This window comes from Bombina bombina, chromosome 6, assembly GCF_027579735.1.
Source record: "Bombina bombina isolate aBomBom1 chromosome 6, aBomBom1.pri, whole genome shotgun sequence".
NCBI lineage: Eukaryota > Metazoa > Chordata > Amphibia > Anura > Bombinatoridae > Bombina > Bombina bombina.
Window position 1 is genome coordinate 845,116,129 of NC_069504.1, and position 288,358 is coordinate 845,404,486.

Here is a 288,358-nt window from a genome sequence, read left to right on the forward strand (position 1 = left end):
CATCTTGACTTCTTTCTTTTTACAATATACAGAGTCTGAGCCCGGGGAGGAAGCAGCACAGCACCCATAGGGCTCCTCCTTCACCCAGGTATGAGAATGGTGCAGATGACTCCCCACCTCGGGGAGACATGGAAGACATCCCTCTACCCTCATCCTCTGAAGAAGCCCCCGCTGCAGAAAAGATCCCTGCAGCAGCCCCTCCTGCACCAGCAGTCCGCTGTGCACCAGCAGCCCGCCGTGCACCAGCAGCCCCTCAGGAGGAGATAGCAGAGCTGCAGATATTAAGAGATTTTCTGGAAGAGATGCGTGCCTTCTGGAGGGAACAGACGGAAACCAGAATCCAGCTGACGGAAGCAATTAATGAGATTCAACAAGACCAAAGAGAGATCTTGCATACTCTGATAGATATATTGCAGGTCCTCCGGGAGGGCGCATAATGCACCATCTGCTGCTGGGCCATCTGCTGCTAGACCATCTGCTCCTGGCCCTCCTCCATCTCATCCTCAATCTCCTCCTCAGCCGGGTGATCCCAGTACTCCTCCTTCCCCTCTTCCCCAAACATCTCCGATGAGAAACTCGTCGGAGGGGGCAGTTGCCCCCCCCCCCCCCAGAGCCTCAGTCTTGTGGGAAGAGGGGAAGGAAGAGGAAAGTAATTTTTTTATATATATATTTTTAGCTATTTAATGTGTAATGGATAGGTATGTGATGATGTGGTCTTCTTATACTTGCGGAGCACACTCTATATAATCTGCTTCTATGCGACCGGGTCCATGGAGGCAGATTGTTTGCAGAGTGTATTTTACAAGTGTGTGGAGACCACATCATCACATACCTATCCTTGTTGATTACATTGATTGGTTTCTGTGATGTGATGTCCAAACTGTTTCCCTAATCTCAAACAAAATGACCATTTACAATTATACATGATGGCATATCACTGTTTTGATGCCAACAACACAGCTTAAAGGGACAGTCATAACATTAATTATTGTTGGTTACCAAGAAAACACTTTATTACGCATTATCAAGTTTTGAAAAACAAGACTTAGAGAAATACACGTTTTACTTCTGTGATTAACCTTGTATCTATGCCACTGAAAAATGACCACTTATTTCTGTTCTTTGACAGACCGGCATTTCAGCCAATCACTGATCAATCCAGGGTAACTATACTGCATGAGCTCAATGTTTTCTATATGAAACACACAAAAAAATGCCCTCTAGTGGTCAAAATGCCATTCAGATTAGATACACTCTTCAAGCTCGAAGAAATGAGCAGATGAACCTCCTAGGTTTAGCTATCAACTAAGAATACCAAGAGAACTAAGATAAATTGGTGATTAACGTTTGAGATATATTTTATAAAAATTGTATTTTTGGAGATAAAATCATTACTGTTTTTGCTTGACTTGACTGTCCCTTTAAACAAGAACATATGCTAACATATACTAATCCTTAGGGATTGTTGGTATATCTACACGTACTTGTTCAAACCAGAAAATATTTGAATTGGATACTAAGCCTCTATGCCATATTTCTATCGACGTGTTAAATAAAGTCTATTTTCTTAAAGATACATTATAGTGTTTGAATTATTTAAGAAAGACATTTCATTTAGAAGGAATATGTTTCTTGTCCTTTTAAGAGTTACATTAGAAATATATGCTTACAGTAATATATTTGGAGATTAACAACGTGGAAGTCATACATGACACAATTCTGAGCATTTACATTAAAGGGACAGTATACACTCATTTTCATAGAACTGCATGTAATAGACACTACTATAAAGAACAAGATGCACAGATGCTGATATAAAAATCCAGGATCAAAACGGTTTAAAGAGTTACTTAGAAACTCTCAGTTTAGCTATGTTGAAAAGTTAGCTGGAAAGCCCATTGCAAGTGTGAAATAAGACACCCCCCCCCTTCTTTTACATATGAAAAGACCCTTTACACAACAGGAGCAAGCTGGAGAAGGTAGCTGATGGTACTCACATCAAACTTTGAGGCTTGGTTAGGAGTCAGAAAATCACAGCAATGGTATTTAAAAATAAGCAAAACTATACTTTTAAAAACCAATATGGCCTATATAAATAGATCATCTACAAAACATATATACTAAGAAAAAATGAGTGTATAATGTCCCTTTAAGAAAGAAGACCAGGACATAACATCTAGAATAAGTAGATATCTCACATATTTATCATATGAATAAAGGTCAATGCATATTGATTACTTGATTCAAATACAAAAGCGCATCTTTAGGAATTAGATATGTAGAAAAATCAACACAACACAGTAATTATTTATAAAAAGGAAAATATTGTTGACAAACATATTAAACAAGATGGAGTATATTCATGGATTTGCACTTGCCTCAAAATATATTATGCAGGAAAACATATTGCTTTCATTTGTTTCTTCAACGAGACAGCCATCCAAAAGAGATTTTTGTGTTCTTTATCAGCTATGGTTCAACAATGTACATGATTGACACAATCCATACTCGTCATGGTTTTAAACTTGTCTTCTCATTCACAAACGTGGGTTACGTGCAAAATCAAATATTGCGGGACAAACGTAATCCAATCAGACGGAATTTTAACACCTTGGCATGTGACGCAACATGGCGCATCCGAGATCACGTAAAAACGTCATCCAATCAAAGGCTCATCCGAGATCACGTAAAATCGGCATCCAATCCAAGAACTCATTTTACAGCTTGGCATGTGACGTCTTAAGCAACATGGCGCATCCGAGATCGCGTAAAAACGTCATCCAATCAAAGGTGCATCCGAAATCACGTAAAAACGGCATCCAATCCAAGAACTCATTTTACAGCTTGGCATGTGGACGTCTTAAGCAACATGGCGCATCCGAGATCACGTAAAAATGTCAGCCAATATAAGGACTCATTTTACAGCGTGGCATGTGACGTCTTAAGCAACATGGTGCATCCAAGATTGCGTAAAAACCTCAGCCAATCAAAGGCGCCGTCCAAGATCGCGTAAAAACGGCATCCAATCCAAGGACTAATTTTACAGCTTTGCATGTCAATAAGAAACATATTGATAATTTAAAAATTAGTATGTGCTATAATGTTAGCTATGAATGTCATGCTAGATAACGTAATACTGTGATTTATGAAATAGAATCTATTGTTGGTAATAAGGATATATTTCATTAGAATCAGAGGATTATTAACTATTTAGCAAGCAAATTTATGTTACACGATTATGTACAACATTGCAATTTGAACTTCATTTTCAAATTTAAGTTTAATATTTTGATGAAATGTGTTTAGAGGTAATCTCAAGAGCAGAAAAATGCGATGTGGTAACTGCTGATTGGTGGCTACATATATATATATATCAGTGACGTGCAGTTGAGGTCAGAGGCTGGTGAGGCACTAGATATGATACGCCAGAGAAACACATGTACAGAGGGCCGCAAGTACCCCCCAACAAGGCAGGTTTAAATGATAGCTGAACCAGTGCACAGGTGACTTAATCAGGTGATGGATGAGAGCAAGTTAGTAACCACTGAGTTACTGATCAGCTGATTACTTCACCTGTGCACTGATTCAGCTATAATGAAAACCTGGCCTGTTGGGGGTAACTTGAGGACCATTGTTGAGAAACACTGCACTAAAGCACCAGCTCATCGGAAATGTATTGATTATCTGGAGAATAAAGCACACATACTCTGCTCACTGACACCCACACACACTCTGCTCACATACACACTCACACAATTCTGTGTCACAGTGCCAGTTACTAAGCAATTAGAATGATACACAATCTCTTCTCTACTCACTACTGTATTGTAAAAATAGAAATCATTTACAATACAAGTTTTACACAAAGGACAAGTTAGCAATACTGCCAACACAGCTGCTGCAATATGGTGTTCAAGAAACGCACGTGCACATCCCACTTAGGTATGCTCTTCAACAAAGGACACCAAAGGATACCAAAAGAATGAAGTACATAATAATAAAAGTAAAATAGAAAGTTTATTTATTTTTTTGTGCAATTTCTATCTGAATGATGGAAATGTAATTATGACTTTCATGTTTCTTTCAAAAACTAATTTGATTTGCTGACATGGGGCCAGTAACAGTTGATGCTAATTCTCAAAATATAAATAACTAGAAAAGTCTATTAAAATAGCATGCTCTACCTCAATCATGAAAGTTTAATTTTAAATGTCTCCATTTGACTATGTGTTTAACCAGTATCTTTACAGTGGCATTATTTCTAAAAACATTTAACTGCAATAATTACATATATTTTTTAAATGACTCATTATCTCCTTTGTATTAATATAAACTTGTATAAAAGCAGCACATATTAAAAAACACAATGCAACAGCTTTCAATTGATTTGTGAATTACAAGTTAACAGCAGTCTTTTAAATAAATGGAGACACAGAGATAAATAAAAATAGATACTGCATCCTCTGAACAGACATAACCATATATGGAGTTTGTACCTAATTAAATCAAATAACCATGAAAAAGGGAGGCTTAGCAATATTCAATGTCAAAAACTTTAATTTAAATAATGTGGACACTGCACACTTTAACTTCAAACTCTGGGTTTTAAATTATGGATTTAAATTTGAATTGACCCTTTGACTGTCAGTATTGGGTTATGCTTATTCTGTTCCCCCCTGTTAATGAGCTGTATCTTAACACAATTTGTGAATCAAAAGAGATGTAGAATACTACTTTACTCTTCTGCTTGGTGTCATCTGTTCTAAGGTTACTTCAGCTTCCAGTTGTGTCACATGACCCTGCTCACTGCATCCTCCTTCTGATTAATCTATATATCCTTCACTTGCTAGGAGGCATCAAGAGGAGTGCCTCCTATTGGTCCCAATCTTTGCTGCTAATATATTGACAGAACACAGGTGGCGCTGTAGCACAGCTTTTCCTTTGACCCATGTACTGCAATGGAGAGAAGCGTTCCTGTACCTGCCTCTCCATAGCATTACATGGGGGGGAAATATTTTTTTTTTGGACTTTTTTTTTTTTTTTTTTAATTAAAATTTAATTAAGCTTTGGCCACATATGGCAGGGTAGGCACTGCCTCCCCTGCCTCCTATGAGTGCACGTCCCTGATATATATATATATATATATATATACCGATTGTCATTGGTTCACCTATGTGTTTATTTAGAAAACAGTAGTTCCCTGCTGCTCCTTAAACAAATGATACAAAGAGGACTGAAGCAAATTTGAGAATTTATGGAAAGAAAATTAATTAAAAATCGTATGTTAGACCTAAATGAGAAAATAGATTGTGTTTCATATCCCTTTAAATCAGAAATAATGCTACGAGATACATTATGAAAATAGGGATTGGTTATACGTTAAATGTTACCTATAGCTATGGTGTTCCATCTTTACACTTAAAAAGGGACATATAAGAAATACATATGTCAGGGATGTTTTTCAGATATGGTTAAAGATTTATTTGGGAATAAGAATAATGACACGTATTTATCAGATGTGTCACTTAATTCAAGTTTGAAATATGGTCAGCCTACCTATAGCAATATATCGGTGGATCATTAAAGAGAAAACAATAATAAGAAAAAGATATTAATCAGCTAAAATATGCGCATTACACACAGTGATTGCTTTTGTTAGACTACTACCAATAAGATATAAGTGAAATTGGAATACATGTTGCTGTCAACATTCAAAAAAATAGTCTTTTTAAAAATATTATATATCTATGTTGATGTAAAAAGGACAAAAAATACATTAGAAATGGAATATCCATTCCTTAAGAATTGTGGTCAGCATCACTTTAAAGGGGACATGAAATACAAACAATTAAGTCCAGGATTCACAGAGAGGATACTATTTCCAGCAGAATTCATAATTTACATTGATTATCTCATTTTAATAATCCTGGGGTCATTTGTTAAGGGTGCATCAATTCACGAATAGTTTATAAATGAACAAATGGATGTGCCAAAAACAACCAATATATATATATATATATACAACCAACAATCTACATCTAGAACCTCAGTTCTCTGCTAATCATGATCTTGCAAAGATAAACCTTTCTGCAAAGTATATTCAAGAAAATGAAGCAAATTAAATAAGATATTTAAATATTAAATTTATTGACAATTGTATTATATATCTGAATCATGAAAGACCATTTTTAGGTTTCATGTCCCTTTAAGGATTAACAACCTAAAATATAGATTTTAATAAATGACATGAATAAAGAGGACAAATAATATATTAATGACATTTATTTTATTATGTCATAAAAACATAAAGAAATAAGAAAACGTACAAAAACTCATATTGATAAATCAGACCCCATTGGAGCCATCTGACAAGGTGCCATAGTGTATCACAGTCCTTGGAGGGAGTTGACAAGCGCCAACACAGCCCCCCATTGGAGCCATCTGACAAGGTGCCATAGTGTATCACAGTCCTTGGAGGGAGTTAACAAGGGTCCAACACAGCCCCATTGGAGCCATCTGACAAGGTTGAAAGAGTGCATCACAGTCATTGGAGGGAGTTGACAAGGGCAACACAGCCCCATTGGAGCCATCTGACAAGGTGCCATAGTGTATCACAGTCCTTGGAGGAAGCTGACAAGGGCCAACTCAGCCCCATTGAGACCATTCTGACAAGGTGAAAGAGTGCAACAGGCAACAACAAAAAAAACCAAAAAGGCCAAATGGCAAACAATAAAACCAAACAAAGTAACATGTGGATGGAAGATTCGTATCTGCGCCCTCGGAGCATCTCCGGATCCTCCACTTTGGGGCATCAGGCATCACCTTATTGTTCTGTGCATTACCAGCTGCGGATTCATGCATTGACTCTAACGCAAGAAGCGCTCTAGAGTCAAGCGCTGCATCCGCAGCTGGCTATGCATGGTGTCGTGCATCCTTCCCAGCAACACACTGTTCCTCACAACCTAAACAAAAATAAAGTATAAAAATTATTGTTAATTCAAGCACATAATAAAAGAGAGCAAAGAGACATTGTAATAATAAAAAGACAAATCATTATTATAATTAAAATATTTCTATATAGAAGATTTACACATTAAATATGTTCTTCATAGACAGTTTAATCAAAAATGTTATCCACCTTTAATTGTTTCACAATGATCCACTTTACCTGCTGGAGTGTATTAAATTGTTTTATAACTATTTCCATAGTCCCTTACATTGGGCATCTGAAATAGTTTTATTTAGCCTGTGGTACCCACACCTATCTTTAAAACTTTTGGCCTTGAGGCCAAGCTGTGTAAACACAGCAAGCAGAAGAAATTACACTCCCAGTGGGTTATAGAAGAGATTAAGGTAAGAATAAGTTATTGTTCAATTGTTCTACTCCTAATATGGTGATTGGTATATAGAGTGATATGAGATAAAGAAGCATGGCATATTTTCTAAATGGGAGAAAGTAATGAGATCTGATTATACCTACAACTTCAACCATTTTATTAGGTTGTGGCTTCAAACACAAAATCAAGCTAATTCATATACACAAAGAAGCCTTAACAAGCAAATCGCATACATTTGTATACTCTGCAGCTGGTACAAAAACTAATTGTAAACACATTAATGAAAAACTATTTTATAGTATACTGTCCCTTCAAGACTTAACACAATCAAAACCTTCTCAATCTATGAAAAATCTATTTATTTGGTTTATGGACACACTGTGAAAAGGGGCAATGGATAACAAATCAAAATATTGTCATATATACAGAATAGATATACAACATCTAAGCAATATCATTTCTATATTCGAAAATGTGGATGTTGATTTCACAAAACTGAAGATTGTAAACATTTAGATTAATCAAATAAAGAAGAAATGTTTTCAAAACCTTTTTGATTTAAAATATCAATTTATGTCTAATTATATCACTATAATGTCCCTTTAAGAAAGTATGTTATAATGTGGATTTGTAATGATACTTACATCTGGGGCTGGAAAGGGACACTCCGACACCCAGAACAATGGAAGGTGGGGACTGGGTAAAAGTCTGGAGCGGGAGGGGGGGAGGGATGGTATTGGGCTGCTGCTCTGGGATAGCCTGTACAGCTGGGGAGTCAGGGGCCTGGTTGAGTTGGGGGCTGGGCAGGTGGGGGAGCTGTATGGGCCGTAATACGGGGAGAGCGGGCGAGGGGGGGGGCAAAGGGGCGTTTTTTTGGGGAGGGGACAGGACGGGAGGAATGGGAAGGGGCCGGGAGTTATTTGGGGCTGGGGAGGGGCTTCTGACTGCTTCTGACTGGGGGAGGGCTTCTGACTGGGGAGGGGCTTCTGGACTGGGAGGGGCAGGAGGCTGATGCCCAGAAGTGCAAGGTTCCATCTGAAATATATAAAAAATAGACATATATGATATCAATAAATATTATTATCTTGAAAGAAATAAAGATTCTACATTAGTTAAAGTCTGGATTCTTGTTCTCATGAAATATTGATACAAAGTCACAATAAGGTACTATGTTTTTAAGTTATTGATTGATTGGAATCAAAATATAATTACTTATAAGATTTAATAGATCCTTTAAAACTCAGAATGTTCACTGTTATTTTTAATGGTAACATTTCATAAATAGATTACAAATCATATTGATCAAAGTCAACATTATGTGCTAATATTCATGAATTGATAATATATTTATATTTAGTAGAATATTTCGGTATGCATGTATGCATTGAGATTAAAATGTAATAGAGTTCTTTTGGTAGACACATGCCCGTGGATTGATTTTCATAATATTCAACAATTGAATAATATGGGAGTGTGTAATATTATGACATTGAAATGGCCACTCCACCTAGCGTTTTAAACCAGGTAAACACTGATTTACATATATATTTTGGCGATTTGCCTTTGTAATCGTTAATGGTCTAATTTTAAAGCTTGATGAATTCTTCAATTTACTCATCTGAATATATACACAGTAGATACTTACCAATGTCATATTATCGCATTAATAATTATAATCTTCTCTATCTGATTCAAATTTCAGATTAATGTTGTGGAACTCTCTTTATACATTAGGATTAAATTTATGTCATCCCAATATTAATAGACACATTCATCAATGCATGCTTTTATTTTGTGGACGATTAATGTTTGTTTGGATTGAAATGGACTGTCTACACATAAATATATATGTTAAATATATTTACATCTCATACATCATGAAATTAAAACAAGGAATTTAAACATGATTATGTTTTATGTATACTTAGAAGTGGTTTACAATTTATAAAACAATGATGACATAAGGATATGGTCTGGCATCTAGGGCACTCAGATGAATAGCAATGGACTGTCTGGACAGTCAGAAGCTGATTAATGTGGTTGTGCATGGAATATGCATGTGACCATCATGATGTCATTAATAACAAATCATACATAAATGTACGAAAAATACAAACATATGTTCATGCTGCATGATATAGAAAGAGGGGGCAGTAGTGTATTGTAAAAATAATGGTATCCTAAAGTGCCAAAGCTGTAGACTTTCTTTTTCTTCAAGAGAATGTTTTTTAAACAATAATACATGTTTGATACATGTTAGATATAGTTGACATACCATCAGACTCAAGGGAGCCACTTCCTCCTCCATCTCACATGTTACATCAATCTCTCAAACATTAGAGTTTCAAGGATCAATTTCAAAAGAATTTAAATTAGACTTGCTTTAAATCAATTAAGACCTTTAAACATAGTAATTATTGTCTAATTTATGAGCAAATTAAATAATTACATATTTCAGATGAAGATAAAATATTAATTTGAAATGTAAATAATATATTTTTATATAATATTTATTGAAATAATAATAATCAGGACCATCCACTCTGGGCATCACCCTGCCACACCCTTCCCAACCTCATCCCCCTGCCCCACCTCGCCGCTCTTCCAGTCATTCCGTCCTGCCCTTTCCAAAACTGTCCCACCTGCCCTTCACCACTCTCCCCATCGTTTCCCATCCTGCCCCTTCCAGAAGCTGTCCCTACTGCCCTTCGCCGCTCTTCCTGTCATGCCCCTGTCCCACCTGCCCAGGCTCCACCTGGGCCTGCCCCAACTGCCCAGGACCTACCTTCCCCACCTGGGCCCTCCCCAACTGCCCAGGCCCCACCTTCCCCCCACCTGGGCATGCTTCAACTGCCCAGGACCCACCTTCCCCACTTGCCCAGGCCCCACATTCACCACCTAGGCAGGCCCCACTTTGCCCTGTCCATCCTCCCTGCCAACCATTTTACCTGATCCTCCCCTTCCTCGGCCTGTGTATCCTGTTCTCCTTCCCAGCCACAGATGTAAGTCATTCAAAATAAACATTAGACCATACATTCTTACAGGGACATTATACTGATCTAATTATACCTACATTTATTTTTAATAGAAAACTTTATTTATAAAACTTTTATTTCTGATATGAATGTAAATGTTTCATATTTACAGTCTTTAAATCATCATCATGTTTTTTTTTTAAAAAATGATATTGTCTAATTTTTGCATATAAATTATGTTAATATGCATTTGTTTTTTTTAATCACAGCCCCTTTCCCTGTGTGTCATAAAACTAAAGAAATAATGATTTGTCGATAGTTATTATTTTATATCTAAATGGTTTGTCTATGAAGAACATATTCAATGTGTAATTCTTCTTCTATATAGTATATTTTCTTCTAATCATGATTTGTATTTAAATTAGTACAATGTCCCTTTGCTATATTTTAATTCTGTTCTGTCATTTATATTAATATTAAATTAATTATTTTTGTTTAGGTTGTGACTCAGCATGGTTGACGCTAGAGGCTCTAGCTAGATTGGAGGGTAACCATGAGTTGCCATCAGGGGCTGGGAATGATGCAGGATTCTGCAGCTGCGGCTTAATCACCTTATGCTAATGCGCATGGAGCCGTATGGAGGCAAGGCTGCAAGCTGCAGCTGCAGAACCTCAGGCCGAGGAAGGTGAGGAGGATGCCTCAGAAAGTGGAGAGTCCGGAGATGCCCCAAGGGAGCAAGTGTAACTCCTCCATCCATTAGTTTCTGTTGCCTGTTGGCATAATAGTTTATGTTTTTATTTGTTTGTTTGCTGTTTTGTGACTGTTGCATTTTGTTTGCACTTGTCATATGGTTCCAAAGGGGCTGTGTTGGCCTTTCTTTCCCCTTGTCAACTCCCTCCAAGGACTGTTATGCACTATGTCACCTTGTTAGATGGTTCCAAGGGGCTGTGTTTTAATTCCAACTTATTTGTCCTATTATATTATTTAACCCCTTAATGACAACTGACGTACCAGGTACGTCATGCAAAAACTGGTACGTCATTTGTCTAACAGAGTGCTGGAAGCGATTGCGATCGCTTCCAGCAGCTCTCAGGGTATTGCAGTGATACCTCGATATGGAGGCATCCTGCAATACCTTTTTACAAGCCTCCGATTCAGAGAGAGCCACTCTGTTGCCTCTCTGCACCGGGTAGCAATGGGTGCCTTTCATTGTGTGGGTGGGAGCTTAGCAGGGAGGCGGGTGGGCGACCCATCATTACCTGGCATTCGGTTCCTGTAAGTGCACACTGTGCACGCTGGGTGCTGGGAGCGTGAGGGGGGAGTCCTGTGGGGGTGTGCACGCGTGTTGCGAGGGGCGCACTTGCGCATTAGTCACTGATACCAATGAGGTCATCAGAGGGAGAGGGGAAAAAAGTTAAATAAAATTAAATATAAAAAGGATCTGGGAGGGGGATGGGGGGTGTTGAGGGGGGCTGCTACACTACAGAAAAGGCGTGGTAAAAAGGCAAAAACAAAAATACGATGTTTTTGGGGGCAAACTGGGTACTGGCAGACAGCTGCCAGTACCCAAGATGGCAGCAATTGGGTAGTGGGGGAGGGTTAGAGAAACTGTTTTGGGGGGGATCAGGGGAGGTTGGGGGGCTTAAGGGCATGGGGTCCATCACAGCTGAATAAATATTTTTTTTTAAAAAACTCCTTTTATTTAGTACTGCAGACTTTCTGCCAGTACTTAGATGGTGGGGACAATTGTGGGGTGGGGGAGGGAAGAGAGCTGTGTTGGGAGGGATCATGGGGCGGGATGTGTCAGGTGGGAGGCTGATCTCTAAACTAAAGCTAAAATTAACCCTTCAAGCTACCTAATTAACACCACTGGCTGAGCATAAAACATGTGGCATTTAGCGGCCTAAAAGGCATGAAATATACCAAAATGGGCCTAGATCAATACTTTGGAATGTCTTCTAAAAAAAAAATATGTACATTGTAAAGGGATATTCAGGGATTCCTGACAGATATCAGTGTTCCAATGTAACTAGCGCTAATTTTGAAAAAAAGTGGTTTGGAAATAGCAAAGTGCTACTTGTATGTATTGCCCTATAACTTGCAAAAAAAGCAAAGAACATGTAAACATTGGGTATTTCTAAACTCAGGACAAAATTTAGAAACTATTTAGCATGGATGTTTTTTGGTGCTTGTAGATGTGTAACAGATTTTTGGGGTCAAAGTTAGAAAAAGTGTGTTTTTTTTTCCATTTTTTCCTCATATTTTATAATTTTTTATAGTAAATTATAACATATGATGAAAATAATGATATCTTTAGAAAGTCAATTTAATGGCGAGAAAAATGGTATATAATATGTGTGGGTACAGTAAATGAGTAAGAGGAAAATTACAGCTAAACACAAACACTGCAGAAATGTAAAAATAGCCCTTGTCCTTAAGGGTAAGAAAATTGAAAAATGGTCTGGTCATTAAGGGGTTTAAAGATCCATCAATAACTTTTATGAAAACCGGTTTCTGACAGATATCAGTGTTCCAATGTAACTAGCCCTAATTTTGAAAAATAGTGGTTTTGGAAATAGCAAAGTGCTACTTGTATGTATTGCCCTATAACTTGCAAAAAAAAGCAAAGAACATGTAAACATTGGGTATTTCTAAACTCAGGGACAAAATTTTGAAACTATTTAGCATGTATGTTTTTGGTGGTTGTAGATGTGTAACAGATTTTTTTGGGGGTCAAAGTTAGAAAAAGTGTGTTTTTTTCATTTTTTCCTCATATTTTATAATTTTTTTTATAGTAAATTATAACATATGATGAAAATAATGATATCTTTAGAAAGTCAATTTAATGGCAAGAAAATGGTATATATATGTGTGGGTACAGTAAATGGAGTAAGAGGAAAATTACAGATAAACACAAACACTGCAGAAATGTAAAAATAGCCCTTGTCCTTAAGGGTAAGAAAATTGAAAAATGGTCTGGTCATTAAGGGGTTTAAAGATCCATAAATAACTTTTACTAAAACCGGCTTTGCAATATAGGAAATGTTATTGTTTTTAACAAAGGTGGCATCGATGAAGGAACCAAAAGCCCCAGAATCAATAATGGCGTTAGTCCTGATTTGGAGATGATCCCACTGTAAAGACAGAGTTAAAGTCAGTGAACTCTGCTCTATGTTTGATGTGGTAGTGTTTATGAATAATGGCTTACCCTTCTTTTGTTTGTGTAGGATGACAAGTGGCTACGGTGTGTTCTTTCTTGGCACAGTATAAGCAGAGATTGGAGATACGTCTTCTGGCTTTTTCCTCTGGCGTCAATGGACCCCTAAGTATGACTATTTCCATAGGTGTATGTTGAAAGCCGTCTTTTCAAAATTGTGAGTTAAAGGTCTTCTCATGGTTGGGGGTCAGATGCTAACCTTTCTGTACATCGTTCCCTGAACCTATGGTCCAATGTGGTGGCCAATTTAATTAACCCATTAATGGTGTCAGGCATGTCTAGCCTAGAAAGTTCATCCTTTAAGGAATCATTGAGTCCAAGTCTGAATTTATTTTTTATGCTTATTTCATTCCATAATGTGTCAGTAGCCCACATTTGGAAGTCTGTTATGTATTGCTCTACAGGCCGCTTCCCCTGTTTTAAGGTTCTTAATTTTGTCTCGGCATTAATCTGAGTGTTGCTATCCTCATACAATGATGCCATTGAACTGAAAAATTGATCTAATGAATCCAAAACAAGGCTTTGGATTAAAAAAAGTGGTTAGCCCAGGCCCTGGGTTCACCTGTGAGGTAAGATATGGTTGTGCAGACTTTATTTTTTCTGAGTGATAAGTTCTGGGTTTCATTGAATATAAGAGGAGGCATGCATTCTTAAAAGTCTCTAAATTGGGTTATTTTTACCTGAGAACAGGGTTGGGCGATTGATATGTGGTTCAGGTGGTTCTGTTGCTTTAGGTGGGACTATGTCTTTAATTACATTTTTTAATGCAGTATTTTCTGCTTGGAGTTCAGTTAGGCCTCTTGCCAAATAATCGATTTTCTGGTTAAGAGTCTCAAACTCAGTTTTTACTTCTTGGGGGATCCATCTAGTTTTTAATGGCTTGATTATTATGTAAGGTATTAATATACCTGTCTAAAGTCTAACAAAATGTGTAAATGTGGCTGCGGAAATAGAATCCAAGACCTATAGGAAACAACTTGATTTCTAAAACAATCAGCAGGTTAATAGAGATAATGGAATTCCCACAATTTATATATATTGTTGGAGTGAGATAAATCTCTACGTGAGATGTTAGGTTGGATTGGGTGAAACAACTGACAGTTGTTTATCAGCAAGTTTACTTATTGAGTGCCTGATTAACAGAAAGCTTTCCTATGCTTTTAGCGTAACAGAGCATCTAATAATATAAACAATTGAATCAGCTGGGAGTTCATAAGACACGCATTTGCAAGTAATACTCAAAATAGAGACTGTAAGAAATGTGATACTATTTAGCAGCTAGAAAAGTTACAAGTAACTTTCACTTTGCAACAGTACTTGCAGTTAGGCGTGGTTTGCACGAGGCTGAGATCGAAGGTCAGAGTGTGGCGTCTGCAGTGTCAGATCAGTATGAAGGAAACAGCTGAGAGAGCGATGTCTGTTGGAGGTTCCAGAGATGATTGCGGATAGTTGCTTAGTATTGATGCGCAGAGAAACGCCATTCCGAACAAGGTCTGAAGCTTGCGGTTACAGGCAGAAGACAGAATACTGTAGATGCAGGTTGGGATGTCTGGCAGGAATAGCATAAGGAGAGCAGGCAGGTATAAAACACAGTAGGCTTGATGATCAAGATAGACAGAGAAGGATATTCCAATCTGAATAGGAAACAAAATAATCAAGCACTGGTGTGTAGAGGAAGTGATGTTTTATAGGGAAGGTAGGTGGAGGGTGGGAATACTTAACTTAAAGGGACCTTACAGCATGTGATATCATGATGTCATCCAAGTCAATTTTATACCTAAATAAAAAACAAATTCTTTCTTTCTATGTTCCTGCTGCATGATATAGAAAGGGGGACAGTAGTGTATTTGAAACTTAATGTGATATTTTTTTTTTTTTTTTTTAATGATTTTTATTGTAGGTTCAAAATAAAGCATACATGAATATCCAACAGGTGACACATGAAAACAACACAGTATTCGCATGAAATAGGATAGTTTCAAGCTAACAGTGAATACATCAGAAATTAAATTTAAAGAAAATAATATACAAGCAGTATGCCAAGTTATGTAACAAACCTCCTAAAAAAAAAGAGGCCACTCTTGGGCCCCAGAAGTATAAACGAATCACAGGAGGTTACCCTTGATCAAAGGAGACCACTCTTGGGTCCCAGATGACTGACCTAATTTTCCTTTTATATATAAGAAAAAAGTAATGTACCAGAGCCTCTTTGAAAATATCGAAGAGTATCAGGGAGTAAAACTAGTAACCTGATGGCCTCCTAAGCTGCCAAACTACATGCAATATAAACAGGAGATATGGGCATACATATCTATGGGGGGAAGGGCAGGGTGTGTTAAAGGCAGGGGTATATGGGGCAGCTGCCACTTTCTTCAAATAACGATGAGTCAGGGAGGTATCTACTTTTTTCAACCTAGGCCGCGCCTGGGCCCTATTCTTCCGTAGTGATTGCAGGCAACTATTTAAGCCAAAAAATAGCATGTGAAGGGCATTTTTATAAGATTGGAAAAGATTGCAGGTGTCTTATGGGGTGTTCAGTTAATTCTAAATAGGCTAAGGGGAATAAAGGATTTATTACATAGATGTATAGCTTTGGAATACCTGGCTCCATCCCTCTCTGTTTAGTTGCGTCCACTAAATGAAAGATGTTGACTATGAAGAAAACATAATATGATAGTATGTCATGCTTGTACCAATATCACAGGGACAATTCAGTCTAAGAGCATAGCAAGTTCTTTTTTAGAGTGAGATATCGTATTACTCTAATTGAACACAAAGGAGGGGATAAAGACAATGAACATTATTCTAGTTGTTTACTAATCTGCATCTGCCCACTAAAAACATCTCAATACAGTATCATAGAAGCGTTTAAAATTCTAGCATTGCCAATTGTCCAGGAGGATGAAATAATGGGGACAAAACATTGAGGCTGGTGGGGAAAAAAAAAAAAAACCCAGAAGAAAATATAGATAACTTAAACTTTTAAACAATAATTGCGTGATTAATTTGATCTTCTAAGCAGACAGTTTCTTTGCGAAATAGGTCACCCCAGGTTCGCAAGAGGTATACAGTTCTGCTCCTTCCCGGGACAGAGTGACTAATCTACAAACTTGAGTAATAGTCCCGGGCTCAGATCTAGCTCAGCCCATACCTTGTCTCTCTGCAGGTGAAGTGTAGTCCAATGTAAACAGTCCTGGGCCCAAAATCATCCAGGCCCCAACATTTCCCCTTTGCTTGCGGCCTGCGCCCCCAGGACTCAGGGTATCGATAGTAGAGTCAGGTTCTATGTCTGCGAAGTAGCCGGCCCCACCAGGATAGTAGGAGAAGTGTCCCAGTAAGCAGCGAAATGTCCGGGAGCCGCAGGGCTCATGCCCCACAAGCGTCTCTTCTGAGAGCCATCCGTGATTGCTTCCCATACGTCAACCCACGTGGACGAGGACATGTCTGCCCCATCTGTTTCTCGAGGTGAGTTGTCGGCTCGTTGGTGAGTATGAGCCGTGGAGGTACCGCTGGGTATACCGCAATGTAATCTCTGCCATCAACTGACAGCTGCGTCTCCTCTATATCAAAGTCCGATGTCGGGCTTAAAGTGTTAGATAAGCGTGTTCCCTCCGTGTATGAATCCTCAGCCTCCATTACAGTAAGCTCACACCGGAGGAAGGGGTAGGTTGCACTATCTCCTCAGAAATCTCCCCGAATCTCCCTGTCACTCCGAAGCAGTCATCGAACAGCTTGTGTAGTTTCGATGATGCTCGTTAAGCAGCGCTAGCAGTGCCTCTTCTAGTGCTCTCTCCATGGCAAGAGCGAATAATGGCGGCTCTGGCTAGTAAGGGTACAAATTCTATCCTATTCCAGGATTATCGTAACCCCCGATATTCGGGGGGGTTGATATTGCGGCAGCCCCAGACCTACGTACAAGCTCCCTTACAGGGACTTCTTCTGTGACAGTGCCTAACTGCGTAGGTACAGATATTTGTTGGGATGGCTGTTAGACTTGAGAAGAAGTTTTGTCACGTAGCTGCCCCAACGAGCATAGGCAGGACGACTGTCAAAGTTTTCCACTCTTAGAGTATAGCTGCAGGTTGCAATAAGTAGTTGCTTCAGCAAGAGAAATATTAGAAATTACTATATAAAACTTATAGAAATAGCTTCTGGCTCGGAGAGCTTCATTAAAACACGTCCTGCCGCATTGAGTGCAGGCTCCGCCCCCTCGTGATAATATTTTTTAACAGGACCAAGGTGTAGACTTTATTTTTATACAAAAATCTAATTTCCAAAAAATACACGTTATATACATGTTAGAATATATATATTTGACGTTACCATCAGACCCCAAAGGAACAACATTCTCCTCCGTCATACATATAACATCCATATCTGTAAAACGTAATATGTTGTGTACACGTTAAAATCTAATATTTTCAAACATGTGTTACTGGTGCTCAAGTACACACATCAATGTTGTATTAAAGAGATACTGAACAAAATTAATGAATTTCATTATTCAGATGGAGCATGCAATTTTAAGTAAATATATAATTTACTCAGATTAATATTTAAATGTACTTATCCGTATTTTGTAAATCAGGAACAAAAGCATAATACATGGAACATGTAATGTTTTTTTTTATAATATTTTATTAATCCAACAGAGTGTACAGAATTGCAGAATAAACAAGATGGCCATACAGACAAGAAGGGAAAAAAACAAAAACAAATGCAGAACGAAAAAAATGCCGTTATAATAAACGTAGTATATCAAGCATATATCCATCTACGTTGAGCAAAATAAAACTACTTGCATATCCTAGCATAACTCTTGGGCTAAATTTATTCTGAAATAATTATTTTTTAGCCAAAAATAAAAGCTTAGTGTATTCACTGTTGGGGTTTTTTTTTCCACTATGGCAATAAAACAAAACAAAACACAACAACGAGAGAAAAAGAAGAGAAAAAAAAAAAATGGGGGAAATTGTCTTCCTGGTCCTTCCCCTTTCCCCTCTCCTTCAAAATTAAATTCCTCCCCTCTCCCTCCTCCCTCCCTCTATTGTTATTTTATCGTCCAATCCTCCTTCCCCCATAGGACATATACACCTGTACGCATGTAGGTATTACCACAAAATATTCATAACCCCCATCTCGCGTCTCACATAATTATTTCACGATAACCAGTTACCCAAGCTGGAGGGAATAGCTCAAGTATTACCAATTCTAGGAAGGGTATAGAATTTAAGAAAGGCAATAAAATGAGTCTTTGAATAGGAAGAGGGTAAGACCTAATTAACAGTAGCCAATCCCGGAGGAAAATTCCTACCCTACTATCCACTAAAAATTTAGTGTGGAAAGATTCGAATAAAATCTGAAATTGAATTTCTTTAAGGAAGGAAGAAAAACTCGGAGCTGCGTGACTCCTCCAACCTTTAGCTATTAACTGTCTTGCTGTCAAAATTATTGTATTGAATATCTTTACCGGACAATTCGATCGGAGATCCGGGTTCGATAAAAGAAATATCTCCTCAGCCGAGAACAGGCTTAAATCTTTGTACAACTTGCCATACCAAAACCTGATCTTTTGCCAAAACTGTTGTACTTTAGGACACGACCAGAACATATGAAAAAAGTCAGCCTTATCAAGGGAACAGCGTGGACAACAAAAAGCTTGAGTCGGGTAAAATCTGACCATTTTATCAGGGGAGAGATAATAGTTGTTAATTAATTTAAAATGGGCTTCTTTCCATGAAGCAGAAATCTGTAACTTATCTAGTTCCAAAAAACTTCGCTCAATTCTGTTCTCCTCTAATTGCGGGAAATACCTTTTCCAAAAATTATATAATTTATCTATACATAATTCCCCCTGTTTAGCCAAGAGAATGTCATAGATCAAAGATATTGAAGAAAGACCTAGCGAGAACTGGCGAATTATACTCTTAATGTTTATCCAGTCAAGGAATACTACTGTGTCCCACCTCTGATTAAATATATAATGTCGTAGCTGGAAATAAGCATACAAATTTGAACTAGGTAAATCGAATTTCCGAAACAGTAACTCTGATGTAAGCAATTGATTAGAGTCAAATAACTGATGGATATAGACCAATCCTGCTTCTGCCCAACGCCTAAAAGCTCGCTGATTAATACCAGGCATAAATTCAGGATTACCTACTAGCGGGAGAAACTCAGAAAATACTGGTGAGATTTTTAAGACCCGACAGATTTTATGCCATGACACAATGACATTTTTAAAGGAGATCAATTTACAAACATTTAACGGCAGACTTTTCAAAGAACAGTGAAGGATAGCTTTTAATGCAAAAGGAGAAATCAGAAATGATTCTAACTCCAGCGCAACAAACTTATTTGACTCCGTAATCCAGTCAAAAGCTAACTTGGCTAAACATGCCCAGTTATATAATCTAAAATCTGGCAAGGCTAAACCTGCATGAGACCGCTTTTGTGTCAGTCTGCTCAGGCTAATCCTTGGTTTTTTATTGCCCCAAATAAATTGGATTGCCAAGACTGTAAGTCATGGACATCTCTATTGGTCAATAATAACGGGAGATTTTGTAGGAGATATAAAATCTTTGGAAGAATAATCATTTTAATTAAATTAACTCTTGCTGATAAGGAAATTGGGAGAGAAGACCAATTTTGAAGATCATTTTTAATTTTCAACAAAATCGGGCGTAAATTTAATTCATACCATTTCGCAGGGTTTCTATGCAAGATGATACCTAGATACCGAAAAGACTCCACCACTTTAAAGGGGTGATCTACCCATTTAGAGCCATTCCTATGTAACCAAACGAGTTCACTCTTGTCATAATTAATTTTGTACCCTGAGAAAGAAGAAAAGGTTTTAAATAATTGCAACACTAAGGGGATAGTATCTTTTGCATTGTCCAAAAAAATCAAAAGGTCGACTGCATAGAGAAGAGTTTTTAACTTAGAAGAACCCAAGGAAATTCCGGGTAAGTAATCCTTAATAAAATGGCAAACGGTTCTAATGCCAAGTTGAAGAGCAGCGGAGAAAGGGGGCATCCTTGCCGAGTCCCCCTTTAAAGTGAAATATATGGAGAAGAGTGGCCATTGATGCAGAGAAATGAAATAGGATTTTTATATAAGTTCTTGATAAATTCCAAAAACTGATTCTTGAATCCAAATCGTTCTAATGCTGAAAATAAATAATTCCAGTTCACTGCATCAAAGGCCTTTTCCGCATCAACCGTGAGAATTGCTGCAGAGCTGATCTTCTTAAAGACATTACTCTTGGGGTCTAAATTCCAAGCAAAGTCCAAAAAAGAGGTTACTTTGCGAATATTCTTAAGAGAATTTCTATCCTTCATAAATCCAGTTTGGTCTGGATGGATAACTCCATCCAGTAATTTGGCCATTCTGGATGCAACAATGGCGGTCAATAATTTATAGTCTGCATTTAGAACAGAAATGGGTCTATAAGACCCAGGATCCTCTGGGTCCTTACCTTTCTTCAAAATTAGAGAAATACGGGCCGCCGAGAAATAATTTGATATTGAATTGCTAGAAGAAAAATAGAAGTTAAACAAGTTGACTAATGTTAGTTTGATTTCTTCCCTTCAGAATTTATAGAATTCCACCGGGATGAAGTCTGGACCAGGTGATTTATTGATTTTAGCTACCTGAATGGCTTCTAAGACTTCTTCCTCCGAAATAGGACTATTAAGAACTGACAACTCTTCCTCAGAAATACTAGGTACCTTAACACTGGCCCAAAAATTCAATGCATTATCTATATTAATCTCTGAATCTGAATATAGACGTTGAAACACCTTAAAAAATACTTGAGTAATATCATCTGCATTAGTATGTTTTTGATTCTCATATTTAATCGAGGAAATAAGATTCTTACTATTCCTCACCTTAACTACCTTAGCCAGAAATTTAGCCGAATTCCCGTAATGTCCCCTGAATTGATAATTGATTTTTAATTCTTCTTCTTGAGATCTTTGTTTTAAGTAAATATCTCTTTCCCGTTTAGATTTGCAGTACCTGTCCCAATTATCCTTAGTCTTATCAATATAGAACTTCCTAAGTGCATTCCTTACATGTGCGGATAATTGAGATTCTTGGGCCAGAGCTTTCTTCTTCCAAGTACTCAAGTATAATTTAATTTCCCCCCTTAATACAGCTTTCGCCGCCTCCCAGAAAACCTCCGGCTTGCTGAATTGCCTTATATTGATAGTCACGTAATCCTTCCATTTCTGCTTTAACCAATTTATAAACCTGGGGTTATCCGTCAGAAAGCGAGGAAAAAAGAACGAGGTATTTTGATTCTTGGGAGGGGCAGTGGCCAAGATTGTAAAGGAAATTACTGCATGGTCCGAGATGGCAATATCATATATATCTGCCTCTGATCTACATAATGCTAAAGGTTTAGATATTAAGAACAAGTCTATTCTAGAAAATGTCATATGTGTTTTTGACTCGCAAGAAAAACTACGCTGCTCCGGGTTTTTAAGTCTCCATATATCAATTAAATTCAATTCATGACAGAATGTTTTAAAATATTTTGCTACTTTATTATTTTCCCGTAAGTTTTTTAAAGACAATCTATCCAGAACAGGGCACAGCGTCATATTAAAATCTCCCCCTAAAATTAAATTAGCTGCTGAGGAAAGAAATACCTTACTCCTAATAGTGTCCCAGAAAACAGGAGAAAATAAATTCGGGCCATATAGATTGCATAACACAAAGTCGCAATCCTTAATCTGTATATGTAAAATCAAGAATCTTCCCTCGGGATCAGCCTCCGTTTTAACAATTTTATAATCTACATTTTTATGCAGTAAGATTGCCACTCCTGATCTCCTTTTGACCGCAGGGGCTGCGACACATTCACCCACCCATTTACACTTCAGTTTTGCTGCTTCTATATCATTAAGATGTGTTTCTTGCAGCATTACCACATCAGGTTTAAATTTAGCCAGGTATTTAATAATTAGTTTGCGTTTCTTGGGAGATGTTACTCCCCCAACATTCCAGGAAAGTATATTAATCTTGGAGGACATCTAATTACATATCATACTTAGTATTTATCCGACCCAGCGATGGAGAGAGGAGGAGAGGGAAAAAAATAAGCGAGAGAGAAAAAAAAAAAAAAAAAAAGGGAGATTTAAAAACAGAAAAATAGCAATTAAATATGCTTCTACTCCTAGGAACAAATACCCAACCTGACCACCAACGCAACCGTAAATATATGATGCTAAATTTCAGGTCTACTCTTTTTTTTTTTCCCTTTAGAGAAAACAGTAAATAATATTTCAAACAAGCAAAAATCCAAAATAAAATCAGCAATAAAAAATAACAATTCAGTCCGATACATTTCGTGTTTGTAAAGAGTAATTTCCGTTTTAACCTACAAGGCACTGATAAACTCCTGAGCCTCTTGGGGATTATTAAGGACATGTCTAATGCTATTCTCGTCCACTATAATTTTAGCGGGATATGTAATCCACGCTTTTATGCCTTTACTGGTGATCCTAGCACAATAAGGGACCATTTGTTTCCTTTTAACAGATGTCTCTAATGAGAAATCTTGAAAGAATAATAATTTATTTTTCTCAAAGATAAATTCCCCTGACTTTCTGTATAGTTTCAAAAATTCCAGCTTATCCTGGTATCTAAGTAGCTTAAAGATACACATTTTACTTCTATTAGCAGTGGTTCCATTTGCTTTCGAATATCCAACCCTATGCGCTCTTTCTACTGCAAGGGGCAATTGTTGGGAAGGGAAACCTAACGCTTTGGGGAGTAGTAAAGAAGTAAGCTTCAACAGGTCCTCATACTCGGGGGATTCGGGGAGTCCAATAATTCTGATATTATTCCGCCTGGAGCGATCCTCGAGGTCCTCCAGGCGGGATTGTAAGCTAGATATTCTAACTCCTTGGTCATGTACTACTTTATCTTGGACGTTAGCCCGATCCTCCAAGTCTGAGATCCTGTCTTCCGCTTCCCTCATTCTTGAGGCGAACTGCTTAACCTCACTTGACAATGATGAAATATCTGTGGAAATCCTGCTGAGCTCATTCTTGATGATATCGAATTGGGGAGTAAAAATGCCTGTTAATTGTGATACTAAGTTACCTACATCTAGGTGGGATGTACCCCCATCCAGTACGGGGTCTAGTGAGGTGTCTACACTCTTAACCTTCCTGTCCTTAATTTTAGGTGGCATTATGGGGGAACTTTGTTTTGTGTGAGTAATAAATCTTTCCATGTACCCAGTGATTTAAGAAATTCGTGCAAAAACAAATAGCAAAATACAAATATACATCAAATGTGATATCAATACCAAAAAAAAAAAAAAAATTACAACCCCTAAATAAATAGGAGAAAAATAGGAAGCAGGGAAGCTTCCACTGTGAGAGTGATATATATATATATATATATATATATATATATTTTATTTTTTTTTCCCTTTCTTTCTCCCCCCCCCCCTTGGAGGGGGATACACAGAGAGTGTAAAAATTAGTGAATTTTAAGACCTTTACGGTGATATTAGTTTATAGAATGTGCAGCAAAAAAAAAAAAAAAAAAAAAAAAAAAAAACAGGGGGGTATATCACCTAATTCCGATACCTAACCAATATATCTTAGCACCACAATCTTAAATAATATTTCTCAAGAAAGAAAAAAAAGAACAAGGCAACAAAAACAAAAAAAAATAGACTGTCAGCAGACCCAGAATTGCTCCTCTCAAAAATTTAAGCAGTCACATATATGCTACTTGTGCCTTCTATTCCTTACTCCTTTTCCCCACTGTACACTTCATGCCTCCGACTGATCAGATGTTATATTCAACCGTGAGGAGGGAGCGTTGTCCACCGATCACTCCGCGGGCGCCCCACTCCCTCCTACCAGCGGTCGCTCCACTCAGGGAACCCGGGAGATTCACCGGGGTTAACTTGCCTGCTCCTCTCCTCCCTGCGCGTGTCTTTGGTGGCTAGTGCGGTATCCACCGCTGGGCTGAACCGCTGATCAAAAGGACTTCCACGGCATAGGCGTAGACACCGCCTGTAGTCCTGCAAACACTCCCAGACGATCTGGGTAAAGCAGGCAGCAAATGCTGGGGGAGAATATCCAAGCTCCTGTAGTCCAGAGCACCGCAAGCTGCACAGCGTGCCTAACAGCTCCGCCCCCACCGGAAGTCCAGTCACAAACTGGAGGATTTCGGAACATGTAATGTTTATCATGTGTGTATCGTTTGATGATTGTTTTCTAAATTTATGCAAAAATCACCATGTGCTATCTATGTTCTGAAGCACAAAAGTGCAGACTAAGAAGCTTTAATATTTTACAATTAAACTACTAAAATAAATATATATAATTAGACTAGTACATTATAAGAGTTATTCAAATTGAATGCTCCATCATGATCCTCAAATCTTTTGGTAATATACCTTTAATGATGTATGGATGAGTAAATGGACTTACCATCATCCTGCTCAGGCAGGGCTGGAATGGTGCCGGATCCCTCAGGGATTGTCAAAGTAACTTCAACTATTAATAATATAAATATAAATTATGTAACACAATTTGTACATATGCTTTAAAAATACATATTTTGCATGAATAAAATATTATTTTTAACAAGTAAATAAAATATATATCGAAATGTGAAGATTAGACCACTAATATGAAAATTAAATTTATTAGTTCATTAAGGTTAGTGAAAAGAAAATTATGTCATTCACAAATGTACTATTTGTTCAAATATTAGACATCCGATTCTTATCATATTCATCTATCGAACATTTCAACTTATAGATTTGTCCCTGTTTCAAAATCAATTCAGACAGACCATTAACACTGTAAATAACAAATTGTGACAACTATAGAATAATACATGTGGTACATATAGATAACTTTGTGCACTGTACAGTAATATTGTTGCTGACACAATACATATTGATCACAATAAAAGACATAATATATATTTAAAACTATGTCATCATGGTGCTGTTAGAATATGCTTATATATAAAGGTAATCCCAGAGGGAAATATGCTATTTAAATCACAGTATTGTTTCATCAAAACAGTGTAATTGGTAATAAAGATATTGTGTATCTTTATATAAATACACAATATCAATATTTGAGACTGTCCTTCTAAAGGAATAGTCTATTCCATATTTCAATTTAATGAATCGGATAGAGCAATTTAAATCTAATATATAATTTACTCAATCATCATTAATTTTTTATTCTCTTGCTATCTTTATCATAAGAATCTAAGCATATGAGATGTGTCTTTTTATATTCAGCACCTGTGCACCAATTTCTGATTGTTGTCTAAATGTAGCCACCAACTGTCAAGCACTACCCAGATGCTGAATCCAAAATGGCACAGACCCTAAGATTACATTCAACTAAAGATAGCAAGATTATGAAGAATATCTTAGAATAAGCATAAAATATGATTTTGCTTACAATGGAATTCTATATCAGAATCATGAAATTATCATTTTAAATACTCTTTACATTTAATTAGAGGATCCATATTCATATAGATCAATGTGAATGTATTAGGCAATGTTAGCTACAAATTTGTAAGCCAAGAGTGAAGTATAATGAGAGATACCAGACTGGGACAAACCCGAGGTTGAGGGTCCAGCACCAACATCCATATCGGTAAAATATTAAACAAGATTGGATATCATTAGTAAAAAATCATAACTTTGACACAAACAATCAGACATATTTTTTAATTTTGACAAGGTAAAACATATTCTTAAATATTTTGTAAAATGTATGTATAAGTGAGCAAAGATGATTTCCTAGTTTGTATTTGCCATAAAGTGATAACTTAATCACAACTATAATATATGTTATATTTGTATATATGTTTATGAATAATTGATATTTACGATTTCATTCAATGTTTTAAATCTCTGTTTGATCCATTTATTAAGGCACTATCAAAAGGTTGAATCAATGACCCCATGTGTTAAAAGGACAGTGAATCAAATAATACAATCTTTTTATTCAAATCCTTAGTTTGATTTCTATATTTTACTTAAAATCGAATTTGATTTAAAATATTTTTGTATTTATGTTGCTATCATGAATTATATCATAATCCTAGGTAGTCTCACATGTTATTTCATTATAATTTGAAGTGTGTCTCCTTTGTTAAAGGGACAGTTTATTCAGAACCAAACCTTCATTAATTTCATAGGGAATGCAACTGTGACATAATTTAAACTTCACTTGTAACATCAAATGGTGTTTGTTCTCTTGGTATTCTTTCTTGAAAGTTAAAACGAATTCTGCTTTTATGCTATTATCAATATCCTTGAAATGGCAATATTATTTTAATGCATTTTGCACTTTTCAACAGCTAGAGGGCGTAAGTTTATGTGTGCCATTCAGATAACATTGTGACCACGCCTATGGATTTACAAGGGAGAGGGCACTGATTGGCTAAATGCAAGCCTGTCCAAAAGAAATAAACAAGGGGTCAGTCTGCAATGGCTTAAACACAAGCTAATCTCAGAGTTAAAAAGTATTTTATAATAAATGTTATTTTATCAATAAAACTGTATTTAGAAATAAAGGGATCATGTATGTTTTTGAAAAATAATTTATGTTGTTGACTGTCCCTTTAAGTCATTTAATGTATTCTTGCATTAATATCAATTGTTAGACATTTATCTGTCATTATTTAACTTTCGATTCATAGTATAGATCCTTTTAGTTTTAATCTTGAAACTCATGATACTGTATTTTTAACATTTATACAAATTAATGTATACATTTTACCAACATTTCTAAAGTAATGCCACTGTAACAGCAAACTCATGTTCACGTCTCTGCGTAATTATTTTATCCATGAGCATTGCGCAATAATTAAAAGCCTAATTGCGCATCCGTGATTATTTATTTGTATCTAGTAGTGTGATGAGTATATTTTTATCTGTTTTTAATATATTAACAATTGTGTGGATTACGATATTCGAATATAATGTTTTAAAATATTTAATGATGCAAAATAATATTTACAACTTATGTAGTTATCGATATTCAATGGATAAAATGGCGGAGGATAAGGAGTTCACGGATGCGCACTTCCGTTTTATCTCTGTGAAGCATAATCGTCATTGCGCAATAAATATAATTATTCCTATGATGTTTGACGAATATAACTTCATATGTATACCATCCTAGTTAACGTCTGTTGTGAATTTGAGATATGCTTAAAAGATGACTGTATACACATTGCTTAAATATATACTCAAATATTAAATAATTTTATGAAGTCTGATATTTACCTTGTTCAGCCTTTGTCCTGCTTGCTCCCAGGTCACCGATTTGAGGAGCAACCTCATATCTCCGAATCTCCTACACATTTGCAAGGGTGTCTTCTGGACGTCTGCCACCACATTAACTGAGATGGCGACAGACGCCCAGATGACATTTCTAACTGCCACAGTTGTCGACCTCCTCTGAGCCCCATAAAGCTGTGGATAAAACTCCTCAACAGCTTAGACCAGTGCTGAACTCTCCTCTCTGGTGAACCTGGGAAGCACCATATTGCCAAACAGGCTTTAGAGAACTGACAAAAATGGCTACTTGAAATGGAATTTTATATGGGGAAGTAAAGACGAGATAAACTATGGGACATTGTATCTATACATCTAATTCGATAAAAAAAATAATTTTGTTAGCATGTCTGTGAGGCCATACTGACTCAAGTCATGTTTGTGTGATGAACTCTTATTGGCCATTATTTAATGGTTGATGGATTAATATCTTTGTACCTTACATACACATACCTCCTAGGGGTGCTATGACTACATTTGGCATGTGGACTTTTCTTTAGAATTTATGAGAATGGAATGCGTATGTGACGCATATATAATATACAGCATCCGTTAAATATTAAGCAATTTTGTTTACATTTGACAGTTGAAATATATTTTATTTAATCTTCCGAAAGTAAATATTATCCAGCCACATTAGTAAATGTTTATTGAAACATTTCAAAGTTTAACATTGATCAAAAGATGTATAACATAGTTCAATTTATTTTTAACTCTGTTGATATTTTTTTCTAATCCTGAATGTTAATATTGTATGTATTGCTTTGTTATTATTAAATATTGTGACTCATTGTTAAGTATTGACAGTACTTCTTTTTTCATTTATTTACATGACCAACAATGCACACGACTGTGTGCTAAGTGAGAGTGTGTGAAAACATAATTTATGCTTACCTGATAAATTCCTTTCTTCTGTTGTGTGATCAGTCCACGGGTCATCATTACTTCTGGGATATAACTCCTCCCCAACAGGAAATGCAAGAGGATTCACCCAGCAGAGCTGATATAGCTCCTCCCCTCTACGTCAGTCCCAGTCATTCGACCAAGAATCAACGAGAAAGGAGTAACCAAGGGTGAAGTGGTGACTGGAGTATAATTTAAAAGATATTTACCTGCCTTAAAAACAGGGCGGGCCGTGGACTGATCACACAACAGAAGAAAGGAATTTATCAGGTAAGCATAAATTATGTTTTCTTCTGTTATGTGTGATCAGTCCACGGGTCATCATTACTTCTGGGATACCAATACCAAAGCAAAAGTACACGGATGACGGGAGGGATAGGCAGGCTCATTATACAGAAGGAACCACTGCCTGAAGAACCTTTCTCCCAAAAATAGCCTCCGAAGAAGCAAAAGTGTCAAATTTGTAAAATTTGGAAAAAGTATGAAGCGAAGACCAAGTTGCAGCCTTGCAAATCTGTTCAACAGAGGCCTCATTCTTAAAGGCCCAAGTGGAAGCCACAGCTCTAGTGGAGTGAGCTGTAATTCTTTCAGGAGGCTGCTGTCCAGCAGTCTCATAGGCTAAACGTATTATGCTACGAAGCCAAAACGAGAGAGAGGTAGTAGAAGCTTTTTGACCTCTCCTCTGTCCAGAATAAACGACAAACAGGGAAGAAGTTTGGCGAAAATCTTTAGTTGCCTGTAAGTAGAACTTGAGGGCACGAACTACATCCAGATTGTGTAGAAGACGTTCCTTCTTTGAAGAAGGATTTGGACACAAGGATGGAACGACAATCTCTTGATTGATATTCCTGTTAGTAACTACCTTAGGTAAGAACCCAGGTTTAGTACGCAGAACTACCTTATCTGAGTGAAAAATCAGATAAGGAGAATCACAATGTAATGCTGATAACTCAGAGACTCTTCGAGCCGAGGAAATAGCCATTAAAAACAGAACTTTCCAAGATAACAATTTTATATCAATGGAATGAAGGGGTTCAAATGGAACACCTTGTAAAACGTTAAGAACTAAGTTTAAACTCCATGGCGGAGCAACGGCTTTAAACACAGGCTTGATCCTAGCTAAAGCCTGACAAAAGGCCTGGACGTCTGGATTTTCTGACAGACGCCTGTGTAACAAGATGGACAGAGCTGAAATCTGTCCCTTTAAAGAACTAGCCGATAAACCCTTTTCTAAACCTTCTTGTAGAAAAGACAATATCCTAGGAATCCTAACCTTACTCCAGGAGTAACGTTTGGATTCGCACCAGTATAGGTATTTGCGCCATATTTTATGGTAAATCTTTCTGGTAACAGGCTTCCTAGCCTGGATCAGGGTATCAATAACCGACTCAGAAAAACCACGCTTTGATAAAATCAAGCGTTCAATTTCCAAGCAGTCAGTTTCAGAGAAGTTAGATTTTGATGTTTGAATGGACCCTGTATCAGAAGGTCCTGTCTTAGAGGTAGAGACCAAGGTGGACAGGATGACATGTCCACTAGATCTGCATACCAAGTCCTGCGTGGCCATGCAGGCGCTATTAGAATCACTGATGCTCTCTCCTGTTTGATTTTCGCAATCAATCGAGGAAGCAGCGGGAAGGGTGGAAACACATAAGCCATCCCGAAGTTCCAAGGTGCTGTCAAAGCATCTATCAGAACCGCTCCCGGATCCCTGGATCTGGACCCGTAGTGAGGAAGTTTGGCGTTCTGGCGAGACGCCATGAGATCTATCTCTGGTTTGCCCCAACGTCGAAGTATTTGGGCAAAGATCTCCGGATGAAGTTCCCACTCTCCCGGATGAAAAGTCTGGCGACTCAAGAAATCCGCCTCCCAGTTCTCCACTCCCGGGATGTGGATTGCTGACAGATGGCAAGAGTGAGACTCTGCCCAGCGAATTATCTTTGATACTTCCATCATTGCTAGGGAGCTTCTTGTCCCTCCCTGATGGTTGATGTAAGCTACAGTCGTGATATTGTCCGACTGAAACCTGATGAACCCCTGAGTTGTTAATTGGGGCCAAGCCAGAAGGGCATTGAGAACTGCCCTCAATTCCAGAATGTTTATTGGAAGGAGACTCTCCTCCTGATTCCATAATCCCTGAGTCTTCAGAGAATTCCAGACAGCGCCCCAACCTAGCAGGCTGGCGTCTGTTGTTACGATTGTCCAGTCTGGCCTGCTGAATGGCATCCCCCTGGACAGGTGTGGCCGATAAAGCCACCATAGAAGAGAATTTCTGGTCTCTTGATTCAGATTCAGGGTAGGGGACAAATCTGAGTAATCCCCATTCCACTGACTTAGCATGCACAATTGCAGCGGTCTGAGGTGTAGGCGTGCAAAAGGTACTATGTCCATTGCCGCTACCATTAAGCCGATCACCTCCATGCATTGAGCTACTGACGGGTGTTGAATGGAATGAAGGACACGGCATGCATCTTGAAGCTTTGTTAACCTGTCTTCTGTCAGGTAAATCTTCATTTCTACAGAATCTATAAGAGTCCCCAAGAATGGAACTCTTGTGAGAGGAAAAAGAGAACTCTTCTTTTCGTTCACTTTCCATCCATGCGACCTTAGAAATGCCAGAACTAACTCTGTATGAGACTTGGCAGTTTGAAAGCTTGAAGCTTGTATTAGAATGTCGTCTAGGTACGGAGCTACCGAAATCCCTCGCGGTCTTAGTACCGCTAGAAGGGCACCCAGAACCTTTGTGAAGATTCTTGGGGCCGTAGCCAATCCGAATGGAAGAGCTACAAACTGGTAGTGCCTGTCTAGGAAGGCAAACCGTAGATACCGTTGATGATCTTTGTGAATCGGTATGTGAAGGTAAGCATCTTTTAAATCCACTGTGGTCATGTACTGACCCCTTTGGATCATAGGTAAGATTGTCCGAATAGTTTCCATTTTGAACGATGGAACTCTTAGGAATTTGTTTAGAATCTTTAAATCTAAGATTGGCCTGAAAGTTCCCTCTTTTTTGGGAACCACAAACAGGTTTGAGTAGAACCCTTGTCCTTGTTCCGACCGTGGAACTGGATGGATCACTCCCATTAATAACAGATCTTGTACACAGCGTAGAAACGCTTCTTTCTTTATCTGGTTTGTTGACAACCTTGACAGATGAAATCTCCCTTTTGGTGGAGATAATTTGAAGTCTAGAAGGTATCCCTGAGATATGATCTCCAGCGCCCAGGGATCCTGAACATCTCTTGCCCAGGCCTGGGCGAAGAGAGAAAGTCTGCCCCCCACTAGATCCGGTCCCGGATCGGGGGCTCTCGATTCATGCTGTCTTTGGGGCAGCAGCAGGTTTCCTAGCCTGTTTGCCCTTATTCCAGGACTGGTTAGGTTTCCAGCCTTGCCTGTAACGAGTAACAGCTCCTTCCTGTTTTGGTGCAGTGGAGGTTGACGCTGCTCCTGTTTTGAAATTCCGAAAGGGACGAAAATTAGACTGTCTAGCCTTAGCTTTGGCTTTGTCTTGAGGTAGGGCGTGGCCCTTACCTCCTGTAATGTCAGCGATAATTTCTTTCAAACCGGGCCCAAATAAAGACTGCCCCTTGAAAGGTATATTAAGTAATTTGGACTTAGAAGTAACATCAGCTGACCAGGATTTTAGCCACAGTGCTCTACGTGCCTGTATGGCGAATCCAGAGTTCTTAGCCGTAAGTTTGGTTAAATGTACTACGGCCTCCGAAATGAATGAATTAGCTAGTTTAAGGACTCTAAGCCTGTCCATAATATCGTCTAGCGTAGATGAACTAAGGTTCTCTTCCAGAGACTCAATCCAAAATGCTGCCGCAGCCGTAATCGGCGCGATACATGCAAGGGGTTGCAATATAAAACCTTGTTGAACAAACATTTTCTTAAGGTAACCCTCTAATTTTTTATCCATTGGATCTGAAAAAGCACAGCTATCCTCCACCGGGATAGTGGTACGCTTAGCTAAAGTAGAAACTGCTCCCTCCACCTTAGGGACCGTTTGCCATAAGTCCCGAGTGGTGGCGTCTATTGGAAACATCTTTCTAAATATTGGAGGGGGTGAGAACGGCACACCGGGTCTATCCCACTCCTTAGTAACAATTTCAGTTAATCTCTTAGGTATAGGAAAAACGTCAGTACTCGCCGGTACCGCAAAGTATTTATCCAACCTACACAGTTTCTCTGGTATTGCAACGGTGTTACAATCATTGAGAGCCGCTAAGACCTCCCCTAGTAATACACGGAGGTTCTCCAATTTAAATTTAAAATTTGAAATATCTGAATCCAATCTGTTTGGATCAGAACCGTCACCCACAGAATGAAGCTCTCCGTCCTCATGCTCTGCAAGCTGTGACGCAGTATCAGACATGGCCCTAGTATTGTCAGCGCACTCTGTTCTCACCCCAGAGTGATCACGCTTGCCTCTTAGTTCTGGTAATTTAGACAAAACTTCAGTCATAACAGTAGCCATATCATGTAATGTTATCTGTAATGGCCGCCCAGATGTATTAGGCGCCATAATATCACGCACCTCCCGGGCGGGAGATGCAGGTACTGCCGCGTGAGGCGAGTTAGTCGGCATAACTCTCCCCTCGCAGTTTGGTGAAATTTGTTCACATTGTACAGATTGACTTTTATTTAAAGTAGCATCAATACAGTTAGTACATAAATTTCTATTGGGCTCCACCTTGGCATTGGAACAAATGACACAGATATCTTCCTCTGAGTCAGACATGTTTAACACACTAGCAATAACTTGCAACCTGGTTATAATCTTTTTTAGCAAAAACGTACTGTGCCTCAAAGAGGTACTTAAACGATTAAATGACAGTTGAGATAATGAACTGAAAAACAGTTATAGCATCGACTTTAAAATAACCCAACTTTTAGCAAAGGTTTGTTCCCATTAGTAAATAACAATAACTAAATTTGACATAAAAAATTATAGAGTAACGTATTTATTCACAGTCAATATAAAATTCTCACAGCTCTGCTGAGAGAATGTACCTCCCTTCAAAGAAGTTTGAAGACCCCTGAGATCTGTCAGTGAACCGGATCATGCAAGAAATATAATAGTAGCTGACTGGAAATTTTTGATGCGTAGCAAAAGAGCGCCAAAAACGGCCCCTCCCTCTCACACACAGCAGTGAGGAGAAACGAAACTGTCACAATTTAAAGCAGACAACTGCCAAGTGGAAAATAATGCCCAAACATATATTCACTCAGTACCTCAGCAATGTAAACGATTCTACATTCCAGCAAAAACGTTTAACATGATAATATTTATTAAAAGGATTAGTGACCTTTAACAGAGTAGTTCCGGTGAAATACCATTCCCAGAATACTGAAGTGTATACATACATGTCATTATAACGGTATAGCAGGATTTTCTCATCAATTCCATTCAGAAAATAAAAACTGCTACATACCTCAATGCAGATTCATCTGCCCGCTGTCCCCTGATCTGAAGCCTTTACCTCCCTCAGATGGCCGAGAACAGCAATATGATCTTAACTACTCCGGTTAAAATCATAGTAAAAAACTCTGGTAGATTCTTCTTCAAACTCTGCCAGAGAAGTAATAACACGCTCCGGTGCTATTGTAAAATAACAAACTTTTGATTGAAGTCATAAAAACTAAGTATAATCACCATAGTCCTCTCACACATCCTATCTAGTCGTTGGGTGCAAGAGAATGACTGGGACTGACGTAGAGGGGAGGAGCTATATCAGCTCTGCTGGGTGAATCCTCTTGCATTTCCTGTTGGGGAGGAGTTATATCCCAGAAGTAATGATGACCCGTGGACTGATCACACATAACAGAAGAAATTATATTTTACATTTCAGAAATGTGAATCTCGTGTTGAAAGATACGTTTACCATGCTATATTTCACTAATGGTGAAATGCGTTATTTGTATTTTAAAATATACCTTACCTTTATAAATTAAAGGGACATAATTGTCATTATTTCACATAAATCAAATTGTGCATGTATTTCTATTACCTATTCACATATACTTAATTGATGAAAATCATTCTCATGGTGTATTTTATTTTAAGAAGCAGCTATGCAATACTGGAAAGTTTCTGAAGACATCTGGCTAACCATTGCAACTATGCATTGTTGGCCACCCACAAATAAGCAGATACAGTAGCTCCCAGTAATGCTTTGATGCTCATGAGCCTATGTAGATCGGTTTCTCAACTAAGGATACCAAGAGAATGAAGCAAATGTGATTATCGAAGGTAAATGTTTGATTTTTTGCTCTGTCGAAATCATGGAAGATGAACTTTGGGTTGCATGTCCCTTTCAATAAAAAATAAATAGCCATCACAAGCGAATAACAAAAACAACTAAATAGTTAACATATTTACTTTTAGAATATTGTTCTTATCATTGATGAATGCATGTAATACACACCATTCAAATATGAAATATGCATAGGTAATGTTTGAAGAGAATAGGATTTAGATGCAGGCATATCTAAATCTAAGAACAAATTAAAATATATTAGTCTAGACACCATCAATGGTTATATACATTTAAAGGGACAGTCTCCACAAAATAGATATTAACTTTATTACCCATTCCACATTTTGGCATACTCAACCCTGTTATATGAATATACATTTGACCTGTGTGAGGACCTTGGCCTCAAGTTATCATGGTCTGTCGAACCTGATCCGACAGTGCGGATCAGGTCCGACAGACCTCGCTGAATACAGCGAGCAATACGCTCGCCGTATTCAGCATAGCACCATCAGCTCACAAGAGCTGCTGGTGCAACGCCGCCCCCTGCAGACTCGCGGCCAATCGGCCGCCAGCAGGGGGTGTCAATCAACCTGATCGTACTCGAACGGATTGATTTCTGGCGATGTCTGTCTGCCTGCTCAGAGAAGGTGGAGAGGTTGTGGAGCAGTGGTCCATGTGACTGCTGCTTCATAACTGCTGTTTCTGGCGAGCCTGCAGGCTCACCAGAAACACGGGGCATCAAGCTCCACACGGAGCTTGATACATATGCCCCCTTGTATGTAGTAACATAAACTGATTAATAAAATATTTTTAAAAAATTCATAGCGATAAATAACTGTTATAAATAACTATTTATCGCTATGAATTTTTAAAAAATATTTTATTAATCAGTTTATGTTACTACCCACGCTCTGACACATTTCATTAGTTGATAATATATTTTTAGTATTTCTATTTTTACATCTATTTGCCCAATCCACACATTTATTTTATGACACATACTATTTCTTTCACTTGTAAGTCAGCATTCCTGTTCTTTATTAGGCTCAATTAATAGACTGGCATTTGCTCTAATACACTTCTTTTCGCACATTAGAATTGCACATAATATTACATGACACTATTTTTTACTCACATTTACTTATTTGTTTTATATTATTTTCGTTACTTGTACACAATTAACATAATTGTTATTAGATATATTATTTGTCTCTACTCTATTCAAAGACACTCTCATATCATTAACACTATTTATTTATTTTTTACCTTAGATTATTTGTTCACATGTAGATACATTTATATTTTCCACATAATATCTGGGTTAGTAGTAGTAATCTTTTTCTTGTACTACTTCATCCTGTTTTAATTAGTAAGCTTAGCTACCCTTAGATTATAATTATAGCTGTATACTTAAGCCCTAAATTTCTACCTTAGGGTGCTCCTTTCTAACCATACTATTATATTTATATTTATCGGTACAATTCTGTTAGGCAATTGTCCAAATCTCTGAAAGTGAGCTTGTATACCATTTTATCTTTTAGTTGGCGCTGTTCCTCTATACACATTTCTTTAACTACTATCCTTTTGTGCCTAATAGTAGAGAGATCAGCTGCTTATTTAGATTATCCTTTCCTTATTGCTAATACAGCTTACTATTGTTATCTATTACCTTCATCAGTTTTAAGAGAATTTGATTATATTATTCTCTATATTGCCAAAAAATGGAAGAAGTTACTTCCAATTTGAGAAATTTGAGAAAAGATAGCAACTCTGACATCTCTTCGGCTCTAATGCAAGATAATATAGACATAGATTCACAATTATTAGACATTAATTCAGTTTCAAATTCCCTTGAAAAACTTTTAACTAAAGAAATTAAACTGAATGCTGAAGTCTCTTTTTTAAAGAAATATATTGAATTCAGTATTATTCCAAAAGGTCTTAGGTTGCATAAAGACTGTGCCTTTCCTCTAATAGCCTTAGACTTTTCTGAACAATGGGATAATGTTACTCATGAGACTTCCATTAAATTGATGAGAATAATCATCAAATATAGAGAATATTTAATTCAGGAATTAGATAAAGAGATTATCCTAGGAGAGTCTCAATTTGAATCCTTTAAGCTATCGAAATCCTATAAAGAAAAATTAGAGAACATTTACAGTAAAGTGAATTCCTTTAAAGATGGGATTATGTCTAAAAAAACTAAACAACTTAATAGAGATGTGTTAGCATTGCAGACATCTCTAAAAAATAATTAGAGCAAAAAGAAAATTTAGAAGGAAATTTTTATGATACAGAGTTACACCATAAATCAAATTATGGCAATAATCACATCTAGAAACTTAGTACAGTATATAATGCACATTCTAATGGTCCACATTATCCCTCTATTAGATCGTACACTCAGAGACATATAAGAAATCATTATGTCCCTACTTCAACATCATTTCCAGATCATCAGAATAATCACCTAAAGGAATATCATAATAATCACTACTATGATAAATTTGCTTTCCCACAACAGGGAAACAAACGATATTATAACACTTACAATGTTCGTCCAGACCAGAGACGAAGATATGATCATAATATGCATGATTGTCATTATAATACATCTGATAATTAGGGATGCACCGAAATTTCGTCCGCAGAAAGTTTCAGCCGAAAATTGCATTTTTGGCTATTTCGTTTTTCGTTTTTTTTGCCTGTTATTTTCGGTAAAATTATTGTGTAACATGTTTCAAATTTGATGCTAGCATAGAGCTGCTGTTTAAGTTTATTACTTGACTTACTGTTCTGCATATAATGAGTTTTCTAGGACTATACTTTATTTGGATAATTAGTAAAAAAAAAAACTGTTAAATATGATTCTGTTACATAGAACTAAATGAAGAATAATACAGTATATTGATATTTATAATTGTTTTAAGTCGGGATGCACCAAAATTTTGGTCGCAGAAACATTTTGGCCGAAAATGGCATTATTGTTTGCCTGTTTTTTTTTTTTCTTGGTAAAATTATTGTGTTTCATGTTTTAAGATATTTTTGTCCAATTTTAGTGTGTTACTTTCAATAAAGGTGTGGGATTGTTTTTATTGGCTCTAATAATGCAAAAAAAAAAAACTAAAAAAATTAATTTGAAAAAATACATTTTCGGTATCAGTTTCGGTTTACGGCCAAGTGCATCCCGGATTTTCGGATTTGGTTTCGGTCCAGAATTTCCATTTCGGTGCATCACTAATGATAATCACTCAAGACATCAAAATTCCTTTTATCCCAATGAGAATTGGCATGAGTATGGTCCACCTACTAGCCACATATTCTCAGATAATTACGATAACAACTGGCAGAAAGATAGTATTCCCCTTTATAACCCCAATTGGAGACAAGAAGGCACTCCTAGATATAGATATCCAAGACAAAAAGATAATTTTAATACATCACATATTACACCTAACCCCCCAAGAGTGATTTCTAATAATAATATTTAGAGAGTAGAGACTATAGATGTTACTATCCCTTCTAGAAATCCTTTTTTAGGGGAAGCCAAAAACCCAAATCGAGTGGTACAAACAGCCAAAAGGAAAGGAGGACCTTTGGAAAATACAGATACTCAAAAAAGATGCCTCATAGAGGAAGACAAGGAGGAAGAAGAGTAAATTCAATTAACAAAGGTCCTATCCAATCCTTGAATTTTCAAAAGTCTCCTGACATATATAAGCCTCTAAAACCTGATTCAAGCTTCAAACTCTAAAGAAACTAGTTCCAACACATGCATTTCAAATACCCATAAAGGTATTTTCAACCTAAGCAAAATGGATATATCTGATAGGGACAAAGAAGTCCTAAGCTTGGTTCTTTCTTTTGCACCTACATCTACGCTAAATAAGTTTCAAACTTTTTTAAGCGCTAACGACTTAATAAGGAAACTTACATTAAAGAGATTTTTTACAAAATCTCCTTTGGGAAGTGCTATCAACTATGCTCAAACCAACACCTTTATACACACTAATTTACGCCCTAAGTCCACCTTTTATCCTATTAAAGATAAGGGACCTTCAATAGAAGCATTCAAAAGACTTGGCTGCAACAACATAAAAAAGTTAAGTCGCAAAAATCATTGCAAACATAATCTCACTAGAGCACAACTCGAGTGTATAGGAAATCTAGAATCTAATGAAGAGATAATAATCAAGCCCACAGATAAAGGAGGTGGGCTAGTCATCATGGACAGGGACAACTATGTCCAAGAATCACTGAGAATCCTACAAGATAAGATCACATATGAACGTCTAAATGGCGATCCGACAGCACTATACAAGCAAGATCTTGATAGACTGTTACCTGAAGCCAAAGAGGATGGTATTCTCAACAGTAAAGAATTTCACTTTCTCAGTATTCAATTTCCAAAAATACCTGTTTTCTATCAGCTGCCGAAAATACACAAAGATCTCAATAATCTACCTGGCAGACCAATTATTTCAGGTATTGATTCCTTAACTAGTCATTTATCTGAATACATTGATAAACATTTACAAATGCATGTAAAATCTTTGCCATCTTTTCTTAGAGACTCTACTGAGGTACTTAATACTCTTAATAGAATAACATGGAAGAAACAATACATTTGGGCAACATGTGACGTTACATCACTTTACACCAGCATTCCCCATTTGGAAGGCTTAAAAGCAGTTGAGTATTATCTAGACAAAGATTCTACTATGCCTCAATTACAGAAAGATTGTATACTTGATGGCATTAATTACATCCTTAATCATAACTATTTTAATGGAAGATTTTACAATCAAAAATGTGGCACCGCGATGGGGACCAAATTCGCACCTAGCTACGCTAATCTTTATATGGGCCGATGGGAATCCATATTCTGGGATTCGTGCCCAGCTAGTGCGGATTTGGTTCTCTATCGCAGGTACATTGATGATATTTTAATTATATGGGGAGAGAGCTTAGAAGATCTAAAAAAATACCTTAGATGTTATGAACAATAATATAGTAAATCTAAAATTCACATATCAATATTCATAATGTGAAATCAACTTTTTAGATCTTAAGATAGACTCTTCCAAAGGGGTTATCAATACCTCAACTTTCTTCAAGGCAGTCGACAGCAACAATTATCTTCACCAAAGAAGCTGTCATCACCAAAACTGGTTAAACAACATACCCAAAGGGCAACTCATGAGAGTAAAAAAAAACTGCTCCCTCCCAGAAGAATGGGATGTACAATCGAAAATACTTTTGGAACGCTTCAAGGACAGAGGATATAATCATAATGTGATAAAAAGTGCATTTGAAGAAGTTAAAAGCACTGAAAGAAGCACATTACTCAATAAAAGTTTCAAAGTCAAAACCACTACAGAATCACAGATAGATGTGCCTTTTATAACAGAATATTGCCAAGACAAACATAAGATTGAAAGAATAATTAGAAAACATTGGCATATTCTCAAGGAAGATACCATAATAGGGGAAAATCTAAAAGCCAAACCACATTTTATATACAAAAAAACAAAGAATTTTAAAACCATTTTAGCACCTACTGTTGCAAAAAGAAGATCTTTTGGGGTAAAATGAATTTTAGGTGATACACTAAAAGGTTTTTTTCCTTGTTTTACATGTAAAGCTTGCAAAAACGGCTTAAAAAAGAATACCCTAGAGTCACACATTACTAAAGAAAAGTTTAAAGTGAACCAATGTATTCAATGCATTGATATAGGGGTAATATATCTATTGGAATGCACATGTGGTCTTCAATATGTTGGTCAAACTAGAAGACCTGTAAGAGACCGCATTAGAGAGCACCTCCTCAAAGTTGAAGGCAACGTAGATGACACTCCACTGTATAAACATTTTAAAGAAAAACACAAGGGAGACCCAAATACTCTCAAATATATGGGACTACAAAAAGATTGGAGAGGAAGAAATTATGAAAAAAAGCTCCTTCGTGCAGAATATAAGTGGATCTTTGACCTTGATAGTATATATCCAAAAGGCCTTAATGCCGATTTTGAAATTGCCCACCTTATATAGAAGTCCACCTCAGGTTCATAATGCAGATATATGTCACATCATAATTTTTATTTATATTCATATTATTGTTTTTTAGATTGTATGTAGAAACTTTATTGAAATGTTGACTCTTAAGCATATTGATGTTATCTATTGATCTCTTGAAAAACGCTTATCCTCTTTATCAGGCGGTATTTGTCTTCATAATACTCATATTAATTTGTCAGTTATACTATCTCATGTTATCAATGCCCCAATAAGTCTGGAACGTACATTATTAGAATTATATTAGGATCACATTGGGATTGTATTTTGTATTTCTTATTTTTCATTTATTAGTAGCTCTATATCACATTATATACACATATTTTTTATATTTTTTATCCTTTGAAATTCCTTATTTCTTCATATGTAATTCTGCATATCTGCAATCTTTGCAATTATGTATACATTTTGTGTAATCTATGTACTGCAGACTGGCAGTTCAATACAATTTCCTGTGTATTAATTTTTGGTGTACTATTTCTGGTACATCAACTTTTTGCTTTTTTGTATTTGTGATGTATTTTTATGTAATTTTTATGTATTTGTTATGTATTTTGTATGTATTTTTTATATAAAATTACTTTTTATGTATTAACTATCTAAGTCATTTTTAATATTCTTATTTCAAGTCAATTGTATTAAGACCTTTGATCCGATCTGTACATAATGTATTTGTACTGTGGTTTTATTGTAATTTTATTACATTTCAAGATCAGCTATATCACATAGCACTACATCTTAAAACGATCATCTTAGCAATTCATGTTACTTATTTTTATGTTTGATGTCTATGTATAAACTTGTTGTTGGTTATTTCATTATAATCCAATGTTCAATATGTGTAACTTTACGGTTTTTATCTATAATAGATCGCTATGTCCTAAAGCAATAAATTTATGTCACTAACGTGGCAAATCTATGACATTTAATGCTATCCTATATTGATGCCATTCATTTTAAGCATTAATAATTTTTGCGGTGTAAGTTACTTCTAACTTTTACTAATTTATGTATTTTGCATAACTATTCAGACTAATATTAGATTTTAGATGCACGCAGCTGTTTATTCTTATATAGACTTCCAGGTTGTTTTCATATGTAGTATTCATTACGGCATGCACCATTTTACTACTTAGCTAACAGTAGATGACACATTGCCCTTTTTAAATATGGCCAATACAGAGCCCCATATGTATAACATTATATAAATCCTAACAGGTGATTCAATTATCGGATACACTCCCCCTATTCTGATAGGCTTTTCAGCCTTTAAATATATTCTAATGCCTCTGCTGGTATAGTCTTGACAAAGGCCTTGGTATAGGCTGAAATGCGTAGACTTTGCTCCCTGATTGACATACCAGCCCGAGACATTAAAATGGTAAGCGCTATTCTTAAGAGCCCACTCTCTGTTCGATAGTTTGTGTCGTTTTTTTCTTTTCTCTTCTCTACAGGTTTTTCTATTTTTGTCATTTCTGAGAACACGCCGGACCCTTCAACTCATCTCCTTATCCACAGGACTGGATCGCCTTCCCTTGGAGGATTAGAGACTTTTTAACGCTTATAGATACAAACATTTGTTTTTCCTTTCTTTGGACTTTTAGATTGGCCAATCTGCTCTTCTCGTTTGCTGTTACTTTTATGCTACACTTGCAGTGATATGTATCAAGTGTGATTACTTTCATTTGTGTTACTTTTGCATATTTAATTTATGTAATTGTATCCATTTCACAACATAAGCGCTTTTTATATATTTTCTCTATATGAACTTTTAATAAATGAACTTTTTACAGTTATTTATCGCTATGAATTTTTAAAAAATATTTTATTAATCAGTTTATGTTACTACCCGCGCTCTGACACATTTCATTAGTTGATAATATATTTTTAGTATTTCTATTTTTACATCTATTTGCCCAATTCACACATTTATTTTATGACACATATTATTTCTTTCAATTGTAAGTCAGCATTCCTGTTCTTTATTAGGCTCAATTAATAGACTGGCATTTGCTCTAATACACTTCTTTTCACACATTAGAATTGCACATAATATTACATGACACTATTATTTACTCACATTTACTTATTTGTTTTATATTATTTTCGTTACTTGTAGACAATTAACATAATTGTTATTAGATATATTATTTTTCTCCACTCTATTCAAAAACACTATCATATCATTAACACTATTTATTTATTTTTCACCTTAGATTATTTGTTCACATGTAGATACCTTTATATTTTCCACATAATATCTGGGTTAGTAGTAGTAGTCTTTTTCTTGTACTACTTCATCCTGTTTTAATAAGTCAGCTTAGCTACCCTTAGATTATAATTATAGCGGTATACTTAAGCCCTAAATTTCTACCTTAGGGCGCTCTTTTCAAACCATACTATTATATTTATATTTATTGGTACAATTCTGTTAGGCAATTGTCCAAATCTCTGAAAGTGAGCCTGTATACCATTTTATCTTTTTAGTTGGCGCTGTTCCTCTATACACATTTTGAAAACAAATTGTTAGACAAATTAAATTTGTTATCAATAATTCCACCATTATTCATCCTATGTTTCTTCTCAATAGCGCACATTGTGCAAGCTAACCTGATGTATGATCTTTAAAAGTTAATTCTAGTCCGAATATCAGTTTATCTGCATTATATGTAACATTCATCACTTTCCAAATAGAGGATTGTGTATGAAATACCATCTAAAATAAATGAATAAGAGGAAACATAAGTGTTTCCCATAGGATGTATCCTGCCTCCCCCAGTCTTGTTCCACACATTGTGCACACTTAACATGTGAAGGTGTCTTTTTATATGTTGTTGAAATCAGCACAGTTGAAAGACAATGCCACAGACATGATCACATTGTTATTCTTCAATTTCAGTCTGTAGATGAAGTAAATCTCCCTAATAGAAAATAAAGTGTAAATCAAATATCTAAAAGTGGTACATAGTCCTGCATCCCTCCCCCTAACACTAACTATTTCCTAAATGTTTCTTAGCAATAGTAGCCTCTTTTGTGTTATGTTATTATAACAATCAAGTGTGAAACTGAGTCACATACATTGAGCATACTCAAACTCTGATGTATGACTTTGACAATTAGATGTGCTTTAGAGTATCCCTTTATCTGCTATCTGTCACATTCATCCCATTCAGACTATCTAAAATCTAATAATGTCTAGAATGAATAAAAAATGTAAACTAATTGTGTGCCATATGATGGATTAGTGGCCCAAATTCCCCCCCCCCCCCAAGTCTTGGTCCATACATTGGGGTCTATTTATCAAAGAGTCAATCTCAGTGCATTCGCCGGCATCAATACACTCGCCAGACATTGCTGACGCAGCTCTGAATATGATACCCTTATTTATCAAAAAAGCTGTCAAAAACACGCGCGTCAAGTACGGTGCGAAGAGTATCGAACTGGTGTTAACTAACAGTCATCGATGTTGCGGTTATTCAGGTTTTTCCCAACTTTATTTATACCATTTCATTACTGTCCATGAACAAGCACATTTCTCTAAAGCTAATCTTTTATTTTTCAACTGTTAAAGTCCAAGAAATAGCTAATTATACCTCAACAAACAATATCTCATAGAAAGTTATTTTTATATTTATTTGTTATACAAAAAAATCTGTTATATGATACTTTCATATAAATTAATGTGTATTTGTATTTCTAGAAGTCATGATATGCTTTTATCTCATATTTGTTTTTATAAATGATTATTAATGCTAGAATTTGTACATATATCTTTGCACATACTTGAATATATATATATATATATATATATATATACAGTATATATGTGTGTGTGTGTGTGTGTTATGTCAGAAATCTTTTGCAAACATATTTACATGTCTCTAAATTCCTTTGTTGTCTTTCATATCTCTGTGTTTATTTATACCACTATATGTATATATTGTAAATATATTATTATTCTGAGCAGGAATAATTGCAAATATAACATGCAATCAGAGTATCACATGTATTTATTTGCAATCAATGAATATTTTAAGAGCTGGGCCAGTTTTCTCTCTGTACCTGTGTAACCCCTCCTGATTGCAATCTAGTTTTAAAAACCACCCCTTCACAGGTGTTATAAAATGGGCTGGCATATAAGATGACATTTCTTACTGAAAAATAAATTCAAGAGAAGGAAGAAACACACTGAAAATAGCATGACATTAAAGGGGTGATTTTAATTTCTGCTGTATCTGAATCATGACAGTTTAATGTTAGGTGGGCTATCCCTTTGAGCTATCAGCTTAAGATTATATTGAATCAAACATCAATTCGAATTATAAATCCTTGTCTAAAATATTACACTGTGTGTCCTAATGTCAGCATCAATGTTTACTAATTTCACATATACATACTTTCGAAGTATACTACACAATGTAACAAATGGCACTTACAAGTTCTGATGAGTGATCAATGACACAAGTATCAAGCATTTTGATAAGTTAGTGATAGTTTAAAATGTATAATTGAATCAGATTGGCTGATGTCATAAATCATGTGTTTATTAAAATTCTAATCAAAAGTGGTTTCAAAATGCACTAGTGTGTGGGTTATTTAGGATTTTGCGTCATAATTGGTGCGAAAAGTGTTGAGTAAAAATTGGTGTGAAGTGGAAAGTGGGACTTGTATTACATGGCTTAAACATGGTGCACATAGATGTTTCGCAAAAAAAAAGGAAGTTGGCTATATTATGTTGTGTATTTCATTTTTATCTCTATATCTATTAGTGCGACAAGTTTGGGGCAAATTTGTAGAAATAATATTGTCCCCTTGCTTTGTAGTGAGAGACAAATTTGTAGCATAATCCATAAGTAGTAATGTATTTTTCATTTTTATCCCTATATCTACTAGTGCACCAAATGTGGAACAATAATATTGTTTGATTTAGAAAGGGTATACAATTTTAATAAAGTTTCTAATTTACTTTTATTATGTAATATATTTCATTCTCTTGCAGCATCGAACATATGCTTTCTTTGTTTTCAGACTCCCATTGAGTTCTATGGCATCCGCGACCTCAAAGGTGGCGAAATTAAAACTAGGTACGCTGCGTCGGAATAGACCCGGGCGTACCTGTTAAATGTTTGATAAATTGGGAAAAGTGTCAAATAGAGTCGAATGTGAATTCAAAACATCTGTAATGATGCAAGCATCGATCTGCGTCGGATTAAGATCGCGGGATCGTATTTTACGTCACAAATTTCAACATTTGCCGATCTTGATGCTTTGATAACTACGGCGGATCAATCTCGCGACAAATGCGATGCGGAATTCAAGCGTATTTTCAGTTGACGCTTTGATAAATAGACCCCATTGTGTATACTTACCATCTGGTGGTGAAGTCATCACAGAAGCCAATGCCAGCCATATGATATATAATTTACCTATGATTATAAAAATTTGTTTAGATTTTCCCATTGTAAACATAGTAATTTACCTATGATTATAAAAATTTGTTTAGATTTTGACATAGTAATTTCTTGAAAAATCCTAACATGTTTGCACGATTATACTTTCATTTTACTAAAAGTGTCATTTTCGCAATGCTCATATATAACATAGTATTTACCTTCTGAAGTGGTTGTTAATGATGTTGTCTCTGACATTGACCCCCTCATCCCGGTATGGCTCCTCTATGATGACGTTGTCGTTGTCCTCCTCCTCTCTTTGGAGGTCTGGGGGCACCTGAACGTCCTGCAGCATCCCTGCCTGTTGAGCTATGCTATGAAGGACGCTGCAAGCTATAATGATCTTCGCCACCTTCCTAGGACTGTATTGGAGGGCTCCTCCAGACCTATCCAGACATTGAAAGCGCATTTTGAGGAGCCCAAACATCCGTTTAACTATAGCCCTAGTTTGCCTGTGCGCCTGATTATAGCGCTTCTGTGTCTCCTCAGTGGGGTTACGTAGAGATGTAATGAGCCAATTCCAACTCATGTAACCCAAATCACCTATAAATAATAAACATTACAAAATGTCAATATTAAAACATTTAAAGGAAAAAAAAAAAAGAATTATACAATGCATTTGTGTATACGAAAATCGCATAAAATCCATGAAATAAAAATTAACGTTAAACGTTTACATAACCTAGCTAAAATGTATAAATGTAATAAACGTTAATTGCTCTGCTAGTGACTTTGCTGATTTTACAGAGTCTTTCAAACTGCTAAACTGTCGTCTATGTCAGTTATGTTTAAAGAGCAACACCGTCCCTTTAAAAGTATTGTGAAGGCTATCACCTGCTACATATCTGTTTTGAGCTAAACCTATACATTTGCTGAAAGAGAGACAAGTAAATGGTTAAACATCATTCTATGACGCCTATTTATTAAAGGTCTGTCGGACCTGATCCGACAGTGCGGATCAGGTCCGACAGACCTCGCTGAATGCGGAGAGCAATACGCTCTCCGTATTCAGCATTGCACCAGCAGCTCTTGTGAGCTGCTGGTGCAACGCCGCCCCCTGCAGATTCACGGCCAATAGGCCGCCAGCAGGGGGGTGTCAATCAACCCAATAGTACTCGATTGGGTTGAATTGTGGCGATCTCTGTCCGCCTGCTCAGAGCAGGCGGACAGGGTTATGGAGCAGCGGTCTTTAGACCGCTGCTTCATAACTGCTGTTTCTGGTGAGCCTGCAGGCCCGCTAGAAACACGGCCCTCAAGCTCCAATCGGAGCTTGATAAATGGGCCTCATCATCTGCACATTTTAACTCTGGCCTGCTACATATCTGTTTATAGATAAACCTATACATTTGCGGAAAGAGACAAGTAAATGGTTAAACATCATTCTATACCTGCACATTTTAGCTATGACCTGCTACATATCTGTTTTTTAGCTAAACCTATACATTTGCTGAAAGAGATAGAACAAAAAGATTAAGCGCCACAGGTGATTACCCTTAAGCTTTATACGTGAGGCCTCCTAGCTGGCCTCGGATTAACTGTCAGATAATAGGGAATATGTATAAAGCGCCTCAAACGGCTGGGTAATATCTGGACCAATATGCTGACCAGACACTTATCTAATTAAAAAGCCCTTAAAAAGTCAAGTTTAAAAGCCCATTAAAAGGAATTAACAGTAAAAATCTTAATTTATTACAAATGGCATAAAAACATATAAGCAAATAATAATAATAATAATAATAATATATAAGATCCGGATCTAGTGAGTCTCCAAATAATGCAATAATTGTCCAGAAATGTGATATGGATAAAGTCCAAAGAGTGCCTGGTTAAAAGTCACAAAGTCACAAAGAATTTATCCTCCAGGTGTTGGCGAAAAGTGATGAAGATGATGGTGAAATCAAATAATGATAGAATCAAAAATTGTAGAAGGTGTGTAGAAAAAATATAGAGAACATGTGTAAAAAAATTCCATTTAAAAATATGATGAGTAAACCAAATAAGTGGCCATATATATATATATATATATATATATATATATATATATATATATATATATATATATATATATATATATATATGTATAAAAACCAAAAAATCAAAAAAAGGTCAAAAAAATTAAAAAATCATACACGTGTTTGAAAAGTGATTGAAAAAAGGAAAAAAGAGAAGAGAAAAGCAAAAATTGTAAAAAATCAGTGAGACCAAAAAACATACACAGAGTTTTCCAAGGTGATTCTAGTATTTGTTGTGTCTGTAAATCCTATTTGGTGCAGTATCCTATAAAAAGTAAAACAACATAGTGTAGATAGTACAAATAAAGTGACAATAATTGAAATATTGCTTACCCAATATCGACGCGTTTCGGCCCCTATGAGGCCTTTTTCAAGACATGCAATTGTGTGACACAATTGGCCTTATATAGGGTAAGCAATCAAACAAACAAAGCTAATTTTGGCGCCAAAACCGTGACTTTTTGGGCCACCCACTTCCTGTTTGTGTTGTTTTGTGGGTAAAAAGATCTAACCCACTTCCTGTTTGTGTTGTTTTGTGGGTAAAAAGATCTAACTACATTAAAAATATATTAAAAATAGGGCTGTGCGCACTACTTCAATATGTATATATAATTGTGTTTAGTATGTATAAAATGATATCTTATTTTAATCATAGGTCATATCCGAATTTGTGTTACATTAAAAATAATAACGATGTTAATGACATCACTTCCGGTTTCGTCAAAACCGGAAGTCTACCAAAGTTAGATTCTATTAAAAATACTTGGTTACTGATTCAATTGAATAAGAACCTATTAGTGAAGGCCCAAAAGCTAACTTATCATTGATAGTTCGCTAGTTTAAAAATGGTCAAACATAAATTGTACAGGTTGTGTTTCACCGTTATTACGCCAAAGCCGGAAGTCTAAAACCGTCACTTCCGGTTTCGGCACCCAACGGTCTTATGGAACTAATTGGAGATTTTTAATAATGGTCAGGGGATATTAAGCTTGTGATGTTAATTTTGTGATGTTAATTTTGTGTTGTAGTAGGAACTAACTGAGGCGGCACTAGTATAGAGGTTACTTTACCGTATGTATACCTCATGTTATTCCAGAATCGCCAAACCGGAAGTCCAGAAATATCACTTCCGGTTTCGGTCGAGGAACGGCTTAAACATCCTTTAGTGTTAATTAAATATTTAGTGAACCTTATATGGTATCTAACCCTCAGGTAAGTGTTCTGAGCCCTATAGTCAGGGTTGGGGACCTCCAAATCTAGAGTGTAACTCTTTTTCTTATTCGCCAAACCGGAAGTCTTAAAATCTCACTTCCAGTTTCAACTGAAAATGGCTGGGCATTTGAATAATTCTATGTGTACCTCACTTGCTGAGTCTGGCTTAGAGGCCGTGAAGATAATGATCCTTAATCTTTGCTCATATTAATTTGAGGAGGTCATCCAATTCATAAATAGAGACATCAACCATAAAAACATTGTGTATATAATCAGACAGTTGAAACCAATAAGAGTGCATATGTATATATATCATAAAGTAAAATCTAATTATGCGAAGAATACATAAATCACATTTTTGACAAAAAAGGATAGTAATAGCTAAAAGATATATATATATTTGGTGTTTGTCCACCCTAAAGTTATATGGTCGTTATCCATATATAAATGTATTTATCACATATATGTGTTAGTTATACCAGTTAAAAAGTAAATAAAAATGTGGCATCAATTTATATTAATAACATGTACCATCAGTTTATAACATGTAACATCAATTATGTACAGAATACACACATATACATATATATATACACATACACACATATATATATACATATATATATCTATACATATATCTCTACATGCACACTGCTCAAAAGAGCAGTCCCAAATTGTACACAATGAACCATTAAAAGATATACAAATAAATAAATAAAGAGAACTTCAAACAAGATAAATCACTCACATCATATAAAATTGGATACACATCATATAAAATTGGATACACATCATATAAAATTGGAGTAATAAGGAGTAATTAAAACAGAACAGTAAACTTAAAACCAATCTTGAGAATATCTTAAACCCTAACTCGACATTCCTGCTGTAAAAGTCCAGTAAAAACATAACTCATATGTATACATTCAAAAAAACCTCAAGAAGGGGTCAGAGGTGACCAAATAGTGAAATGGGCATCCTAACTCAGCCTGTAACTATATTTAAAAGTGGGAACAATCTTATTTACTGAGAGAATCTTTATGTATATTTATTTCTAAGACCGATAATGGAGGTGCCTTATAGACAAATACGAAGTTAAACCTTAAGGCTTAATGATGGTGGAGGGATAACTCACAACATATAGAACTCACATCATATAAACCTGACTAAAAGTCACATAAAACCAATATAAAACCAGAGTGCTGATAAAAACAACCTAGAGGTAGAGGAATCGTGAGAGACAAGTTAAAATATGCTAGAGATCAAATTAAAATAAGTGTACTAGATCCTCTTTATTGTTTAATCCTTTTGGGTGTAGACAATCTAATAAAAAATATCCATTTGGATTCTGTGGTTAAAAGCTTTTTTTCGTGGTTTCCACCTCTCCAGTTTTTCTTTACTTTTTGGATGCCTATATACTTTAAATCTTTGATGTTTCCCTTATGTTTTGTAGTAAAATGTCTATATAGTATAGTGTCCATATTCATTTTTTCTATCAACAACAGGTGCTCTCTTATTCTGTCTTTCAGCGGTCTTGATGTTTGTCCAATGTACTGTAGGCCGCATGAGCACTCCATCAGATATATAATGTTCTTATCATGGCATCTTATCAGTTCCTGGATTTTGTGTACTTCTTTTGTGTGATGAGATTGGAACGTGTTGGTCTTTTTTCCACATTTACACGCCTTGCATTTGGGGCATGGGAAGAACTTTTTGATCCTCTTGCCATATACGTCATTGATCCCCAATCTTTTTGGTTGTTGAAGGCTTGGTGCCAATCTATTCTTTAAGTTGTTTGTCTTTCTGTACACAAATATTGGTTTTGGTGGAAGTTTGTTTCCAATTAGATTGTCATCTTTTAACAGGTTCCAATGTTTCTTAAATATATTCTCTATTAGATACCTGTTACTGCTATATTCTGTAACCATAGGGATGTTGATTACATCATTATTTACAACTTTCTTCTTGTCTCTATATTTCATCAAATCTTGTCTCTTTATACCTCTTACTTCTTCTATTTTGGAGTCGAGGAAGTGTTCCTGATAGCCTCTTTCTATAAACTTATGCTTAAGTAATAATGCCTGCTCCTCCCATTTCTCATCACTTGAACAGTTTTTACGTATTCTCAAAAACTGTCCCTTAGGTATATTCCTTCTCCATTGTTCATGGTGACAGCTGAGATTGTGTACGTAATTATTACTGTCGACTTCTTTGAAATGAGTCGATGTTACCCATTTCTCATTTTTGACTTCAATCTTAAGATCCAAAAAGACGATCTCTGTCTTACTCCACTGGTATGTGAAGTTCAGGTTTAGAATATTTCTGTTCATAACCTCCATGGTGAATATTAAGTCTTCTAGTGTTCCCTTCCAAACGATCAGTATGTCATCTATATATCTGCGGTACAAGACCAGGTCCGCGCCCGCAGGGCAGGAGTCCCAGAAGATATTCTCCCATCTACCCATATACAAATTTGCATAGCTGGGCGCGAACCTGGTCCCCATTGCTGTACCGCAGATCTGTTGGTAGTATTTCCCTTCATTGCAGAAGAAATTGTGAGTTAAAATGTATTGTATGCTCTCAATTATAAAATCAGATTGTTCCTTAGGTATTTCTGGATCGTTCTCTAGGAAGCACTGGACTGCTTCACATCCTTCTTTGTGGGGGATGCTGGTATAAAGTGATATCACATCACATGTCATCAATATAAACCCTTCCTCCCATGGGATTTCATTTAGTTCATTTAAAACTTGTGTTGAATCTTTTAAAAACGAGGGAAGTTGCCTCACATACTTTTGTAGCAGTTTATCTACATATTCCGAGAGGTTGCTCGTTAGTGACCCAATCCCAGATATTATGGGTCTACCCGGAGGGTTCTGGAGGGATTTGTGTATTTTGGGCAAATGATACATTATTGGTATAATGGGGTGTTGAACATCTAGATATCCATGTTCTTTTTCATTAAGGATACCTAGTGTTTTTGCCTTTCCCAGTAGAGTTTTCAATTCTATTTGGAATTCTTCTGTAACCTACGGTAAGTAGTTGAGTCGCTAAGTAGACGCTCATTTTCGTTGTTGTAATCTGTTCTGTTGAGGACCACGATCCCTCCGCCTTTGTCTGCGGATTTAATGGTTATCATGTTGTTGGATTCTAGCCCCTTAATAGTTTCTCTCTGTTTCTTAGACAGATTCTGTTTCATCTTCATAAGACTTCTTTTTTGATTAAAAAAAGAAGTCTTTCGTGTTACCATGGTTTCAAAAATTTCAATAGCGTTTCCCTTCATCGTAATAGGATAGAATTTTGATGCTGGTTTGAGGTCTGTGTGTTTAAACATGTCTTGTCCAGCCACTGTATAACTCCGTGGTATCTGTCTCTCCAGCTCAGATTTCAAAAAGAACCTTTTCAAAGTGAGTTTCCTTATAAACTCTTTAGTATTGACATAGGATTGAAACCTGTCTAGACCTCTGGCTGGTGCAAATGTGAGTCCAAACTTAATCACTTCACGTTCTTCTTTCGTTAGATTGTATGTGCTGAGGTTAAATATGCCATCCTTGGTATTGTTGTCAGGCACAACACTATCATCTGTCGGTGGGTCAATAATTTGTGTCTTTTTCTTATTTACTCTGATTCCTCCTCTCTTCCCTCTGTGCGTTTTCTTTTCGAATTCGTGGGAGAGGTTTTTCTTACATCCCCATCCTTCCTTCCTGGTTGTACTTTCCCTTTGTTCTTTACCACAGGTTGGTTGGACTCTAAAAAAGTCGATGAAGAAGGGGTTCGAAGTAGAGTTATGTCATCAATTGCTGGATCCTTCGTTTGTTCTTGGTATATGGGGTTTCTCCACTTGATGTTATTGTTGTTCTCACCCTGTGTTCTCAAGTTGTCTTGTCTCCGAGGTGTTCTTTCTCTGAAGTCAAGCCGTTTTTCCTTCTGATGTGGATATTCCTCACTTTATGATATATATACATATGCACTCTTATTGGTTTCAACTGTCTGATTATATACACAATGTTTTTATGGTTGATGTCTCTATTTATGAATTGGATGACCTCCTCAAATTAATATGAGCAAAGATTAAGGATCATTATCTTCACGGCCTCTAAGCCAGACTCAGCAAGTGAGGTACACATAGAATTATTCAAATGCCCAGCCATTTTCAGTTGAAACCGGAAGTGAGATTTTAAGACTTCCGGTTTGGCGAATAAGAAAAAGAGTTACACTCTAGATTTGGAGGTCCCCAACCCCGACTATAGGGCTCAGAACACTTACCTGAGGGTTAGATACCATATAAGGTTCACTAAATATTTAATTAACACTAAAGGATGTTTAAGCCGTTCCTCGACCGAAACCGGAAGTGATATTTCTGGACTTCCGGTTTGGCGATTCTGGAATAACATGAGGTATACATACGGTAAAGTAACCTCTATACTAGTGCCGCCTCAGTTAGTTCCTACTACAACACAAAATTAACATCACAAAATTAACATCACAAGCTTAATATCCCTTGACCATTATTAAAAATCTCCAATTAGTTCCATAAGACCGTTGGGTGCCGAAACCGGAAGTGACGGTTTTAGACTTCCGGCTTTGGCGTAATACACAACCTGTACAATTTATGTTAGACCATTTTTATAAACTAGCGAACTATCAATGATAAGTTAGCTTTTGGGCCTTCACTAATAGGTTCTTATTCAATTGAATCAGTAACCAAGTATTTTTAATAGAATCTAACTTTGGTAGACTTCCGGTTTTGACGAAACCGGAAGTGATGTCATTAACATCGTTATTATATTATATTCGGATATGACTTATGATTAAAATAAGATATAATTTTATACATACTAAACACAATTATATATACATATTGAAGTAGTGCGCACAGCCCTATTTTTAATATATTTTTAATGTAGTTAGATCTTTTTACCCACAAAACAACACAAACAGGAAGTGGGTTAGATCTTTTTACCCACAAAACAACACAAACAGGACGTGGGTGGCCCAAAAAGTCACGGTTTTGGCGTCAAAATTAGCTTTGTTTGTTTGATTGCTTACCCTATATAAGGCCAATTGTGTCACACAATTGCATGTCTTGAAAAAGGCCTCATAGGGGCCGAAACGCGTCGATATTGGGTAAGCAATATTTCAATTATTGTCACTTTATTTGTACTATCTACACTATGTTGTTTTATTTTTTATAGGATACTGCACCAAATAGGATTTACAGACACAACAAATACTAGAATCACCTTGGAAAACTCTGTGTATGTTTTTTGGTCTCACTGATTTTTTACAATTTTTGCTTTTCTCTTCTCTTCTTTCCTTTTTTCAATCACTTTTCAAACACGTGTATGATTTTTTTGACCTTTTTTGATTTTTTGGTTTTTATACATATATATACAGGGAGTGCAGAATTATTAGGCAAATGAGTATTTTGACCACATCATCCTCTTTATGCATGTTGTCTTACTCCAAGCTGTATAGGCTCAAAAGCCTACTACCAATTAAGCATATTAGGTGATGTGCATCTCTGTAATGAGAAGGGGTGTGGTCTAATGACATCAACACCCTATATCAGGTGTGCATAATTATTAGGCAACTTCCTTTCCTTTGGCAAAATGGGTCAAAAGAAGGACTTGACAGGCTCAGAAAAGTCAAAAATAGTGAGATATCTTGCAGAGGGATGCAGCACTCTTAAAAAATCTGAAGCGTGATCATCGAACAATCAAGCGTTTCATTCAAAATAGTCAACAGGGTCGCAAGAAGCGTGTGGAAAAACCAAGGCGCAAAATAACTGCCCATGAACTGAGAAAAGTCAAGCAGCAGCTGCCAAGATGCCACTTGCCACCTGTTTGGCCATATTTCAGAGCTGCAACATCACTGGAGTACCCAAAAGCACAAGGTGTGCAATACTCAGAGACATGGCCAAGGTAAGAAAGGCTGAAAGACGACCACCACTGAACAAGACACACAAGCTGAAACGTCAAAACTGGGCCAAGAAATATCTCAAGACTGATTTTTCTAAGGTTTTATGGACTGATGAAATGAGACTGAGTCTTGATGGGCCAGATGGATGGGCCCGTGGCTGGATTGGTAAAGGGCAGAGAGCTCCAGTCCGACTCAAACGCCAGCAAGGTGGAGGTGGAGTACTGGTTTGGGCTGGTATCATCAAAGATGAGCTTGTGGGGCCTTTTCGGGTTGAGGATGGAGTCAAGCTCAACTCCCAGTCCTACTGCCAGTTTCTGGAAGACACCTTCTTCAAGCAGTGGTACAGGAAGAAGTCTGCATCCTTCAAGAAAAACATGATTTTCATGCAGGACAATGCTCCATCACACACGTCCAAGTACTCCACAGCGTGGCTGGCAAGAAAGGGTATAAAAGAAGAAAATCTAATGACATGGCCTCCTTGTTCACCTGATCTGAACCCCATTGAGAACCTGAGGTCCATCATCAAATGTGAGATTTACAAGGAGGGAAAACAGTACACATCTCTGAACAGTGTCTGGGAGGCTGTGGTTGCTGCTGCACGCAATGTTGATGGTGAACAGATCAAAACACTGACAGAATCCATGGATGGCAGGCTTTTGAGTGTCCTTGCAAAGAAAGGTGACTATATTGGTCACTGATTTGTTTTTGTTTTGTTTTTGAATGTCAGAAATGTATATTTGTGAATGTTGAGATGTTATATTGGTTTCACTGGTAAAAATAAATAATTGAAATGGGTATATATTTGTTTTTTGTTAAGTTGCCTAATAATTATGCACAGTAATAGTCACCTGCACACACAGATATCCCCCTAAAATAGCTATAACTAAAAACAAACTAAAAACTACTTCCAAAACTATTCAGCTTTGATATTAATGAGTTTTTTGGGTTCAATGAGAACATGGTTGTTGTTCAATAATAAAATTAATCCTCAAAAATACAACTTCTAATAATAATAATTCTGCACTCCCTGTATATGGCCACTTATTTGGTTTACTCATCATATTTTTAAATGGAATTTTTTTACACATGTTCTCTATATTTTTTCTACACACCTTCTACAATTTTTTATTCTATCATTATTTGATTTCACCATCATCTTCATCACTTTTCGCCAACACCTGGAGGATAAATTCTTTGTGACTTTGTGACTTTTAACCAGGCACTCTTTGGACTTTATCCATATCACATTTCTGGACAATTATTTCATTATTTGGAGACTCATTAGATCCGGATCTTATATATTATTATTATTATTATTATTTGCTTATATGTTTTTATGCCATTTGTAATAAATTAAGATGTTAATTCCTTTTAATGGGCTTTTAAACTTGACTTTTTAAGGGCTTTTTAATTAGATAAGTGTCTGGTCAGCATATTGGTCCAGATATTACCCAGCCGTTTGAGGCGCTTTATACATATTCCCTATTATCTGACATTTGCTGAAAGAGACAAGTAAATGGTTAAACATCATTCTATATCGGCACATTTTAGCTATGACCTGCTACATATCTGTTTTGAGCTAAACCTATACATTTAATGAAACAAACAAGTAAATGGTTAAACATCATTCTATATCTGCACATTCTAGCTATGACCTGCTACAAATCTGTTCTGAGCTAAACCTATACATTTGCTGAAAGAGACAAGTAAATACTTAAACATCATTCTATATCTGCACATTTTAGCCATGACCTGCTACATATCTGTTTTGAGTTAAACCTAGACATTTGCTGAAAGAGACAAGTAAATGGTTAAAAATCATTCTATATCTGCAAATTTAGCTATCACCTGCTACATATCTATTTTGAGCTAAACCTAGATATTTGCTGAAAGATAATTAAATGGTTAAACATCATTCTATAGCTGCACATTTTAGCTATCACTTGCTACATATCTGTTTATAGCTAAACCTAGACATTTGCTGACAGGTAATCAAATGGTTAAACCCCATTCTGTATCTGCACATTTTGCACATTACACAAACACAACTGTTAGAGAACATTACAGTGGCAATTGACTAAATTCTTAACCATGCTGTGCACAAGTACTCACCAACGAACCACCCGTGGGCTAACTGTCTGTCCTTAAACTGCCGCCAAACTGACGACTGCCTGAGGATACGGGTGTCATGACTGGCGCCCCCAAGATTCGCAAACACATTCAGAATTCACATCCGTGCGTCGCAAATGAACTGCACGTTCAAACTATGAAAGTGTTTGCGATTTCGGTAAAGTCCCTCTTCTGCTGGAGCCTGCAGAGCAACATGGGTGCAATCTATTGCTCCTAAAACATTCTGCATTTCAACTATTTGATAGAATTCCCTCTTGAGGTGTCTCCAATCGTCCTCATTTTAAGGGAATCCTATAAAACGTCTACAAATTATTTTCATGGCATTCAGAAACCTTTCAAAAACCACAGCCAAGGTGCCTTGAGCCATACCGGACAAGCAACCCTCTGTGGATTAAAAGCCTCCGGAGGCCATGGCATGTATGAAGCAAAGCATCTTGGACATGCCAGGAATAGCAGTGTGCATACGCTTGCTTGGCTCTAGATAAGGTCTTAGTACATCGTAAAGGTTCAATAGCTGCTGTCTTTTGAGCCGATACATGTCAAAAACCCGGGCATCGCTCATGTTATCCAAGGTGACCCTCACCCTGTAAATAGGAGGAGCCCTAATCCTCAGACGTTCCCCACGCCTCTCTTCGTGACACTAGGCATGCCTGAGTCTGTTGTACATAACTTGTCCAACAGCACCAACACAATCTAACTGATGGTTGTCCATATTTGCAGAGCCAAGAAGCACTAGCCAAATAGCAAAGTAAACACGCAATAAGTAACAAGGTAATCAAACACACAAAAGCGATTTGATACAATGTTGGTCATAAGGGATGCATTGGCCATGGTGTTTGGGTGATTTATAGTTAAAAATGTCCAATAGTAGCGTGTTCATAATGATTGCTGACTGTATACACTTGATTGTATCTGAGCAGCACAAATGCTTTCAAAGTGAGCGTATTTTTTTGGTCTGTTTGTTGAAATTATGTATTATGTTTTTCCAATAAATCGTAATGTGAAAGTGTTAAAGTATAAAATATAACATACAGTACATCTTCCTAATGTTTGTTCATATGCATAACAAATACTTAGTAAATGCGATGTTATATTAAAAAACACAAGTTTACGCTCAAATTATTCAAAGTGCATACTTGTCTATTATGTGTGCATAGACATGGCATAGAATCTCATTGAGCAATGTTGCTGCAATATTGTTCCAAAACGATAAAGTTAAGACTGACATATATAAGTGATTGGCGACATTTCAATATTTTCCTGTGTATCATTGAAATCGCAATAATAATGAAGATATTACAAACCTCTCGTTTACGTATATGTAATATTGATTAAAGAGGCAGTAAAGTCTTAATGATAGAATCCCTATGGGTCAAGCTTAGAATGATGTCATATTAGCTACATGCATGTCTACTTTCTAAATCTTTGTTCTCTTGTTGTACTTTGCAACATTATTATTGTGCGATTGTCACTCCGCTGCCGCGCCGCTGCTTGCTATGGCTGTTGCCATGGATGCGGCAGTGGTGACTCGTTGCTATGGCCGTTGTCATAGAAGCAGGCGGTGGTGCAGAGCGTGCGGCGATGACGTCATCGCCACACGCTGTCTCTCTCTCCTGGATGCCACTCTGATTACATCTGTGTGTCCTCCTTGGCGCTAATATGCGCCTATGTAAGTACTCCATTCACCTTACATCACTACCCAAGTATAGGTGTTACTGTGTGTGCTCCTGGGTGCTATTATCTGTTTGTGCTGGTTTGCTATTTCGTTACTGAACTCTGCCTGTCTGACTACTCTGCTTGCTTAACCCCTGAAGTGCTGAAATGCTATTACATTACTGAACTCTGCCTGTCTGACTTCCTTAACCCCTGAAGTGCTGGATTGCCATAATGTTGCTGAACTCTGCCTGTTTGACTACTCTGTGTGCTTGACCCCTGAACTATTAGATTGCTATACTGTTACCGAACTCTGCATGACTGACCATTCTATTGGTTTATCCCTGAACTGTTATATTACTGTATTTTCTTTGTTGCTGACTCCTGCCTGTCTCCAGTCCTTCTATTGGTTTATCCCTGAACTGCCATACTGCTGGATTTCCTTCCTGCTAAAGACTACCCTGCCTACTGTGAGTACCACTTACCTCATTTTACAAACTTTCTCTGCTCTGGGATATTTCCTATCTTTTCAGCTTGACGTCGGGATAAGTAGACTACTGGCCAAGTTTGATCTAATAGTGGAATATCCCATGAGCATTACATTATACTTGGGCATTGACCCAAATGAGGTAGCAAGAACAGTTTATCTTCAAGGACAGATGCTGGGAACCCATACCACACAACTGCAGAATGTGGATGCTAAACTAGAGGCTATAACCACTAAGCACTCCTCACTACTTGCTGTGAAGGATATTGTTCCTGTTGTTATACTGCCGGTCTCTGCTCCTAGTGCTGCAACTTCTTTCCTTGCTTCTGGAAGTATATCCCGGATACCATTGCCTGACAAATATGAAGGTACTACTGATTGTAGGGGTTTTCTTAACCAGTGCAGGCTGCACTTTCGCAATGATCCTCATACCTTCCAGTCTCATCAGTCAAAGGTGACCTTTATCATTTCCTTATTGAAAGGCAAGGCCCTGGCCTGGGTCTCTCTCCTTTTGGAAAAGAACGCTTAACTCCTGGACTATGCTAATTCTTTGATTTATGCATTATCTTCTGTCTTTGAGACTTCTGGTGGTGCTTCTGCTGCAAAATACTCTCTCCTGGATCTCCACCAGAGCAATAGAACTGTGGCACAATATGCCATCGAGTTTCGCACCTTGGCACTTGAGACCAGTTGGGATGGCAGTGCTCTCAAGGCGGCCTTTAGGAGAGGTTTGCATGAACGCATCAAGGATGAACTTACTTATCGTGATGTTCCTTCTTCCTTGGATTACTTTATAACGCTTTGTATTAGTCTAGATTCTCGCTTCCAGGAGAGACAAGCTGAGAAAGTCAAAACTCGTAGAATCCTTCCCTCTCGTCCTCTCACTCGTCCGGTCTCTAGACTATCCTCTTCCCCCTCAGCACCTCCAGTAAACTCTGTAGAGGAAACCATGGATCTCTCCTCCCTCAAACCTTCTGAATCCGAAAGACAGAGAAGAAGGAGATTGAGACTGTGTTTCTATTGTGGTTCTAACTCACACCAGCTTAAGAATTGTGATATTCTGCCAGGATAAGCCAAAGCTTAGAGGATAGTATTACCTCTAAGCGTGATCACTACTAAACCTCCTCACTCCTCTTGGATCCTGGTACCTGTTACCCTGACCTTCCTTCAGAATTCTGTCCACGCTCAAGTCTTTATTGATTCAGGGGCAGCTGGAAATTTTTTTGAGCATTGTTTTATGATTCAGGCAGGCTTACCTTTTTTCAGAAAAAGCAATGTCTCAACATAACTGCTCTGGATGGCACTCCCCTTGGATCAGGTTTAATCCATTTCAAATCAGCACCTCTAACCCAGACTATGGGAGTCCTTCATACCGAACAGTTGCAGTTCGATGTAATTCATTCTCCAGCACAACCTGTCATCCTTGGCTTTGTATACACAATGCACAGTTCGACTGGGCTGAGGGACAGTTGGCCTCCTGGGGTACCTCCTGCTTCCACTCCTGCCTTGATAAAGTTACTCCTCTGCTCTGTATCCCCATAGCCAGTCTACAGACCCCTTCAAGCCTTCCCTCAGTATATGCGGATTGTACAGATGTGTTCGAAAAGAAAGCAGCTGATGTGCTGCCACCCCACCGTCCTTACGAGTGCAAAATTGACCTCTTTCCTGGAGCCCCACTTCCTAAAGGGAGGACTTATCCACTCTCCAAAGCTGAAACCAAGTCCATGGAGGAGTATATTCAAGAGAACCTAGCTAAAGGTTTTATTCGCCCTTCTTCCTCTCCTGCCGGGGCTGGCTTCTTTTTCATCAGTATAAAGGATGGTGGGCTCAGACCCTTTATTGACTACAGAGCCTTAAACAACATCACTATCAAGAATCACTATCCCATTCCTTTGATCACTGAACCTTAAGATTCTCTCATAATGCTCGCTACTTCACCAAGCTGGACCTGCGTGGGGCGTACAATCTGATTGTATCTTCCCAGGGCATGAATGGAAGACCGCCTTCAACACAAGATCAGGGCATTACAAATACCTCGTAATGACCTTTGGGCTGTGCAATGCCCCCGCAGTCTTTCAAGCATTTGTCAATGTGTCTTCCGTGACCTCCTATATTGCACTGTCATCGTCTACCTGGATGATATCCTTATTTTCTCTTCCACCCTTGAGGAGCATCATGAACACGTCAGACAGGTACTTCTCCACCTCAGAGACAATTCTCTGGTAGCTAAACTGGAGACATGTGAGTTTGATCAAGTCCAGATCCAGTTCCTTGGCTATCTTATCTCGAAGGAGGGTTTTGCCATGGATCATTCTAAGCTCACAGCAGTTCTGGAATGGCCTCAACCAACTTAATTAATGGAACTACAGAGATTCTTGGGGTTCTCCAATAATTACCGCAAGTTTATAAAGAACTTTTCCCAGATAGTTGCTCCACTCACTGAGTTGACTAAATGGAAGAAAGACTGCAAAAATTGGCCTCCTGAAGCCTTGAATGCCTTCTCTCTTCTGAAAAAGGTCTTTTGTTCTGCTCCTGTACTCCACCATCCTGATCCTGACCTGCAGTTCACTTTAGAGGTTGACGCCTCTGAGATCGGAGCTGGAGCAGTCCTAACTCAAAGGGATCCTTTAACTTCCAAGTTACACCCTGTAGCCTTTTTCTCTAAACGCTTTACTCCTGCAGAGAGGAATTACGATGTGGGTAATCGTGAACTCTTAGCCATTAAGATGGCCCTGACTGAATGGCGTAATTGGCTAGAAGGTACCGCCAATCCCATTCAGATTCTCACTGACCACAAAAATCTGATTTACCTAGAGACTGCTCATCGACTCAATTTTCGACAGGCCAGGTGGGCCTTGTTCTTTTCCCATTTTAACTTTGTGGTCTCTTATCTTCCTGGTACCAAAAATAAATTTTCCGTCAGTTTCCTCAGCCTAGTGATTCCTCTAAAGCTCCTATTGAACATATCATACCCCCCTCCTGTGTGGTTGCTCAACTTAACAAATCTCTTCTTCAAAGACTGCAACATGCCAAGTCTAGAAAGACTCCTGAAGCCCCCACGGCTTCTGATATCTTCTTTGTACCTCCGAACCTACGTACCCTTGTGCTATACTGGGCTCATGATAGTAAACTTTCAGGACATCCAGGTCCATTCCCAAACAATCGTGGACACACATAACAATGGATCTCCCTCCTTCTGACCATCATATGGTTATCTGGGTTGTGGTGGATCGATTTTCTAGATTAGCTCACTTTATATCCTTAAAAAAACTGCCATCTGCCGACGAATTATCATCTCTTTTACTGTTACATGTAGTACGACTACATGGCATTCCCGTGAATATTGTTTCCAACAGAGGTCCACAATTCATCTCTACTTTTTGAAAAGCTGTTTGCAAATTGATTGGAACCACTGTTTCCTTGTCTTCTGGCTACCATTCTCAGACTAATGGGCTGAGTGAATCAAGACTTCGAAGCCTATATCAGAACTTTTGTTAATTCTCTCCATACCAACTGGTCTGAATTGTTACCCCTAGCTGAGCTGGCAAAGAATACTCATTGGCACTCCTCTCTACGATTTTCTCCATTTCAAGCCGCAGCAGGTTACCAACCTTGTGTCTTTCCTCTTTCTGCTCAGTCCACAGGGGTTCCTGCTGCAGACTGGCACGTTACTAACCTCACTACTCATTGGCAATGTATTCGCTCTCAGTTACGTTCAACTGCTTTCATATACAAGAGGTTTGCTGATCATCATAGAGCTTCTGTTCGTGCCTATTCGGTAGGTGAACGTGTTTGGGTCTCTACTCGACATATGCGTCTACGTCAACCCAGTTACAAATTAGGACCTAGCTTTATCGGCCCTTACAAAGTCATAAAAAGACTGTCTCCTGTTGCCTACAAAGTGGCCTTGCCCAGATTCCTGCGCATACACCCAGTCTTCCACATCTCACTGCTCAAGCCCTACATCAGGAACAGATACACTCGACTAAGACCTCCTCCTCTGCTCTTAATTCTTGGTGAACCTGAGTACGAGGTTGCTAGGATCCTGGACTCCAGATACAGACGCAAGCAACTACAGTACCTTGTGCACTGGAAGGGTTACTCTGTAGCAGATCGTTCCTGGATTCCTGCCCGTGATGTGCATGCTCCTTCTTTGGTCTCCAAGTTTCATTCTGCTCATCCCTCCAAGCCGACTTCGGTTCCCAGAGGTAACCTATGTCACTCCGCCGCAGCGCCGCTGCTTGCTATGGCTGTTGCCATAGACACGGCGGTGGTGACTCATTGCTATGGCTGTTGCCATAGACACATAGACACAGGTGGTGGTGCAGAGCGTGTAGCAATAACTTCATTGCAACACGCTGTCTCTCTCTCCTGGATGCCGCTCTGATTACACCTGTGTGTCCTCCTTGGCTCCAATATGCGCCTATGTAAGTACTCTGTTCACCTTACATCACTGCCCAAGTATAGATGTTACTGTGTGTGCTCCTGTGTGGTATTATCTGTTTGTGCTGGATTGCTTTTTCGTTACTGAACTCTGCCTGTCTAACTTCTCTGCTTGCTTAACCCCTGAAGTGCTGGATTGCTATTACGTTACTGAACTCTGCCTGTCTGACTTCTCTGCTTGCTTAACCTATGAAATGCTGGATTGCCATAACGTTGCTGAGTTCTGCCTGTCTGACTACTCTGCTTGCTTAACCCCTGAAGTGCTGAAATGCTATTACGTTGCTGAACTATGCCTGTCTGACTACTCTGTGTGCTTAACCCCTAAAGTACTGGATTGCTATACTGTTGCTGAACTCTGCCTGTCTAACCACTCTGCCTTCTTGACCCCTGAACTATTGGATTGCTATACTGTTACCAAACTCTGCCTGCCTGACCATTCTATCGGTTTATCCCTGAACTGTTATATTACTGGTTTTTCTTTGTTGCTGACTCCTGCCTGTTTCCGGTCCTTCTATTTGTTTATCCCTGACTTGCCATACCGCTGGATTTCCTTCCTGTTGCCGCTAAAGACTACCCTGCCTACTGTGCTTACTGCTTACCTCATTTTACAAACTTTCTTTCCTCTGGGATATTTCCTATCTTTTCAGCTTGACACCGGGATAAGAAGACTGCTGGCCAAGTTTGATCTGATAGTGGAATATCCCACAAGCATTACAGCGATCATTAAAAAGATAAATGTGTGTTTTGTTGTTGTGTGATGTGTGTTATGTACATATATGTATGTATTGTTATTATCTCCCACATATGTTCATTTATATAAAGCAGTATAGCATTGTTGTTCCTTCAAAAAAGAGACAAATAGAATATTTTCTAATGATATATTTTAATTTGACGAAATTCCTAATGGTATATTATGCTTAAATCCTGATCTTAAAGGGACACTAAACTCATAATTATTCTTTCGTGATCCAGAAAGAGAATACAATTTTAAGCAACATTCCAATTTACTTCTATGTTCTGAATTGCTTCATTCTTTATATATTCTTTGTTGAAGAAATACCAATGCACATGGGTGAGCCAATCACAGAAGGCATCTTTGTGCAGCCACCAATCATCAGCTACTGAGCCTATCTAGATATGCTTTCCAGTAAAGGATATTAAGAGAATACAGCAAATTATATAATGTAAATTAGAAAACTGTTTAAAATTGCATATTCTTTCTAAATCATGATATAAAAAATTGGGTTTGATGTCCCTTTAAATATGTGTTAATTCTTGAGAATTATTTCCTATTTGTCATGATACAATTGATCGTGATTTATACTTTATCTAATGTAATTTCAGAAAAGATTTTGACCTTCTACTGATGTTCACACATGTAAAACACATAACTACAGTGCCAAATAATATATTTTGTGATCTATTTGTCATTGCGGAACCTACGCCATAATTTATTAGCAGAAACCATATGCCTCCCGTATTACGAGTTGAAAAATAGAAAATTATCACGTGCGTTACGGAAAGAGGCAGATCGCGTGCACGAGCATGTATTCCCCCTAGAAATCAATGGAGTAGAGAAATAGAAAAAAAAACATTCCAACACTTGTATGTAGATAATTATGTATGTACAGTATGTGATGATATTTGTACTAGCTAAATGACTGTATGTTCATGTATGTCTATGTAAGTCAATGTAAAATGGCTTTGTGTGCATTTTTTTTCTAACACCCGAGATCTCGTATCTTTGATCCGTTATAATTTTTTAGTGCAATATTTTAATAAAATGTAATTTATTGTACAGTGTTTCTATGAGTCTAAGTGTACTTTGTATCTTTTTTTAAGTGATTAGTGAAGGTTTTTGGTTGGGATATATCGATAACTATTGGTCTTGGATAGCGAAATGGATTTCTGCGTAAATGGGGATTTTTGTTGTGCTATGGAGGTTTTTCAAACTAGTAATGGCTGCTTTATGGAAATTGATGCATTATGGCCATAACTCACCAAATTAAGCCATAATGCACAACTTGTAATCTAGCCGATTGTGCTCACTCCCGTAGAGTTTAAATGCAAGTCTGTCAAAAGAACTGAAATAAGGGGGCGGTTTGCAGAGGCTTAGATACAAGATAATCACAGAGGTAAAAAGTGTTGGTTATGCAAAACTGGGGAATGCGTAATAAAGGGATTATCTATTTTTTTAAACAATAAAAATTCTGGAGTAGACTGTTCTATTAACTACTTAAAAGTTCTGATTCCCCCAAATGTTTTTCTTTATAGATTTATAAGATTAAAACGAAGTGAAGAGTATTAAATATATTAATATCTCGTAAAACATAATATGCTAGTAAAGTAAACACACTTTACCATAATAGTTTCTGAATTTTCTGTGCTGGATCAAAAACATCTACTTGTGAAAATGGGGAAAAAATTATTGAAGAGACAATAAATACTATATACATTTATAAGTATAGTATTAAGGTTATTCCCCGCCTTCCTCTAGTAATTGATGGTGTCATGTTGAATTCTACCTTTCACTATCTTCCAGTGCTGACCTGTTTACACATGTGCAGTAACTCTCCTTCAGATACCTGCAGTTTAACCTATGGCTCCATAATGGCAGCACCTATGATCTGCTGTGTGGGAGCTTTATAAAATGCATTTAGTGCCAAGTGTCCCTTTAAAGGGACATAAAGTTGCAGTAAGAACATATTATAATGTATTCAAAATAAACTCCAGTCTGTACCAGCAATACACTGCAGGTCATGAGCTGAAAATAGCTGGTGATTACCTGCTATGTATGTGTGCCACCCCTGACTGGCTCAGCAGTCATGTTGAGCTCTGGGATTGTGCTTAAAGGGACATGAAACCCACATTTTTTCTTTCATGATTTAGAAAGAGCATACAATTTTAAGCAAATTTCTTATTTACTTCTATTATCTAATTTGCTTCATTCTCATGATATTATTTGCTGAAAAGCATATCTAGATAGGCTCAGTAGCTACTGATTGGTGGTTGCACATAGATGCCTTGTGTGATTGGCTCACCCATCTACATTGCTATTTCTTCAACAAAGGATAACTATAGAATTAAACAAATGAGATAATAGAAGTAAATTGGAATGTTGTTTAAAATTGTATTCTCTACCTGAATCATGAAATCATTTTTAGGGTATAGTGTCCCTTTAAGCCCTTTGTGTGGGGTTAATTCATAGGGGTCAATCACAATCCTCTAGAAAAATGAGTATCTAATAATTTTTCTACAAGACTCACTATTAAGTTATATGGGGATTTTTTTTAACAAAACATTTGACAAGCTTTCTTAAAATATTGTGATCAACCCCCATAGTTATATTCAAGCATCTTTCTGTACCGATACATTTGGAAACACAATGTGGTTGTACTTTAATAATATAGGAATAAAATGTTAGAGACACATACCAATAATGAGCGACACAGAGACAGTAAACACCTTGGGGTAGATTTATCAAGCAAAAACAAGGCAACAAGAGTTAAGAAGCAGCGGTCATAAGACCGCTGCTCCTTAAAGGGACATTAAACCCTAAAATTTTCTTTCATGATTCAGATAAAAAATACAATTTTAAACAGCATTCCTAATTACTTCTATTATCTAATTTGCTTCATACTTTAGATATCTTTTGTTAAAGAAATAGCAATACACATGGGTGAGCCAATCACATGAGGCATCTATGTGCAGCCACCAATCAGAAGCTACTGAGCTTATCTAGATATGCTTTTCAAGAAAGAATATCAAGAGAATGAAGCAAATTAGATAATAGAAGTAAATTAGAAATTTGTTTAAAATGGTATTCTCCATCTGAAACATACATTTTTATTTTTTTTTGGGGGGGGGGGGGGTTTAATGTCCCTTTAACTCATCCACCACCTCTGAGGTGGCGGACTGCAATGATCCCAATCAGATACAATCGGGATGATTGACACCCAAGTACATGGCTTTTATGTAGAGATTACATTTTTAGATTTTGTGAATAACATACAACATGATAATGACTTAATCAACAACTATCCTATTCCTTGAGGTAATTTGACCTTTTAAAGAGGGAAGAGTGATGTGGTATATATATGCCATGTGTGAAACATTTCACATTTTACAAGAAAGCAGGAAGACCTCCCAAACCATGACAGGGCATTATGCATGCCTCCCTGTACACTTATGAGTCAAGGGAAAATAAATAAACATCATGCAGTGTGCCCTAAATGTGTCAGGAAATGTCACAGAACGTTATAAAAAGTGCTGTCATAGGGTTTAGACATGGATGTGGGTACAGAACCTCTGTTCTAGATGCCTTGCCTAGGCGATGTGCTTGTTGCTACGGGATTCATTTTGTTCTTGTTGCTATGGGATTGTGTTCATTTTACATTAGCATTGCATCTTGATGATACAATTTTTTGTGTTTTGTTTTATTAATTAGTTGTTGTAACGTAAAATTGTTGCTTAGTATTTTTTTTAATTAATTTATTAACTTATATAATTATTTAATTACTATGCTACCTCTTGTTGCCATGGGCCTTTGTTGTTGCTATGGTTTCTCTCCATCTTTGTAGTTCACTTTGGACGCAAAGTGATGACATCACAGTAACGTGTTATGCTGATGACGCTGTATGACCGGCGCGAAGATGGCTGCGGTGTGTGCTGGGATCCGAATGATGGAAGCTGCGGTCACCGGTCTCATGGACCGGGACCTAAGTGAGGGAGAACTGGGAGAGGCGATCCAGGGCATCCGAGAACATGGTGCTCTGCGGGTTGAGGTAAGACCGCTGACTATATAATGCTGACAATGCATTCATTGTGCATATGGGGAATAGTACTATTCTACTACTTCCAGGTATTTACACTGCGCACTGGCTGAATACAAAACTGAGTGCTACTATATATATATAAATCAGTACACACCAAACAATCATTACAGACAGTGTCACGCTATAATGTAAGATATTTGCCTTTCCCTTTGTTGTAATAATTTGTCCCACCTCAGGTTTGCAGAACCCTTTGGCTTGATATAAATAACGATAATAATATTGCGTTCTTTATACATGCATATGTTGTGTAACGCTTGTATATACATGCACATACCATGTCATGTAGACATATACACTATTCTCTGCCTACATACACCATTAAAATAAATATATTTTCTGCATTTAAACAAGTGTTTTCACTTTACAATGTATATAGAATACTAATTCTATAGTTTATATAGAGTTGCACACAATTTGACAACATGCAAACACTGCACACAATTGTAGACAGGTCTTCATTATACAGTGTGTACAAAAGCAGTTTAAATAAGCATACTTACTAAACTACTTATACAGATATGTTCAATGTATGCTAAACATAGACTTCAGTAGTCCAAGTTCCCATAACATAACACATACACAGTGCTTGTTGTATTCTACATACTTATAAAGGCCACACTTTGTATTGTGTATAAACATGATCACTCAAGAAACTAAATTATGTAACATACCCTGTATACATGTTTATTATGCAATTTATATGTGTGTGTGTGTAATAAGAGATCAGATGTAAAATCTTTTAACTCCAACCTGTTTCTTTCCTTTCTCTCAGGGTTCGTCGGCTGCGCTCTCTGGTCTTCTTAGTTGCTGTAGCTCACGTCTGATGTCAGCAAGTACACGGTATGATAGCTTATTCTGCTGCATCTCCTATTTAATTTAATATATGTGTGTGTATATATGTGTATATATATATGTATATATATATATTATATTATATCTACAAGACTTCCTAATCACTCACCCTTTGAAAAGTTATCTGGCTCTGTGTCTGACTCTATTAAGTGACATTTTTCTTTCTCTGTTTCATCTCTAATATAGGGCATTGCAAAATTTACTTCAGTCTATTAAATACGTTTTTTTGTTTCCTGTCTCCATTTCCCTATCAGTCATTTAAAGGGATACTAAACCCAATTTTTTTCTTTCATGATTCAGATAGAGCATGAGATTTTAAGCACCTTTCTAATTTATTCCTATTATCAATTTTTCTTTGTTCTCATGCCATCTTGATTTGTAAAAGCAGTACTGTAAGCTTTAGAGTCAGACCATTTTTTTGTTCAGCACCTGGGTAGCACTTGCTGATTTGTGGCTAAATGTAGCAAACCAATCAGCAGCTCTACCAAGGTGCTGAACTAAAAAATGGGCTGGCTCCTAACCTTTTATTACTGCTTTTTCAAATCAAGATAACATGAGAACAAAGAAAAATTGATAATAGGAGTAAATTAGAAAGTTGCTTAAAATTGCATGCTCTATCTGAATCATGAAAGAAAAAAACGTGGGGTTAGTATCCCTTTAATATTAAGGCAACTGTGTAATTCACAAATATGCATTTCCTGCTAGTTTCATTTTATATTTTAATATGAAACTTTAGAATTCAGAAATATATGTTTAATATTTAGCAACTGCTTTTCATATGTATAATGAAAACTATGGAGTATAAGATTCTTTAAAGCTATCTCAGAAATGTGGAAACTTTTCTCTTGTCTGTATCCCATTAAAGGGATAGGAAAGTTAAAATTAAACTTGCATGATTCAGATAGGAGCATGTCATTTTAAGACACTTTTAAATTCACTTCTATTTTAAAATGTGATTCTTTCTCTTGGTATCCCTTGTTGAAAAATAATACACACATATACTACACTAGTGGGAGCTAGCTGCTGATTGGTGCCTACACACATTTGTCCCTTGTGATTGACTAACTAGATGTGTTCAGCTAGCTGCAGTAGTGCAATGTTGTTCCTCCAGCAAAAGATAACAAGATAATTAAGCACATTTAATAATAGAAGTAAATTGGAAAGTTGTTTAAAATTGTATGTTCTATTTAAATTATGAAAGAAAGTTTTGGGGCTTCCTGTATCTTTAAGGATTGTAGTATGCATTCCAAAGGACATAGCTGTCAAAAAAAAGTGTTTTATGCTTTTCAACAAAGGATACCACAAGCACAAGAGAAGTGAATTGAAAAGTATCTTAAATGGACAGTCTAGTCAAAATTAAACTTTCATGATTGAAATAGGGCTTGCAATTTTAAACAACTTTCCAATTTACTTTAATCATCAAAATGTTCTTTGTTCTCTTATGTAGGTAGGGTCATATGCTAATTTCTAAGCCCTTAAAGGGATACTAACCCCACATTTTTTTTTCATGATTCAGATAGAGCATGCAATTTTAAGCAACTTTCTAATTTACTCCTATTATCAATTTTTCTTTGTTCTCATGTTATCTTGATTTGAAAAAGCAGTAATAAAAGGTTAGGAGCCGGCCCATTTTTAGTTCAGCACCTTGGTAGAGCTTGCTGATTGGTTTGCTACATTTAGCCACAAATCAGCAAGTGCATCCCAGGTGCTGAACAAAAACTGGTCCGACTCTAAAGCTTACAGTACTGCTTTTTCAAATCAAGATAGCATGAGAACAAAGAAAAATTGATAATAGGAGTAAATTAGAAAGGTGCTTAAAATCTCATGCTCTATCTGAATCATGAAAGAAAAAAATTGGGTTTAGTATCCCTTTAAATGCCTTCTCTGTATTTTGACAGTTTTTCACAGCTAGACAGCGCTAATTCATGTGTGCCATATAGATAACATTGTGCTTGCGCCCTTAAGGTTACTTATGAGTCAGCACTAAATGGCTAAAATGCAAGTCTGTCAAAAGTACTGAAATAAGGGGGCAGTTAGCAGAGGCTTAGATACAAGGTTATCACAGAGGTAAAAAGTATGTTAATGGTAATAAAGGGATTATCTATCTTTTTAAACAATAAACATTCTGGAGTAGACTGTCCCTTTTAAAATTGCATTTATCTGAATCATGAAAGTTTAATTTTGACTTTCATAGCATTAGATACAACTCTTTCTTAAATGCACAACAAAAGTAATGTACATCATTGAAAACAATATTTCTTACTGTCCTGCAGAACACACACAAAAATGTTGGAAGACTCCAAAACAATGCCTTTTTGCTAGCATAATGATAGTGGCAAGCTTAATCTATTCCAATAAGATTGTATTGGCCACTGCAGATAAGGCAAGTGGTCGAAAGAGTTTAGCATTTGGATAAAGGAACTGCTGCAAACACGTTAATTTAGAATGGCTTAGTGCTCTGCTAGTATGTTAACATTTGTGTAGTGTTGCAATACATTATTACAAGGTGTGTTATGCCTCTCTTAGGGTTATGAAGGTAAAACAAAGCTACCCTTTTGAACAGTGTTTCTCAATTCTAGTCCCCAGGGCACACTAACAGGTCATATTTTCTGGATATCTTAACTAAAGCACAGGTTAAAAAAATAATAATCGGCCAATCAGTAATCATGGTTATTTACCTGCTCTCACCCAAAGTAATCCTAAAAATCTAGTCTGTTTGTGTGCCCTGAAGATTGGAATAGGAAAAAAAACACTGCTTTATAATATATTTATCTTGCGTAAGTAGCATCTGAAAAATATATTTTGTAAATAATAATATATATTTGTACTCAGGGCTGTCCCTCCTTAAAGGGATAAAAAAAACCTCATAATCAAAATACACATGAATGCATTTTAGCTTTGAGTAGAAAGATACACCTGTATTAGCAAAAATGCATTGTCTGAAATTGACTGCTGTTTCAGCTAAAGCTATCAATGTACTCAGGGCATATGTACATGCCTTGTGCACCCTCATTCAGACACTAAGCCTGCTCACTTAGCCAGCAGTGGCATGTGTTTATCATCAGTTATACTATATATGCTCTTTTAGCAAGCACAGAGTCATCGGGTATATCTACATATACTCCATGCACAGTAAAGAAAGCACTGAAATACTGATAACATTTACTAGAAGCATGTGTGCTAACGTATTGGGATAACCTGTTTATTTTCAAAATTGTAGTCGATTTATGTACATTATGATTCATGCTTTCATGCTGGATCTGACATTATGCAGTAGGGGGAAACACTAGGTATGATTGTTTTTTCTTTTTATGTATTTATATTTTGTCATCAGCCCCAACCCCCCCTACAATGCTTGATGATATGTTTTTTTTCCATGAGTAGGAGCTGTCATAGCGCAGTTTTATTTTGTTACCCTGAACATTAAAAGTCAGCGTATTGGAAATCAAATATGTAGAATTAATATTAGTTTCTTTTTGTCATTATCTACTTTGTATCAGTTATAAACAGAAACTTTTCTGAATTATGCAATATACAGCTGCAACAGTATCTTATCGCTCAAATACGCAGTAAGCATCCACAATAAATGTAAATATTTCATGGTGTTTGCTATTTCCCCAGTTAAGTGCAGTTAGAGGTTTCATACCTTATCTGATCACCTTGTTCCATGTGTCAGTTAGTACCCGCTCTGCTTACCTCTTCTAGTGCTGTGTACTGAGCCTACAGCATTTATTCTTCATATCAAATTCTCTGCTCGAAACTCCTGCACTTGTCTTATTGCAAAATAATGAGTTACTTGTATATCATTAGTGCTCTGTATTAGATCCATGGTGTTATTCTGGCTTGGCTTATTATACAATTGTTTGGCATCTCTTCTTTTTTTATTATATTATGCATACATCTATATTTAAAGGGACATATAAGTGCAAATTCAAACTGCTCTAATATGTTAGAGCATTTTATTAATGAACTTTTACTTTTATATAAGTGTTTTTAACCTCTGCAAAGGGATAACATATATATTTAACTCAAGCAGCAATGCACTCCTGGGAGCTAACTGAAAACTTCTGGTGAGCCAATGACAAGAGATATGTGTGTAACCAGCAATCACCAGCTAGCTCCCAGTAGTGTAGGATATGTAGATATTATTTTTAAGTTTTAAAATTGCATACATTTTGAGTTTCCTATTTTTTTTAAATGCTCTGTGTGTTTAACCCTTGCAAAGGGGTTAACACTTAGTATAATCTGGTGGGGCAATGGCAAGAAGCATATATGTTTAGCCACCAATCACCTGCTAGCTCCCAGTAGTGCATTGCTGCTGCTGTGCCTACCTAGGTATGGTTTTCTATAAAGTATATCAACAGTGCATTTGACATTAGAAGTAAATTAAAGACTTTTAAAATTGAATGTTCTATGTTAGGCATGAAAGTGTAAAGGAATGGTCTAGTCAAAATGTAACTTTCATGATTCATATAGCGCATGTAACTTTCTATTTACTCCTATTATCAGTTTTTCTTCATTTTCTTACTATCTTTATTTAAAAAAAGCAGAAATGTAAGCATAGGAGCCAGCCCATTTTTGGGTTAGCACATGGGTATCGCTTTCTGATTGGTGTCTAAATGTAGCCACCAATCAGCTAGCGCTACCCATGTGCTGAATCAAAAATAGGCCGGCTCCTATGCTTACATTCAAATAAAGATAGCAAAAGAATGAAGGAAAATTGATAATGGGTATAAATTATAAAGTTGCTTAAAATAATTGCATGCTCTTTCTAAATCATGAAAGTTTAACTATGACTAGACTTTCCCTTTAATTTTGATTTTATTGTCCCTTTAATCTGTTTAATGCAAAAAAAAAATGTTAAAGGGACACTCAGGTTAAATTAAATTTTTATGATTCAGATACAGCATGTAATTTTAAACAACTTTCCAATTTACTTCAATTAAAAAAAAATGTGCACAGTCTTTTATATTTACAATTTTTGAGTCACCAGATCCTACTGAGCATGTGCAAGAATTCACAGACTATACGTATATGCATTTGTGATTGGCTGATTGCTATCACATGGTACAAGGGGAGTGGAAATATACATAACTTTGAAATTTGTTATAAAAAAATCTACTACTCATTTGAAGTTCAGACTAAGTGCTATTGCATTGTGTTGTTATCTTGCACTTGTTGATTATGCAAATCTAATGTGTTGACTGGTCCTTTAAAGCTGCTTATTTTGAAATTGACAGGAAGTATATGACTATGTACCACTGGACCCTAGGGACTGATTGTTAACTGGCAAAATTTCCATTGCTTAATTGGTGGACAGAGGCACATGAGCATAACATATTTTTTGTTCTAATAACATAAATATTTTTTTTAACTTTCCACCTTTTTGTCTCAAAGAATTACTTTTCTTCTCTTTCAGAATTGAGGGGCTTTCACTCTTGTCTCTGGTAGTTGAAGAGTCTCCCACAGATGTTTTTCAAACCCACTGTGTGTCCTGGATCCGAAATATCCTGCAGGTCATTCAGGTGAGAGAAATAAAATTAGATAAATGAGAGATGCAGCGTACAGGCACGTATTCTGCTCACCTCGAAATTCTCTAGGTTTGAGTTGATTGCTAATCATTTTTTTTATTCTGCAGTCTCAGGACCCTCCACGTGTGATTGGCTTGGCTGTCTTTGTCCTGCGCTCTCTGCTTGCTCATTCCTCCGCTTTACCTGAATTATCTAGAGAGGTTTCAACCAACCAGATCCCTGGATTGCTTACCTCGCTTTTAGGCCTGAGACGCCAGGTAAGGAATAGGTGTAAGTAGGGGGTAAGAAATAGACGGAAGATGGTAATAAGAGGATAAACTGCAGATTAAAAAAATTAAATTATTTTTTTTAATGACTAAGTTCAGTTGATGTAAGCTTATAACAGACCCAGGAGAGACATCTGAGATTGTACAATCTGAAATGTGCAAGGGGTGTCGCTTATAAACTGAATTAAATGGGGACCAGTTGGATGGTTCTGGAGAACTGATGCTTTACAGTAATATGTTATGTTGGTTCATTGTTCAGCAACGTTTAGATTCCACATATGGACATTTAATCTGCTTACTGTCCCCATTCTTAGTAAGATTGATATGATTTTTTCATAATAATTATCTCACTCTTTCTCGTTTATTTTATATTCAAGTGCCTGATCCCAGCTTTGGAAGGAATCAGATCGTGTCTAATCTCCTATCCACGAGCTTGTGGCTCCCTGCGGGTATTAAGCTCCTCCTATTTGTACTAATAGTCTAGCACTGATATTCCTACTTACGGCACATGCTTCCTTCAACAGCCTGTTCACTGTGCAGATATAGCTCTGCAGTTCCATCCACACAATCAGTTTGTCCTTTATTATTTTAACTCCATCCCACCCATTCACCCTACACACACATACATAAACGCACGTCCTAATCTAGTTCTCCCAACACAGAATATTTTTTTATGACAAATAAGTACATGCATATACACAAACTTTCTCTAGTTCCCTCAGTAATCTGCTTTTCTTCTTCAGGGGAAACTCACCGTGTTTTTCCTGAGTCTCCTGGATGCTGAAAATGTCCAAATTCAAGAGGTAATGTCTTTTTTTACAAATGCATAAACCTTGAGAAAAAATGTAGTGCTCTGTCTTATTAGTTACACCTGTAGTAATGTTGGTTCCTGATTGATACCTGAAAGTGCGTTCCTGCTTTGCTCAGAATGTCTCCCATCTATCCTAGTGTTTTGCTCACTTACAGATCCCTTCTGAAGTTCTGATGATGTGTCCATAGGGGACAACCTAAAGCACAATGCAAAAACACCAAGTGTTTAAGATAATCTTTAAAGATTTACAATTCCTTCTGTGCAACATCTTCCCCCCCCCCCCCCCATATTATAAAGTAATCATCATCTAGGAAACTTTCTGGTCTTGGATTTTTTTTTTATCTAAACGCATGCTGCTATCCTTTCCCACACCTACACTTTCAATTACTATCTGTTTCTCATGCTTTAAGGGGACAGTCTAGTCAAAATTAAACTTTCATGCTACAGATAGGGCATGCAATTTTAAACAACTTTCCAATTTAGTTTAATCCTCAAATTGACTTTGTTCTCTTGGTATTCTTCGTTAAAAGTTAAACCTAGGTAGGCTAATATGCTAATTTCTAAGCCCTTAAAGGCCGCCTCTTATCTTAGTACATGTTTACAGTTTTTCACAGCTAGACAGCGCTAGTTCACGTGTGCCATATAGATGACATTGTGCTCACTCCTGTGGAGTTATTTATGAGTCAGCATTGATTGGCTAAAATGCGAGTCTGTCAAAAGAACTGAGATTATGGGGCAGTCTGCAGAGGCATAGATACAAGGTAATTACAGCGGTAGTGTATTAATATAACAGTGTTGGTTATGCAAAACTGGGGGATGGGTAATAAAAGGATTATCTATTTTTTTTTTAACAATAAAAATTCTGGAGTAGACTGTCCCTTTGAAAACAGCATATATTAATACTAAGTAGCGTTCCATATGCTTGTGTGTGTGTGGGGCAATGGGACTTCTTGGAGACACAGATAATTCGTATAGTCACTTAGTAGACAGATGTTCGCTGTTCCTATGGACATCACAAGCTATCTATTTCGTCTTTCATATGCAAGCTACCTACATTATTTCAAACAACTCCCTGGTTCCTAGTTTGTTTGAGGTCCAACTGACCCTTTATTCAAAAGACATGCTCTCAAAGATCTGATTCTCATCTATTTAAAGGGATAATAAGCGCTTTTTGATATAAAATGTTTAATTTTGCATATATTACTATTTGTGTGTGACATACAAATACATTCATTTGCAGTCATTTTTAAGGTGTGGTGCCTGTTGATGTGGAACATGCTGTTTATCAACTCATAATTGATCCTAGTGAGTTTTCAGGAATATCCAGCTAACCATGTAAACATCACATATTTTCCATCAAAGCAATGTGCTGAAGTCACTTCCATCTCTATTTCTGTCTGTTGCTTGTTGTGGTGGTGTTTACCTGTCTGTTTTACTCCCCACAGCTGGCCTGTCAGTGCTTCTCTCTCCTCCCATCCCTCGGATCAGGTTTCTCTCAGGGAGTGAAACACACAGAGAACTGGGAACGACAAATCCAAAGTGTCTTGTGCTCTTTACACAGTGTTTTCAAACAGCTTTATCAGGGAGCCGAGACTGGTGAGTGTATAAAACACTGTATATTAACAGGACACAAACTTAAACACTATTTGAAGTAGTCATGATATTGTATTGAGTTTATTCCCCACCTCCCTCTAGACATAGGTGCCCCCATTCCAGTGTTGCTGTGTTTGCACATGTGCAGCAACTCTACTTCACATACCTGCAGTGTAATGGTTCTAAAAGGTGGCACCTATGAGGAGGCCGATGCAAGAAATATAGTAAAGGGACATTGTACACTAGATTTTTCTTTACATAATTTTTTTGTAGACGATCCTTTTATATAGCCCATCTGGGAGTCTTTTTTTTTTATAAAAAAAAAAAAAAAAAAAATGTATAGATTTGTTTATTTTTAAATAAAATTGTGCTAATTTTCAGACTCCTAACCAAGCCCCAAAGTTTTAGATGTATTCTGATGTCTACAGACTCATGGTTCTGTAGTAGGTCTTTTCATATGCAGGGCAGGGGGGGGGGGTTTCTGCACTTTTTGCTTTCTCAGTCCCTTTCAGTGCGTAGCCCAGCCTAACCTCATCAACAGTGCTAAACTGGGAGCTTCTAAGTAAGTTTTTAAAAAGTTTTACACTGGATTTGTATATCAGTATCTATTCACATTCTTCTTTATAGTGGTGTCTATTACATGCAGTTATACGAAAATTGTTGTATACTGTCCCTTTAAGTGCACTCAAAAACTAAAGTGTACTGTTAAATAAAGCATTACATGTTAGTGAACTTTGCAATATACATTTTGCAGCTAAAGATCCTAAAACGGAGTAAGACCTTGGTGTACTTTCAGTGCTTCTGCATATGAACGGAATACTCTCAGCAGAGCTAGCGGTTTTCCTACACTCCCTAACTAGCTGTATACAGACATGGAGTCATGATATGGCTGTCTGTTTGCTTTGCACTATGTAATGGGAACAACTGAACTGAGACATTGAAGTTATATCATAACATCACAGAGCTAAAACCCAGCTAAAATCATACAGCCCTGCCTGCTTCCACTCTGTAATAATGTGGTATTATATTTCTAGTTTAATGTCTCAGTAATCTTTTCTAGGTAATACAACAATATTCAAAATGTATATGCTATTTTATTTTTTTTACTTATTGTAAACACACAAAACAACTTTGTAGCCTATTTAAACTACTGTAATTTTTCTTTCTTTTATCTAAAAACTTATGTATACAATTTTTTAATTAATGCAAATAGAAAGCAACATGCATGTCTTGTTAGATTAATGGGGTATTTTCCTTAGTCAGAGCATGCAGTTTTAACCCCTTAGTGACCAGAGCACTTTTCCATTTGTTGACCGTTTGGGACCAGGGCTTTTTTTACATTTCTGTGGTGTTTGTGTTTGGCTGTAATTTTCCTCTTACTCATTTACTGTACCCACACATATTATATACCGTTTTTCTCGCCATTAAATGGACTTTCTAAAGAAACCATTATTTTCATCATATCTTATAATTTACTATAATTTTTGTTTAATAAAATATGATGAAAAAAATGGAAAAACACTTTTTCTAACTTTGATCCCCAAAATCTGTTACACATCTATAACCACAATAAAACTCACATGCTAATTAGTTTCTAAATTTTGTCCTGAGTTTAGAAATACCCAATGTTTACATGTTCTTTGCTTTTTTTTTTGCAAATTATAGGGCAATAAGTACAAGTAGCACTTTGCTATTTCCAAACCATATTTTTTTTTTCTCAAAATGAGTGATAAATACATTGGAAAACTATCTGTCAGGAATCCCTGAATAACCCTTCACATGTATATATTTTTTTTAGTAGACAACCCAAAGTATTGATCTAGTCCCATTTTGGTATATTTCATGCTACCATTTCACCGCCAAATGCAATCAAATAAAAAAAATCGTTCACTTTTTCACAAATTTTAGGTTTCTCACTGAAATTATTTACAAACAGCTTGTGCAATTATGGCACAAATGGTTGTAAATGCTTCTCTGAGATACCCTTTGTTCAGAAATAGCAGACATATATGGCTTTGGCATTGCTTTTTGGTAATTTGAAGGCCGCTAAATGCTGCTGCGCACCAAACGTGTATTATGCCCAGTAGTGAAGGGGTTAATTAGGGCACTTGTAGGGTTAATTTTAGCTTTAGTGTAGTAGACAACCCAAAGTATTGATCTAGGCCCATTTTGGTATATTTTATGCCACCATTTCACCGCCAAATGCGATCAAATAAAAAAAAAAATCGTTCACTTTTTCACTCTTTAGGTTTCTCACTGAAATTATTTTCAAACAGCTTGTGGAATTATGGCACAAGTGGTTGTATATGCTTCTCTGGGATCCCTTTTTGTTCAGAAACAGCAATATATATGGCTTTAGTGTTGCTTTTTGGTAATTAGAAGGCCACTAAATGCCACTGCACACAACACGTGAATTATGCCCAGCAGTGAAGGGGTTAATTAGGTAGCTTGTACGGTTAATTTTAGCTTTAGTGCTTCCTGACCCCCCCTTAAACCGCAGAGGACGTGTCGGGCACGTCCTTGGTCGTTAACTGACATCCAAATGAGGACGTGCCTGACACGTCCTTGGTCGTTAAGGGGTTAAGAGATTTTCCAATTTACTTCCGTTATTTATTTTCAATCTTTCTATATGCACACTTACTGCTACTCAGCATGTGCACAAATTCACAGTATATATATATATTGGCTGATGGCTGTTGCATGATTCATGAGACTGGCAAATGTGGGGAACCAATTAATTTGTCAGAAAAAAAAATCTACTGCTTTTTTGATATTCAGTCTGTTTATTATGCAGTTCTACTGTATTTGAAGGCCCTTTAAACACAAATTTAGCTTTTTATGCAAAAAAATAAGTTTCATGCATGATAGTGACATGGCTAAAATACAATTTAAAGGTCCCCAGTCTTTTATTAAATAATGTGTTTCACAAAAAAATAAGAAAAGGAAAAATCATGTATTGATTGACTTTTGCTCAGGATTAAAGAGACAGTATGCACCAATCTTCATATAACTGCATGTAATAGACACTACTATAAAGAAGAGTATGCACAGATACTGATCTAAAAATCCAGTATAAAACCTTTTAAAAACTTAGAAGCTTACAGTTTTTAGCACTGTTGAAAAGGTTAGTCTGGGGCACCCAGTGAAAGGGGCTGAAAAAAAAAAAGACACTTCTCTGCAGATGAAAAGACCATTTACACAAACAGGTGCAAGCTGGTGTAGGTAGACAGTCTACTTCTAAAATGTTGGGGCTTGGTTAGGAGTCTGAAAATCAGCACAATGTTATTTAAAAATAAGCAAAACTATACATTTTTACAAAATATAAATGGATAATCTAAAAAACATTTAGGCAAAGAAAAATCTAGTGTATAATGTCCCTTTTAATGTTTGAGTAACAAGACCTTTATTTACCATCACTGATAGACAGGGATCCAACTCCAAAAAATGTTAATCCAGTTAGTCAATATGTTTTAATTAGATTCTCTTAATAATTGCAGAAGTGTCCAGTACCTGGATTCATTAGCAATTCATTTGTTTGACATCACAAAGCACTTCACTTAATTAGATCAGTCAGCGCTTTTAAGAAATGCTTTAGTCAGTGGTTTAGTTCCTTACCTGATTGATGTATTACTTAAAGGGACACTAAACCCAATTTTTTTCTTTTTCTTGATTCAGACAGAGCATGCAATTTTAAGCAACTTTCTAATTTACTCCTATTATCAAATTTTCTTCATTCTTTTGGTATCTTTATTTGAAATGCAAGAATGTAAGTTTAGATGCCGGCCCATTTTTGGTGAATAACGTGGATTATTCTTGCTAATTGGTGGATAAATTCATCCACCAATAAAAAAGTGCTGTCCAGAGTACTGAACCAAAAAAAGCTTAGATGCCTTCTTTTTCAAATAAAGATAGCAAGTGAACGAAGAATTAGGAGTAAATTTAGAAAGTTGCTTAAAATTGCATGCTCTGTCTTAATCACAAAAGAAAATATTTGGGTTCAGTGTTCCTTTAAAGGACCAGTAAAGACGGTAGATTTGCATAATCAACAAATGCAAGATAAGACAATACAATAGCATTTACTCTGAATTTCAAATGAGTTGTAGATTTTTTCCTAACAAATTTCAAAGTTATGTATATTTCCACTCCCCCTGTACCATGTGATGGCAATCAGCCAATCACAAATGAATATACATATAGTCTGTGAATTCTTGCACATGCTCAGTAGGAGCTGGTGACTCAAAAAGTGTAAATATAAAAGAATGTGCACATTTTTTTTTTTTTAATGGAAGTACATTGTAAAGTTGTTTAAAATTACATGCTGTATCTGAATCATGAAAATTTAATTTGACCTTAGTGTCCCTTTTTAAAGGGACAGTATACACCAATTTTCATATAACTGTATATAATAGACACTACTGTAAAGAAAAGTATGCACAGATACTGATCTAAAAATCCAGTATACAACCTTTTAAAAACTTAGAAGCTACTAGTTTAGTACCGTTGATGAGGTTTGACTGGGACACCCAGTAAAAGGGGCTGAGAAAACAAGAAGAGCAGACCCCCCCCCCCCCTTCCTTGCATATGAAAAGACAGATAACATAAACAAGCCAGCGGGAGTCTGTAAAAGCGTGTATACATCTCACACTAAGATGTGGTTAGGAGTCTGAAAATCAGTACAGTTAATAAATATAAGCAAAACTATACATTGTTACAAAAACACTACCAGATGCGCTATTTTAAATGGATCTACAAAACATTTATACAAAGAAAAATCTAATGTACATTGTCCCTTTAATCATTTTTTACAAAGGATCTTTTTGCAGGGGGGCATTACATTGATCAAATTCTAATGTACACCGTGTAATGTATTGTTTCTGTAAATACACGGAAAGCACCTTTTTAATTCTGTTTTGTTGATGGGGTGGTTTACAGCATCCATCTTTAGCAGTGATGGCTAACCTTGGCACCACTCATTTCAGAACTACATTTCCCAAGATTCTCAACTAGACTGCAGAGTTCCTAAGTCTCATGGGAAAAGTAGTTTCAAAACATCTGGGGTGCCAAGGTTAGCTATCACTGATCTGTGGTGTTGAGTGACTTGCAATCCATGCTTTGTAACAAGCCTTATGACTTCCATTTTTTTTTAATTCAACTTAAAGGGACAGTGTACTGTACCAGCTCTTTACCTGTTGTTGTTTTTGTTTATTTTTGCCATTTAAAATAGCTGCTTTTGTATCCCCACCTATACTGAACACTGATATTTAAGTATTGGTTATAGAAAATTGTTGTAAAAACAAATGTCATGCTCCCAGTGATGTGTGGGAAGAGAGATACTAAAATAGTTATTTCCATTGTTCTTTCTAAACAGTGAGTGATAAAATAAAGATTATTTTGAGTAAATATAGAGTGATATGATAGAGATTTGCTCTTCCTGCAAGCTCACCCCATTTGAGTTGGTTGTGGTTTCAATTAGCAGAGACAGCTGTTACATATAAAAATATACCTAACGGAGCATTTCTCATATATTTTTAACTCTGCATTTGGTATAAAAGTCATTGCAAACACATTAAAGGGACATTAAACACTGAGTTCACAGTATAAAATGATAAATTGTTTATATAAAAAAAAATCTGCAATGTACTTTAATTATTTATTTTGTCCCCTTTTCCTGTAATTCCATTCTGAAATTGTGAGCTTTTCAGTTCCTGTTAGAAATTGAAGTTCAGAACACTGTTTTATTCCACACAGCCATTGGCTGCACACTCTAGTGACCTATTTATAACTGTTCCTAATTGGCCACAACAGAGAAGGTAACCTAAGTTACAACATGGCAGCTCCCATTGTTTTATAGACATTAAAACTTTACATGTATTTTGTCACTATTTAAACAGCTAATGAAACTTTAAAAAATACATCTATTTGTTATTCTCAGACTAATCTTTTCTTTGAATGCATCATTCTATCTAGCATTTATTTAGTGTTTAATGTCCCTTTTAAGGAAAGACTAGTTTTATAGTACACTGTCCCTTTAAAGACTTCAGTAGTTTACAAGTTGTTCATAAGTTTCAAGTTTCTCCACAGAAAATTATGCTAGCCAGGTGGCATTTTGAAATAGTCAGTGAGGGCAGATTAATATTTTAAAAGACAACAAATGCCACAGCGCTAAGAAAGGAGTTTAGCAAACAAAACTGCTGTGTATATAGAGGAGTCCCTTATTCCTCAGTCAGTATAATCATAAATCAGAGATTATAGAAACTGCAGAGAAGGAAACTTTGCAGATTAACTAATAATCAAATACAGCTGCGCTTCTGTGAAGCAGCTTAATGAGTGCAATACCTGGCTACTATGAAAGAACCCTTGGTGGGGGTATATTATTATATATAGAAGGATTATAATTGGATGTAAAATCTATTTAATTATTATAATTAAAAATGAAGTTCTGAGAGAGAACTATTGATTTGCATGCATACAGTAATAGCAATATATAAAAACATATCAAATGAAACACATCTTCAGAAAAAACAGAACATGAATAACATAGAGACTGACAATATATCTAGTATCATAAAACTGACAGCAAATCCAGATGAATTCCCATACAAATATTGTGGGTATTCTATATAAAAAAACAGATCCAATACAGTCCGTTTGGAAAGAAACTTTAGCAGTCAGATGGTGTGCCGTAAGTAATTTTAGCAGTTTAGTTAGTGGAGTCAGGCTTGTTAGTCTTGTTTGTTAGCGAAAAGAAGCTGCAAGCTGCAAATATGGAAGACATGAGAAAGAGACAAGGAGATCCTTTTAAACAAGCAAAGACAGTTCAAAGGCAATGGCGCACACTTTTACATACACAGAGTTCCGTAGAATAGGTTTCCTACGACTGTCAGGATCCCCTGATGTCCTGCCACAGCGTTTGAAAGACTTGTCCGTTTACAGGTATATCCGGCAAACCGATCCAGCGGGTCAGCGCCTCAGCGCCTCAGTCCTAGCATATGTCTCGTTAGACTACGGTGGCTCAGGTGGCCCAAAAAACAGCAACGCGTTTCGGCTGATAAAAGCCTCTCTCAAGCTCAATGAAAGCTATACAGAGGTGCTACCATTTATACCTATATGTTAAGCGTGTTAAATGGGTAGAAAAAAATGCACACAGGGGGCTATGATCATTATGTGAACTCTGTTAGATCACTAATGTAGAGTGCTAATTTTTTAATTATTTTTAAATAACACTGAATTTTTTTGGATATTGAATTTTATTATAGAGGACAATCTACGAATTTTAATAAATGTATTAAATTTGCTAATTATATTTAAAGACTTAATAGTTATATATGGATGTGCTTACCCATTATCCTGTGTGAATAACATTGTTAAAAATTATAATATTCATTACCGATGTTACATATTATATTTAACAATCTCCTTCATTGTCTTCATAGAAACAATGGAGAAAATTTTCCAAAGAATTTTTTTTAATAGACCACATGTATACAAATTTCTATTAACAATCCCTAAGGGTACAGAGCGACTTAAGGGAATTTATATAGATGCAAATCTATTTATTTATGATTTAGGTACAAAATACAATTTTAAACAACTTTTAATCAACTTTCCAATTTACTTCTATTATTTAATTTGCTTCCTTCTCTTGTTATCCTTTGCTGAAAAGTTTATCTAGGTAAGCTAAGGAGCAGCAAAGAACCTAAGTTCTAGCTGCTGATTGGTGGCTGCATATTTATTCTGATTGTCATTGGCTCAACCTTGTGTTCAGTTAGAAACCAGCAGTGCATTGCTGCTCCTTCAACAAATTATACAAAGAGAATGAAGCAAATTTGATAATAGAAGTAAACTGGAAAATTGTATGTTCTTCTGAAAGAAGAAATTTGAGTTTCATGTCCCTTTAAGTTTGATTGACAGACAAGTACTTCAAAGTGGGTATTTACCATTCAGTGCCTGTCTAGACTCTGAAATCAGCACTCGGCTTGTGCACAAGGGCTGATATTAGAGTTTAAACATGTAAAGATTTAAAAATGCTGAACGTTTAAACAAAAATCTGTCTGTCTTCTATTAGACTCGGCAAGATATGATGGTCCTGGTACTGAGCTGGAATTGCCGCCCCTGGCTGAAGATGGAGCTCACAATATTCTACAGCTTTTGAGGAGATTTACAGCCCTTGGACAGTGTGTGTGTCTGCTGCTGAGGTATCTTTCTATAGACTCGCACAAAAACTGCTGTTTTCAGACAACACACAAGTTTGTAACTGAGTTGGTGTTCCTCTGGGGGCTATTCATGGTGGTATTCCTGTTTTGTTTTAAAATATGTATCAGTGATTTCAGTTAAGGGCTTTAGAGAAACTTGTGCCTGTTATTTGTGCATAGTTTATTTTAGGATGGGAGTGATGAAATGAGAAGCAATGATAAAAAAGTGTAGGATTGTACAAATGGATCAAAGGTTTACATTGCAAATGTGCAGACGTTTAGATTTAGGAGACCAAAATCCAAAGGTTAATTACAGACTCAATAACCCTTTAATGGCTTAAAAATGAGAAACAGAGCTGGGGCGATGTTAATTATGATAAATTGAAATTTGGACTGTAGAATGCTTGATTGTTTAGGAAGCGGTATTTGCAGCAAAAGAACCCCTGCTAACCAATTTACAAACTAATATTCAGATATAGCAGAAACTCTGTTTGCACATGTGCACATTGTAGTAGCCTGCCCTCTTGTAATCCCTTAAGGTGCTTTAGCACTGATTCAACTTGGTTACTATATAAAGTATTAAAGGGACAGTCTAGTATAAATTAAACTTTCATTATTCAGATAGGACTTTTAATTTTAATCAACTTTCCAATTTACTTTTGTAGTCAAATTTGCTTTTTTTTCTCTTGGTATTCTTAGTTTAAACTAAACATAGGTAGGCTCATATGCTAATTTCTAAGCATTTGAGGGCTGCCTCTTATCACATGCTTTTTAAATCTCTTTTCAACACAAAGAGACACAAAGTACATGTGGGCCATATAGATAACACTGTGTTCAGGCACAGGGGGTTATTTAAGATTTAGCACAACACAATGCTAAATTTAAGACAATAGATAATAAACAGTCACAGTCATGTGATCAGGGGGCTGGAAGACGGTTCCTAGATACAAGGTAATCACAGAGGTAAAAAGTATATTAATATAACTGTGTTGGTTATGCAAAACTGGGGAATGGGTAATAAAGGGATTATCTATCTTTTTAAAACAATAACAATTCTATGGTAGACTGTCCCTTTAAAGGGACACTGAACCCAATTTTTTTCTATCATGATTCAGATAGAGCATGCAATTTTAAGCAACTTTCTAGTTTACTCCTATTATCAAATTCTTTTCATTCTCTTGGTATCTTTATTTGAAATGCAAGAATGTAAGTTTAGATGCCGGCCCATTTTTGGTGAACACACTGTGTTGTTCTTGCTGATTGGTGGGTAAATTCACCTACCAATAAACAAGTGCTTTCCATGGTTCTGAACCAAAAAATAGCTTAGATCCCTTCTTTTTCAAATAAAGAAAGCAAGAGAATGAAGAAAAAATGATAATAGGAGTAAATTAGAAAGTTGTTTAAAATTGCATGCTCTATCTCAATCACGAAAGAAAAAAATTGGGTTCAGTGTCCCTTTAACTCAAGCCTCCCTGTGAGAAATTGAAACAAACACATGCTGCAAAATAACTAAAGAATGTATATAATGTTTCACTTGCAATTTTGAAACATTTTATGTGTTGTTGAAAATTCAAGTTTAATGGTCCTTTTTAAATGGTTTACAAATAAATCCTTTACATTTATTTGGTTTAAAATATCTGTTTTGCCTGTTGTATTCCCACCTATGCTGAAAATCTTAATACTACTGGTCATAGAAGGGCTATGTAAACAAGGATGTTTAGAAGAAGTAACATTCCCAATTAGGGGGGTGGGATAGAAAGATACTAAAATGTTATTTTTCCATTGTCTTTAAGTATTGGTCAGAGATAATGAGAGAGAAGGATTATTTTGTGTAACTATAGAGCGATAAGATACACCCTTGGGAGGCAGCAGAATTTTGAGGGAAGCACAAAACCTATATACACTACTGTGGGGGTGACATGGTACAGGTTTCTGAAAAGGTGCAACAAATATCAACTCACATTTGCTCTATTTTCAAATTAATCTGATAAATTGATCATCCAACTTCACATTGTTCCTTTTTTGTAGACGCCATAGGAAAATAGCATAATTGTCTAATTGTATAAATCTTAAAGGAACACTGTACACAAGATTTTTCTTTGTACAAATGCTTTGTAGATGATCCATTTATATATCCCATCTGGGAGTGTTTTTATAACAATCTATAGTTTTGCTTATTTTTAAATAACATTGTGCTGATTTTCAGACTCCTAACCAAGCCCCAACGTTTTAGATGTATACTAATGGGCGTTATTAATTTTGTGATTGGCTACACTTGCTTTTAAATGCTTTGTTTGTAGTATGGTGCTTTATGCCTGAGGAAACGGCTGGTTTCAGAGCTAAGAAACGCGTTTCATATATAGGGGGTATATTGTGTATGCCCCCTCTATCCACTGCTTGAATGTTTTTAAAGTGATTTTAATAAACCATTTTTTTAACTACAAGTGAAGTGGATGCACCGTTTTAATTGTTGCAATATTACAACATTGCATCTGAGCACTTTGAGTGACCTGTACCACACCAGTACACCTTGTTGGAGCCAGGAGAGGGTGAGCTGATACACCCAGAGCTATCGGCTTGCTTCTACCAGCAATTGGCTTAATGTCTACATGCTTATGCCTGAATATGCTGATCTACACATGAGGCGCCCCTCTGTTCTATGCTTTTTTTTTGTCTCCTGCTTGTGTAATGGGTATTTACATATGCAGGGGAGGGGGGTATCTGCTCTTCCTGCTTTCCCAGCATAACCTCATTAACAGTGCTAAACTGGGAGCAGGTTTTATACTGGATTTTTATATCAGTGTCTGTGCATATTCCTCTTCATAGTAGTGTCTATTAAATGCAGTTATTCGAAAATTGGTGCATACTGCCCCTTTAAATACTGAAAATAGTGGTTGATGTTTTTCATCTTCTCATAATGAGCCGATAGTTAAAACTGAAATATGCATGAGTGCATTTTAGTTTTGGATAGAAGCATTTCTGCAATATGTAATTGTATTAGAAAATTGGTTTCTAGTAAAGGTATTGATGTTTACAGGGCATATGTAGATATGCTAAATGTAAATATTGCACTCATGTTAGAACACTGTACATGCTCAGATCCACCGTGGTTGTTTTTATAACGAAAATGTAGCCGCCATTGACACAATAAATGCCACTACCAGGTCTTTGAGAGTGTGCAAACACTCAGCATGAGCAGCATATTGGCATATGCTCTTGAAACCGTAATAACTTCTATTTAGAAGTTTTTTTTCGCTATTACAAATATTGCAGAAATGCTTCATTTAAATCTACTCATGCACATTTCAGGCCTGGCCGTTATGTCTCTCTAATAAATTTGCATACAATTGTTTGCCTTCTGGCTGTGTAATTAAGCAACTAATAAGTAATTAACAACTCCCCACCCATCTCAATGTGCCTAAATAAAAAATGTGTAAGAGTATGCACATTATGTCAAGTAAGTAATGTGGGATTTGCCCAGTAATGTTCAGAAGAGACTCGTTGTGCTGCGTGGAGCCTTTTTAAAATGTGTTGTGTATATGCACACGTTATTTACATATATGCGTTGTGATTGGCTGATGGCTGTCACATGATACAGGGGCATGGGAAACGGCTGTAACTTTGAAACTTGTCAGAAATAAAAACATACAACTAGATTGATATTTATACAGAGTTTTATAGCATTGTCTTTTTAATATGCAGTTGTTGGCTGTAATTCTTCTGTATTTAATGATCCTTTTAAAGTAATGGTAAACCCAAGCATATAACAAACGCTAGGATTTACCATCAACAAAAATAAACATGACTTTCTCTAATTGTTTTGTAAAAAACAGAGTTACACTCATCGTAGCTGTTAGGAAAGCATATTGTTAACAAAGCTCCCACGGCATAGCGCTTTCTTCAATGAGGTGACGTTTCCAACTGTAGACCAATAGCAGTGTCAGCTGACATCCTAGCCCGGCTAGAGGTCTAAACGTCATCTCATCAGAGAAGAGTGCTGTGCCCTGGGCGGCCGTAGGAGCTCTGTTAGTGATATGCTTTCCTAACAGCAAGGGTGAGTGTACGCTGTCTTTTTGCAAAACGATAAGAGAAAGTTGGGTTTTTTTTTTTTGTCAATGGTAAATTCTAGCGTTTGTAATACGCTTAGATTTACCATCAATTTAAGTACTATCATCCTCTGCAGAAACATACATAGATGGTTACATAGAATTGCAGTGTATGCAGTGCTAAATGTTATACTTGTAATACAGGTATTATCAAAAGGATATCCTGAGGGTTTTAAGCATGTTGGCTACTCTCTGCTGCCCTCTAGTGGATGCTAGCTTGAATTTAGTAACAGGCTCTATGAAACCGCTTTTTGCAGATGTTAGTCTTTATTTAAAATGTGTTAAGATAATCTTTAAAAAGAGCACAACAGTTGTCACCTGTAAATATATATTAGAGACATTGTACTGAAAAAAAGTGTTCCCAGTGATCTATTTTATCTGCTGGAGTGTAAATAATTGTTTACAATTAACAACTTTTAACTTTATTTTGTCATTTTAAAATAAATGATTTTGCCAGCTGAAACTGTCTCATATGCTAAAAATGAATACTGCAGTATTCTCTATAGAAATATATCTAAACAAAATGCAGCAGCAGGAATTGACCCCAATGTGGCTTCAGAGAAGTCTATCTAATTTAAAATTATGTTCCTGCAGCTGCTTGGAATACCATGGACTTTCTATCAACTAATTTCCTGTGTACATTATCCCTTTAAGATGAATAATGTGAAAATCCTCTCTGTATCCATAAATGTAAGGACTGATGGTAAAACCTTTTTGCTGTCTGAAATGGACCTCCTAAATCACTTGAAGAAAGACTGTTTGCACTATGTACAGTAGCCGAGTAAAATGGCATTGGGGAGTTGCGGTACCCAGCACAAAAGCCTCATTTTGGCTTGAAAAGGCCCCCAAAAACTGTGCTGTCATTTCTTGATAGCTGCCTTTACAGTGTAATTTGAGTGAAGCTTGATCTTGTCTATTTGCTGCCAAAATTGTTCAAAAGGGTTCACAATAATCAGTATTTTCAGTGCCACCCTGTGCTTGTATTTGTTAATATTCTACTATGTACACCTTTTGTTAATATATAAAGATACAAACTGCTGATATATATATTTTGCAGGGATCCATTCCCTTCTCCAGTTCGTGTTCCAGTTTCTGACATTCTTAGTCTCGTCTGCAGAGCAGTAAACGTGAGCCCGAAAAACCTGGTGAGCACTCTGGGGGGAAAAGATGCGTGTGTTCAGATTTCTTATATTATAATAGAAATAGTATTAAAGGGATAGGAAAAAGAAAATTAAACTTGCATTATCAGAGCATGTAATTTTAAGACACTTTTTTAAATTCACTTTTATTTTTAAATGTGCTTTGTTCTCTTGGTATCCCTTGTTGAAAAAGAATACGCACATATCCTACACTAGTGGAAGCTAGCTGCTGATTGGTGCCTGCACACATTTGTCTCTTGTGATTGGCTAACTTGATGTGTTCAGCAGCCAGTAGTGCAATGCTGTATCTTCAGTAAAGAATATCAAGATAATGAAGCAAATTTGATAATAGAAGTAAATTGAAAAGTTGTTTAAAGTGAAAGTAAAGTTACCTGGTTTGCGATCCTCAGTCGCAGTCTTTGGGCATAAATAATATGACTTTCATTCATTTTTTTTTTTTTTTTTTAAATTTAGCTGGAATCAAAGTTATCGCCTTAATTGCAAAACTTTTTTTAGACTATCCAAATTCAACCCGTAAATAATTATTTTTTTTCACTCCGGGTCACGTTTTTTCAACAGCCAATTGAAATCTGTCCGTTAGGTGGCCGTGAAACCACGACACCCGCCTACTTATTAATCTACGCATGCGCAAATGTTTGGCCAGACACTAATATATCAGGAGCACGCTCCTGTTTCTCTGGGCACAAACAGTTTCGCCGAGAAGCGTATGCGCAGTAGAAGGCGCTGTACGGAATTTGCGCATACGCAATACAAGGCCATACACTAAGATATCAGGATCGCGCTCCCGTTTCTCTGGGCACAAACAGTTTTGGCAAGAAGCGCATGCGCAGTAGATGGGGCTGTACCGGATTAGCGCATGCGCAATACAATAGTCTCTGTGAATGCGCTTTGGAGCTACGTATAGAGCGGGTTGGGACCGCTCTATACGTCAGAACACAAATATAAGAAGTAGAGGATGGGAGGAGTTGGAATAAATACGGTAGGAAATTAGATTTTTGATAAAACTTCTAATTATTGATAAATTTATGAAAATAAAGTTAGCGATCTTAATATACTAATGGAGTAGAAAAAATTAATTTGTTCGAAAGGGACCAACTTTACTTTCACTTTAAAATTGTATGTTCTATCCTATTCATAAACGAAAATTTGTGGGTTTCCTGTCCTTTAAACGCTTTTTAATCTCCATCTGACACAACGTACAGTTCCTTGCAAAAATGGGCACAGTTTTCAGAAACTTGCGAGCATGGAGTGAAATGTTATGCTGATCCTCACAGGGCTATCCTCGCTGTTCTCTGAAATAGACATTAAAGTAAAAAAAAAAATTGCTTCTAGGCATGCTCCAGCATGTCATGAGCGTGCACAGTTTGACCCTGGGAGTTGAGAAGGATCTTTTGCTTGCGTTCTCCCCTAGGCTAATGAGCATAGGAGATAATGTGAGGTATCAAGTAAAAGGTTTTTCCACTATTTACAGAAATTAATATGTAAGTATAAATTAAAGTGTATATTATTAAAGAAATATAATAATGCATTAAGCATATATGATCAAGCGTATACATATATAATTGTAACATATATATATATATCTATCTCTCTCTCTCTCTCTCTCTCTCTCAGTCCAATAGTAATGGCACACACCAACAACAATCAATTGATGATCATTACCTGTGAGAGAACTTCAGATATGCTTAAGTCCCCTGTTCAGCCATCTCACCCAGGGTTGAATAACTCATTTTATATTAGAAAAAGAACCTACACTTTGAATTTTGTACTTTTTAAAATGTGATTTTACCTACATGAGTTAAGAAGTTTACTGTCATTTTACATTTGAATTTTGCTGCTTGCTTGTAGTATACAATTTATTGTGTACTATTATTACAAAGTTTACTTAATATTTTCAATACAATGTGTAAGATGCGTATTTTAATGAGTGGAATAATGTAATGTATGTGTGTCTCCTTCACATATATACATTCAGTGTATGCACCATTGTGAGATACAATGGATCATATGAAGGACCTAGTAGCATTGACAGATGTTTTAGATAATCTCACCTGAGTAGAGAGCTTTAGAGAATAGGGGCCATTAGGGTCAATATATTAAGCTCCTTGTTTCTGGTGAGCCTTCAGGCTCACTGAAAACCAACGTTAAGAAGCGGCAGTTTAAAGACCGCTGCTCCATAACTTGTCCGTCTGCTCTGAGGTGGCGGACAGAAAACAACCCGATCGGATAAGATCGGGTTGATTGACGCCCCCTGCTAGCGGCCGATTCACAAGAACTGCTGGTGCAATGATAAATGCAGACAGCGTATGCTGTCAGCATTTATCGATGTGCGGCGGACATGATACGCTACATTGTATCATGTCTGTCCGAACTGTAATAAATATACCCCATTGTCTCTTTCTCACAGTAATGCCACTTATTTTTTTTTCTACACCACTATTATTTTTTTATTTTTTTTTATTTACTAAATACTTTACTACCAGGTTTTTTCATATTGTAATTCATGTTTCTTTTTCTCTCTCTCTTCCTCTTAAGAGTTGGCAGGGGGAGGAGTCTCTAAAACTGCTTTTCCTGCCACGGATCCAGAAGAGCATTTTGGATATCTTGGATGCCCTAATCATAGCGTGAGTATGGCGAAGAATAATCCTATTTTACACAAACATCACTCATGTAGTTATCTTATGTGCCTAGTACTTGTAATGGAAACTATTCCATGTAACATTATTACTAGACAAACTGATGGGGTTTTACATTTTCTAACATCTGTCCATATAGTCCCTGTCATTCTTGTACATTATTTACTCATCTACCTAGTAGTCCGTTACCCTTGCTACAAAAGCTTAGTTGCTCTGCCCGTATCTACATCTCATTTTAATTGACCTACAGGTGTGGACCTCGACTGCTGTCGTTCTCTTCTGTGATCTGCAGATTGTTCCCTCAGCTGCTTAGTTCCTGGGCTGCCGTGAGAGGGGCAGGTGGCATGCCAGCAGGGCACGAGAAGCCGTACAGGTGAACTGAAATGATTTCACTCATTGCACAATGATATTGCTGTGTCTCTTATCTTTAAACTGCTAAGTAAAAGAAAGTTGCTATTACATGCATCCACCATGCAAAGTCAAGTGAAGAGCAAAAGTGTTGCAGGGAACAGTAGAGGTTTGCCTCTTTCACACCTCTGCCAGACGTATAAGTGTATTTGTCAATCTCAGGATAATTTGCACCAAAACATAGTACTCCATTGTGAGCAATGGGACAAAAATGGTTAAAACGGCACCACACACACAGAATAAAAAGTATTTAAACGAATATGAAACACTAAATTTTTCTTTTGCGATTTAGACATAGCTGCTGTTTCCTTTTTAGAGTTTGTTCATTCTCATTAATTACAGGGCGCCTGTAGTCTACAACATTTTTTTTAATAAGTATGAAATGCACAGATGGCTTGAAGTGTATTGACGCAAATTGAAATCATATATGCTTGAAAGTATGTTACATATCCTTTTTTTTTTTTAAATTTATTTTGTGTATAAAAGAGTAACATTTTAAGAGACATAACAGTGTAGTGATAAAATTCTCTAATTCATACACTAGGGACATTTACAAGGTTTTCTTTCATTAAAAAAAAAAAAAAAAAATGCTTAAAGGGAAATTCGCTTTTACAGGTGATGGTAAAACTCCACATCTTTACACAGGACGCTACCATCTTGGATCTTAGCTATTCTCACACAGAATTGGTGCACAGTCACAGATCAGTGACGTTACCAGCTTTTGCAACAGCTGTTATCTTGCATGATACAAAGAGGGAGTTTTCCATTTTTGCAGTCACTGCATTGCTCTGTATTAATCCTGAGATTTTATAAATATATAAATAATATTTAATGCAACGTTTTAAACTTAATTTTTTTTTTTTTTTAAATAACTGGACGAATATAAAGCCTTCTTAAACCAATTTGCTCAATATAGCTTTTAAAGGGATATTCCAGCCACAATTGTAATCCACAAGAGTGCATTTCAGTTCTAAATAGAAGCATTTTTGTAATATACATGTATTAGCATAAATGCTTCTAATAAAAGCTATAGCCGTTTCAAAAGTGTATTTAAGTATGCACCGTGCACTAGCATTTTAAATACTGCAGTTGCAAGGTGCTTGTACCATCTAGTAATAACTCAATCTGTTAATTGCTAACATGATACAAACCCCACTGGTGCTTTGAGCAGCTAATGCACTGAGAATATCTAGCTGCGCTTCACATGCACGTGCAGAGAAAAATGTTGGCACTAATACAGTGATAACTTTTACTTGAAGCATTTTTGCCAATACATTTATATTGCAAATATGTTTCTATTCAAAGATGTAATTCATCTATGTGCATTTACATTTTGACCGGAATGTCCCTTTTAATGTCACTTATTTTTGAATGTACACCATTTCTGTCACAGGATACAAGAATAGCTAAGCTCCAAGATGACCGCACCCAATGTGAAGATGCAGAGCTTCACCAAATAGCACCTGTAAGGGGTTAAAATTAGAGAATTGCTTTGAAACGAGCTGTAGACACAGGAGTAAAAACAATATCATGCTATTATAGTTGTGCTCATCAATTGTCACTTTAACATTACATTCTTGTCACTGAAATGTGTTAAAGGGATATGACATTTTTTTTCTTTCATGATTCAGCTAGAGCATGGGATTTTAAACAAAATCTTAATTCACTTCTATTATCAATTACTCGTTCTTTTGTTGAAAAGGAGGAACGTAATGCTTAGGAGCTGGACCATTTCTGGAGCACTATATGACAGAAGTTTTGCAAGGATGTTAACCATTTACTAGAGCACTATTTCCTGTCATGCTATGCTCTGTCTGAATCACAAAAGAAGAGTTTTAGTAGAACTCCCCTATAAGGGTTTCAGGTCTCAGATAATGCAAGTCCTCTTGCTAAGTAAAAACCTCAAATGGAGAGAAAAGGAGAATAAACTTCCATAGTGTAGTATTGCCAATACATCATCAGTGACCAGAAATGAAAGCCGTCTCATATCTAATCACTGATTGGCAATACTACACTACTGTGTACAGGGCAGGTGTTTGTTTACTGTGCACATTATACCCACATATCACATTTTTATTTAAACTTGTTAAATATGTAAAAATAAGTTAAAAGCTCTTTAAAGTGATGGTAAACTCTCCCCTTTTTAAAATCAGATCTGGAATGTAAGCGCTATTTTAGATGGAGTTTAATTCATCATGTGCAATGAAGATGCAGTATAACTTAGTTATTAATATAGATATGAAATTCAAATACCCCACGTTACACCACCCACTTCAAAAGTCAATTTTCCTGTCAGCTAAATGATTGAATTACTCTCCAATCCATGCTCTAGCTACAACAAAAGTGCCAGATGGGGAGAGCGCTGATTGGACAACAATTCAATCTGTTAGCTCACAGAAAATTTTACTTTTGAAGTGGGCGGAGGAGCATGCAGTATTTGAATTTCATATCTATATTAAAAAGCATGTTATACTGCATCTTCATTACAGCTAATGAATTAAACTCCATCTAAAATAGCGCTTACATTCCAGATCTGATTTTAAAAAGGGGAGAGTTTACCATCACTTTAAATATAAACCAATGTAGCAGTGTCCGTTCTACTAATGCTCACTGGCTGAGGAGGACAATTCTTTTGGCACATATTGGACACACTTGTTCATGCCTGAGAACAAAACATCAGTTTATTCAGGATAGGAAAATCTGTTTCTCAAAACAAACTATAATGCATTTTGAAATCATGTTCTGTATCTTTCTGTTTTACTCGCATTGTCTTTTTTTTAAACTTGTATCACTTGCAAGATATGCAAAATATCAAAATAATGGTGTAAATATTACTGGAGACACCTCAAGCCATGTTCAACTCTGCCAATCAAGTGTGCGCAGCGCAAGATGCCATTAGTGCAACTTTTTTTAATTTCTTTTGTTATTTTTTCATGCAGAAGTTAACTCAACTGTTCTGAAAGTGAGGCCAGGCGAGATTCATAATTGATATTTAGAAGTAGTGCATAGCTGCACTAGAACTGACTAACTATGTGTTTAATCGATGTGTTTAATTGTTATAGAACATTTTAGTACTGCACTATTGCCTTCATATAACATTAGAGCATTTTTTTGCACTTTTATGTCCCTTTAAAGTGAATGTAAATTTTGATGCTAAAGTGCCCGTTTTAAAAAAAAAAATCGATTAAAAACAGGGGCACTTTAATTCATCAAAATTTACATTTCACTCGTTGTGAAAAAAAACGTACCTTTTAAACTTGACAGCCGCTCCAGCTTCTCCCGGTCATCGAAAAGCCATTTCTGACGTCAGAAATGATGGATCGGTCATCCTCCAATCACGGCTTCCCCCCCCCCCCCCCCCGGGGGAATCCGTGTCTGATTCAAAGCCGTGATTGGAGGAAGCCTGATTCCTCATTTTAGACCTATGAAGAGGCTTTGCGATGGGCAGAGGAAGCTAGAGCGGCTGTTAAGATTAAAAGGTAAGTATTTTCACAATAGAAAAAAAGAGAGTGGAAGTAAGGGCGCTGAGAGCTTAAGATACCTCTTATAAGTAAACAAATATTTGTAGGATATAGATGACCAGGTACGCTATATTCAAATGTATATACAAGATTTTAATAAGCAGCAAGAACATATAAAAGAAAGTTAAAAAATACAATATATCTTTAAAACATAGGGACGTCTCCCTTGATTCTCAACTCCTAATATTCCTAATCTTAAGTATTTTCACAACACGAGTGAAATGTAAATTTTGATGAATTAAAGTGCCCCTGTTTTTAATTGAATTTTTAAAAACCGGGCACTTTAGCATTAAAACTTACATTCACTTTACCCTTAAATGACAAATGCTGCCAACACTTAAAGGGACACTAAACCCAACATTTTTCTTTCATGATTCAGGTAGAGAATACTATTTTAAACAGCATTACAATTTACTTCTATTATCTAATTTGCTTAATTCTTTAGATATCCTTGGTTGAAGAAATAGCAATGCACATGGGTGAGCCAATAACACAAGGCATCTATGTGCAGTAACCAATCAGCAGCTACTGAGCCTATCTAGATATGCTTTTCAGGAAATGATATCAAGAGAATTAAGCAAATTAGATAATAGAAGTGAATTAAAAAGTTGTTTAAAATGACATGCTCTATCTAAATAGCAAAAGAAAAAAATTGGGTTTCATGTCCCTTTAAATAACAATTGGTAGTGTTCTATTTTTCTTTCAACCTGCCATCCGCTAAAAGCAGATACCCATATTAGGCCAGGTTACAAGTGGCGCGCTAACAGTTACGTGCGAGTGATATCAGGTTTATTGAGGCTGATTTTAACGCATCAGAACAAGCGCTCGTATTACAAGTTGAAAGTGAATGCAAACGCTTGAGCGCAATTATGGTTTACGCTAGAATGATTACCGCGACCTCAGTACTGTGGTTAACTGTTTTGCAAAACAAAAAAGTTCCACAAAACACTTCAAAAACGCATTACTAAGTACAGTTACTCATAACACCATCTAATACATTTTTTGTTTTAAATTGCTTAAAGTTATAAAGGCTCAAAGATATGAGGTCTCCGGTGTAAGAAAAAAAAGGGCAGGTAAAGGGCTTTAAAGAGACATGCCGGTCAAAATATAAATGCACATAGATGAATTACATATTTGCAATATACATGTATTAGCAAAAATGCTTCTAGTAAAAGTTATCACTGTTTTAGTGTTGACATTTTCCTCTGCACGTGCATGTGAAGCATAGCTAGATATTGTCAGTGCACCCACATTTTATATACTGCATCTGCTCAGCACCAGTGGGGCTTCTATCATGTCAGCAATTAACAAATTGAGTCATTACCAGATGGTACAAGCACGTTACGCTCTCTAAACAAGTGCTGTGTTTAATAGGCTGGTGCACGGTACATACTTAAATACACTTTTGAAACGGCTATAGCTTTTATTAGAAGCATTTTTGCTAATAAATGTCTGTTACAAAAATGCTTTTATTCAAAACTGAAATGTATCCTTGTGGATTCCAATTTTGGCTGGAATATCCCTTTAACATAGAAATACATACATATCCATGTCTGAATATATATTTATATGTGTGTGCATATGTATTTACAAACCTATATACACATATAATGTGTGTGTGTGTGTGTGTGTATATATATGTATATGTGTGTATGTATGTGTGTGTGTGTGTGTGTGTGTATATGTGTGTATATATATATATATATTTCTCACATACTGGAAGAGAGCGGTTTGATCAGGGAGTGGGAGGGTAATCCCTACACAGCAAAAAATAACCTTACACGCTAACGGATTAATCCATTCACTGCCAGGAATTTCAAAAGTGTGGTGCACAGCTGCGATTAGCGTCCCAATTGCCAACAAAAGCCATGCATGTCTGCAATTTCTGCAGTAGTTGTGTGTAAATCATTTCAGTGAGAATCCCGTTGGCAAATATTTTTAATATCATATTTGGGGACTAAATAGTGGCATGGAATATACTAAAATGGGTCTAGATCAATACCTTGGGTTGTATACTTTAAAAAAAAACGACGTGTAGCAGACAAAGCTCTAGTTCTATTTAAACAGAGTAATAGAAAAAATGCTAACATTTCTCTTGTACTTTGAGCAGGTTTATCTCTAAAATTCCCAGCAGCAAAGGGGTTAAAAGACTAGTAGTGTGTTTGGTGCAGAGAAACAATGTTTTATATAAAAATGTAAAGCATAAGCTTGTATGTAGCTGTATTAATGCATGTCCATAAACCTATCGCTGCAGCTCCCTACGTGGGTCTGTATACCATGTGCTGGAGAGATGGGTGACAGTGTGTGGAGTGTCTTCTGGTGTCATGCAGGGCCCTGCTCATCATTCTGACGTGCTGCTGGCACACCTCCTGAGTGACATCACACCAACCACAGAATCACTCAAGGTGACTACAGACTGACCTTCATTCACACTGTTTAGCTAATTTTCTTGCCACGCCTCTTCTCTTTATAAATACTTATATTCTTCTCTTTCTATTTTGACCTTATTTACTCTCTTAAAATGTTTTCCTTAAGTTTGAATCTGCCTCTTTGTGTCTATCTCTCTCTCCCCTTTTTGCACTGACTAGCTCAGTCTCGCCTGGTGGCTATTTCGCTCCCTCTCACTTACTCACTAAATTTTAGTCATGTTATCCTGTCTCGCTCTGAAGGGGTTAAACTGGATTGTAGTCACATTATCCTTTGAAAAGAGAGCCAGCACTAGCTTCAGGCTGATGTAGATTTGCTAAACACAGATACATTTAGCAGAAGCTTTTTTCCAGGCTTCACAAAGGGAGTGTCAGGGGACCTTCTCTTTTCTACAGTATACTTAACAGTAGTCTATTATTATTATTTTTTTTTTGTAAGACAGAATCAGGAATACATTTGTCTCCTCTTTCATTTGTGTGCGTTTTCCTTCAAGCACTTGAATAAGAAAAAAAAAACATGGGTAAAGGTTTAGAAGAATACTATAATGAAGAACAATGTAGTTTATCAAACTGAAGTATAGAAGTACAATGAGGATGTTAAAGGGACATGAAACCCCCAAAAATTTATTTTACAATTCAGACAGAGCACACAAATGGAAACACATTTCCAATGTACTTCTTTTATTTAATTTGCTTTGTTCTCTTGGTATCCTTTGTTGAAAAGTATACCTAAGTAGGCTCAGTAGCAGGGAGCTAGCTACCGATTGGTGGCTGCACATCTGCCTCTTGTAATTGGCTTACTGATGTGTTCACCTAGTTCCCAGTAGTGCATTGCTGCTTCTCAAGTAAGGATTCCAAGAGTATAAAGCAAAATTATGATATAAGTAAATTGGAAAGTTGTATGCTCTGAGACATGAAAGAAAAAAATTGGCTTTAAAAGACTCACGGGTGATTAGTTTGCGCTCTATAAGTACCCAATAGATAGACTAATTGGATTCAAAAGGCTGTCAATGCTATTTAGCAGAAAGCATAGTTGCAGCCCAGATCATGATGTCATCAGTAGGCAGAGCTTGGCAGCCATTTCAAAGTGACCAGAAACTATATTCATTTTAAAATAACTTTTTTACTGTTCCTGCTGCATGATATAGAAAGGGTGCAGGAGGATATTTGCTGCTTAATCTAAAGTAAGACTTTAAGATGACCAAGGTGTAGACTGTCCCTTTTAAACTCCATCTAAAATATGACTTACATTCTGGATCTGTTTTTACAAAGGGTAGAGTTTACCATCACTTTATATTTATTGTTTTGTCTGCAAATGCAGTTTTCAAAGATTAAACAAGCGGCACAAAGTAATGCGAGAAGTTAGGGCTGCATTTTATACTACACATTTTAACATTTTTGGGGAAACCTTATACAATTCTTTCCTTTATTTGTGTTCCCAATGATCCATTTTACTTCTTGGAATGCATTAAAATGTTTACAAATAGCTACTTTACTTTTGTCATTTGATATATATTTTGCCTTCTGAAACCACCACTTGTACTGAAAATACTGTGGCATTGGCTATCTAAACAAGAGACACTAGTAGAAATCAATCTTCTGGTGGGTGGGGGATGAAGACATAACGCAGCACATTTGAAAGGATGTTCCTACAGCAGATTTGAATAAAGTTAATTTTTTTTCAGCTGTTTGCATTAGTACATTGTCCCATTTAATGTTTACTTTCTTTGTGTATTACTTAAAGGGCCATAATGCCCAAATGTTTAAACATTTGAAAGTGATGCATTATAGCTGTAAAAAGCTGACTAGAAAATATCACCTGAGCATCTCTATGTAAAAAAGAAAGATATTTTACCTCAAAAGTTTCTCAGTAGCCACATCCCATTTTAAAAGACTTCTAAGCAGCAAATCAGTATGTCTGTCCCTGGACAGCTAAGGGAGTGAGCTTACGTGCACACTCATCTTATTTCCCTATTCAGTGTAAGGAAGTTTACAATGAAATCTCATGAGAGTTAAGTGAAATCTCATGAGATCACAGTAAAAGAGTTCATGACCTCAGCACTGCTGATGCTGATTGGCTGCTGTTCATTTCTTCATTATTATTTTTTTAACCTGCAGATGAGCAGCAGCTGATTATAACTCTTTACACAGAACTTACTCTGATGAGCTGAGGAGAATGTGAGGTTAAATATCTTCCTTTTTTACATAGAGATGCTCAGGAGATATTTTCCTGTCAGCTTTTTGCAGTTATACTGCATAAGTTTCAAGTGATTTAGCATATGAGTATTATGTCCCTTTAAGTCCCATCTTGGTTCCCTTACTCTCTTCTTCATATGATCTAATATTATCCAATCTCTCCAGATTTCTGGGTTTGTACAGCATGGTGCAAAGAAGCAGAAGGTCTCGGAAATTGCGGATAGTGATTTCCAGAACCACAGGAAGAGAGATGTCAGCACTAACAGTGAGCTGTGTGCTGCAGCCCTGAGAGGTGAGGTTATATTGCACTTGCCTGTAATCTCCCTTCTCTCAATACACACAACATTCTACTATGTCAATCAAAAATTAAGAAAGGTGGTGCTATTGTAAGTATATTTCCACAAAAATAAAGCAAATATTCCATGCATAATATATATATATATATATATATATATATATATATATATATATATATATATATATATATATATATCTATATATATCCCGCTGAAACAATGTGGTTTTAGCTTTCTTTCTTCTGTTAAGTGTGATCAGTCCACGGGTCATCATTACTTCTGGGATATTACTCCTCCCCAACAGGAAGTGCAAGAGGATTCACCCAGCAGAGCTGCATATAGCTCCTCCCCTCTACGTCACTCCCAGTCATTCTCTTGCACCCAACGACTAGATAGGATGTGTGAGAGGACTATGGTGATTATACTTAGTTTTATATCTTCAATTAAAAGTTTGTTATTTTAAAATAGCACCGGAGTGTGTTATTACCTCTCTGGCAGAGTTTGAAGAAGAATCTACCAGAGTTTTTGCTATGATTTTAGCCGGAGTAGTTAAGATCATATTGCTGTTTCTCGGCCATCTGAGGAGAGGTAAACTTCTGATCAGGGGACAGCGGGCAGATGAATCTGCATAGAGGTATGTAGCAGCTTTTATTTTCTGACAATGGAATTGATGAGAAAATCCTGCCATACCGATATAATGTCATGTATGTATACTTTACACTTCAGTATTCTGGGGAATGGTACTTCACTAGAATTACACTGTAAGAATTACATAAAGCTGTTTAATAACTAGAAATTATGTTTAACGTTTTTGCTGGAATGTAAAATCGTTTTCATTTGCTGAGGTACTGAGTGAATAAATGTTTGGGCACTATTTTTCCACTTGGCAGTTGCTTAATCTTTTTTCTGACAGTTTCTGTTCTCTCTCACTGCTGTGTGTGAGGGGGAGGGGCCGTTTTTTGGCGCTTTTGCTACGCATCAAATATTTCAGTCAGCAGCTCATTGTATTTCCTGCATGATCCGGTTCATCTCTACAGAGCTCAGGGGTCTTCAAAACTTATTTTGAGGGAGGTAATTTCTCTCAGCAGAGCTGTGAGAATTATAGTTGACTGAGATAAAAAACGTTTATTCTGTAATTTGTTTCCTGCTTTCAGAATTTGTTATCTTTACTAATGGGATTAAACCTTTGCTAAAGTTGTGTTGTTTACACTATAACTGTTTTCAATTTATTAATTTTCAACTGTCATAGATCTTCTGTGCTTCTTAAAGGCACAGTACGTTTTTAATATTATTCTAATTGAATTGTATCCAAGTTGCAAGTTTATTTGCTAGTGTGTTAAACATGTCTGATTCAGAGGATGATACCTGTGTCATTTGTTGCAATGCCAAAGTGGAGCCCAATAGAAATTTATGTACTAACTGTATTGATGCTACTTTAAATAAAAGTCAATCTGTACAAATTGAACAAATTTCACCAAACAACGAGGGGAGAGTTATGCCGACTAACTCGCCTCACGTGTCAGTACCTGCATCTCCCGATCGGGAGGTGCGTGATATTGTAGCGCCGAGTACATCTGGGCGGCCATTACAAATCACATTACAGGATATGGCTACTGTTATGACTGAAGTTTTGGCTAAATTACCAGAACTAAGAGGTAAGCGTGATCACTCTGGGGTGAGAACAGAGTGCGCTGATAATATTAGGGCCATGTCAGACACTACGTCACAGGTGGCAGAACATGAGGACGGAGAACTTCATTCTGTGGGTGACGGTTCTGATCCAAACAGACTGGATTCAGATATTTCAAATTTTAAATTTAAACTGGAAAACCTCCGTGTATTACTAGGGGAGGTGTTAGCGGCTCTGAATGATTGTAACACAGTTGCAATACCAGAGAAAATGTGTAGGTTGGATAAATATTTTGCGGTACCGGCGAGTACTGAGGTTTTTCCTATACCTAAGAGACTTACTGAAATTGTTACTAAGGAGTGGGATAGACCCGGTGTGCCGTTCTCACCCCCTCCGATATTTAGAAAAATGTTTCCAATAGACGCCACCACACGGGACTTATGGCAAACGGTCCCTAAGGTGGAGGGAGCAGTTTCTACTTTAGCTAAGCGTACCACTATCCCGGTGGAGGATAGCTGTGCTTTTTCAGATCCAATGGATAAAAAATTAGAGGGTTACCTTAAGAAAATGTTTGTTCAACAAGGTTTTATATTGCAACCCCTTGCATGCATTGCGCCGATCACGGCTGCAGCGGCATTCTGGATTGAGTCTCTGGAAGAGAACATTAGTTCAGCTACTCTGGACGACATTACGGACAGGCTTAGAGTCCTTAAACTAGCTAATTCATTCATTTCGGAGGCCGTAGTACATCTTACTAAACTTACGGCGAAGAATTCAGGATTCGCCATTCAGGCACGCAGGGCGCTGTGGCTAAAATCCTGGTCAGCTGATGTTACTTCTAAGTCTAAATTGCTTAATATACCTTTCAAGGGGCAGACCTTATTCGGGCCCGGGTTGAAAGAGATTATCGCTGACATTACAGGAGGTAAAGGCCATGCCCTGCCTCAGGACAAAGCCAAAGCTAAGGCTAGACAGTCTAATTTTCGTTCCTTTCGTAATTTCAAAGCTGGAGCAGCATCAACTTCCTCTGCACCAAGACAGGAAGGAGCTGTTGCTCGCTACAGACAAGGCTGGAAACCTAACCAGTCCTGGAACAAGGGCAAGCAGACCAGGAAACCTGCTGCTGCCCCTAAAACAGCATGAATTGAGGGCCCCCGATCCGGGATCGGATCTAGTGGGGGGCAGACTTTCTCTCTTCGCCCAGGCTTGGACAAGAGATGCCCAGGATCCCTGGGCGCTAGAGATAATATCTCAGGGATACCTTCTGGACTTCAAATACTCTCCTCCAAGAGAGAGATTTCATCTGTCAAGGTTGTCAACAATCCAGACAAAGAAAGAGGCGTTTCTACGCTGCGTACAAGAGCTCTTGTTAATGGGAGTAATCCATCCTGTTCCACGATCGGAACAGGGACAGGGGTTTTACTCAAATCTGTTTGTGGTTCCCAAAAAAGAGGGAACTTTCAGACCAATCCTGGACTTAAAGATCCTAAACAAATTCCTAAGAGTTCCATCGTTCAAGATGGAGACTATTCGGACAATTTTACCTATGATCCAAGAGGGTCAGTACATGACCACTGTAGATTTAAAAGATGCCTACCTTCACATACCGATTCACAAAGATCATTACCGGTACCTAAGGTTTGCCTTCCTAGACAGGCATTACCAGTTTGTGGCTCTTCCATTCGGATTGGTTACAGCTCCAAGAATCTTCACAAAGGTTCTGGGTGCTCTTCTGGCGGTACTAAGACCGCGGGGAATCTCGGTAGCTCCATACCTAGACGACATTCTGATTCAAGCTTCAAGCTTTCAAACTGCCAAGTCTCATACAGAGTTAGTACTGGCATTTCTAAGGTCACATGGATGGAAGGTGAACGAAAAGAAAAGTTCACTCGTTCCACTCACAAGAGTTCCCTTCCTGGGGACTCTTATAGATTCTGTAGAAATGAAGATTTACCTGACAGAGGACAGGCTAACAAGACTTCAAAGTGCTTGCCGCACCCTTCATTCCATTCAACACCCGTCAGTGGCTCAATGCATGGAGGTAATCGGCTTAATGGTAGCGGCAATGGACATAGTACCCTTTGCACGCTTACACCTCAGACCACTGCAACTGTGCATGCTAGGTCAGTGGAATGGGGATTACTCAGACTTATCCCCTTCTCTGAATCTGGATCAAGAGACCAGAAATTCTCTTCTATGGTGGCTTTCTCGGCCACATCTGTCCAGGGGGATGCCATTCAGCAGACCAGACTGGACAATTGTAACAACAGACGCCAGCCTTCTAGGTTGGGGTGCCGTCTGGAATTCTCTGAAGGCTCAGGGACAATGGAGTCAGGAGGAGAGTCTCCTGCCAATAAACATTCTGGAATTGAGAGCAGTTCTCAATGCCCTCCTGGCTTGGCCCCAGTTGACAACTCGGGGGTTCATCAGGTTTCAGTCGGACAACATCACGACTGTAGCTTACATCAACCATCAGGGAGGGACAAGAAGCTCCCTAGCTATGATGGAAGTATCAAAGATAATTCGCTGGGCAGAGTCTCACTCTTGCCACCTGTCAGCAATCCACATCCCGGGAGTGGAGAACTGGGAGGCGGATTTCTTAAGTCGTCAGACTTTTCATCCGGGGGAGTGGGAACTCCATCCGGAGGTCTTTGCCCAAATACTTCGACGTTGGGGCAAACCAGAGATAGATCTCATGGCGTCTCGACAGAACGCCAAGCTTCCTCGTTACGGGTCCAGATCCAGGAGCAGTCCTGATAGATGCCCTGACAGCACCTTGGGACTTCAGGATGGCTTACGTGTTTCCACCCTTCCCGATGCTTCCTCGATTGATTGCCAGAATCAAACAAGAGAGAGCATCAGTGATTCTAATAGCTCCTGCGTGGCCACGCAGGACTTGGTATGCAGACCTGGTGGACATGTCATCCTGTCCACCTTGGTCTCTACCTCTGAAACAGGACCTTCTGATACAGGGTCCCTTCAAACATCAAAATCTAACTTCTCTGAAGCTGACTGCTTGGAAATTGAACGCTTGATTTTATCAAGACGTGGGTTTTCCGAGTCAGTTATTGATACCTTAATACAGGCTAGGAAGCCTGTTACCAGAAAGATTTACCATAAGATATGGCGTAAATACCTATATTGGTGTGAATCCAAAGGTTACTCTTGGAGTAAGGTTAGGATTCCTAGGATATTGTCTTTTCTACAAGAAGGTTTAGAAAAGGGTTTATCTGCTAGTTCATTAAAGGGACAGATCTCAGCTCTGTCCATTCTGTTACACAAACGTCTGTCAGAAGTTCCTGACGTCCAGGCTTTTTGTCAGGCTTTGGCCAGGATTAAGCCTGTGTTTAAAACTGTTGCTCCACCATGGAGTTTAAACCTTGTTCTTAATGTTTTACAGGGCGTTCCGTTTGAACCCCTTCATTCCATTGATATAAAGTTGTTATCTTGGAAAGTTCTATTTTTAATGGCTATTTCCTCGGCTCGAAGAGTCTCTGAATTATCAGCCTTACATTGTGATTCTCCTTATTTGATTTTTCATTCGGATAAGGTAGTTCTGCGTACTAAACCTGGGTTCTTACCTAAGATAGTTACTAACAGGAATATCAATCAAGAGATTGTTGTTCCTTCCTTGTGCCCAAATCCTTCTTCGAAGAAGGAACGTCTACTGCACAACCTGGATGTAGTCCGTGCTCTAAAATTTTACTTACAGGCAACTAAGGAATTTCGACAAACGTCTTCTCTGTTTGTCGTTTACTCTGGGCAGAGGAGAGGTCAAAAAGCTTCTGCTACCTCTCTTTCTTTTTGGCTTCGTAGCATAATTCGTTTAGCTTATGAGACTGCTGGACAGCAGCCTCCTGAAAGAATTACAGCTCATTCTACTAGAGCTGTGGCTTCCACTTGGGCCTTCAAGAATGAGGCCTCTGTTGAGCAGATTTGCAAGGCTGCAACTTGGTCTTCGCTTCATACTTTTTCCAAATTTTACAAATTTGACACTTTTGCTTCATCGGAGGCTATTTTTGGGAGAAAGGTTCTTCAGGCAGTGGTTCCTTCTGTATAAAGAGCCTGCCTATCCCTCCCGTCATCCGTGTACTTTTGCTTTGGTATTGGTATCCCAGAAGTAATGATGACCCGTGGACTGATCACACTTAACAGAAGAAAACATAATTTATGCTTACCTGATAAATTCCTTTCTTCTGTAGTGTGATCAGTCCACGGCCCGCCCTGTTTTTTAAGGCAGGTAAATATTTTTTAATTTATACTCCAGTCACCACTTCACCCTTGGCTTTTCCTTTCTCGTTGGTCCTTGGTCGAATGACTGGGAGTGACGTAGAGGGGAGGAGCTATATGCAGCTCTGCTGGGTGAATCCTCTTGCACTTCCTGTTGGGGAGGAGTAATATCCCAGAAGTAATGATGACCCGTGGACTGATCACACTACAGAAGAAAGGAATTTATCAGGTAAGCATAAATTATGTTTTTCACTTGCCAGTGTGTTTAAAAACGTCTTTGAACAAACATATATTAGGGGTGCAATAGTTCTACGTTTAGTTTCACTCACACAGCACAGTATTCAATAAATACTGTACCTGTAAAATAGTGACAATTACTGTAGTAAAATTTGCCAGACTATATCACTGAGACACAGATTGCACTGTAATGATGTAAACAGTGAACCAAGCATAACAAAATGGTGCCAGTCACTTTTCTCGCAATCTCACGATAATTACAGCACTGTTTAAAAATTCTTGGAGGGTGAACTTCAGCTCCACAAAGCGCTGTATTAGCGTGTGTCTAATTAATTTATTTGAGAGGACTTGATCATGAATAAAACCATAAAACCTAGTAAATAATAGTATGTCTCTCTTCTGTCTTTGTTACACAGTAAAGTCAAATGCACAAACGTCCATCTCATAGAAACTTGTATAACAGACTACCCCTTTTTTACTTTCCCAGGTCTTTGCTGTATCATTCTTCATTGTGGATCATTAATTAAAGAAGATACTCACAGAGTAAGTGGCACCCACAACTGTGTTTTGCAAGTTTGTTACATACACACTTTTAGTGTAAAACATTTAGACTATAATGTTGAAATGAAAATTATGCAATTTATAAAGTAAGCACACTCCCAGCTTCCAACATAAACTACTAAACTACAGCAGTTTTGCATGTGAATGCATGATAAAAAGACAATGCAATACCACTTAGTCTTTACTTCAAATGAGTAGTAGATTTTCTTCTGACAAATTTTAACGTTATGTCTATTTCCACTCCTCCTGTACCATGTGACAGCCATCAGCCAATCACAAATGCATATACGTATATTCTGTAAATTTCTTCCACATGCTCAGTAGGAGCTGGTGACTCAAAAAGTGTAAATAAAAAATAATCTGCACATTTTGTTTATGGAAGTAAATTGAAAAGTCATTTAAAATTGCTTGCTCTATCTGAATCATGAAAGTTTAATTTCTCTTGTAAGGTGTATCCAGTCCACGGATCATCCATTACTTATGGGATATTCTCCTTCCCAACAGGAAGTTGCAAGAGGATCACCCACAGCAGAGCTGTCTATATAGCTCCTCCCCTAACTGCCATACCCAGTCATTCTCTTGCAACTCTCGACAAGCATGGAAGCAGTAAGAGAGATGTGGTGAAACTTAGTTGTTTTTTTTCTTCAATCAAAAGTTTATTTTTAAATGGTACCGGAGTTGTACTATTTTTGTCCCAGGCAGAAAATAGAAGAAGAATCTGCCTGTGGTCTCTAATGATCTTAGCAGGTTGTAACTAAGATCCATTGCTGTTCTCACACATAACTGAAGAGAGAGGTAACTTCAGCTGGGGAATGGCGTGCAGGTTATCCTGCTATGAGGTATGTGCAGTTAAAACTTTTTCTAGAGGATGTAAATGCTAGAAAATGCTGCTGATACCAGATTTATTTAAGGTAAGCCTGATTACAGTGATTTAATAGCGACTGGTATCATGCTTACTGTCAGAGGTAATACTCTTATGAATTTTCAATTCCTGTCATATAAAACGTTTGCTGGGACAGTTTAAAAGTTTTTATATATGTTTGGTGATAAAACTTTATTGGGGCCTAGTTTTTTTCCACATGGCTGGCTTAAATTTGCCTAGAAACAGTTTTCTTAGGCCTCCCACTGTGTAGACATGAGTGGGAGGGGCCTAATTTAGCGCTTAATTGCGCAGTAACTTTTACAGACTGAGACATCCAGCTTTCCTGAAGGAGTCCCCTGAATGCTATAGGACCTCTCTGAAGGGTTTTTAGGCTTTGCAAAGTCGTTTGTATGGCAAGGTAGGGCCACAGCAGAGCTGTGGCAGTTTGTTGTGATTGTTAAAAAAACGTCTGTCATTTTTTTTTTATCCGTTTTTTGAACTAAGGGGTTAATCATCCATTTGCAAGTGGATGCAATGCTCTGTTAGCTTATTATACACACTGTAAAAATTTCGTTTGATTTACTGCTTTTTTTCACTGTTTTTCAAATTCTGACCTTTTTTATTTTTCTTAAAGGCACAGTACCGTTTTTATTTTTGCTTGTTAACTTGATTTAAAGTGTTTTCCAAGCTTGCTGGTCTCATTGCTAGTCTGTTTAAACATGTCTGACATAGAGGAAACTCCTTGTTCATTATGTTTAGAAGCCATGGTGGAACCCCCTCTTAGAATGTGTACCAAATGTACTGATTTCACTTTAAGTAATAAAGACCATATTCTGTCTTTAAAAATTTTATCACCAGAGGAATCTGACGAGGGGGAAGTTATGCCACGTGTCAGACCCTTTGAATCCCGCTCAAGGGACTCACGCTCAAGTGGCGCCAAGTACATCTAGCGCGCCCATGGTGTTTACTTTACAAAACATGCCGGCAGTCATGGATAATACACTGTCAGCGGTATTATCCAGAATACCTGGGTTACGAGGAAAGCGAAACGGCTCTGGAGTTAGAAGAAATACAGAGCATACTGACGCTTTAGTAGCTATGTCTGATACCCCCTCACAATATGCAGAAGCTGAGGAAGGAGAGCTTTCTGTGGGTGATTTTTCTGACTCAGGGAAGAGGATTCAACCTGATTCTGATATGTCAACATTTAAATTTAAGCTTTAACACCTCCGCGTGTTGCTCAGGGAGGTTTTAGCTGCTCTGAATGACTGTGATACAATTGCAGTGCCAGAGAAATTGTGTAGATTGGATGAATACTATGCAGTGCCGGTGTGCTCTGATGTTTTTCCAATACCTAAAAGGTTTACAGAAATTATTACTAAGGAATGGGATAGACCAGCCGTTCTCTCCCCCTCCTATTTTTAAGAAAATGTTTCCAATATATGCCACCACACTGGACTTATGGCAGACGGTCCCTAAGGTGGAGGGAGCAGTTTCTACCCTAGCTAAACGTACTACTATCCCTGTCGAGGACAGTTGTGCTTTCTCAGATCCAATGGATAAAAAGTTAGAGGGTTACCTTAAGAAAATGTTTATTCAACAAGGTTTTATTCTACAGCCCCTTGCATGCATTGCCCCTGTCACTGCTGCTGTGGCTTTCTGGTTTGAGTCTCTGGAAGAGGCTTTACAGGTAGAGACCCCATTGGATGATATACTTGACAAGCTTAGAGCACTTAAGCTAGCCAATTCTTTTGTTTCTGATGCCATTGTTCATTTGATTAAACTAACGGCTAAGAATTCTGGTTTTGCTATTCAGGCGCGTAGGGCGCTATGGCTTAAATCATGGTCAGCTGACGTTACTTCAAAGTCTAAGCTGCTTAATATTCCTTTCAAGGGGCAAACCCTATTCGGGCCTGGTTTGAAGGAGATCATTTCTGATATCACTGGAGGAAAAGGTCATGCCCTTCCTCAGGATAGGTCCAAATCAAGGGCCAAACAGACTAACTTTCGTGCCTTTCGAAACTTCAAGGCGAGTGCGGCATCAACTTCCTCTAATACAAAACAAGAGGGAACTTTTGCCCAGTCCAAGTCGGTCTGGAGACCTAACCAGACCTGGAACAAAGGTAAGCAGGCCAAAAAGCCTGCTGCTGCCTCTAAGACAGCATGAAGGATTGGCCCCCTATCCGGTAACGGATCTAGTAGGGGGTAGACTTTTGATCTTCGCCCAGGCTTGGGCAAGAGATGTCCAGGATCCCTGGGCGTTGGAAATTGTATCCCAGGGATATCTTCGGGACTTCAGAGCTTCTCCTCCAAAAGGGAGATTTCACCTTTCACAATTATCTGCAAACCAGATAAAGAGAGAGGCATTTTACACTGGGTTCAAGACCTCCTAGTTATGGGAGTGATCCATCCAGTTCCAAGGGAGGAACAGGGACAGGGATTTTATTCAAATCTGTTTGTGGTTCCCAAAAAAGAGGGAACCTTCAGACCAATCTTAGATCTCAAGATCTTAAACAAATTCCTCAGGGTCCCATCATTCAAGATGGAAACTATTCGTACCATCCTTCCTATGATCCAGGAGGGTCAATACATGACTACAGTGGATTTAAAGGATGCTTATCTTCACATTCCGATACACAAAAATCATCATCGGTTTCTCAGGTTTGCCTTCCTAGACAGGCATTACCAGTTTGTGGCTCTTCCCTTTGGGTTAGCTACAGCCCCAAGAATCTTTACGAAGGTTCTGGGGTCACTTCTGGCGGTCCTAAGGCCGCGGGGCATAGCAGTGGCCCCTTAGACGACATTCTGATACAGGCGTCAAATTTCCAAATTGCCAAGTCTCATACGGACATAGTTCTGGCATTTCTGAGGTCGCATGGGTGGAAAGTGAACAAAGAAAAGAGTTCTCTATCCCCTCTCACAAGAGTCTCCTTTCTGGGAACTCTAATAGATTCTGTAGAAATGAGGATTTACCTGACGGAGTCCAGGTTATCAAAACTTCTAAATTCCTGCCGTGTTCTTTATTCCACTTCTCGCCCTTCGGTGGCTCAGTGTATGGAAGTAATCGGCTTAATGGTAGCGGCAATGGACAGTGCCGTTTGCCCGCCTACATCTCAGACCGCTGCAACTCTGCATGCTCAGTCAGTGGAATGGGGATTACACAGATTTGTCCCCTCTACTAAATCTGGATCAAGAGACCAGGGATTCTCTCCTCTGGTGGCTATCTCGGGTCCATCTGTCCAAAGGTATGACCTTTCGCAGGCCAGATTGGACAATTGTCATGACAGATGCCAGCCTTCTAGGCTGGGGGGCAGTCTGGAACTCCCTGAAGGCTCAGGGATCGTGGACTCAGGAGGAGACACTCCTTCCGATAAACATTCTGGAACTAAGAGCGATATTCAATGCTCTTCAGGCTTGGCCTCAGCTAGCGACAATGAGGTTCATCAGATTTCAGTCGGACAACATCACGACTGTGGCTTACATCAACCATCAAGGGGGAACAAGGAGTTCCCTAGCGATGTTGGAAGTTTCAAAGATAATTCGCTGGGCAGAGATTCACTCTTGCCACCTATCAGCTATCCATATCCCAGGTGTAGAGAACTGGGAGGCGGATTTTCTATGTCGTCAGACTTTTCATCCGGGGGAGTGGGAACTCCATCTGGAGGTGTTTGCACAATTGATTCATCGTTGGGGCAAACCAGAACTGGATCTCATGGCGTCTCGCCAGAACGCCAAACTTCCTTGTTACGGATCCAGGTCCAGGGATCCCAAGGCGACGCTGATAGATGCTCTAGCAGCACCTTGGTCCTTCAACCTGGCTTATGTGTTTCCACCGTTTCCTCTGCTCCCTCGTCTGATTGCCAAAATCAAGCAGGAGAGAGCATCAGTGATCTTGATAGCGCCTGCGTGGCCACGCAGGACTTGGTATGCAGATCTGGTGGACATGTCATCCTTTCCACCATGGACTCTGCCTCTGAGACAGGACCTTCTACTTCAGGGTCCTTTCAACCATCCAAATCTAATTTCTCTGAGACTGACTGCCTGGAGATTGAACGCTTGATTTTATCAAAGCGTGGCTTCTCCGAGTCAGTCATTGATACCTTAATTCAGGCACGAAAGCCTGTCACTAGGAAAATCTATCATAAGATATGGCGTAAATATCTCTATTGGTGTGAATCCAAGGGTTTCTCGTGGAGTAAGGTCAGGATTCCCAGGATATTATCTTTTCTCCAAGACGGATTGGAAAAAAGATTGTCAGCTAGTTCTTTAAAGGGACAAATTTCTTTATTCAGAATCAAGCCTGTGTTTAAACCTGTTGCTCCGCCATGGAGTTAAAATTTGGTTCTTAAAGTTCTTCAAGGGGTTCCGTTTGAACCTCTTCATTCCATAGATATCAAGCTTTTATCTTGAAAAGTTCTATTTTTGGTAGCTATTTCCTCGGCTCGTAGAGTTTCCGAGTTATCTGCCTTACAATGAGATTCCCCTTATCTGATCTTCCATGCAGATAAGGTAGTTTTGTGTACCAAACCTGGGTTTTTACCTAAGGTGATATCTAATAAGAATATCAATCAAGAGATTGTTGTTCCATCGTGTCCTAATCCTCCTTCAAAGAAGGAGCGTCTATTACACAATCTTGACGTGGTTCGTGCTTTAAAGTATTATTTACAAGCTATTAAAGATTTTCGTCAAACATCTGCTTTGTTTGTTGTCTACTCTGGACAGAGGAAAGGCCAAAAGGCTTCGGCAACTTCTCTTTCGCTTTGGCTAAGAAGTATAATACGCTTAGCTTATGAGACTGCTGGCCAGCAGCCTCCTGAGAGGATTACAGCTCATTCTACTAGAGCTGTGGCTTCCACATGGGCCTTTAAAAATGAGGCTTCTGTTGAACAGATTTGCAAGGCGGCGACTTGGTCTTCGCTTCATACTTTTTCAAAATTCTATAAATTTGATACTTTTGCTTCTTCGGAGGCTATTTTTGGGAGAAAGGTTTTACAGGCAGTGGTACCTTCCGTTTAAGTACCTGCCTTGTCCCTCCCTTCATCCGTGTACTTTAGCTTTGGTATTGGTATCCCACAAGTAATGGATGATCCGTGGACTGGATACACCTTACAAGAGAAAACAAAATTTATGCTTACCTGATAAATTTATTTCTCTTGTGGTGTATCCAGTCCACAGCCCGCCCTGTCATTTTAAGGCAGGTATTTTTTAACTTTAAACAACAGTCACCTCTGCACCCTATGGTTTCTCCTTTCTCTTGCTTGTCTTCGGTCGAATGACTGAATATGGCAGTTAGGGGAGGAGCTATATAGACAGCTCTGCTGTGGGTGATCCTCTTGCAACTTCCTGTTGGGAAGGAGAATATCCCACAAGTAATGGATGATCCGTGGACTGGATACACCACAAGAGAAATAAATTTATCAGGTAAGCATAAATTATGTTTTTGACGTGGGCTCTATCTGAATCATAAAAGTATTAATAGTCTTTTAGCTACATTGGCACAACTCAATGCAATCAATTGGTACAGATATATAATATCATATATAACTACGTGCAGAAGGGAAGTTTTACACCTAAATGCAAATTACAAGTTGTTGTCCACATTATACCAAATATACACACATAGAAATCCCCCAAGGCAGAACATCATGTGATCTGAAATGTCATTGCATTAAATGCAACATGTCTATAGAAAGAACGGGACACATACAGGAACTGTTATCGCTTTAGTTTTGCAGCACTGCCCTATATCGGGCTGTTATCTTCAAGCAGCGCTGTGCTCTGACTGCACTGTGTAAATGTTCCTTAAGGTTCCATATCAGGCTGTTCTCTTCAAACATCACTGTGGTCTGGCTAGACTGGGTATGTTTTCCTTAACACAGTTCAGCCAGCTCAAAGTGCCATTTGGAGAGAACTGTCAAATATGGAGCAGCGCAGCAAAGTGTGGGTGCATTGATTGATGACTGGCTCTCAGGGACTTTTTCAACTCCCTTCCCCTAGACTTTCCTGGTCTTTAAAGTTGTGACTCCTGAATGTAAGACGTTCTTGTGAGCAATGCACCTTATTTATTACTACATTTTTACCTGATACGGTAATTGTGAGCAAAGGAAACAAAATTATTCAAGAAACTTTTTAAAAACTTAACAATTTTTTTTCCCTCTGCAACTAATTTACAATGCAATTTTCAACTGCTGCAATATATTATAAAACTTTTAAAAATTGCTTTATTCTCTAGTTAATCAACACATGGCAGTTGAGCTGGTAATTTAGGGTAATTGCCTAATTTAAAATTGAATTTAAAAATTATCTGCAGAAAATGTCACACAAAAAAAAATCTTGCTCGGTGCAGTGGGTGTATGTATGTGCCTCATGAGGTGACATTGAATGATGCAGTGCTAAGTGGTAAAGGTGCTTCCTCGTTGTCTAAAGTGTTGGTGAGGGGCTTTTATGTGGTCTGTATTTCAGGCCCTCCATTTACAGGGACATGAGTCCTCGTTTGATACCCCTGAAAGATGCATGTGATCTCTTTAAAAATGAACACCTGAAGTAGCAGTTAACCATTTTGCCTGAGGGGGCTCAAGCACAACCACTACTTTCCCTCTCATTTGAGCTAAAGGAACAAATAACCCATTATTTGAAAGAGGGGAGAAGCCCTCTTTTGAGTGAAGGGTCACATGTACCTTTTAATTTGTAGGTGATCAAAATGGTAATGATGATTGTCTGTACCAACCAGACACCAGAGTGTGATGATTGAGGGGATAGGTCCCTATTTTGGATTAAGGAAAGCTCTGTCATTGGTTTGATTAAAGTCAAAGCAGAGCAAGAAGCCCGCCGAGACGAAATCGACATGATGGGGCGGCCCCCGACCGGTATCTGGTTCACGTGGGGGGCAGATTATCTCTATTCTCAGACGCATGGTTACAGGACGTTCAGGACCCTTGGGTTCTAGAAGTGGTCTCCCAGGGTTATAGGATAGGGTTCAGATCCCATCTGCCCGAGGGCAGATTCCTCCTGTCAAACCTGTCTTCAAGACCAGAGAAGAGAGAGGCCTTTCTTGAGTGTGTGAGATATCTCGCCTCTCTCGGGGTTATCGTACCAGTACCCCTGGCAGAAAGGGGTCTAGGGTACTATTCCAACCTTTTTGTGGTTCCAAAGGAGGAGGGCACGTTCCGCCCGATTCTGGACCTAAAGTGTTTAAACAAGTCTGAGTGTTCCATCGTTCAAAATGGAAGTGATCAGATCTATTCTGCCCCTAGTTCATGACGACTATAGACTTGAAGGACGCTTACCTTCATGTGCCAATCCACAGGGAACACTTCAGGTTCCTAAGATTTGCATTTCTGGACCAACACTTCGTGGCCCTTCCTTTTGGTCTGACGACGGCCCCGAGAGTCTTCACAAAGGTTCTAGGGGCGCTGCTTTTAGTGGCCAGATCCAGGGGCATTGCGGTGGAGCCTTACCTGGACGACATCCTAGTTCAGGCGCCGTCGCTCAGCCTCGCAGAGGATCATTCGAGGGCCCTTCTGCTCCAATCTCACAGTTGGAAGATCAACTCAGGAAAGAGTTCCCTGGTTCCCAGCAACAGGGTGGAGTTCCTGGGCACGATAATAGACTCTATCTCCATGAAGATATTTCTCACAGATCTGCGAAGCTTGCGTCCACCTGTCTTGCCCTTCAGTCCTCCTCCAAGCCCATCGGTGGCTCAATGTACGGAGGTGATAGGTCTCATGGTGTCAAGCATAGATGTCATCCCATTCGCCAGGTTCCACCTCGGACCTCTTCAATTGTGTATGTTGAGACAGTGGAACGGCGATCATTCAGATCTATCACAGCCGATATCCCTGGAGGCTCGGACTCGGAACTCCCTCTCTTGGTGGATTCGTCCGGAGCAACTGTCCATGGGGACATCCTTCTTGAGACTGTCCTGGGAGATTGCTACCACGGACGCCAGTTTGTCAGGATGGGGAGCTGTTTGGGGTTCCAGGATGGTACAAGGAAAATGGTCCTGGGAGGAGTCTCCTTCCGATCAACATCCTAGAACAACGAGCAATCTACAATGCTCTGAAGGCTTGGCCTTCTCTGTGGTCGGTCAGTTTCATCAGATTCCAGACCGACAACATTACCTCTGTGGCTTACATCAACCATCAGGGTGGTACGATGAGGGAGGTGTCTTGGATTCTGGAGTGGGCGGAGCCCCATGACTGCTCGCTCTCAGCGATTCACATTCCAGGTGTGGACAACTGGGAGGTGGACTTTCTCAGCCAACAGTCCTTCCATCCGGGGGAATGGTCTCTTCACCCCGAAGTGTTTGCAGAGATTTGTCACAGATGGGGAACGCCGTAGATAGATACGGGTCGAGGTCCAGGGATCCCCAGGCAGAGCTGAAAGATGTCTTCAGGGATCTGCTGTCACATGGCCCCTTTGAGCATCAAAATCTAGATTCTCTGAGGCTGACTGCGTGGAGATTGAACGCCTAGTCTTAGTTAAGAGAGGCTTTTCTGAAAGTGTGGTTGATACTCTAATTCAGGTAAGAAAGCCAGTCACTCATCGCTTTTCCATTTTCTGACCGTTTGGGACCAGGCCTTTTTTGTACATTTCTGAAGTGTTTGTGTTTAGCTGTAATTTTCCCCTTACTCATTTGCTGTACCCACACATATCATATACAGTTTTTCTCGCCATTAACTGGACTTTCTAAAGATACCATTATGTTCATCATCCTATATAATAAATGGCCAAGTATGTTTGTCAGATGCAGTCATGACCGACGGGAGCGTCGCAATGGGGGCGTGGCCGGGCGGGGTGCCATGATGGGGGCGTGGCCAGAGAGTCAAAGGGTTTGACAGACAGAGCCAGAGGGGGAGCAAGAGAGGGGGGAAAGAGCCAAATAGAGGGAGGGGGGGGGGGGAGAACCAAATAGAGCAGGGGGAAGAGAGCCAAATAGAGGGGGGGGAGAGCCAAAGAAGGGGAAGAGAGAGAGCCAAAGAGGAAAGAGAGCCAAAGAGGGGGCAGAGAGAGCGCCAAAGAGGGGGCAGAGAGAGCGCCAAAGAGGGGGCAGAGAGAGCGCCAAAGAGGGGGCAGAGAGAGCGCCAAAGAGGGGGCAGAGAGAGCGCCAAAGAGGGGGCAGAGAGAGCGCCAAAGAGGGGGCGGAGAGAGCGCCAAAGAGGGGGCGGAGAGAGAGCCAAAGAAGGGGGCGGAGAGAGAGCCAAAGAAGGGGGCGGAGAGCGCGCCAAAGAGAGGGGGCGGAGAGCGCGCCAAAGAGAGGGGGCGGAGAGCGCGCCAAAGAGAGGGGGCGGAGTGCGCGCCAAAGAGAGGGGGCGGAGAGCGCGCCAAAGAGAGGGGGGAGAGAGAGCAAGGGGTGGGACCGCTGTACTGCAAAAAAATTGCCCGTGTACACGGGCTTTAGTACTAGTATCTTAGAATTTACTATAATTTTTTTTATAAAATATGATGAAAAAATGGGGAAAAAACACACTTTTTCTAACTTTGACCACCAAAATCTGTTACACCTCTACAACCACCAAAAAACACCCATGCTAAATAGTTTTAAAATTTTGTCCTGAGTTTAGAAATACCCAATGTTTACATGTTCTTTGCTTTTTTTGCAAGTTATAGGGGAATAAATACAAGTAGCACTTTGCTATTTCTAAAGCATTTTATTTCAAAATTAGCGATAGTTTCATTGTAACACTGATATCTGTCAGGAATCTCAGAATAACCCTTCACATGTGTGTGTGTATGTATATATGTGTGTATATGTATATGTGTGTATATGTGTGTATATATATATATATATATATATATATATATATATATATATATATATATATATATATATATATATATATATATATATATATATATATATATATATATATATATATTTTATTTATTTAGTAGATAACCCAAAGTATTGATCTAGGCCCATTTTGGTATATTTCATGCCACCATTTCACCACCAAATGCGATCAAATAAAAAAAAAATCGATCACTTTTTCACAAACTTTAGGTTTCTCACTGAAATTATTTACTAACAACTTGTGCAATTATGGCACAAATGGTTGTAAATGCTTCTCTGGGACCCCCTTTGTTCAGAAATAGCAGACATATATGGCTTTGGCACTACTGTTTGGTAATTAGAAGGCCGCTAAATGCTGCTATGCTCAGCAGTGAAGGGGTTAATTAGGTAGCTTGTAGGGTTAATTTTAGCTTTAGTGTAGAGATCAGCCTCCCACCTGACACAGCCCACCCCATGACCCCCCTCAAACAGCTCCCTTCCTTCCCCCACCCCACAGTTGTCACCGCCATCTTAAGTACTGGCAGAAAGTCTGCCAGTATGAAAATAAAGGTGCTTTTTTTTGTTTGTTTTTTTAATATATATATCCCCCCTGATTCTCCCCCCCCCAACAGCTCTCTCAGCCTCCCCCCTTGACCTAATGGCCGCCATATTAGGTACTGGCAGCTTTCTGCCCGTGCCCAGTTTACAAAAAAATTTGCCCTTTGTTTCTAAAATAAACGCCCCATTTTCTGTAGTGTAGCTGGCCCTCCCCAATACACTACCCCTTTCCCCCTCCCTGATCCCTTTCCCCCCTCCCTGATCCCTTTCCCCCCTCCCTGATCCCTTTCCCCCCTCCCTGATCCCTTTCCCCCCTCCTTTGACAGTGGACATATCGTCAATGTCCATGCACGCTCCCGGAGACCCAGGAACCAGATCTGGATCTTGCACCAGCGATGGGCCGCCTACCCGCCTCCCTGCTATGGCTCCCACCCACCAACGATCAGCACCATCGCTGGCCGATGCAGAGAGGGCCACAGAGTGGCTCTCTCTGCATTGGATGCTTAAAAAATGTTATTGCAGGATGCCTCAATATCGAGGCATCACTGCAATAACATGAAAGCAGCTGGAAGCGATCATAATCTCTTCCAGCGCTTTAAAACCCAGAGAACGTACAGGGTCCTTAAGTGACATTTTTTGTAGGACGTACCACTGTACTTCCTTGGTCCTTAAAGGGACAGTATACACTCGTTTTCATATAACTGTATGTAATAGACACTACTATAAAGAATAAGATGCACAGATACCGATATAAAAATCCAGTATAAAATGGTTTAAAAACGTACTTTAGATGCTTTCAGTTTAGCTCTGTTGAAAAGGGAGTTGAAAAGCCCACTGCAAGTGGGAAATAAGACACTCCCCCCCCCCCTCCCCCTTCTTTTGCATATGAAAAGACCCTTTACACAAACAGGAGCAAGCTGGAGAAGGTAGCTGACGGTATTCAAATACATCTTTGGGGCTTGGTTAGGAGTCTGAAAATCAGAGCAATGTTCTTTAAAAATAAGCAAAATTTTAATTTAAAAAAAACAAACTTTATAAATAGATCATGTACAAAACATTTATGCAAAGAAAAGAGTGTATAATGGCCCTTTAAGGGGTTAATGATGTGTAACTTTGCTATATACTTTCATTATTTTTGTCCCCTTTACCTGGAATTGTTTTTTTGAACTCCACTGCATTTCAATAAAGTAGAGAGTGCCCCCATGTTTTCTATTTACGCCTCTCTCCTGTTGAGGACAATTATTGACAGACATAAAACAAGCAGGAAAAATGAGCAAACAGTGGAATATGTAATTGTCAAGTAATTGTTGTTTGCAATCTCTTTTATTACCAGATTTATATCTGTCCCTAATTGTCCTCCGCAAAAGAGAGAGGTGAATAGAAAACTTAAGATCAAACATGGTGGTGCCCATTACTTTATTGGAACTAAAGAACATTTATAGAGACTAAGGGCTCCATGTACTAAGCCGTCAATTCATCCGTCATTTTAGACGCGGCTAAACTCGCCGTTACTCGCCGCGGGCGAAATGGTGTCCGCTGTAGCTATGTACTAATAATCCCACAATAAATAGACACGTCTAGCCCGCCGCGAGCAGTGGCGGAATATTGATAAATTTGACGCCTCGCTCGCCGCGACTAAGCTGATGTACTTAACTTTCAGTTGAATTGTCTGGCCAATTGTTAACACGTGACATGTAAGGTGTCATGAACGTCATAGTAGTCGCGGGAATAGAATTTTGCTCCTATAAATGTACAACTTTTCTAAACAACTTTATTATTGTTCCAAAATTTTTGGAGAGTAATTACAGAGCGCTCGTTTTTGTGATCTTTATTTACAATTTCGATATGGCTTCATCTGGATCTGAAACCTCTTCAAAATCCAAGAATCCTCACTTTTCTCATCAGCAAAACGTCGTTTTGATTGACATGATTATTGACTCTTATGATTATTTGTTTGGATGTCGTGTCAAACAGACAAATTTTTCTAGGAGGAAGCAGATCTGGCAAAGGATCAGCGACGCTGTTAGTGCCCAGGGTCCAGGAAAAAAGGATGTCGATCAGCTGAAAAATAACCATCATAGCCCCTATTACTTTGGATAAGTGGCGTGAAAAAGCAGATTGACTCATTCCAATAATGACGCTAGAAACTGCCTGAAAGGAGCCTGTTGCAAAAAAATGCAATGCAGCTAATAGTTTCAGAAGTCCCGGAATAGCTTGTGAACGAGCAGTCATCGGCTCCAAATGATCTTCAATCTCTCGATACAGGTGTAATATCGATTCACGATCAAGCCGGAATCTTTGTATGATCTCTCGGTCAGAAAGGCCGTGCAAACCAACCCGTGGAAGGAATACACGGGGGACTCGAACTCTCCTTCTTCTAACGATACGATTAGCTACATTTCCAGTATTCTGTCTTCTAGCCCGGATTTGCATCAAACGGAGAATAAACAAAAACAGAATTCTCTCCATAGCTGCTGAAATGAACAATGTAAGTACAATGCTGATATTACTGCCTTTTATATATGTATAGACTGGTGTCTAGAGTGGCTTTCCTATTGTTTTGTACCTTGCCCGCCACCTAAAAGGTGGCGAGGCAAAAATAACGAGGTGGGGGCGGAGATTGACGCGAGCGGACAAATAGATTTTTTAGTACATTCGTTTTTGGTGAGTTGGTGGTCAAATGTGTCTAATTACAGTAAAAAATGGAGAGGTAGCGAGGTATGGCGGATAAGTACGCTTGCAATTTTAAAGATGCGAGTTTTTACATAATTGACGGCTTTGTACATATCAGTTTGCGAGTTTTGACGCGAGATTTGTTGCGGGTAGCTCGCTGACTGCTTAGTACATGGAGCCCTAAATCTTTACACTTATATCTTCATATTTAAATGGACAGTCAACACCAGAATGTTTGTTGTTTAAAAAGATAGATGATCCCTTTATTACCCATTCCCCAGTTTTGCATAACCAACACATTTATATTAATATACTTTTAACCTTTGTCATTATCTTGTATCTAAGCCTCTGTAAACTGCCCCCTTGTTTCAGCTCTTTTGACAGACTTGCATTTCTTTCATGCAAGTAGCAAGAGTCCATGAGCTAGTGACGTATGGGATATACATTCCTACCAGGAGGGTGCAAAGTTTCCCAAACCTCAAAATGCCTATAAATACAGCTCCCACCTCACTCATACCTTAGTTTTACAAACTTTGCCTCCTTGTGGAGGTGGTGAAGCAAGTTGTGCTTGATTTCTTCAGTGAAAGGCGCTTCTAAGCATATTGAAGCCCAGTTCCTCTCAAAGTACAGTGTTTGTCTGAGGGATGTGAAGGGAGTATTGCCCGACGATGTCATGTTTTCATCTATGGGAAATCTATTCTAAGGCTCTCTGTAATCAATCGCAGAGATTCATCTCTGCCTCCCTTTGCAGATCAACATTATACTCCTCTACCATTACCTCTGCTGATATGTTTCAGTACTGGTTTGGCTGGCTGCTATATGTGGATGGGTGTCTTCTGGTAAGTGTATATCATTTTTTAAGACACTCTCAGCTATGTTTGGCACTTTATCTTATAAAGTTTTTAATGTACTGTATATTGTATATAATTGCCATAAGTCAGGTTTGTGTATTTCCCTTTGCAGTCTAAACAGTTTCAGCTTGGGAATTATGTTTATGGGAGTTTTAGGCTTACCTGGGGTTAATTATAACTTGAAGTCTGTTTTTTTTGGGGGGGGGGGGGGTTTCTTCAAAAATTTGGGCTTAGGTTTGCGATGACTCAGAATGTTACCTTTTAATTGTAAAAATTTTTGCGCAAAGATTTTTGGCGTGAAGGTGCGTCTGCCGTGACGCGAGTCACGTCATTTCTTGCGACTTTCGTGTCGTTATGACAGGTCATTTATCTTTAATGCCAAAGGGTTTTTTTGCGCTGTTTTTGGCGCCTTAAATTTGTTATATAAGTCTCTCCCTCTTTTTGCTCTCTGCTCTCTTTTGATCTTAGAGGGCTAAGTTGCTAGCTTTTGATTTTACTTTTGTTTAAAAATGTTATCATAAGCATTTTTTCCCATTCTTGAAACTGCTATTTGAGGAAATTGGATATTTTGTTCAAATGTTATTTTTTTCTTTTCTTTCATGTAATTAGCAAGAGTCCATGATCTAGTGACTTATGGGATATACATTCCTACCAGGAGGGGCAAAGTTTCCCAAACCTCAAAATGCCTACAAATACACCCCTCACCACACCCACAAATCAGTTTTTACAAACTTTGCCTCCTATGGAGGTGGTGAAGTAAGTTTGTGCTAGATTCTACGTTGATATGCGCTCCGCAGCAGGTTGGAGACCGGTTTTCCTCTCAGCGTTCAGTGAATGTCAGAGGGATGTGAGGAGAGTATTGCCTATTTGAATTCAATGATCTCCTTCTACGGGGTCTATTTCATAGGTTCTCTGTTATCGGTCGTAGAGATTCATCTCTTACCTCCCTTTTCAGATCGACGATATACTCTTATATATATATATATACCATTACCTCTGCTGATTTTCGTTTCAGTACTGGTTTGGCTTTCTACAACATGTAGATGAGTGTCCTGGGGTAAGTAAGTCTTATTTTCTGTGACACTCTAAGCTATGGTTGGGCACTTTTTTATAAAGTTCTAAATATATGTATTCAAACATTTATTTGCCTTGACTCAGGATGTTCAACATTCCTTATTTTCAGACAGTCAGTTTCATATTTGGGATAATGTATTTGAGTAAAACAATTTTTTTCTTACCTTAAAATTTGAATTTTCCCTGTGGGCTGTTAGGCTCGCGGGGGCTGAAAATGCTTCATTTTATTGCGTCATTCTTGGCGCGGACTTTTTTGGCGCAAATTTTTTTTTCTATTTCCGGCGTCATACGTGTCACCGGAAGTTGCGTCATTTTTTACGTTCCTTTGCGCCAAAAATGTCGGCATTCCGGATGTGGCGTCATTTTTGTCTCCACATTATTTAAGTCTCATTTTTTATTGCTTCTGGTTGCTAGAAGCTTGTTCATTGGCATTTTTTCCCATTCCTGAAACTGTCATTTAAGGAATTTGATCAATTTTGCTTTATATGTTGTTTTTTATATTACATATTGCAAGATGTCCCATGTTGAAGCTGAGTCAGAAGATACTTCTGGAAAATCGCTGCCTGGTGCTGGAGCTACCAAAGCTAAGTGTATCTGCTGTAAACTTTTGGTAGCTGTTCCTCCAGCTGTTGTTTGTATTGAATGTCATGACAAACTTGTTAATGCAGATAATATTTCCTTTAGTAAAGTTACATTACCTGTTGCTGTTCCATCAAAATCTAATACTCAGAGTGTTCCTGATAACATAAGAGATTTTATTTCTAAATCCATTAAGAAGGCTATGTCTGTTTTTCCTCCTTCTAGTAAACGTAAAAAGTCTTTTAAAACTTCTCATTTTTCAGATGAATTTTTAAATGAACATCATCATTCTGATTCTGATAATGGTTCTTCTGGTTCAGAGGATTCTGTCTCAGAGGTTGATGCTGATAAATCTTCATATTTATTTAAAATGGAATTTATTCGTTCTTTACTTAAAGAAGTCCTAATTGCATTAGAAATTGAGGATTCTGGTCCTCTTGATACTAAATCTAAATGTTTAGATAGGGTTTTTTAAATCTCCTGTAGTTATTCCAGAAGTTTTTCCTGTTCCTGGTGCTATTTCTGAAGTAATTTCCAGGGAATGGAATAATTTGGGTAATTAATTTACTCCTTCTAAACGTTTTAAGCAATTATATCCTGTGCCATCTGACAGATTAGAATTTTGGGACAAAATCCCTAAGGTTGATGGGGCTGTCTCTACTCTTGCTAAGCGTACTACCATTCCTACGGCAGATGGTACTTCCTTTAAAGTGATGGTAAACTCTTTTATTTTTAAATGACATATTTACATTTTTAATGTTATTTAATGTCAAACCGCATTATTACTTTTTAATTTTCAAATGTAAATTATCACTATTATTAGTCTTATTATGTTCTCAAGTTTGCAACGCAGCTCCCCGCCTCGCTCCGCCCCTCTTACATGTTCCTAACGAAACTTTCTATTTACTCCTCTCTCCTCCCTCTACTTACGTCATCTGTAGTGCTCGTTCACGAAAGTGAACGCATGCGCATTTGTTTCCCTGACGTTCTGGAAGTAGAGAGTGCCGTGTGAAAAATGACATGAGGCATGCGTGAAATAGAGCGTGCACGCGCAAAGTCTTATCCGGATTTCAATGCTTTTAATTGGTTGGTAGTATAGTCGGGAATGATCGTAATTGCGCATGCGCTAAAAATTATATTGCGAACAGCCTGTCTAGCGACTGGAGATATGATTGGGCACAGTCAGTGGAGATCAATGTGACGTCACGGTGGGCGGGCGATTTTACGGAACGGAGACATTCTGCAAATGAAAAAAAAAGGTAAACTGCTATTTCATGTTTAGATGGAAATTGCACAGGACATTAATATAGAGTATGACTATCCAGATTAGAAATTGAAACGATACTGAGTTTACCATCCCTTTAAGGATCCTTTAGATAGGAAAATTGAATCCTTACTTGTGTTCAGGTAATCTTCTTAGACCTGCTATATCTTTGGCGGATGTTGCTGCAGCTTCAACTTTTTGGTTGGAAGCTTTAGCGCAGCAAGTAACAGATCATAATTCTCATAGCATTATTATTCTTCTTCAACATGCTAATCATTTTATTTGTGATGCCATCTTTGATATCATTAGAGTTGATGTCAGGTATATGTCTCTAGCTATTTTAGCTAGAAGAGCTTTATGGCTTAAAACTTGGAATGCTGATATGTCTTCTAAGTCTACTCTGCTTTCCCTTTCTTTCCTGGGTAATAAATTATTTGGTTCTCAGTTGGATTCTATTATCTCAACTGTTACTGGAGGGAAATGAACTTTTTTACCACAGGATAAAGGTAAATTTAGGTCTAATAATCGTTTTCGTTCCTTTCGTCACAACAAGGAACAAAAGCCTGATCCTTCATCCTCAGGAGCGGTATCAGTTTGGAAACCATCTCCAGTCTGGAATAAATCCAAGCCTTTTAGAAAATCAAAGCCAGCTCCTAAATCCACATGAAGATGCGGCCCTCATTCCAGCTCAGCTGGTAGGGGGCAGATTACGTTTTTTCAAAGAAATTTGGATCAATTCCGTTCACAATCTTTGGATTCAGAATATTGTTTCAGAAGGGTACAGAATTGGCTTCAAGATAAGGCCTCCTGCAAAGAGATTTTTTCTTTCCCGTGTCCCAGTAAATCCAGCGAAGGCTCAAGCATTTCTGAAATGTGTTTCAGATCTAGAGTTGGCTGGAGTAATTATGCCAGTTCCAGTTCTGGAACAGGGGCTGGGGTTTTATTCAAATCTCTTCATTGTACCAAAGAAGGAGAATTCCTTCAGACCAGTTCTGGATCTAAAAATATTGAATCGTTATGTAAGGATACCAACATTCAAAATGGTAACTGTAAGGACTATCCTGCCTTTTGTTCAGCAAGGGCATTATATGTCTACAATAGATTTACAGGATGCATATCTGCATATTCCGATTCATCCAGATCACTATTAGTTTCTGAGATTCTCGTTCCTAGACAAGCATTACCAGTTTTGTGGCTCTGCCGTTTGGCCTAGCAACAGCTCCAAGAATTTTTACAAAGGTTCTCGGTGCCCTTCTGTCTGTAATCAGAGAACAGGGTATTGTGGTATTTCCTTATTTGGACGATATCTTGGTACTTGCTCAGTCTTCACATTTAGCAGAATCTCATACGAATCGACTTGTGTTGTTTCTTCAAGATCATGGTTGGAGGATCAATTTACTAAAAAGTTCATTGATTCCTCAGACAAGGGTAACCTTTTTGGGTTTCCAGATAGATTCAGTGTCCATGACTCTATCTTTGACAGACAAGAGACGTCTAAAATTGATATCAGCTTGTCGAAACCTTCAGTCACAATCATTCCCTTCGGTAGCCTTATGCATGGAAATTCTAGGTCTTATGACTGCTGCATCGGACGCGATCCCCTTTGCTCGTTTTCACATGCAACCTCTTCAGCTCTGTATGCTGAACCAATGGTGCAGGGATTACACAAAGATATCTCAATTAATATCTTTGAAACCGATTGTACGACACTCTCTGACGTGGTGGACAGATCACCATCGTTTAGTTCAGGGGGCTTCTTTTGTTCTCCCGACCTGGACTGTAATCTCAACAGATGCAAGTCTTACAGGTTGGGGAGCTGTGTGGGGGTCTCTGATGGCACAAGGGGTTTGGGAATATCAGGAGGTGAGATTACCGATCAATATTTTGGAACTCCGTGCAATTTTCAGAGCTCTTCAGTCTTGGCCTCTTCTAAAGAGAGAGTCGTTCATTTGTTTTCAGACAGACAATGTCACAACTGTGGCATACATCAATCATCAAGGAGGGACTCACAGCCCTCTGGCTATGAAAGAAGCATCTCGAATTCTGGTTTGGGCGGAATCCAGCTCCTGTCTAGTTTCTGCGGTTCATATCCCAGGTATAGACAATTGGGAAGCGGATTATCTCAGTCGCCAAACGTTGCATCCGGGCGAATGGTCTCTTCACCCAGAGGTATTTCTTCAGATTGTCCAAATGTGGGGACTCTCAGAAATAGATCTGATGGCCTCTCATCTAAACAAGAAACTTCCCAGGTATCTGTCCAGATCCAGGGATCCTCAAGCGGAAGCAGTGGATGCATTGTCACTTCCTTGGAAGTATCATCCTGCTTATATCTTTCCGCCTCTAGTTCTTCTTCCAAGAGTGATCTCCAAGATTCTGAAGGAATGCTCGTTTGTTCTGCTGGTAGCTCCAGCATGGCCTCACGGGTTTTGGTATGCGGATCTTGTCCGGATGGCCTCTTGCCAACCATGGACTCTTCCGTTAAGACCAGACCTTCTGTCGCAAGGTCCTTTTTTCCATCAGGATCTCAAATCCTTAAATTTAAAGGTATGGAGATTGAACGCTTGATTCTTAGTCAAAGAGGTTTCTCTGACTCTGTGATTAATACTATGTTACAGGCTCGTAAATCTGTATCTAGGGAGATATATTATAGAGTCTGGAAGACTTATATTTCTTGGTGTCTTTCTCATCATTTTTCCTGGCATTCTTTTTGAATTCCGAGAATTTTACAGTTTCTTCAGGATGGTTTGGAGAAAGGTTTGTCTACAAGTTCCTTGAAAGGACAAATCTCTGCTCTTTCTGTTCTTTTTCACAGAAAGATTGCTAATCTTCCTGATATTCATTGTTTTGTACAAGCTTTGGTTCGTATAAAACCTGTCATTAAGTCAATTTCTCCTCCTTGGAGTTTGAATTTGGTTCTGGGGGCTCTTCAAGCTCCTCTGTTTGAACCTATGCATTCGTTGGACATTAAATTACTTTCTTGGAAAGTTTTGTTCCTTTTAGCCATCTCTTCTGCCAGAAGAGTTTCTGAATTATCTGCTCTTTCTTGTGAGTCTCCTTTTCTGATTTTTCATCAGGATAAGGCGGTGTTGCGAACTTCTTTTGAATTTTTACCTAAGGTTGTGAATTCCAACAACATTAGTAGAGAAATTGTGGTTCCTTCATTATGTCCTAATCCTAAGAATTCTAAGGAGAAATCATTGCATTCTTTGGATGTAGTTAGAGCTTTGAAATATTATGTTGAAGCTACTAAGAATTTCCGAAAGACTTCTAGTCTATTTGTTATCTTTTCCGGTTCTAGGAAAGGTCAGAAGGCCTCTGCCATTTCTTTGGCATCTTGGTTGAAATCTTTAATTCATCATGCTTATGTCGAGTCGGGTAAAACTCCGCCTCAAAGGATTACAGCTCATTCTACTAGGTCAGTTTCTACTTCCTGGGCGTTTAGGAATGAAGCTTCGGTTGATCAGATTTGCAAAGCAGCAACTTGGTCTTCTTTGCATACTTTTACTAAATTCTACCATTTTGATGTGTTTTCTTCTTCTGAAGCTGTTTTTGGTAGAAAAGTACTTCAGGCAGCTGTTCCAGTTTGAATCTTCTGCTTATATTTTCAGTTTTTTTCATTATAAAATTTAAACTTTATTTTGGGTGTGGATTATTTTTCAGCGGAATTGGCTGTCTTTATTTTATCCCTCCCTCTCTAGTGACTCTTGCGTGGAAAGATCCACATCTTGGGTAGTCATTATCCCATACGTCACTAGCTCATGGACTCTTGCTAATTACATGAAAGAAAACATAATTTATGTAAGAACTTACCTGATAAATTCATTTCTTTCATATTAGCAAGAGTCCATGAGGCCCACCCTTTTTGTGGTGGTTATGATTTTTTTGTATAAAGCACAATTATTCCAATTCCTTATTTTTTATGCTTTCGCACTTTTTTCTTATCACCCCACTTCTTGGCTATTCGTTAAACTGATTTGTGGGTGTGGTGAGAGGTGTATTTGTAGGCATTTTGAGGTTTGGGAAACTTTGCCCCTCCTGGTAGGAATGTATATCCCATACGTCACTAGCTCATGGACTCTTGCTAATATGAAAGAAATGAATTTATCAGGTAAGTTCTTACATAAATTATGTTTTTTGTTACATTTTGAAAGATGTCTCAGACTGATCCTGCCTCAGATGTTACTGTAGGGACTAAGCTGCTTGAACACAATTCTACCAAAGCTAAGTGTGTATGTTGTAAATTCGCTAATCTTACTTCTTCAGCTCAAATATGCGGAACTTGTTATGAAAATCTTTTACATGCTGATAATGTTTCTATAAGTACAAATACATCTATTGTTAAACCTTCACAATCTAATGTACATTATATTCCTGTAGATATTAAAGATTATATTGCTGCAGCCATATAGAAGGCTTTGACTGCTATTCAGCCTTCAAATAAATGTAAAAGGTTTCTCCTTACTTCTCATAAATCAGATGACGCCTATATTGATCGTCATACTGAAGTATCTACTGCTGATGAGGATTTCTCTGGCTCAGAGGATCCTACTTCAGAGTCTGAAATTGATAAATCAACTTCTTTTTAATATTGAATATATTCGTTCTTTATTAAAGGAAGTATTGTTTACTTTTGGGTATTGAGGAATGTAGTCCTCTTGATAACAAGAATAGCAAATGTTTGAATTCTGTTTTTAAAACTTCTGCGGTTACTCCTGAAGTTTTTATGATTCCAGATGCTATATCTCATATGATTACTAAGGAATGGTCTAAACTTGGTGCTTCTTTTAACCCTTCTTCTAGGTTTAAAAAGTTATATCCTTTTACCTGGGGCTAATTTAGAGTTTTAGGGAAAAGCCCCTAAGGTTGATGGGGCTATTTCTACTTTAGCCAAATGTACTACTATTCCTATGGAAGATGGTACTTCTTTTAAAGGGACACTGAACCCAATTTTTTTCTTTTGTGATTCAGATAGAGCATGACATTTTAAGAAACTTTCTAATTTACTCCTATTATCAATTTTTCTTCTTTCTCTTGCTATCTTTATTTGAATAAGAAGGCATCTAAGCTTTTTTTGGGTTCAGCACTCTGGACAGCACTTTTTTATTGGTTGATGAATTTATCCACCAATCAGCAAGGACAACCCAGGTTGTTCACCAAAAATGGTCCGGCATCTAAACTTACATTCTTGCATTTCAAATAAAGATACCAAGAGAATGAAGACAATTTGATAATAGGAGTAAATTAGAAAGTTGCTTAAAATTTCATGCTCTATCTGAATCATGAAAGAAAAAATTTGGGTTCAGTGTCCCTTTAAAGGATCCTTCAGATAGGAAAATTGAATCTTATCTTAGAAAAGCATATTTACATACTGGCTATATTCTTAGACCTGCCATTTCTATGGCTGATGTTGCTACTGCTTCAACTTTTTGGTTAGAACAGTTTAGCGCAACAGTTAATAGATCCTGAATTATCTAGCATTGTTCTTTTACTTCAACATGCTAATCATTTTATTTGTGATGCTATATTTGATGTCAGTAAGATTGATATTAAATCTATTTCTTTAGCTATTCTTACTAGAAGAGCTTTATGGCTTAAATCTTGGAATGCTGATATGGTGTCTAAATCTAGATTACTATCTTTATCATTTCAGGGTAGTAATTTATTTGGTTCTCAATTGGATTTTATTATCTCCACTATCACTGGGGGAAAGGCAGTTTTTCTGCACCAATATTAGAAATCGAAGGGTAAATTAAAATCTCCCAATCGTTTTCGTTCCCTTCGTCAGAATAGAAAACAAAAAACCTCTCCTTCCCCTAAGGCCTCTGGGTCTAATTGGAGACCATCTCTGAATTGGAATAAATTCAAGCCTTTGAAAAGACCTGATCCAGCATGAAGGTGCGGCCCTCAAACCAGTTCAACTGGTGGGGGGCAGATTGATATTATTTCAGCACATTTGGACAGTCTCTGTTCAAAACCAGTGAATTCAGAATATTGTTTCTCAAGGGTATCAAATAGGTTTCAGAATAAGACCTCCCATTGGAAGATTTTTTCTTTCTCATGTTCCAACAAACCCTGTGAAGGCTCAGGTTTTTTGGAAATGCGTTTCAGACCTGGAGCTTTCAGGGGTGATTGTTCCAGTTCCTCTGCAGGAACGGGGTTTGGGTTTTTATTCAAATCTATTCATTGTTCCAAAGAAAGAAGGTTCATTCAGACCAATTCTGGATCTGAAATTTCTAAATAGTTTTGTAAGAGTACCAGCTTTCAAGATGGTGACTATAAGGACTATTCTGCCTTTTGTTCAGCAAGGTCATTTCATGTCCACAATAGACTTGCAGGACGCTTATCTTCATATTCCGATTCATCCATACCACTATTGTTTTCTGAGATTCTCTTTTCTAGACAAGCATTACCAATTTGTCGCTCTTCCGTTTGGCCTAGCGACGGCTCCGAGGATCTTCTCAAAGGTTCTCGGTGCCCTTCTGTCTGTAATCAGAGAGCAGGGTATTGCGGGGTTTCCTTATTTGGACGATATCTTGGTACTAGCTCAATCTTTTCATTTAACGGAATCTCACACAAAACGACTAGTGTGTTTTTTTTTTTTTAAAGACATGGTTGGAGGATCAATTTACAAAAGAGTTTCTTGATTCCTCAGACAAGGGTCACATTTTTAGGTTTCCAGATAGATTCAGTGTTCATGACTCTTTCTCTGACAGACAAGAGACGAATTAAGTTAGTTTTAGCCTGTCTAAACCTTCAGTCTCTATCATTCCCTTCAGTGGCTTTGTGCATGAAAGTTTTAGGTCTCATGACTGCAGCATCAGGCGCGTTCCCCTTTGCTCGTTTTCATATGAGACCTCTACAGCTTTGCATGTTGCACCAATGGTGCAGGGATTATACTCCGATATCACAACTGATATACTTAAATCCCATCACTCCACTCCCTCTGACTTGGTGGTGATCATCACCTTATTCTTCAAGGGGCCTCATTTGTTTGTCCTACCTGGACTCTGATCACAACAGGTCTTACAGGTTGGGGAGCTGTCTGGGGTCTCTGACAGCACAAGGGGTTTGGAAACCTCAAGAGATGAGGTTACCAATCCAATATTTTAGAGCTCTGTGCTATTTTCAGAGCTCTTCAGGTGTGGCCTCTATTGAAGAGAGAACTTTACATTCGTTTTCAAACAGACAATATCACAACAGTGGCATATCTCGGATACTTTCTTGGGTGTTATCCAACTCTTGTCTAATTTCTGCAATTCATTTCCCAGGTGTAGACAATTGGGAAGCAGATTATCTCAGCCGTCAGACTTTACATCCGGGGGAGTGGTCTCTTCATCCAGATATGTTTTTTCATCTTGTACAGATGTGGGCTCTTCCAGAAAAAAGATCTGATGGCCTCTCGTCTAAACAAAAAGCGTCCCAGATACCTTTCAAGGTCCAGGATCCTCAGGCGGAGATGGTGGATGCCTTAGCAGTTCCTTGTTTTTACCAACCTGCTTTATATTTTTCCGCTTCTGGTTCTTCTTCCAAGGGTGATCTCCTCCAAGATCATAATGGAACAATGTCTCATGTGTTTCTGATAGCACCAGCATGGCCTCACAGGTTTTGGTATGCGGTTCTTGTCCGGATGTCCAGCTTCCCGCCTTGGCCACTTCCTTTAAGGCTAGACCTTCTGTTTAAGGACCATTTTTCCATCAGGATCTCAATCTCTAAATTTGAAGGCATGGAAATTGAACGCTTAGTCGTAGAGGTTTCTCTGACTCAGTGATGAGCACTATGATACAGGCTCGTAAGTTTGTCTCAAGGGCAATTTATCATCTGGTTTGGAAAACTTATATTTCATGGTGTTCCACTCATAATTATTCCTGGCATTCTTTCAGAATTCCTAGGATTTTACAGTTTCTTCAGGATTGTTTGGATAAGGGTTAGTCTGCAAATACTTTGAAAGGACAAATTTCTGCTCTTTCTGTCTTATTTCATAGAAAGATCACTAAACTTCCTGACATTCACTGTTTTGTTCAGGCTTTGATTCATATCAAACTTGTTATTAAATCTATTTCTCCTCCTTGGAGTCTCAGTTTGGCTTTGAATATTTTGCAGGCTCCTCCTTTTGAGCCTATGCATTCTTTGGATATTAAACTACTTTCTTGGAAAGTGTTATTGCTTTTGGCTATCTCTTCTGCTAGAAGAGTTTCAGAATTGTCTGCTCTCTCCTGTCAGTCTCCTTATCTGATTTTCCATCAGGATAAGGTTGTTTTGCGGACTTCATTTACATTTTTAGAGTCCATGAGACCAACCCTATTTTTGGTGGCTATGATTTTTTTTTGTATAAAGCACTTTATTTTTTCCAGCTCCTCTTTTTGTATGCTTTTTACTCCTTCTTTTACACTTCACTCCTTGGCTTCATGTTAAACTAAGGTGTATGAGTGAGGTGGGAGGTGTATTTATAGGCATTTTGAGGTTTGGGAAACTTTGCCCCCTCCTGGTAGGAATCTATATATCCCATACGTCACTAGATCATGGACTCTTGCCACTATGAAAGAAATGAATCATTTTACATAATTTAACATAAATTATGTTTTTAGCCAATCAATGCTGACTCCTAGGTAACTTCACGTGCATGAGCTCATTGTTATATGACACACATGAATTAACGCCCTCTAGTGGTGAAAAACTGTCAAAATGCATTCATATAAGAGGCAGCCTTCAAGGTCTAAGAAATTAGCATATGAGCCTACCTAGGTTTTGCTTTCAACTAAGAATACTAAGAGAACAAAGCAAAATTGTTGATAAAAGTAAATTGGAAAATTGTTTAAAATTACATGCCCTATTTGATTCATGAAAGTTTACTAAAGACTTGACTGTCCCTTTAAACAATCAATATAATTGTAAAAAAAAAATCTACATATTGTTCTTAGACTACTCCAGCATGTATTTACTGTTCAATAGCCCTGTAATAAAAAAAACAATATGAGGATTAGAATGTATGCAATGAGTATATATACTGTACCTAGCCATAAAAATGTTGTCCAAATGTTAAACTAATTAAAATTCCCTGAGGGATGCTAAACTCCTTTTCAGTGATGTGTGTACGCTCCTAACCCTGTCACAACTTACATAGGTTGTGAGTGTTTACATTTTGTAAATAGTTCAAAACGTGTTTTATTTTAAACTGTAATATTGAATTATGATATAATCTTCAAATGTTATGTTTTTTATGCAATTATAAATAACATAAAAAAACTATCTAAACATAAAATACTTGCACAAAAAAACATCCTAACAAAACAACAAACTATTGGTAGCTGCCATGTGATAGTTGTTATTACTCTCACATGACAACTGTCAGGTAATTGAACCCTCTATTTCAAATTAGGGGTCTAATGATACAGATCTGTGGGGAGGAGGTGGGTGGTAAGGGTCTTTTATGGTGACCAAAACTTCCAATATAGGACCAATTCTGATAGATATTTGTCATTGTTATGTCAATCATCTAGCAGCTGGACATGCCTCTTTCAAATAAGGGGTCTCACATCCCTCTGTGCTGTGAGGGGCAACAGAGGGACACGCCCATGATTTTGTTCCATATGCTTCTTGTAGGTTATTACTGTTGCAATGGTAAAGAGCTGATAGACACCTGAATATGTGACAATTACTTTGTTTTAGTTTAAACCATTTGTCCTAGGTAAGTTTATGAATGTCTGAAAATATTCCAAAATAAAACATTACAATAAAAAAACTGACTAGATTAAGGCTTCCCTAGATAAGCATGATATTGTTTATATTAAATTACATTTGTTTTATAGTGGAAATATGTATCTCCTCTCTTCTCAGAGGCTCCAGGAGTTATCTATCCCACTTCTGATTCGTCTTCAGCAGGGCTCTGACAACTGGTTGGGTCCATACTTTAGTAGCAATTGTCGAAAGGAGCTTTACAGATTGCTTCTTTGTTTGACATTGACACCTTGCCCACGGCTTCCAGCTCCTCTGCACTGTGCTATCAAGATCTTCAGAGGAGGGGTCACTGAAGAAAGTTTGCAGGTAAGACGTGAGCTAAAAACAGTTCTCAATTACTAAATGCCCACTTTTGGTATGTCTATTTTCTTGTCTTACATATAGATAACTCTCTTAACTTCATATAATCGATTTTATTTTAAGTAAATTATTTTGTTTGTTTTTTTCACTTTACTCTTTCATCTGCAGGTCTCTCTGTTCTGCACAGAGGCTCTTGCTATTTGCCGTGTCCTCATTCATCCTCGTGTCCCCTCCCTTCAGCGCCCATTACCCACTCCTAGTCCACGGCCACCTCCTCAGACAGAAGATGTTTCCATTTTGCGACCTCCTGCTCCTCTACCTACGTTCCCTGTCACTCCTACAGCTAACCACCTGCCTGTCAGAGCTCCTGCTCCTCTGCCAAATGATGCCCCTTTAGCCCCTGCTGTACCCTCCCCTCCGCCAGAGGAGACATTTGGGGGGAAAACACGGCGTGCTGTCTTCATTCATTATGAGAAGGAGGAAGCATCAGATGTAGAGATTTCATTAGAAAGTGATTCAGATGATAGTGTTGTTATAGTTCCTGAGGGTCTCTTCACTAAGCCGCCTGCTAAATCTGAACCCTCACCACCCTCTGCCAAACCTCCACAAGAGGAACCTGCAGAGCTCCCTGCACAAACTGTGGTCCCACCTCCTATTACTGCCCCTCCACCACCTTGTGTTGTGCCTGCTCCTGTTCCTGCTCCACAGCTTCCTGCTGAAATTCCACCTCAGCAACCCCCAGAGGGCACCATGACTGTGATTAATATAAACAGTAGTGATGATGAGGAGGGAGAAGAGGAGGAGGAGGAGGAAGAAGGGGAGTATGATGAAGAAGAAGATTTTTATGATGAAGAGGAGGAAGATTTGGAAGAACTAGAGGAAGAGTATGATGAGGATGAAGAAGGTCTTACAGAAGAGGAGGAGGAAGATCTGGAAGAGGATGGAGAGGATGATGAAGAAGAGGACGAGGGAGAGGATGAGGAAGGACTAATGCATGAAGAGCTGCAGATGGGTTGTGTTTCAGAGGAGTTAGATGAGTGTGTACAGCCTATTATTCAGAGTGTAGAGCCTATTATTCAGAATGTTGAGCCTATGATTCAGAATGTAGAACCTATGATACAGGTGACAGAACCTGTTATTCTGGAAGCAGAACCTGTTGTTCAGGCAACAGAACCAGAAGAAGGGCCTCCTAGGTTGTCTCCTGTGCAGGAGGAAGATGCAGGTGACACTGGACTGCTTATGTTAGTGGAAAGTGAGGAGCAGGAGGCAACTGGGGAGGAGCCGCAGGATAGAGCACCAGAAACAGAGACTGCAGAGAGCCCACCTCCACCTCCTGTTCTTACACCCCCACCACCTCCAGCACTTCCCCTTGAAACTGACAATAGCACTGGTCCCCAAACTGAACCCTTAAATGAACCTGGAATAACCCCAGCCAAAGAAGAACCCGAGAAAGAGAAGGAAGAACGAGAGCCCGAAAAGGCAAAGTCTGAAGAGATAGAGGTAAGTAGTAAGGGATTTATAAAGTGTGGATTTTTGGATATGGTATAAAATAGGTCTGTCATTATTCACTGGATGCTTGGATATGTTTTGACCAGTTTTTCCATTAGTTTACCTGATCTTCTTTTCTGTAGCCAAAAGCTAAATGTAAATTTGTTTGGATAGTAAGAAATTCTGAGGCTTGTAACATTTTCCCTTGATATGTAAGCTATAGTGGTATTTTCTTCTTAAACGGGAAGAGTCCACAGTTGCATACAGAACCTGGCCACTAGGGGGAGGTAAAGACACCCCAGCCAGAGGCCCAAACACCTCCCCCACTTCCCTCATCCCCTAGTCATTCTTTGCCTTTCGTCACAGGAGGTTGGCAGAGAAGTGTCAGAAGTTTGAGATTGTTTCTTATAGAGGGTAGTACTCTTCACAATGGGACTGGAGTTTTAAGTAATCCTGTCAGCCTCTCAGTGAGAGCATGGATGAAAGTTAGTCCGGAGATGCAGGGAGAGTTTTCCTTCAAACCTATCCCGATTCATTAACAGCTCCTTGGTAATCGGCGTTGACAAGTTTCGCTGCCTACCTTTATTCACTCATGTCCATGTCAGAAGCGAGGCTACTATCTGTCACACTTGAAGGGCCGTGTTACTGTTCCACGGCGTAGATTCCGGTAAGATCATTTTATTTCGATATGTGAATGTAATTTCAACTAAACAAGGTAGGGTCCCAGTGGGACTCCTTTTTTATCTTAATAAGGAATCATGGGTTAATATCTCCTGAGGGGGGTTATTGAACAGGGGGACTTTAATCATGTTTGTTATGTGGTTCTATCTGCTAATGTGTAGCAATACCTAGGCTCACGGCTTTTATGGAACATTCTGATATGTTAGACACGGATGTCTCCGATACGGAGAATGCGTCTGGTAATGAATATAAAAAGGCCCGGGTAATCAATGCCCATCAGTTATGTTCAGATTGCCGTTCTAGAGTACTCTCTTCTCCCGAATCAGGGAGCTTAGAGTGTGTTGAGCCATCCGCCTCAGAGGTTTCCATGTCCCGTAAGGCACGTGACCCAGACCCTTTCTCGGCTATGCAAGCAGGTGTCCCTATGGCCCTTTACCCCTTCTCCAGAGGGTGGCTTTTTTCCTCCAGAGGTTACGGCACGGTTCCGCATGGTCATTTCTATGGCGCAGACTCATATCTCCCAAGTGAAATATTTCTAAGATACTGCCTGTGTTCTGTTAACCAGGGCCAGTCGGGCGTGGGATTGCCTGATTCAGTTCGGCCTTCTGGGGAAGCGTTGGCCTCTGAGGCTTCAAGGGCCCCAACCTCTGGGCCAGGGTCTTTCGTTGATCCGGCGAGGAATGATTTTGCCTTCCGTTATAGACTGGCACGTCTCTGTGTTCTTTTAAGACCTGTTTTGGCGATGTTGGAGGATCCCAGTCCTAGTGGTCCGAGGGATCCGAGGCCTTAGATGCTGGATGACAAATTGGATATGACGTTTGGGGATGAAGCCAATCTCCTTAACGTCTCTGTTTTATTTTTTCTTTATGTTTTGGGTTCCAGTTCTGAGCTTGGGTGAATGGGGCCTCTGATTGGCTGGTCCTGTTATCGTTCTCATTCACCTTGGGCGTTCACCCGATGGGTGCTGCCTTCCTTTTATTTTTAAACCGGGTGGATGTGTTTAATTTGTTTTTCTTAAGCTCATGTATGTTAGATTTTAGTATTTGAGAACGTTCTTCTATGGAACCGATACTTGAGATTTTGTGGTCGCATGGGCACTTCCTCGGAAGTTGCGCACTTTTTAAATTATAGAATTATGTTTTCTAGTTCATTTATCGATCCTTCGGGTCCAATTTTCTTGGACCTTGGGCAGTTTTGGAGTGTCCTTATACCAGGCAGGTACTGGTCGGACGCCTTTCTGCTTTTACCTCGGTTCATGTCACCCTCGTGGTGCTGATTTAATCCTGTCGGATTCTGAATGTCACTTGGCCTATTACTGTAGACTCTGGGCTCGGATCCTATTCAAAGTATGAGGCCTACTGTTTAGATACAACCCCTCTGAATGGAGGGTTGTGAATGCCAATCTAAGGTTGGCTTTTTCAGGCTACTCGCCTGGGATACGGATCTGTTTTTTGCACACTGCATCATGGTTCTTTTCGGTCCCTGGGGACCTATGTGGTTTGGTGTTCCGAGTGGTGAACAATTTGCGTCCTCACTTGAGGTTCTTCCGGATGCTGACTCTTTAGCCTATTAAACATTTTCATCCGTGGCAGAGTCTCCTTCCTTCCCGCTTTGGGTGGATCATCTGGTCTGGAAGCGCGAGCATGTCCTCCTTCCTCTTCTCAAAGTTGCTTTACTCTAAGAGGTGGAGTGCAGGGATTCCCTGCCATCTATGGGGAGCTGTGAGGCTTCCAGCTTTTACCCTGTTAAAGGTTTTTTTTTTTTTTTTGGAAGATCGATCCTGCAAGGATCTCTGGCTGTTGTCCCTTCCATATTATACCCTTGGTCTGATCACGGTCTTCGACGTTCAGGTGTTATCTGCGTCCTCATTGCAAATCTAGCCTTGGGGCTTATCAGTGAAGAGTCTAGGTCGGTTACAGACGGTCGCCCTTCTGGGGTCAGGTAGTTGACCATTTATCCTCGATGTTCCTGTAGGGGCTTCGTGGAGGGTGCTTTACGTCTAACTTTCTGGGATGGCAAGCAAGGTCCAGGGTTCTCATTCACCTTCGGGTGTTGGTTGCTACCTTGCCAGTGTGTGTAACACGTGTTAATGCTTGTCTACGAAATTTTCCTTGTGATCCAAGTGCACTGAGTGCCGAATTCTTAAACTGTTCATTAGCTCTTTCAGACTCTTGGGTTTGAGGCTGTTGCTAGATCGCCAAGTCTATGGACTTTAGATGGTACTCTTCTAATCATAGGAGGCAGCTTAGGGTTCCTCAGGAAGTTAGATTTTTTGATCAATTCCATTTTTCGAGGACTCTGGCCTAGGTCAATGTCTCTCCCTGGATGGGTGTGAACGGTTTGCTCTCACCTTAGGTGTTTGTGGTCCCGCGTGCCTCTCGCAGAGGGGAGCGGGGCTCTGTTTTTCATGGGAGATGCCTATCTGCCTGTGGCTTAGGTTTTTAGGTCTCTCTTGACAGGTCCCTACTGGTATTCTGGCGCATTTGATGTTCCTTGTAGACTCCAGGTGTCTTTCAACTGAGTTGGCGATATGGCAGAGGAGTCTCGCCTCTATGGTAGGGTGGTTTTCTGTTGCTTTGGTCCCCTTCTCTTCTAGACCAAGGGATGGGTTCTCCTGGTTTGGAGTTACCTTAGTATCTGTGGCGACCTGTGGTTCCTTGTTTTTTGCCTTGTAAGGGTTTTTCACTTTTTGCGTTTTCAGAATCCTGGAAGGGGAGATGTGGAGTAGTAACTGGTTCCACCATTCCTGCAGCAGGAGGCTGGGGATTTGAACCCTGTTGGGGCTCCTGCTAAATGTTGGATTCTGATATATAGATGCTGGGGGTCTGAAAGCCCTCTTCCCTTGGGAAGTGTTCCTCTTTGGGGAAGACAGCAGTGTAGGGGGTCTCGTACCCGAGCACAATGTCTATCCTGACTCACGGTACCATGCCATTTGTAGTAGCGGTCAGAGGTCTTCCCGGGGGCTTTGTTCCTCATTGACCCATCCTTTTCCAGAGTTTTGGGACTATTGTCTTCTGTCTTTGACTAGCCTTTGGGCTTGGACCTTTACCCTGGAGGGAAGGTCGGGATTGGTTAATCTATGCAGTGTTGACCGTTTTTCTTCCAGAGTCAGTCCTCCCCTTCGGTGGGAGGACTTTTGATGTCCTCCTCTTTTCTACAGGCTGTTGAGCCTTTGTAAGGTTTGCAGTTTAAAACCAGCTACAGCTATTTGCACTTTGAATGTGTGCTAGCAGGCTTTAAAACGCCTTTTGGTGGTTTGGGTTTCACGATGGTTGAGTCAGCTTTCCTACTTGGAAGCTGGTCATTGAGGGTTCCTGTTCAGACGGTTTGGTGTTCTCTTGGAGAGCTCTTTATATTTCTGCTTTCTCTGCTTGCTGCAGGTTTCAATCTGATACGAGGCAACAAGGAACTCATGTTTTTCTGGAGTACCTTATGATATGTACTGGGTCAGGGATATGAGGGTGTCCCTCAAGTCCTTTTTGGGACGTGTTTCCCTGTGTATGGATCTCTTTTTTTAAAAAAAAAAAAAAAAAAAATTATTAGGTCCTTGTGATTCTAGTGAGTTTGTCTCCCTGGGCGCTACTATCGTAAGACAACCATGGGTTGTTCTATGTTTGTTGAGCCGTGTGGAACGATCCTTTTGGATTTCTCCTGGGAATCTTTTCTCCCTTTTGGGGGCAGATAGCGGTCCTTGTCTTTCGGCCTGGTACCTTCATGGGAGTCATGAACCAGGGCGCTGACTCCTCTGAGGCTTTTTGGGCTTGACGGACTCTTTTCAGGCTGTGGTACCTTTCGAAGGGGCCACATTTTGTACCCACCCGTTGTTTGCATTCAGTGTCCTCTAGCTTTGGTATTGTTTTCCCAAAAGTAATGAATGCAGCTGTGGACTCTTCCCGTTTTAAGAAGAAAAACATAAATTATGCTTACCTGATAATTTTCTTTCCTTTCATGTAATTGGCAAGAGTACATGAGCTAGTGACGTATGGGATATTCATTCCTACCAGGAGGGGACAAATTTTCCCAAACCTCAAAATGCCTATAAATACACCTCCCACCACACCCACAACTCAGTTTTACAAACTTTGCCTCCTATGGTGGTGGTGAAGTAAGTTTGTGCTTGATTTTTATGATTTCTTATGTGATGAGCGCTTCTAAGCATTCTGAAGCCCAATTCCTCTCAGAGTACAGTGTCTGTCAGAGGAATGTGAAGAGAGTATCGCCTATTGATTTTATGGTTTCTCTCATGGGAAATCTTTTTAAGGGTTCTCTGTTATCGGTCGTAGGGATTCATCTCCTACCTCCTTTTTCAGATCGACAATATACTCTTATATACCATTACCTCTGCTGATAGTTTTCAGTATTGGTATGGGTGTCTTTCGTTAAGTGTGTATCTTTATTTAAAACACTCTCAGCTATGGTTTGGAGCTTTGTGTATTAATATAAAGTTTTAAATATATGTATTTTACTTATGTTTGCCAAGAGCCAGATCTATGTATATTTCCCTTTGCAGTCTAAACAGTTTCAGTATAGGAATCATGTTTGGGAAGTTTATTTAAACTTTTTTTTTTTTCTTACCTGGGGTCTTTTTTTCTAATTTGACTTTTTTTTTTTTTTTTTTAAAAATTTGCGGTCAATTCTAGGCTTGTGAAGACGCGAAATTCTGTTATTTATTGCGTCATTTTTGTCGCAAAGTTCGATATTCCTGCGTTTTTGGTGTGAAGTTGCGATTGTTATGATGCGCGCTGCGTCATTTCCTGGTGTTGGTTTGCGCCAAATTTTCTTTTACTTCCTTCTGCGCAATGCGTCATTCTTGGCGCCAAAATGTAGTTATTTTACCCCTCTTCCTCTATTGCTTACTGTTTTCATAATTTTTGAAAGCTATTATGCCTGCTTTTTGATTATTTTTTTTGTTTTTAAAAATTACTATACCTGTATTTGTTTTCCTATTTACTGAAACTGTTACATTGTGGAAATTGAATGTTTTGCCTAATGTTATTTTTCTTTATCTGTTACATTTTGTGAGATGTCTCATTCTGATCCTGACTCTGATGTTACTGTAGAAACTATGATGCCCTGAAACACAATTCTTCAAAGCTAAGTGTTTTTTCTTCTGTTAAGTGTGATCAGTCCACGGGTCATCATTACTTCTGGGATATTAACTGCTCCCCTACAGGAAGTGCAAGAGGATTCACCCAGCAGAGCTGCATATAGCTCCTCCCCTCTACGTCACTCCCAGTCATTCTCTTGCACCCAGCAACTAGATAGGTCGTGTGAGAGGACTATGGTGATTATACTTAGTTTTATATCTTCAATCAAAAGTTTGTTATTTTAAAATAGCACCGGAGTGTGTTATTACCTCTCTGGCAGAGTTTGAGGAAGAATCTACCAGAGTTTTGCTATGATTTTAGCCGGAGTAGTTAAGATCATATTGCTGTTCTCGGCCATCTGAGGAGTGAGGTAAACTTCAGATCAGGGGACAGCGGGCAGATGAATCTGCATAGAGGTATGTAGCAGTTTTTATTTTCTGACAATGGAATTGATGAGAAAATCCTGCCATACCGATATAATGTCATGTATGTATACTTTACACTTCAGTATTCTGGGAGAATGGTACTTCACTAGAATTACACTGTAAGAAAGACATAAAGCTGTTTAATAACTAGAGATTATGTTTAACGTTTTTGCTGGAATGTAAAATCGTTTTCATTTGCTGAGGTACTGAGTGAATAAATGTTTGGGCACCATTTTTCCACTTGGCAGTTGCTTAAATCTGTTTTTTCTGTCAGTTTCTGTTCTCCCTCACTGCTGTGTGTGTGGGGGAGGGGCGCTTTTACTATGCATCAAATATTTCAGTCAGCAACTCATTGTATTCCCTGCATGATCTGGTTCATCTCTACAGAGCTCAGGGGTCTTCAAAACTTATTTTGAGGGAGGTAATTTCTCTCAGCAGAGCTGTGAGAATTATAGTTTGACTGAAATAAAAACTTTTATTCTGTAATTTGTTTCCTGCTTTCAGAAATTGTTATCTTTGCTAATGGGATTAAACCTTTGCTAAAGTTGTGTTGTTTACAAGGATTGAGGCTATAACTGTTTCAATTTATTAATTTTTAACTGTCATAGATCTTCTGTGCTTCTTAAAGGCACAGTACGTTTTAATATTATTCTATTTGAATTGTATTTCCAAGTTGCAAGTTTATTTGCTAGTGTGTTAAACATGTCTGATTCAGAAGATGATACCTGTGTCATTTGTTGCAATGCCAAAGTGGAGCCCAATAGAAATTTATGTACTAACTGTATTGATGCTACTTTAAATAAAAATCAATCTGTACAAATTGAACAAATTTCACCAAACAACGAGGGGAGAGTTATGCCGACTAACTCGCCTCACGTGTCAGTACCTACATCTCCCGCTCAGAGGGAGGTGCGTGATATTGTAGCGCCGAGTACAGCTGGGCGGCCATTACAAATCACATTACAGGATATGGCTACTGTTATGACTGAAGTTTTGGCTAAATTACCAGAACTAAAAGGTAAGCGTGATCACTCTGGGGTGAGAACAGAGTGCGCTGATAATATTAGGGCCATGTCAGACACTGCGTCACAGGTGGCAGAACATGAGGACGGAGAACTTCATTCTGTGGGTGACGGTTCTGATCCAAACAGACTGGATTCAGATATTTCAAATTTTAAATTTAAACTGGAAAACCTCCGTGTATTACTAGGGGAGGTGTTAGCGGCTCTGAATGATTGTAACACAGTTGCAATACCAGAGAAAATGTGTAGGTTGGATAAATATTTTGCGGTACCGACGAGTACTGAGGTTTTTCCTATACCTAAGAGACTTACTGAAATTGTTACTAAGGAGTGGGATAGACCCGGTGTGCCGTTCTCACCCCCTCCGATATTTAGAAAAATGTTTCCAATAGACGCCACCACAAGGGACTTATGGCAAACGGTCCCTAAGGTGGAGGGAGCAGTTTCTACTTTAGCTAAGCGTACCACTATCCCGGTGGAGGATAGCTGTGCTTTTTCAGATCCAATGGATAAAAAGTTAGAGGGTTACCTTAAGAAAATGTTTGTTCAACAAGGTTTTATATTGCAACCCCTTGCATGCATTGCGCCGATCACGGCTGCAGCGGCATTCTGGATTGAGTCTCTGGAAGAGAACATTGGTTCAGCTACTCTGGACGACATTACGGACAGGCTTAGAGTCCTTAAACTAGCTAATTCATTCATTTCGGAGGCCGTAGTACATCTTACTAAACTTACGGCGAAGAATTCAGGATTCGCCATTCAGGCACGCAGGGCGCTGTGGCTAAAATCCTGGTCAGCTGATGTTACTTCTAAGTCTAAATTGCTTAATATACCTTTCAAAGGGCAGACCTTATTCGGGCCCGGGTTGAAAGAGATTATCGCTGACATTACAGGAGGTAAAGGCCATGCCCTGCCTCAGGACAAAGCCAAAGCCAAGACTAGACAGTCTAGTTTTCGTTCCTTTCGTAATTTCAAAGCAGGAGCAGCATCAACTTCCTCTGCACCAAAACAGGAAGGAGCTGTTGCTCGCTACAGACAAGGCTGGAAACCTAACCAGTCCTGGAACAAGGGCAAGCAGACTAGGAAACCTGCTGCTGCCCCCAAAACAGCATGAATTGAGGGCCCCCGATCCGGGATCGGATCTAGTGGGGGGCAGACTTTCTCCCTTCGCCCAGGCTTGGGCAAGAGATGTTCAGGATCCCTGGGCGCTAGAGATAATATCTCAGGGATACCTTCTGGACTTCAAATACTCTCCTCCAAGAGAGAGATTTCATCTGTCAAGATTGTCAACAATCCAGACAAAGAAAGAGGCTTTTCTACGCTGCGTACAAGAGCTCTTGTTAATGGGAGTAATCCATCCAGTTCCACGATCGGAACAGGGACAGGGGTTTTACTCAAATCTGTTTGTGGTTCCCAAAAAAGAGGGAACTTTCAGACCAATCCTGGACTTAAAGATCCTAAACAAATTCCTAAGAGTTCCATCGTTCAAGATGGAGACTATTCGGACAATTTTACCTATGATCCAAGAGGGTCAGTACATGACCACTGTAGATTTAAAAGATGCTTACCTGCACATACCGATTCACAAAGATCATTACCGGTACCTAAGGTTTGCCTTCCTAGACAGGCATTACCAGTTTGTGGCTCTTCCATTCGGATTGGCTACAGCGCCAAGAATCTTCACAAAGGTTCTGGGTGCTCTTCTGGCGGTACTAAGACCGCGGGGAATCTCGGTAGCTCCATACCTAGACGACATTCTGATACAAGCTTCAAGCTTTCAAACTGCCAAATCTCATACAGAGTTAGTGCTGGCATTTCTAAGGTCACATGGATGGAAGGTGAACGAAAAGAAAAGTTCACTCGTTCCACTCACAAGAGTTCCCTTCCTGGGGACTCTTATAGATTCTGTAGAAATGAAGATTTACCTGACAGAGGACAGGCTATCAAGACTTCAAAGTGCTTGCCGCTCTCTTCATTCCATTCAACACCCGTCAGTGGCTCAATGTATGGAGGTAATCGGCTTAATGGTAGCGGCAATGGACATAGTACCCTTTGCACGCTTACACCTCAGACCACTGCAACTGTGCATGCTAGGTCAGTGGAATGGGGATTACTCAGACTTATCCCCTTCTCTGAATCTGGATCAAGAGACCAGAAATTCTCTTCTATGGTGGCTTTCTCGGCCACACCTGTCCAGGGGGATGCCATTCAGCAGACCAGACTGGACAATTGTAACAACAGACGCCAGCCTTCTAGGTTGGGGTGCCGTCTGGAATTCCCTGAAGGCTCAGGGACTATGGAGTCAGGAGGAGAGTCTCCTGCCAATAAACATTCTGGAATTGAGAGCAGTTCTCAATGCCCTCCTGGCTTGGCCCCAGTTGACAACTCGGGGGTTCATCAGGTTTCAGTCGGACAACATCACGACTGTAGCTTACATCAACCATCAGGGAGGGACAAGAAGCTCCCTAGCTATGATGGAAGTATCAAAGATAATTCGCTGGGCAGAGTCTCACTCTTGCCACCTGTCAGCAATCCACATCCCGGGAGTGGAGAACTGGGAGGCGGATTTCTTAAGTCGTCAGACTTTTCATCCGGGGGAGTGGGAACTTCATCCGGAGGTCTTTGCCCAAATACTTCGACGTTGGGGCAAACCAGAGATAGATCTCATGGCGTCTCGACAGAACGCCAAGCTTCCTCGTTACGGGTCCAGATCCAGGGATCCAGGAGCAGTCCTGATAGATGCTCTGACAGCACCTTGGGACTTCAGGATGGCTTACGTGTTTCCACCCTTCCCGTTGCTTCCTCGATTGATAGCCAGAATCAAACAAGAGAGAGCATCAGTGATTCTAATAGCACCTGCGTGGCCACGCAGGACTTGGTATGCAGACCTGGTGGACATGTCATCCTGTCCGCCTTGGTCTCTACCTCTGAAACAGGACCTTCTGATACAGGGTCCCTTCAAACATCAAAATCTAACTTCTCTGAAGCTGACTGCTTGGAAATTGAACGCTTAATTTTATCAAGACGTGGGTTTTCTGAGTCAGTTATTAGTACCTTAATACAGACTAGGAAACCTGTTACCAGAAAGATTTACCATAAGATATGGCGTAAATACCTACATTGGTGTGAATCCAAAGGTTACTCTTGGAGTAAGGTTAGGATTCCTAGGATATTGTCTTTTCTACAAGAAGGTTTAGAAAAGGGTTTTTCTCCAACATAGGTGTGTCCGGTCCACGGCGTCATCCTTACTTGTGGGATATTCTCTTCCCCAACAGGAAATGGCAAAGAGCCCAGCAAAGCTGGTCACATGATCCCTCCTAGGCTCCGCCTACCCCAGTCATTCTCTTTGCCGTTGTACAGGCAACATCTCCACGGAGATGGCTTAGAGTGATTTATGTGATAATGACAATGATGCCCAAGATGATTCCTCAAGTGAGGGGAGTAAGCATGGTACTGCATCATTCCCTCCTTCGTCTACACGAGTCTTGCCCACTCAGGAGGCCCCTAGTACATCTAGCGCGCCAATACTCCTTACTATGCAACAATTAACGGCTGTAATGGATAATTCTGTCAAAAACATTTTAGCCAAAATGAACCCTTGTCAGCGTAAGCGTGGCTGCTCTGTTTTAGTTACTGAAGAGCATGACGACGCTGATATTAATATCTCTGAAGGGCCCCTAACCCAATCTGAGGGGGCCAGGGAGGTTTTGTCTGAGGGAGAAATTACTGATTCAGGGAACATTTCTCATCAGGCTGAATCTGATGTGATTACATTTAAATTTAAGTTGGAACATCTCCGCATTTTGCTTAAGGAGGTATTATCCACTCTGGATGATTGTGAAAAGTTGGTCATCCCAGAGAAACTATGTAAAATGGACAAGTTCCTAGAGGTGCCGGGGCTCCCAGAAGCTTTTCCTATACCCAAGCGGGTGGCGGACATTGTTAATAAAGAATGGGAAAGGCCCGGTATTCCTTTCGTCCCTCCCCCCATATTTAAAAAATTGTTTCCTATGGTCGACCCCAGAAAGGACTTATGGCAGTCAGTCCCCAAGGTCGAGGGAGCGGTTTCTACTTTAAACAAACGCACCACTATACCCATAGAGGATAGTTGTGCTTTCAAAGATCCTATGGATAAAAAATTAGAAGGTTTGCTTAAAAAGATGTTTGTTCAGCAGGGTTACCTTCTACAACCCATTTCATGCATTGTCCCTGTCACTACAGCCGCATATTTCTGGTTTGATGAACTGATAAAGGCGCTCAATAGTGATTCTCCTCCTTATGAGGAGATTATGGACAGAATCAATGCTCTCAAATTGGCTAATTCTTTCACTCTAGACGCCACTTTGCAATTGGCTAGGTTAGCGGCTAAGAATTCTGGGTTTGCTATTGTGGCGCGCAGAGCGCTTTGGTTGAAATCTTGGTCGGCTGATGCGTCTTCCAAGAACAAGCTACTAAACATTCCTTTCAAGGGGAAAACGCTGTTTGGCCCTGACTTGAAAGAGATTATCTCTGATATCACTGGGGGTAAGGGCCACGCCCTTCCTCAGGATCGGCCTTTCAAGGCAAAAAATAGACCTAATTTTCGTCCCTTTCGTAAAAACGGACCAGCCCAAAGTGCTACGTCCTCTAAGCAAGAGGGTAATACTTCTCAAGCCAAGCCAGCTTGGAGACCAATGCAAGGCTGGAACAAGGGAAAGCAGGCCAAGAAACCTGCCACTGCTACCAAGACAGCATGAAATATTGGCCCCCGATCCGGGACCGGATCTGGTGGGGGGCAGACTCTCTCTCTTCGCTCAGGCTTGGGCAAGAGATGTTCTGGATCCTTGGGCGCTAGAAATAGTCTCCCAGGGTTATCTTCTGGAATTCAAGGGACTTCCCCCAAGGGGGAGGTTCCACAGGTCTCAGTTGTCTTCAGACCACATAAAAAGACAGGCGTTCTTACATTGTGTAGAAGACCTGTTAAAAATGGGAGTGATTCATCCTGTTCCATTAAGAGAACAAGGGATGGGGTTCTACTCCAATCTGTTCATAGTTCCCAAAAAAGAGGGAACGTTCAGACCAATCTTAGATCTCAAGATCTTAAACAAATTTCTCAAGGTCCCATCGTTCAAGATGGAAACCATTCGAACTATCCTTCCTTCCATCCAGGAAGGTCAATTCATGACCACGGTGGATTTAAAGGATGCGTATCTACATATTCCTATCCACAAGGAACATCATCGGTTCCTAAGGTTTGCATTCCTGGACAAACATTACCAGTTTGTGGCGCTTCCTTTCGGATTAGCCACTGCTCCAAGGATTTTCACAAAGGTACTAGGGTCCCTTCTAGCGGTGCTAAGACCAAGGGGCATTGCAGTAGTACCTTACCTGGACGACATTCTGATTCAAGCGTCGTCCCTTCCTCAAGCAAAGGCTCACACGGACATCGTCCTGGCCTTTCTCAGATCTCACGGCTGGAAAGTGAACGTGGAAAAGAGTTCTCTATCCCCGTCAACAAGGGTTCCCTTCTTGGGAACAATTATAGACTCCTCAGAAATGAGGATTTTTCTAACAGAGGCCAGAAAAACAAAACTTCTGGACTCTTGTCGGATACTTCATTCCGTTCCTCTTCCTTCCGTAGCTCAGTGCATGGAAGTGATCGGGTTGATGGTAGCGGCAATGGACATAGTTCCTTTTGCGCGCATTCATCTAAGACCATTACAACTGTGCATGCTCAGTCAGTGGAATGGGGACTATACAGACTTGTCTCCAAAGATACAAGTAAATCAGAGGACCAGAGACTCACTCCGTTGGTGGCTGTCCCTGGACAACCTGTCACAAGGGATGACATTCCGCAGACCAGAGTGGGTCATTGTCACGACCGACGCCAGTCTGATGGGCTGGGGCGCGGTCTGGGGATCCCTGAAAGCTCAGGGTCTTTGGTCTCGGGAAGAATCTCTTCTACCGATAAATATTCTGGAACTGAGAGCGATATTCAATGCTCTCAAGGCTTGGCCTCAGATAGCGAGGACCAAGTTCATACGGTTTCAATCAGACAACATGACGACTGTTGCGTACATCAACCATCAGGGGGGAACAAGGAGTTCCCTAGCGATGGAAGAAGTGACCAAGATTATTCTATGGGCGGAGTCTCACTCCTGCCACCTGTCTGCTATCCACATCCCGGGAGTGGAAAATTGGGAAGCGGATTTTCTGAGTCGTCAGACATTGCATCCGGGGGAGTGGGAACTCCATCCGGAAATCTTTGCCCAAGTCACTCAGCTGTGGGGCATTCCAGACATGGATCTAATGGCCTCTCGTCAGAACTTCAAAGTTCCCTGCTACGGGTCCAGATCCAGGGATCCCAAGGCGGCTCTAGTGGATGCACTAGTAGCACCTTGGACCTTCAAACTAGCTTATGTGTTCCCGCCGTTTCCTCTCATCCCCAGGCTGGTAGCCAGGATCAATCAGGAGAGGGCGTCGGTGATCTTGATAGCTCCTGCGTGGCCACGCAGGACTTGGTATGCAGATCTGGTGAATATGTCATCGGCTCCACCTTGGAAGCTACCTTTGAGACGAGACCTTCTTGTTCAGGGTCCGTTCGAACATCCGAATCTGGTTTCACTCCAGCTGACTGCTTGGAGATTGAACGCTTGATTTTATCGAAGCGAGGATTCTCAGATTCTGTTATCGATACTCTTGTTCAGGCCAGAAAGCCTGTAACTAGAAAGATTTACCACAAGATTTGGAAAAAATATATCTGTTGGTGTGAATCTAAAGGATTCCCTTGGGACAAGGTTAAGATTCCTAGGATTCTATCCTTCCTTCAAGAAGGATTGGAAAAAGGATTATCTGCAAGTTCCCTGAAGGGACAGATTTCTGCCTTGTCGGTGTTGCTTCACAAAAAGCTGGCAGCTGTGCCAGATGTTCAAGCCTTTGTTCAGGCTCTGGTTAGAATCAAGCCTGTTTACAAACCTTTGACTCCTCCTTGGAGTCTCAATTTAGTTCTTTCAGTTCTTCAGGGGGTTCCGTTTGAACCCTTACATTCCGTTGATATTAAGTTATTATCTTGGAAAGTTTTGTTTTTGGTTGCAATTTCTTCTGCTAGAAGAGTTTCAGAATTATCTGCTCTGCAGTGTTCTCCTCCTTATCTGGTGTTCCATGCAGATAAGGTGGTTTTACGTACTAAACCTGGTTTTCTTCCAAAAGTTGTTTCTAACAAAAACATTAACCAGGAGATTATCGTACCTTCTCTGTGTCCGAAACCAGTTTCAAAGAAGGAACGTTTGTTGCACAATTTGGATGTTGTTCGCGCTCTAAAATTCTATTTAGATGCTACAAAGGATTTTAGACAAACATCTTCCTTGTTTGTTGTTTATTCAGGTAAAAGGAGAGGTCAAAAAGCAACTTCTACCTCTCTCTCTTTTTGGATTAAAAGCATCATCAGATTGGCTTACGAGACTGCCGGACGGCAGCCTCCCGAAAGAATCACAGCTCATTCCACGAGGGCTGTGGCTTCCACATGGGCCTTCAAGAACGAGGCTTCTGTTGATCAGATATGTAGGGCAGCGACTTGGTCTTCACTGCACACTTTTACCAAATTTTACAAGTTTGATACTTTTGCTTCTTCTGAGGCTATTTTTGGGAGAAAGGTTTTGCAAGCCGTGGTGCCTTCCATTTAGGTGACCTGATTTGCTCCCTCCCTTCATCCGTGTCCTAAAGCTTTGGTATTGGTTCCCACAAGTAAGGATGACGCCGTGGACCGGACACACCTATGTTGGAGAAAACAGAATTTATGTTTACCTGATAAATTTCTTTCTCCAACGGTGTGTCCGGTCCACGGCCCGCCCTGGTTTTTTAATCAGGTCTGATAATTTATTTTCTTTAACTACAGTCACCACGGTACCATATGGTTTCTCCTATGCAAATATTCCTCCTTAACGTCGGTCGAATGACTGGGGTAGGCGGAGCCTAGGAGGGATCATGTGACCAGCTTTGCTGGGCTCTTTGCCATTTCCTGTTGGGGAAGAGAATATCCCACAAGTAAGGATGACGCCGTGGACCGGACACACCGTTGGAGAAAGAAATTTATCAGGTAAACATAAATTCTGTTTTCTGCTAGTTCATTAAAGGGACAGATCTCAGCTCTGTCCATTCTGTTACACAAACGTCTGTCAGAAGTTCCTGACGTCCAGGCTTTTTGTCAGGCTTTGGCCAGGATTAAGCCTGTGTTTAAAACTGTTGCTCCACCATGGAGTTTAAACCTTGTTCTTAATGTTTTACAGGGCGTTCCGTTTGAACCCCTTCATTCCATTGATATAAAGTTGTTATCTTGGAAAGTTCTATTTTTAATGGCTATTTCCTCGGCTCGAAGAGTCTCTGAATTATCAGCCTTACATTGTGATTCTCCTTATTTGATTTTTCATTCGGATAAGGTAGTCCTGCGTACTAAACCTGGGTTCTTACCTAAGGTAGTTACTAACAGGAATATCAATCAAGAGATTGTTGTTCCTTCTTTATGCCCAAATCCTTCTTCAAAGAAGGAACGTCTACTGCACAACCTGGATGTAGTCCGGGCTCTAAAATTTTACTTGCAGGCAACTAAGGAATTCCGACAAACGTCTTCTCTGTTTGTCATTTACTCTGGGCAGAGGAGAGGTCAAAAAGCTTCCGCTACCTCTCTTTCTTTTTGGCTTCGTAGCATAATTCGTTTAGCTTATGAGACTGCTGGACAGCAGCCCCCTGAAAGAATTACAGCTCATTCTACTAGAGCTGTGGCTTCCACTTGGGCCTTCAAGAATGAGGCCTCTGTTGAACAGATTTGCAAGGCTGCAACTTGGTCTTCGCTTCATACTTTTTCCAAATTTTACAAATTTGACACCTCTGCTTCATCGGAGGCTATTTTTGGGAGAAAGGTTCTTCAGGCAGTGGTTCCTTCTGTATAAAGAGTCTGCCTATCCCTCCCGTCATCCGTGTACTTTTGCTTTGGTATTGGTATCCCAGAAGTAATGATGACCCGTGGACTGATCACACTTAACAGAAGAAAACATAATTTATGCTTACCTGATAAATTCCTTTCTTCTGTAGTGTGATCAGTCCACGGCCCGCCCTGTTTTTAAGGCAGGTAAATATTTTTTAATTTATACTCCAGTCACCACTTCACCCTTGGCTTTTCCTTTCTCGTTGGTCCTTGGTCGAATGACTGGGAGTGACGTAGAGGGGAGGAGCTATATGCAGCTCTGCTGGGTGAATCCTCTTGCACTTCCTGTAGGGGAGCAGTTAATATCCCAGAAGTAATGATGACCTGTGGACTGATCACACTACAGAAGAAAGGAATTTATCAGGTAAGCATAAATTATGTTTTTTCATTATTAAGCTGTTTTCTTCAGCTCAATTATGTGGCATTTATTTATCATATTTTATATTAATCATGTTTCTATATGTACAATGACATTTACTGTTTTTACTTTCTCAGTTCATGTACTTGATTTCATTTGCAAATATCATATGTTATTGCTTTTATCAGAAAAGGTTATGACTGCTATTATGCCTTTATGTAAACTTACAAGGTCTTTTCAAAATTATTAAGATTTAATTAATTTTGTTCTGACCTACAGCATACTTAAGTTTATTCTACTGATGAAGGTTTCTTTGGTTCAAAGGATCCTGTATCAGATAGTTTTGTTAAAATTTCTCCTTATTTCCTTCACAAAGAACAAAAACTGTTCAAATGAAAAATTTTATTTTTAGCTTGTAGGAGCCTAGTCCTCCTATTAACTATGTTATTAATCCTTTTTAAATTTGGATTTTAAGATTTTATTTTGCTCCTCAAGGTTTTTTTCCTATTCAATATACTATCTGTAATATATTCTAGAGAATGGTTATCCTAATTCCCTTTTGGGACTGTACTACTATTTCTATGGAAATTGGTACTTATTTCTCTTGTAAGATGTATCGAGTCCACGGATTCATCCATACTTGTGGGATATTCTCCTTCCCTACAGGAAGTGGCAAAGAGAGCCCCCACAGCAGAGCTGTCTATATAGCTCCTCCCTTAGCTCCACCCCCCAGTCATTCTCTTTGCCGGCTCTAACAAGGTGGAAGGGAAGAGATTGTAGTGACAAAATATTAGTTTCTTTCATGTAATTAGCAAGAGTCCATGAGCTAGTGACGTATGGGATATACATTCCTACCAGGAGGGGCAAAGTTTCCCAAACCTCAAAATGCCTACAAATACACCCCTCACCACACCCACAAATCAGTTTTACAAACTTTGGTGAAGTAAGTTTGTGCTAGATTCTACGTTGATATGCGCTCCGCAGCAGGTTGGAGCCCGGTTTTCCTCTCAGCGTGCAGTGAATGTCAGAGGGATGTGAGGAGAGTATTGCCTGTTTGAATTCAATGATCTCCTTCTACGGGGTCTATTTCATAGGTTCTCTGTTATCGGTCGTAGAGATTCATCTCTTACCTCCCTTTCCAGATCGACGATATACTCTTATATATATATATATATATATATATATATATATATATACCATTACCTCTGCTGATTTTCGTTTCAGTACTGGTTTGGCTTTCTACAAACATGTAGATGAGTGTCCTGGGGTAAGTAAGTCTTATTTTCTGTGACACTCTAAGCTATGGTTGGGCACTTTTTTAATAAAGTTCTAAATATATGTATTCAAACATTTTATTTGCCTTGACTCAGGATGTTCAACATTCCTTATTTTCAGACAGTCAGTTTCATATTTGGGATAATGCACTTGAATCAATTATTTTTCTTACCTTAAAAATTTGACTTTTTTCCCTGTGGGCTGTTAGGCTCGCGGGGGCTGAAAATGCTTCATTTTATTGCGTCATTCTTGGCGCTGACTTTTTTGGCGCAAAAAATCTTTTCTGTTTCCGGCGTCATACGTGTCGCCGGAAGTTGCGTCATTTTTGACGTTCTTTTGCGCCAAAAATGTCGGCGTTCCGGACGTGGCATCATTTTTGGCGCCAAATAATGTGGGCGTCTTATTTGGCGCTAAAAAAATATGGGCGTCGCTTTTGTCTCCACATTATTTAAGTCTCATTTTTCTTTGCTTCTGGTTGCTAGAAGCTTGTTCCTTGGCATTTTTTCCCATTCCTGAAACTGTCATTTAGGGAATTTGATCAATTTTGCTTTATATGTTGTTTTTTCTCTTACATATTGCAAGATGTCTCACGTTGCATCTGAGTCAGAAGATACTTCAGGAAAATCGCTGTCTGGTGCTGGAAATACCAAAGCTAAGTGTATCTGCTGTAAACTTTTGGTAGCTGTTCCTCCAGCTGTTGTTTGTATTAATTGTCATGACAAACTTGTTAATGCAGATAATATTTCCTTTAGTAATGTACCATTACCTGTTGCAGTTCCATCAACATCTAATGTTCAGAATGTTCCTGATAACATAAGAGATTTTGTTTCTGAATCCATCAAGAAGGCTATGTCTGTTATTCCTCCTTCTAGTAAACATAAAAAATCTTTTAAAACTTCTCTTTATACAGATGAATTTTTAAATGAACATCATCATTCTGATTCTAATGACTCTTCTGGTTCAGAGGATTCTGTCTCAGAGGTTGATGCTGATAAATCTTCATATTTATTTAAAATGGAATTTATTCGTTCTTTACTTAAAGAAGTACTAATTGCTTTAGAAATTGAGGATTCTGGTCCTCTTGATACTAAATCTAAATGTTTAGATAAGGTCTTTAAATCTCCTGTGGTTATTCCAGAAGTTTTTCCTGTTCCTGGTGCTATTTCTGAAGTAATTTCCAGAGAATGGAATAATTTGGGTAATTCATTTACCCCTTCTAAACGTTTTAAGCAATTATACCCTGTGCCGTCTGACAGATTAGAATTTGGGACAAAATCCCTAAAGTTGATGGGGCTATTTCTACCCTTGCTAAACGTACTACCATTCCTACGTCAGATGGTACTTCGTTTAAGGATCCTTTAGATAGGAAAATTGAATCCTTTCTAAGAAAAGCTTATCTGTGTTCAGGTAATCTTCTTAGACCTGCTATATCATTGGCTGATGTTGCTGCAGCTTCAACTTTTTGGTTGGAAACTTTAGCGCAACAAGTAACAGATCATGATTCTCATAATATTATTCTTCTTCTTCAACATGCTAATAATTTTATCTGTGATGCCATTTTTGATATTATCAGAGTTGATGTCAGGTTTATGTCTCTAGCTATTTTAGCTAGAAGAGCTTTATGGCTTAAAACTTGGAATGCTGATATGTCTTCTAAATCGACTCTACTTTCCATTTCTTTCCAGGGTAACAAATTATTTGGTTCTCAGTTGAATTCTATTATCTCAACTGTTACTGGTGGGAAAGGAACTTTTTTACTACAGGATAAAAAATCTAAGGGTAAAAACAGGGCTAATAATCGTTTTCGTTCCTTTCGTTTCAACAAAGAACAAAAACCTGATCCTTCATCCTCAGGAGCAGTTTCAGTTTGGAAACCATCTCCAGTCTGGAATAAATCCAAGCCTTCTAGAAAAGCAAAGCCAGCTTCTAAGTCCACATGAAGGTGCGGCCCTCATTCCAGCTCAGCTGGTAGGGGGCAGGTTACGTTTTTTCAAAGAAATTTGGATCAATTCTGTTCACAATCTTTGGATTCAGAACATTTGTTTCAGAAGGGTACAGAATTGGTTTCAAGATAAGACCTCCTACAAAGAGATTTTTTTCTTTCCCGTGTCCCAGTAAATCCAGTGAAAGCTCAAGCATTTCTGAAATGTGTTTCAGATCTAGAGTTGGCTGGAGTAATTATGCCAGTTCCAGTTCTGGAACAGGGGCTGGGGTTTTATTCAAATCTCTTCATTGTACCAAAGAAGGAGAATTCCTTCAGACCAGTTCTGGATCTAAATATATTGAATCGTTATGTAAGGATACCAACGTTCAAAATGGTAACTGTAAGGACTATCTTGCCTTTTGTTCAGCAAGGGCATTATATGTCCACAATAGATTTACAGGATGCATATCTGCATATTCCGATTCATCCAGATCATTATCAGTTCCTGAGATTCTCTTTTCTGGACAAGCATTACCAGTTTGTGGCTCTGCCGTTTGGCCTAGCTACAGCTCCAAGAATTTTTACAAAGGTTCTCGGTGCCCTTCTGTCTGTAATCAGAGAACAGGGTATTGTGGTATTTCCTTATTTGGACGATATCTTGGTACTTGCTCAGTCTTTACATTTAGCAGAATCTCATACGAATCGACTTGTGTTGTTTCTTCAAGATCATGGTTGGAGGATCAATTCACTAAAAAGTTCATTGATTCCTCAGACAAGGCTAACCTTTCTGGGTTTCCAGATAGATTCAGTGTCCATGACTCTGTCTTTGACAGACAAGAGACGTCTAAAATTGATTTCAGCTTGTCGAAACCTTCAGTCACAATCATTCCCTTCGGTAGCCTTATGCATGGAAATTCTAGGTCTTATGACTGCTGCATCGGACGCGATCCCCTTTGCTCGTTTTCACATGCGACCTCTTCAGCTCTGTATGCTGAATCAATGGTGCAGGGATTACACAAAGATATCTCAATTAATATCTTTAAAACTGATTGTACGACACTCTAATGTGGTGGACAGATCACCATCGTTTAATTCAGGGGGCTTCTTTTGTTCTTCCGACCTGGACTGTAATTTCAACAGATGCAAGTCTTACAGGTTGGGGAGCTGTGTGGGATCTCTGACGGCACAAGGAGTTTGGGAATCTCAGGAGGTGAGATTACCGATCAATATTTTGGAACTCCGTGCAATTTTCAGAGCTCTTCAGTCTTGGCCTCTTCTGAAGAGAGAATCGTTCATTTGTTTTCAGACAGACAATGTCACAACTATGGCATACATCAATCATCGAGGAGGGACTCAGTCCTCTGGCTATGAAAGAAGTATCTCGAATTCTGGTTTGGGCGGAATCCAGCTCCTGTCTAATCTCTGCGGTTCATATCCCTGGTATAGACAATTGGGAAGCGGATTATCTCAGTCGCCAAACGTTGCATCCGGGCGAATGGTCTCTTCACCCAGAGGTATTTCTTCAGATTGTTCAAATGTGGGAGCTTCCAGAAATAGATCTGATGGCGTCTCATCTAAACAAGAAACTTCCCAGGTATCTGTCCAGATCCCGGGATCCTCAGGCGGAAGCAGTGGATGCATTATCACTTCCTTGGAAGTATCATCCTGCCTATATCTTTCCGCCTCTAGTTCTTCTTCCAAGAGTAATCTCCAAGATTCTGAAGGAATGCTCGTTTGTTCTGCTGGTAGCTCCGGCATGGCCTCACAGGTTTTGGTATGCGGATCTTGTCCGGATGGCCTCTTGCCATCCGTGGACTCTTCCGCTAAGACCAGACCTTCTGTCGCAAGGTCCTTTTTTCCATCAGGATCTCAAATCCTTAAATTTAAAGGTATGGAGATTGAACGCTTGATTCTTGGTCAAAGAGGTTTCTCTGACTCTGTGATTAATACTATGTTACAGGCTCGTAAATCTGTATCTAGAGAGATATATTATAGAGTCTGGAAGACTTATATTTCTTGGTGTCTTTCTCATCATTTTTCTTGGCATTCTTTTAGAATTCCGAGAATTTTACAATTTCTTCAGGATGGTTTAGATAAAGGTTTATCCGCAAGTTCTTTGAAAGGACAAATCTCTGCTCTTTCTGTTCTTTTTCACAGAAAGATTGCTAATCTTCCTGATATTCATTGTTTTGTACAAGCTTTGGTTCGTATAAAACCTGTCATTAAGTCAATTTCTCCTCCTTGGAGTTTGAATTTGGTTCTGGGGGCTCTTCAAGCTCCTCCTTTTGAACCCATGCATTCATTGGACATTAAATTACTTTCTTGGAAAGTTTTGTTCCTTTTGGCGATCTCTTCTCCCAGAAGAGTCTCTGAATTATCTGCTCTTTCTTGCGAGTCTCCTTTTCTGATTTTTCATCAGGATAAGGCGGTGTTGCGAACTTCTTTTGAATTTTTACCTAAGGTTGTGAATTCCAACAACATTAGTAGAGAAATTGTGGTTCCCTCATTATGTCCTAATCCTAAGAATTCTAAGGAGAAATCGTTGCATTCTTTGGATGTTGTTAGAGCTTTGAAAAATTATGTTGAAGCTACTAAGTCTTTCCGAAAGACTTCTAGTCTATTTGTTATCTTTTCCGGTTCTAGAAAAGGCCAGAAAGCTTCTGCCATTTCTTTGGCATCTTGGTTGAAATCTTTAATTCATCATGCCTATGTCGAGTCGGGTAAAACTCCGCCTCAAAGGATTACAGCTCATTCTACTAGGTCAGTTTCTACTTCCTGGGCGTTTAGGAATGAAGCTTCGGTTGATCAGATTTGCAAAGCAGCAACTTGGTCCTCTTTGCATACTTTTACTAAATTCTACCATTTTGATGTATTTTCTTCTTCTGAAGCAGTTTTTGGTAGAAAAGTACTTCAGGCAGCGGTTTCAGTTTGAATCTTCTGTTTATGTTTTTCATTAAACTTTATTTTGGGTGTGGATTATTTTCAGCAGGAATTGGCTGTCTTTATTTTATCCCTCCCTCTCTAGTGACTCTTGCGTGGAAAGATCCACATCTTGGGTAGTCATTATCCCATACGTCACTAGCTCATGGACTCTTGCTAATTACATGAAAGAAAACATAATTTATGTAAGAACTTACCTGATAAATTCATTTCTTTCATATTAGCAAGAGTCCATGAGGCCCGCCCTTTTTTGTGGTGGTTATGATTTTTTTGTATAAAGCACAATTATTCCAATTCCTTATTTTATATGCTTTCGCACTTTTTTCTTATCACCCCACTTCTTGGCTATTCGTTAAACTGATTTGTGGGTGTGGTGAGGGGTGTATTTGTATTCATTTTGAGGTTTGGGAAACTTTGCCCCTCCTGGTAGGAATGTATATCCCATACGTCACTAGCTCATGGACTCTTGCTAATATGAAAGAAATGAATTTATCAGGTAAGTTCTTACATAAATTATGTTTTTTATTTCTTCAAGCAAGAGTTTATTTTAAATGGTACCGGTGTGTACTATTTACTCTCAAGCAGAAAAGAGATGAAGATTTCTGCATGGAGGATGATGATCTTAGCATTTGGTAACTAAGATCCATTGCTGTTCCCACAGAGGCTGAAGAGTACAGGAAACTTCAGCTGAGGAACGGTTTTGCAGTCTCTACTGCACTGAGGTATGTTCAGTCAATTTTTCTAGAAAGAAAGGATATTTCAAGAAAAGGGCTGACATTATCCCCATGAGGGGAAGGGTAAGCTTTAATCAAACACTTATGGTAGTATTATAAGCTTGCATAAGGGCTAAGTTACTGCTGGTTGACACATATATGTTTAAAACAGATGTTTTTGATAGATTTGAGAAAAACGTTTTTTTGGGACTTTTATTTAGGGGTTCATTTGGCTTATATTGGAAGGTTTTTATACCACATGGCTATGTTTTTAACACTTGAGGTGTTAATTTAAGGTCCCTCAGACATCGTGTATGAGGTGGGCGGGGCCTAATTTCACGCCTTAGTTGCGCATTTGTTTTTACTTCTGGATAGCAAGCTTCAACACAGGAGGGTCCTGAAGCAGTTTTGGAGCCAAAACGAAGCTTTATTCCCCCAATTTCAACCCCTAAGGGCAGGTAGGCGCCACAGCAGAGCTGTGGCAAGGTGCTGACTGTATATTTCCGGATTTTTAGACTTTTGTCAATCCGGTTTGGTAACTAAGGGGTTAATCTCATTCTTACTAGTGGTGCAACCTTACTAAGGCTTACTACATATGCTGTAAAATATTCGTAAGATTTGTGACATTTTTAAGCAGTTTTGCAGAAAGTGTACATGTTTTTTTCTCTTAAAGGCACAGTACAGTTTTTTTTTAAAGTGTTGTTTTTCATTGAATAAAGTGTTCTCCAAGCTTGCATTACTAACCTGTTTAACATGTCTGACATCAAGGAAAATCCTTGTTCAATGTGTTTAGAAGCCATTGTGGAACCCCCTCTTAGAATGTGTCCCACTTGCACTGATATGTCTATAAATTATAAAGAGCATATTTTAGCACTTAAAAAATGCCATAGATGATTCTCAGACAGAAGGGAATGAGGGTTTGCCATCTAGCTCTCCCCAAGTGTGTCAACCAGTAACGCCCGCACAAGTGACGCCAAGTACCTCTAGTGCGTCGAATTCATTTACTTTACAAGACATGGCCACAGTTATGAATACAACCCTCACTGAGGTTTTATCTAAATTGCCTGGTTTGCAAGGAAAGCGTGACAGCTCTGGGTTAAGAACAAATGCTGAGCCGTCTGACGCTTTAGTAGCCGTATCTGATATACCCTCAGACAGATTCTGATATGACGGCCTTTAAATTTAAGCTTGAACACCTCCGCTTATTGCTCAGGGAGGTATTAGCGACTCTAGATGATTGTAACCCTATAGTGGTCCCAGAGAAATTGTGTAAAATGGACAAATACTTAGAGGTTCCTGTTTACACTGATGTTTTTCCAGTCCCTAAGAGGATTGTGAATATGGTTACTAAGGAGTGGGATAGACCAGGTATTCCGTTCGCTCCCCCTCCTGTTTTTAAGAAAATGTTTCCCATATCTGACACCATGTGGGTCTCGTGGCAGTCAGTTCCTAAGGTGGAGGGAGCTATTTCTACTCTGGCTAAGAGTACAACTATACCTATCGAAGACAGTTGTGCTTTCAAAGATCCTATGGATAAAAAATTTTTGTTCATCAAGGTTTTCTTCTCCAATTTATTGCGTGCATTGTTCCTGTAACTACTGCAGCTGCTTTCTGGTTTGAGGCTCTAGAAGAGGCTCTTCAGATGGGAGACTCCATTAGAGGAGGTTATGGACAGAATTAAGGCCCTTAAGTTGGCTAATTCTTTCATTACAGATGCCGCTTTCCAACTGGCTAAATTAGCGGCAAAGAATTCAGGTTTTGCCATTTTAGCACGCAGAGCTTTATGGCTTAAGTCCTGGTCTGCGGATGTGTCATCAAAATCTAAACTTTTGAACATCCCTTTCAAAGGAAAGACCCTATTCGGGCCTGAACTGAAAGAGATTATTTCAGACATCACTGGAGGGAAAGGCCATGCCCTCCCTTAGGATAAAACAAATAAAATGAGGACCAAACAAAATAATTTTCTTTCCTTTCGGAACTTCAAGGGTGGTCCCGCTTCAGCTTCCTCTGCTGCAAAGCAAGAGGTGTATTTTGCCTAATCCAAGTCAGTCTGGAGACCTAACCAGGCTTGGAACAAGGGTAAACAGGCCAAGAAGCCTGCAGCTGCCTCTAAGACAGCATGAAGGGGTAGCCCCCGATCCGGGACCGGATCTAGTAGGGGGCAGACTCTCTCTCTTCGCTCAGGCAAGAGATGTTCACGATTCCTGGGCTTTAGAAATTGTGTCCCAGGGATATCTTCTGGACTTCAAAGACTCCCCCCCCCCAAGGGGGAGATTTCACATTTCTCAATTGTCTGCAAACCAGACAAAGAGAGAGGCGTTCTTACGCTGTGTAGAAGACCTACATACCATGGGAGTGATCCGCCCAGTTCCAAAAGAGGAACAAGGGCTAGGGTTTTACTCAAACCTGTTTGTGGTTCCCAAAAAAGAGGGAACTTTCAGACCAATCTTGGATCTCAAAATTCTAAACAAATTCCTAAGAGTACCATCATTCAAGATGGAGACTATTCGGACCATTCTACCAATGATCCAGGAGGGTCAATATATGACTACTGTGGACTTAAAGGATGTGTATCTACACATCCCTATTCACAGAGATCATCATCAAGTCCTCAGATTTGCCTTTCTGGACAGGCATTTCCAGTTCGTGGCCCTTCCCTATGGGTTTGCCACGGCTCCCAGATTTTTCACAAAAGTGCTAGGGTCTCTTTTGGCAGTGCTAAGGCCGCGGGGCATAGCAGTGGCGCCTTATCTAGACGACATCTTAATTCAGGTGTCTACTTTCCAACTAGCCAAGTCTCACACGGACATCATGTTGGCTTTTCTGAGATCTCACGGGTGGAAGGTGAACATAAAAAAAGAGTTCTCTCTTCCCTCTCACAAGAGTTTCCTTCCTAGGGACTCTGATAGACTCGGTAGAAATGAAAATATTTCTGACGGAGGTCAGAAAATCAAAACTCTTAACCACTTGCCGAGCTCTTCATTTCATTCCTCGGCCATCAGTGGCTCAGTGTATGGAGGTAATCGGACTCATGGTAGTGGCAATGCACATAGTTCCTTTTGCCCGCCTACACCTTAGACCACTGCAACTATGCATGCTCAAACAGTGGAATGGGGATTATGCAGATTTATCTCCTCAAATAAATCTGGACCAGGAGACCAGAGATTCTCTTCTCTGGTGGTTGTCTCAGGACCACCTGTCTCAGGGACACCTGTCTCAGGGAATGTGTTTCCGCAGGCCAGAGTGGCTCATAGTAACGACAGATGCCAGCCTACTAGGCTGGGGTGCAGTCTGGAACTCCCTGAAAGCACAGGGCTTATGGTCTCAGGAGGAAACTCTCCTCCCGATAAACATTCTAGAATTGAGAGCGATATTCAATGCGCTTCAGGCGTGGCCTTAGCTTGCTGTGGCCAAATTCATCAGTTTCAGTCGGACAACATCACGATTGTAGCTTATATCAATCATCAAGGAGGAACACGGAGTTCTCTAGCGATGATGGAGGTAACCAAAATAATCCGATGGGCGGAGGATCACTCTTGCCATCTCTCAGCAATCCATATCCCAGGAGTAGAGAACTGGGAGGCGGATTTCCTAAGTCGTCAGACTTTTCATCCGGGGGAGTGGGAGCTCCATCCGGAGGTATTTGCCCAGCTGACTCAGCTATGGGGCACACCAGAATTGGATCTGATGGCATCCCGACAGAATGCCAAACTTCCTCGTTACGGGTCCAGGTCCCGGGATACCCAGGCGGTACTGATAGATGCTCTAGCAGTGCCCTGGTCCTTCAATCTGGCCTATGTATTTCCACAGTTTCCTCTCCTTCCACGTCTGGTTGCCAGAATCAAGCTGGAGAGGGCTTCAGTGATTCTGATAGCATCTGCATGGCCACGCAGGACTTGGTATGCAGACCTAGTGGACATGTCATCGGTTCCACCATGGTCTCTGCCAATGAGGCAGGACCTTCTAATCCAAGGTCCATTCACGCATCCAAATCTAATTTCTCTGCGTCTGACTGCTTGGAGATTGAACGCCTGATTCTATCAAAGCGTGGTTTCTCTGAGTCGGTCATTGATACCCTGATTCAAGCTAGCAAGCCTGTCACCAGGAAAATTTATCATAAGATTTGGCGCAAATATTTTTATTGGTGTGAATCCAAGGGTTACTCATGGAGTAAGATTAGGATTCCTAGAATATTGTCTTTTCTCCAAGAAGGATTGGAGAAGGGATTATCAGCTAGTTCGTTAAAAGGACAAATATCTGCTTTGTCTATTCTTTTACACAAACGTCTGGCAGATGTCCCAGACGTTCAAGCATTTAGTCAGGCCTTGGTCAGGATCAAGCCTGTATTTAAACCTGTTGCTCCGCCATGGAGCCTAAGCTTGGTTCTTAAAGTTCTTCAAGGGGTTCCGTTTGAACCTATGCATTCCATAGATATTAAGCTTCTATCTTGGAAAGTTTTGTTTTTAGTAGCTATCTCTTCGGCTCGAAGAGTTTCTGAGTTATCTGCTTTACAGTGTGATTCACCTTACCTTGTTTTCCATGCAGATAAGGTGGTTTTGCGTACCAAACCTGGGTTTCTTCCTAAGGTTGTTTCTAATAGGAATATCAATCAGGAAATTGTTGTTCCTTCACTGTGTCCTAATCCTGCCTCAAAGAAGGGAACGTCTGTTGCACAATCTTGATGTGGTTCGTGCTTTAAAGTTCTACTTACAAGCAACTAAAGATTTCCGTCAAACATCTTCATTGTTTGTTGTTTATTCTGGTAAATGGAGAGGTCAAAAGGCTACGGCTACCTCTCCTTTTGGCTGAAAAGCATCATCCGTTTGGCTTATGAGACTGCTGGACAGCAGCCTCCTGAAAGAATTAGTGCTCATTCTACTAGAGCAGTGGCTTCCACATGGGCTTTTAAAAATGAGGCTTCTGTTAAACAGATTTGTAAGGCGGCGACTTTGTCTTCGCTTCATACTTTTTCCAAATTTTCCAAATTTGATACTTTTGCTTCTTCGGAGGCTATTTTTGGGAGAAAGGTTCTACAAGCAGTGGTGCCTTCTGTTTAAGGTTCCTCTCTTGTCCCTCCCTTCATCCGTGTCCTAAAGCTTTGGTATTGGTATCCCACAAGTATGGATGAATCCGTGGACTCGATACATCTTACAAGAGAAAACATAATTTATGCTTACCTGATAAATGTATTTCTCTTGTGATGTATCGAGTCCACGGCCCGCCCTGTTTATTAAGACAGGCAATATATTTTTATTTAAAAAACTTCAGTCACCACTGCACCCTATAGTTTCTCCTTTTTCTTCCTAGCCTTCGGTCGAATGACTGGGGGGTGGAGCTAAGGGAGGAGCTATATAGACAGCTCTGCTGTGGGTGCTCTCTTAGCCACTTCCTGTAGGGAAGAAGAATATCCCACAAGTAAGGATGAATCCGTGGACTCGATACATCACAAGAGAAATAATTTTATCAGGTAAGCATAAATTGTTTTTTAGGATTATTTAGAGTTTGAGTATAACCTTAGTAGAGCATATTTACATACTGTTTATTTTTAGCTCAGCTTTATCTGTGGCTGACATTACTGTTCTCTCAACCTTTTGTTGAACAGTTAGCATAAGCAGTTTCAGATTCTCAAGTATATAACAGTTTATTTACTTCAGATGTATTCATTTTGTTATGTTTACTATATCTATTATTATGGTTTCAAATATATTTGATTATCTCTATCTTGTTTGGATAATAATTTGTTTGATTTCTATTATCTCCACTATTTCCGGAGGTTTAGAGGTTTTTTTTCTGCCCTCCTTTAGTCTGGTAATGTAGATCAGTTGGTGAATGTCCTGACTGCAAACACTTGTTATAGTTTCATATCCCGGCAGGGTTAATACAGCCCTTCAACCTTTTGTGGTCAATTTACTGTGTACCATTTATTTGGGTGATAATAACTATTTTTACCAGCTGCTGATTTAGTTAACTCCGAGTGCAAGCACTGAAAAAAGCGTTTTTTGTTTTTTTTGTTTACTTCTTGGACAAAATACGCTATATAATTATTAGTTATTAAGACTGCATGAAGGTAGGGTTCTCAGATCAGTCCTTCTGGTGGGGAGCAGATTAAATTGCCTTTGGAAACCTTCTATGGGAAGATTCTTTCTTTCTTTCTTCACTCTGGTTTTTTTTCAGGAGTAATTATACCAGTTCTTTAGCAGGAACAGGGTTTGGGTTTCTATTCATTTCTATTCTTTTGTCCCAAAGAAGAAAGGTTTATTCAGTCCAATCTTGGATCTGAAAACATTATATTGGTTTGTAAGAGTCTCAACTTTCAAGTTGGCGACTAAGGACTATTATGCCCTTTTGTTAAAGGGACCTTAAACACTGAACTTTTAGTCAAGTTTTAATGCTTTTAGTGTAGGTTATAATGTTTTAAACCAAACCACATTGCTATTTTTTTCATATATAAGCCTATCTTCTAATAATTAATTCTAAACTCCTCCGTTTCCCCATTTTTTTTATCAGCCGTGCAGATGCTGCTAATGGTCTGGGCACTATTCCGGATGTGGCTTGTGGCTTACTGTGAGTGCGCACGCATGCAAACGTCGCATTACTACATCCGCTCATCTGACATAGATCACATTCAATCACTATGAAGCTCGCTATCGAGCAGTTAGCTGTCAGCTCTCTTTTGCCTGAGACATGCTTACGATCGCTGCTACTGCTGTGTGTATGCTGGATAGTGCGACGTTTGCATGCATGCGCACTCACAGTAAGCCACAAGCCACATCCGGAATAGTGCCCACTGCCAGACCATTAGCAGCATCTGAGTTTCATGGCTGCAGTCATAAAAGCACGCATGGTTATTAGACACCTCGGGCACGCGCATCACGTGATCGCCAATATGAGGAGAGAACGTACGTTACAACATGGCGGCCACCACCGCATTCAGTAGGCGGTGGTTTAGGGGTATTATTGAAAATAAAAAAAAAATGTGCAGATGCTAAATAAAAAAATAAAGAAAGAAATAATATATAAAACAAAGGAAAAGAGATTTAAAAAAAAGTTATAATTACATTAAAACAGATGGTGTTTAGGGTCCCTTTAAGCAAGGTCATTTCATGTCCACTCAATTTTACAGGATGTTTATCCTCATATTTTATTATCATTCAGACCACTTTTGGTTTCTGAGATTCTCTTTTATAGGTAAGCTTTACCAATTTGTCGCTTTTCCATTTGGTCTAGCGACAGCTTTATGAATATTTTCAAAGGTTCTTGGTGCCCTTCTTTCTGTATTCGGACAATAGGGTATTGTGGTGCTTCCTTATTTTGATGGTATCTTGGTATTATCCTAAACTTTTCTTTTATTAGAATCTCTCATGAATCAACTAGTTTTGTTTCTTCAAGACATGGTTAGAGGATTTATAACAGTTTCGTGATTCCTCAGACAAGGGTCACCTGTTTCTTTCATGTAATTAACAAGAGTCCATGAGCTAGTGACGTATGGGATATACATTCCTACCAGGAGGGGCAAAGTTTCCCAAACCTTAAAATGCCTATAAATACACCCCTCACCACACCCACAAATCAGTTTTACAAACTTTGCCTCCAAGGGAGGTGGTGTGGCATACATCAATCATCAAGGAGGGACTCACAGTCCTCTGGCTATGAAAGAAGTATCTCGAATTTTGGTTTGGGCGGAATCCAGCTCCTGTCTAATCTCTGCGGTTCATATCCCAGGTGTAGACAATTGGGAAGCGGATTATCTCAGTCGCCAAACGTTGCATCCGGGCGAATGGTCTCTTCACCCAGAGGTATTTCTTCAGATTGTTCAAATGTGGGGGCTCCCAGAGATAGATCTGATGGCCTCTCATCTAAACAAGAAACTTCCCAGGTATCTGTCCAGATCCCGGGATCCTCAGGCGGAGGCAGTGGATGCATTATCACTTCCTTGGAAGTATCATCCTGCCTATATCTTTCCGCCTCTAGTTCTTCTTCCAAGAGTAATCTCCAAGATTCTGAGGGAATGCTCGTTTGTTCTGCTAATAGCTCCGGCATGGCCTCACAGGTTTTGGTATGCGGATCTTGTCCGGATGGCATCTTGCCAACCATGGACTCTTCCGTTAAGACCAGACCTTCTGTCACAAGGTCCTTTTTTCCATCCGGATCTGAAATCCTTAAATTTAAAGGTATGGAGATTGAACGCTTGATTCTTGGTCAAAGAGGTTTCTCTGACTCCGTGATTAATACTATGTTACAGGCTCGTAAATCTGTATCTCGAGAGATATATTATAGAGTCTGGAAGACTTATATTTCTTGGTGTCTTTCTCATCATTTTTCTTGGCATTCTTTTAGAATACCGAGAATTTTACAGTTTCTTCAGGATGGTTTAGATAAGGGTTTGTCCGCAAGTTCTTTGAAAGGACAAATCTCCGCTCTTTCTGTTCTTTTTCACAGAAAGATTGCTATTCTTCCTGATATTCATTGTTTTGTACAAGCTTTGGTTCGTATAAAACCTGTCATTAAGTCAATTTCTCCTCCTTGGAGTTTGAATTTGGTTCTGGGAGCTCTTCAAGCTCCTCCGTTTGAACCTATGCATTCATTGGACATTAAATTACTTTCTTGGAAAGTTTTGTTCCTTTTGGCCATCTCTTCTGCTAGAAGAGTTTCTGAATTATCTGCTCTTTCTTGTGAGTCTCCTTTTCTGATTTTTCATCAGGATAAGGCGGTGTTGCGAACTTCTTTTGAATTTTTACCTAAAGTTGTGAATTCCAACAACATTAGTAGAGAAATTGTGGTTCCTTCATTATGTCCTAATCCTAAGAATTCTAAGGAGAAATCGTTGCATTCTTTGGATGTTGTTAGAGCTTTGAAATATTATGTTGAAGCTACGAAATCTTTCCGTAAGACTTCTAGTCTATTTGTTATCTTTTCCGGTTCTAGGAAAGGCCAGAAAGCTTCTGCCATTTCTTTGGCATCTTGGTTGAAATCTTTAATTCATCTTGCCTATGTTGAGTCGGGTAAATTTCCGCCTCAGAGAATTACAGCTCATTCTACTAGGTCAGTATCTACTTCCTGGGCGTTTAGGAATGAAGCTTCGGTTGACCAGATCTGCAAAGCAGCAACTTGGTCCTCTTTGCATACTTTTACTAAATTCTACCATTTTGATGTATTTTCTTCTTCTGAAGCAGTTTTTGGTAGAAAAGTTCTTCAGGCAGCGGTTTCAGTTTGAATCTTCTGCTTATGTTTTTTGTTAAACTTTATTTTGGGTGTGGATTATTTTCAGCAGGAATTGGCTGTCTTTATTTTATCCCTCCCTCTCTAGTGACTCTTGTGTGGAAAGATCCACATCTTGGGTAGTCATTATCCCATACGTCACTAGCTCATGGACTCTTGTTAATTACATGAAAGAAAACATAATTTATGTAAGAACTTACCTGATAAATTCATTTCTTTCATATTAACAAGAGTCCATGAGGCCCACCCTTTTTTGTGGTGGTTATGATTTTTTTGTATAAAGCACAATTATTCCAATTCCTTATTTTATATGCTTCGCACTTTTTTTCTTATCACCCCACTTCTTGGCTATTCGTTAAACTGATTTGTGGGTGTGGTGAGGGGTGTATTTATAGGCATTTTAAGGTTTGGGAAACTTTGCCCCTCCTGGTAGGAATGTATATCCCATACGTCACTAGCTCATGGACTCTTGTTAATATGAAAGAAATGAATTTATCAGGTAAGTTCTTACATAAATTATGTTTTTTTGGGGTTTCTAGATAGATTCAGTGTTTATGACTTTGTCTTTATCGGACAAGAGTCAATTGTATTTGGCGTTAGCCTGTCTAAACTTAGTCTAGAACATTCCTTTCAGTGGCTATGTGCATGGAAGTTTTAGGTCTCATAACTGCAGCATCGGACGTGGTTCCTTTTGCTCGTTTTTCATCTGAGACCTCTTTAGCTTTGCAAACTGAATCAATGGTGCAGGGTTTGTTTTCAGATATCACAGTTGATATTCTTAAATTCCATCAGTCAACTCTCTCTGATTGGGTGATTTAGATTATCATTGTTTCTTTCATGTAATTGGCAAGAGTCCATGAGCTAGTGACGTATGGGATATACAATCCTACCAGGAGGGGCAAAGTTTCCCAAACCTTAAAATGCCTATAAATATACCCCTCACCACACCACAATTCAGTTTTTACAAACTTTGCCTCCTATGAAGGTGGTGAAGTAAGTTTGTGCTAAGATTTCTACGTTGATATGTGATTCTCAGCATTTTGAAGCCTGATTCCTCTCAGAGTACAGTGAATGTCAGAGGGATGTGAAGGGAGTATCACCTATTGAATGCAATGTTTTTCCTTGAAATCTTTTTCATAGGTTCTCTGTTATTGGTCGTAGAGATTCATCTCCTACCTCCCTTTACAGATCGACGATATACTCTCATATTCCATTACCTCTACTGATAACTGTTTCAGTACTGGTTTGGCTATCTGCTGTATGTGGATGGGTGTCTTTCGGTAATTATGTTTTGATTACTTAAGACACTCTCAGCTATGGTTTGGCACTTTATGTATTAATATAAAGTTCTAAATATATGTATTGTACTTATATTGGCCATGAGTCAGGTTTATGTATATTTCCTTTTGCAGACTATCTGTTTCATATTTGGGAAAACATATTTAGGAAAATATTTTTCTTACCTGGGGTTTAGTCTTTTTTTGAAAATTAACTTTTTATTTCATAAAATTTTCGCGGTCAAAATTAGGTTTGTGAGGCGCAAAAATGCTGATGTTTATTGCATCATTCTTGGTGCGAGAATTTTTTTGGCGTGAAGGTACTTCCGGTGACGCAAGTTCGTCATTTCCGGCATCTTAGTTGACGCTGAGTTCTTTACACAAGGTTGCGTCTCCAATGACGTGAGTGTGTTATTTCCGGTTATTGTTGGCGCCAAAATTTTTTGTTGTGCATCATTCATGGCGCCAAATAATTTCATTATTTAGAACCCCATTCCTATGTGCCTCTTGCCTTTTTCTATGTCAGGGCTATGCTGTTTGCATTTTTTTCCAATTGCTGAAACTGCCATATAAGGAAATTGATCATTTTGCTTTATATGTTGTTTTTTTCTCTGAAGTTGCGGCCCTATTCCAGCTCAGCTGATAGGAGGAAGATTAAGATTCTTACAAAATATTTGGGCAGATTCTGTCCAAAATCAATGGATTCAGAGTAATGTCTCTCAGGGGTACCGAATAGGTTTCAGAGTAAGACCTCCTGTGAGAAGATTTTTTTCTCTCACGCATCCCAGCAAATCCTGTAAAGGCTCAGGCTTTTCTGAAGTGTGTTTTTGGACCTGGAGCTTTCAGGGGTAATCATACCAGTTCCGTTTCAGGAACAGGGTCTGGGTTTATTAAAATCTATTCATTGTCCCAAAGAAAGAAAATTCATTCAGACCAGTTCTGGATCTGAAAATTTTGAATCGTTTTGTAAGAGTGCCAACTTTCAAAATGGTGACTATAAAGGACTATTCTGCCTTTTGTTCAGCAAGGTCATTATATGTCCACGATAGACTTACAGGATGCATATCTTCATATTCCGATTCATCTAGGCCATTTTCAGTTTCTGAGATTCTCTTTTCTATACAAGCATTAACAATTTGGCACTCTTCCATTTGGCCTGGTGACAGCTCCAAGAATCTTTTCAAAGGTTCTCGGTGCCCTACTCTCTGTAATCAGACAACAGGTTATTGCAGTGTTTCCTTATTTGGACAATATCTTGGTACTAGATCAGTCTTTATATTATGCATAATCTCACATGAATCAACTAGTGTTGTTTCTTCAAAAACATGGTTGGAGGATCAATTTACCAAAAAGGTTCTTGATTTCTCAGACAAGGGTCACCTTTTTAGTTTTCCAGATAGATTCAGTGTCCATGACTCTGTCTCTAATAGACAAGAGGTGATTAAAATTGGTTTCGGCTTGTCGGAACCTTCAGTCTCAATCATTCCCTTCAGTAGCCATGTGCATGGAAGTTTTAGGTCTCATGACTGCAGCATTGGACGCGATCCCCTTTGCTCGTTTTCATATGAGACCTCTCCAGCTTTGTATGCTGAACCAGTGGTGCAGGGATTATACAAAGATATCACAATTAATATCCTTAAATCCCAATGTTCGACTCTCTCTGACTTGGTGGTTAGATCACCATTGTATAGTTCAAGGGGCCTCTTTTGTTCATCCAACCTGGACTGTGATCACAACAGATGCAAGTCTTTCAGGTTGGGGAGCTGTCTGGGGATCTCTGACAGCACAAGGGGTTTGGAAATCTTAAGAGGCGAGGTTACCAATCAATATTTTAGAACGCTGTGCTATTTTCAGGGCTCTTCAGGTTTGGCCTCTGTTGAAGAGAGAACCGTTCATTTGTTTTCAGACAGACAATATCACAACTGTGGCATATGTCAATCATCAGGTTGGGTCTCACAGTCCCCAAGCTCTGATAGATGTATCTCGGATACTTGCTTGGGCAGAATCCAGCTCCTGTCTATTTTCTGCGGTTCATATCCCAGGTGTAGACATTTGGGAAGCAAATTATCTCAGCCGTCAGACTTTACATCCGGGGGAGTGGTCGCTCCATCCAGATGTGTTTTCTCAGATTGTTCAGATGTGGGGTCTTCCAGAAATAGATCTGATGGCTTCCCATCTAAACAAGAAACTTCCCAGGTACCTGTCCAGGTCCAGGGATCCTCAGGCGATGGATGCGTTAGCAGTGCCTTGGTGTTACCAACCTGCTTATATTTTCCCGCCTCTAGTTCTTCCAAGAGTGATTTCCAAGATCATCATTGAACAATTGTTTGTGTTGCTGGTAGCTCCTGCATGGCCTCACAGATTTTGGTATGCAGATCGTGTTCGGATGTCCAGTTGCCAACCTTGACCACTTTCTTTAAGATCAGACCTTCTGTCTCAAGGTCCGTTTTTCCATCAGAATCTCAAATCATTAAATTTGAAGGTATGGAAATTTTTGATGCCTAGGGCTTAGTCATAGAGGTTTCTCTGACTCAGTGATTAATACTATGTTACAGGCTCGGAAATCTGTTTCTAGTTAGATTTATTATCGAGTTTGGAAGACTTATATTTCATAGTGTTCTTCTCATAAATTCTCCTGGCATTCTTTTAGAATTCCTAGAATTTTACAGTTTCTTCAGGATGGTTTGGATAAAGGTTTGTCTGCAAGTTCCTTTAATGGATAAATCTCTGCTCTTTCTGTTTTATTTCACAGTAAGATTGCTAAGCTCCCTGATATTCACTATTTTGTACAGACTTTGGTCCGTATCAAGCCTGTTATTAAATCAATCTCTCCTCCTTGGAGTCTTAATTTGGTTTTGAAGGCTTTACAGGCTCCTCCTTTTGAGCCTATGCATTCTTTGGACATTAAACTACTTTCTTGGAAAGTGTTGTTCCTTTTGGCAATCTCTTCTGCTAGAAGAGTTTCAGAATTGTCTGCTCTTTCTTGTGAATCTCCTTTTCTGATTTTCCATCAGGATAAGGCAGTTTTGCAGACTTAATTTAAAATTCTACCTAAGGTTGTGAATTCTAACATCCTTAAAAGAGAAATTGTTGTTCCTTCTTTGTGTCCTAATCCTAAGAATTCTTTGGAGAGATCTTTAAATTCTTTGGATGTTGTAAGAGCTTTGAAATATTATGTTGAAGCTACTAAAGATTTCAGGAAGACTTCTAGTCTATTTGTTGTCTTTTCTTGTTCTAGGAAAGGTCAGAAGGCTTTTGACTTCTTGGTTAAAGCTTTTGATTCATCAGGCTTATTTGGAGTCGGGTCAGGCCCCGCCTCAGATAATTACAGCTCATTCTACTAGATCAGTCTCCACTTCATGGGCTTTTAAGAATTAAGCTTTAGTTTATCAGATTTGCAAAGCAGCTACTTGGTCTTCTTTGCATACAATTACTAAATTCTACCATTTTGATGTATTTGCTTCTTCTGAAGCAGTTTTTGGTAAAAAAAAAAAAAAAGTTCTTCAGGCAGCTGTTTCAGTTTGATTCCTCTGCTTATGTTTAAGTTTTTTTCTTTTCTTTTATGAGAATAAACTTATATTTTGGGTTGTGGATTATTTTTTTCTGCGGAAAATAGCTATCCCTCCCTGTCTAGTGACTCTTCTGTGGAGTTCCACATCTTGGGTATTACTATCCCATATGTCACTAGCTTATGGACTCTTGCCAATTACATGAAAGAAAACATAATTTATGTAACAACTTACCTGATAAATTAATTTCTTTCATATTGGCAAGAGTCCATGAGATCCACCCTTTTTATGGTGGTTATTATTTTTATATAAAGCACAATTATTTCCAAATTCTTTATTTTTTATGCTTTTTACTCCTTTCTCATCACCCTACTACTTGGCTATTCGTTAAACTCAATTGTGGGTGTGGTGAGGGGTGTATTTATAGGCATTTTGATGTTTGGGAAACTCTGCCCCTCCTGGTAGGATTGTATATCCCATACGTCACTAGCTCATGGACTCTTGCCAATTACATGAAAGAAACTATGATAATCTAATCACCAAATCAGAGAGAGTTGAGTGATGGAATTTAAGAATATCAACTGTGATATCTGAAAACAATCCCTGCACCATTGATTCAGTATGCAAAGCTAAAGAGGTCTCCGATGAAAAACGAGCAAAAGGAACCACGTTCGATGCTGCAGTTATGAGACCTAAAACTTCCATGCACATAGCCATTGAAAGGAATGTTCTAGACTGTAAGTTTATATCCCTTACGTCACTAGCTCATGGACTCTTGCCAATATGAAAGAAATTAATTCATCAGGTAAGTTCTTAAATAAATAGTTTTTTTCCGGGGGGCCTCCTTTTGTTCGTCCTTCCTGGATTGTATTCTTATTGGATACAAGTCTTACAGTTTGGGGAGCTGTCTGAGGGTCTTTGACAGCACAAGTGGTTTGGAAACCTCAAGAGGCGAGTTTACCAATTGATATTTTAGAACTCTGTGCTATTTTCAGAGCTCTTTCAGGCTTGGCCTCTTTTACAAGAATTTTTCATTTTGCTTTCAGACTGACAATATCACAACTGTGGCATATGTCAATCATTAATAGGGACTCGCTGTTCCTTAGTATTTAAGAAATATCTTAAAACGTTCTTAGGTGGAATTCATCTCCTGTCTAATCTCTACGATTCATATCTCAGGTTTAGACATTTGGGAGGTGGATTATCTCAGCCATCAGACTTTACGTCCGGGAGAGTGGTATCTTTATGCAGATGTGTTTTCTCAGTTTCCAAGGTACCTTTTCAGGTCCAGGGATCCTCAGGTGGAGATGGTGGATACATTAGCAGTGTCTTGGTTTTTGCAACCTGGCTACATGTTTCCGCCTCTGGTTTTTTTCTTCCAAGGGTGATCTCCAAGATCATATTGGAACAGTCTCATGTGTTTCTGATAGCATCAACATGGCCTCACAGGTTTGGTATGTGGATCTTGTCCGGATGTCCAGTTGCCATCCTTGGCCGCTTTCTCTTTGGCTACCCCTCTTAATTCAAGGGCCGTTTTTCCAATGGGATCTCAAATTACTAATTTTTAGGTATGGAAATTGATTAGTGTTTAGTCATAGAGGTTTCTCTGACTCAGTTTTTTTCACTATGTTGCAGGCTTATAAGTCTGTTTCAAGGAACATGTATTATCATGTTTTGAAAACCTATATTTTATGGTGTTCTTTTCATAAATTCTCTTGGCATTTTTTTTTTTTTAGAATTCCAAAGATTTTACAGTTTCTTCAGGATGGCTTGGATTAAGTTTGTCTACAAATGTTTTTAAGGGACAAAACTCTGTTCTTTCTGTTTATTTCTTAGAAAGATTGCATAACTTCCTGATATTCACTGTTTTGTCCAGGCTCTGGTTTGTATCAAGCCTGTTATTTTATTAATTTCTCCTTTTTTGGAGTCTTAATTTGGTTTAAAGGGACACTGAACCCAATTTTTTTCTTTTGTGATTCAGATAGAGCATGCGATTTTAAGCAACTTTCTAATTTACTCCTATTAGCAATCTTTCTTTGTTCTTTTGCTATCTTTATTTGAAAAAGAAGGCATCTAAGTTTTTTGTTTGTTTCAGTACTCTGGATAGCACTTTTTTATTGGTGGATGAATGTATCCACCAATCAGCAAGGACAACCCAGGTTGTTCACCAAAAATGGGCTGGCATCTAAACTTACATTCTTGCAGTTCAAATAAAGATACCAAGAGAATGAAGAAAATTTGATAATAGGAGTAAATTAGAAAGTTGCTTAAAATGTCATGCTCTATCTGAATCACAAAAGATTAAATTTGTTTACAGTGTCCCTTTAAGGATTTTGTAGGCTCTTTTTGATCTTATATTTTCTTTGAGGATTATTTACTTTCTTTGAAAGTGTTGTTTCTCGTCTTGGCTATCTCTTCTGCTAGAAGAGTTTCTGATTTATCAGCTCTCTTGTGTGTCTCCTTATCGGATTTTTCATCTAGATAAGTTGTTTTGTGGACTTCTTTGTTGTTTCTTCTTTGTGTCCTAATCCTAAAGAATTCTTTGAGAGTTCTTTAAATCCTTTGGATGTGGTAAGAGCTTTATAATTCTATATTGAGGTTACTAGGATTTCAGAAGACTTCTAGTCTATTTGTTGATTTTCTTGTTCCAGAAAAGGTTAGAAAGCCTATGCCTTTTCTTTGGCATCCTGGTTAAAACTTTTGTTTCTCAAGGATTATTTAGCGGCAGGACAGGCTCCGCCTCAGAGATTTACTCCCCATTCTACTAAATTCAGTCGTCATTTCTTGGGCTTTTTCAGAATGAAGCTTTGGTTGATCAAATTTGCAAAGCAGTAATTTGGTCTTCTTTGCATACTTTTATTTTTACCATTTTGATGTATTTTGCTTCTTCTGAAGCAATCTTTGGTAGAAACGTTCTGCAGGCAGCTGTCTGTTTAATTTTACTACTTTTGATTTAAGTTTTATTAAGAAAAACTTAATTATTGTATGGATTTAATTTCTCAGTGGAAATAGCTGTTGTTATTTTATCCCTCCTTCTCTAGTGACTCTTCTGTGGACTTCCACATCTTGGGTATTTCTATCCCATACGTCACTAGCTCATGGACTCTTGCCAATTACATGAAAGAAAACATAATTTATGTAAGGACTTACCTGATAAATTAATTTCTTTCATATTGGCAAGAGTCCATGAGGCCCAACCTTTTTTGGTGTTTTTTTTTTGTATAAAAGCACAATTATATTTCCAGTTCCTCTCTTTGTATGCTTTTTTACTCTTTTTGTTATCACCTCACTACTTGGCTATTCATTAAACTGAGTTGTGGGTGTGGTGGGAGGTGTATTTATAGGCATTTTGAGGTTTGGGAAACTTTGCCCCCTCCTGGTAGGAATGTATATCCCATACGTCACTAGCTCATAGACTCTTGCCAATATGAAATAAATTTATCAGGTAAGTACATAAATTATGTTTTCTTCTGATAGGAAGAGTCCACAGCTCCCGTCCGTGTTTTTATCTATGAGGCGGCTGTAATTTTTTGTTCTTATGGCACTTTTTTCACCCTGATATTTCTCCTACTGTTCCTTGTTCCCTTGGCAGAATTACTGGGGGATGAGGGAAGTGGGGGAGGTGTTTGGTCCTTTGGCTGGGGTGAATTTGCCTCCTCCTGGTGGCCAGGTGCTGTATTTCCCAAAAGTATAATGAATAAAGCTGTGGACTCTTCCTGTCAGAAGAAAAGAAAATTATCAGGTAAGCATAATTTGTTTCTTCCCACAACAACACACACTGTGTGTCTGTGTGTATAACATCTCAATGGTTTAACCTCTTGGTTGGTAGTAACACATCAATGATTTAACTCATTGGTTGCCTTAACAAAATACGTAACAATGATTTAAAAGCACAATAAGATATAAATGACTAGTAAAATTGTCATATAATTAATTTAATTACCATTGTGAGTTTACATCACTTAATTAACCCCTTAAGGACCGGGCAGTTCAGATTAAAACTTCCCCAAAAGACCAGAGCATTTTTACCATCACTACATTTAAACAGAAATAGAGCCTTAGTTTTTTTTTTATTTACCTATCAAAACTATATATATTTTTTTTGTTGATAACCCTAAGTATTGACCTAGACCCATTTTGGTATATTTCATGCCACCATTTTACCACCAAATACGATAAAATAAAAAAAATTAAAAAGTTAACTTTTTCACAAACTGGGGTTCTTAATAAAATTATTTAGATACTGCTTGTGTAATCATTATAGAAACAAAACAAGGTGAACCCAGCAACCACAGGTGTAGCCTTATCAGGCTAGGTGCACGTAGTAAAAGCTGGCGACCTCCAGCCACACACAGATCCACAAGAATAATAATCCTCAGCACCTTTCAATGAATAAAATGTCCTTTATTGAATACACATGGATGGAAAGTTATGCAACGTTTCGGGAACGCAGTCCCTTAATCATGCATACTGAACAGTGCACCTGTACCTTTACTTAAAGGTGTGACTAACCAATCACAATACAGCATTTTGAACACATCCTTCCTTTAAGCATTTCATATGCAGGCAGTAATAACACTGCCGTCTAGAGGATATAACGGATATAGATATCATTTCTCTTGTGTGTCCAGTCCACGGATCATCCATTACTTGTGGGATATTCTCCTTCCCAACAGGAAGTTGCAAGAGGATCACCCACAGCAGAGCTGCTATATAGCTCCTCCCCTCACTGCCATATCCAGTCATTCTCTTGCAACTCTCAACTAAGATGGAGGTCGTAAGAGGACTGTGGTGTTTTATACTTAGTTTATTTCTTCAATCAAAAGTTTGTTATTTTTAAATGGTACCGGAGTGTACTGTTTATCTCAGGCAGTATTTAGAAGAAGAATCTGCCTGCGTTTTCTATGATCTTAGCAGAAGTAACTAAGATCCTTTGCTGTTCTCACATATTCTGAGGAGTGAGGTAACTTCAGAGGGGGAATAGCGTGCAGGTTTTCCTGCAATAAGGTATGTGCAGTTAAAATATTTTTCTAGGGATGGAATTTGCTAGAAAATGCTGCTGATACCGAAGTAATGTAAGTAAAGCCTTAAATGCAGTGATAGCAACTGGTATCAGGCTTATTAATAGAGATACATACTCTTATAAAAGTGTATTTCTTTCATGTAATTAACAAGAGTCCATGAGCTAGTGACGTATGGGACGTATGGGATATACATTCCTACCAGGAGGGGCAAAGTTTCCCAAACCTTAAAATGCCTATAAATACACCCCTCACCACACCCACAAATCAGTTTTACAAACTTTGCCTCCAAGGGAGGTGGTGAAGTAAGTTTGTGCTAGATTCTACGTTGATATGCGCTCCGCAGCAAGTTGGAGCCCGGTTTTCCTCTCAGCGTGCAGTGAATGTCAGAGGGATGTGAGGAGAGTATTGCCTATTGAATGCAGTGATCTCCTTCTACGGGGTCTATTTCATAAGGTTCTCTGTTATCGGTCGTAGAGATTCATCTCTTACCTCCCTTTTCAGATCGACGATATACTCTTACATTTACCATTTCCTCTACTGATTCTCGTTTCAGTACTGGTTTGGCTTTCTACAAACATGTAGATTAGTGTCCTGGGGTAAGTAAGTCTTATTTTCTGTGACACTCTAAGCTATGGTTGGGCACTTTATTTATAAAGTTCTAAATATATGTATTCAAACATTTATTTGCCTTGACTCAGAATGTTCAACTTTCCTTATTTCCAGACAGTCAGTTTCATATTTGGGATTATGCTTTAGTTATCATATTTTTTCTTACCTCAAAAATTTGACTTTTTTCCCTGTGGGCTGTTAGGCTCGCGGGGGCTGAAAATGCTTCATTTTATTGCGTCATTCTTGGCGCAGACTTTTTTGGCGCAAAAATTCATTTCCGTTTCCGGCGTCATACGTGTCGCCGGAAGTTGCGTCATTTTTGACGTTATTTTGCGCCAAAAGTGTCGGCGTTCCGGATGTGGCGTCATTTTTGGCGCCAAAAGCATTTAGGCGCCAAATAATGTGGGCGTCTTATTTGGCGCCAAAAAATATGGGCGTCGCTTTTGTCTCCACATTATTTCAGTCTCATTTTTCATTTGCTTCTGGTTGCTAGAAGCTTGATGTTTGGCATTTTTTTCCCATTCCTGAAACTGTCTTATAAGGAATTTGATCTATTTTGCTTTATATGTTGTTTTTTCTCTTACATATTGCAAGATGTCTCACGTTGCATCTGAGCCAGAAGATACTACAGGAAAACCTCTGCCTGCTGGATCTACCAAAGCTAAGTGTATCTGCTGTAAACTTTTGGTAGCTATTCCTCCAGCTGTTGTTTGTATTAAATGTCATGACAAACTTGTTAATGCAGATAATATTTCCTTTAGTGATGTACCATTGCCTGTTGCAGTTCCCTCAACATCTAAGGTGCAGAATGTTCCTGATAACATAAGAGATTTTGTTTCTGAATCCATAAAGAAGGCTTTGTCTGTTATTTCTCCTTCTAGTAAACGTAAAAAGTCTTTTAAATCTTCTCTCTCTACAGATGAATTTTTAAATGAACACCATCATTCTGATTCTTTGGACTCTTCTGGTTCAGAGGATTCTGTCTCAGAGATTGATGCTGATAAATCTTCATATTTATTTAAGATGGAATTTATTCGCTCTTTACTTAAAGAAGTACTAATTGCTTTAGAAATAGAGGATTCTAGTCCTCTTGATACTAATTCTATACGTTTGGATAAGGTTTTTAAAGCTCCTGCGGTTATTCCAGAAGTCTTTCCTGTTCCTAATGCTATTTCTGCAGTAATTGCTAAGGAATGGGATAGATTGGGTAATTCATTTACTCCTTCTAAACGTTTTAAGCAATTATATCCTGTTCCGCCTGACAGGTTAGAATTTTGGGACAAAATCCCTAAAGTTGATGGGGCTATTTCTACCCTTGCTAAACGTACTACCATTCCTACATCAGATGGTACCTCGTTTAAGGATCCTTTAGATAGAAAAATTGAATCTTTTCTAAGAAAAGCTTATCTATGTTCAGGTAATCTTCTTAGACCTGCTATATCATTGGCTGATGTTGCTGCAGCTTCAACTTTTTGGTTGGAAACTCTAGCGCAACAAGTAACAAATCGTGATTCTCATGATATTATTATTCTTCTCCAGCATGCTAATAATTTCATCTGTGATGCCATTTTTGATATTATTAGAGTTGATGTTAGATTTATGTCTCTGGCTATCTTAGCCAGAAGAGCTTTATGGCTTAAGACTTGGAATGCTGATATGGCTTCTAAATCAACTCTACTTTCCATTTCTTTCCAGGGAAACAAATTATTTGGTTCTCAGTTGGATTCTATTATTTCAACTGTTACTGGTGGGAAAGGAACTTTTTTACCACAGGATAAAAAGTCTAAAGGTAAAAACAGGGCTAACAATCGTTTTCGTTCCTTTCGTTTCAACAAAGAACAAAAGCCTGATCCTTCATCCTCAGGAGCAGTTTCAGTTTGGAAACCATCTCCAGTCTGGAATAAATCCAAGCCTGCTAGAAAGGCAAAGCCTGCTTCTAAGTTCACATGAAGGTACGGCCCTCATTCCAGTTCAGCTGGTAGGGGGCAGGTTACGTTTTTTCAAAGAAATTTGGATCAATTCTGTTCACAATCTTTGGATTCAGAACATTGTTTCAGAAGGGTACAGAATTGGTTTCAAGATGAGACCTCCTGCAAAGAGATTTTTTCTTTCCCATGTCCCAGTAAATCCAGTGAAAGCTCAAGCATTTCTGAATTGTGTTTCAGATCTAGAGTTGGCTGGAGTAATTATGCCAGTTCCAGTTCCGGAACAGGGGATGGGGTTTTATTCAAATCTCTTCATTGTACCAAAGAAGGAGAATTCCTTCAGACCAGTTCTGGATCTAAAATTATTGAATCGTTATGTAAGGATACCAACGTTCAAGATGGTAACTGTAAGGACTATATTGCCTTTTGTTCAGCAAGGGAATTATATGTCCACAATAGATTTACAGGATGCATATCTGCATATTCCGATTCATCCAGATCATTATCAGTTCCTGAGATTCTCTTTTCTAGACAAGCATTACCAATTTGTGGCTCTACCGTTTGGCCTTGCTACAGCTCCAAGAATTTTCACAAAGATTCTCGGTGCCCTTCTGTCTGTAATCAGAGAACAGGGTATTGTGGTATTTCCTTATTTGGACGATATCTTGGTACTTGCTCCGTCTTTACATTTAGCAGAGTCTCATACGAATCGACTTGTGTTGTTTCTTCAAGATCATGGTTGGAGGATCAATTTACCAAAAAGTTCTTTGATTCCTCAAACAAGGGTAACCTTTCTGGGTTTCCAGATAGATTCAGTGTCCATGACTTTGTCTTTAACAGACAAGAGACGTCTAAAATTGATTACAGCCTGTCGAAACCTTCAGTCTCAATCATTCCCTTCGGTAGCCTTATGCATGGAAATTCTAGGTCTTATGACTGCTGCATCGGACGCGATCCCCTTTGCTCGTTTTCACATGCGACCTCTTCAGCTCTGTATGCTGAACCAATGGTGCAGGGATTACACGAAGATATATCAATTAATATCTTTAAAACCGATTGTTCGGCACTCTCTAACGTGGTGGACAGATCACCATCGTTTAATTCAGGGGGCTTCTTTTGTTCTTCCGACCTGGACTGTAATTTCAACAGATGCAAGTCTCACAGGTTGGGGAGCTGTGTGGGGTTCTCTGACGGCACAAGGAGTTTGGGAATCTCAGGAGGTGAGATTACCGATCAATATCTTGGAACTCCGTGCAGTTTTCAGAGCTCTTCAGTTTTGGCCTCTTCTGAAGAGAGAATCGTTCATTTGTTTTCAGACAGACAATGTCACAACTGTGGCATACATCAATCATCAAGGAGGGACTCACAGTCCTCTGGCTATGAAAGAAGTATCTCGAATTTTGGTTTGGGCGGAATCCAGCTCCTGTCTAATCTCTGCGGTTCATATCCCAGGTGTAGACAATTGGGAAGCGGATTATCTCAGTCGCCAAACGTTGCATCCGGGCGAATGGTCTCTTCACCCAGAGGTATTTCTTCAGATTGTTCAAATGTGGGGGTTCCCAGAGATAGATCTGATGGCCTCTCATCTAAACAAGAAACTTCCCAGGTATCTGTCCAGATCCCGGGATCCTCAGGCGGAAGCAGTGGATGCATTATCACTTCCTTGGAAGTATCATCCTGCCTATATCTTTCCGCCTCTAGTTCTTCTTCCAAGAGTAATCTCCAAGATTCTGAGGGAATGCTCGTTTGTTCTGCTAATAGCTCCGGCATGGCCTCACAGGTTTTGGTATGCGGATCTTGTCCGGATGGCATCTTGCCAACCATGGACTCTTCCGTTAAGACCAGACCTTCTGTCTCAAGGTCCTTTTTTCCATCCGGATCTGAAATCCTTAAATTTAAAGGTATGGAAATTGAACGCTTGATTCTTGGTCATAGAGGTTTCTCTGACTCCGTGATTAATACTATGTTACAGGCTCGTAAATCTGTATCTCGAGAGATATATTATAGAGTCTGGAAGACTTATATTTCTTGGTGTCTTTCTCATCATTTTTCTTGGCATTCTTTTAGAATACCGAGAATTTTACAGTTTCTTCAGGATGGTTTAGATAAGGGTTTGTCCGCGAGTTCTTTGAAAGGACAAATCTCCGCTCTTTCTGTTCTTTTTCACAGAAAGATTGCTATTCTTCCTGATATTCATTGTTTTGTACAAGCTTTGGTTCGTATAAAACCTGTCATTAAGTCAATTTCTCCTCCATGGAGTTTGAATTTGGTTTTGGGAGCTCTTCAAGCTCCTCCGTTTGAACCTATGCATTCATTGGACATTAAATTACTTTCTTGGAAAGTTTTGTTCCTTTTGGCCATCTCTTCTGCTAGAAGAGTTTCTGAATTATCTGCTCTTTCGTGTGAGTCTCCTTTTCTGATTTTTCATCAGGATAAGGCGGTGTTGCGAACTTCTTTTGAATTTTTACCTAAAGTTGTGAATTCCAACAACATTAGTAGAGAAATTGTGGTTCCTTCATTATGTCCTAATCCTAAGAATTCTAAGGAGAAATCATTGCATTCTTTGGATGTTGTTAGAGCTTTGAAATATTATGTTGAAGCTACGAAATCTTTCCGTAAGACTTCTAGTCTTGTTATCTTTTCCGGTTCTAGGAAAGGCCAGAAAGCTTCTGCCATTTCTTTGGCATCTTGGTTGAAATCTTTAATTCATCTTGCCTATGTTGAGTCGGGTAAAATTCCGCCTCAAAGAATTACAGCTCATTCTACTAGGTCAGTTTCTACTTCCTGGGCGTTTAGGAATGAAGCTTCGGTTGACCAGATCTGCAAAGCAGCAACTTGGTCTTCTTTGCATACTTTTACTAAATTCTACCATTTTGATGTATTTTCTTCTTCTGAAGCAGTTTTTGGTAGAAAAGTTCTTCAGGCAGCGGTTTCAGTTTGAATCTTCTGCTTATGTTTTTTGTTAAACTTTATTTTGGGTGTGGATTATTTTCAGCAGGAATTGGCTGTCTTTATTTTATCCCTCCCTCTCTAGTGACTCTTGTGTGGAAAGATCCACATCTTGGGTAGTCATTATCCCATACGTCACTAGCTCATGGACTCTTGTTAATTACATGAAAGAAAACATAATTTATGTAAGAACTTACCTGATAAATTCATTTCTTTCATATTAACAAGAGTCCATGAGGCCCACCCTTTTTTGTGGTGGTTATGATTTTTTTGTATAAAGCACAATTATTCCAATTCCTTATTTTATATGCTTCGCACTTTTTTTCTTATCACCCCACTTCTTGGCTATTCGTTAAACTGATTTGTGGGTGTGGTGAGGGGTGTATTTATAGGCATTTTAAGGTTTGGGAAACTTTGCCCCTCCTGGTAGGAATGTATATCCCATACGTCCCATACGTCACTAGCTCATGGACTCTTGTTAATATGTAAGAAATGAATTTATCAGGTAAGTTCTTACATAAATTATGTTTTTAAAACGTTTGCTGGCATGTTTAATCGTTTTTTACATATGTTTGGTGATAAAACTTATTGGGGCCTAGTTTTTTCCACATGGCTGGCTTGAATTTTGTCTAGAAACGGTTCCCTGAGGCTTCCCACTGTTGTAATATGAGTGGGAGGGGCCTATTTTGGCGTTTTTTTGCACAGCAAAAATTACAGACACAGACATCCAGCTTCTTCCTGCATGATCCAGGACTTCTCTGAAGGGCTCAAAAGGCTTCAAAAGTCGTATTGAGGGAGGTAAAAAGCCACAGTAGAGCTGTGGCAGTTGTTGTGACTGTTTAAAAAACGTTTTTGTCATTTGTTATTCCGTTTTTGGTATTAAGGGGTTAATCATCCATTTGCAAGTGGGTGCAATGCTCTGCTAACTTATTACATACACTGTAAAAATTTCGTTAGTGTAACTGCATTTTTTCACTGTTATTTCAAAATTTGGGAAAATTTGTGTTTCTTAAAGGCGCAGTAACGTTTTTTATATTGCTTGTAAACTTGTTTTAAAGTGTTTTCCAAGCTTGCTAGTCTCATTGCTAGTCTGTTTAAACATGTCTGACACAGAGGAACCTACTTGTTCATTATGTTTGAAAGCCATGGTGGAGCCCCATAGGAGAATGTGTACTAAATGTATTGATTTCACCTTAAACAGTAAAGATCAGTCTTTATCTATAAAAGAATTATCACCAGAGGGTTCTGTCGAGGGGGAAGTTATGACGGCTAACTCTCCCCACGTGTCAGACCCTTCGCCTCCCGCTCAGGGGACGCACGCTAATATGGCGCCAATTACATCAGGGACGCCCATAGCGATTACCTTGCAGGACATGGCTGCAATCATGAATAATACCCTGTCAGAGGTATTATCTAGATTGCCTGAATTAAGAGGCAAGCGCGATAGCTCTGGGGTTAGGAGAGATACAGAGCGCGCAAATGCTGTTAGAGCCATGTCTGATACTGCGTCACAGTATGCAGAACATGAGGACAGAGAGCTTCAGTCTGTGGGTGACATCTCCGACTCGGGGAAACCTGATTCAGAGATTTCTAATTTTAAATTTAAGCTTGAGAACCTCCGTGTATTGCTTGGGGAGGTATTAGCTGCTCTGAATGACTGTAACACAGTTGCAATTCCAGAGAAATTGTGTAGGCTGGATAGATACTATGCGGTGCCGGTGTGTACTGACGTTTTTCCTATACCTAAAAGGCTTACAGAAATTATTAGCAAGGAGTGGGATAGACCCGCTGTGCCCTTTTCCCCACCTCCTATATTTAGAAAAATGTTTCCAATAGACGCCACTACACGGGACTTATGGCAGACGGTCCCTAAGGTGGAGGGAGCAGTTTCTACTTTAGTAAAGTGTACCACTATCCCGGTTGAGGACAGTTGTGCTTTTTCAGATCCAATGGATAAAAAATTGGAGGGTTACCTTAAGAAAATGTTTATTCAACTAGGTTTTATTTTACAGCCCCTTGCATGCATTGCGCCTGTCACTGCTGCGGCGGCATTCTGGTTTGAGGTCCTGGAAGAGGCCATCCAGACAGCTCCATTGAATGAAATTATTGACAAGCTTAGAACGCTTAAGCTAGCTAACTCATTTGTTTCTGATGCCATTGTTCATTTGACTAAACTAACGGCTAAGAATTCCGGATTCGCCATCCAGGCGCGTAGGGCGCTATGGCTTAAATCCTGGTCAGCTGACGTGACTTCAAAGTCTAAATTACTGAACATTCCTTTCAAGGGGCAGACCTTATTCGGGCCTGGCTTGAAGGAAATTATTGCTGACATTACTGGAGGCAAGGGTCATACCCTTCCTCAGGACAGGGCCAAATCAAAGGCCAAACAGTCTAATTTTCGTGCCTTTCAAAATTTCAAGGCAGGAGCAGCATCAACTTCCTCCGCTTCAAAACAAGAGGGAACTGTTGCTCATTCCAGACAGGCCTGGAAACCTAACCAGTCCTGGAACAAGGGCAAGCAGGCCAGGAAGCCTGCTGCTGCCCCCAAGACAGCATGAAGGAACGGCCCCCTATCCGGAAACGGATCTAGTGGGGGGCAGACTTTCTCTCTTCGCCCAGGCGTGGGCAAGAGATGTTCAGGATCCCTGGGCGTTGGAGATCATATCTCAGGGATATCTTCTGGACTTCAAAGCTTCTCCTCCACAAGGGAGATTTCATCTTTCAAGATTATCATCAAACCAGATAAAGAAAGAGGCATTCCTAAGCTGTGTGCAAGACCTCCTAGTAATGGGAGTGATCCATCCAGTCCCGCGGACGGAACAAGGACAGGGATTTTATTCAAATCTGATTGCGAGAATAGTCTATATCATAGAAGATATAGACTGAAAGAATGCACCTTGGTAGCACTTCGGTTCCTAATGCAAATATTGATATAGATATGAAACTTAAACAACCATTGTAAACCAAAGGTTTGAAAAAAGAAAATTAAAACATAACTTTTATTAAATCAACATTGGATTAAAACCGTTCTTGATTGTGTAAGTGTGTGTACTTTAAAAACACATAGCAACTTTACTGAATATAAGAAAGTGGCACTGAATTTCAAATGGATAGATTGCCTCTATTATAGAATATTCAGGAATATCTGAATAGGAATTATTAATCTATCAAATAAATAATTGGCTGGTATTCTGGGGTATTCTACACCGCTGATTATTTCAACAATCTGTCATGCAGACATTCCAGTATATAGTTGAAAAACCGTATTTGAGAAATATATAATAAAGTACTATCAGTGGAGGTTACTTTAGTAACTGGTATATTTGAATAGTTTCGTGTTTTTCACTTGATGGATATATGAATATCTGTGTGGGTATTGTTAACTCCTTCAGTTAAATTACTGAGTTCCAGATAGATGTAAGTTCTTAATACGGCTTAAACTCTATCTTAGTATATTATCCCTTGGGTTGCAATAGATTATATTATAGATATGTATACATAATATAGCTTTATGAATATCAGAAGTGCTTTAGATATCTTTAGTATATATTGTGAAATTAATCAATTTTTGCAACAGGGTTTTTTATTAAGGATATCTTGGTTAGGAGTCTGGCAAATGTTGGTGCTTTGGTGTACAACCTCCTATGGTCTATACTTAGTGGCAAACAGTATGTCTTACTAAGTATATTATCAACTGTTTTTAGTCACTTTGCAGCCTTGACAAATTTTGCTTGCATAATGTAATACATGAGAGACGGTATTTATAGACAACTTACTTAGAGTAATATATTCTGTGCAGCCTACTCAGGTTTGTATATCAGTAACCTGTCGCTACTGGTTATAGTGTATGTATAAGTAGCCAGTTGTAGGTTCTGTCTATTGTGGCATAAAAATATTCACATAATATTAATCTTAGCTATGTGTTAAAGAGGCTGTCTTTAATTTCTTTTAGAGTTGGCTATTGCAACTTTATACCGTCTAAAATAATTGAAGTAGTCTTAAGGTACTGTTATTGCTAGTACCCAGCTTTTGTGCAGTTATGCTAACAACAGGTGATTGTTGTAGTATAATTTTGAGCTGCCTGAATGTGTGGCTAACAGTTATAGTATTGGTCCGTAATTAGCTTTTCAAAGTTGTCACTAGCTGACCGCTATAGTTATAAGGTATTATTATGTAGCTTTTTAAAGTCTATGTCAGTGCGATTGATTTCGCAGATTGACCGTTAAAGCTGTTATTTCTATTACCCTATGAATAGCTTCTGACAATTGCCACTAGCGGTTTTCAAAATACCCCCAAATTATTGATACTAATTTTGCCCAGATGCCACTGTATCGAAACGTTTACTTGTTAAAGTTGGCTATGCCATTAAAAAGAAAAACAACAGGGTATTGTCAGATACCCATCCCTAACATGTTTCGCCGATAGCGTTTCGGCCTTTGAAAAAGCCGAAACGCTATCGGCGAAACATGTTAGGGATGGGTATCTGACAATACCCTGTTGTTTTTCTTTTTAATGGCATAGCCAACTTTAACAAGTAAACGTTTCGATACAGTGGCATCTGGGCAAAATTAGTATCAATAATTTGGGGGTATTTTGAAAACCGCTAGTGGCAATTGTCAGAAGCTATTCATAGGGTAATAGAAATAACAGCTTTAACGGTCAATCTGCGAAATCAATCGCACTGACATAGACTTTAAAAAGCTACATAATAATACCTTATAACTATAGCGGTCAGCTAGTGACAACTTTGAAAAGCTAATTACGGACCAATACTATAACTGTTAGCCACACATTCAGGCAGCTCAAAATTATACTACAACAATCACCTGTTAGCATAACTGCACAAAAGCTGGGTACTAGCAATAACAGTACCTTAAGACTACTTCAATTATTTTAGACGGTATAAAGTTGCAATAGCCAACTCTAAAAGAAATTAAAGACAGCCTCTTTAACACATAGCTAAGATTAATATTATGTGAATATTTTTATGCCACAATAGACAGAACCTACAACTGGCTACTTATACATACACTATAACCAGTAGCGACAGGTTACTGATATACAAACCTGAGTAGGCTGCACAGAATATATTACTCTAAGTAAGTTGTCTATAAATACCGTCTCTCATGTATTACATTATGCAAGCAAAATTTGTCAAGGCTGCAAAGTGACTAAAAACAGTTGATAATATACTTAGTAAGACATACTGTTTGCCACTAAGTATAGACCATAGGAGGTTGTACACCAAAGCACCAACATTTGCCAGACTCCTAACCAAGATATCCTTAATAAAAAACCCTGTTGCAAAAATTGATTAATTTCACAATATATACTAAAGATATCTAAAGCACTTCTGATATTCATAAAGCTATATTATGTATACATATCTATAATATAATCTATTGCAACCCAAGGGATAATATACTAAGATAGAGTTTAAGCCGTATTAAGAACTTACATCTATCTGGAACTCAGTAATTTAACTGAAGGAGTTAACAATACCCACACAGATATTCATATATCCATCAAGTGAAAAACACGAAACTATTCAAATATACCAGTTACTAAAGTAACCTCCACTGATAGTACTTTATTATATATTTCTCAAATACGGTTTTTCAACTATATACTGGAATGTCTGCATGACAGATTGTTGAAATAATCAGCGGTGTAGAATACCCCAGAATACCAGCCAATTATTTATTTGATAGATTAATAATTCCTATTCAGATATTCCTGAATATTCTATAATAGAGGCAATCTATCCATTTGAAATTCAGTGCCACTTTCTTATATTCAGTAAAGTTGCTATGTGTTTTTAAAGTACACACACTTACACAATCAAGAACGGTTTTAATCCAATGTTGATTTAATAAAAGTTATGTTTTAATTTTCTTTTTTCAAACCTTTGGTTTACAATGGTTGTTTAAGTTTCATATCTATATCAATATTTGCATTAGGAACCGAAGTGCTACCAAGGTGCATTCTTTCAGTCTATATCTTCTATGATATAGACTATTCTCGCAATCGTTGTCATTTCATGCACAAGCACTCAAGCTCACCAGGTATATATGTATATACCCTATATTAAAAATACAGAAATTTGATAATCATATGCACGATATCCAGACATAGTCATAGAAAAGGATACGTTGTTTGCAAACAACTTAAATATATTCTCTGTATTTATTAAAAGAATACACGGAGCGTTCCAACCTTACCAGTGTAGTGCTCTTGCTATTTCTTGTTAAACTAATTTTATTCAAATCTGTTTGTGGTTCCCAAGAAAGAGGGAACCTTCAGACCAATCTTGGATCTAAAGATCTTAAACAAATTCCTCAGAGTTCCATCATTCAAAATGGAAACTATTCGGACCATCCTACCCATGATCCAAGAGGGTCAGTACATGACCACAGTGGACTTAAAGGATGCCTACCTTCACATACAGATTCACAAAGATCATCATCGGTTCCTAAGGTTTGCCTTTCTAGACAGGCATTACCAATTTGTAGCTCTTCCCTTCGGGTTGGCCACTGCCCCGAGAATTTTTACAAAGGTTCTGGGCTCACTTCTGGCGGTTCTAAGACCGCGAGGCATAGCGGTGGCTCCGTATCTAGACGACATCCTGATACAGGCGTCAAGCTTTCAAATTGCCAAGTCTCATACAGAGATAGTTCTGGCATTTCTGAGGTCGCATGGGTGGATAGTGAACGTGGAAAAGAGTTCTCTATCACCACTCACAAGAGTCTCCTTCCTAGGGACTCTTATAGATTCTGTAGAGATGAAAATTTACCTGACGGAGTCCAGGTTATCAAAACTTCTAAATGCTTGCCGTGTCCTTCATTCCATTCCACGCCCGTCAGTGGCTCAGTGCATGGAAGTAATCGGCTTAATGGTAGCGGCAATAGACATAGTGCCATTTGCGCGCCTGCATCTCAGACCGCTGCAATTATGCATGCTAAGTCAGTGGAATGGGGATTACTCAGATTTGTCCCCTCTACTAAATCTGGATCAAGAGACCAGAGATTCTCTTCTCTGGTGGCTTTCTCGGGTCCATATGTCCAAGGGTATGACCTTTCGCAGGCCAGATTGGACAATTGTAACAGATGCCAGCCTTCTAGGTTGGGGCGCAGTCTGGAACTCCCTGAAGGCTCAGGGATCGTGGACTCAGGAGGAGAAACTCCTCCCAATAAATATTCTGGAGTTAAGAGCAATATTCAATGCTCTTCTAGCTTGGCCTCAGTTAGCAACACTGAGGTTCATCAGATTTCAGTCGGACAACATCACGACTGTGGCTTACATCAACCATCAAGGGGGAACCAGGAGTTCCCTAGCGATGTTAGAAGTCTCAAAGATAATTCGCTGGGCAGAGTCTCACTCTTGCCTCCTGTCAGCGATCCACATCCCAGGCGTAGAGAACTGGGAGGCGGATTTTCTAAGTCGTCAGACTTTTCATCCGGGGGAGTGGGAACTCCATCCGGAGGTGTTTGCTCAACTGGTCCATCGTTGGGGCAAACCAGAACTGGATCTCATGGCGTCTCGCCAGAACGCCAAGCTTCCTTGTTACGGATCCAGGTCCAGGGACCCGGGAGCAACGCTGATAGATGCTCTAGCAGCTCCTTGGTTCTTCAACCTGGCCTATGTGTTTCCACCGTTTCCTCTGCTCCCTCGACTGATTGCCAAAATCAAACAGGAGAGAGCATCGGTGATTCTGATAGCGCCTGCGTGGCCACGCAGGACCTGGTATGCAGACCTAGTGGACATGTCATCTCTTCCACCATGGACTCTGCCTCTGAGGCAGGACCTTCTAATACAAGGTCCTTTCAATCATCCAAATCTACTTTCTCGGAGACTGACTGCATGGAGATTGAACGCTTGATTCTATCAAGGCGTGGCTTCTCCGAGTCAGTCATTGATACCTTAATACAGGCTCGGAAGCCTGTCACCAGGAAAATCTACCATAAGATATGGCGTAAATATCTTTATTGGTGTGAATCCAAGAGTTACTCTTGGAGTAAGGTTAGGATTCCTAGGATATTGTCCTTTCTCCAAGAGGGTTTGGACAAAGGCTTATCAGCTAGTTCTTTAAAAGGACAGATCTCTGCTCTGTCTATTCTTTTGCACAAGCGTCTGGCAGAAGTTCCAGACGTCCAGGCATTTTGTCAGGCTTTCTTTAGGATTAAGCCTGTGTTTAAAACTGTTGCTCCCCCGTGGAGCTTAAACTTGGTTCTTAAAGTTCTTCAGGGAGTTCCGTTTGAACCCCTTCATTCCATTGATATTAAACTTTTATCTTGGAAAGTTCTGTTTTTGATGGCTATTTCCTCGGCTTGAAGAGTCTCTGAGTTATCTGCCTTACATTGTGATTCTCCTTATCTGATTTTTCATTCAGACAAGGTAGTTCTGCGTACCAAACCTGGGTTTTTACCTAAGGTGGTTTCTAACAGGAATATCAATCAAGAGATTGTTGTTCCATCATTGTGTCCTAATCCTTCTTCAAAGAAGGAACGTCTTTTGCATAATCTGGACGTAGTCCGTGCCTTGAAGTTTTACTTACAGGCTACTAAAGATTTTCGTCAAACATCTGCCCTGTTTGTCGTTTACTCTGGACAGAGGAGAGGTCAAAAAGCTTCGGCAACCTCTCTCTCCTTTTGGCTTCGGAGCATAATACGCTTAACCTATGAGACTGCTGGACAGCAGCCCCCTGAAAGGATTACAGCTCATTCTACTAGAGCTGTGGCTTCCACCTGGGCCTTTAAAAATGAGGCCTCTGTTGAACAGATTTGCAAGGCTGCGACTTGGTCTTCGCTTCACACCTTTTCAAAATTTTACAAATTGGACGCTCTTGCTTCTTCGGAGGCTGTTTTTGGGAGAAAGGTTCTACAGGCAGTGGTTCCTTCCGTTTAAAGGGACACTGTAACCATTTTTTTTATTTTGTGATTCAGAAAGAGCATGCAATTTTAAGCAACTTTCTAATTTACTCCTATTATCAATTTTTCTTTGCTCTCTTGCTATCATTATTTGAAAAAGAAGGCATCTAAGCTTTTTTTTTGTTTCAGTACTCTATATAGCACTTTTTTATTGGTGGATGAATTTATCAACAAATCAGCAAGGACAACCCAGGTTGTTCACCAAAAATGGGCCGGCATCTAAACTTACATTCTTGCATTTCAAATAAAGTTACCAATAGAATGAAGACAATTTGATAATATGAGTAAATTAGAAAGTTGCTTAAAATTTCATGCTCAATCTGAATCACGAAAGAAATTTTTTGGGTACAGTGTCCCTTTAAGTTCCTGCCTTGTCCCTCCCATCATCCATGTACTTTAGCTTTGGTATTGGTATCCCACAAGTAATGGATGATCCGTGGACTGGATACACTTAACAAGAGAAAACATAATTTATGCTTACCTGATAAATTTATTTCTCTTGTAGTGTATCCAGTCCACGGCCCGCCCTGTCCTTTTAAGGCAGGTCTAAATTTTAATTAAACTACAGTCACCACTGCACCCTATGGTTTCTCCTTTCTCGTCTTGTTTCGGTCGAATTACTGGATATGGCAGTGAGGGGAGGAGCTATATAGCAGCTCTGCTGTGGGTGATCCTCTTGCAACTTCCTGTTGGGAAGGAGAATATCCCACAAGTAATGGATGATCCGTGGACTGGATACACTACAAGAGAAATAAATTTATCAGCTAAGCATAAATTATGTTTTTTAACAAAATCTATCTTTATATAGATACAAGGAGCACACAATGGCATAAAAAAATATAAAAAAATTACAATAGACTAAATACAATGTCATACATATTATAATAAAACCAAAATATACACACAGATATTTGGAGCGGCTGTGAGAAGAAACCCATATAATGTTTTACACCTAGAGTAGATCTAATTCTCTGCTTAATCCATTAGGATACATAGAGTCCAATTTATGGATCAAGTACGCCTCCTTTTGTTTCAGGAGGCGTTCTCTATCACCTCCTCCTCTAGGTATATCCATATGATCAGTAATTTGCCACCTAATTTGATTAATTTGGTGGCCACATTCCAAAAAGTGACATGCTACAGGGGCTTGGAGGTCACCCATCCTAATGTTAGATTTATGTTGGTTCAATCTCTCCCTTATCTTTCGTGTTGTTTCCCCTATATAAATTTTGGAGCATGGACATTTTATCATATATACCACGAATACTGAATTACAAGTATAATAAGATTTTACATTTGTGACCACTCCTTGGGTGAACAAATTCACCCCCCTTAATAATAGAATGACAATTGCTACAGTTTAGGCATGGTGACATCCTGAATTCTTTTCAGTGATGTATCTAGTTTTAATAATACGTTTAGAACCCATGTCTGACTGTACCAAAATATCAATCAAATTCTTAACTCTATGTGCCATGATAGGGGTTTTCTGTAGTATGTCTATACTTTTATTACAAGTTTGAATTACATGCCAATGCCTCCTTATGATGTTAGATATTTTTTTACTATGGTCATTAAATTGTGATATAAAGATAAGTCTACCTTCATCAACTTGTTTATCCTTCTTCTTTGCATTAGAATTATTTTTTATTTTAAAGGGGCAGTCTAGTCAAAATTAAACTTGCATGATTCAGATAGGGCATGTCATTTTAAACAACTTTCCAATTTACTTCTATTATCTAATTTGCTCAGTTCTTTAGATATCCTTTGTTGAAGAAATAGCAATGCACATGTGTGAGCCAATCACACAAGGCCTCTATGTGCAGCAACCAATAAGAAGCTACTGAGCATATCTAGATATGCTTTTCAGCAAGTGATATCAAGAGGATGAAGCAAATGAAATAGAAGTAAATTAGAAAGTTGTTTAAAATGACATGCTCTTTCTAAATCATGAAAGAAAAAAATTGGGTTTCATGTCCCTTTAAGGGTTTCTCTCGCAACCAATTCCTCAGGGTATCCTCTTTCAAGGAATTTCTCACCCATTTCATTAAGTCTTAAATCTCTCAAGGATTATCACTGACTATTCTTTTAACCCTCATCAATTGACTACTTGGGAGGGAATTTTTTAATCTTTGGTTATGAAAACTGTCATATTCAAGCAGGGTATTACCATCTGTATCCTTACGATGGAGATCAATTTTTAATCCAGTACCCTCCTTGTATATGACAGTGCCCAAAAATACCATTCTTTCCTCACTAGACACTAAAGTGAAATCTAGGCCATTGACCTCCTGATTAAGTTCATTAACAAATTGTTTCAATGAGTCTTCGTTGCCCCACCATATGCCAAATACATAGTCGATGAAACGCCACATGTGGCTCCATACTGTAAAAACAGATGATTACTGTATACACTTTTTTTCCTCAAAATGACTCCTTTAAAGGTTGGCATATGATGTGGCAACATTAGACCCCATGGCTGTCCCTTTCTTTTGTACATACCATGTATCTCTGAACAGGAAATAGTTATAATACAATACAATCCTCAATAGTTCCTCAAAGAAATCTATTTGTGCAGCATTCTATTAACTACCACTAGATAATAAATTGCAGATCATCCCTATTCCACTTTTGTGCTTAATTGATGTATAAAGACTTAACGTCTAGACTATACAAAATATATTTAGTATTGTCAAATGTAAGTGTAGATAATTTTTGTATAGAATCACCTGTGTCTTTAATATAAGATGTCATTTTCTCCACATACGGTTGTAATACCTTGTCTAAAAATTTAGCTATATTAGTAAATACTGATTCAACATTGGACACAATGGGACACCCAGGGGGTTCTTGTAGATTCTTATGCACCTTAGGTACAGTATAAAACACTGGTGTTCTTGGGTGTTCATTATAGAGGTAATCACTCATTTTTTTTATTATCTATAATGCCTTTATTTATTGCACCATTAAGTATTCTCCTTATTTCCTTTTGAATTTTAAAGATAGGGTTATCATCTAAAATCTGATAAGTGTTAGGGTCACTGAGCTGAGCATTAATTTCTTGAATGTAATAATCTTTTTCGAGTACTACTGTAACTCCGCCCTTGTCCGCTCTTTTTATGACAATATTACATTTTTTAATTGATTCAATGGCCTTAAACTCATCCCTAGATAAATTGTGAGGCTTAGCTGTCTTAGTCTTATTTTTAATTTGTGTTATCTTAGTATGTAATGTATTGATGTCTGACATTACTAACTTAGTCTCAAGACTACTATTTTGTATAGCTGGAGTGAAAGTACTTTTTTATACAGATCAAATTTTTTGGGATTAAATGTGTCAGTGTTAACTGATTTGTTAATAACACCTGTGGGTTGAATATTCTCACTAGAGACTTTTAGTTTTTTAACCGTGTTAATCATGTTATTATTTTGTTTACCAACATTACCATCAAAGAAGATGCGTAACTTATTATTTCTAAAGAATTTAAATAAATCCTTATTCAACTGGAGAGTCCTTTTTCCAAGGGTTTATACGGACTATTGTTTAAAGTCTCTTTGGAAATGTTTATTACTGTTTCCGTGCTCCTCTCCTCCAGTTTCCTTGGCCCCTTGTCTTCATTCGCTTGTTGCCTTCTGTGTCGGTGCTTCCGTCCACCGCAGTGTTTCCCTCGTTGCTGGATAAAAAAAAGAGGGTGATGACGATCCAGATGACTGGTCAGATGTAGCTCCGCTTCCTTCTCTACGTTTATTGTCGATAGGCTTGGCGGCTTTGACGTCCAAATGACATAGCAGGGAATCCCTTGTTGGTATCCATGTACCCTGGTTTCCATTTGTACTTGTTACCCTTGACATAATTATCTTCGTCTCGGATGAATTTAAGTCTTTTCCGTTCCTGGATATATTTTTTCAGTTTAGTGATCTTTTCATCCATCTTTTTGATGAAATCATCTAGTGCTTCTGTTGACAGTAATTTTGTGAGTTCCGCTTTACAGCTTTCAATGTCTTTATCCTGTTGTTCCACATCTTAAAGCAGATGCTCCACGGTAAGTGTTATAAGATCATGCGAACACTTATTTATTATAGCCTCAAACTTTCCACAAAACTCCTCGTTATCACGCAGTAAAGTGGGGCGCGTATTCATTCTCAAGCCTCTGAGTATTCTCTTGACCCTGTGATATTCAAAGAGAGTGGTGATGAGCAAATCCCAAGCGGTGTAAAGGTACAGGTGCACTGTTCAGTATGCATGATTAAGGGACTGTGTTCCCGAAACGTCGCATAACTTTCAGTCCATGTGTATTCAATAAAGGACATTTTATTCATTGAAAGGTGCTGAGGATTATTATGCTTGTGCAATCATGGCACAAATGATTGTAAAAGCTTATCTGGGATCCCCTTTGTTCAGAAACAGCAGATATATATGGCTCTGCCATTGCTTTTTGCTAATTAAAAGGCCGCTAATTGCAGCTGCGCACCACACTTTTATTATTCCCAGCAGTGAAGGGATTAATTGGGTAGCTTGTAAGGTTGATTTTAGCTTTAGTGTAGAGTTTAGCTTCCCACCTCCTGATCTCTCTAAACCTTCCCCACCCCCCACTGGTCACCCCCATCTTAAGTACTGGCAGACAGTCTGCCAGTATGCAGCTTTACACTTTTTATTTTATTATTATTTTCCTTACGTTCCCACCTCCCCTGATCCCTCCCAAAAAGCTCTCTAACCCCCCCCCCCCTGCTAATTCCCGCCATCTTAGGCACTGGCAGCTGTCTGCCAGTATTCAGTTATCTATCATTTTCTTTTCTTTTTATAATAATAATAAAAACATATTTGTCTCTAGTGTAGCTGTCCCCCTCTTTACCCTACCCCCCTCCCAGGTCGATTAAACACTCTCTAATCCCCCCCTCCCTCCTTCCCACTCACTGCCGCTCTAACATAAATTTTCTTTCTAATGACACGGTGAGTCCACAGATCATCAGTAATTACTATTGGGAATATCACTCCTGGCTAGCAGGAGGAGGCAAAGAGCACTACAGCAAAGATGTTAAGTATCACCTCCCTTCCCCCAAACCCCAGTCATTCTTTTTGCCTGCGTTGCAAGGAGGTGGTAAAGTTTAGGTGTCTTAAAAAGATTTTATTATTTTAAGGCAGAGCAGGTTTGCTCTGATCTTTCCTGGGGTTTAGCCGTAGTCCACGTTAATCTCTCCAGTAGAGCAGTGGTGTCTTTTTAGCAATTGGGAACTTGTGGGGTATAATCCTCACTGCGCCTCCCAAACAGTTGTTGCTGCCCTATCTTAAAGCCTGAGTAGGATTATTCAGTCTTTACTTTTTTCCCACAGGTCCATGTGAGGGAGGATGCCCTCTCAAACAATTGAGCTGTCCTGTTGCCGGGCATATCTAAATTCATGTAAGTGCCTAATTGAATTTTCTTGGGTCAGGAAAATATGGCACTTTAACAGTTAAGTCTGTATGGGACGTTGAATACTAGTAATCCTATTTAGGGTTAATAGGATTAAGGTAGGTAGGTTATGCAGGCACTGAGGACGAGAGGAAACATTTGAGAGGCTCAGTTATGTTTTTTTTCTCCGGTTTTGATCCGGGCATGGTGGATAAAATCAGTAGTGCTTTTTTACATATGTAATTCTATCGGTGGCTCTACATAGAGTTAATGGCAGCTGGGAAGTTACAGTTAAGATACGCCCTTGATTAAGGAAGGCAGGCTTTTTTTTTTGCAAGATAGTTTTGTGCGCCTTTCCAGGTTCACTTCCTGTGAGTTCCAGAATGGAGATGTAATTTGTTGCGGCTCTGCTGATTTCAGAATAGTCTGAGGAGCGATCGCTTGGTAGCCTGTTTGAGCAGCTCTTGGTTAAGTCCGGATCGTTGACAACTTTTGATTCCGGTTACCAGCAAAACAGGTAGGCACCTCAGCAAAGAGTGCTGAGGTGAAGAGGCTGTCTGAGGTTTCTAGTGAGCCGCTGCTCTGCGGTTGAAAAATAAAAATAAGATTTAGTTTAAAAATTCAAGTGACAGTAACGTTTTTTTGCTGATAATTTTCAAAGTTAAATAAAAGCAGTTTTATTTATTTTGTTTGGTTATTGGGTAAAGATGGACCAAGAGGCCCTGCAAAACGTTTCATGTAGCTTGTGTTTTGATTCCAATGTGGAACCACCAATCCCTTTTTGTTCCTCATGTATTGAAAGGAAATTGCATTACAGGGATAGAATTTTTGATTCTGAGCCATCATTAGCTAAGGCGGATGCTGTTCAGGGGTCTCCTGTTCAAGATACGCCGCAGCTTTCTCCTCAAGCGTCTCAAACCTTGTTGTCTAGACATACAGTGCCCTGCGCTTCCTCTCACACTCCGGTTGGAGTTGCCTTGCAAGACATTGCTACCCAAATATCCTCAGCGGTAACTGATGCGCTGTCTGCTTTTCTCATGCTGCAGGGAAAGCACAAGAGAAAATGTAAATAATCAGTGAGTAAAGTTTCTGACACAGTCGTGGCTATTCCTAGTGCGTCCTCCCAGAGGTCTGAGGAAGAAGATACTTCTGTAGCATCTAAAGGTGAAATCTCAGACTCAGACAGTGTAATTCCTTCTACTGATGCTGAAGTTGTATCCTTCAGGTTTAAGCTAGAACACCTCAGTTTGTTACTTAAGGAGGTTTTGGCTACCTTGTATGACATGACTGTCGTAGTCAATCCTAAGAAGTCTAGTAAGCTGAACAAGTACTTTGAGGTACCTTCCACGGTGGAGGTATTCCCTGTACCAGACCGTGCTACAGAGATTATTGCACGGGAGTGGGAGAGACCTGGAAGTCCCTTTTCTCCATCCCCAATTTTTAAGAAGATGTTTCCAATAGCTGACTCTATCAAGGAGTCTTGCCAAACGGTCCCCAAGATGGAAGGGGCAATTTCCACTTTGGCTAAGAGAACCACTATTCCCATAGAGGATAGTTGTTCCTTTAAGGATACTATGTATACGAAGTTGGAGGCTTTACTAAAAAAGATGTATGTTCACCATGTTTTACAATGGCAACCTGCGGTGTGTATTGCTACCATCACCAGGGCGGCAGCATACTGGTTTGATGCGTTGTCTGATTCTATTCAGACAGATACAGAGATCCAGGATAGGATCAAGGCTCTTAAGTTGGCCAATTCCTTTATTATGGATGCTTCCCTACAAGTCATTAAGTTTGGAGCATAGATTTCTGGTTTCGCTATACTGGCCCGCAGAACCTTATGGTTGAAGTCCTGGTCTGCGGATGTGTCATCTAAGTCTAAGCTGAAATTATTTTAGATATTACGGGAGGAAAGGGACATTTCCTCCCTCAGGATAAGAGGAATAATTTTGAAACTTTAAAGGTAAGTCTCCCCCTCTCTTCCAAGCAGGAACAGTCCAAGTCTTCCTGAAAGTCCAATCAGTCTTGGAACAAGGGGAAGCAATCTAAGAAGCCCTTTAATGACTAAGTCAGCATGAAGGTACCAAATCTTGTTGGGGGCAGACTTTCTCTATTCGCTCAAGCCTGGGTTCGGGATGTTCCGGATCCCTGGGCGGTGGAGATCATGTCCCAGGGATACAAACTAGAGTTCTAGACCTTTCCTACCAAGGGCAGGTTCCTTCTCTCAAGATTATCTGTAGACCAGATAAAAAGAGAGGCATTCTTACATTGTGTCCGGGATCTTTCCGACCTGTGAGTGATAGTTCCTGTTCCAATGCAGGAACAGGGTCTGGGATTCTACTCCAATCTGTTTGTGGTTCCCAGAAGGGAGGGAACTTTCAGGCCAATTTTAGACCTCAAGAGTCTAAACAAGTTCCTCAGAGTACTATCCTTCAAGATGGAAACTATTCGTTCCATTCTTCCCTTGGTTCAAGAAGGTCAATTCATGACAACAGTAGATTTAAAAGATGCGTACCTGCATATTCCCATCCACAGGGATCATCACAAGTTTCTGAGGTTCACGTTTCTAGACAAGCTTTCAGTTTGTGGCTCTTCCATTCGGCCTTGCCACAGCTCCCAGAATTTTCTCAAAGGTCCTGGGAGCTCTGTTGGCTGTGCTCCGGTTGTGGGGTATTGCATTGGCGCCTTATCTGGACGACATTCTCATTCAGGCGCCATCTTTTCAACAAGCGAACTCCCACACGGATATGTTATCTTTTCTGCATTCTCACGGATGGAAGGTGAATTTGGGAAAGAGTTCCTTGATTCCAGCTACAAGGGTAGTGTTTTTGGGAACCATAATAGATTCTCTATCAATGAAAACTTTTCTGACAGAGGTCAGAAAAATAAAGATCTTCAACTCTTGTCTTGCCCTTCAGTCCTCTCTTCAGCCATCAGGGGCCCAATGTATGGAGGTAATTAATCTGATGGTGTCTGCCATGGACATCATTCCGTTTGCTCGGTTCCATCTCAGACCTCTGCAGTTATGCATGCTCAGTCAATGGAACGGGGATTATGCAGATCTGTCTCTGCGATTAGAACTGGATCAGGTGACAAGAGATTCTCTTCCATGGTGGTTGTCTCAGGAACTGTCAGGGTTTTTTCCCAGTTTTGTTTGCAATGTGCTCCTGGCAGCCATTTTACTCACCTCTCTTGCTGACTATGGTGCATTTTGGGAGATGCTGCTCATTTCCTGCACTTCCTTTTATGGCCAGACTGGTGTGCATCATCCATGTGAGACAGGATGCAGTCTCAGAATTGTGATGTCATCACTTATTATTTAAAGGGCCTCTGTTCAGTATGCTTTGCCTTTGCGTTGTCTCAGACCTGTTTGTGAGAGTTCCTGTGTATTACCTGGCTGTCTGACGTCCTTCCTGGTCCCTGATCCCTGGCTTGTTCCTGACTCTACTGTTTTCCTTGTTCCTGATTCCGGCTCGTCTGACTATTCGCTTTGGCTCCTGACTCGGCTCGTCTGACTACCAGCTCTGGTTTTGACTCCTGGCTTGTTATTTGACTTGTGGACTTTTTATTATTTTTTTTTGTTATTAATAAAGGTGTGATTATTTTTGCACTTCTCGTCTCAGTCTAATTCCTGGCACCCTGACAGGAACATCTCTCCCAGGAAACCTGCTTCCGCAGACCTACCTGGGTAATTGTGACCACAAATGCCAGCCTGCTGGGATGGGGAGCAGTCTGGGGCTCGTTAAAGGCTCAGGGTCTGTGGACTCGGGAGGAGTCAGTTCTCCCCATAAACATCTTAGAGCTTCAATGCTCTTTTGGCCTGGCCTCAGCTTCAGCCCGGTTTATCAGGTTCCAGTCGGACAACATAACTTCAGTGGCTTACATCAACCATCAGGGAGGAACTCTGAATTCCTTGGCCATAATAGAGGTAGCTAAAATTATACAGTGGGCGGAGACCCACAACTGCTGTCTGAGATCCACATTCCTGGAGTGGACAATTGGGAAGCAGATTTTCTGAGCAAACAGACCTTTCACCCGGGGGAGTGGTAACTTCATCCGGAGGTGTTTTCCAACTTGATCCTCAAATGGGGACAGCCAGGACTGGATCTCATGGCATCTCGACAGAATGCCAAGCTCCCGAGGTACAGGTCGAGGTCAAGGAATCCTCAGGCTGTACTGATAGATGCTTTGGCGGTCCCTTGGAATTTCAGTCTAGCATACCCGTTTCCTCCGTTCGCTCTCCTTCCACGGGTCATTGCTCGAATCAAACAGGAGAGGGCGTCAGTGATCCTCATTGCTCCGGTGTGGCCTCGCAGGCTCTGGTATGCAGACCTAGTGGAGATGTCATCTCTTCCACCTTGGAGACTTCCACTGAGGAAGGACATTCTAATTCAAGGGCCCTACCTTCATCCAAATCTCGTTTCTCTGAAGCTGACTGCTTGGAGATTGAATGCTTAATTTTATCTAAGCGTGGGTTTTCAGATTCGGTCATTGAGTCCATGATTCAGGCTCGTAAGCCTGTGACAAGAAAGATTTACTATAAGATATGGTGTAAATATCTGTATTGGTGTGAATCCAGAGGCTACTCTTGGAGTAGAGTTAGGATTCCTTTGATTTTTTCTGTTCTCCAGGAGGGTCTGGAGAAGAGGTTATCTGCAAGTACCTTGAAGGGTCAAATTTCTGCCTTATTTATATTGTTGCACAAACATCTGGCGGATGTGCCAGATGTCCAATCCTTCTGTCAGGCCTTGGTTAGAATCCGGCCTGTGTTCAAGCATGTTACTCCTCCCTGGAGTCTTAACCTTGCCCTTAGAAATCTTCAGCAGCCTCCGTTTGAGCCTATGCATTCCTTAGATATTAAGATGTTATTTTGGAAAGTTTTGTTTCTGGTTGCAATTTCTTCTGCAATTTCTGACCTCTTGGCGTTGCAGTGTGAATCCCCTTACCTTTATATTTCATTCCGATAAGGTGGTTCTGCATACCAAGTTAGATTTCTTTCATAAAGTGGTTTCGGATAGGAATATTAACCAAGAAATCGTTCCTCCTTTGTTTCCATTTCCATGGTGTCATTTTAAAGCTCTCAGTCCCTAGATGCCACAGTCCAAAAAATCAGCATGATTCGTTACTGGGGGCCGGAGTTACAGTCCGTTGAAGTTATGGGGTTAGGGGTGTCCAAAACCCCCGGTTCCCTCAGGAGCTCCCCTCTGATAATTCCCCCAGCTCCTCCCTAGTGGCTACCAATCCCCAAAAGAGCGTAGCTCTGAGGCAAAGGGTTGCTGGAGTGACCAGGGGTAAAGTTAGCGGGTGTTCTGCTGTCCTGTGGCCGACTGGGAGTTCCAGGAGCCCAGCCAGCCTGAGAGGGGTTGTGAGGCGGACGACTGGGAATTCCAGGAGCCCGGCCAGCCTAGGAGGGTTTTCCTGGTCATAGATCAGCTCTTCTCTTAAATTTTATAACACAAAAATAAGCCAACAAAAGCAAACAAAAAGCTTCCAGAGATTGTGGTTGCTCTGAGGAGCCCAAAACCCCTGAGAAACAACAGGGGTGAGGTTGTGGGGGGGTAGCCTTAGCTGTCTGGTATCCGTGACATCTCCCCCCTCCAGTTCGGCAGACCCGGCTAGACCCTTAATGGGTCGGCCTGGTGTTGTCCAATGGTGGCCCTCCACTTCTCGGTTGCTGAGAGAGGTTATCCCATCTGTCCTGAGCTTGGGGCACCCTGGGGGGTCCCCGCTGGCATTTATACCCTGCGCCCTGGGCACAGGGATAGTCACATAATGCAAAGTCCCAAACAAGTTTGCTAAGGCCGGCTCCCAAACAGTTGCTCTCCCACAAGTTCCAGTGTCCTTAAGTTCCATAGCCACACTGCCTCTCTCTATGGCACTCTGTTTAGTACTGGCTGACCCACCCACAAACAAAGCCAGTGCCGGTTTCCCGGCTGTATCCCCACCCCAGACTGTAGGTTGAGGTTGCACCTTGGCAGGGCAGGCAAGACTCGGGTGCCCAAACTGGTGTCACCAAATGCAGGGGCGGGTATCTAACAAAGCCATTGCCGGTTTCCCGGCTGTAGATTGACGATGCTCCTTGGTGGGGCAGGCAAAACTTGGGTGCCCAAACTTGTGGCACCAACTGCATGAGCGGGTACCCCCCTGGTCTGCCCCCTGTGAGAAATACTCCGGGACAAGACATGGGTAGAGACCCTGCCAAGCTACTTAGGGGAGAGACCGTCTGTCTCTTCTTCCGAAAAGAAGATCTACCGCTGGGGAGGGAGGCTACCTCCGCTCCATGGGAAACTGCTCTGCCGCTGGGGAGGGAGACAGACTGTCTACTCCCCCGGGAAGGGGTTCTGCTGCTGGGGAGAGTCATCAACATCCATCTCTCCCTGCAAGGGGTTCTGTGTAAGGGGAGGGAGGAAGACTACCTCCACTCCAAGGGGATGGCTCTGCCGCTGGGGAGAGAGACCGACTGTCTCCTCTCCCATTAAGGGTTCTGCTTACAGGGAGGTTGGACTACCTCCGCTCCCAGGGGATAGCTCTGCTGCTGGGTAGAGGGACCGGCTGTCTCCTCTCCCTGCTCCTCGCTCTGCCGCTGGGGAGAGAGCCCGACTGTCTCCTCTCCCAGGAAGGGGTTCTGCTTACTGGGATGGAGGTCGACTACCTTTGCTCCCATGGGATGGCTCTGCCGCTGGGGAGAGAGACCGACTGTCTCCTCTCCCGGGAAGGAGTTCTGTGTAAGGGGAGGGAGGGAGGATGCCTACCTCCTCTCCCTGGTTTCCTGGAACTGTTGCAGGTGCTGGGCAGAGGCTGGCGGTTCTCTGCCCTGTTGCCAGCACTTCTGCTAGGGTGGCTCCCTGGTCCAAGACCATAAGCTTTGAGCCAGACTGCTGATCGGGATCCAGCATCCCTGGTTCCCTTTTTCTTTGTTGCCACTCCTCCACGGTTGAGCTCCATGAATCCCAGAGGGCTGCACCCCAGATCTGTATAGCCTCGGCACGCTGCTTAACGAAATCTAGCAGCCTCTTGTATTCCTCGACCAGTGCCTCTTCCTGGTCACTTATAAAATCCAGATCGTCTAGTAGCCAGGATTCCTCCAAGAGATCCAGCAGTTCCTCTTGGAGCCCAGAGATATCCTCCAGACCCTGGTCCTTCTTGCTCCAAAACTGTGCGTCCTCTGTCCTTTTTTTAAATAGCAATCCAGGGCCGCCAAAGCCCTCTGTGGGGAAGCCATCCTCCAGCCATGGCTGCACTTGCATAACAAGCCATAGGAGGGCCCGGTAGCCGTCCTCCACCCACATCTCTTGCTGGACCAGTCTATGTAGAACAGATAGCCATTCCTTCTTTGGCTGTTTTCCCAGAAAAGGCACTCTAAAGGTCCACCAAACCTGGAACCTCTGGGCATTCGTGGGGAGGACCGCTCCTGTTGAAGAGCCTCCCCCCAGAGGTCTCGGAGGGCAAGGTTCCTCCATCCCAGAACGTCCTGTTCCGAAAAAGGACAATTCGTTCCGGTCAGCATCTTTTGTACTCTCCTTAGGAAGAGGCCACCATATTTACCGGCTACTTTGGCGCTTCTCCTCTGTCAGCAGGAACCTTGTAAAAGAAGCCGATCCCACCGCTGCCAACTAATGTGAAGGATACCCTGGCTACCCCGACTGGGTAGCTCCGCCAAATGGGTCATGCTTCCTCCCTGCCGACTGCAGCTATGTAGCTGGCAAGTGACCACAGCCTGTAGCCACCCTTGATGCCCAACAGCACCAGTACTCAGGGTCCCATCCTGTGGCAGACTCCGGCTACGCAGACTAGGTAGCTCTGCCAGAGGGTCCTTCCTCTACCTGGAACAGGCTGCTATGTAGGCCAGGAAAGTGATTTTACAGGAGCCCACCCAAATAACTAGACATACTAGCATTCAGGTGAAACAGGAACTCATTTTATTGAAAACACACACTCCTTTTATACACACAGCTCATCTTGATAAGACCATGGACAATCCCACAATTTTCCCACCATTCCCACCCCTCCAGACAGACCGGCACCTCCATAGCAGCCACAAATCCCAGGACACACAGGGTGGCGGTTTTGGGGTGATTCCGGTGGAGCGGCGGCACTTCCGTGGTGTCATTTTAAAGCTCTCGGTCCCCAGATGCCACAGTTTAACCGGAGTTACAGTCCGTTGAAGTTATGGGGTTAGTGGTGTCCAAATCCTCCGGTTCCCAAAGGAGCTCCCCTCCGATATTTCCCCCAGCTCTTGTCCTCCCTAGGGGCTACCAATCCCCAAAAGAGCGAAACTCTGGGACAACGGGCTGCTGGAGCGACCAGGGGTAAAGTTAGCGGGTGTCCTGTGGCCGACCGGGAGTTCCAGGATCCCGGCAAGCCTGAGAGCGGTTAGGCGGTTGTCCGTTGTGAGGCGGCCGGCCGGTAGTTCCAGGAGCCTGGCCAGCCTAGGAGGGTTTTCCTGGCCATAGACCAGCTCTTCTCTTAACAAGTTTTAAAACACAAAAACAAGCCAACAAAAAGCTTCCAGAGATTGTGGTTGCTCTGAGGTGCCCAAAACCACTGACAAACGGGGGTGAGGTTTTTTGGTGGGGTGGTGGGTAGGTTAGCCTTAGCTGTCTGGTATCCGTGACAGAGCGTTTGTTGCACAACCTGGATGTGGTTTGTGCATTGAAATACTATTTGCAGGCGACTAAGGATTTTCGCCAGTCCTCTGCTTTGTTTGTCGTTTTCTCTGGGAAACGCAAGGGTCAGAAGGCTACGGCTACGTCTTTCTCTGTGGATGAGAAGTATAATTCGTTTGGCCTATGAAACTGCTAGCTAGCAGCCTCCTGAGAGAATCACGGCTCATTCCACAAGGGCTGTTTCCTCTTCCTGGGCCTTCAAAAATTAAGCTTCTGTGGAACAGATTTGCAAGGCTGCAACTTGGTGCTCTCTACACAGTTTTTCGAAATTCTATAAATTGATAATTTTGCCTCGGCTGAGGCTTCTTTTGGGAGAAAGGTTTTTCAAGCAGTGGTGCTTTCTGTTTAGGTTCCCTGTCTTGTCCCTCCCTTATCATCTGTGTACTCTAGCTTGGGTAGTGATTCCTTATAGTAATTACTGATGATTCGTGGACTCACCGTGTCATTAGAAAGAAAACGAAATTGAGGCTTGTAAGAAAAATCTGGAGGAATGGACCATGCTTCCAATATCCCTATCTGCTAGAGTGACCCTAATTAAATCAGTTATCTTTCCAAAACTTCTTTACATTCTGCAGAATATCCCCTGGTTTTTGCACAAGAAAGATATCACTATATATAATAAGGCCTGCTCCAAGTTCTTGTGGAATGGTAAGAGACCGCGGATCGCCTCGCATAGGCTAATGAATTCTAAGGTATCAGCCGGTTTGGCGCTTCCCAACATTCAGATATATAACTTGGTCATCATAGCTAGATTTGCATTGGATTGGTTAACGTGGAAGGGACAAATTACCTCGTTTACCTGGGAATCTAAGATTGTGGCCCCCTTCCAGCTGAAGGCTCTATTACACTGTCCATTTACCTCAATTCCATCTAATATATTCTACCTAGGTACTTTTAAGAATGTCATTGGGGCTTGGCAAAAACTATGCGTTGAAGCAGGTAATTCGCCATACGTTTCCCAATACCTACCTATTGCTGGTAACCCTGAGTTTGATCCAGGTCTCTCTAATCAGATATTTAAGGAGTGGGAGTCTAAAGGCCTCCAAACAGTGGGGCAAATACGAGATTTAGGGGGTCACTCATTACTATTTTAAGAAATTGCAACGAGATTTGATCTAGGTGCGCGCGAGTTTTACGCCTATCTCCAAGTTAGACACTTTCTTCAGGAACTTTGTAGGAAATATGGAAATAATTGGTCCATGGGCGACCTGCAGGCTTTGATCTCCGCTTATGCGGCAGGCATATACGCAGTTTCCCCTTTGTACCTACTTTTAAATCAGAAAGTTTCCAATCTACAAGTGAGTGAGATGGTAGCCAGGTGGAGGAGTTATTTTCCGGATATAAATGAGCAGACCATTGTGGGGAGCTTTAAAATAATCCAACAGAGCTGGGTCCCGACATCATGGCGGGAATCACAGATGAAGATTGGGTTGCAGAGGTACCTTACCCCTAAGGTTTTATCTAAATGGTACAGAACAAGAGTTACCTGCTCTAGATGTCTATCTTCAGAGGCTGATATCTTCCACTGTTTATGGAGCTGCCCCAAAGTAAGGCAATACTGGGGGAAAATTATATTTTGGATGATGAGGGTCCTGAAATTAGATCATAAAATAACTCCAATAGAGGTTTTCTTTCTGGTTAAATTTCAGGGTAGAGTTAAGAACTATAACCTAATAAATACCATTATATTAACAGCACGTAATCTAATTTATAAAACATGGAAAGTATCCGTTGCACCTACAATGGCGCAATTTTTAAAAAGGCATTGAGTAGCCAACTTATATCAGAGCAGTTTAATGTACCATACCCACAAGAAAAACATGTAGCGGGATTCTTTAAAAAATGGGAGATTTTCGTTAGATCTCTACCTCTCTTACAGCAAAAAAAGCTTATTAAGCCATTTAGAAATCTGGAATTTGTCCAGATGAACATATTAGCAGGCCATTTTCCCGTAGAATGGGCGGAGACTAGTGACTGAGTATCTGTCGGAGGAGGAGGGGGGGAGAGAGGGAGAGGAGAAATTCAGGTGCCCCTTTTTTTTTTTTTTTTTCTTTTTTTTTCCTTTTTGTCATGTTTTGTTTTGTTTTGCTTTTAATTTTGTTTTGCTTTTTTGCATTGTTTTGTTTTGTTCTTGTTTGTCTGGTTTTGGTCAATTGTCCAATGGTTGCAGCTGTTTGTGTGGGGGGGGGATGATATAGAAGAAAACAACAAAGATGTAGGAAATAATCCACTGATAAAAGTTATGTATTCACTATATGCACTATTTTTATGCATGTATATGCCCGACTTAAAGACTTTGGAATGACTTGAATTGATGTACGGGCCTTTTAAATATTTACCCATTTATTTATCCATTTGTATATTTGCATTCATTGTTGTTAATTAACTATGTATTTTCTTTTTTTGCTCATCTGATATAATGTGACACCTACTGGTTAAATGGGATAACAATTGTTATTGTAGTAAATTCCTATGTCTTTGATATAAATAAATATTTAAAAAAGAAAGAAAACGAAATTTATGCTTACCTGATAAATGTATATATTTCTTGACGCGGCCCGCCCTGTTTGTTCAGACAGTCTTTTTGTTTTGTAACCCTAAGGCACCTCTGCACCTTGTGTTGCTTCCTTTCTCTCCTTTTCCTTAGGTTGAATGACTGGGGTTTGAGGGAAGGGAGGTGATTTTTAACAGCTTTGCTGTGGTGCTCTTTGCCTCCTGCTGGCCAGGAGTTATATTCCCAATAGTAATTACTGATGATCCGTGGTCTCACCATGTCAAGAAATAAATAAATTTATTAGGTAAGCATAAATTTCTAAATTTCGTTTCTTCTACAAGATACGACGAGTCCACGGATTCATCCTTACTTATGGGATATTATCCTCCTACTAACAGGAAGTGGCAAAGAGCACCACAGCAGAGCTGTATATATAGCTCCTCCCTTCTCTCCACCTCCAGTCATTCTCTTTGCCTATACTAGTAATAGGAAGAAGTAAAGTGAAAGAGGTGTTAAAATGATAGTTTTTAGTTTTCTTCAATCAAGAATTTTTTATTTTAAATGGTACCGGTGAGTACTATTTTTCCTCAGGCAGCATATAGAAGATTTCTGCCTGGAGTTTGATGATCTTAGCAGATGTCACGAAGATCCATATGGGTTCCCACAGAATGGCTAAGGAGAACTAGAGAATCTTCAGTGTGGGGAACGTTTTCATGCTACAAGCATTGAGGTATGTTCAGTCATTTACTTCTGAAGAGACTGTGATATTTCAGAACCGGCTGACATAGTTCCCAAAGAGGGAAGGTATTACTGAAATCCTGTGTATTTAATTTTTATCAGGGCTAAATGCAGCAAGCAATTATGGCAGCATGGTTTAGACACTGGGGCGGCATAACGTTTTTTATTGCAAAATGGTTCAATATAACTGGTGTTTGTACATTGTGCTGGGGGTTCACATGGCTATAATCATACAATTTAGGATGCTTATCCACATGGCTAGTTCTGTACCGCTTTACTTGCGGTTGTTTAGGCTGAGAGTACATCGCATATGATGGGCGGGGCCTAATTTTCGCGCCTCAGATGCGCACTTGATTTTGTCAAGAAGGCAGCAAACTTCAGCTTCGGTTGGGCCCAAACTGAGAGATTGTCTACCGGAGTCATAGTGAGATGTTTGTCAGATCCCTGAGGGCAGGTAGGCGCCACAGCAGAGCTGTGGCGAGGTGCAGGGGGTTGTCTACGTTTTTTTTCATAACGGTTTTGTGTTACATTACTCATTTAGAGGGTTAATTTGCCCCTTACTTGTGGTGCAATATCAGACTGCAATATAGGAAAGGTATACGTTGAACATTTGTTAACATTTTTAAGCAGATTTGAAAAAATTGTGCGCTTTTTTATTTCTTAAAGGCGCAGTACTTGTTTTTTTCAAAAATTTGTTTTCTTCAATAAATAGTGTTTCACGACTTTTGTGGTTATTACTAGACTGTTCAACATGTCTGACATTGAGGAATGTCAATGCTCTATGTGTTTAGAAGCCATTGTGGAACCCCCTCTTACATTGTGTCCTCCTTGTACTGAAAGGGCCTTACACTGCAAAGAACATATTTTAGGTGATAAAAGTATGTCTAAGGATGATTCTCAGTCTGAAGAGAATCAGGTTATACCATCCAATTCTCCCCAATTGTCACAACCTTTAACGCCCACTCCAACGCCAAGTACTTCTAGTGCGTCTAATTCTTTTACTCTGCAAGATATGGCTGCAGTTATGCCTACTACCCTTACAGAGGTATTCTCTAAACTGCCTGTTTTACAGGGTAAACGCAGTAGGTCAGGTATTAAGGTAAATACTGAACCCTCTGATGCTTTATTGGCCATTTCCGATGTACCCACACAGTGTTCTGATTTGGGGGTCGGGGAATTGCTGTCTGAGGGAGAACTTTCAGACTCAGGAAATGTGTTGCCTCAGACAGATTCGGACGTGATGTCCTTTAAATTTAGGCTTGAACACCTCCGCCTGTTACTCCGGGAGGTTTTAGCGACTCTGGATGATTGTGACCCTATTGTGATACCACCAGAGAAATTGTGTAAGATGGACAAATATCTAGAGGTGCCTACTTACACTGATGTTTTTCCAGTCCCTAAAAGAATTTCGGACATTGTTGAAAAAGGAATGGGATAGACCAGGTATTCCGTTCTCTCCCCCTCCTAATTTTAAGAAAATGTTTCCCATATCTGACACCATTCGGGATTCTTGGCAAACGGTCCCTAAGGTGGAGGGAGCTATTTCTACCCTGGCTAAGCGTACAACTATACCTATTGAGGACAGTTGTGCTTTCAAAGATCCTATGGATAAAAAGTTAGAGGGTCTTCTAAAGAAATTGTTTATTCATCAGGGTTTTCTTTTACAACCTATAGCTTGCATTGTTCCAGTTACTACTGCAGCAGCTTTTTGGTTTGATGCTCTAGAAGAGTCTCTTAAGGTTGAGACCCCATTAGATGACATTTTGGATAGAATTAAGGCTCTAAAACTAGCTAATTCTTTTATTACCGATGCCGCTTTTCAAATGGCTAAATTAGCGGCAAAAAAATGCAGGTTTTGCCATTTTAGCGCGTAGAGCGTTATGGCTCAAATCTTGGTCTGCTGATGTGTCATCAAAATCTAAGCTTTTAGCTATTCCTTTTAAAGGTAAGACCCTATTCGGGCTTGAATTGAAGGAAATCATTTCTGAAATTACTGGAGGTAAAGGTCACTCCCTGCCTCAGGATAAGGCTGTGAATATGAGGGGTAAACAAAATAATTTTTCGTTCCTTTCGAAACTTTAAAGGAGGACCCTCTGCTTCCTTTTCCGCCACAAAGCAGGAAGGTAAATTCAAGGAATTTCTCCCAAGAGGGAGATTTCATCTTTCATGTTTGTCTGTAGACCAGACAAAAAGAGAGGCGTTCTTACGCTGTGTAAAAGACACCTATACCATGGGAGTAATTTGCCCAGTTCCAAAACTAGAACAGGGACAAGGGTTTTAGTCAAATCTGTTTGTGGTTCCCAAAAAAGAGGGAACTTTCAGACTATACGAACAAATGGAGACTATACGAACAATTTTGCCAATGATCCAGGAGGGTCAATATATGACCACAAGGATCATCATCAGTTTCTAAGGTTTGCCTTTCTGGACGAACACTATCAGTTTGTGGCCCTTCCTTTTGGGTTGGCCACAGCTCCCAGAATCTTAACAAAGGTGCTAGGGTACCTTCTGGCAGTTCTCAGGACGCGGGGCATAGCAGTGGCGCCCTATCTGGACGATATTTTGATCCAGGCGTCAACTTATCATCTGACCAAATCTCACACGGACATCGTGTTGGCATTTCTAAGAACTCACGGTTGGAAAGTGAATATAGAAAAGAGTTCACTAGTTCCACTAACAAGAGTTCCATTATTGGGAACTCTGATAGACTCGGTAGACATGAAAATATTTCTGACAGAGGTCAGAAAGTCAAAGATTCTAAATACTTGCCGAGCACTTCAGTCCATTCCTCGGCCATCAGTGGCTCAGTGTATGGAGGTCATTGGATTAATGGTAGCACCAATGGACATCGTTCCGTTTGCTCGCTTTCATCTCAGACCAGCTGTGCATGATCAGACAGTGGAATGGGGATTATGCAAACTTATCTCCTCAGATAAATCTGGATCAAGAAACCAGAGACTCTCTTCTTTGGTGGTTGTCACAGGATCATCTGTCCCAGGGAATGTGCTTCCGCAGGCCAGCATGGGTAATAGTGACGACGGGCGCCAGCCTCTTGGGCTGGGGTGCAGTCTGGAATTCCCTGAAGGCTTAGGGTGTTTGGACTCAGGAGGAGTGTCTACTACCAATCAATATTCTGGAACTGAGAGCAATATTCAACGCGCTTCAGGCGTGGCCTCAGTTGGCGTTGGCCAAATTCATAAGATTCCAGTCGGACAATATCACGACTGTAGCATATATCAATCATCAAGGGGGAACAAGGAGTTCTCTAGCGATGATAGAGGTTTCAAAGATAATCCGATGGGCGGAGGCTCACTCTTGCCATCTATCAGCAATCTATATCCCAGGAGTAGAGAACTGGGAAGCGGATTTTCTAAGTCGTCAGACTTTTCATCCGGGGGAGTGGGAACTCCATCCGGAGGTGTTCGCATCATTGATCCGTCAATAGGGCACACTGGAATTGGATCTGATGGCATCTCGTCAGAATGCCAAACTTCCTCGTTACGGGTCCAGGTCAAGGGATCCCCAAGCTGTACTGATAGATGCTCTAGCAGTACCTTGGTCATTCAACCTGGCTTATGTGTTTCCACCATTTCCTCTCCTACCTCGTCTGATTGCAAGAATCAGACAGGAGAGAGCTTCAATTATCCTGATAGCGCCTGCATGGCCACGCAGGACTTGGTATGCAGATCTAGTGGACATGTCATCTCTGCCACCGTGGAAACTGCCATTGAGACAGGACCTTCTCATTCAAGGTCCGTTCCAACATCCAAACCTAAATTCTCTGCAGCTGACTGCTTGGAGATTGAACGCTTAGTTTTATCTAAGCAGGGATTCTCTGAATCGGTCATTGATACTTTGATTCAGGCTCGCAAGCCTGTCACGAGAAAGATTTACCATAAGATATGGCGTAAATATCTTTGTTGGTGTGAATCCAAGGGCTACTCATGGAGTAGGGTTAAGATTCCTAGGATTTTGTCCTTTCTCCAAGAAGGATTGGAGAAGGGATTATCAGCTAGTTCCTTAAAGGGACAAATGTCTGCTTTGTCAATTTTACTACATAAGCGTCTGGCGGATGTCCCAGACATTCAGTCTTTTTGTCAGGCTTTAATCAGAATCAAGCCTTTGTTTAAACCTATTGCTCCGCCATGGAGTTTGAATTTAGTTCTCAATGTTCTTCAAGGGGTTCCGTTTGAACCCATGCATTCCATAGATATTAAACTATTATCTTGGAAAGTTTTGTTTTTAGTTGCTATCTCTTCGGCTCGAAGAGTTTCTGAGCTTTCTGCGTTGCAATGTGATTCGCCTTATCTTATATTCCATTCCATTCTGATAAGGTGGTTTTGCGTACTAAACCTGGATTTCTTCCTAAGGTTGTTTCTAATAAGAATATTAATCAGGAAATTGTTGTTCCTTCCTTGTGTCCTAATCCTTCTTCTAAGAAGGAACGTCTGTTACATAACTTGGACGTGGTTCGGGCTTTGAAGTTTTACTTACAAGTGACCAAGGATTTCCATCAAACATCTTCTCTATTCGTTGTTTATTCTGGAAGACGTAGGGGTCAAAAAGCTACGGCTACCTCTCTTTCTTTTTGGCTGACAAGCATCATCCGCCTGGCATACGAGACTGCTGGACAGCAGCCCCCTGAAAAGGTTACGGCTCATTCTACTAGAGCTGTGGCTTCCACATGGGCTTTTAAAAACGATGCTTCTGTTGAACAGATTTGTAAGGCTGCGACTTGATCCTCCCTTCATACTTTTTCCAAATTTTCCAAATTTGATACTTTTGCTTCTTCTGAGGCTATTTTTGGGAGAAAAGTTCTTCAAGCAGTGGTGCCTTCCGTTTAGGTATCTGTCTTGTCCCTCCCGTTCATCAATGTCCTGTTGCTTTGGTATTGTATAAAGGAAAAGCAGGCAGGTGACAGCAGATATAATATTCATTTATTAAGGAGGTAAAAAAAGGCAACGTTTCGGGATTAGTCTCCCTTATTCATGCCATACCTGATACAAACTAACAAGTGACTTATATACATGTATACCACTAGGTGGCGCTCAAGTGTGTTTAACACTTTCTTATCTAACACTTTAACTTACTCATTACTTAAACTTACATTTATACATTTCCTATTATGTATACATAGCAGTGTAACCATAATTAGTTAGATTACTAATTTCTTACTAAACCTTCACAACAATAAATTGTAATTTACATCTCAACAATAATAATCATAGAAATACTGTGAAGTCCCAGTCTCTATTTAACCCTTTGGGTTCTAGACTCCCTAATTCATATATCCAATATGCTTCTTTTTGTTTTAATAGAATTTCTCTATCCCCTCCTCTACGTGGAATGTCAACTTTGTCAATTATTTGAAATTTCAATTGACTTATTGAATGGTTTGCTTTTATAAAATGGGCAGCTAGAGGGGCTTTTACATTACCAGTTCTAATATTGCTCTTATGTTCAATTATTCTTTCCTTAGCGGATCTGGTAGACTCCCCTATATAGACCCCCCCACATGGACATTTAATCATATATATTATGAAAGTGGTCAAGCATGTATAATAACCTTTCTTTCATGTAATTAGCAAGAGTCCATGAGCTAGTGACGTATGGGATATACATTCCTACCAGGAGGGGCAAAGTTTCCCAAACCTCAAAATGCCTATAAATACACCCCTCACCACACCCACAATTCAGTTTTACAAACTTTGCCTCCGATGGAGGTGGTGAAGTAAGTTTGTGCTAGATTCTACGTTGATATGCGCTCCGCAGCAAGTTGGAGCCCGGTTTTCCTCTCAGCGTGCAGTGAATGTCAGAGGGATGTGAGGAGAGTATTGCCTATTTGAATGCAGTGATCTCCTTCTAAGGGGTCTATTTCATAGGTTCTCTGTTATCGGTCGTAGAGATTCATCTCTTACCTCCCTTTTCAGATCGACGATATACTCTTATATATACCATTACCTCTGCTGATTCTCGTTTCAGTACTGGTTTGGCTATCTACTATATGTAGATGAGTGTCCTGGGGTAAGTAAGTCTTATTTTCTGTGACACTCCTAGCTATGGTTGGGCACTTTGTTTATAAAGTTCTAAATATATGTATTCAAACATTTATTTGCCTTGACTCAGAATGTTCAACTTTCCTTATTTTCAGACAGTCAGTTTCATATTTGGGATAATGCATTTTAACATTTTTCTTACCTTAAAATTTGACTTTTTCCCTGTGGGCTGTTAGGCTCGCGGGGGCTGAAAATGCTTCATTTTATTGCGTCATTCTTGGCGCGGACTTTTTTGGCGCAAAAATTCTATTTGGCGTCATTTTTGGCATCAAAGAGCATTTAGGCGCCAAATAATGTGGGCGTCTTATTTGGCGCGAAAAAATATGGGCGTCACTTTTGTCTCCACATTATTTAAGTCTCATTTTTTATTGCTTCTGGTTGCTAGAAGCTTGTTCTTTGGCATTTTTTCCCATTCCTGAAACTGTCATTTAAGGAATTTGATCAATTTTGCTTTATATATATGTTGTTTTTTCTCTTACATATTGCAAGATGTCTCACGTTGCATCTGAGTCAGAAGATACTACAGGAAAATCGCTGTCAAGTGCTGAATCTACCAAAGCTAAGTGTATCTGCTGTAAACTTTTGGTAGCTATTTCTCCAGCTGTTGTTTGTATTGATTGTCATGACAAACTTGTTAAAGCAGATAATATTTCCTTTAGTAAAGTACCATTGCCTGTTGCAGTTCCTTCAACATCTAAGGTGCAGAATGTTCCTGATAATATAAGAGATTTTGTTTCTGAATCCATAAAGAAGGCTATGTCTGTTATTTCTCCTTCTAGTAAACGTAAAAAATCTTTTAAAACTTCTCTCCCTACAGATGAATTTTTAACTGAACATCATCATTCTGATTCTGATGATTCCTCTGGTTCAGAGGATTCTGTCTCAGAGGTTGATGCTGATAAATCTTCATATTTATTTAAAATGGAATTTATTCGTTCTTTACTTAAAGAAGTCCTAATTGCTTTAGAAATAGAGGATTCTGGTCCTCTTGATACTAAATCTAAACGTTTAAATAAGGTTTTTAAATCTCCTGTAGTTATTCCAGAAGTTTTTCCTGTCCCTGATGCTATTTCTGCAGTAATTTCCAAAGAATGGGATAATTTGGGTAATTCATTTACTCCTTCTAAACGTTTTAAGCAATTATATCCTGTGCCGTCTGACAGATTAGAATTTTGGGACAAGATCCCTAAAGTTGATGGGGCTATTTCTACCCTTGCTAAACGTACTACTATTCCTACGTCAGATGGTACTTCGTTTAAGGATCCTCTAGATAGGAAAATTGAGTCCTTTCTAAGAAAAGCTTATCTGTGTTCAGGTAATCTTCTTAGACCTGCTATATCTTTGGCTGATGTTGCTGCAGCTTCAACTTTTTGGTTGGAAACTTTAGCGCAACAAGTAACACATCGTGATTCTCATGATATTATTATTCTTCTTCAACATGCTAATAATTTTATCTGTGATGCCATTTTTGATATTATCAGAGTTGATGTCAGGTTTATGTCTCTAGCTATTTTAGCTAGAAGAGCTTTATGGCTTAAAACTTGGAATGCTGATATGGCTTCTAAATCAACTTTACTTTCCATTTCTTTCCAGGGTAACAAATTATTTGGTTCTCAGTTGGATTCCATTATTTCAACTGTTACTGGTGGGAAAGGAACTTTTTTACCACAGGATAAAAAATCTAAAGGTAAAAACAGGGCTAATAATCGTTTTCGTTCCTTTCGTTTCAACAAAGAACAAAAGCCTGATCCTTCATCCTCAGGAGCAGTTTCAGTTTGGAGACCATCTCCAGTTTGGAATAAATCCAAGCCAGCTAGAAAGGCAAAGCCTGCTTCTAAGTCCACATGAAGGTGCGGCCCTCATTCCAGCTCAGCTGGTAGGGGGCAGGTTACGTTTTTTTCAAGGAAATTTGGATCAATTCTGTTCACAATCTTTGGATTCAGAGCATTGTTTCAGAAGGGTACAGAATTGGTTTCAAGTTGAGACCTCCTGCAAAGAGATTTTTTCTTTCCCGTGTCCCAGTAAATCCAGTAAAAGCTCAAGCATTTCTGAAATGTGTTTCAGATCTAGAGTTGACTGGAGTAATTATGCCAGTTCCAGTTCCGGAACAGGGGATGGGGTTTTATTCAAATCTCTTCATTGTACCAAAGAAGGAGAATTCTTTCAGACCAGTTCTGGATCTAAAAATATTGAATCGTTATGTAAGGATACCAACGTTCAAGATGGTAACTGTAAGGACTATCTTACCTTTTGTTCAGCAAGGGAATTATATGTCCACAATAGATTTACAGGATGCATATCTGCATATTCCGATTCATCCAGATCATTATCAGTTCCTGAGATTCTCGTTTCTGGACAAGCATTACCAGTTTGTGGCTCTGCCGTTTGGCCTAGCTACAGCTCCAAGAATTTTTACAAAGGTTCTCGGTGCCCTGCTGTCTGTAATCAGAGAACAGGGTATTGTGGTATTTCCTTATTTGGACGATATCTTGGTACTTGCTCAGTCTTTACATTTAGCAGAATCTCATACGATTCGACTTGTGTTGTTTCTTCAAGATCATGGTTGGAGGATCAATTTACCAAAAAGTTCTTTGATTCCTCAGACAAGGGTAACCTTTCTGGGTTTCCAGATGGATTCAGTGTCCATGACTCTGTCTTTAACAGACAAGAGACGTCTAAAGTTGATTACAGCTTGTCGAAACCTTCAGTCACAATCATTCCCTTCGGTAGCCTTATGCATGGAAATTCTAGGTCTTATGACTGCTGCATCGGACGCGATCCCCTTTGCTCGTTTTCACATGCGACCTCTTCAGCTCTGTATGCTGAAGCAATGGTGCAAGGATTACACGAAGATATCTCAATTAATATCTTTAAAACCGATTGTTCGACACTCTCTAACATGGTGGACAGATCACCATCATTTAATTCAGGGGGCTTCTTTTGTGCTTCCGACCTGGACTGTAATTTCAACAGATGCAAGTCTCACAGGTTGGGGAGCTGTGTGGGGATCTCTGACGGCACAAGGAGTTTGGGAATCTCAGGAGGTGAGATTACCGATCAATATTTTGGAACTCCGTGCAATTTTCAGAGCTCTTCAGTTTTGGCCTCTTCTGAAGAGAGAATCGTTCATTTGTTTTCAGACAGACAATGTCACAACTGTGGCGTACATCAATCATCAAGGAGGGACTCACAGTCCTCTGGCTATGAAAGAAGTATCTCGAATTTTGGTTTGGGCGGAATCCAGCTCCTGTCTAATCTCTGCGGTTCATATCCCAGGTGTAGACAATTAGGAAGCGTATTATCTCAGTCGCCAAACGTTGCATCCGGGCGAATGGTCTCTTCACCCAGAGGTATTTCTTCAGATTGTTCAAATGTGGGAACTTCCAGAAATAGATCTGATGGCGTCCCATCTAAACAAGAAACTTCCCAGGTATCTGTCCAGATCCCGGGATCCTCAGGCGGAGAAAGTGGATGCATTATCACTTCCTTGGAAGTATCATCCTGCCTATATCTTTCCGCCTCTAGTTCTTCTTCCAAGAGTAATCTCCAAGATTCTGAAGGAATGCTCGTTTGTTCTGCTGGTAGCTCCAGCATGGCCTCACAGGTTTTGGTATGCGGATCTTGTCCGGATGGCCTCTTGCCAACCGTGGACTCTTCCGTTAAGACCAGACCTTCTGTCACAAGGTCCTTTTTTCCATCAGGATCTGAAATCCTTAAATTTAAAGGTATGGAGATTGAACGCTTGATTCTTGGTCAAAGAGGTTTCTCTGACTCTGTGATTAATACTATGTTACAGGCTCGTAAATCTGTATCTCGAGAGATATATTATAGAGTCTGGAAGACTTATATTTCTTGGTGTCTTTCTCATCATTTTTCCTGGCATTCTTTTAGAATACCGAGAATTTTACAGTTCCTTCAGGATGGTTTAGATAAAGGTTTGTCCGCAAGTTCTTTGAAAGGACAAATCTCTGCTCTTTCTGTTCTTTTTCACAGAAAGATTGCTATTCTTCCTGATATTCATTGTTTTGTACAAGCTTTGGTTCGTATAAAACCTGTCATTAAGTCAATTTCTCCTCCTTGGAGTTTGAATTTGGTTCTGGGAGCTCTTCAAGCTCCTCCGTTTGAACCTATGCATTCATTGGACATTAAATTACTTTCTTGGAAAGTTTTGTTCCTTTTGGCCATCTCTTCTGCCAGAAGAGTTTCTGAATTATCTGCTCTTTCTTGTGAGTCTCCTTTTCTGATTTTTCATCAGGATAAGGCGGTGTTGCGAACTTCTTTTGAATTTTTACCTAAAGTTGTGAATTCCAACAACATTAGTAGAGAAATTGTGGTTCCTTCATTATGTCCTAATCCTAAGAATTCTAAGGAGAAATCGTTGCATTCTTTGGATGTTGTTAGAGCTTTGAAATATTATGTTGAAGCTACGAAATCTTTTCGTAAGACTTCTAGTCTATTTGTTATCTTTTCCGGTTCTAGAAAAGGCCAGAAAGCTTCTGCCATTTCTTTGGCATCTTGGTTGAAATCTTTAATTCATCTTGCCTATGTTGAGTCGGGTAAAACTCCGCCTCAGAGAATTACAGCTCATTCTACTAGGTCAGTTTCTACTTCCTGGGCGTTTAGGAATGAAGCTTCGGTTGACCAGATCTGCAAAGCAGCGACTTGGTCCTCTTTGCATACTTTTACTAAATTCTACCATTTTGATGTATTTTCTTCTTCTGAAGCAGTTTTTGGTAGAAAAGTACTTCAGGCAGCGGTTTCAGTTTGAATCTTCTGCTTATGTTTTTCGTTAAACTTTATTTTGGGTGTGGATTATTTTCAGCAGGAATTGGCTGTCTTTATTTTATCCCTCCCTCTCTAGTGACTCTTGTGTGGAAAGATCCACTTCTTGGGTAGTCATTATCCCATACGTCACTAGCTCATGGACTCTTGCTAATTACATGAAAGAAAACATAATTTATGTAAGAACTTACCTGATAAATTCATTTCTTTCATATTAGCAAGAGTCCATGAGGCCCGACCTTTTTTTGTGGTGGTTATGATTTTGTATAAAGCACAATTATTCCAATTCCTTATTTTATATGCTTTCGCACTTTTTTATCACCCCACTTCTTGGCTATTCGTTAAACTGAATTGTGGGTGTGGTGAGGGGTGTATTTATAGGCATTTTGAGGTTTGGGAAACTTTGCCCCTCCTGGTAGGAATGTATATCCCATACGTCACTAGCTCATGGACTCTTGCTAATATGAAAGAAATGAATTTATCAGGTAAGTTCTTACATAAATTATGTTTTTATATTGTATTTTTTGCCAGTGCTTTGGTATTGTATCCCACAAGTAAGGATGAATCCGTGGACTCGTCGTATCTTGTAGAAGAAAAGGAAATTTATGCTTACCTGATAAATTGATTTCTTCTACGATACGACGAGTCCACGGCCCTCCCTGTCATTTTAAGACAGATTATATTTATTTCAAAACTTCAGTCACCTCTGCACCTTTTAGCTTTTCTTTTCTCTTCCTATACCTTCGGTCGAATGACTGGGGGTAGAGAGAAGGGAGGAGCTATATATACAGCTCTGCTGTGGTGCTCTTTGCCACTTCCTGTTAGCAGGAGGATAATATCCCACAAGTAAGGATGAATCCGTGGACTTGTCGTATCGTAGAAGAAATCAATTTATCAGGAAAGCATAAATTTCCTTTTTTTCTGTACCGTAGCGGTCCCACCCCTCTGCAGCGATGGCCCAGCCCACCCGCCTCCCTCCTAACCATCACACACCACCAATGATCGGCACCACCGCTGTCCGATGCAGAGAGGGCCACAGTGGACCTCGCTGCATCAGTAACTCCTCCCATCTATTTCTGCACTGCCCCACTTGTGGGGCATGCAGAAATAGCACAATCTTGCTGTTATTAGAGAGATCGTGGCAGAGAGAGGCCCAGGACAGCAGTGTTGTACAGGGTACAATGCTGGTCCTTAAGGGTTTAACGACCCGCATCGTACAGGGTATGGCACTGGTCGTTAATGGGTTAAAATGGGGTAATCAGACCAGCATGGAACTCAAATACTTCAGATAGATAGCTAAATATTTTTTACTTCACTTCTTAAAGGGAAATTGTATTGTAATTTTCCCCTTTAATATGTTCTGAATGACCCATTTTACCTGCTGAAATGTATTAGATTGTTTGCAAACTCCTTTACATTTGTTTTGGATTCGAAATAGCTATTTCCTTATGAAACCGCAACTTATACTGAAAAAAATTATGAATGCTTTGTAGAAAAGCTATGTAAACATGAGATAACCAATTAATCTAACATTCCAGTGGGGGTGGCAAATAGGGAGATTTTTGTATCTGAAATAGTTATTTTTGCTCACTGAATCCCCAGTCATAGTTAGCCTTTCAGTACCTGTTAGACTCTGTGTACAAAAATAGATAACGTGACCACCTCTGCTCCTTCTGCAGGGTCATCTCATTTAAAAAGAATATATCCTTGATAACAGTAGATGTTGGTTTTTATGCAAAAATAGACACAAGGGAGCAATTTCACATACATTTAACAATATGTAGTAAGTATAACAAGTCAATAAGGGGAAACAAACCTTTACAGTAAAATGTCCCTTTAAACTACATATTAACAAAATCAGTTCTCAACACCAAAGAATGGGGAGTTCAATTCTTAGATCACATGACACCCAGCAGCCATTTGCTGTCATGTTAGCGTGATACCAAATAAAGAAACATGAAATCTGCTTTTTTGACAGTGTAAGCTTTTTACAGAGGATTATTTGAACCCTAGCATGAACTTTAACTACTTTGCTGCATCTAATCTTTCTTTATGTTATTCAGTAACCTCATGTTAACTTGCTATCCTGCCCACTATTAATTTCCTCAAGCATAATAAAGGTTTGGGGCCAGAAAGTAAGGCCTTGTGGTAATGTAAAACGTAGGTTTCTCATGTGAAAACAAGGGTGTATGTTTTCTTTGTAGGCCTCAACATTTACTCTCTGTTCTTGATTTCTATATCAAAACTGTGAGTTTAGAACTGGTAATAATAAGCTTTCTATAAGATTAGGAATTGTATGTTTGTTGGTCCTTTTTCTCTAAAATAACCTTTCTTCTTTCCACAGGATGGAGTTGTTGAAGCAGATGCAGACACTATGTTGGCAGACTTTGTTGACTGCCCTCCAGATGATGAAAAGCCCTCCGAGCGAGACACCTGATTTCACAACACGTTTTCAGCAGTCCAGTCCTTTGTCTACGCAGAGGACACAGCATTTCCCACTTGTAATATATTAAACCATTACCTGACAGCACCTACCTTGCACTTCACACACACAAGTAATAAGCCACACACACCTCACAGCTAGTTGAACATACTGGACTATCTTCTCAAACACATTTAAAGTGCCATCTTCTTCAGTGACAGCATGTCTTTACAAATATCATTCCAAACGTATCTATAAAACAATCTCTTTAGTTATAGCTAAATAATGCTGCCCTCACTCTACAGAGCTAGATGTGACATGGACTTATCATAGATAAGTTTGTCCTATTTGTCTTTATTTTGTGGGATTTTTTTTTCGTTTTGTTTTCTCAATAAAACAAAAATGTAAAGAATTTGTGATCCTGTTATGTTTTATCACTTAAAGTGACATTTAAAAACTTTGTAATATATTTGAAATGTTTTTTTTTCCCTTTGCTTGTAACTTAATTCTGAAATGTGTGGCTTTCTAATTCCCGTTAAGAGGAAGACTGCTGTATTCCACATTCATTAATTGGTTAGACACTCTAGTAACTTGTTTATTGTTCTACCTCATTGGCCTTAACAGAGAAGGAAACCTAGGTTACAACATGGAAGCATCTATTAATGTATGGACACTAACGCTCACAGACTCATCAATAGGCTGGTTGACAAGTTTCCCAGCTAGGGAACCTGTCTACTTGTTGCCAGGTGGCAGTAGATGAGTTGCCTCAACTACCTGCATTTGTTATTGCTCAAGCAGCTACTTGTGCACGGTCATCCCCTGCTCTTGCACAACCAATGTCTGAGGTGGCGATGAGGTTTAAAGGACATTTAAGTGCAAAAATTAAATGCTTTAATTAATTAGAGTATGTAATTTTAACTCTTGCAACCGTGCAACTATGTCTTGAAACTCTGCAAAGGGGGTTAAAACTAGCTGTGTGAACACTGCGCTGGTTGGATCAATAGGCTGTATTGGCTATGACCAGCAGTTCTCTGTGGCATTTAAGAGGTACTTTTTGTGTTTAAACAGCATTTCAGAGTCACTGGTGCTAAAATGGCATGTTTGAACTAATTAGAGCATGTCATTTTTGCACTATAATGTCCCTTCCCTGCTTCTTAACATGTGGTTAGCAGGTGTGCATGCGCTAACTTGCACCACAGGGGCTCCGAAGCAGCTGCTTGAAAAAGTGCAAATTTTCGGGTTCTACTTATCAATGTTGAAATATGTAATATAATTGTAAAAAAAAACTCTGCATATTCTCAAGAAAATCTTTGTTTTGTATAGCCATGCTATCTAGAATGTGTTTAGTGTTTATATTCCTGCCAAGTTATGTTATATAGGCATCAGAAATGGATCACTGGATTGCAAAAAAATCTGCACGAAATAAAAAAAAAAAAAAAGAGCAAAACTATATATATATATATATATATATATATATATATGTATGTATATATATATATATATAAAATATCTGTAGGAGAGTCAGGGCTCTGAATTACACCTCTTGGAGCAGTAGAGCAACTGTAATTTGCAGATTTAAAGGAACGTTAAACACCAAATACATTTTATAAGCATAATATTGCGGTTATTCCCTGCCTCCTTCTAGTCATGGGTTCTGCCATGTTTTCACTGATGTCCCTTTAAATTACAGGAAAAGCAGATGAACTAAATTTCAAATGGATGTTTCCCTCACTGTGAATAATTAGTCATTGTAAGGGTGTACATTTTGAGTTTGAGTAAACACACAGTAATTACAAGATTTTTTTTCTGCACTCTTGCAATAAACTGACATACTGTGTGGTTAAATGCATTGTCCCTTTATTTGCTAAAAATGTTTTTCAGTAGCCAAACTCCACACACTACTTGACATATTGGGAGGAGCCAATCTGGACATTCTACTGGAATAGAAAAGTCTACCCCAAATCTTCATTATGTTGGCAAACTCTCCATTTTGCAGTTCTTACCCATTGATCTCTACAGAAGATATATGGCAGGGTTTGGCTTGTGAATCCTGCTATGTGTTCTATCAGTTCTCAGAATTCAAAAACTCTTAATTTCCTTCTTAATATGAGGAGAGTCCACTGTATCATTCCTTACTGTTGGGAAATACTGAACCTGGTGACCAGGAGGAGGCAAAGACACACCAGCCAGGGCTTAAATACTACCCCTTGTGGTGACATAGCTACACCCCTACTTCCCTCATATCCCAGTCATTCTTTGCCTTTCGTCACAGGAGGTTGGCAGAGAAGTGTCAGAAGATTCGGAGTAGTTCCTTATGAAGGGTATCTACCCTTCGAAATGGGACTGGAGTTTTTAAGTAGTCTTGTCAGCCTCTCAGTGAGAGCATTGACGAGTGTTAGAGTCTGGAGATGCAGGGAGAGTCTTTCTGTGAACCCATCCAAACTCATATTAACAGCTCCTAAGCAAATCAGTGTTGACGAGTTTTACTGCCTGCTTCCATCACTCAAGTCCATGTCAGGAGTGATGCTACAAGACTGTCAAACTTGAGAGGCTGTGTTTCTGTTCCACAGCATAGATTCCGGTTAAGATCGTTTAATTTGTTTTTAAACATGATTACGCCAGAAGACTTTTATCTGTTTGGAATCAAGGGTCTCCGGAGGGGGATTATTGAACAGTGGGGATTAATCACATACGTTTATTTGATTATGCTGCAACATATGTGAGATGGTAGGATCAGGCAGATGTTGGAACGTACAGGATTTTACTTTCGTTTTGGGAGCTGCGCAGCCTGAAAGGGCATGGCGTGCTTTTTTATAGCAGGGGCGGTCCTGCATTGGGCACCACCTGACCGGTGTGGTCACAATTATTTTCTCTTTCTTGACCATGTGGTTTACCGGAGAAGAAGCGGTTTCTCTTTTTGGCCTGGGTCTTAGTAGGTGGTGAGTGCCCCAGCCATTGAGGTATAAAGGTGCCGTTTTTTCCTATTAATCAATAGTCTGCTTTGTAAGCGCAAGCTATGGAGGATTCTAATGCGTTAGAGGGTACTCCCTCTTTACCTAAATCTGATACCTGTCTATATTGTGAGAAGGCAGCTGTATACTCGCCCGCTCAACAATTTTCCACATGCCTTGATAAAGTAATCATGTCAAAGAAGGTTAATATTGTAAGTATATGGCCGGGTTATAACACAATATATTTAATAATTATTCTTTAAAATAAACCCTCAATCAATATGCATATACTAGAAACCATAAAATTAATATAAATTCCTGAATTCTTTTTATTAGTTAATATTTATAGACACATTAAAATATATTTGTAGGAACAAGAATATGAATCAATACTATACATGTTTAGAAACTTAAAATATGCTATGCATAGTTCATAAAAGTTGCCTTATTCACAATAGCCTCCCAAATCAGAGTTGCATTTAAAATATCACAATGAGACTAAAATATAAGCCACTAAACATTCAGCAATACAATCAGCTATTTAGCCACAATTTATCCTATATAATTCCAGTTTCAAACATCGGAAATTGTATATATTATTTGTGCCAATAACCAAACTCTATGCCAATTTATCTAAGCTGAATTAAATTCTTAGTTACTTACACTTAAAACCAATTTTGAGTTAGAAATCTATATTTGCAAAGATAAACTACTTAACACTAAAGACTTGTTTAAAATACGCAGGCTATGAAATACAAGTTTTAAAATACGATTTATTCCTTTAAGTCTGCTACCTACAGCTCTACCTAAAACTCTTTAGGACTATGGATATAATTCTAAAATATAAATAATGCTCTTTAAGTCTATCAGTTGTAATTTAACTGCAGTGACTATGCATATATTTTGTTTTAAAATATTACCTGTAATTAGCAACCTTTTTATACTTTGCCAAAATAATGACCAAATCGATAAGTCAGTTTCCAAAAACTTCTTGTTTCATCTCAGAAGACAAATAAGTAAATTTTGCAATCAATGAGAAAGGGTAGCCAGCTTTGCGTAACTATTTCAAAACGCCCAGCAGTTATCAGTAAAGGTCAGCAGCATGTGTCCTTTTCCTTTCTTGCATTTAGCTTATATATGTTTTCAATCATTGATGGGCGGCCCTATGGAAACTGATCCCATTGGTCACCTGGGAAGCATCGCTCTGATTGGTCCTAGACGAGGCATGGTTACGATGGAGACGCATCTTTTAACAGTCAAATCTTTTGGCTGTAATACTGGATTTTGGCCATCGGGGGCAGCATGACAAACAGATTCAGTCTTAACATTCATTTTATACTGCTAATCCAAATATCTCCCTATATAATGATTATATTAAACATACTATAATTTATTGCATTAATAAATTTCTCTTGTTAGCATTTATATTTCATTTAGCATAACATAAAATTTACAATTTGATATCAAACATCCAATATTTTATAGTCAAATCACATCAAAGTGACTTCCATACATCCATCTCACTATATTTCAAGAGATGTATTTAAAATTTCATAAACATTTAGTGCATAATTATATTATATGACTTAGGTCATCCCATGCAGGCAATTCTGTATTTATCATCTTTTAGCTCCATCTGGAAAATAGAAAAACAAACCAATGTTATATATATTTCAAACATGGGATTATTATAATTGTTATTTAATCTATTACAATTCTGAATTGTATTTCCCATGTCCATAGGTATATGTAATACAATCTGAGGCATATTTAATATGTTGTCTGAGTATATGTGTGTGTATATATATATATATATATATATATATATATATATACACACATTCATACAAAATACAGCAGATAAAAGATTGTTCTACAAGAAACAAAATTATACCAGTTATATTTTCAGTGAATTTCAAAGTTAGAATACAACATGTGTTTTTGCTGGTCAAACTTTCATTGCTTCAATACACAGGCAGGGGTTATTAACAAGCCTGTGCTAATTACCATTTCCTTGGGATTTGGACCAGCTTTTCACTGCTGATTACAGACTCAGTGTCCCTTTCACCACAGGTAGCAATATCCTAATTTAGGCACCATGTGTATCTTTGTTTGAAAAAGATCTAATCTCATCAAGTGGTGAAGTGGAAAAATTTTTTTTTTGAAGTTTGTATTTCCAGCTAGGGAGCAAATGCTTTCTTTTGAAGTTTTTGGAACATCCTGTCTGCATTTGAGTCTTGATATGTGTATTCAAATCATGTGGGTTTTGAGTCAATTCTTGACATCAGAATTGCAACCCTATTTTAATATCTGATACAAATATGGCTTCATACATAAACAATTTCTTTTGTCTTATTATATATATATATATATATATATGTATGTCATTCACCTGTACCCTGACAATACGTTTGATACCACTGAGCCGTTTACCTCTGATGAGTCTCTGTCCCATGAGGTGCACACCCTACAGTCCATCTCCTAATACACATGCAGCTTCCCGTAGCACTGCTAATCCTCTATCTGGAGGGGGCTTTTTACCACCAGACTTTACTGAGCAGTTACAAACGGCGGTGTCTGTGGCCTTTAGTGCTTTACCTCGCCCTGCTAAGTGCAACTGAAAGGTCAAATATTGCTATCCTTCCCAGGGGTCATCAACTAGTTTATTGGATTTATCTGATACAAGATTATACTACATATGATACTTCAGAGGGCGCTCTTTCTGGGTCAGAATCTGCTGCCTCTAAAACTTTCGAAATTAGATAAGGTCTATGAAGACAGGGTTGTACCACAAACTTTCACGGTTCCAGGAAAGATGGCGAACATTATTAAGAATGAATGGGAAAGGATTGGTTGTTCATTTTCCCCTTCTTTTTCCTTTAAGAAATTGGTCCTGGACTCTCAATTGGAGTTGTGGGGTTCCATCCCCAAGGTGGATGGCGCTATCTCCACGCTTGCTAAACGCACTATTATCCTGTTTGAGGATAGTTCGTTGTTTAAAGAAAGATGTTTCAACATACGGGATATTTGTTTCAACCGGTTGCTGGAGCGGCTACCTACTGCTGCGACTCCTTATCTGAGTTGATTGAGGTGGAGGGTCCCTTCGACGTGATCCAGGAAAGAATTAAGGGTGGCTAATTCTTTTATTTGTGATGCTAATATGCACATTATTCGCCGGTATGCTAAGGCTTCAGGTTTTTCTGTTCAAGCCCATGGGGCACTTTGGCTGAAGTCCTGGTCTGTGGACATGACTTAAGTCCAGACTTATTTCCCTCCCCTTTACGGGAAAGATTTTATTTGGTCCAGGCCTGGTCTCCATTATCTCCACAGTTACTGGAGGCAAGGGTGCCTTTTTACCGCAGGATAAGAACAACAAGCCTAAGGGACAAGGTCCTAATTTTCGTTCCTTTCGTTCTGGTAAATTCCAACGTCAGCAGACCTCTGCAAAGCCCAAGCAATCCAAGGGTACCTGGAAACCGGCTCAGTCCTGGAATAAATCCAAGCAGAGCAAGAAGCCTGTTGAGACGAAGTCGGCATGAAGGGGCGGCCCCCGATCCGATTCTGGATCACGTAGGGGGCAGACTGATGCTTTTTTCGGACGCTTGGTTTTGGGACGTGCAAGACCCGTGGGTCCTGGAGGTCGTAGCTCAGGGATACAAGATAGGTTTCAAGTCTCATCCTCCCAGGGGCAGATTCCTCCTATCAAACCTGTCTTCCAGGCCAGAAAAGAGAGAAGCCTTTCTGGGGTGTGTGAGGGATCTCTCCTCCCTAGGAGTCATTGTCCCGGTACCTCTTGCAGAAAGAGGTTTGGGATACTATTCAAACCTTTTTGTGGTCCCAAAGAAGGAGGGAACTTTCTGCCTGATTCTGGACCTAAAGTGCTTAAACAAATTCCTAGCTGTCCCCTCGTTCAAGATGGAGACAATGAGGTCTATCCTTCCCTTAGTTCAGGAAGGACAGTTCATGACCACTATCTGAAGGATGCTTACCTTCACGTTCCAATCCACAAGGAACACTTCAAGTTCCTAAGGTTTGTGTACCTGCACCAGCACTTCAAGTTTATTACATTTCCGTTTGGTCTAGCTACTGCTCCAAGAGTTTTCAAGAAGGTTCTAGGGGCTCTGCTTGCAGTGGCAAAACCAGATGTATAGCAGTAGCTCCATACTTCGACGATATTCTGGTTCAAGCACCATCTTGTCATCTGGCAGAAGACCATTCAAAATCTCTTTTGTTTCTTCTTCAATCTCATGGTTGGAAGATAAACTTAGAAAATAGTTCTCTTATTCCCAGTACCATTGTAGAATTCCTGGATACTATAATAGACTCCATATCCATAAGGATATTCCTTACAGACCAGAGATGTTACAAGCTAACTTCCGCTTGTCTTGCCCTCCAGACCTCCTTAAGGCCCTCTGTGGCTCGGTGTATGGAGGTGATTGGTCTCATGGTGTCGAGCATGGACATCATTCCTTTTGCTAGATTCCATCTCAGACCACTACAGCTGTAGTGGAACGGCGATCATTCGGATCTGTCTCAACAGATTTCTCTGGACAACCAGTCGAGAGAATCGCTCTCCTGGTGGCTCTGTCCAGATCACCTGTCCCAAGGAACATCCTTCTTGAGACCATCCTGGGAAATTTTGACTGCGGACGCAAGTCTGTCAGGATGGGGAGCTGTTTCGGATGCCAGGAAGGCCAGGGTCTGTGGACTCGAGAGGAATCCATCCTCCTGATCAACATTCTGGAAATTCGGCCAATCTTTAATGCTTTGAAGGCTTGGCCTCTTCTGGGTTCGTCCCAGTTTATCAGATTCCAATCAGACAACATAAACTTGGTGGCTTACATCAACCATCAGGGGGGAACGAGAAGCTCCCTAGCAATGAGGGAAGTATCTCGGATTCTGGAGTGGGCGGAGGCCCACAACTGCTCGCTGTCAGCAATCCACATTCCGGTGTGGACAACTGAGAAGCGGATTTCCTCAGCAGACAATCCTTTCATCCAGGGGAATGGTCTCTCCATCCCGAGGTGTTTGCGGAGATTTGCAACAAATGGGGGACGCCAGAGATAGATCTCATGGCGCCCTGGCTCAATTCCAAGCTGCCCAGATATTGGTCACGGTCCAGGGATCCTCAAGCGGAGCTAATAGATACATTCTTAGGCCTGCTATATCCATGGCTGATGTTGCAGCTGCATCAACTTTTTGGTTGTAAAGCTTAGCGCAACAGGAAACAGATTCTGATTTGTCTAGCATTGTTCACTTGCTTCAACATGCCAATCATTTTATCTGTGATGCTATTTTTTATATCATCAATATTGATGTTACGTCTAAGTCTTTAGCTATTTTAGTTAGAAGAGCTTTGTCGCTCAAATATTGGAATGCTGACATGGTATCCTTGTGTAGTGGCCCGCATCAAGCAGGAGCAGGCATCAGTGATACTGATTGCTCCATCGTGGCCACGGACCTGGTTGGGATGTCCTCATCTCCTCCGTGGAAGTTACCTTGTCGCAGGGATCTGCTGGAACAGGGTCCTTTTGTTCATCAAAATCTAGATTCTTTGAGGCTGACTGCATGGAGATTGAACACTTAGTCCTAGCCAGGAGAGGTTTCTCTGAGGGTTATTGATACTCTCATTCAGGCTCTGAGGGTTATTGATACTCTCATTCAGTGCCAAGAATAAGGACAAACTCAGGCTCTTCCCACCTCTTCCATCAGGCATTCAGTCCGCTTATCTGACCTTCAGAATCTCCTAACTTTTATGTCTTATGTTGGTATATTTGAAAAGTGCTTTGAGTCTAACAGGGAGAAAAGCGCTATATAAATTGCAAATTATTATTATATTGGGGGTAGGGAGATTAAGGGCTTAGTGATTGAGAGGATGACATCATCCGCAAACAGACTAATTTTATATTCCTTGGAATTTACAGATATTCCTGCTATATCTCTGTTTTGCCATATATGTGCTGCAAGAGGTTCAATGCAAAGTGCAAAGAGCAATGGGGAAAGAGGTCATCCCTGTCGAGTTCCGTTGGCAATATTTATAGGCTTCGATTTATATCCAGCTATTTTGACATAAGCTGATGGATGGGAATAGATAGAGGACACTGCATCCCTAAATGTACCCGTTATACCCATTGTAACTAGAACTGCATCTAAGTAATCCCAATAAATGCGGTCAAATACCTTCTCTGCATCCAGGTACAGGAGTAGAGAGGGCACTTTATTCACAGCTGCAAAGTTTATCAAATCTATTACTTTTCTGATATTATATGGGGCTTCCCTATTCATTATGAATCCCACCTGGTCCGGATGAATAAGTTTAGGCATTAATTTGTTAATTCTAGTAGCTAATATTTTGGAAAAGATTTTAACATCTTGATTTATCAAGGATATTGGTCTGTACAGGTGAATGTATCTGCAATTATTTGCGGATGGTTGGTGGTGGATCCATCAGGTTTTGTTTTTGTAGTTGGGGGATTGTTGCGAGTCTCGTTAGGTCTTTTAATTTATTTGCAAACATTTTGTCAGGCTTATTGGCATATATGAAATACTGCATATCTAAAAAATTTAAAGTTCTGGCAGCTTCATGGGACAACAGCTTATCAAGATCTTCCTTCTTGGAATTTAAAGTTTGAAGTTGAGCAATGTTGGATGTGTAACTGTTTGATTTCTTCTTGAAGTTTATCTATAAGAAGTTGTGCTTTTTTTGTCTTGCTGCTGGATTCTCTAATCAGAAGTCCCCGAGTATAAGCTTTAAGTCCCCCAGACAAACGAGGGATTCTCCACTGATTGGTGATTGATCTTAAGGAAATCGCCAATTTCCTTTTTCAGTGTCTGCAGAAATATTTTATCCTTAAATAAGGAAGGGTTCAGTGTCCAACTTTTGTTCCTGAGGGGGTCTATTAGTCCCGAGAGCTAAGTTAAGACTAGGGGCTCCATGTACTAAGCCGTCAATTCATCCGTCATTTTAGACGCGGATAAACTCGCCGTTACTCGCCGCGGGCGAAATGGTGTCCGCTGTCACTATGTACTAATAATCCCCCAATAAATAGACAAGTCTAGCCCGCCGCGAGCAGTGGCGGATTATTGATAAATTTGACGTCTCGCTCGCCGCGACTAAGCTGATGTACTTTTAACTTTCAGTTGAATTGTCTGGCCAATTATTAACACGTGACATGCAAGGTGTCACGAACATCATAGTAGTCGCGGGAATAGAATTTTGCTCCTATAAAAGTTCAACTTATCTAAACAACTTTATTATTGTTCTAAATTTTTTGAAGAGTGATAACAGAGCGTTATTTTTGTAATATTTATTTACAATTTGGATATGGCTTCATCTGGATCTGATAATATATAAATATTAATATAAAAATAATTATAAAGATTGACAACTATATAATACAAATTTAAAATATAGATTACTCTTTAATTACAGTCGACAAATTTGGTGCAATTTATGTACATGGAAATGAGAGACAAATTAGACGCCAGTTATGCTGTACAATGCTGATATTACTGCCTTTTATATATGTCTAGACTGGCGTCTAGATTGACTTTCCTATTGTTTTGTACCTTGCCCGCCACCTAAAAGGTGGCGAGGCAAAAATAACGAGGTGGGAGCGGAAATTGTAGCGAGCGGACAAATAGATTTTTTAGTACATTCGTTTTTGGCGAGTTGGTGGTCAAATGTGTCTAATTACAGTGAAAAATGGAGAGGTAGCGAGGTTTGGCGGATAAGTACGCTCGCAATTTTAAAGATGCGAGTTTGAACATAGTTGACGACTTTGTACATATCAGTTTGCGAGTTTTGACGCGAGATTTGTTGTGGGTAGCTCGCTGACTGCTTAGTACATGGAGCCCTAGGTTGTGTTCAAACCATGTACTGGCAACAATGTCAGAGTTAATAATTAATGGTGCTAATATTTGATTTACTAGAATGTGATCGATTCTAGAATAGACCTTGTGAGCTGTGGAATAGAAGGTGTAATCCCTACATTTGCCATTATGGGCCCTCCAACTGTCAAGCAAATTGTGATCTAGTAGAAAGTCATATAGTACTTTCTTGGCGTTTCGGGAATGGGAAGGGAGTCCAATTTTGGACCTGTCTAACTTGAGGCCTTACCGCCAAGTTAAAATCTCCACCAATAATTAATCTGTGCTGTTTCCAGTTTGTTAGAAGTTTACTGATCTTGGACGTAAACGGGCCTGAGATTCATTTGGTGCATATATATTCCCTATAACTACTGGAGTATCATGAATTTGACCTCTTAATATTATATAGCGACCTTGTTTATCTACATATGATTCTTCTTCTTCTTGAAAGCTAAGACTATCGTGAAAAAGGATAGAGACTCCACATTGCTTTTTTTGGCAAGTGGCGTGGAATTGTAAAGGGTAAGCTTTATCCCAATATTTAGGGGTTAAGGATTTGGTGAAATGCGTTTCTTGCATAAATACGTGTGCATTAAGGGACTTATAGGTAGTGATGGCCTTACTACTTTTCACATTAGAGTGTAATCCTCTCACATTATGTGTGATTACATTAAGTATCATGACGTAGGGTGGTTAGAAGTTGAGGCCAGTTTCATAAAATGACTAGAACATTTTGCAAACATCATTTAAAAATGCATGGGACAAGCATAAGGCTATCCTACAAACTAGATAAGTTTATACTGTTAGGTAAGGTCGGGCAGACTTGCTGGGCCTATGGCTCTTATCTGCCGTCAATATCTATGTTTCTATAATACACTTCCAAGGAACAATTCAGTTGGACCTAAGTTAATGAAACTTAATACACCAAATAAACCTTGACAATAGTTTAAGCATAGTTGGTACCTTGTGAGTGATTGATACTGTGGACGTAACCTGTTGAGGAAATGAAAGTGAACATTGCAAATAACTGCAACCGCAGTACAACAGTTAAATTAACAACATATATAACCTGAAAATCAGGGTAAATAACATTTGAACAGAGGTGTACCTAATGTCTCCCATAATTAAGTGGTAGATTAGTGGGCTCAGTGGGGTGGGAGGGGATGGGTAGGGGGATTAAAGTGAGGAAATAGGCAGTGGGTACTGAGAAATTCCAAACTTAGCTTAAGAGCTAGGGGGTGTGTCTAAGTATAAACAGTCCCATATACTTGACCCCCGAACAAAAGGACTATCAGCTCAAGTCATAACAATTAAGACCCAGGAAATCTGCTGGGGTGGATTCAGGTAGGACTTTCTGGCTCTTGTCTGCCTGCTATTGCTTTACGTTGAGGTTTTGGAGAGGAAGAAACCTCCAAGGAAGTCTTTTCCAGATGCAGTTTTTTTTAGGATTGCTTGCCCCTCAGAAAGGGATGAACAATAGTAAGATGTTCTGTCGTACGTGAAGATAAACTTGAATGGGAATCCCCACCTGTATTTAATTTGCGCCTTGATCAGAACTGAGACAACAGGTTTAAGTTCCCTTCTTCTGAGAGTAGTTGGTGAAAGATCTGTGAATAATTGCAGGGTATGTCCTTCAAAAGTAACTTTAGGCAGTTTACGCACTGCTTGCATGATTTGATCCTTGGCATGGAAATAGTGAAGTTTGGTTATCACATCTCTTGTAGCTGAGGGAGTCGGTGGTTTGGCTAGTGCTCTGTGCACTCTATCCATGAGAAATAGGGAAGAATCCATCTCTGGTAGTATCTGTTGAAAGAGCTTTGTAACTGTTTCTGATAGGTTGTTATAGGATTCAGGAAGATTGCGGATTCTAATATTCATCCTCCTGGATCTATTTTCAAGGTCCTCCAAAGAATCCTCTAGCTTTTGGATCTGTTCTTGTTGAGAGTGTATTGGTGACTGGAGATTGGGTATTTCATCTGAAATATCAACTTTATCCTCCAAAGAGGCAGTGCGGTCTCAGATATCAGAAGTGTCCTGTTTCAATTCAGAAAGGGCAGCTCTCATCTTTTCTTTAAATAGTTGTTTGATCTGCTGCAGAAGCTCGCCATTTGATGAGGTCGCAGCCTCATCAAATGGTGAATGAAGGGCTCATGAAGGGCTTTGGGGAGAGGAGGGTTGGGAATCTGTGTCCGGAACAGGGTCCAAAGTATTCTGCTTCTTTTTAAGTTGGGACTTTGAGAGGCAGTCCTTGACAGATTGATTCTGTCCCTTCATTTTAAATGACAAGTAGTATATGGTGCAATAAAGCTGGATTCAAAATTCAGGGCACAATCGCTTGATAAGTTTGGAGTGCTTTATAATAGGTACATAAAAAAGTAAAACCCTCTGAGTCCACATTTAGGATTTTGCTTTAATGTTGCATCATTTCTTTAGGCCTGGTTGTTCTTGACAGAATAATTATATGAGGACATTAGGGTATCAGTTCTAGGGACTGCTCAGCATGCCTCCCACGTTATCCTAGCCCCAAGAAAAAACTTAGGCCCAGGGAAGGAATCAGGTAGGTTGTCAAAGGTCTCTTAACTGTGATATGCACCCACTCAGGTAAGATGATTCAGTAGCGCATCGTAGCTGGCATAACTCTACTCCCCAGGAACAGTGTCCTCACAGGACGATAACGGTAAAGGGGACTCAGGATATGACCCACCAAAGAGAGTAGTGCTGTGTTAATTAATTAGTGATAATTAGTTGTTTCACTCAGGCGCTTAGGTGGGTTGTACCGGTCTCAGTTAGGTAGGCGCTCCAGGGGACCAGAAGTTGCTATACCATGTGATGTTGTAAAGGATAATCTTAAATGATGATAGCTCTATTTGATGCCAAGAGTATTCCCTGTGGGTCTATAGTGTCTTATAGAGTATTTGCACTATTTATGATAAGTTTGTATTTGACTATAATGCTGTCCCACTGCCGGGGCTGTAAGTAAAGATGGCGATTTTCCTGACACTTACCCTCCTCTAAAGACGAGGTGCGGTTCTTTTCGGCCCTCACTTTGGTCCCTACAGTGTGTCGGATAAATCCCAGGGTACCCTTACGTCTGTGACCAGTGTATCCAATATGTAGATGTTTCAGTCTTAGTTGCTATTTGACCCGCTATAAATTAGGGCCTCTGGAGCGTTTTCAGCTCTTTATGGCCAGATAATGCTTTAAATCTCACTACCGCTGTCCTCTCAATGAGTTTTCCTGCTTCTCGTCTGCTTTCGGTGAGGTTTCCGATGTTATCTCCGTCTTTAGGATGGCCAAGGGTCCCGGGGTAGGCCGCAGCTGCAAACTTTCCTGAAAGTTTGCCGGTCCTGATATTCCATTATGCCACAAGCCTGCTCAAAACTATCCCAAATCAGTTCCGGAGTGAATATACTTGTATGGCTTGTCCCCAAGGGGGTTTTCTAATCGTACTACCCCTACTTGCACTAAAACAATGTTAATTTGCTGAGTTTACACGAACCTCCACAGAAGTGCTGCTGCTCAGGTTGATGGCTAGCTCCGCCTCTCTGGATCTGAAACTTTTAAATCGTTTTGTAAGAGTCCCAACTTTCAAGATGGTGACTATAAGTACTACTCTGCCTTTTGTTCCGCAAGGGCATTTTATGTCCACAATAGACTTACAGGATGCATATCTTCATGTTCCAATTCATCCAGACCACTATTGGTTTCTGAGATTCTCTTTTCTAGATAAGCATTACCAGTTTGTCGCTCTTCCATTTAGCCTAGCGACAGCTCCAAGAATCTTTTTGAAGGTTCTCGTGCCCTTCTTTTTGTAATCAGAGAGCCGGGTATTGCTGTGTTTCCTTATTTGGACGATATCTTGGTACTAGCTCAGTCTTTTCATTTAGCAGAAGCTCACACGAAACCACTAGTGTCAATTCTTCAAAGGCATGGTTGGAGGATCAATTTACAAAAGAGTTTCTCGATTCCTCAAACAAAGATCACCTTTTTAGGTTCAGTGTCCATGACTCTGTCTTTAACAGACAAGAGGCGAATGAAATTGGTTTTAGCTTGTCTAAACCTTCAGTCTCGATCATTCCTTTCAGTGGCTATGTGCATGGAAGTTTTAGGTCTTATGATTGCAGCAACAGGCGCAATCCCCTTTGCTATTTTCCATATGAGATCTCTGCAGCTTTGCATGCTAAATCAATGGTGCAGGGATTATACTCGGATATCACAGTTGATATACTTAAATCCCAGCATTCAACTCTCCCTGTCTTGCTGGTTAGACCATCATCAGATTATTCAAGGGGCCTCTTTTGTTTGCCCTTCCTGGACTGTGATTTCAACACATGCAAGTCTCTCAGGTTGTGGAGCTGCCTAGGGGTCTCTGACAGCTCAGGGGGCTTGGAAACCTCAAGAGGCGAGGTTACCAATCAACATTTTAGAACTCTCTGCTATCTTAAGAGCTCTTCAGGCTTGGCCTCTATTGAAGAGAGAACTTTTCATTAGTTTTCAGACAGACAATGTCAAAACAGTGGCATATGTCAATCATCAGGGAGGGACTCGCAGTTCTTTAGCAATGAAGTAAGTATCTCGAATACTATCTTGGGCAGTGTCCAACTCTTGTCTAATTTCTGCAATTCATATTCCAGGTGTAGACAATTGGGAAGCGGATTTTCTAAGTCGTCAGACTTTGCATCCAGGGGAGTGGTCTCTCCATCCAGATGTGTTTCATCAGATTGTTCAGATGTGGGGTCTTCCAGAAATAGATCTGATGGCCTCTTGTTTGAAGAAGAAACTTCCCAGATATCTTTCCAGGTCCAAGGATTCTCAGGCACAGATGGTGGATGCTTTGGCAGTTCCTTGATTTTACCAATCTGCTTACATTTTTCCACCTCTAGTTCTTCTAAGAGTGATCTCCAAGATCATATTGGAACAATCTCATGTGTTTCTGATAGCAGCTGCATGGCCTCACAGGTTTTGGTATGCGGATCTTGTCCGGATGTCCAGTTGCCAGCCTTGGCCGCTTCCTTTAAGGCCAGACCTGTCTCAAGGGACGTTTTTCCATCAGGATCTCAAATCTCTAAATTTGAAGGTATGGAAATTGAACGCTTAGTTCTTAGTCATAGAGGTTTCTCTGACTCAGTAATTAACACTATGTTACAGGCTCGTAAGTCTGTTTCGAGGAAGATTTATTATCAGGTTTGGAAAATCTATATTTCATGGTGCTCCTCTCATAATGTTTCTTGGCATTCTTTTAGAATTCCTCAGATTTTACAGTTTCTTCAGGATGGTTTGGATAAGGGTTTATCTGCAAATACTTTGAAGGGACAAATCTCTGCCCTTTCTGTCTTATTTCATAGAAAGATTGCTAAGCTTCCTGATATTCACAGTTTTGTTCAGGCTTTGGTTCGTATCAAACCTGCTATTAAGTCTATTTCTCCTCCTTGGAGTCTTAATTTGGTTTTAAGGATTTTGCAGGCTCCTCCTTTTGAGCCTATGCATTATTTGGATATTAAACTACTTTCTTGGAAAGTGTTATTTCTTTTGGCTATCTCTTCTGCTAGAAGAGTTTCTGAGTTGTCAGCTCTCTCTTGTGAGTCTCCTTATCTGATATTTCATCAAGATAATGCGGTTTTACGGACTTCATTTAAATTTTTGCCTAAAGTTGTGAACTCTTACAACATTAATAGGGAAATTGTTGTTCCTTCTTTGTGTCCTAATCCTAGGAATTCTCTTGAGAGATCTCTTCATTCTTTGGATGTGATAAGAGCTTTGAAATACTATGTTGAAGCTACTAAGGATTTCAGAAAAACATCTAGTTTATTTGTTATTTTCTCTGGTTCCAGGAAAGGTCAGAAAGCCTCTGCCATTTCTTTGGCATCTTGGTTGAAACTTTTGATTCACAAGGCTTATTTGGAGGCGGGGCAGTCTATGCCTCAGAGAATTTCAGCTCATTCTACCAGATTAGTTGCCACTTCTTGGGCTTTTAAGAATGGAGCTTCAGTTGATCAGATTTGCAAAGCAGCATCTTGGTCTTCTTTGCATACATTTACTAAATGTTACCATTTTTATGTATTTGCTTCTTCTGAAGCATTCTTTGGTAGAAAAGTTCTTCAGGCAGCTGTATCAGTTTGATTCCTTTTGCCTATGTTTTGAGTTTTTTGAAATTTAAGAAAACTTATTTATTTTATTTGGATTTAATTTTTTAAGCGGAAGTAGCTGTTATTGTATCCCTCCCTCTCTAGTGACTCTTCTGTGGACTTTCACATCTTGGGTATTTCTATCCCATACGTAACAAGCTCATGGACTCTTGTCACTTACATGAAAGAAAACATAATTTATGTAAGAACTTAACTGATAAATTCATTTCTTTCATAGTGGCAAGAGTCCATGAGACCCACCCTATTTTTTGGTGGTTATGATATTTTTGTATAAAAGCACATTATTTTTTTCCAGTTCCTCTTTTTTGTATGCTCTTTTACTCCTTTTTACACCTCACTACTTGACTATACGTTAAAACTTAAGTATGTGTGTGGTGGGAGGTGTATTTATAGGCATTTTGAGGTTTAGGAAACTTTGCCCCTTCCTGGTAGGAATGTATATCCCATACGTCACTAGCTCATGGCCTCTTGCCACTATGAAAGAAATTAATTTATCAGGTAAGTTCTTACATAAATTATGTTTTTCCCTATACAAAGGCATTATATAATGTTTATCATCTCTATAGTATCTGACTTCTCAATTACAACATATTCATAAGTTTACTGCAAAAAGACGTTTACAATATTTTTTTAGAATTATTAAAGTATTAAGCATAATACCGTTATATTAAAACAACAACAACAACAAAAACACATAAAGGATATTGGTATTATATGATGGACTTCCATTTTCAATAGGTTAATTTAAATAAAAATAGTTGTCTACTACAATGTAGATTGAATGGCATGAGGGATAAGCAAAGTATATGTCTTTGCATTTTATTTTACCAGATATAAAAAAATATATATATACATACGATTTTCTTTCATACAAGTGGTGAAAGTCCACATACATTACTCCTGGAAATTACTCTTCCCTACTACTAGGAAGAGACAAACCCCAGGAACTCTATAAATTCCCCTCCCATCTCACTGGCAACTCAGCCTTATCTTTGCTTCTGCTGGGAGAAGGTAAAGAATGAAGATGTGTATATGATTCTTCAGTGAGAGGTGCTTTCAGTCTATGTTGAGGCCTATTTTCCCCTCAGAGTACAGTGTTTGTCAGAGGGATGTACAGTATCCCACAGAAGTGAGTACACACCTCACATTTTTGTAAATATTTTATTATATATTTTCATGTGACAACACTGAAGAAATGACACTTTGCTACAATGTAAAGTAGTGAGTGTATAACAGTGTAAATTTGCTGCCCCCTCAAAATAACTCAACACACATCCATTAATATCTAAACTGCTGCCAACAAAAGTGAGTACACCCCTAAGTGGAAATGTTTAAATTGAGCCCAAAGTGTCAATATTTTGTGTGGCCACCATTATTTTCCAGCATTGCCTTAACCCTGTTGGGCATGGAGTTCACCAGAGCTTTACAAGTTACCACTGGAGTCCTCTTCCACTCCTCCATGACAACATCACAGAGCTGGTGGATGTTAGAGACCTTGCGCTCCCCCACTTTCCGTTTGAGGATGCCCCACAGATCCTCAATAGGGTTAATGTCTGGAGACATGCTTAGCCAGTTCATTACCTTTACCCTCAGCTTCTTTAGCAAGGCAGTGGTCATCTTGGAGGTGTGTTTGGGGTCGTTATCATGTTGGAATACTCCCCTGTGGCCCAGTCTCAGAAGGAAGGGGATCATGCTCTGCTTCAGTATGTCACAGTACATGTTGGCATTCATGGTTCCCTCAATGAACTATAGCTCCCCTGTGCCGGCAGTACTCATGCAGGCCCAGACCATGACACTCCCACCACCATGCTTGACTGTGACACTTGTCTTTGCACTCCTCACCTGGTTGCCACCACACACGCTTGACACCATCTGAACCAAATAAGTTTATCTTGATCTCATCAGACCACAGGACATGGTTCCAGTAATCAATGTCCTTAGTCTGCAATTTGATGCAGTGTGCGGCGTATGGTCTGAGCACTGACAGGCTCACCCCGCATTCCTTCAACATCTGCAGCAATGTTGGCAGCACTTATACGTCTATTTCCCAAAAGACAAACTCTGGATATGACGCTGAGCACATGCACTCAACTTCTTTGGTAGACCATGGCGAGGCCTGTACTGAGTGGAACCTGTCCTGTGAAACCGCTGTATGGTCTTGCCCACTGTGCTGCAGCTCAGTTTCAGGGTCTTGGCAATCTTCTTATAGCCTAGACCATCTTTATGTAGAGCAACAATTCTTTTTTTCAGATCCTCAGAGAGTTCTTTGCCATGAGGTGCCATGTTGAACTTCCAGTGATCAGTATGAGAGTGTGAGAGCGATAACACCAAATTTAAAGGGACAGTCAAGTCCAAAAAAACCTTTCATGATTCGAATAGTCATTTTAAACAACTTTCCAATTTACTTTTATCCCCAATTTTGCTTTGTTCTTTTGGTATTCTTAGTTGAAAGCTAAACCTAGGAGGTTCATATGTTAATTTCTTAGACCTTGAAGGTCGCCTATAATCTAAATGCATTTTGACAGTTTTCACCACTAGAGGGTGTTAGTTCATGTGTTTCATATAGATAACATTGAACTCATGCACGTGAATTTACTGAGGAGTGAGCACTGATTGGCTAAAATGCAAGTCTGTCAAAATAACTGAAATAAGGGGGCAGTCTGCAGAGGCTTAGATACAAGGTAATTACAGAGGTAAAACGTGTATTATAACTGTGTTGGTTATGCAAAACTGGGGAATGGGTAATTAAGGGGTTATCTATATTTTAAAACAGCAAACATTCTGGTTATGACTGTCCCTTTAACACACCTGCTCCCCATTCAAACCTGAGACCTTGTAACACTAACGAGTCGCTTGACACTGGGGAGGGAAAATGGCTAATTGGCCCCAATTTGGACATTTCCACTTAGGGGTGTACTCACTTGTTGCCAACGGTTTAGCCATTAATGGCTGTGTGTTGAGTTATTTTGAGGGAACAGCAAATTTACACTGTTATACAGGCTGTACACTTACTACTTTAGATTGTAACAAAGTGTTATTTCTTCAGTGTTGTCACATAAAAAGATATAATATAATTTTAACAAAAATGTGAGGGGTGTACTCACTTTTGTGGGATACTGTCACAAATTTTGTCACAAACCTTCCATAGTGGTTGCAGGGACTTGTCTTTTGCCTCCTCTTATGGATTTACAATATACTTCTATTTCATAACCTTTGCTGATATGTTTCAGTACTGGTTTGGCTTTTTACTAGTAGATGAGTGTCTGTTGTTAAGTATCATAGTTTTATTAATTTGACACTGTAGCCTTGTTTGGGCAATTATAGTTATATATTTATAATATATATAGCCATGGGACATTCCAGCCAAAATTGGAATCCACATGAATGCATTTCAGTTTTGAATAGAAGCATTTTTGTAATATACATGTATTAGCAAAAATGCTTCTAATAAAAGCTATAACTGTTTCAAAAGTGTATTTAAGTATGCACCGTGCACTAGCATTTTAAACACAGCACTTGATACAAGCATCTTAGGCTCTCTGAACATATGGTAATGACTGAATTTGTTAAATGCTGATATAAAACAAGCCACGCTGGCAGCAGCAGCAATATTTAAAATGCTGAACTGATATCTAGCAATGCTTCACATGCGCGTGCAGAGAAAAATGTTAACACTAAAACAGTTGAAACTTTTACTAGAAGAATTTTTGCCAATGCATTTATATTGTACTTTTTCATTCTCTTTAAAAGAGGTTTTGCTTACTTCAGGGGTTAAAGACTAAGAGTTATAAGAATAAACCTTTTTATTGCTTCGATTCAGTCTTTAAAACTGTTGTTAAAACCCTTGAGAATTTTCTTATTCTTGATGCTGTCTCTGACAGTTTCTAGAGAATGGTCGAAGCTAGGTAATTCTGTTAATTATTTATTTAATTCTTTTAATCCTTCTGCAAGGTTTAGGAAGTTATATCCCATACCTGTCCCTATTTAAGATGGGGCCATTTCCACTCTGGCTAAGTGTACTACTCTCTCTTTGGAAAGACAGTACCTATTTTTAGGACCCTTTAGATAGGAAGTTAGTATCTTTTCATAGAAGGGCCTTTTTGCAAGCTGGTTATTTGTTTAGGCCAGCTATCTCTATTGCTGGTGTAGCTGCTGCTTTTTCTGGTTAACTAGTATCTCTGAGCAGTTTTCTAATGATTCTGCCAGTGAATGTCCTTTTATGATTATATATGAGTGTTAATTCCTTTATTTTTGATGATGTATTTGACATTATTAAGATTAAAGGGACACGAAACCCAAAAATCTTATTTCATTGTTCAGATAAAGAATATAATTTAAAACAACTTTCTAATTTACTTCTATTATCAAATTTGTTTCAGTCTCTTGGTATCATTTGTTGAAGGAGCAGCAATACACTACTGGTTTCTAACTGAACACATGGGTGAGCCAATGACAATCTATATATATATATATATATATATATATATATATATATATGCAGCCAGCAATCAGCAGCTAGAACCTAGGTTCTTTGCTGCTCCTGTGCTTACCTAGATAAACCTATCAGCAAAGGATAAAAGAGAAGGAAGCAAATTAAATAATAATATTAAAAAATGGTATTCTCTATCTGAATCATAAAAGAAACATTTTGGGTTTAATGTCCCTTTAATGTCAAGAACATGTCCTTGTCAGCCCTTTCTAGAAGAGATTTATAGCTAAAGTCCTGGCCTGTTGATATGGTGTCTATATCTAGACTTTTATCTCTCTTATTCCGGGAAATAAATTGTTTGGTCCTGAATTGGATTCTATCATTTCTACTGTTACTGGAGGTAAGGGGCTTTTCTTCCTCAGGACAAGAAGCTCTATGGTAAATCTGAAGCTTCCAGTCCAGGAAGTTGATTCCTCTCAGATGCAAGATTCCTCTGTCCCAGCCTGGAACAGACCTGAACAACCCATATAATCCCCTTTACTTCCAAGTCTGTATGAAGGTTATCCAGATGCTCTGGTAGGGGGGCAGGTTATGCCTTTTTCAGGAAGCTTGCTTTCCGTCTGTTCCAGATTCCTGGGTTCTAAATATAATTTCTCAGGGTTATTGGATAGGTTTTAGAGCAAGGCCTCCCAGAGGACGGTTTTTCTGTCCAATGTTCCAAGGAATCCCTTAAAGGCCCAAGCCTTTTTTCAGCCAGTTTCAGCTCTGGAAACTATGGGAGTGAATGCTCCAGGTGATGGGATTCTATTCAAATCTCTTCATTGTTCCAAATAAGGAGGGAACTTTCAGACCAGTTCTGATCTAAAAGCTCTGAACAAGTTATTCAAATGGAAACTATTCAGACTATTCTGCCTTTTGTTCAGCAAGGTCAGTTTATGCCTACTATAGATTTTATGGAAACGTATCTTCATGATGCAATGCACAAGAAACATTTCCAGTTTCTGAGGTTTGCTCTTCTAGACAAGCATTGTTAGTGTGTTGCTCTGCCATTTGGTCTGACTTACAGCTCCAAGAATTTTATCAAAGTTTTGGGTGCCCTAATGTTTGTAATCCAATGTCATGGTATTTCAGTATATCCTCTGGTGTTGTTTTTTTTTTCTTTATTATGCACATCTTTTTTCCCTGTTGCTTTTTCTTTGCTCTTGATTCTTTTCCTACTTCTTTGGCTTGGTTAGACTGAGTTGCCAGTAAGGTGGGAGGGTTTTTTATAGAGTTCCTGGGGTTTGGAAATCTTTGCCTCCTCCTTGTTGTAGGGAAGAGTAATTCCCAGGAGTAATGGACTCTCACCACCATGAAAGAAATGAATGTATCCAGTAAGTGTGTGTATGTATATATATATATATTTATTTATTTTTTATTATTATTATTATATTAGTGACAGGCATGCATCTGATATGGTATGGACAATTGGCACTCTTAAAAGTACTGTAACTGTATTATGGGGCCCAGCAGCCCACTGCATAACATTTTCCTATAAAGCCAACAAAATACGCAATTAAAGAGAATGAACGTGTAGTCTCATGAAGTGTATCAATATAACTTCATCTTAAAGGGAAGGTAAAGATACCTAGTTGTCGATGGAGTATATAATAATATGTCCCAAATAAACATGAGTTCCATTCATCGATTTGTATAATTTTGCTTGAAAGTAAAGTTATTCCCATTTTTAATCATTTTCTGAAGCTCGAGTAAATCAACCCGTTTTTCTTTTCTATCTTCGTCACGTTTTCTGTTATCCAATTGAAAATCTGTCACTCCACGTCATCCGCCTCCTTGCTCTTATGCGCATGCAGTATTTTTTTTTTTTCTCATAAGCTTGGAATCAGTGCTCGCTCCCGTTTCGTGCATGTGCATTGGTAGTAGTGTAGGCATTTCAACAGACCGCTCTGATAAGGACAAGCGCAGCATTTGACTTCAAATTTTGACTAAGTAAGTACCGCTGTCCTTTCAAATCGCATTATATGCATGCGCATAATAGAGTAAGATCGCTGCTTCACGCATGCGCAGTTTTACTGAGCATTGTGAACGTGCTTTTAGCAGACATATAGAGCGGGTGGGACCACTCTATAACTTTAAAGGGATACTAAACCCAATTTTTTTATTTCATGATTCAGATAGAGCATGAGATTTTAAGCACCTTTTTAATTTACTCCTATTATCAATTTTTCTTTGTTCTCATGCTATCTTGATTTGAAAAAGCAGTATTGTAAGCTTTAGAGCCAGACCATTTTTTGTTCAGCACCTGGGTAGCACTTGCTGATTTGTAGCTAAATGTAGCAAACCAATCAGCAGCTCTAGCAAGGTGCTGAACTAAAAAAATGGGCCGGCTCCTAACCTTTTATTACTGCTTTTTCAAATCAAGATAACATTAGAACAAAGAAAAAATGATAATAGGAGTAAATTAGAAAGTTGCTTAAAATTGCATGCTCTATCTGAATCATGAAAGAAAAAAAAATGAGGGGTTAGTATCCCTTTAAGACTGAAAAAAGAAAAAAAAGGAAATAGGGTTTGGGAGGAGTAGGATTTTTAGATCTATATATTTTGAGATATATAAAATAAATTGAGAAAAAAATTAGCGATTAGAAGCAAATCGAATGTCTTCGAATTGCTACAACTTTACCTTCACTTTAGAGCTAAGTGTAAAAACAATTTATGCAAGAGGTAGATAAAATGGACGCGCTATTCTGTTGCAATTGCACCCCGGCCTTAGGCAGCATCACGACACTATCATAGACTGTTAATGCATGATATATTCGTGATATTAATTAATAAATATGCTTCCTTCATACACGTTAGTACGAAAGCAAAACCACCAAGAGCAATTTCAATGTTGTGCCCCAAACAAAGATGGAATTCTATCGTCATCGAGCCCGGCCCACACAGATGCTTGGAGACTGGCTATTCAGTCATGCACCCGCCCTTTCCCTAATAGTGACTGGTTGATCCTTTCCAATGACGTCACTAGCAAGATCAGCTGACCGAACCAAGTCAAATATACCGACATACAGTGTTAGGGAGCATATCGGTAGTATCGTTGGTAATCATGGTGTCGCTACTGTGCTGCGGACCCAAGCTGGCCGCCTGCGGGATCGTGCTGAGTATATGGGGAGTCATCATGTTGGTAAGTATAAGGTTTATATGACACTTCTGTAAGCTCGTGATGTGCAAATAACCATTTATACCGTGTAATGGTGTATTTATATGTAATATCAGCTGAGGTATGTACGAATAAGCACAAGATCTACATCATCTATCTTTACCTTGAGAGCTGTCATTTCTGTATTATTTTTTTCTTGTATTCAATTTGACCCAACAACAGCTCAAATCAATTTAGCTGCTTTATTTTTTCACTAGAGACTCCCACTTCCCTTTCCCCCCCTCTAAATATGTACATATGTATTCAATTGATACCGCATTGTAAAAGCCCTTCCTCTTTCCATGGCTTCTTGTCTCATGTGACTAGAGGAAGCCGAGTGTCACCTGAGAGCGATGTATATAGTCATTCACTGTATGTTATTGTGTGTGCTGGTTTGCTTAGTCTCTGTACATTGTACTTGTCTTGTTTTCTGCATTTGTGTGTGTGATCAATGCTTCTCCCTTCCTTTTTTTGGGGGGGGGGGGATTTTGGTATACTTCTGAAATGCACATGAATGTCAATTTTGTTGTTTGAATCTTAAGACACAACATATTAAACATGTATACATGTATGGACATTTCTGATTGCCCCAACTAAGAGGGATAAGAGCATTTTCCTTAAAGGGACACTGAACCCAAATTTTTTCTTTTGTAATTCAGAAAGGGACACTGAACCCAAATTTTTTCTTTTGTAATTCAGAAAGAGCATGCAATTTTAAGCAACTTTCTAATTTACTCCTATTATCAATTTTTCTTCATTCTCTTGCTATCATTTTTTTTAAAAATAAGGCATCTAAGCTTTTTTTTGGTTTCAGTACTCTGGACAGCACTTTTTTATTGGGGGATGAATTTATCCACCAGTCAGCAAGGACAACCAAGGTTGTTCACCAAAAATGGGCCGGCATCTAAACTTACATTCTTGCATTTCAAATAAAGATACCAAGAGAATGAAGATAATTTGATAATAGGAGTAAATTCGAAATTTGCTTGAAATTTCCTGCTCAATCTGAATCACGAAATTCAATTTTTGGGTACAATGTCCCTTTTAAAGGGCGCTTATAGTGGGGTAAAAAAGTACATGCTCTCATTGCTTAGAGTTAGCAGCCGCATTTGAACAACCCAGCGGTATGAGAGTGTGTGTATAAGATATTCAGCTTTTTCCTATACATAAAATGAAGTGGAATAGTAATAGTTTTACAGGCATTTGAGTTTTTTCCACTAGTCCCAGACAAAAGGGATATATATGTGTGGGAAAAAAGAAATGATAAAATAAATTAAATAAAAATATATATATACACACACAATTTTCATGTACTAACTTTCATGTGCTTCATGAAATGCAGTATGAACAGGATGATGTTGTGATATATACTGTCTTCAATGGAGGGCATGTGTCTGTTCACATTTTTGTGATGTAAATATACTTTCTGTTTACTAGTAAATATTGCTTTGCCCTTCACACAATAACACTGACAGGAAAAATAGCTTCCGTCTATCTGTGTCTGGTGGGTAGTGTCCTATACTTGTTTAATGTTCACACATAAGGGCAAAGTGACCTTAATTTTCAAACTGCTTGGAATTTAAAATATATACACACACACACACCCTTTAAATTAACACTAGTCTCGGATGAGTAAGAAACTGCAGGAGACAAGTCCCCCCCCCCCCCCCTATTTTTAACAGTGGACTGCTATATATTTTTTTTCCCCTCTGGGCTAGTAACTTTTAACTAGTAAACTAGTGATACCACACACACACACACACACACATATATATATATATATATATATATATATATATATATATATATATATATATATATATATATATATATATATATATATATATATATATAAAAAATTTTTTTTTTTTTTGCAAGGCACTGTTTCTATGTGTGTATATTATATAAACTATTTTTTTATGCATATATTTTTTTAAATTTTTTTTTTTAATTTGCAGGTGCTTTTGGGAATCTTCTTTAATGTTCATTCTGCTGTCTTGATTGAGGATGTTCCCTTTGTTGAGAAAGATTTATTTGAAGAGTAAGTATTTTACACTGATATATTTATGCACAATCACATTCATTTTCCCCCTCCCCTCACTGTCTGTTTCTCTCTATGCAGCCCCCATCCTCCTTTATATATGTACGGCCTTTATGAGCAGGTCTCCTACAATTGCTTCATTGCTGCCGCAATATACGCCGTCTTGGGCGGATTTTCTTTCTGCCAAGTGAGACTGAACAAGAGGAAGGAATACATGGTACGCTAAGGTGATCAACCCAAAGAAAGAGAACTGTCCACTTTGACGAGACAACCCTGAGATATATCTTTGCTAACCTTAGACCCCGTAACCACGGCAACAATCCGCTAAAAGCAAATTTATAAGAAAATATACTTTCTCCCCTGGTATATAGTTCACCGAAATCAGAATGCCCCTACCTCAGTACCTTGTTTATCTTGATAGCCGAATTAGAAGTGTACTGCCACTCCCATCCCAGTGATTATTTTTTTTTTACTCCAAGCACATGAACATTTTTATGCCACACAATTATATGATACATTACTTATCTATTTATTACTGAGGAGATAATTGGTGATCTGAGATCCATATATTGCCATCAACAAACAAATACAATACTGAACAACATGATCTCTATGTCATCCTTTGGGTACACACTCCCTTCTGTCAGCTTGGAAAGCCATCATCCAGATATCCCAGTATACCCAACCAGTACCGCAAGGGAAGGAAATGTTCCCGACTCTGGCAAGTAAATGTGGCTTTGTTCCAAAGCACTCGCCTTTTTATAATGTGTTGGGTGCACAATCTGTATATGAGTTCATGTTGCACTCTTTCTTTTTATGGTTGTGCATGATCATTACAATATACATGATTCCAACTCAGTCTTTAAATGACCGTTCTCCCTCCCTGTTCAATCAACACCCAAAATATATTGTATATTTGGACCAGTCTGTATTCTGTTATTTATGATGTAACTGTTTAATAAAAGTGATACATTTCTGTGACTTAATTTGTCATCGGACTGCAGAATTTAAAAGAAAGATTGCTATATTCATTTAAAAGATATAAAAAAAGATAACAACTTGTTTTAGTTACTTGTATTTTTTTTCTTTTTTTGCTAGTATTCTTATTTGATGGGATAAAATCCAGTCTTAACCAACACCTCCTAAAATTAATTATATACAGGTACTATTGGATTCAGACACATACTAACTTTTTTTTATTTTAGACGATTGTAGTTTAAAATAACTTATCGTGTTCCAAAAAGATTGAAGAGATTGCTCTCACATTTGCAAATAAAGTTGTTGGAAGGTGCCAGAATTGACAGCATGTCTGCAGTACCACAATCCTTAGATTAAATATATGGAAGTAGAATGTTCTATTCTCTGTCTCCTGAATCAATTCTTTTTCTCTCTCCCTTACACTTATTTTTTTATTTTTTTTCTCTCCCTATTGTTCTTTGTCTCCAATTTTATCTTCCATGACTAGTACTCCTGCCTGCCTGTGACTGGAATGTGATATTTTTCAACCTCTGTGTGTTAATAATAAATACTTTAAAAATAAACAAGCACATGTACATGCAATTCAGGAATTAATCCAACCCCACATACTACTACCTCAATAAATTATATTGACATTTCAAAATACAGAACCATTAACTGTTATTTGTGTAAAAATAAATCTTGACAGAGTATACATTCTAAAAGGCAGGGAAATACCTTCAGTTATTTTTCTTTTTTAAAGTGACATCAATCACCTTGAGATTGCACTATAACATGTTTAATTATATGTAGTAAAATATATTTGCATTATACTTGATTTTTCTCTCCTTTTCCTGTAATTTAACTCTGAAAAATTGTGGGTTTTCCAATTCCTGTTAGAAGTTGAAGTGCAGACTCCAGGCTTAATATTGCTTTTTGACACAGAGTCATTGTTTGGACACTCTCTAGTGTCTCGTGTATAATTGTTTCTAATTAGTATCAGCAGAGAAGGAAACCTAGGTTACAACATGGCAGAACCCATTGCTTTACAGACATTAAATCTTAACACTTTTTAATATTTAACTAAGATAAAAATAAAATATTTAGTGTTTAATAAAGCATTTAAACTTAAAGGGCAATTCTGTTGAATAAACTTAAATGCTCTAATTTGTTAGAGCATGTATTTTTAACATTTGCGACACTGCAACTCTGTGTTTAACCCTGCAAAGATGTTAAAGTACCACTCAGGAACCGCAGAGAATCAATGGTTCAGAGCAGACATTGCTGGTGACTTAATCAGCAGCGGTAATTGCAAGTAATTTCATACAGGAGATGAGAGTCCACAATCCATTACTTGTGATAATTACTCTTCTCTACCACTAGGAGGAGGCAAAAATTCCCAAACCACAAGAACCCTATAAAACCCCTCACACATACCTCAGTCTTTACTTTGCCTCCTGATTGCCCCAGCATGACCTTGCAGGATTTGGTTCAGTTGTCCAGCTGCCCTTCTTGACCTCTGCCTCTGCAGTCAGACCTTCTGTCTCAAGGTTTGTTTTCTCATCCAGATCTCAAGTATCTGAACTTGATGGCATGGAAATTGAACGTTTAAACCTTAGATATAGGGGTTTCTGTGATTGAAATGTCTTAATTTTGTAAATTAAAATGTAGCCTTTCATTTTTCAGATTTTAATCAAGTGACTGGCTTTGTTATGGTAGAGGGTGTGATGCCCAGCTTGGTTTCTGGACACAAATGGTTAGCCTTTAAAGCCCTTTTGGAAATAGTCACTTGTGTGGAGGCATCATTAATAAAGGGACATTAAACACTAAATACAGTTTATAAACAAAGTATTGAGGTTATTCTCCGCCTCACTCTAGTCAAGGGTGCGTGCCACCATGTTGAAATCTAGCCATCACTACATTCCAGTGCTGATGTGTTTGAACATGTGCAGCAACTCTCATTCAAATACCTGCAGTGTGATTTAGGTTTCAAAATGTGTCCCCTTGTGTTAGGAAGCTGGTCATCAATGTGTTAGAACATCGAAACAATATATTTGTAGAAGAAAATCATTACCTCAGACTCCCCCAGTGTCCTCCAGTCAAACTGTAATTGTAGCATTATCTTTTAAAGAGCAAATAACATGAGGATGAGCAAATGTTTCTGCACATTTGTAAAAATTAACAAATGTTGAGTGTGCTTGTTTATTCTTAACATTCATTAAATGTCTGCTTGTAATGCTTGTGGGATATTTCCCTATCAGACCAAAGTTGGCCAGTAGTCTTCTTATCCCGGCGTTAAATGGAAGGATAATGAAATATCCCAGAACAAAGTGAGGTTAAGAAATGAGGTAAGCAGTATTCACGGTAGACAGGGTAGTCTTTCACGGCAATACGGGTAAGGCAGAGAATGATCAGAGACAAGCAAAGTCTGGCAACAGAAAGGCAATCCAGCAGTTAAAGGGACAGTCAACACCCAGGAAAACTTTATCCCATACCTTAGATCCACAAAAAAAAATACGCCTGCACTGCATCCCATCTTTAATACCACTAACGTTATGTGACTAATCTTCGAAAGAACATACAGTTTACAGTGGTAGATATGGCCGACAAACTCCCCCCAACGTTATGTAGGAGGCTTTTACTTAAAGTCATCTGCCAATCAGAATCAAATCCTCGACTAGATTCTTTACACGCGTTCACGGAGGCACTTTCTATTTCTAATAGCGAGCGGACTAAAATTATAATGCACATTAGCAATAGAACAGCGTCCCTGTGAACGAGGATTGAATTAAAAAAAGAAGGGAACGGAGGAGGAGTTTGGCGGCCATATCTACCGCTGAAAACTGTATGGGCTTTCAATGATTAGACATATAACGTTAGTGGTATTGAAGATGGGATGCGGCGCAGGCGCATCTTTGTTTTGTGGATCTAAGGTATGGGACAAAGTTTTTCCTGGGTGTTGACTGTCCCTTTGAGTAGAATGGTCAGTAACAGGCAGAGGTCAACAGCAATAAGGCAATCCATAGTTCTGGGATAAACCAGTAGAATGGTCAGGAACCGGCAGAGTTCAGGGGTTAAGCAATAGAGTAGTCTTGAAACAGGCAGAGTTCAGTAACGATAATGCCACCAGCAGTTCAGGGATTAAGCAATATAAGCACCCAGGAGCACACACAGTAACACCTATACTTGGGCAAAGTGCATAAAGTGAGAGGAACTTACATAGGCACAGGTTTGCGCCAAGAATATCAAACAGGAGAGCGGCATCAGAGGCCAGAAGCAGCGTGCAGCAATGACGTCATCGCCGCAACCATGGCAACGGCCGTGGTAGGAGAGGCAGAGCCGCTGCCAAGACGAAGTGGCATGACACTGCTGAACGTTCAGGATTTGTTTGTTTTTCGCAAACAAATGTTAACTTTCTCTATACTGAAAATAAATTTTAACTATTGAGTGCAACATACAAATATTAACATTCAAATATGATTTTCATTGACTTAATTGTAAGATGATATTTCAATAGAATAAATGTTACCATATTATTGTTCTAATGGTTAAACAAATGTCAAGGAGAACATTTATTTTAATGTTTCAATATTAAGTAATAGACATATGTATCATACTGAAAATGCAGTTTATTAGAACCCTTGAAAACACATTTGTGCCGGAAAAACATGAAAACATACTTTGTTGAGGTATCCTTTAGTAATTTTGTGACATCATACTATTTTTATCCATCCATCATCTTCCAATTAGTTTGGAATGTATCCAGGAGTAAAATTAATTTATTTATTTTTTGGTTTTAACAAGTTTTTATTCAAGTTTCTCAAGTACAGATGTAATAGAAGCAGCAAAATCAAGAAAGACATACAATTGTCAAAAAGGGGAAAAGAAACAAGCAGAATTGACTTTGCATGAATTAGCATTTCTATTATAATACTATTGACTTGCATTTAGTATTGTGTTGTGCTAACTCTTAACTCCTCGGGCGTGAACACATTGTTATCTATATGGCCCACATGAACTAGCAGTCTCCTGTTGTGAAAAGCAAATACAAAAACATGTGATTAAAAGGCTGTCAGTGTCAATAGAGGCAGAAATGTAGAGGTTTAAATGTTATAAAGTATATCAATCTAACAATGTTGGTTGTACAAAGCTGGGGAATGGGTAGTAAAGGCATTATCTATCTTTTTAAACAATACATTTTTTTGTGTAGACTGTCCCTTTAAGGAGCACTTATCTAGGCAGTGACTCTATACAACAGCATTTAGTGGGCATGGGAGAAAGGGGGGGGGGGAAACACCCCCAATACTGATGTCTTCCTATATCTCCTTGTGTATTCCGGCTTTAGATATATCACTCTACAACATAATATACAATCCTATTCTGTCCAATATTGGGGAAAGTACCCTGCATACATATTCTGTAGAACAAAAGCTGCTTTACTAAATGGTCTTACTAATTGTTTTTGCATATTTATTAGGCAAGGCTTGGATAACCGGTAGCCATTTGTCAAAAAAACACTTTAATTTTGTATTGTTAGGATTTTGTAGGGCGTATTGTTCCACCATAATTGAGCAATTAAGTCTTTTTTAAAACTTGAAAATTTAAGGAGGAGTAAAATTCTAGGAACAGTGGCTCAGTGTCAGCACTGCCATGCTTACCAAGCTGCAAGAGGCCTGCTTCCAGTAGAAGAACCTATCCTGTGTAGTACACACTAACACATGATCTAAGGAATGTGTACCTATATGCACCAACAGGAGTAGGCAGCATGACAAGACCGAGCAAAACCTGTAGCAGGCTAATAAATCTCACATTAGTCTTAGACCCCCTTTCAATCAACGTGTAGATCAACACTTTAGGTTTCACCATCACTTCTTGCAGGAGGCAAACTATTGACTAAGGAATCATTTGAAAGTGTGAGGGATTAAAGCTCTGTTGTGTGTTTTTTCTTTCTTTCTAATGACACGGTGAGTCCCCGTATCATCAATTACTGTTGGGAATATCACTCCTGGCCAGCAGGAGGAGGCAAAGAGCACCACAGCAGAGCTGTTAAGTATCACTTCCCTTCCCTCAAACCCCAGTCATTCTCTTTGCCTCTAGTGCAAGGAGGAGGTGAATTAATTAGATGTCCTGATTAAGATTCTATCAAGATTTATTTATTTTGAAGCCAGGGCAGGATTACTCTGATCTTCTATCACAAATTGGGTATAGCTCTACTCCACGTTAGTCTCTTCAGGAGGGCTGTGGTAGCTTTAAAGCAATTAGGAACTTGTGAGGTGGCCTCACTGCGCTTTTCTAACAAATTGCTGCCCTTATGCTGTATGCCTGAGTAAGCTTACTCTGCCATCATGTAATTCACAGGACCCTGTGAGGAGCGGCTTCCTCCCATTCTTGATGCTGTCTCCCTGTTGGACAGAAGGTGCAGGTAAGTGCCATTTATTCTTTTTTTAAGAACCTGGCACCCAAGCTAAGATTAACAAAGCACCATTTTCTGGGATATATTATCTTCCTGAGGCAGGAAGATTTATTTTAACAGGCTGACAGGGCAATGCGAGACTTGGATGAGATTAGTTTAATTAACAATTTCTTTCATGTAATTAGCAAGAGTCCATGAGCTAGTGACGTATGGGATATACATTCCTACTAGGAGGGGCAAAGTTTCCCAAACCTCAAAATGCCTACAAATACACCCCTCACCACACCCACAATTCAGTTTTGGTTCGTATAAAACCTGTCATTAAGTCAATTTCTCCTCCTTGGAGTTTGAATTTGGTTCTGGGAGCTCTTCAAGCTCCTCCGTTTGAACCTATGCATTCATTGGACATTAAATTACTTTCTTGGAAAGTTTTGTTCCTTTTGGCCATCTCTTCTGCCAGAAGAGTTTCTGAATTATCTGCTCTTTCTTGTGAGTCTCCTTTTCTGATTTTTCATCAGGATAAGGCGGTGTTGCGAACTTCTTTTGAATTTTTACCTAAAGTTGTGAATTCCAACAACATTAGTAGAGAAATTGTGGTTCCTTCATTATGTCCTAATCCTAAGAATTCTAAGGAGAAATCGTTGCATTCTTTAGATGTTGTTAGAGCTTTGAAATATTATGTTGAAGCTACGAAATCTTTTCGTAAGACTTTTAGTCTATTTGTTATCTTTTCCGGTTCTAGAAAAGGCCAGAAAGCTTCTGCCATTTCTTTGGCATCTTGGTTGAAATCTTTAATTCATCTTGCCTATGTTGAGTCGGGTAAAACTCCGCCTCAGAGAATTACAGCTCATTCTACTAGGTCAGTTTCTACTTCCTGGGCGTTTAGGAATGAAGCTTCGGTTGACCAGATCTGCAAAGCAGCTACTTGGTCCTCTTTGCATACTTTTACTAAATTCTACCATTTTGATGTATTTTCTTCTTCTGAAGCAGTTTTTGGTAGAAAAGTACTTCAGGCAGCGGTTTCAGTTTGAATCTTCTGCTTATGTTTTTCGTTAAACTTTATTTTGGGTGTGGATTATTTTCAGCAGGAATTGGCTGTCTTTATTTTATCCCTCCCTCTCTAGTGACTCTTGTGTGGAAAGATCCACTTCTTGGGTAGTCATTATCCCATACGTCACTAGCTCATGGACTCTTGCTAATTACATGAAAGAAAACATAATTTATGTAAGAACTTACCTGATAAATTCATTTCTTTCATATTAGCAAGAGTCCATGAGGCCCGCCCTTTTTTTGTGGTGGTTATGATTTTGTATAAAGCACAATTATTCCAATTCCTTATTTTATATGCTTTCGCACTTTTTTATCACCCCACTTCTTGGCTATTCGTTAAACTGAATTGTGGGTGTGGTGAGGGGTGTATTTGTAGGCATTTTGAGGTTTGGGAAACTTTGCCCCTCCTGGTAGGAATGTATATCCCATACGTCACTAGCTCATGGACTCTTGCTAATATGAAAGAAATGAATTTATCAGGTAAGTTCTTACATAAATTATGTTATTATTGGTGGCTCAGTTGAGGCGGCTAGAATTTGTCTTTTGGCTTGTGGGTCCTTGCCAAATAGCTATTTTTTTCTCATACATTTTTTGGTGGGCTATTTTAATAACGGTTCCTTTCTGTTTTCTTAGATCGGCCCATAGTCACTACAGTGACGTCATAGAGGTGGGCTCCTCTTTCCCTGATGCAACACATGCTTTTTCTTGGTGCATTTTCGTCCTCACAGTTGATATTGTGACTGTGTTTGCCCCAAGGGACCTGCAACTGCTACTCAGGGGTTTCCTTCCAGCAAGACAGTTATCGGAGGTCAGGTAGGCACCACAGCATATTGCTGTGGTGTTGGGGTGCCTATAGGAAAAATTATTACATTACAATAAACGTATAATATTTCAAAAATATTAATCAGGAAATTTGTTGTTTCTTCTCTCTGTCCTAATCCTTCTCATAAGGAACGTTTATTACATAGCTTAGAGGTTGTGTGTGCTCTTAAGTTCTATTTGCAGGCGACTAAGGGCTTTCGTCAGTCTTCTGCTTTGTTTGTTTGCTTTTCTGATAATCGTAAGGGTCAGAAAGCAACCTGCCACTTCTCTGTCTCTCTGGTTGAAAAGTATTATTCGTTTTGCATATGAGACTGCTGGACAGCAGCCTCCTCAGAGAATTACAACTCATTCCACCAGGGCAGTGTGTTCCTCTTGGGCCTTCAAGAATGAGGCCTCTTTAGAACATATTTGTAAAGCTGCGACTTGGTCTTCTTTGCACACTTTTTCTAAATTCTATAGATTTTGCATTTTTGCCTCGGGAGAGGCTTCCTTTGGGAGAAAGGTTCTTCAAGCAGTGGTGCCTTCTGTTTAGGTTACCTGTCTTGCCCTCCCTTATCATCTGTGTCCTCTAGCTTGGGTATTGATTCCCAAAAGTAATTGATGATCCCGTGGACTCACTGTGTCATTAGAAAGAAAACAAAATGTATGCTTACCTGATGATAAATGTATTTATTTCTTGACACAGTGAGTCCACGGCCCATCCTGTTTTCATCCAGTTTTTGTTATATAAACCTCAGGCACCTCTGCACCTTGTGTTGTTTCCTTTTTCTTCTTTCCTTCGGTTGAATGACTGGGGTTTGTGGGAAGTGATACTTAACAGCTCTGCTGTGGTGCTCTTTGCCTCCTCCTGCTGGCCAGAAGTGATATTCCCAACAGTAATTGATGATCCTGTGGACTCACCGTGTCAATAAATGAATACATTTATCAAGTAAGCATACATTTTGTTTTTTGCCTCCTGTAGGACTGGACTCTCACATATAATGGCTTGTGGACTCATTATTTTATGAAAGAAATGAAAGATTTGCTCTAGAAGGGAGGAGGTAACTAATGAGAAAATCTTTCTAGGGCTTACTTGGCTTAGTGTCAGAAATCCTCAGAAGGGACTAGGGATGCTCACTTTAATGCTAAGAAAGATAGGGATGGTTTTATGTACACCCTAACTACCACAGATGCCAGAGGAGGTTTCTGAGGCGCTGGAATTGTGCCAGAACGATTGTTGACATCCATTATTAAATCCCAGCAAACTATTAAAAATTGTTTGCTAATTAAAAATGGAGTTGCGCTTAAAGGGACTCATCAAAAAATATTATTTTGTAATTCCTTTAAAATTAATTTCCATAAAGGTATTTTGAGTAATTAGATGTCAAAGTGCTGTCTTGGGGTATCCATTTTATAAGGTCTATTTGGCAAGATTTTTCAAATTCAAACTGTATTCAGAGATGCTGCCAGTGCACCTGTTATTATTCTTTATTTATCAAGTGCCAACAGATTCTGCAGCGCTGCCCATGGGTACAAACATAAGAGTATAACAGAGAAACAATACAATAAAAGACAACATTTTACAGACAAATACAGGGGGAATTAAGGGCCCTATTCCCGTGGGAACTTGCAATCTAGATGGGAAACAGGAGGTGGGGACTGCAAAAGTGAGAATGATATTAGTGAGGAGATAGATGAAGGCAACTGTTAGGTAAGTGAAATTCAATTTGTTACTGAGTCGGGGATAAGCTTCCCTGAACAAAAAGGTCTTTAGGGAGCGTTTAAAGGAGGACAGGTTAGGGGAAAGTCTGACAGCTTGAGGAAGTGCGTTACAGAGGGTTAGTGCCGCACAAGAGAAGTCCTGTAGTCTAGCATGGGAGGAGGTTATGGTAGAGGACGCAAGGAGCAGGTCAGGTCATTGTTAGATCTTAGAGGGTGGCCTGGAGTATATTTGTTGATGAGTGAGGACACAGAGGGTGGGGCAGCATTGGTGAGGGCTTTGTAGGTCAGGGTGAGAATTTTGAATTTAACAGAAACAGAGTGTCGGGAGAGGTGGATTAGCATGGCAGATGCTTTTAGGATGGATTGAAGGGCAGAGAGGGAGGCCAGTTAGTAGGCTATTACAGTAGTCAAGTCGGGAAATTACCAGGCAGTAGATTAGCTGTTTAGTAGTTTCAGTGCTCTGAAACGGACACATTTTGGAGATATTGCGTAGGTGGTTGCGGCAGGGTGAAGAGAGCAATTGGATGTGGGGAATGAAGGACAGATTTGAGTCAAGTGTGACTCCAAGGCAGCGGACTTGGGGTGATGGAGATATAGTGGTGCTGCCAACAGTGATAGAAAAATTAGAAACTGGAGTATAGTTAGAGAGGGGGATTAGAAGTAGTTCGGTCTTGGACATGTTTATTTTTAGGTGGTGAGAGGCCATCCAGGAGGAAATGCCAGATAAGCAGTCACTGAAGTGAGAATTGACAGAAGGAGAGAGTGCAGGGGTGGAAAGGTAGATCTGGGTATCATCAGCATAGAGGTGATAGTTGAAGCCATAGCTGTTGATAAATTTACCCAGTGAAGAAATGTAAACAGAGAAGAGTATAGGTCCCAGGACAGAGCCTTGAGGTGCTCCAACAGAGGCAATAGAGAGGAGGAGTCACCAGCAAAAGGGACAGAGAAGTGTCTGTTAGAGAGATAAGAGTGAATCCAGGAGAGGGCAGTGTCACAGAGCCCAAGAGAGCTGAGAGTCCATAGAAGGAGGGGATGGTCAACAGTGTCAAAGGCAGCTGAGAGGTCAAGTAAGATGAGTATAGAGTAGTAGCCATTGTTTTCAGCAGAAAGATCGTTAGTAACCTTGGTGAGGGCAGTCTCAGATGAGTGCTGGGGACAGAAGACAGATTGCAGGGAATCAAGCAATGAGATGGAGGACAGGAAGTGGGTTAGGTGATCAAACAAGTTTTTCAAGGATATTTTAAGCTAGCGGGAGCAGTGATATGGGGCGGTAGTTTGCATGAGAGTTAGGGTCAATGGAGGGTTTTTTGAGGATGGGGGTGACATTTGCATGTTTGAATGAGGCAGGGAATGAACCAGTAGAAAGGGATATGTTGAATATGTGAGTAAGAGCTGGAGTGTGGGTGGGAGACAGTGAAGGTATTAGATGTGAAGGAATAGGGTCAAGTGGGTAGGTAGTGAGGTGCGAGGAAGACAATAGGGAACCGACTTCACTCTCAGTGGTTGGGAGGAGGGTGCACAGAGTGGCAGAGGGGGTGACTGGGAGCGAAGTTGGGAGAATGTTAAAAATGGTTTTCCTCATTTTTTTTGTCACCTGTTTTAGATATATACCTTGGAACTTTGTTTATGGGATCCGTACTCCACGACGAGGTAAATTTCACTACATATTGGGGGACACTCAAGTCAAAATTAACTTTTATGATTCAGAAAGAGCATGCAGTTTGAAGACACTTCCCAATTTACTTCCATTATCAAATATTGCACAGTCTTTTTATATTTATGCTTTCTGGGGAACAAGATCCTACTGAGCATGTGCACAAGCTCACAGGGTATATACATATACTAGTCTGTGATTGGCTGGGTAATAAATGGGTAATAAAGGGATTATCTATCTTTTTTAAACAAAAAATCTGGAGTAGACTGTTCCTTTAATGTGGTTTTCAGAGGGGGTGCAGGGCCACGATACCTGATCTTATGCATAATGTGAATATGTGACAGTGGGTCTGCAGGGCTATAGGGTATGTTCTGAGGTCTCTTGTGTGCATATGACTAACAGGAGATGCAGGGTCAGGTGTCTAATCACTAGTTTGTGGATATCAATGGGGTCATAGGAATAGGGGGGTCTTTAAGTGGAAATATGACTCTCAGGGAGGCTCCAGGGCAAGAGAATATCATGTTTTTGTGGCTTTAGGGCTGGAAAAAACAGCATTGTAATTTGAGTGTGTATGGGGTGTATTAGAAAGGGCTGAAATCATGTAGGTTCAGTTAGATAATATCAACACTAAAAAGTATAAAAATGGAAAATTAGATAAATAATTTGAGCTGTTTGGCAGTTATATGGTTACTTAACCCCTTCACACCGTTAGGACGTTGCATGCCATCTTAACAGCGCTGGACTTTAACGCCAAAGGATGTCATGGAACATCCTACCTTATATGGCAAATGTATAATGAAAGTAGAGAGAGATGGACAAGAATTGCGAGTACTCAAAGAAAAAATCTATTATAAACATGCATATGCATGCAGGGACAAAGGAGGCGTTTCCATGAGCTGGCAGCCACCATATTAGCTTATACTCAAATTTAGAGTTACCTAACTTATATTAGCTTCCTCACTACCTCTGGACCTGCACCTTTATTAGAGATAGTTTGTTGCGAGAATCAGCCTCGCTTTTTAGTTAATTGGTTACGGTGCTTCTCCCTGGTAGTGTGGTATTTTGGCTACTTTTCTGGTTTGGCAGCAATTGATATACTGATTTTAATCTACTATAATATCTATCCTGGGACCGGTACCTTTATTAGCTTTAATTGTTGCGGGAATTAGCCTCGCTTTTTAGTTATTTTGTTATGGTACCTTCCCATAATAATATGTTACTTTCTTAAACCTACTCAAGCACGCAATTATCTACCTTGGACCTGCACCTTTATTAGCAATATCCATTGCGGGGTTAGCCTCGCTCTTTAGTTAATTGAACACGGTGCTTATCCTTGGTAGTTCATTATTATTATTATTATCAGGTATTTGTAGAGCGCCAACAGGTTCCGCAGCGCTATGAACATGGGTGGTATATAAAAAACGATTACAGGGATCAAATGGGTGAAGGGTCCTGCCGAGAGTTGCACTGTTGTAGTCGGCTCTTATTAAGGTGAACTACAAACAGCTGGGCTCATAGGCTTACATGCTATGGGGTTTCATGGGATAGAAGTGGAGATAGGAAGGTTAATGTAGGTTCTAAGCATCCCTGAATAGTAGAGTCTTCAAGGAGCACTTGAAGCTTTTAAAACTAGGGGAGATTCTTGTGGAGCGAGGCAGAGAGTTCCATAAGATGGGAGCCAGTCTTGAGAAATCTTGTAGATGGGAATGTGAGGAGGTAACAAGAGAGGAGGAGAGCAGGAGATCATGAGCGGAGCGAAGGGGACGGAAGGGAGAATATCTGGAGACAAGGTCTGAGATGTAGGGGGGAGCAATGCAATTGAGGGCTTTGTGTGTCAGAGTGAGAATTTTGTGTTTAATCATGGAGGCAAGAGGAAGCAAGTGAAGGGATTGGCAGAGAGGTGCGGCAGATGAAGAGCGACGTGCAAGGAAGATGAGCCTGGCAGAAGCATTCATTATAGATTGTAAAGGAGCTAGGCAGCAGCTAAGGAGATCAGAGAGTATAGAGTTGCAATAGTCGAGGTGGGAAAGGATGAGAGAGTGGATTAAAATCTTTGTTGTGTCTTGTGTAAGGAAATGTGTAATGTTAGCAATGTTTTTAAGGTGGAAGCGGCAGGCTTTAGCCAAGGACTGAATGTGAGGAGTGAAAGAAAGATCTGAGTCAAGTGTGACCCCAAGACATCAGGCATGTGAGGTTGGGGTAATGATGGAGTTGTCAACAGTTATAGAGACATGGGAGTGGAGATTTTTGAAGAAGGGGGAAAATAAGGAGCTCAGTTTTGGAGAGATTTAGCTTGAGGTAGTGAGAGGACATCCAAGATGAGAAATGAGAGAGACAGTTAGTGACACGGGTTAGCAAGGAAGGAGATAATTCTGGTGCAGAGAGGTAGATTTGGGTATCGTCGGCATACAAATGATAATGAAACCTGTGGAACTTTATTAAGGAACCTACGGCTAGATTTAGAGTTCTGCGGCCAAAAGGGTGCGTTAGCTACGCGTGCTTTTTTTCCGCCGCACCTTTTAAATACCGCTGGTATTTAGAGTTCACAGAATGGCTGCATTAGGCTCCAAAAAAGGAGCGTAGAGCATAATTTAACGCCACTGCAACTCTCGATACCAGCGGTGCTTACGGACGCAGCCAGCTTAAAAAGCGTGCTCGTGCACGATTCCCCCATAGGAAACAATGGGGCAGTTTGAGCTGAAAAAAACCCTAACACCTGCAAAAAAGCAGCGTTCAGCTCCTAACGCAGCCCCATTGTTTGCTATGGGGAAACACTTCCTACGTCTGCACCTAACACTCTAACATGTACCCCGAGTCTAAACACCCCTAACCTTACAATTATTAACCCCTAATCTGCTGCCCCCGCTATCGCTGACCCCTGCATATTATTATTAACCCCTAATCTGCCGCTCCGTACACCACCGCCAGCTACGTTATCCCTATGTACCCCTAATCTGCTGCCCCTAACACCGCCGACCCCTATATTATATTTATTAACCCCTAATCTGCCCCCCTCAACGTCGCCTCCACCTACCTACATTTATTAACCCCTAATCCGCCTCACTCCCGCCTCAATAACCCTATAATAAATAGTATTAACCCCTAATCTATCCTCCCTAACATCACCGACACCTAACTTCAAGTATTAACCCCTAATCTGCCGATCGGAGCTCACCGCTACTTTAATAATTTTTTTAACCCCTAAAGCTAATTCTAACCCTAACCCTCCCCTAAATTAAATATAATTTTATTCTAACGAAATAAATTAACTCTTATTAAATAAATTATTCCTATTTAAAGCTAAATACTTACCTGTAAAATTAACCCTAATATAGCTACAATATAAATTATAATTATATTGTAGCTATTTTAGGATTAATTTTTATTTTACAGGCAACTTTGTATTTATTTTAACCAGGTACAATAGCTATTAAATAGTTAATAACTATTTAATAGTTACCTAGTTAAAATAATTACAAAATTACCTGTAAAATAAATCCTAACCTAAGTTACAATTAAACCTAACACTACACTATCAATAAATTAATTAAATACAATACCTACAAATAAATATAATTAAATAAACTAACTAAAGTACAAAAAATAAAAAAGAACTAAGTTACAAAAAAAAAAAATATTTACAAACATAATAAAAATATTACAACAATTTTAAACTAATTACACCTACTCTAAGCCCCCTAATAAAATAACAAAGCCCCCCAAAATAAAAAAATGCCCTACCCTATTCTAAATTAATAAAGTTCAAAGCTCTTTTACCTTACCAGCCCTGAAAAGGGCCCTTTGCGGGGCATGCCCCAAAGAATTCAGCTCTTTTGCCTGTAAAAAAAACACATACAATACCCCCCCCAACAGTACAACCCACCACCCACATACCCCTAATCTAACCCAAACCCCCCTTAAATAAACCTAACACTAAGCCCCTGAAGATCTCCCTACCTTGTCTTCACCTCACCGGGTTCAGCGATCGGTCCAGAAGAGGGTCCGAAGTCTTGATCCAAGCGGCGGCTGAAGAACTCATCATCATCGGGCTGAAGTCGGAAGTCCATCATCGGGATGAAGTCTTCTATCAAGCCGCATCTTCAATCTTCTTTCTTCCGGAGCGGAGCGGAACCATCTTCTTCCCAGCCAACGCGGAACATCCTCTTCAACCGACGCCTACTCGCCGAATGACGGTTCCTTTAAATGACGTCATCCAAGATTGCGTCCCTCGAATTCCGATTGGCTGATAGGATTCTATCAGCCAATCGGAATTAAGGTAGGAATATTCTGATTGGCTGATGGAATCAGCCAATCAGATTCAAGTTCAATCCGATTGGCTGATCCAATCAGCCAATCAGATTGAGCTTGCATTCTATTGGCTGTTCCGATCAGCCAATCGGAATTCGAGGGACGCCATCTTGGATGAGTAGGCGTCGGTTGAAGAGGATGTTCCGCGTCGGCTGGGAAAAAGATGGCTCCGCTCCGCTCCAGAAGAAAGAAGATTGAAGATGCGGCTTGATAGAAGACTTCATCCCGATGATGGACTTCCGACTTCAGCCCGATGATGGAGTTCTTCAGCCGCCGCTTGGATCAAGACTTCGGACCCTCTTCTGGACCGATCGCTGAACCCGATGAGGTGAAGACAAGGTAGGGAGATCTTCAGGGGCTTAGTGTTAGGTTTATTTAAGGGGGGTTTGGGTTAGATTAGGGGTATGTGGGTGGTGGGTTGCAATGTTGGGGGGGGGTATTGTATGTGTTTTTTTTACAGGCAAAAGAGCTGAATTCTTTGGGACATGCCCCGCAAAGGGCCCTTTTCAGGGCTGGTAAGGTAAAAGAGCTTTGAACTTTATTAATTTAGAATAGGGTAGGGCATTTTTTTTATTTTGGGGGGCTTTGTTATTTTATTAGGGGGCTTAGAGTAGGTGTAATTAGTTTAAAATTGTTGTAATATTTTTCTAATGTTTGTAAATATTTTTTTATTTTTTGTAACTTAGTTCTTTTTTATTTTTTGTACTTTAGTTAGTTTATTTAATTGTATTTATTTGTAAGTATTGTATTTAATTAATTTATTGATAGTGTAGTGTTAGGTTTAATTGTAGATAATTGTAGGTATTTTATTTAATTTATTTATTGATAGTGTAGTGTTAGGTTTAATTGTAACTTAGGTTAGGATTTATTTTACAGGTAATTTTGTAATTATTTTAACTAGGTAACTATTAAATAGTTATTAACTATTTAATAGCTATTGTACCTGGTTAAAATAAATACAAAGTTGCCTGTAAAATAAATATTAATCCTAAAATAGCTACAATATAATTATTATTTATATTGTAGCTATATTAGGGTTTATTTTACAGGTAAGTATTTAGATTTAAATAGGAATAATTTATTTAATAAGAGTTAATTTATTTCGTTAGAATAAAATTATATTTAATTTAGGGGGGGTGTTAGGGTTAGGGTTAGAATTGGCTTTAGGGGTTAAAAAATTTATTAGAGGAGCGGTGAGCTCCGATCGGCAGATTAGGGGTTAATACTTGAAGTTAGGTGTCGGCGATGTTAGGGAGGGCAGATTAGGGGTTAATACTATTTATTATAGGGTTATTGAGGCGGGAGTGAGGCGGATTAGGGGTTAATAACTTTATTATAGTAGCGGTGCGGTCCGCACGGCAGATTAGGGGTTAATAAGTGTAGGCAAGTAGAGGCGACATTGAGGGGGGCAGATTAGGGGTTAATAAATATAATATAGGGGTCGGCGGTGTTAGGGTCAGCAGATTAGGGGTACATAGGGATAACGTAGCTGGCGGTGGTGTACGGAGCGGCAGATTAGGGGTTAAAAAAATTTAATAGAGTGGCGGCGATGTGGGGGCACCTCGGTTTAGGGGTACATAGGTAGTTTATGGGTGTTAGTGTACTTTAGAGCACAGTAGTTAAGAGCTTTATGAAGTTCAGAGGTAACCATAGAAAAAGTATCCTGACACTGCCGACTCTAAATTAGCCCAGAAAGCTCTTAACTACTGACTTTTTTCTGCGGCTGGAGTTTTGTCGTTAGATTTCTAACGCTCACTTCAGCCACGACTCTAAATACCGGCGTTAGAAAGATCCCATTGAAAAGATAGGATACGCAAATGGCATAGGGGGATCTGCGGTATGGAAAAGTCGCAGCTGTAAAGTGAGCGTTAGACCCTTTCCTGACTGACTCCAAATACCAGAGGGCGGTAAAAACCAGCGTTAGGAGCCTCTAACGCTGGTTTTGACGGCTACCGCCCAACTCTAAATCTAGCCGTTAGTGAGGACATTTAGATTGAGAAGAGAAAGGGACCAAGGACAGAGCCTTGTGGTACCCCAACAGAAAACGGTACCACAGGGCAGAGGATACGCCAGAGAAGGCTACACTAAAGGTACGGTTAGACAGATAGGAAGAGAACCAAGAGAGAGCTGTGTCACAGATGCCGAAGGATTGGAGGGTATAGAGCAAAAGAGGGTGGTCGGCAGTGTCAGGATACTTTTTCTATGGTTAACCTCTGAACTTGGAATTTAGCAGAAAGAGAGAAAATATATGAATGAGGTATGTGACACAAAGTTAGACACTGGATGGCCTAAGTGAATAACTATGTGTGTTAATGTTGCCCAAGTAACTAGCGTCACATATATATATATATATATATATATATATATATATATATATATATGATGTATGTGTAATGAGTTTAGAGGGCACAAGCTAGAAGTTACAGCTCTTATGGTTATACTTGGTAGCGTGGAGAGTGGTACAGCATAACAGTCATAACAATTATATCTTGTAAGTGCAAAGTCTCTGAATATCACAGTAAGCGTTTTTAGGCAAGACAGAATTAACTTGTATCACTTCGGTAACATACAACCTGATCCCTGAGTGTGGCGAGGAGCGGTAACTGCGGTCGGCAACAGCTGATGACGCCAGCCCGACAAGCAGTGTGAAGAGAGAGTCAAGGAAGGAGCTGCGGCGCTCTGAAACTGGATGTGACAGGCAGCAGATTCGGCAGCACTTGGGAAGATCAGATGATCAGAGGTGAGCTCAGGATCCGGTATGTGCTCGCTGAGGTGTTGCCAGATGGCAAGGATATTACTGAGCTAGTGCAGGTTACACTAGCTGTCAGATAAATTAACCTAGCAATGATGAATGGAAGGGGAGGTGCTTAAATACTACTGAGTAAGAGTGGGAGATGAATCCTTAAAGGGACAGAGGAGGTTTGAACCCTGACAGAGCCCCCCCCCCCAAGGAAACCACTGCGAGGTTTCATGGCACCGGTCTATTGATGATGAAACAGCGAGACCAAACGAGGAGCTGTGACATTAGTAGCGGGCTCCCAAGAATCTTCAGAAGTATCATAACCCAGCCAGTGAACCAGATATTCGAGACGTCCATTTCTCAGACGAGAGTCCACAATACTATGCACCTCATATTCAGTGTCATCAGAAAGGTCGTAAGAGGCAAGATCTTCTGGTGTGGAGCTGACCGAAGAATCACAGGGCTTGATGAGAGAAACATGAAAAGTTGGATGGATTCTATAGGAGTCCGGCAATTTCAAAGTGACTGTGACAGGATTAGGCAAGGCCGTTATCCGAAATGGACCAACAAAAAGTCTAGCAAGTTTCTTGGATGGTAGACGAAGCTTGAGATTCTTCGTAGACAACCAAACCAATTGTCCAATTTGATAGGCAGGTTGTTGTCGATGGCGAAGATCATATTGCTGTTTGTAAGATGCCTGAGCGTATTTGATGTTGTCTTTTATGATCGTAAAGGCTTTTGAAATGTCGTTAACAGTGTCATTCACTAAAGGGCATGAAGACTCGACCCTAGGTAGCATATGACTTCTGGGGTGCACTCCGTTATTGATATAGAATGGACTATACTTAGTAGAAGCATTGGGAGTGTTGTTGTACGCAAATTCTGCGAGAGGAAGAAAAGTGTACCAGGTCTCCTGTTGTTGTGAACAATAGCACCTAAGATATTGTTCTAACCACTGGTTGGTTCTCTCCGTTTGACCATTACATTGTGGGTGATATGAGGTAGTTAATTTTTGGTCAATTCGTAAAGCTAAGCAGAGTTCTTTCCAAAATCTTGAGGTAAACTGGGTACCCCTGTCGGAGAGAATACTGGTAGGTATGCCATGAAGCCGGATGATCTCTCTGATGAATAACTGGGCCGTAGTCACTGCAGTGGGTACAGCGGAGGTTGGAATGAAATGTGCCATTTTGGAGAACATATCAACAACGACCATGACACATGTATGTGAAGACGAATTGGGGAGATCGACTATGAAATCGAGAGAAACATCAGTCCATGGGATACTTGGAACTGGATAAAGTTGAAGCAAACCAACGGGTTTCAAATGGGAAGGTTTGGAACTAGTACAAATGACACATTTGGAGATGTATTGTTTCACATAAGATTAAATGGAGGGCCACCAGTAAGATCGTTTAAGAATTGAGAATGTCTTATGGAAACCAAGATGTCCAGCTAGTGGAGAGTCATGAACTGATTCTAGGATAAGTGTCCTGAGATCTGCAGGGATATACAGTAATTGATTGTGATAATACAATCCATCAGGAGCCAGTTGGAGCAATGTGGTTGGTTTAAAGGAATCCTTATCTTGTGAAGATCTGATATCTATGGGTCTTATGGTGAGAGAAGCCAATACATTATCCTTTGGGATGATGGTGGATGGTGGGTTGTCAGTGTCTGGTCTTTGGTACATTCGTGAAAGGGCATCTGCTTTGCCGTTCTTGGAACCCGGCCTGTATGTTATAATGTATTGGAAGCGGGAGAAATAGAGGCTCCACCTGAGTTGCCTTGCTGAAAGGGTCCTGTTGGTTTGGAGATATTGTAAGTTCTTGTGATCTGTCAAGATGACGACAGGATAAACTGAACCCTCAAGGAGATGACGCCAGTGGTCAAAAGAAGCTTTTATAGCGAGCAACTCTTTCTCTCCTACTGGATAATTGAGTTCTGCTGAAGTCATTACCCTTGAGAAAAATGCTACAGGGTGTATGGGTTCTTTGAAAGACTTCCTCTGTGAGAGGATTGCCCCTAGGGAAAAATCAGAGGCATCGACCTCCAAAATAAATTGTGAGTTGGTATCAGGGAACTGAAGAATAGGAGCAGTGGTAAAACGTTCTTTTAAGGTGTCAAATGCCTATTGAGTAAGTGGGGACCAATGGAATTTATTTTGTATTTTTGTTAGGTCAGATAACGGTTTCGACAATGTGGCGAACTTATGGATAAATTTGCGGTAAAAATTGGCGAAGCCAAGAAATCTTTGTATGTCCCTCTTACTTTTAGGGGTAGGCCAGTGCTTAATGCAAGAAACTTTGGTTTCCTCCATCTTAATACCGGTGGAGGTAATATGGTAACCTAAGTATGATACCTGGTTAACATGAAATAAACACTTTTCAAGCTTGGCATACAAACTATGAGTACGTAAGCGGGTGAGGACAGTTGTAACATGTTGTATATGTTCATCCAGATTTTGTGAGAATATAAGAATGTCGTCTAGGTACACTACAATGTATACGTCCAATATGTCACGGAAAATATCGTTAATGAAATTTTGAAATGTAGCCGGCGCATTGCACAGACGGAATGGCATAACAGTATACTCAAAGAACCCGTAACGGGTTCTAAATGCTGTTAGCCATTCGTCGCCGGTACGGATTCTAATGAGGTTATAGGCCCCTCTCAGGTCCAATTTGGTGAAGACCTGGGCTCCACGTAACCTCTCAATTAATTCTGGTATTAAAGGCAATGGGTACCTGTTTTTAATTGTTTTCTTGTTGAGTTCCCTATAGTCTATGATAGGCCTGAGTGAACCATCTTTATTCTTAACAAAGAATATACCAGCACCTGCTGGTGATGTGGAGGGTCTAATAAATCCCTTCTCCAGATTTTCCTGCAAATAATTCTTTAAATGATCTAACTCTGGTTTTGATAATGGGTATATGTGACCATATGGTACACTAGAGCCTGGGAGTAAATCTATAGGGCAGTCATATGCTCTGTGTGGAGGTAAAGATAAAGCATCTTTCTTGCTAAATACATCTATGAAGTTAGCATAACAAAGAGGGAGTTTAGGGTCAGTTAGCACTGCGATGTGTTGTGGTGAAAAACAATTGCTAGTGCAATAAGTGGAATTGAGAGAAACAGAAAAATCTTTCCAATGAAGTGTAGGTTGGTGTGTCTTTAGCCAAGAAATACCTAGAATAATAGGAAAAATAGGTGAGGTAATCACATTAAATGTTATGATTTCAGTATGACCTGTATCAGTAACCATAAGTAGAGGTGTTGTCTGTTGGTTCACAGGACCTGAGGAGAGAGGTGAACCATCAACTACATTAAATGAAAGAGGAACAGGTTTTGTTTCAACAGGAATTTTATTGGCCCTCACATACTCTAAGTCAACGAAATTACCACATGCCCCTGTATCGATTAAGGCTTCAGTTTTGACCCTGTGTCGATGCCACTGTAAGGAGAGAGGTAAAAAAAAATAAGTGCTGTTTTTTTCTTTTAAAATATGGTTAGAAATATTTTTTCTGGACCTACCAGTCTTTTGTTTTTTGCAGTAATGTGCATGCCTTAACATCATGATCTCTGGCTGCGCAATACATACAGAGACCTAGAAGGCGTCTTCTGTTTTTTTCTTGCTGTGTCAAAGGTCCCTTGATCACTCCGATCTCCATTGGAACCTCGTGATCCTGTTCTTTATGTGTGACAGTAGGTGACGGTCTCCTTGAGGAACCAGAGTAACCAGCCCTCTCATGACGGCGTTCCCTGATCCGTCTATCAATCGTAATGGTTAAGGTGTATAGTTCCTCCAGAGTAGGGGGTATGCCAATCCTGGACAGCTCATCCTTTATGTCATCAGACAAGCCAATTCGAAAATGATTCTTGAGGGATGGCTCATTCCATTCGGAATCCCTTGCATGAATTTTAAACTGAGCGATATAGTCCTCAACAGGTTGCCTATTTTGTTTTAAAGCTCTGATTGATGCTTCAGCTGAGCTTTGCTTGAAAGGATCATCATATAGGGATGACATTTCCTTCAAAAAATCATCTAAAGAGTTTAGAATAGGATCTTGTGTTTCATAATATGTGTCAGCCCATGCACGGGGCTCAGCCCTGAGAAAAGATATGATAGTCAAGACCTTTAATCTATCAGTTCTGTAAGTGTTTGGTTTAAGTTCAAAGAGCAAAAGACATGAATTTTTTAACTCTCTGAACTGGGTTCTGTTTCCTGAGAATTTCTCAGGGAGGCTGATCTGTGATTCAGGCAGCTGTGTAGTGGGATTAGGTTTGGTATTATATAAATCTCTGAGACATGTTTTTACAGTCTCATTATCACTCTGCAAGTCTCTGATGTTTTGTGTGAGACTGTCAATGCGCTGTGATATATTAGAGAACTGATCTGCTATTTCCTCAGAGGACATCTTTTTGGCTAGGTTAATATGTCAGGATACTTTTTCTATGGTTAACCTCTGAACTTGGAATTTAGCAGAAAGAGAGAAAATATATGAATGAGGTATGTGATACAAAGTTAGACACTGGATGGCCTAAGTGAATAACTATGTGTGTTAATGTTGCCCAAGTAACTAGCATCACATATATATATATATATATATATATATATATATATATATATGATATATGTGTAATGAGTTTAGAGAGCACAAGCTAGAAGTTACAGCTCTTATGGTTATACTTGGTAGCGTGGAGAGCGGTACAGCATAACAGTCATTACAATTATATCTTGTAAGTGCAAAGTCTCTGAATATCACAGTAAGCGTTTTTAGGCAAGACAGAATTAACTTGTATCACTTCGGTAACATACAACCTGATCCCTGAGTGTGGCGAGGAGCGGTAACTGCGGTCGGCAACAGCTGATGACGTCAGCCCGACAAGCAGTGTGAAAAGAGAGTCAAGGAAGGAGCTGCGGCGCTCTGAAACTGGATGTGACAGGCAGCAGATTCGGCAGCACTTGGGAAGATCTTGATCAGAGGTGAGCTCAGGATCCGGTATGTGCTCGCTGAGGTGTTGCCAGATGGCAAGGATATTACTGAGCTAGTGCAGGTTACACTAGCTGTCAGATAAATTAACCTAGCAATGATGAATGGAAGGGGAGGTGCTTAAATACTACTGAGTAAGAGTGGGAGATGAATCCTTAAAGGGACAGAGGAGGTTTGAACCCTGACAGGCAGTATCAAAGGCTGCAGACAGATCAAGGAGGATAAGTAGAGAGAAGTGGCCTTTTGATTTTGCTGTAAGTAGGTTGTTGGTAACCTTAGCAATTGCTGTCTCTGTTGAGTGAAGGGGGCGGAATCCAGATTGCAGTGGGTCAAGGAGGGAGTTTAATGTAAGAAAATGGGATAGACGTGCATATACTAGCTTTTCAAGAAGCTTTGAAGCAAGCGGTAGTAGGGAAATAGGACGGTAGTTGGATGGGGAGCTTGGATCGAGAGAAGGTTTTTTGAGGATAGGTGTGACTAATGCATGTTTAAGAGATGTGGGAACTATACCAGTGCTGAGGGAGAGGTTGAAGATGTGTGTGAGTATAGGGGTAAGGGTAGAAGAGAGGCAGGGGAGTAGTTGTGAGGGGATGGGGTCGAGGGGACAGATAGTGAGGTGAGAGGATAGTATAAGGGCAGAAACTTCATCCTCTGTAACAGGGGCAAAAGAGCTACATTTATGGCTATGTGGGTTTTGGAGGATTGCAAGCTTTTGAGGGGGTTGGAGACCGGTAGTATGTTGAGAGCTGATTTCAGTTCTGATGGAGTCAATTTTGTTGTTGAAGTAGCTTGCAAAATCTTGGACTGAGAGAAAAGTTGTGGTGGGAGGTGGGGGTGGGTGGAGAAGAGTATCGAATGTGGAGAACAGCCATTTTGGGTTTGAAGAAAGAGTAGAGATAAGAGTAGAGAAGTAGTGTTGCTTATATAGATTAAGGGCAGAATAGTAAGAGTTCAAGATGAACTTATAGTGAGGAAAGTCAACAGAACTCAGAGATTTCCTCCAGTGTCGCTCAGCAGTACGGGAACATCTGCGTAGGTACCGTGCCAGAGGAGTATGCCAGGGCTGAGGATGAGTGTATGTTTTCCGAGCTATGGTAGGTGGGGCCAGGTTATCAAGGACTGATGTAAGGATGGAGTTATAGTGGCAGATGGATTCATCAGGACAGGAAAAGGAGGAGATGGAAGAGAGAAGAGGTTCGAGAGAGCTAGCGAGCTGTTGCTGATCTAATGACTTGATTCTTCTGTAAAGTTTAGTGTGGGGGGTAGAAGGAGGGTAGGTTGTAGGGAGGGAGGTGATGGTACAAGTGAGGAGGTGGTGGTCAGAAAGAGGAAAAGATGAGTTTGTGAAGTTTGAGATAGTGCATCGATAACAGAAAATCAGATCAAGGGAGTCACCATCTTTGTGAGTGGGAGAGTCAGTGACATTATGACAGAGGAAGTGAGTTGCAGAAGTTGTTTTGCAGAGGAGGCAGTGGGATTATCAACAGGGAGGTTGAAGTCACCAAGAATGAGGGCAGGGGTATCTGAGGAAAGAAAGTAAGGTAGTCAGGCAGCAAAGTGATCTAGAAATAGAGTTTCGGAGCCAGGGGGGCGGTATATGACTGCAACGCGTAAAAAGAGGGGAGAGAATAAGCGAATCATGTGTGTTTCGAATGAAGAAAATGTGAGGGAAGAGAAGGGATGTATTTGTTGAAAGGTGCAACGAGAGGAAATTAGAATACCAACACCACCTCCTTGTCTATTGTCAGACCTAGGAGTGTGGCTGAAGTGGAGACCCCCATGTGACAGTGCAGCAGAGGAAGCAGTGTCTGAAGGAGAGAGTCAGGTTTCTGTAAGAGCCAGAAGATTGAGAGAGTGGGAGATAAAGAGGTCATGGATAGAAGTGAGCTTATTGCAAACAGAGCGAGAGTTCCAAAGTGCGCAAGTGAAGGGGGTGGTGGCTTTAGATGCAAGAGGAATGAGATTAGGGTTATCAGAGTTTTGTTTTTGAAGTCTATTGAGACTGGTACACATGGGTGTGCAGGGAAAGGAAAATGTAAGGGACCAGGATTAGGGGAGATGTCGCCAGCAGCAGAGTGACATGAGAGGAGATGCAGATTTGCAGTAGTGAGACTGTTTTTGTGATGGGTTGCAAGTTGGAGAGAGAGTCTTTAGGAATGTGTGAAGTTCATGAATACAGAAGTGAGGTGAGGTTAAGAGAGATGGGCTAATGAGCAGTGCAGGTGGTGAGGGGTAAGGAGTAATTGAGTAAAGTAGTTTGTTAAACAGACAAAATGTGGCAACAAGGAATATGAAGATATTTAGCATTTTTTCAAAATAGTCAGACAGTGTATAAAACTCAGTATTTAAACAGAACTTGCCTTATCCCTTGTCCAATCCTTTTATAATTCGTTCCTCACTATCTAACCTACATTGCTAAACCCATACATTGCTTTCCCCATAGAAGTGTTAAATTTATAGGCCAGAGCATTCAACTGAATGCAATGAATTAAGTAATGACCTGATCAAAGACAGTCAAAAGGCCAATTGGGAAAATTTGATTCAGGGTGAGATAAGTTAAAAATAACAGACAATAGAATTTGGGGGAGGCTGTGGTTAAACCATTAGTGAAATCAAAAAATGTAGGAATTAAAACAAGTATTTGCAAGGTTTGAACATCACATAGATAAAGGCAAGATAGTTCATTCAATTATAGCTCCTCAGTTTTGTAGCAGGTACTAGCTATTTATCATATGCTGTGTTATGTGTTAACTCCTTGATTGTTCCTACCAAAGTGTGGTTGCCAGCTCTATACTTTCCTATATGAATAGAAGTTTTAATGCACTTACATACCACATATATAATTTTTTTATCCTAATTCCTAATAAAAGTTATATTTTATATCCCTGTTGGGTCTCCTTTGTCCCTGCATGCATGGGCATTTTAATAATAGATTCCGTTTTTTCTTTGAGTGCTCGCAATTCTTGTCCATCTCTCTCTACTTTCATTATACGTTTTGCATTACGGACAGTGAGCACTTAAACGTTACTTAATAGATAAAAACGATCATTATTCTTCTAGAATTTCTAGACCTCTTTATGGGATAAATTATTTGTGGGGCTCTAATTGACAAATTTCCCCCTACAAACTACTATATTACCTTATATGGCATCCTGCAGCCTCCCCCTTTGACGCAATCAAGATCGGACTGGGAGGCAGTTCCCCCCCTGATCTTATCTCTGCCTTTAAATCATGTGATCACATCAACGATCACATGATTTCATTTTTACATCATGTGTTTGGTGCCAGCATGAAGGTATTAAGGAAATTGCTGAGGGTGACTGGGTTGTGCAATGTTTATTTAGGTGACTTACTTGATTGCTAGGAAGAAATAGTACACGGAGGGGTTAAGAGGAAGCTTTATCAGTGTGAGCAGAGCTACAAAATGGAACAGTACTAATAACTACTGAAGTCCACTGTGCTGAGAGGGGAGTTTGGTGCACAGCATAAAAAGAAGCAACTGAGAGACTGCAGAGTTTGTTTGTCTCAAATCTATAGCAGTACATATAAATATATATAGAGCTCAATAACAAGTCACTTGGCTATCTGAGCCAGACAGGATAAGTATGAATCAAATTGTTCCTCTTATAACACTTTTTTATATCAAAAAAGAATGGCTTATTTATAATAAACACACATTGTAAAAAATTATCATATGTTATATTTGGCAATTTTTTTTGTTTTGATATTGGACACTTTTTCCTATCCCTAATGACTGTTTATTGATGGTGCCTGCAAAAACGTGAGTTGCCATTTGTCTGTTATTTGTATCAACTCACTTGTCCTAACATACTCACCCTATAAAGCGCCTCCATTTCTTCTCTTTCATATATCTGTAGTATCGTATGGGACTCAGGATCCCTACAACTGGAGAGCTGAATCGCTGGGTCATTCATCCACTTGTACAGCCTGTGTACCTATTGGGTTTTGGTTTGTGGGTGATTTTTATATTATTTAGATTGGATATTGGCATTGTTACACTATACTTACTACCTGTTGCAGTTTATATTGTTACACTTAATTTGTAGTGCTCTAAATCGCTACATTACACTTTCACAGTCACATATATATCTACATGTGCGCATATTTTTCTAGGTATGTGCATATGCATATATATTTAGATATATAAGGCATCCTTTGTTTGCATTTATAATATTGCTTTTACTCACATATAACATTGAATATTGGTGTGCGCCCCCTAGTTTGTCTTAGTACGCCGTTGGTAATCCTCCTGGTGTACTTATATACAATCGTTACTATTTCAATGTTTATTGACATGAGTCTCCGTTGTACAGGTCAAAAAACCCAAACAAACAAAAACAAAATGTGAAGGCGTATTTCCTATACTAATATTAGGTCTAAAAGACTGATGCTAGTAAGACGCAAATGTATAAACCAGAAAACTTGTTTGCCTGCAATCACCACTTGTGATGTAGCACTACTATCTTGTGCAATACTGCCCAACTCTTGCCAAACCAACTGAGTAAAAGCAGGGCCTGATAATCACCCTACTCAATCACCTCTGATGTGGTGGAGTGGATAAGAAGCAGCAACTGCTTCTTAAATTTATGATTTTAGACTTGCTCATGCAAATGCGTACTGCAACATCACAGAAGTTGTCAATGCAGCTGGATACATTATCTCTTAACCGGAAATGGACGTAGGTACTACATCACACAGGACATTACCCCGCATATTGACGTACTATGTCCAACACATAGGAGCATGCTGTGGTCTCAGCTGTCAACTTACACAGACGAAACTGCAGCCAGGGGCAGAAGGCATTTGGCTTTATATGGTAAGGGAGCACGGATCACTGATACAGTGTCACTGTCTGTATCTGCTGCAATAGTACTATGGGTGGTGGGAGGTAAGGAGGGTAGCAGCCCATCACTGGAGGCGGCAGGAGGAGGAAAGTTTCCCTATGCTACAGAAAATATTTCACTAGGAGAGAGGAAGGGATGGATCCACTACACTGAGGCAAAAAGGATTATAAGGGGGAGGCCCTACAGTATGATTGGATGGAGGGCTAAGGTGGGGAGGGGAGATCACTATACTACAAAAAACATTTTTTTATCAATAAATAAATAAGATTAACCCCTTAACGACGCAAGTCGTACAGGGTACGTCGCACACAACCTGGTCTTAAAAGACCAGCGACGTACCCTGTACGACATTAGGGGTTTAAAGCGGCTGGAAGCGATCCTGCTCGCTTCCAGCCGCTTTCTGGTTATTGCAGTGATGCCTCGATATCGAGGCATCCTGCAATAACACTCCTTGGCCATCCGATGCAGAGAGAGACATTCTGTGGCCCTCTCTGCACCGGACATCGGTGGCCAGTATCATTGGTGGGTGGGAGCCGACTTCGGAGGTGGGTGGGTGGCCATCGATGGGCCAGGTAATGTAGAGGGGGGCGGGGCCGATGGGGGCGCGCGCTTGCACGGGAGGCGGCGGGCGGGCGCGTGCACGGGGCGGGAGCAGGTGGGAACTGCTACACTACAGAAAGTATATTGTTATAAAAGTGGGGAAAGGGGTGTTATAAGTTAAAAAAATAAATAAATCGAAGCTATCTAGGAGGGGGTGGGGGGTTGGTCTTTGGTGGGGGGGGGGAGCTACACTACAGAAAAGGGGAAAAAATAATTAAAGCAACTATTTTATACTAAACTGGATACTGGCAGACAGCTGCCAGTACCCAAGATGGCGCCCATTAAGGCAGAGGGGTAGGGTTAGAGAGCTGTTTGGTGGGGGATCAGTCAGGTTGGGGGCTAAGGGGGGGTCCTACACAGCAGCATATGTAAATATGCTTTGAAAAAAAAAGGCCTAAATATACCTTTTATTTTAGTACTGGCAGAGTTGCTGCCAGTACTTAAGATAGCGGGGACAATTGTGGGGTGGGGGAGGGAAGAGAGCTGTTTGGGAGGGATCAGGGGGTCTGATGTTTCAGGTGGGAGGCTGAGCTCTACACTAAAGCTAAAATTAACCCTGCAAGCTCCCTACAAGCTACCTAATTAACCCCTTTACTGCTAGCCATAATACACGTGTGATGTGCAGCGGCATTTAGCGGCCTTCTAAGTACCAAAAAGCAACGCCAAAGCCATATATGTCTGCTATTTCTGAACAAAGGGGATCCCAGAGAAGCATTTACAACCATTTGTGCCATAATTGCACAAGCTGTTTGTAAATGATTTCAGTGAGAAACCTAAAATTGTGAAAAATTTTACGTTTTTTTTAATTTGATCGCATTTGGCGGTGAAATGGTGGCATGAAATATACCAAAATGGGCCTATATCAATACTTGGGGTTGTCTACTACACTACACTAAAGCTAAAATTACCACAAAAAGCTCCCTACATGCTCCCTAATTAACCCCTTCACTGCTGGGCATAATACACGTGTGGTGCACAGTGGCATTTAGCGGCCTTCTAATTACCAAAAAGCAACGCCAAAGCCATATATGTCTGCTATTTCTGAACAAAGGGGATCCCAGAAAAAAAATTACAACCATTTATGCCATAATTCCACAAGCTGTTTGTAAATAATTTCAGTGAGGAACCGAAAGTTTGTGAAAAAATTTGTGAAAAAGTTAACTATTTTTTGTATTTGATCACATTTGGCGGTGAAATGGTGGCATGAAATATACCAAAATGGGCCTAGATCAATACTTTAGAATGTCTACTAAAAAAAAATATATACATGTCAATGGATATTCAGGGATTCCTGAAAGATATTAGTGTTCTAATGTAACTAGCGCTAATTTTGAAAAAAAAAAATGGTTTGGAAATAGCAAAGTGCTACTTGTATTTATGGCCCTATAACTTGCAAAAAAAGCAAAGAACATGTAAACATTGGGTATTTCTAAACTCAGGACAAAATTTAGAAACTATTTAGCATGGGTGTTTTTTGGTGGTTATAGATGTGTAACAGATTTTGGGGGTCAAAGTTAGAAAAAGTGTGTTTTTTTCCATTTTTTTCTAAAAAATTTTTTTATAGTAAATTATAAGATATGATGAAAATAATAGTATCTTTAGAAAGTCAATTTAATGGCGAGAAAAACGGTATATAATATGTGTGGGTACAGTAAATCAGTAAGAGGAAAATTACAGCTAAACACAAACACCGCAAAAATAGCCTTGGTCCCAAACAGACAGAAAATGGAAAAGTGCTGTGGTCATTAAAGGGACAGTTCACCCAAAAACTTTCTCCCCTTTAAATTATTCCCAATTATCCTTTTTACCTGCTAGAGTTTATTAAATTGGTTGCAAGTGGCTCCTTTACTCCTATTTCAGCATTTGAAATAGCTGATTTAGCTTGTGGTTTCCCAACCTATACTGAAAGTTTTGATACTGGCGTATACGCTATTGACAAGCCTAAGTAAACACATCCAGCAGAAGAGATTACACCCTCAGTGAGGGGCATGATAGTTAAGTAATAAAATGATAATTTTCCATTGTTCTCTCTATGTATTGAGCTTTGGTGTTCCAGACAAATATAAGATAAGGAAGCAAGTCTGTGTACATAAAAGTGATAACATAATGAGATCTGATATTACCTGAAGCTCAACCCATTGTAATAGGCTGTGGTTTCAAAGCACAAAACCAGCTACTTCAGATACACAAATAAACCCGAAAATGCAATTTCTCAAATATTTTATACTCTGCAGTTGGTATAACAAGTCATTTAAAATACATTTATGGAAAAACAATTTTACAGTGTACTGTCCCTTTAAGGGGTTAAAAAAATAAAAAAAGTATATAACCTAGGATGGCGGAAAAACAATTGGAGGGGGGGTTTAGAGAGCTGTTTGGGAAGGATCATGGAGGTGGGAGGCTAAGGGCGGATCCTACACTGCAGAAAATAAATAAAATTAATTGTCTAAGATAGTGGTGAGGAGGGTTGTTTTGTGAGGGATAGCTGTTTGGGAGGGGCCATGGAATTGTCAGGTGTAAGGGTAATGCCTAAATTACAATACTATTACCCTTGGCAGCTAAGTAATTAACTCCATTCACTGTCTGTAATTTCAAAAGTGTTGTGAGGAGGGTTGTTTTTTTTTCTTTTGGGGGGGGGGGCTGCTTTTACAACCAGTTGTGTTATAACTTCACAAGAGGAATGTAAATAATTTCACTAAAAAACACAAAGTTTGTGGGGCAAAATGCTGGAATGGAACATACCAAAATAGGTCAATATCAATATATTAGGTTGTCTACTAAATATATATATTTTCGTTCTCATGGTATTCATATCAAACATCTTTTTCACTTTGTGGGGATAGACCACATAAGCAGAGATATTAGGGGAGGAGATAGAATAGGCAAATTATTAAGACAAGAAGCCTTTTGGATTTGTACCTTACAAACTAAACACCCTAAGGGCATCAATAAGAGACATTCATAGATTAGCCCCCCTCTATAGTCTCCGTTACACTGCTTATATTTAAGCTTGTTCCTGTTTATCAACATTTCCCTCATATGATTAACTATCAATACTTATTAGGCATCATTATCTGCTAAAACTAGATTATGTCTAAACCTTCTCCTTCAGTTCCTTTAATACACTCATCTTATATCATACTTTTCCTGTATAGTAATAAGATATTATATATGATATATATGAGCCTAATTCCCCTTTATTACATTTTACTTTATGATAGTCTTCTCTTTTTTTCCCCTTTTTTTATTTGTCTATATTTCCATACATATGTTACTGAATTATGAAAGTTTTTTAATACATTTTAATTTTTTTGCTCAAAATCACTATTTCCTTTTTAGAGCAGTTTCGGTAACGTTTTGTTTATTTTATTAGCATATATGCTAGTCAGTTATTAAGCACATTTATCCAATATCACTTTGTCTTTTAGTTTGATTAAGTTATTATACTTATTGTTTTTTCACGCCCACTTTTTGTTAGCTTCACTATTGGATGATGTATAGCTTATTAGTGCACCTTTTGAGAACACCTGTAGATCTCTGATGAAGCGCACTAAGCATGCGCGAAACGCGTCAGATCTGTAACTACTAAGTCTTGTACACTGTTTGTGCTCCACATTGAAATCTTGAATGAAACCACTTGGTTACTGGTTCCTGCAAGTCCTCTATTCCTTTTGTGTGTGTGTATGTATATATATATATATATATATATTGTTTTAATATGTAAATCTAAAATTCAAGGCTTTATTTCTGTTTAAATGGAGTGATAGCAAAAATGCTAAAAATTCTCTGGTATTTTGGGCAGGTTTTTCTCTGAAATTTCCGGTACTGAATGGGTTAAACGGACATATATTAAAGAAGCTACTCCCAGGTGGTAAGTGGGCCATAGAACATGCCACCGAGCTGTCATTCATTTCTGGTAGACTGCTTCTATTTCTGTATGTATTTGTATTATGACCCTGGGGAAAGTCTCCCTAAGGGTGATGAGGGAAACCAGACGTGGACTCCTTGCCCAATGTGCTTAGAGGGATATGGCTGCACCTCACTGATGAGGCCGAAACGATTGTCTGGGGTTGCTGTTTCCCTTGTTCAGAAGAACATTGCCTTGTATTTTGGGGCTGGACTGACCAGTACACTCATACTCGGTAGTTTACATATGATCAACAACAGAAATATAACAAAAAACACAGTAATACATATAAATATTCTTGAAGTAAAACATCTTTTTTTTTTACCAGTTTTCTTTATTTCCAAAACGTTGTCCTCGACAATCTCGGAACGCCTGGATAAAAGGGCTGGGCAACAACGGTATGTTAAGCTACCCGTCATCAGTGAGCGTGCAATGCCGTTAAAGGGCTGGGCAACAGCGGCATGTTAAGTTACCCCTTGACCAATCACAATGGCTCAACTAATGATATACATGAATAATAAATTATGCGCAATATGTGTCACAATCGCGTCCTACCCGTCATCAGTGAGCGTGCAATGCTGTGGGCGCACTCATGGGCTTAGTTGTCAACAACTGTCAGAACCCTTGCAAGCTGCGCAAGAAAAGTTTGTGCCCAGCAACTGTCATATATAGTGCAACATCTTTTGCACTGCAGACACACACCTCTCAAGCACCTGTCAAGCGTTCCTCTTGCTTGTATTATTTCGTCCCTCACAGGCATCAGTACTAAGAAGGATCTGTCGAAAGCCGCTGTTAATATCGTATCACTATTGTGGAAACTGATTCAGCTGCCAATTTCACAGACTGGGATACGCCTTGAGAGGAAGATATCGCTTCTAAAGAGAACCTTCGGTGTAAGTAAAAGTGAAAACCTTTTGCTTGGTTCTTTTTTTCCGTTTGATTTGAATATTTCTGTGTTCCAGCTCCTATCCTGATCTGATGTGAAACATCGTACTGCTAATCATCTGGCCTTTGGTTTGGATTCCAGCTTCACAGTGATTGCCTTATATCATCTGATACTACACTTTGTTTCTCACCATCGCTTCTTTTGGGACAATTAGTTAATTTGTTTTTACAATTTGTTTTTAAAGTTTTAATCTAATTTTATGTTTTTTTTTTGTGTTGATATATACGTCTGATCAGTGTATTAATTGTGTTTTAATAAATTGTGCCTTTTGATACATTTTATACTTGAGAGTTAGCTGTATCTTTTTGATCTGCAACATATTGCTACTATATGTTTTGACTTATCTGATTTAAGCTGTTAGCGCTGTGGGTAGAGTTATCTATTACTTGGTAGTAGTTTTCTCATTAGCAATTAAGATTTTCTTGAAGGTTTGGGATCCTCCTTTACCCCACTGGCTTATCAGGTCTAACCAGCGCAGGGAAATTACATTTGTTTTTTACTTAATATCTAAAAAACCACAAACCAATAAATTAAATATTTAGTACATGGAAACTAAGAAAATATAACTATTTCCAGATATGGGTGCGCATAGCAGTACGTTCCTTCCTTGTCCCCGAATTCCTGAGCTCAACGTTCTGCTTCAAACAACAGAGCAGTAGCGGAAGTGCCTGGCAGATCCAGACACTCTCGGTTACTGTATGTTTTAGAGAGTGGGAGGCGCTGTGTTGCAGTGAATGCATGGCAATACACAAGCATAACTTGAATATTCAAGGACTAAATACGAACACGCTCAGAGTAGTTTGCACCTAGTGTATACATCATTAGTAAATGGTTCAGTAATGCTGATTTGTACCTTGGATGACTGACAATATGCAAGTGGCCAGAAATTTGCCGCCGCTGAACACAGACAAGTTTTTTGTTGAGGGCACGTCCGTGTTCACACTTGCGGTCACATCACCATGGGGGCTGGAGCATACGCCCTGCACTGAAGGGACTGTGTTCGAGTGGCCGCATGGCCAGAAAATATAAAATGGGTAATGGCAGCAGCCCAAAAAAGTGGATGATTCAAAAAAGATTTTAATCATTTATAAAAAGAAATATAATAAAAGCAGCACAGCAATAAGTTTACTTTGGCATGCTAAATAAACTAAAATAAGTTCACAATTTGGGTAAACTTTGTCTTTTAAGTCCAAATGTGAGATCACCTGTGCTAGTATACCAGACATCCCAACTCTCCATGAAGTTCAGGGAGTCTCCCTGATTGTAACAGCGGCTCCCTGATGCCAGCAAATGGAGTGCAATCTCCCTGAAACTCCAAGT

At 39.3% G+C, this 288,358-nt stretch overlaps 2 protein-coding genes across 2 annotated transcripts; both read left to right on the forward strand.

The window, feature by feature from the left end:
• Positions 1 to 69,053: 69,053 nt before the first annotated feature.
• Positions 69,054 to 226,864, forward strand: PELP1 (proline, glutamate and leucine rich protein 1). The gene is made up of 17 exons (XM_053718249.1): positions 69,054 to 69,222; positions 70,046 to 70,113; positions 75,545 to 75,650; positions 75,764 to 75,913; positions 76,300 to 76,371; positions 76,666 to 76,725; positions 78,179 to 78,329; positions 86,392 to 86,521; positions 91,682 to 91,769; positions 94,320 to 94,408; positions 94,671 to 94,793; positions 100,604 to 100,754; positions 103,137 to 103,263; positions 109,852 to 109,907; positions 137,393 to 137,599; positions 137,762 to 139,093; positions 226,375 to 226,864. Exons 1-17 carry the CDS (start codon positions 69,076 to 69,078, stop codon positions 226,465 to 226,467), a joined length of 3,150 nt encoding a protein of 1,049 aa, XP_053574224.1. The 5' UTR covers positions 69,054 to 69,075; the 3' UTR covers positions 226,468 to 226,864.
• Positions 226,865 to 250,878: 24,014 nt separating this feature from the next.
• RNASEK (ribonuclease K) lies at positions 250,879 to 254,144 on the forward strand. Its single transcript, XM_053716106.1, has 3 exons — positions 250,879 to 251,028; positions 253,002 to 253,084; positions 253,166 to 254,144. The coding sequence occupies exons 1-3, from the start codon at positions 250,951 to 250,953 to the stop codon at positions 253,308 to 253,310; spliced, it is 306 nt and encodes a 101-aa protein (XP_053572081.1). The 5' UTR covers positions 250,879 to 250,950; the 3' UTR covers positions 253,311 to 254,144.
• Positions 254,145 to 288,358: the final 34,214 nt, after the last annotated feature.

Coding starts and splice junctions, on each gene's coding strand:
- RNASEK (XM_053716106.1), top strand. CDS start 250,951: ATGGTGTCGCTACTGTGCTGCGGACCCAAGCTGGCCGCCTGCGGGATC. Junction 251,029..253,001: donor TATGGGGAGTCATCATGTTG/GTAAGTATAAGG, acceptor TTTAATTTGCAG/GTGCTTTTGGGAATCTTCTT. Junction 253,085..253,165: donor GAGAAAGATTTATTTGAAGA/GTAAGTATTTTA, acceptor CTCTCTATGCAG/CCCCCATCCTCCTTTATATA.
- PELP1 (XM_053718249.1), top strand. CDS start 69,076: ATGACCGGCGCGAAGATGGCTGCGGTGTGTGCTGGGATCCGAATGATG. Junction 76,372..76,665: donor GAGCTTGTGGCTCCCTGCGG/GTATTAAGCTCC, acceptor TTTCTTCTTCAG/GGGAAACTCACCGTGTTTTT. Junction 76,726..78,178: donor AAAATGTCCAAATTCAAGAG/GTAATGTCTTTT, acceptor TACTCCCCACAG/CTGGCCTGTCAGTGCTTCTC.